Source organism: Meleagris gallopavo, chromosome 16 (assembly GCF_905368555.1).
Source record: "Meleagris gallopavo chromosome 16, MGAL_WU_HG_1.1, whole genome shotgun sequence".
Classification (NCBI taxonomy): domain Eukaryota; kingdom Metazoa; phylum Chordata; class Aves; order Galliformes; family Phasianidae; genus Meleagris; species Meleagris gallopavo.
The window spans coordinates 3,176,544-3,389,531 of record NC_139419.1 but is presented as its reverse complement, the minus strand read 5'-3'; the positions used below and the strand labels follow the sequence as shown (position 1 = coordinate 3,389,531).

General features: G+C 45.7%; 6 protein-coding genes and 1 long non-coding RNA gene across 14 annotated transcripts; 3 read left to right on the top strand and 4 right to left on the bottom strand.

Moving 5' to 3' along the window:
- Positions 1-12,136: 12,136 nt before the first annotated feature.
- On the top strand, positions 12,137-49,504 carry GNA12 (G protein subunit alpha 12). Its single transcript, XM_010719633.3, has 4 exons — positions 12,137-12,883; positions 23,516-23,731; positions 41,406-41,456; positions 42,325-49,504. Exons 1-4 carry the CDS (start codon positions 12,569-12,571, stop codon positions 42,892-42,894), a joined length of 1,152 nt encoding a protein of 383 aa, XP_010717935.3. The 5' UTR covers positions 12,137-12,568; the 3' UTR covers positions 42,895-49,504.
- On the bottom strand, positions 37,783-41,452 carry LOC104913428 (uncharacterized). The gene is made up of 4 exons (XR_004161517.2): positions 41,319-41,452; positions 39,759-39,940; positions 38,927-39,035; positions 37,783-37,913 (listed from the first exon to the last, which is right to left on the bottom strand). It is a non-coding gene; the product is annotated as an uncharacterized LOC104913428 (long non-coding RNA).
- A 2,519-nt stretch (positions 49,505-52,023) lies between the features above and the next one.
- Positions 52,024-65,128, bottom strand: AMZ1 (archaelysin family metallopeptidase 1). Its single transcript, XM_085237225.1, has 7 exons — positions 64,935-65,128; positions 58,918-59,347; positions 58,117-58,284; positions 57,641-57,769; positions 57,194-57,357; positions 56,761-56,937; positions 52,024-52,888 (listed from the first exon to the last, which is right to left on the bottom strand). The coding sequence occupies exons 2-7, from the start codon at positions 59,219-59,221 to the stop codon at positions 52,319-52,321; spliced, it is 1,512 nt and encodes a 503-aa protein (XP_085093351.1). The 5' UTR covers positions 59,222-59,347; positions 64,935-65,128; the 3' UTR covers positions 52,024-52,318.
- Positions 65,129-74,156: 9,028 nt separating this feature from the next.
- Positions 74,157-82,237, bottom strand: BRAT1 (BRCA1 associated ATM activator 1). Its single transcript, XM_085237219.1, has 13 exons — positions 81,858-82,237; positions 81,549-81,703; positions 80,734-80,881; positions 79,755-80,127; positions 79,564-79,677; positions 78,352-78,437; positions 77,966-78,090; positions 77,391-77,577; positions 77,128-77,201; positions 76,477-76,576; positions 76,110-76,208; positions 75,266-75,447; positions 74,157-75,147 (listed from the first exon to the last, which is right to left on the bottom strand). Exons 1-13 carry the CDS (start codon positions 82,006-82,008, stop codon positions 74,419-74,421), a joined length of 2,523 nt encoding a protein of 840 aa, XP_085093345.1. The 5' UTR covers positions 82,009-82,237; the 3' UTR covers positions 74,157-74,418.
- A 61-nt stretch (positions 82,238-82,298) lies between these two features.
- IQCE (IQ motif containing E) lies at positions 82,299-107,467 on the top strand. 5 transcript variants are annotated; one of them, XM_085237220.1, is made up of 22 exons: positions 82,300-82,448; positions 83,645-83,692; positions 84,350-84,392; positions 85,602-85,742; positions 86,045-86,176; positions 87,141-87,211; positions 88,007-88,120; positions 88,519-88,569; positions 89,077-89,147; positions 89,373-89,487; positions 89,854-89,903; positions 92,404-92,561; positions 93,046-93,101; positions 93,394-93,602; positions 94,017-94,121; positions 94,888-94,990; positions 96,968-97,063; positions 97,902-97,925; positions 98,906-99,019; positions 99,743-99,873; positions 100,556-100,668; positions 103,928-107,467. In XM_085237220.1, the coding sequence occupies exons 1-22, from the start codon at positions 82,428-82,430 to the stop codon at positions 104,077-104,079; spliced, it is 2,118 nt and encodes a 705-aa protein (XP_085093346.1). In that variant the 5' UTR covers positions 82,300-82,427; the 3' UTR covers positions 104,080-107,467. The 5 variants fall into 5 exon arrangements, with proteins under 5 accessions (XP_085093347.1, XP_085093346.1, XP_085093348.1 ...); XM_085237222.1 differs by having other exon boundaries at positions 82,301-82,448; positions 89,373-89,445; XM_085237221.1 differs by lacking the exon at positions 97,902-97,925 and having other exon boundaries at positions 82,299-82,448.
- A 4,174-nt stretch (positions 107,468-111,641) lies between these two features.
- TTYH3 (tweety family member 3) lies at positions 111,642-182,763 on the top strand. Of its 4 annotated transcripts, XR_014886716.1 has the most exons (16): positions 111,642-111,910; positions 145,518-145,687; positions 152,576-152,687; positions 153,422-153,642; positions 154,430-154,525; positions 156,389-156,461; positions 156,800-156,875; positions 164,055-164,110; positions 165,283-165,375; positions 165,487-165,579; positions 166,307-166,443; positions 168,397-168,573; positions 169,478-169,553; positions 171,593-171,694; positions 177,005-178,912; positions 179,770-182,763. XR_014886716.1 is itself a non-coding variant. In XM_085237112.1 (15 exons), exons 1-14 carry the CDS (start codon positions 111,788-111,790, stop codon positions 171,671-171,673), a joined length of 1,584 nt encoding a protein of 527 aa, XP_085093238.1. In that variant the 5' UTR covers positions 111,642-111,787; the 3' UTR covers positions 171,674-171,694; positions 177,005-182,763. The 4 variants fall into 4 exon arrangements, 3 of the variants coding, with proteins under 3 accessions (XP_085093238.1, XP_085093240.1, XP_085093239.1); XM_085237112.1 differs by having other exon boundaries at positions 177,005-182,763; XM_085237113.1 differs by lacking the exon at positions 171,593-171,694 and having other exon boundaries at positions 111,644-111,910; positions 177,005-182,763.
- Positions 182,764-186,888: 4,125 nt separating this feature from the next.
- Positions 186,889-197,361, bottom strand: LFNG (LFNG O-fucosylpeptide 3-beta-N-acetylglucosaminyltransferase). The gene is made up of 8 exons (XM_085237115.1): positions 196,864-197,361; positions 191,020-191,068; positions 190,250-190,349; positions 189,906-190,059; positions 189,686-189,771; positions 189,251-189,416; positions 188,733-188,818; positions 186,889-188,621 (listed from the first exon to the last, which is right to left on the bottom strand). Exons 1-8 carry the CDS (start codon positions 197,245-197,247, stop codon positions 188,555-188,557), a joined length of 1,092 nt encoding a protein of 363 aa, XP_085093241.1. The 5' UTR covers positions 197,248-197,361; the 3' UTR covers positions 186,889-188,554.
- Positions 197,362-212,988: the final 15,627 nt, after the last annotated feature.

The window sequence follows — 212,988 nt, the reverse complement described above, 5'->3', positions numbered from 1 at the left end:
TGGCCGTGGGCACGTCCCCAGAGCTCAGAAAGCAAGGCGGGAAATAGAGAACAGCTCATGAGCAAACTGAGAAATGTGTTCCTGGCATAAATGGGCAGAATTCCATTAACTTTCAGTTCTGTGCACCGAGAAGAACTGAGCTGGATATCGACTCTGACCTAGTTGAAGTTCTTTACGGCAGCATCACAGTATTGTTAAAATACTGTCCTAAGAGCCAATTTTTGGTTGTTGCCTTCGTTTTTTTTCGCCCTAGAGAAAGCCAGTGGGGTAAACTTCTATTAAATGAACGTGAAAAATTGATGCCTTGTTCTAAGTGCACATTTATAAATATAACATCAAATCCAATGTCTCTTGGCAGCTTCTCGCCTGAAGAGTCCGCCCTCCAAGCACTCCTGCCTTGCTGTAGGAATGGCTTTCCCTTCTCAGCCTCCAGGAACAGTCAAGCCACCTTCCAAAGACAGCCTTACAGTGGTGAGATTTAGCTCTGTCATTGCAGCATGTCTGCAGCATTTACTTCTCCATATCCTGGTGCTGAGCTGATCTGCTCATTATCAGATTGCTGTTTATTAATCAAAGCAGTAACAATGGGATGGAGAAGCTGGAATGCAGCACAGACAGTGCTTCATTTGTTCCAATTGATTTTCCTATCACATTTTATTACTTCTATTTACCCTATGTGCCTCAGAAAGATTTAACTGCACTAGGGGTGCTGTAGGGGTACATGGTTAAATTTCTCCTCCTTTAAGGTCTTGCTATTTCTATTATGATATTCAGAACTGTAGGCTCTCCCAGCAACTAAGTCATGACCTTCTCTGCTAGAAAACAGCATATGGAGATTTTCTGATAATTGAACTCCATTTGTGTGCGAAGTCCTGCATGTGGAGTCCTAGGGAAGTCCATGAGGATCACACATACAGAGCCTGTCAGAAAGTTAGATTGCTGAGATGACATTTTACAAATTCATCAGCGCTGATCAAAAACAGAGCTGTAGTTGAAGCAGCTATAGAAGGTGTAAGGAAAGAGTACACAGAACAGCCTGTGCTTGGGCCAGGACGGTGTGGTGGTCTCAGGATGAGGTTTTGTCTTCAGAAAATGCAATAGAGGTGATGAGGCATGTATTTTCCTGCCTTTCCTAGCTCTTTTCTAATGTCTTAGATTGCCATTCACAAGTTGGATCTTGTAGACTTCAGCCAGCACATCTACAGCATCAGGAACATCAAATGATGACAGCCAGAAGGTATGCAGTGCTTTATGGAAGGTGGGCTTGGGTCAACCAGAAGACAGAAGGAGGCAGGTGCTGTGAGATAGCATCGATGGTCTCCATTCCACAAACAAGTCTCACTGAGAAACAAAAGTAATTATTTAACTTTGCCTGAAAGACCTATTAAAATGAGTGGTGAAGCTCCTATTTTTAGCACAACCAGGATTTCACTCTAGAGATTTATAAGTGTTGTAACCATGTTGTGAACTTGCCCCATTGAGTGACAACAGGAAACCCATGGTTGGCTGCACCTGTGGGTGTGAGATACAGTTGCGTGGGGAGGTAATGAGAATATGTAACCCAAAAAAAAAAAAAAAGCTTTGTTTTGTACATTATTTTTGTAATTAGCCCAATCCAGGAGTGAGGAGGCAGCTAGCAGGTGGTGGCATGTGTCATTAATGAAGTTCAGAACTGAAACCACAGATTGTCAGCTGAGCTGAAAGTTTCCATGGGCTCCTCACTCTTACTGGAAATGTGACAGTCCCTCACACAGGAATTTCTTGCTTACCACGTGCTCCATCTTGCCAAGATGCTGTTTGGTAATTTAAGTGAAGCACGTGAATACCTGTGCCTGCATGTGCAAACCCATCTGCGTGCACATCTGCACCACATCACAGCGTGCGTCCATATACAACATCACACTCTTTGGAACCTGCCACACGATGTCGGATAGAGCTGCTTTGTGCTGTCTGCTCCACCAGCAGAGCGGCTGCTCCAGTGCTACCAGCAGAAGGTGTGGAGTTTTAGGGCAGAAGATGCTGAGTGCCACAGCCCCGCTGTGAAGTGCACCCATAGGCTTGTTATTTCTCCAGCAGTGTCTGAGCTGTGTGATTTTGAGCTGTCTGATGATTTCCTTATCCTCCTGCAGCCAATGACCTTGAGCTGCACAAATAATTATTTTCCTACTGCTTTTTTTTTTTTTTAACTATATTTATTTTTGAGCAGTAGTAGGGATAATTGAATGATTGTAAAACGTGCCACTAGGCCACTCAGGGTTAAGTGAAAACTCCAATAATGCCATCTGCAGGAACGTTTTTGGTCGCATTTAAGGTCTCTGTCAGATAAAGGGTTAGAAAATATCAGCCTGAGACTTTAGCATTGCAAATGGGTTTCTGCAGGCACAGCATGAGTGATGGGAGGGAGAGGAAGAGGGGGAAAGAACAGACTGACACTGGTGTTGTGCTCAAGCTGGGCTAAATCCGGGCACCTGGGTGAGATTCAGTATTGATCAGAGTAGAAACACAGAGTATTTTGGTTAATCTGGCACTGCTTTACTCGTGCTGTATTCCCATTGTTATTGGAACCCGTGATTTACGGTGCTCAGCCTGTATCAAATTCAGCCGCTGTATTTCTTAAGATTATTTTTTCACCTTTTCTTGCTGAAGTGCATTTCTGGCAGGAGTTTTACAGCGTTTCAAAAGATTCACGTCTCCCCCCAGTGGTAAAGTAATACAGCTTCGGTTTGCAGAATCTATTAGGTACTGTGGCTGTGTGTGAATGTGCATGACAATACACTTAGGTGTGAAATCAATTTAAGAAGAGAATGACCCTTCGTCAGCAGCCACCTTTTTTACAATGCTTTTTTCAGTAGAACTCCCCTGCCCCTTCGAATATCCTCCCCTGTACAGATATCTCATGTTAATGCTCTTCCTTTTAACAAAATAATATTGAAATTCCCACTCGATTTGCATGTTTTCTTATATTAACATTAGTGATTTCTGTCCACTGATTCCACAGTTGTACAATAAAGTACCAGGTTGAGTCCCATCTTCTCTTGATGTGAGGTAATGCCATGCTTTAGACATTCGGTAGAAAAATCCCTATGGATTGAGCTGTTTTCAGTCCAGGAAAGTCATGTTCAAGCCCTGGTCACCTCGTAACCGAAAGCCATATGACACGAGTGCACTGGGGTGAGGAGATATTGATTTACCTTCTGTAAAATAAATGTAAAGCCAAAAGCCAGAGCATTTTTCAGCACCTCTCCTGTCCTTCGTGATTTGTGCGGCCCTCGCTGCATGCCCCACATCTCCCCTACAGAATTGCAGATGCAAATTACGAGTTGCAGGACTTGCGTGGCTGTGTTGTGAGCCTTGAGGACTCCATTCCTCACCCAGTCTGTGTCCCTCCCAGACCTTTTTCATTTTTGACCTTTCTCTTCACATTTCCATATCTGAGATGAACTCTGCATCACTTTCTTAACCTGCCTATGCCTTAGCGTAGTCCCTGTTGAAACTGCTGCATTAAAAAGGATATTAAAATAGTACAGTGATACCTCAGTAAGGGGAACAGCAGGAAACACAACAACTCTTAAACCAGTATTTAGTGTTAATTATGCTTTTACTTCCAAGAGAGAATAAGTACACCATGCTGAGGTTGGAAAACTTGCTCAGAAAGGGTTCCGTGTGATGGGATGTGATTGTTTGATTAGAATATGTCAGCAGTGCCTGCAGTTCCCGTTCTGCTGATTTTGTGCCAAAACAATGGGCTGTGATGGCTTCAGAGTCAGCTCAACAGTTCCCTTTCTTCTGAGCATCATAAATGAATTGCAGAAAACAGATTTGTGCCTTTTCTTTCGGAGCTCTTTCATCACCCGAACTGTGACAGAGAATGGTTTTCTTCAGTGCTCACTGTATCACAACCATTTGCTAAAAAATGAATATATTTTTGAAGATAAAATATCTTGTCTCTTCAGGAGAATGCATCCTCCTTCTGTTTACTTTGGTTTCAGGCTGTGCTTTCCCTGTCACCCACAAATATTCACTGTATGTTTCTTCCTCCTTTTCTTCTAGCCAAGGTTATAAATTAAAATTCAATTTCATTAAAATTGTAAGTAATCACTCTCTGTCTCTCATTAGTAATGATTCCATGCAGGGGGATCCCGGCTGCTCCCACAACTGTAATTCAATTGAACTCACCAGCTCTTGTTCACAAATCGCTTGAGCTGCACTTTCTTCACGAATTTATGGCATCAGCACTGTCCAGAGGTTGAATTACAGCTGCAGGTTTGATCAGGGACTGCATTATTCTGCATCTAATCCCTGCATTCTGACAGCAGCGGGGGGAGCCCTGTTGTTTTACAGGAGCTGTGCATTGTTCTCCTGCTTTATGTCAGGGCCTGAACTGCCTTTGGGATCGGGGAACCGTCAGCCCAAAGCTACAAGCAAACAACAAGATCAAAATGACACGGTGCATAAATAACGAACACAGAGACAGGCAGAAGCCAGCGCTCCTTTCTGTGCTCGCTCCTAAATTACTGGGATGGTGGCTGACCACACACTGTGCTCTTTCATCATCAGATGATATCTGAATGCAGCGATGCTATCTGAGCGTGACGTTGAAATAGCACTCCCAGCTCTTACCCAAAATGAGGAATGTTGATATACACTGAAAGCTGATGTTCACTGGTGGCACAAAATCGCTTAAGCATTAATTAAACGTTCAGCCAGAGGCCGTGTTCATGTGTTTGCTCACGCATAGGCCTTTCCTCTCAGGCAGCAATTGGCGAGTGATGCATTCTTGGCAGAATGGGATGTCAGCAGATCCGGAGCTGCACACAGCAGGGCCTGAGCTGTTCACACAGAGGTCATACATCAGCCACCAGCTGACAGCCAGGACTTTGCCTACTGCAAGGCGATACATATCCCCCACACACCTGTCCCCGTGGCTTTAACTCTAGTGGAAAGCAGCAGCTTCATGTAGGGACATGGTGTTGTCATGTCTGGAGCCTGTGGCTCTCAGGTTGGAATTGATCTTCATTGGCACTGCAGAGGCATGTGCCCCGACACATTTAACCTCTGTCTTGGACAGAAAAAGATAATGGCTTATTGCTTTTGAGAGTTCTTTCTGCTTTACAGAATCCATACTCAGGAGTTCCTACGATACCAGGCTGAAGCTGGCATTTGTCAGTATCTCGTACTCATTTAATTGAGCTCTACTATTAAATCATTAATGGCAATCACTTAGTGTGTGGCAGTATAGAAGTTCACCCTTTTTTTGTTTCTTGTGGTTTCTACTAATTTTCTTTTCTTAGCATCAAAATCTGTCACTCTGACTCTGCACAACTCCGAGAGGCAAATTATGAGAGTAGTGGAGCAATTCCTGCAGGTGTTCTAAAAACCTGCTTTTTTAGAAACTGAAGGTCCTTTCATTTCTTTATGCAACCTTGCCATTTTCCATACTCTCTGTTATCACAGATGTAACACAGCACAGGACATGGGAGCACTCTGCCCACACATGGCAGCTCTGAGCAGAGCCTTTGGGTCCGACACCCAGCATCACCTCTTATGTGCAGCCCTCATGGCCACAGCCTCTCTAGGCAGCACTCTTCAGGCACAGTTTCTCAGGTGTGTTCCAATATGCTTCCAGTATATTTCAGATCCTTCATTTGCTCATTTTTTATCCCTTTTCAAACCGGAATGTATTTTTCCTTTCCTCATTAATTCCCTGCCACCCCACTTGTTGTGATGCCCAATTTGTTTCTCCTTCTCTGCTCTGGGAGGATAGGATACTTAATCTCCTCTAGGTGGACACTGAAACACTGTCTGAATGAAATGTGGATCACTCCACTGGTTGGCTCCTGGCAGCTCCTCTCCGCATTCCTTCCACCCAGGATTTGCATGATTTGTTCTCATCTCTTTAAAATGACAGAATCTCATCCTTCTCCACTTTTGGAGACTAATAATTCTTTAATTAGCTCGTAGTCACATTGGGGCGTGCTGTGAGTGTTTATCTTTTCATATTGTCTGAAAAACATGAATATTCAGAGACTAAAATGGATTGTTTGGATAAAGTCTTTGAAAAGATATTAAGCCAAAGGCTAGGATTTATTGCATTTGCTGTTCTTTTGGGACTTTTTTTTTTCTGTTGTTGACAGGGACCTGCTTTTCATGTTAATGTCCATTTGGTAGCTGGGAGGAATAAAGAAACCTGGGATCCCCCCATTGAGAGAGCAATGAATAAGCATGTCTTAGAAGCAAACAGGAATAACAGCCCGATGAATTAGCACGTGGAAGGCCTCTGTGTTTGATGCCCATCTGCAAAATAAAGAACAAACAGGAGATATATGTGGATGCATGCATCTCTGTTTGCAGTGGCAATCTCTTTCAGATGGCAAACACTTACTACGAGTGCCAACGTTTTTGCACATCTTGAAAATATTTGTGTAAAAATGGAAAGAGAAATGATTGCCCATCTGCACTGCGCAGTGGGAAATGATGATGCGGGCAGAATGCACAACATGTGGGAAGCACAGGAGCCAGGTGAGCGAGCTGAAGAAGCAAGATTTTCCTTCTTCAAGCTGAAGCCTTGAGAGACTCACTGAGTGATATGGTGACAGCACGCTCAGATGTTCATCGTTCTGCTTTTCCTTTGGAAACATCCTGGGCTGAGAAGCAGTTAATTCAGTAAAAGGGCTTGGATGGCTCAACCTTCTAACGGGCTTGGGTGAATGCTGTGGGCTCTGTTCTATTTATTCTTCCTAAAGTGTAGGTGTTAAGAAATATGAGGCTAGTCAGTGGGTGACACAGCATCTGCAAGCATCACCTCAGCAATCCCGGTTAGCAGGCAGCCTTGGAGTGGGATTGTAAAAACCGCATCATTTGTAACCTTTGCAGCAGCAGCATTTTTAAAAACAACTGTAACCAACAGCTTTCTTTAGACATGAAGAGAATAACTAAAGAGAACATCTGTTTTCCCTTTAGATGTGGAACTGCAGTAGCAAGCCATGCATAAATTTTATTAAGGCTTGCTAATTTCCTCCGAGTTTGGGGAGCTACGTGTTACCCATGGAGATATTTGGCTCTGCATCACCAGATGAAACGTAATTTTAAAAACAATGCAGAAAGAAATGTGTATAACTTGGCAGCAAAAACTTGTGCTCTTTTCTCAGGAAGCTCCATTTCGGTTGGCTTTGCATTCATACTTTCTGAGATTTTTTTGCCTTTTCCTACCTCTTAACGTTGCCTTATTTTCCAGCAATTGCACAACAGACATCTAAATGAAACGAGTGCCTGAGCTGGATATAATACTTACTGCTTGGGTCTTCTGTACTCAAAATCAGAGGTCCAAACACCTTCAGAACTTAAGACTTGGGTCTGTGTTGTTTCCTAAGTGCCAGACTTCTGAGTACCCCACTCAGCTGGAACCCCACTCCGCTCCCACGGGCCGTTAGGTGCCCTGTGAGGAAAAACACCTTCAAGCAGAGCCTCACTTTCTGATCTTAACAAAGTCACAAAATCCAGATTACCCACCATCCCTATGTGGATAAGGACAACCTCACACTGAGAATTCGGAGCCTGTGGATGCTTAGTAGGACATGACTGGAATTACATAGATTATGCCTTCTTGCATGAGATAAGTAGAAAAGTCACAGCATGGGTTAAAAATACACTTGTCTTCTCTCAATAATTAATTGTTTAGGGATTAACACGAGGTTTTGTGTTTTGAAAGTAAACTAATCCACTCGTTGGCTGGTGTGTAATGAAGGAGAACAGGCTACTGTCAAGCAGGCTGAAAACAGTGAAAATTAACTACAAGTGCCACGACTCACATATTTTATGTATATGAGTAATGTATTCCCTGTGGGACAGAAGATGAAAATATCACACAGAAAAGAAAAACACAGTGGCTACAAATTTAATAAAACAAGCAATCATACTTAGCCTCACAGCATAGTTTGGCATTTTTACTGCCTGATGGTATCGAGGTTGGGCCAGTGCAACAGAACTCATGCTTGTGAACTCACAAGAAGCACAAACTTCAATTTCTGCAGCCTCTCTGCTTGCAGAACTAGCAAAAGGAGAGGAAAATGCAATTAAAACCCAGAAAACACTGAATTAAAATGATTATAATTTGAAAGCACTCTTTGGTCACCCATTCTTCATCCAGCAATACCATGACAAAGCTGTTTGTGGGAGCCTAGTTCTTTGTCTTGCCCTGTTTTCAATGTCTTGGTGATGATGCTCAGAAGCTCAAAGAGTTTGTGCAAATCTGGGTCAAAAACATGGATGCATGGCCCAAACCAAACCACTGAATATTAAAACAGTGTTAAAAGGGACAAGGTAAACACTGAGATACGAATTCCCTATCAAGTGTATTTTTTTCTTAAGACATTGCAGAAACACAGAATCAAGGGAGTTGGAAGGGACTTCTGGGGATCCCTCAGTCCAACTCCCTGCTAAGGCAGTTTACCTACAGCAGGTTACACAGGAAAGCATTCAGGTATGTTTTGAATATCTTCAGGGAAGCATACTTAATTTTCATGGACTTCCTGGGAGTAAAGAATGCACGCACTTTATCAGAGAACTGGGACTGCTGAAAAAGAGCAAATTACAATAGAGATCATAAAGAGTTGCAGAAAACATCCAGACAAGGTATCAGTACCTGCAGTAAAAAATATAATATATTAGTCCTGAAAGATTTCCATGTACTTAATGAGGTTGCTAGAAAATAGTTGATTTATTTAAAGTATTTTTGTTTCATTCCTCAACAGATCATCACTTAGTTTCTCCCTCTCTATTTTTTTATTCCAGTGTGGGGAATGTGCAGAGAAGTGGTCATTGAAAAAGCCACATAAAACTTCTGAGAACGCAGTGAGAACGTGGCTCTTTTAACATTACAAATCTACCAGCTTAGGTAAGGGCTTGAAGTGCATATAAACTCCCACACTTCCTCAGATACGCAGAGTCACGATCTCAACAGAATCTGCAGAAGCAAAAGGATCATAAATCTTTTTCAGATCTACAGGTGTTGCTATCTGAATGCACAATGAGCAATTCAAGGGCCCCAGCATCTTTTAACAAGTCAGGCTGAGCTGGGAGTACTGCCCTGTGGTAACAACAGTTCAATATTTTGACTCCAGCTGCTCATTCAGCAGAGTGGTCAGAAAGGACAAGGTGGGTGATTTATCAGCTCAGGTGTTTCCATTAGTGCATGCTTTATCTCGCTGTTAGTCTTAAGATTACTGGTTTCTTGCCCAAACCCCAAAGTTTGGTATTGTGCACGGTGCTCTTCTGCAAGCTGGTAGGCATATCCTTACTGTTGTTTTATTTGCTTCTCACTTTTGCTGAGCAAAATATTTCTCCCGGCAGTGATGGTGTCTGATAGTGTTCAGGAAGACAACTGCCATGTCTCAGGTACGGGCAAACATTCTGTTCTGCAATACTTGTAGGGGCTGTTAGGTGCATTCTCAGTTGAAATGGTAGCAATACCTCCTTCACACCGTATCTCCTCCACTGATGTTGATAATACACATTCAGAGGACAGAATGTAGTTTTTAAGGTATAAATCACAGCAGACTGGGTAAAGAGCCAGTCATCATCCAGGGAACTTGGGAGAAATTTGGGGTTGGTCAACTACAAGCTTCAAGACACTGAACAGATAGCTCTGCATGCTTTCAAGGGCTTCATCCATATATCCTGTCTGCATGTAAAAGCAAGTGGCATTTGAAACTGAGAGAAAGGTCCAAGGTCAGGCACCTCAGCCCTCCTCATCCACTGCACTTGGTGCTGACGTTCATCAGGCCATGGCCTCCTCTCAGCTGTCTGCAAAGATCACAAAAAAAAAAAAAAAAAAAAAAAAAAAAAAAGAATGGGATGTACTGACTGGAGTCCAATGCTGAGGCTTTTTCCATAACTGCTTATACATTTGCACGAGCTGTCCAGATGTCACGGCTGTCTGAAATAAGGTTTTTATGTACGAGCAGTCCACTAGCTTCTCCAGTTCCCATAAAACTTTCCAGCTTTGATCTTCTACTGTTTGTTTTCAGGGCCAGGGGCACAGAAGTTCATGCTCCAGCCCTTTCCCAAGAGCTCCCCATTTTTCTGCTCATAATACAGTTGCTTTGCAACCAACGGGGGAAATGGAAATCACGTTGCCCTCATTGCCTCTTTCTAGCCTCCAATTCTCTATTTATTTCCATCTTTCAGTCTGCTTTTTCCTCTCCTAACATCTAGCTGAGTCAAAACAGAAACAGAAGGGGAATAAAAGGAAGAAACAGAGACGGGGGAAAGGAAAATAGAACTGAAATAAGAAAAATGTATACCTGTAAAACTGAGGAAGTAAGAGAAGGAATAGAAAAATGAAACATTATTTTATTCTGTTTTGTACCAATATAAATTGTTTTCAATATAAACCCAAAGATGGGAGATGAACTGGGAATCTTGAAACACAGAACTTGGCATATAATAGAGAAACAGAGAAGCTGAGCACAAACCTCTCTTCCAAGCTCTTACATGGGTGCTTACACCTGCTGCTTAGGCTCATAACAAAACAACTGCAGAAACTCAGCAGGGAGCACCACAGCATTTGTGAGGTTCATCCCAGCCCTCAGCAGAGTGCTGCTGCAGCTCTGCAGTAGTAAACAAAATTATTTTGTCCTGGTAGCAACAACAGTGCTCCAGGGGAAAGAGGGAGGGGTGGGCCTTCTAACAATTAGATGTGAGCTGCTGATGGCAGCTTTCACGGATGAATGCATAGAGCTGAGGATGTATGGTAACTGATTTTTCTGATGAGTTTATTGTGTACTATAATTTCGGTCCCACTTACAGACAAAGCGGGCCTGTTGTGGGAGCTGGGCTTCGGAGTTGTTTGAATTCTCTGTCAAAACCCTTTAGAACCTCAGAAGTCTGAAGAGGACCTCAAGCAGGGCGCAGACAAAGCTGGTGGTACAGAGTAAGGGAGCTAATCAGAAACACCAATCTGAGCGCTTCTTCACAGTCACAGAGGGCCTGATTTGCAGGCAGTTTAGCATCTGCAGATTCCAGCGGGACTCCTGAGTGCTCAGCTGTTCCCAAATCAGGCCTAAAGACTGGGGAGATTTGGGGGTTGATTTGTTCGCATCCTCCCGGCCTGATTGCTTTCCTGTAGGGCAATGCCGACATCCAGCGGGTAGACTCGTGAATTACAGCAGTATTTTTACACGGGATGAGCTGCTGCTGAGTCCCAACGTGGAATCCTGGCAAAGAGCCTTCTGATAGAAGTTCCTGTGCTGTGATGAGTGGCTCACGACTGAGTGCCCTGTGCTGTTCTCCCGACTCCTGCAATAACGTGAAGGAGATTTTAAACCCTCTCTCTTAGTAAGAAGAAAAGGATTTGCTCTTTGTGGAAATGCTTGCAACTCTCACAATCACCCTGACACTCACTTCCCGGAAGGGTTTTCTTTGCTCTGTTTGGATCCAAACCTGTGATTTCCTGATCTTTTGTGGTATAATAATGCTTCTGAACAGTCCTAATGTTCTATGAAGTCCCACTGCTCTGGTATTTTCCCTCAGTGCTGTATGAGGACCTGAAGGCTTGGCAGGGCAGGGCAGCTTCAGCTGGATTGGGAGTTTATGATACAAAATATTTGAAGCAGAGCCAAAAGTATAAAATCAATGAGAGCCACAAAGCCCAGTGGAAACGAGGACACGTGCTAGGCTTCTGTCACTGCCTGATAACAACAGGCCAGCTGATTACAAACACGTATTGTTTTTTTTTCTCCAATACCTAATCAGGCAACAGAGGGGATTTTCATTCACACGTGTACTTCGGTACTTTAATCCCTGCGCGTGATGCAATCTGACGTCACACCTCGACGTCACGCCCCGCGGCTGCGGCCACGCCCCTCGCTGCTCGCACAGCAGCGCAGGCCCCGCCCCCCAGAAATCACAGCGCTGCCGGTGCCCGGCCTCCCGCCTCTGACTGGTTGGCCCTCAGCTCGCTCCGCCTTCCATCGGCCAGCTCCGCCCCTCCCCTCCCTGTTCCTCCTGGCGCTGCCCGCCCTGAGCCCCGTCGCTCACTCAACCCCGCCCTTCATGGCGGCTTGTCCAATGGAAAGCGTGTAGTTTTGAGCGACACTACCGCTATCCAATCAGACGCGGCTCCAGCGGGGGGTGGGGCCGAGCTGGCACCTCCTTCCGCAAGGCGGCGGCGGCGGCGCTCCCTGACTGTAGGGGCCGGGGGCTCCGCCGCGCCCCCGCCCCGTCGCGCCTCAGCGGGATCGGAGGCGGTCGCCGCCGACCGAACCCGGGCCCGGGCGCTCGTGGGCACCCTCCCTCCGCTCCCCGGCCCCGCGGCGCTTCCCTCAGCCCGGAGCCGGGCGGCGGAGCCCCCTCCCCGGGCAGGGCCTGAGGGCCGCGCCCCGCCGCCACCCCTCCCCCCGGCCGGCCGCACCCGCCGCCTCCGAGCCGAGGGGAATGGGCGGTCCCGGCCCTTAGCCCCCGGCCGCTCCTCCTCCTGCCGGGTCCCGGCGTCTCGGCGGCCTCCGCCCGATGCTGGCGGAGCCGCCCGGGGTCTCGGCGGCTTCGTGAGCGCTCCCGTCGCGCGGCCGCCATGTCCGGCGTGGTGCGAACCCTGAGCCGCTGCCTGCTGCCGGCCGAGGCCACGGGCCGAGAGCAGCCGAGGCGGGAGGGCAAGGAGCGGAGCCGCGATGCGGAGCGGGAGGCGAGGCGGAGGAGCCGGGAGATCGACGCGATGCTGGCCCGGGAACGGAGGGCCGTGAGGCGCCTGGTTAAAATCCTGCTGCTGGGAGCCGGGGAGAGCGGCAAGTCCACTTTTCTCAAACAGATGCGGATCATCCACGGCAGAGAGTTCGACCAGAAGGCGCTGTTGGAGTTCCGGGCCACCATCTACGAGAACATCCTCAAGGTGAGAGGCGGGAGGGGCACCGCAGGCTCACCCCGCTGTGACAGCCGGGCTCTGGGCGGCCGGCGGGGTTGGCAGTGCGCGCAGGTGCGTGCGGGGCGGGGGCCTTTGTGTGCCCGCCTGGCACTGCGGGAAAACCTCGATGGAAAAGAAAAAAAGCCAACAAAAAGGGCTCAAGGAAAGTTCCCTGCGAAGGGGATTGAGGAGAGCTTTGTGGAAACGTGGAGAAGGGGAATAGGTGTGGTCTGCGCTCTGGGAACAAACATTATGAGAGCATCCTCTGAGTACGAGCTGGAGGAATTTTATCGTTTGGAGATGTGAGGTTTCTGTGCTGTGTGCCTCGATTAGATGAGGAAGGGGTCCCTGGGTGTGTTGTGGCTGCAAATAGCTGCGGTGTGGTTCATTGTTAGGACTGGGGGTGCAGGTGGTTGGAGTTGGGCAGCGTGAGGTGCCAGCCAGCACGGCTGTCTAACTTTGTTCTGGGATCTTTCTGAGCAAGTTTTGTTTGGTGCTTGGGCAGGTTCTGCTCTGGCACATTCCTTTAGTGGCTGGAGAATACCGAGGCTGCTGGTAAAGCCTACAAGTAGAGCCCTTGTTCTGCAATTAAGGGAAAACAACCTTGGCTAATTTCTGGGAGCAGTCTTTGGTGCCCTGTGCAGGTAGAAGTTCTCATATTTCAGAAAAGTGTGAAAGATGCATAAAGCAGCTCGCTTAGTAATGAGTCTCACTTCATCTTCATAAGCTCTCTAAAAGAACAGCTGCTTTCCTGTCTGTAGCTTTTCTGTAAGACCAACTCCATTCTTAGGTGGACATGGATTTGTGAAGCTCTGTCATATTTCACGGAAAACTTAAGTAAAGGGAGCTGTGTAAATTAAGGATAAAACAGTTACTTTTGAAATTTCAGATATGTTTTGAATAGTAGATACATACGTACCTAACTGCACACACACACACACACACACACACACACACACAATGATTCTTGCTTTTAAGATTCTCACTGTTCCATCAAGAACTTTTGCTTCTGTTGTTGAACAGGAAAACTATCGACTGATTTTCTTTTCCTTTACTTTCTTAGTCGGTTTCTGGAAGCACGTTGTGTGTTACATGAGCGTGCACACGTATTACAGGACGTTTGGTATTTAAGTTCTTTTCTTTCATTGAAGTTAGGTGAGCACAAAGATTGGTACAAGTTATTAGCTCCATACCTAGAAATAAGGAACCTCATCCTACAGGGCATCGTGCTTGTTTTGGTGCTGTCAGGAAGAGACTTGTGAAAACAGAAGAACCTTAAAGAGATTCTTCAAGCTGTTATGAGCAATACTAATTTGAGTAAAATGTTACAGTATTTTATATATACAGAATATAGAGAGCGTTCTACGGTAGTGTTCAGTGTGCTTAGAAGCATTCCCATCTTTTAGTAGAGGAAGCTGCATTACACACTTGAAACACTTGTCTGCTGGATGGCTTTGGGCACATTTACAGAACCGGAGTAGAATCCTGATCCTCAAGGTAGCAGTTTTGGTGTTCTGATTCCAAGACCAGTACTTACAATGTTTGATGGAATGTTGTCAGCTGATTATGCTTTTAAGCCTCCTATTAATCAAAGAAAAGCTTGGAAGTATTTTTAAAGGGAGGTAATGTGCTTTAATGGAACACCTTCTGGGCCTTGCAGATCGTGGTTTAGGAGTGTTAGGTTGGGCTAACCTTGTAGCTACAGCAGCTCCTTAACTCTTCCTTTTTTAGTTTCTATGGATGGCACAGGTAGCTCTTGATAGGAACACAGTTTATGCTTCACCCATAAGCTTTTGGGGAATAGCTTGGGAACAGGGAAGAGCATGCAGAAGGGAGAAGAGCAACCAGCAGAAACAGTTTTCTGATGAGAAGGTCTGAGGCTGGAAAAGGTAGTGAGTGTGCTGTTTCTCTTTTGCTAAACTGAAAGAGACATAATAACACAGTGAAACCAGGCCATAATCTTCAGGAAGAAGCCATATACCAAGATGGGTATGTTGCAGGGCTTTTGAAATAGGCATTTTGACAGAGTTTTGACAAGTTTAGCTTAGAGCAACTGTATAAAACTTAATTATATTGCTTTTTTTTTGTTCCTTCAGTGAAAAAGCTTAAATTGTTCCAAGTGAATTAATTTTGCTGCTTCGACGGTGTAAATTGTCAAGTGAATCTGATTGCTGTTGTTTCTATAATGGTGTTTAGACTAGGAGTTATTTCCCGTTTCAGGAAGTTCAGACTAGAATGCTCCTCCATTAACACAAATGGAGCGGAGATCGCTGCGCATCCAACTTAAAAGGGAAGATGAATTCTTATAATACAACATGTGGACATTGTGAAATGAAAACGATCGTGTAGAATAGCATAAAAATCTATTTGACGTTGTGGAATACAGCTGCAGCAGCCGTACCCCTTTTTGCATTCAGTTCTCAGCATTGTCTAATCATGGTTCTGTTAAGCTTCTGCAGCACTGAGATCTGAGTTAGAAATGCAGTGTAAATCTCTGGGATTAAATGGTCAATTTTCGTTTTCCAACCGTGACTGAACTTCGCTCTGAAGGAGGGAGGATTACTGATCTCTCAGCAGCACTTGGTATTTCTGAAGTGCTTTTTGCAGGGCATTATGCAGCCTGCACAGCTTCTGGAAACCAAAGGAACTGGTTTGGAGAACAGAACCTGAAACCTCCCCGAAAATAATGGTGTGCAGTACGAACTGACGTTAGTGTCGGCTGCTTCTTTGCGCTGAGTTGTTAGCTTCTTGCTTTTTTCTGATATGTCTGATGTCGAGTTCTTTCCTTACCCTGTTCTCCCTGTTTCTCATCCCCCCTCTTCGGGAAACCCTAGTTAGAAACAAAATGCTAAAACTAAGTAAATCTGTGATACAGCATTTACTTTTCCATTTAGTACAGGTGATAGTTCAGGGCCTCGCTAGCTTTTTCTGGCATTTGTGGGCTAGTCTTCAAATACATTAGTTTTGCTTTGGTTTAAGGTAAATAGTCATCGGTTAACTAGGGTTTTGCTTGTTAATCGAGGCTAAGTTTCAAAGTAACTTTTTGAAGCTTTTTGATGATGGAAGTGAAAAGCTGCAGTGTTAATGCTGAGCTAGGAGCACACAGCCTGCACAGCTGAGCACACCCACCGGGCAGGGAAGGTTGGGCAGGGGAAGGTAGTGTGGGGCTGTGCTGCAGCATGAGCTCAGGCAGCTCCTGGTTGAACAGAGCCACTCAGAAAGCTGTTATGTACCTGAGGTTTCAAATGTAAGAAAGAAGTGGTCGGTGGTGCTGTGGGGGTGTTGTGGCAGTGCTTTCTAGCTGTAACTGGGGGAGTGAGCTTTCTGTACCCTTCAAAATAGCTGGGGTAGCCTTACTACTTTATTTACTTCCTTTGATAACAGCTAAAGAAGTCAGGGAGTTGATGAATCATGGCTCTGATGCTCCTTGTCTAAATGTTTTTTTGTTTCAAGTATGAGAATATCATGCTGCTTGAAAAAACCCAGCTTAGCTGCGTAAGAAAATAATTAATCCACAAGCACCCGAGCAGCACTTGCAGCAGCTTGTCTGGGAGATCCCAATCTGAAGGAGCAGGGGGGAAATTGGTTTATAAAAGCCTGAAGCATCATCTGTTGATTATTTTTTTTTTAATTTTTTTCCCTGATTTTGTTAGTTTCTGTGTTGAAATTGGGAAGGACAGCTCAAAGCTTCGTACATCCATGAGAGTTCTCTTGTTGTCCGTGGCCTGGATCACAATGACTAGCTGCCAGATCGAGGAGCCCAGAGCTGCAGAGGGGACTGCTCAGGAAATGATGTGTGACTTCACTTGTGGGCTCTGCCTGGGGAAAACGACCCAAGATTCGGAAGGTGAAAGCTCCCCGAGGACAGACATTGGGCACTTCTGAATTGCAGTGTGTGTGGGCAAACCTGAGAGCGTGCTCCTCCACAGCTCGAGGCTGAGGAGCAGAAAGCTGGCCAAATGAGCAGCCCAAATGAAGCTCGTTTTAAGAGGTGGTTTGGGCTTCTGCAGCTGGTATTAAAACCTGGACTGTTGCTGCTTCATTGTTTCAGGTGTGAGTGGCCTTGCTGTTACCAAGTTACCATATGGAAACCTTTTTTTTTTTTTTTTCTTGCAACTTTTTAGTTTCAGTCAAGCACAGGCTGTGAGCAGAGGAAAAAATACTGTGTTTATACTGCTGATATATTTCTCCTACCAGCCTGCAACTGAGGGGAGCTCTCTCTTTCCTCTATTTGAATTCCTGTAACTCTTTAAACTGGGGGTATTAAGCAGTGACCTGCGTTTCACTTACAAACCCATCTTTCCTTGGGTTTGCATGGAAACGAACTTGCTAGCCCGTTAGGAGGGGATGCTCATGGCACAGCTTGTTGCTTCGAGGTGGGAATCTGGCTGTACTCGAGCAGTTCGTTGCAGGACAGTACCCATCTCATCTCCACTGGGACAGCATCTTGTGAAAGAATGCCAAGGAGAATATGTTGCAGGAACTGTGGCTAATTAGGAGCTTTTCCATTAAATTTAACGTACGAGTGCTAAAGCTCCGTGTTAGAGCTGGTATTTAAATTTGATTATCTTTGCTCTAAGCATTTACTGTTTGGTGGTTATTTTAATAAGAAAAATAATATTCATAAAAGCATTGATGGAAAAATAAAAACCCGAAACTTGGGAGTTGTCTTGGCCTTTTTGTTCCAGGTCCATTTGGTCAGTGAAATACTTAATTTCCACTTTGTGTGTTTGGGATTTCTTTCATCTGAATTCCAACAGCTCTGGTGGTCTCTGCACATTTTAGGGTATCTTTTAATTGGGCTCAGAGAAAGCAATCTGTCTTCATCATGGTGGGCAGTGGAGAGGAGCAATGGTAAGGATAAATATTCATTATTGCTCCAAAATAGAGCTTACAATGCTCTTGTGATGTAGTCATTAGTCTTGCAGAACATGAGTTGTCCCTGGATACTGCAGACAAATACTTTGATGTTTTCCAGACAAAACTTCAGTCACTTGAGTGACTAAATTTGGGAGCTTGTGTTATATTCAGTTGTTTCAGTATACTTCAGTATATTTATGTAATTCTCTTGGAAACAGTATTGGCAAAGAAAATTCTGCTACTATCAATGTTGACAAGGCGACTTTAGAGCAAAGGCAAACTAGCATATGTTACTTTAAGAAGCTCAATAAAAATTATAGACAGAGGAAAATGTAGGATTCATTGCCTGTAGAGTTCTCATGTGAGTTTCCTTTACTTACATGGCTTTCCTTGCTGGGTGCTGCAGCAGTTGTTGTCTTACAGAATCCTGTGAGGATGCTTCTGGAACCCAGATGTGTCTTCAGCCCTGCTGACAGTATGAACTAGAGGCTGTTGTGATAGTCTCAGGAAGAGGAGAAACCTGGTGGGGTCGTTCTGGAATCACTGCCCTTGGAATTTATTTTAAGGTCCTATGCTAGTTGTCACCTCAGGTGACATCTCATTGCTTTGTGCCTGGTTGCAAGCCAGGCATACATCTAGAATACTGTTTCTTGTGCATTTAGCATCATTTGGCTGCATTTGGTCAAAGATAAGGGTTCTTCCCAGAATTGCCAGCCAAGCAGACATTGCTGCTCCTAGTTCAGAGATTCAGTGGCTGATCCAAATGTTCCTTAATGTTCACGGTGTTTATTTGCAGGCTCAAAGTAATGACAAAGCCTTCAGAGGGCAGAGGGTGGAACCACAGCACCAGGAAGAATGTCCCTTCTGGTGGTGCTTGGCTGTTAGATGAACTGCTCTGTAGCATGAAACCCCCTCCTTAGTGGCATTGGGTTCCTTTCTGCTGTTTGAGGATGAACTTCCAAGGACATAGATCAAATTAAAACATCATTAGTGCCTTTATGAGACCATGCTGTGCGAATTTGACAGTCTTGCAATTAGCTTTTTTGGTAATAGATCTCCTTCAGCCCAGTGCTCTAGTTGGCAATAAAAAAAGTGCATGTGACCATATCTCCAAACCCTGACAACTTTATTTTTAAAACATGCATTTGAAAATGTCTTCTTTTAGAACGTAAAGAGCTGTTTTCTAAAAATACACATAGGTTACATTTTATCATCTTTATTTGCCAGTGAGCAGTGCTGCTGAAAAGCCAGCTCCATCTCTGCCATGCAGTTCTGTTCTCTCATGCTGGCACTCACAGAGCTGCTGCAGATTTTTGGAGCAGCCTTCCTGGCTCTGTTCTGCTGCAGCTACACCACCTTCTGCTGCTTCCACATGGATAAGGGCACAGCAGAAATATCAGACCAAGGTGGGAGCTCTCCTCTTAGCTCAGCCCTGTATGAGTTGCTATGAATTATCATCCTCAGATGCTGTCAGTTCTTTGTCAACAGCAAGGAGGAGCACGCACAGTGAGAAAGGTGTTTTGATCTCCTGTTGCCCGCAGTGTTAATGATGGTGCAAAGCCATAGGGAAGGGCAGTGTTACCTATTAGCTCTGATTTGGAGCCTCGCAATCAGGTATTAAGCAGTGACCTGCATTTCACTTACAACAACCATTCCTGTGAGTGGTTTGGTTGCTGGACATCGAGGGCTTTGGTGTGAGGTTGAGCAGTATGTTGATAGTAACAGCTTTCAGCATCTGCTGTAATATTGTGTGCGTTGTGTATGAAATACACAACAGTAGTTCATAAAATGATTGAAAAAAGAAAAATCAGTGTAGAAGACTTCTCTATTTGTATACCAGCTCTATTTTGCAAGTTATCTCCAGACCTTTGGCTATAATAAATAGCCAGCATTGCCTGGCTGTAGGTTTGGGTGCAGATGAATCTGGCCCTCCTTTATGAACATATCTTCCCCAGACCTATTGCTTGCACTGCCTGTTTGGTGCTCAGCCGTGCTGCCTTCACCCAGCTTTGAGTTGGACCATCTGGCAAAAGGTGTGGGATTTCTAGGAGAGAGAAGCCTTCAAGTACGGGAACAGGTGAATAATTTAAGAAATGAGTGTTGTGTTTTAAGTGGTGATAAATACTGATGTAAGATATTCCTAAGTCAAGTTGCTTCTTACGTACTGCAGCTGTTCTCTTCATGTATTGCCAAGTACCACTGGTTTCAAGTGAAATTAGCCTTTCTTATAATCCCACAAAATAACTTAGAGAAGGAGAAAAAATATATTTCAGTCCTACTTGTAAGCATTTGGGGAAATGCTCATAAGGCCTTTGTGCTGCTGATGGGCAGCAAACATTGTGCTCAGTGCCTTTGACGGCTGTGCTCCATCAGGCCAGTGCTTTGGAGCTCTGTCTCTGACACAAACAGTTGGGTACGAGAACGGGGCAGTGTGATGCTGTGGGCTTCTCTACCAGCCTTTGGTTTTGGAAACTTCGTGAGCCAGGAGTTGCATCTGGAATGTAATCAAATCGTCCTCTTGGGGCCTTCCTCTGTGAAATTATCTTGGTTGGTCTGTGAGTCCATTTATACTTCTGGCCAGCATCCTCTTGTAACTGAGTTAGTCTCATTATGGGGTGTATAGGAGAAATCCCTCCTTGTCATTGAACTCAGCTGTGTTGCTGTACACAAGTACTTGTGCAGTGAAGGGATAAAAACAAATAATCTCTTTATTTCTTTTCTGTAAATAGTTTTTACTCTCTATAGATTTCTGGTATGCCATGCCTTAGTTCCATCAAAGCTATAGATTTCTGTTTAGTATCTCATTCTGTGTAAGATACTTCGTGAGATAGATCACATCACAATTCCCCTGCACCTTTTTGGTTCTGACCTATTTCCATTCATGTTACATGCATTGTACAGTGACTTGAATGTGTTTAAAAATTGCTAGGGAAGGAATAGGGCAGAGAACCTTCTTGTTTTTCCTCTCTACCATTCTTGTATGCTGCTGTTTTGCCTCCTTCTAGTGTTTGACAGCATCCTTATCTGTGGAGTAGAGTTCTTTCCACCTGTGCTTGTTCCATGTCTGTTCTGCAGCACGGAACTTTTAGCTCAGCTGAGCTGTTCAGAAGTTCATATCAAAAGCTTTTGCCACTTTTTTTCTGTATTCCAGTTTTGAAAACATTACAGCAATTGACAATATTTAGTATTCTGAATGGAAGAGAGAATTGGGGGTTTCCTTAGTGGTAGAAAATCAGTAAGAATGTCAGAGTGTTGGGAAGGCTTAGTGTGAAATGGGTGCTGTAGTGGAAACAGAATGAGGAAACCTTTCCTGTGACAGCTTGCACCCCAGGCTTTTGAGGTAAGGATTACTTCGTTTTGGAGATTTCTCTGTTTCTCCTCATCTTTCTGACACCTGCCCGTAGCATTTATAGTTTGGGGAAGATGCTGCAATATTAGATTTAGTTTAATCTTACTGGGGAATCTTGTTGAGTGACAAATATATTTAACCACCAAGAGATGGGGGGAAGAAACATTGGCTATGCTGCTTTTGTCAGGCTTCTACTTGTGAGACATTTTAGCTGGTAGTTTTAAAAGCTGGCGTGTTGTAAGCATCCTGACTAGAGAAACGCTGTTCCTGTGGTTATCCATAGGGCCCCACTTCTGCTAACCATGTTCCATTTCTGATCTTCATTCCATGTTTAAAATTGACCTGCTGTGTGTTTCTGCACGTCTGTGTTCTGCTGATGCCCCTGTCTGACTGCCAGCTCACCCCAGGCCAGGCTGCGCACGTGGTTTGGTGGCAGCCCTTCCTCCATCTCTAGCAGGCACAGGAAGGCAGTGCATGCTCCCCACAGGTAACCTTGAGGTAGTTAACACACTCACACAGGAGCTGGGAGATCTGTTCCTTCTCTTGCCCGATGGACATTCAGACCTGCTTTGCCAAGAAGCTGCAGCCAGCAGATAAGTAACTATTCTGGGACCGGAGCAGTCTCTACACCCGTGATTAAAATTCTCTTCTGTGTTTTTTTCCAAACAAATGGTGGAACTTTCCTTAACAACAGTCTCTGGAGATCCTGCACGTCTCCGGTGGGAGCAGTAAAAGGCAAAGCGACAGTATGGGGAAAGGCATCAAGTCTGAACTCCAAATACCACTTCATCTTAGCAGCAACTGAGAGTTCTTGCCATCGTTTGCTTGATTTGCCTGTAGGGAACTGCAGTAGCTGTGAGCTGGTGAGGGTTAAATCCATCAGAAGGCTGAGGATGGAAAAGCTGGGGCTGAGCCGAGGATGGCTGCAGGGAACTGGAGCTGGTGAGAGGTCAGAGCTGAGCCCTGTGTGCTGGCAGAGCCCAGTTAACCATTTGTGTCCATAAATACAACTTCTCCCTACACAGAAATGAGCCTGGTGTTCAGGTATCAAGAAATAGCAGTTCTCCTATCTGTCCTGGTTATGACAAAGTTTCTGGAAGGAAGGAATTGTGAAATGCTCAGCTGGGGCTGAAGGGAACTGGTGCTGACTTCGAGCTGTACACGGGTGGCTGCTGTGCAGCTTGCAGAAAAATCTAATGTCAAGAGATGTAATGTGGGTATCTCCAGTTCATAGAATCTTGGATGTGTTGCTTTTTTCCTTCAGGTTTGCACTTATGTCATTCAAATAAAGCAATTGGAAGGATTTCTGCTAATAAAGCAATGCATTCTGTAACTAGGAATGGGAGTGGGCTTTTAGGCTGTGCAGCAGAGTCACTGGGCATCTGGGACTTACACTAGAAGTTGATAAGTGTATTCAGTTTTCTTGGTACTGTCAAGATCTGTTCTCTACTTAATAAAAAGAAAGTAACAAACGCTGGAGAATGAAGTATTTACATTTTTGGGTGGCTGCGCTTCAGGAGCGCTCCTCGGACGATGACAGCTGAGGTGCTTTGTTTTGAGATCCTGTTTTGTGACAGACTGAGTTGCTCAGCATTTCCCTCCCCAGTCTTCAACTTCCACTGGAGAAGTTACTGCTCCTGCTTTGTGGTGCTGTTAAAGGGTGGGAGACACAAAAGCTTCAAGGGTTGAGAAAACATGCTTGCTGCCTTGGTAGCTTGAAGTACACAGAACAACAATCGGTCTCAGTGATGTGCAGGTTCATGTGCATAGCTTTGGAGACAACTTCAATACTGTTGCTTTATATTACAGTTTATTTTCATAAAATGCTACCCCAAAAGATCAGCACAATAAGTGGTTGTTTAATATAACCCACAGATTTTTGCTTGTGAGTTAAATGCTGCTGAAGATGCTAAGCTACCTTTAAGACTTATCCATTATTAAAATGATTCATACTACTGGGAAATAAATGTTGTCCATCTGAAGCTATTAAGAACAGGTGTGTTAGATTCAAGGCTGAAGTTTCAAAGTTATTTAACCTCAGTCTTTTTGGATTTTTGCCACAGATAAGAAACTAAGTCAGTTCCTGGGCACTCTGTGTATTTGATGTGTACTTCTATTTTTAATCTGTTGGTAATAGTCTTTGTTCTGCTGCTAATATTTTTTTCCATGTTAAGAAATACATTGTGGCTAGTTTGCTTATCTGAGCAAGCTTGCTCTATCTTCTTTCTGGTGGGATGGTACAATAAGCAATGCTCATGATTCCCTCCTGAGTTCAGTCCCATCAGAGTAGTGTTTAAAAGAAAAACAAAACAAAACAAAAAAAAACCCTGAAATTCAGGCACCTCTGAGTCCTTGTTCTTTTCCACTTCAATCTCTTCATCACTGACTTTCATATCCAAATTATTCTTTAGGGCTGCAGGGTTCTGGTTGATGCACGGGACAAACTGGGAATCCCTTGGCAGTACACGGAGAATGAGAAGCACGGAATGTTTTTGATGGCTTTTGAAAACAAAGCTGGAATGCCCATCGAGCCTGCCACGTTCCAGCTGTACGTACCTGCACTGTGCGCCCTGTGGAGGGACTCAGGAATCAAGGAAGCCTTCAGCCGTCGGAGCGAGTATCAGCTGGTGAGTACAGCCCTTCTCCTGGTGGGAGGGGAAGAAACTTCCCTGCTGTATAAATATCTCCACAGTTGAAAGATGGCTTGCTACGTGCAGAGTTTAGCCACCATGTGAGCTGTTTGTAGTTATGCTGTAAATCTGAGCGCTTCAGCAGCAGGAACAAGTGGCGATTGGAGCCAAACTTGAAAAACTACATGGCAGCGAGAGGGAGTGGAAAAGTGCACGACTGGATAAACTGGAAGAGCAAGAGGAACCAAAAAAGGCAGGAATTGGTTGAACTAAAAATATTTTAGCAGCTCAGTAGTTCTGTTCATAGTAGGTCGCTGATGAAGGCACGCTTAATTTGTAACTTTCCAGTCCTGCCAGCTTGCACTGTATTGATACTGGCAAACTGTTCCTGCATGCAGATCTTTTGAAGTGAATACACCACCCATTCTGGCTGCTGCTGTTTGACTGTTTCTTTTCATCCTGACGTCTGCAAGTGAAATTTGGGGAAGCAACTGAGAGATGACAGTGAGCTTGAAAAATGTGCAATCTTCCTTGCTTTCTTGTTATTAGGTTTTCATGCTCTAGCACCAGAATAACTGAACTCCTGGTGTGGAATGTGTTTCTGACAGCTGTTCATAATCCACTCCTTTTTATTCCTGTGTCCAAGATGGAGATGGCTTTTTCATTTATTTCCATTTCCTTTTCAGTGAAACAAAGTAGTGATCCGTGCAACGTGGTGTCTCTGTTATTGGTTCTTAGAGGATGACACTGGATGATTTTTTTTATGATAAATCTTTGTGATTTTAGAGTATCAATAACGGCTTAATCTGCAGATAGAATTCTTTGTTTCCAGTCCACAGACTGGATTCAGCATTTCTTAAAGACAGCTGAAGGTGAGATTGCCTATTCCTGGATATGTTATAAGTGTCATCTTACTAGATATAGAGCCTAAAACATGCATCTGAATAGTCTCCCTTAGACCCTTACACAGAAACTTGATGAGACTATGGAAAAACTAGAAAAATTTGTAGTGATGAGAGTCTCCTTGTTTTTTCATGCTATTACTTCTTGTGGCTTCTCCAGTGTTTAGTAGTGTAGTTCAACTCATGATGCAGACCTTAGATCTTCATCCATCTCCACTATTCAGATACCTGTTTGAGTCTTACTGTGTATCTTTGAAACCTGTTTCTTGAAGTACCTTGAAAATAGCTGAAGAATGAGTAAAATGACAAGGTGAAATGTTGTTTCCTTAGGCTAAAAAACAACTTGCATGTTACTACACTGGGCATAGAAGGGGGGTGTGCCGTGTGAAGGAGGGAGTTTGGTTCATAATTCCTAGCATCTGTAGAAACAGATCAGGCCTTTGCTGTTCTGCTGTGTTCAAATGTGGAATAAAAAGCTGGTTCATGCCATGGGGGACTTGCATTTAACATGAGACAACTACTAAGAGAATCCAGTATAATGAGCAATAATTGCATCAGTTGCCTATTAATTTTTTTCTTTTTTCTCAGCAACTCTGTGATCAAGCATGAGTTTCATTTTTATGGAGAAATTCAGATTGGGATCATGTAGGATATTCATCCTTATTCTGGATAGCAATACAATTACATCAAACAGGGGTGGGGGGAAGTCTAGCTTGTTGAATAAATAGCATTCCAAGATCAGTAGGCCTACCTCTGCATTCTCTGGCTTTGAGAGCGGGATTAAACAGGAAATACCAAAAAATAAAAATAAAAAAGCTCTGCAAAAATGAAGCATAGAGGCATGCAAGTGATCATTTAATGTATCCTCATCTTCAGCATCTATCGTACGTCTCTTTGGATGGCATTCATTTGACCTGCTTAGCGTTACTAGGGTAACTGAAACTGCTGCAGCACCAGAGCTGTGAGCTTATCAAAGCAGAGAGAGCGAGTGTGTACTGTAGAACACTGCTGGTAGCTCAGTCCTGCTTCGTGCATCAGTGGCAGTAACATCCCGAAATTCCCAAGTGCCATTCCTTTACTTTGCAGGCTGCATCTCTGGATTATAAAACACCTTCATTTCTAAATTTTATATATATATATATTTATTTTTTAATAACATAGGTTGTTCTCAAGGATACAAATACTAGTTTTAGATTGATTGCTAAACGAACTTGAGATTTTAATAACTTGAACCTGTTCTTGGCCTTGCTTCTAGACCCAGCAAAGCTCTGACAGCCCAAGTGCGTGGGGGTTAGAACCAGGACAGGTTTTGTTGTTTTGGTTTTATGTTTTTTAGGAAGTTTAAAACTGCTAAACTGTTTGCAGAAGGCAGATAGTTTAGGGAGATGCCTCATTTATAATTGCATATAGTGTATATAAACCTATACCTTAATTTAGTTTAAACCCTCCCTGGAAATAGATTCATGTAAATAAATAAATGCCAGATTTAGCAAACTCCAAGAAAATAATTATTTTCTGAACTGATTTTAGCTAAGGCTGAAGAGAACCTCTGAATCAGCAATACTTTTCTTATTTAAAGTAAGCTATTTAATGGAATATGCTTGGTTTGAACTGTATTTATTATCCTTCTCCTAGTTTCAAAGTCTTCTCAAGTTTAAAGCTTTACATTACTGTGGTTTCAAACGTTGTCCAGAAACGTTCAGGATTGACGACCCTGCTCAGCATTCGTGTTCTCTTCACCACGGCTTCAGAGTCAACTGGACATCACTTCTTTTTACTATTGCATTACTTTGGCTCCAGCAGTTACTCCTCTAGTCAATGCTGTCCTGACTTCTAAGCCAGAGGATTTTACTGGTCTGTTTTTGAAATTTATTTCATCAGCAAGTTGTGTAGCTTTGCTTAAAAATAGAAAACGTTTTGGTTGGTTGTCAGCAGCTGAGGATTACAGCAATACAGGTGTCTTCCGATGGGCTGTAACTGAGCGAGAGGACTGACTCAGCAGCAGGAAACTTGTTGAAAGAAAATGGCTCCGACCATAGCCGTACAATCTGAAAGCTGCTGCTCTGGGACCGCAGAAGCTGCCTCTGGGCATTTGAGTGTTTTCTGCTTCAGCCTAGAAGTGCTGGCTGTAAATCCCTGTCTGGGTCTTTGAGCCTTTTAGAAACGAGTGGGTGGATTCTACAATGACAGGGTGCTTTTCTGCCTTTTTTTTTTTTTCCCCTGTCTTTCTTAAAGCAGACCAACCAATTTCACTTTCCTTTCACAAACCTCAGCCTCTCCCCCCCAAGTCTGTCCCCACCGCCCTAAGTTCCTCTGTTCCTTGTATGCAAGCCAAATTGTCCGGGGACAAAAGGTTCATTGTGTTTGCTACATTGTCACGTCTCTGTCCTCCTTTTTAACTACTAGAATAGGAATTCCTTTGTAATCAGTATGTGATTCTTCTCTTTTCTCCCTCGCCCTCATTATCCTACCGCATTTTCTGTCTGTATGCTGGAAAGGAACACATTTATCGTATGTCTGAAAATGTCCTGTAGCATTTTGATCTTTCGAGGTTGCCTGCGGTGGCTCGGGCAGCTGGGTGTTAATTCTTCCTTCCCAGCAGGTGGAGACAAATTCTGAGTGCTTCCTCATAGTAAGGGACTTGAGATCACAGGTATACTTTAGCTGGAAGGGAGGGAACTTCCTCAGTTTGAGCCTGTGACAAGTATTTTGGAATTCTGAGTTCAGGTGCATGTACTAAAATAAGCTGAAAGGTTTTTTTTGCACCCATAATAATGCAAGTTCCTACAACGTCATAAAATGTGGAGACCAAGGCCAACGTAAGTATCATGTTGTCCAGATGGTGGTGGTTGTTTTATTTTTTTTTTTCCAGTGGGAGAATGAGAAGCCATTCTCTTTGTTTTGTCTAGAACCAAGCATACAAAGGGAAGGGAGGTCTCTGTTAACAAGGTGGGTAAAGATGGGCTAAATAGAGCTCCTCGTGCAAGTAGGTGATACTTAAATCACGATTAGAACCAGTTGCATGTCATGTGCTAGCACTGTCACAGAGCTCGTATTAAAAATGAGCAGATTTGAAAAGCCAATCATCTGGTTTCATTGATATGTTACAAAAACAATGACATTTTACTTTTAGATTGGGATTTTTAAATATGCATATTGTTTTATCTCCATCCTAAATACTCTTAGTCAAAGCAGTATCTTAAATTGAATTTCTCTTGCTCTTTCTCTTCAGAATACCAAGTCTTTCTAGTCTAACTTTGTATTTCAAGAGCTCTTGAACTACTCCAGTGGTACGGATTATCTTCTCGTCTCCTCAGGATTGATGGGGCTATTTACTCTGAACTCCAAAACGTACTAGCAGTTGAGGCAACTGTGCCCATTTATTCAAATGCAACCAGACTGGTTTCTGACCTTTGTGTTCACAGATAGTTTACCTTCTTACAGAAGAGAGTGAGGCAATGCAAGGAGGTTGCAAAAGGAATCCATTTTAATGCAGTTAATGTGCAGGATATACTCATGATCCACCACTGGACTGTCAATTTAATTATTATTATTGATGTTCTCTACAGTCGTGAAACTGTTTAATGTGTATTAATGTGTATTGGCTCCTTCTAAAAGTCAGCATAGGTAGGAAGTAGTGGTTCCTGAGCAAGATGTAAGGGGCTTGCAAATACAGATGAAAACTTACTACTGTGTCTATAGTTATTTTTAGATCCCTGTTCAGGGAATTGCATGGAACACTTCCAGTAATATTTCAAATACTAAGAGACTCTGAAGCCTTAAATGTGGGAAGACTCTGGAAAATGCCTTTCTTTTACCCATTTTTTTGGGTGTTTGGGGATATTATACAGGAGTGATAGTGCTGTATAACCTAGCTTTCACTTAAATTTTCCACTTGTTTGTTCTTAAATTACAGTAAGATTTTGTTATCTTAGTTATGTTAGAATTCTGAAATGGGTTTAATTTGGCATAAGATGTCATAATAACTTCAAGGATCATTAACTTGCCAACTTCATATAGCTTAAATAACATCCCGTTCTGGATTCATAGCAGGGTGAATTATGTAGGTGTTTTCTTTCAGTTAAGTATCTAAGCAAGGCTTTGTGCCTGTAATATAGTAGGTAAGTACCAGAGGTCCAGATTTAGTTCTGATTCTGTCCTCTAATCCCAAGACCTCAAATGTTTCTGGTCATGTTATGTAGTTTGACTCATCGTCGTATAGTAGAAGTAGTTAATTGCTTGTTTAACTATAATACTGCAAAGCATTGTGCCTGGTCTGTAATAGGAAGGATTAGCAGTTGGAGTCCCTGGATTCTAATCCTTGTTTCTAAGACCAAATAGGAAATTTTTTTTTCAGGTCAAAGTCTCAAGTGAGAACTCTCATACATAAGTGGCATTTTGTTAAAGGAAGGGAGAATTAATGAGTTTTAGGCCAAATTTTATTAAAACCGGAGAGGTAGCAAAGCAAAATGTGGCTAGGAGCCTTTGCACAAGGCTGTGTGGATGTTGGCTAATGCTCTACTTGTAGTTTGTCGGTTTGCATATACAGAAGTTAAATACTCAGCTTGCACTGTTCTGAAAACAGATGTTTAAAATAGGTGCTAACAGGCCTGCTGCCACCAGAAGATCTCCTCGAGCAGCACGGTGTTTGGCTGTACCAATGTATTACTGGTGTGTTGTGACAGTCTGGGGGATCCAATTCAGTACTAAGCTGGGGCAAGAGCCAAAGTTGAGGGTGCCTTCATAACATGTTGTCTGTCACCTAAAGCAAGGAATGCTTCACTTGATAATGTCGGTTTTGCTAGAAGTGTCACTGAGCAGAAGGCAAGAAGTTGTTTGAATTAAAGTAGGTTGAATTCAAAGGTCATAAATCATTTTACACTTTGAATCATGTCGAGTTCTAAGAAAGTCCACTTGTGCAGTATCTTCTCAGTGACAGAAGCTGCTTCCTCAAGCAGAACCATCCGCAGTAAGCTGTGTAAGACAGTAAAGCAGTTATTATCTATTCTCAAGTAATTTTTGCTATTGGGGGGAAATGACAAGAACCAGAAAAGTTGTGAATTATGTTTTCAAAACAATACAAATGGGAAAGTGTTAGAAAATAAGTATTGCATTTTGTTACTTACGAGAAGCCTCAAGCAAGGATTGCAGCCTTCTGTATGAATGCTCTTGTGGAAAAAGTCAGGATTCCTGACATTAATTGTTCCTGGCCTTAGATTGTGACCAAATGCAACAGCTGGATGAGATGCAGTCTGCACGGAACAGAGAAGATAAGTTGTAAAGTAACAAGTAGATCACACATAATAAATAGATAACAAAAAATTAAGATGCCTACCATATGGGAACTGAGACACTGAATAAAATTAATAGGGAAAGGCCTATGCTGCTGACTATTCTAGAACCCCGTCTAGTGAATTCTTGGCACTCTACAGTTCTTCCATCTCTTTTTCCTTCCCCTTTTAAAGGTCAAAAACTTAAGGCAAAATCACCTCTGAAGACTGTAAAAACGTACAGTGTGTTCACACACTTCATTAATTCCCCACTGTCTGGATACCAAAAGGTTGAAATTTAGACTTTGTGTGGTCCTACTTTGTACCTTTTAGGTTCTTGGAGGTAGATTAAAAAGCCTGGTAATTGTATGGCACTGTGTAAGCCTGTCTGTAGGAGTTCTTGCTTTTGGCCCTTGGATGCCAGTAAATCTTGACTGTAGTTTTGGTGTGGTTAAGGTGAATGCGAGAAACAGCTTCACAGATACAGCTCTCATGTCGAAAATGCTTTAGTATGATTTGCATCTTGCATGATGGCTTACCATTTTTGTGGTCAAAAAGTTTTGTTTTACTTCTGTTTTTTATGAAGGGTGAACTTCTGTTTTTACCTCTCACTTCTTGAGCCAATTAGAGAACTGCCTGGGTGTCCCCAAAGATGAGCAGAATAAGTGTGGCGGTTGTCCTTGCCTGTCTGTGTGGTAGTGGCTATAATTTGATGTCTTACCTTCAGCCATAAGAGCGAAACACAAAATCAAATTCTTAGACTGGAAAAGTCCTTTTGGTTCCCAACTCTTGAGACTAAATGCCACCCTGCTTCTGGAAAGAAGCTTTAATTTTATTAGGCATAAAATAATTAGAAAAAATACTCGGTATGTCTGTCTTTGCAGAATTGTTGTTCTAAATCCTAATTAGTGTTACTCTAAATCTTGCAGGACTGTATTGAATATAAGGATTTGTTCAGAGCAAGTACAGCTGTAATTAATCTTTGCATTCCCATCAAGAAATGCTGGCACATGCTGTGAGAAACAAGGAAGGAAATTTTCAGTTCAAGCTGTCTGAGCCAGTACCCCACTGCAGCTAAAAAACGTGGGAGTAATCTTATTCCTTTCTAGTGTACGGGAGAATTCTGGGCAGAGACAGATCCAACCCGGTGAGTTGATTTGAGCTGTTGATTTTGCTGTTTAGTTTCCACCTCCCATTTCTAATGGATCTCAGTAACTCAGGAGACTGCAGGGTTTGCACCGAGAAGGACCATAGAGGTAACCAGTAATGAGAACGTACTGCAGAAGTCTGGGCAAGTTAATGCCTTTAAAGGAGAGCTCTCTGCCTGACTAAGGGAGTCTAACAGTTAACCACTGAAACTTGATGGAAACTGGAGAGAACTCATATTGAACAATAAGCATACAGGTTAGAGCTGTGGTAGTTCATGAGGACATAATAACTGTTATTCTACAGTTGTCTACAGCAAAATAGGCATGTTATGCAGGGGCATTTGTGGTAATGATTGTTCATACTAGAGTCTAAAAACAACTACGGAATATTGCTTCAGGTGGAAAGGCTTGATTGTCAGATGGGATTCAGTCAGTCAGTCTCAAAGATCTAGCTGAAATGGAGACTGAGTTTGTGTTTCCATGGCACAGGTTTTCAGTGGTTTTGGTGTGTTAAAGCCACATGCAATTGTTCAAGATCCAGTAAGGATCATATAGCTCTGTAAAAGAAAAACGGGCTCCTGCTGCTTCCTATGTGCTGTATTAGTGCTTTTCTGCACTCACAGCAGGTTTCAGAAGTTTGTTTTGGGAGGGGAGGCTGTAGAAAAGAAAAGAATGATTTTCTGTAAGCCCATTGCCCTGACGTGGCTTGCTGTGCACCAAGAACACTGCCAGTTCCAAGGGCAGCCTTCTGCAACTCTTCTGCATTTTCTCTGTAGTAAGTCTGCTTTGTTTTGGATTGGAATTGGATCCCATCCTTTCCACCTAAACTCAGAACAGAGAGTGACTTCAGTGGCCTTCCAAATTACTCTAAAGTGTTCTCTTAAGAAAAAAATAGCTTAGGTCAAGGCTTGAATTTTTCAAAGGGGCCGCTGAATTTAGTAGGATAATGGTTAACGAATGCATTAAAGCTGAGTTTCCTGGTTTCTTGGTCCTCCACAGCTTACAAAAATGCAAGTAACGAGCACAGATGAACAAATAAGTGGTGCATGAAGAACTAGATCTGTTTTGATGAGCAAATCTCACTGGCGTATTCCCTGGGCTTTTATGCTTTTTTAGAAAAGAGATATCTGAAGTTGTTCTTAATGCTCAGTCATTGTAACAAGTTACATTTAGTAAGCCTGTATTCTTGAGAAGGTAGGACGTGCAAGAAAGCCGAAAAGGAAAATGCAGGTAGGATCATCAGGTAGCAATAACTTTGTTGTATTTGTGCCAGCTATCCAAACCCTGATCATTTTGTAAAAACTTCTTGTAAAGACTAACTTTCTTTAACCTGCTTTTCTTCTCTTATCTTCCCTCTTCCTACTCCCTCCCTCCCAAACCTGCCGTACACTAAAACACTGAGTGTGTAATGCATAGTTTGAGCTTAGTATGGGCTGTAGTTCTGTGACAGTAATCATGGTGAGCGATAGGAAATGGTGGTTTAGGGAGTTCTGCCCTGCACTGTGTTCCTGTTTGTGTTGGCATAACTTTATTGGAAGCTGTGCTGTAAGTGGAGAGGCTGATGTGAGGCACTGATTGTATGCACAGCTGAGGTGGTGACATGCTGTGGTAGTGAGGAAGGAGCAAACAACTGGCATCAAACACAAGTTACCTTCATGTGAGGCTTGCCAGGGAATGATGGCAGTGTCTTTCTCAGACAGTTGTTCCTTTCCTTCGTAAGACTTTCCTCACCTGTACTACAAGGATGCTGTTTAGTTTTCTCAAATGTTTGCTCTCCAACTTGTCAGTGTATCACAAGTGTTTGTGTAACATTCAAAGTCAATTCTCTGTTCTACATGTGCACTGAGCTCAGAGAAGGAGGTAAGCGGAGGGAGGGAGAAACATGGTATTTGACTTGTCATTTTTGAGTCTGAGTGACATGATAGCTGTGCAGCATTGGAGATTTTCGTATGTATGTTTGGTAACTTGATGCATCTGAACAAGGTACTGCTCCAGGAAATCTCTTGAGAGATTACTGCCACAGACTGATCAGCTGTGAGTTGAACACATGGAAGGAGGAGAGATGTCTTCTCAAAGGAGAAGAGTAAATTTAGTTCAGTGCTCTTCTTTTTCTGAACCTGTGCTAGCTGGGAAACCTTCCTGTTACAAAGCCAGAAGGCATGATCTCTTCTCACTCGTTTGCAGCTAAACTTAAAGCAGCTCTGTGGAGTGAACATAATTTGCTATATTATTGACTTAGCATTTGGGGGAGGGGAAAAACTTCTTGGAAACATCATGCAAGATTTTCTGTTAGAGAAAGTGGAAAACATGTTGCTCTGAGAAGTAATTTATTGACACCTTTCAAATGTCTCCTCTGTATACAACACAGATTCCTGCAGTTCAGACTGTGGCAGACTTGTGCTTCACTTGGCCTTACTCCTGAACAAACTGTTGATGTTTGTCCTTAGAAGGTCTGCTGTTTGCCCCACCCCCAAAACCTCTTAATTTCACTCGCTTTCCATGATATGCACTTAATTCTGCTTTGGGAAAACTCAGTAAAATCTCAAACTGGAAAAAAAAAATGGTGGTTTATTGATGGAACTCTTTCTCCCATTTAATTCTCTCCAAATTCTGTGTGTTTAAGACTTTGATCTAGTTTCTAGTCTCTAGTCTAGCTTCGCTCTGGTCAGATTATAGCACTGAATTAATGATGTTAGAGGCGTATTTATTGGGCAGGAGGCAAAAGAGGAACCCATTATGTCCTCTTTTTCAGTTGTCCTTCTTCTGGTGCAGCATATGCGTTCTAGGCTGCGAGGAGCTCAGATGGCTGCACGCATGGCTGGGCAGCTTCGCCACTGCAGCTCAGGAGAATGTGACCAGGGCATTAATCGGGGTTTTTTTCAATAGGCCAGTTTGCTCAGCAGCTTGTAGAAGATTGTTAAACCTGCTTCAGTTTGCACTGTGGCTTGATTAATTTACACATGTAAATCAGGCCTTAAGGATGGAATGCAAGTCACTTATTCCAAGTCACTTATTTCAATTATTGGTAATTTACTTGAGAATTGTTTTAATATGTTTAAAGCACTTGATTCTTATAAAGCAGATGTGTTTCAGGGTTCAGGGTGGAAAAGAATAAAGCTTTCTATTTGATACAAGTCTATGATATTATGAAGGAAAAAAGATCCATAGTGATTTCTAATAAGCCTGAGCTTCATGACAGTTTGGTTAATGGATGTCAAAGGGCGCAGATGTAACTTTCAGGTACTGAACAGCTTTCTGAATCTTGCAAGATTATCATTTTAATCTGTACTGTATCTACATCTTAGTTGTATGCATACAGACAAAATGAGAAAATCTTTATAAAGTTTTTTTTCAAATAAATGTGTGGGATAAATGACTCTTTCCAGTCCTTTTAATTATCTTAAAAACAAACATAGCAAAAAAAAAAAAAGCATTAAAAGATGTCTGAACTGATTTTTATGCAGCAGATGGAGCATTAAGGGCATCTTGGAACAAATGCTTTGGTTTAGAAGTAGAGTAGGAAGTCTCATTCTGTGTGATACTCGAGGTTATTCCTGTTGTAAATGCATTCAAGTTGCTTAGCTTTCCAGCTGGCTGCCTGCCATGGAAAAGTCCAAGCTCAACATTCTCTCATGACTAGTCTTAGCTGTTTTCTTCAGCCCACAAGATCTAAGATACTCTTTTCCCATCCCTTTATCTGATAAGATTTGAAAGGGAAACTCACTGGTAAACTGATTTCGTCTTGATCAGATAGCCAGCACTGCTGACTAGGTTCATCCATAAGGTAATATTTTTCCGTCGGTGTCTTTTCTAGTTCTGCAGATGTCTTCTGTAAACAAAACAAGTTTCAGGTTTGCATACTGCTGCTGAAAACAAAGCTGGGGACTAGGACAGCCTAATGGGATTGTGCATTATTCTTGATGGCTTGTAGAAACACCCAGCTGCTTTAAACTCTTCATTCATTGGAAATGCACTTTTTTTTTTGCCTGGCTGCTGCCCACTGAGAATAAATGGGATCGTTTTCCAGTCATTCACCAGGAACTTGGATCAGTCTATTCAGTTACAGCTCAGAACTTTCTTTTAATGGTGGCAGGCTTGCTGCTTTCAGTCGCCTTCCCTTATGCGTTTGAGCTGCCTGTGCTTGGAATGAGAAGTTGAGCTGGCGTGCATTAGTTCAACTTCATCAAGAACCTCCGGTGCCTGAGATGAAAGGGTTCTTGCAGCAGCTCCACACAATGCATTCTCTTAGTTGGCAGGGAAACAGGAAGGAATCCTTTCATGGATGCTTAGGACTAGATCTGTTGTCCACTGGTGCCAAGAGGAGTATGTGAGCTGGGTGCACTGATGTTGGCTGCAGCCATCAGGCTGCTGTTTTTTAACCAGAACTGTGTTTCTTCCACATGAACTCAGCGTGTATCTCTTTGTATCCGTTCCCTGGATCTTTCTAGTTACTAGTCATTGAGGGCTTGGAAGTGCTAAATCACTGTCATGTGCTAGTCTGGCTGAGGCTTTCTTTAGAATTAAAAATAATTATAATAAAAGCAGTGATTTAATTCTTTTACATCACTCTTTGCAACTTTGTGTGTCGCTGGTACTATTTGCTTTGTTATTTGCACCTCCTTTTCTTCCCGACAGTGTAGGTCTGTGAAGCACTTATAGAGACGGTAAGAAAAGGTAAAATCAGAGCAACAGGGATCTGTGCTAATGTCTCTTGAAGCCTAGATTGGAGGACGAGCCTGCCTTAGTCTGAGAGAAAATTCCTTTCCTCCTAGAGTTACTTACTAGTGTGCATATTTGAGACAAATGGACAGAATTGCTAACATACTATTGAGTAATCTATCTCCTGTACATCCTGTTGATGAAGAAACACCTAGAATTCGGGGGAAAAAATGTAAGATTTTTTTTTTTCCCTGCACAGCTTCCAGAAAGAGGTGATGTATTTATTTAATTGCTGTAAAAAGCTGAACTGTGTGGGAGTTGCCCTTCAGCACAGACCTCTGCTCCTGTTAAGTGTTCCTATAACTTCACTCGGTTGCAGGACCCTCAATTCTTGTTGCTGGTGTGGGAGCTCAGACTAGCCTGGATTTCTGGGAAAAATGAAATAAATACTTGATCCCATATTTTTTCATATGCTGCAAAGCATACGGTTCAGCCAATGTGTCATGTATCAAAGCAGGATCAGTTTATAGAAAGCCATCCTGACTTGGACAGACGAGCAGATTTTTGCATTGCCTGTTTGTACTGAGCTGACAAATAATGAATTTTTAAAATATTTTTAGTCTTCTAACATGTGATGCTCACATTGTATGACCACACAGCAGAAGGAAGAGGTAGTTTTTAGAAGCTTAGAAGCAAACAGTACGTTTTGTAGCTGGTATGTTTGCAGGGTACAGATAGCGGTGACTTGGATAAGCTCTGGAGTTGCTGGATGGGAGCCAGGAGCTCTGGCTGTTGTTAAGGAGGAAGTTACAGAAACCTGGTAGTTACAGTTCTGTATGGCTTAAATAATGAGAAATGGTTAAGTCTCTGTCTTGGAATTGGTGATTGAAAAATTAACATTTGTCTTGTGTCAGTAAGCGTGAGTGCCCAGACAGGATGTAGATAATATCTGCAGAAGAGAATTATACTGTAGAACATGCATTAACATTTCAGCATTTAGGGACAATTTGGGTTACTTCAGCATCCTTCTGAGCGGATTCTGAGCAGGCACAGACACGCTTGTCTCCTGAGAAAACAATGCTTTAGAATTCTTCAGCTGTTGTAGAGAAGGGTTTGCGCTTGAGGCTGTGCTAATTCTGCCCTGTTAATAGTGAGGCTGAGCAGAAGTACAGATCTGCTGAGGTTATTCTTTCATGAGCAAGGTTATTTATTTACAGGTACCCCTCGTGAGAGCTTTAAATCTGGTTCTTCAGGGTTTGCTACTCTTTCTCTTGGACTAAGCCAGGGTGTGGAAAGTGAAGATGTCTGCATGCTCACTTGCAGAGGTTACGTGGGTTATGATGCTGGGTGTTGTGGCCAGCAGGTCTCTCTTAAGAAAGCATTTCCTACATCTCTTTGCTGGTGAGATCTTGTCTTTTCATCTCAACATATGACAAAGTAGCTGATCTAACAGTCTCCAGCGTTTTCAAATGCTGGTCTCCTGGTTGCTTTATTCTACTTCAGTGTTAACAGCCTTGTTCTTCTCTTGGGCCTCTGCTTTGGATATATTGCCCTTAAAAAACATCTGGAGTTGTAATGTTCAAACCTCTCAGATCAACAGGTGATCAAAATTCCACAAAATGTAGAAAAATGAGGTCTCTGTATTTGTCTGAAAGTCACAGGTATTACTTGCAAATTAGCTCTGTATTTTCTGTTAGTGTGTGTCTTTGGCAGACACAGTGGAATAATACTTCATGTAATGACCAGCTTTAGATGAGATTTATGTATTAATTCTTCAAGTCCATCCTAATCATAGCATCATGGAATATCCTGAATTTGGGGGAACCCCACGAGGATCACTGAGCTCAACTGATTCCACATAGGTCAACCCAAGAGTTAAACCATACAGTTGTGCATTCAAGATCTCAGAGGTTAAAGACTGGAGATTTCCAGACTTGCTTCTGTGTTCTCCTGGATTTCCTCTGCTCAGCCTTGTGCTGAACGTTTTGCAACCTCTACATGCAGGGTGCATTGCAAACACCACAGCCCTTATAGTCTGGTTGCTGTTGCTTCCACTGTGCAGAGTCAGATGCAGTTTGTGGTTGTTTCTTACAGTGTCTGTTTCTCTGTGTGTCTCTGTGTTTGTGGGAATCTTGTTCAGATCTGTATTTTATGTTCCTTGAAGTATAAAGTTTCCTTCCTGTGTGGTTTAATTCATCATCTGAAACAAGAGAAAGGCTGACAGGTCTACCTTAAATTGTCCACTCTAAATTTAGCTGCTAGGGACAGAATGGTCAGGAAGGGCTAAATTAATATTATGTCAAAAAGGCCTTGGGACGAGGAAAGGAAAAAAGCCAATTTGGAACAGAGGATCTGCTTTCAACTCTTTCAGAATTGGAAGGAACTGCTTTTCAGAAGGAGAAGTTTGAAAGGAGCATGTATTTTAGGGAACTGCACAATAGGATGTTTCATTATGGTCTGTGATCTAACCAGCTGCCACTTAGGATAACTGGCTGAAGGTTCGTGACACACTGATCAATTCTGGCCTTGCAGAACATTTCTTATTACTGAGCTTCTGTGGGCATTTTAAAGCAGCCTACATCTAATCTGCTGTGCATTTTGTTTCCATGAAATGCAAACTACTTGGGAATGGTGCCCAAGTGTTTTTTACTCGCTTTATGCAATGTTGAGTGGCAAAGGAAGTGACGCCGAATTTGTTCTCATATTCCACTGGGGAGATCTTTTGTGTGTTATGACTCTCGCCTGAAGGCACTGAGATGTCGAATTCAATTTGTTATTTTTATGGTAATTTTGGAGCTAATATTAAGATGACGTTCATACAACACAAAATGTATAGAATTAGATGGAGCAGTTGTGTCATCTTAATTTTGCAACTTCTGCTGCGTGAGAATTTTGCTTACCATACAGAAATCTGGGATATAAAAGAAGAACTTGAGAGCATTATTTCAGGAAGCAGGAGTATATGTTTACATTTTTCTCCCTTTCTCCTCTACTAGTTACTTTTTCAGCAAACTGTATTATTTTTTATGGCTTCACCAAACTGTATACCAGAGATGGGGCAATTAAAATAATAATTGAAAATAAAAACCAATTGTGATATTGCACTGCAGAACTCACAGGCTTGTTTTAGACCTTGTGTTTGTGTATCTTGATTCCCCATTCCCAGATGTGCAGTGACTCATCCTGCTGAACAATGGGAACAGCATCTCTTACCCCTTCACTTGGTCCCACTTGGCAGAGCTGCTACTCAGAGGATATGTGTTGCAGAGGGAGAAGAGATTAGGAGTGGGAGAATGAATCATCCGAGCGTCTGTGGCAACTCCTGTGCAGAGAGCAAGAAGTTAAGGAAGGCTCGTGGTCTGTGCTGTGCTCTTGTGTACTAAAAAGGAGCATCTGAATTACGTGAAATTCATAACTCAGAGGGCGTTGTTATCCTTGTTATCCTTCAAGTCCATTGCTCTGTGCTGCCTGCTTGGTGAACCAGAATGTGCCCCCACACCCCTCTCTTCAGAAGCAAGCAGCATTTCTATGAGTCAGACTAAAATGTACAGCAAGGTTACACAATAAGCCTTTGGAGCAGGAACTGCATCCATGCTGCTGCATTCTCGTGTTATAGCTTTAATCGGGGAGTGATTCTAAGTAGGGACTTCTCAGCATCTGTGCTTGTTTTGCTGTTTTCTCCTCCTTCAGGTTTGTGTGCCTGCTATTCTTAGCTCTGAACCCTCTGGAGCTGAGGGGGGTTTTTGTTGTTTTGACTGGAAACAGATATTTTGACTTAAGTAGTGAGTATCTCTGAATTCTGTGCTAGCAGAGTAGGCATCTTCAGATCTGTCAGTCTGCTCATATGTTGATCACACCTGTTCCATCAATCTGACTTGGGCTATCCAAATATTTTGCAATTACTGCTCAAAAATTTCCAGAATTAATAATTTGGCATAATTACAACACGATGAAGGGCTTTACAGGAAACCAGAGAAGTCTAGTTTCCCTAAATCACTGAAGAAGTGAAGGTTATTTTCTCAATAACAAGATGATTTTTTTTTACCTTATTATAGAAGTGCAGAATGTTAAACTGAAGCAGGAAAAGTGGGGAGGCACAAGCCAGAAGTCAGGTAAAAGCCATAAATCAGGTGAACTTGCTTATGTATCCCAGCAGTGTACATGCATACAGCTGTTTCCTGTTGGCAGCGTGGGAGGCCGTAGGAACAGGACAAGGACTCAGAGCAGCTGCATAGAAAAAAGGAACAAGTTGCATCACAGACAGTCCGTTTGCCATCTTGTTGTCCGTTTAAAAGCATTGTGTAGGACAAAACACAATAGAGAAGGTGGGGTTTTTTGTTTCGTGGGTTTTTTGTTGGTTTTTCCCTTGGTGACCTTTTCCTTTTGGGCTCTCCCCTCTCCTAAATAGGACTAATAACACAGGAAGACCTTTTTTCTTATTCATGCAGTCTGTGATACCTCTTCTGATCTCAAATAGTGCCAAAAAATACAGGAAATTACTTTCACCTTATGAAAATTCATGGTTGTAAGGAAGCTCTTAGAGCAATTGTTCTTCAGAAACTTCCCCCCGCCCCTGAAAATGGTCTTTTTTTTTTCTGCCAGTGATACGCTGTAAGTCTTTTGTGATAAATGGAAGCTAAATATGCATTCTCTCTTTTATGAAAAGAGAACTCCAGTTTTAAACGTTAAGAAATAGTAACTGACAGCTCCCTGTTGTCTGTTCCTGATGCTGAAAGTATGTACTTGTGCAGTACACTCAATCCTCTGATCTCCATTCTGATTCTTCAGAATAAACTGTTGTGTTGGCATCTATTGCAAGCTGTTCTGAGGCAGAATAATTTTATTCCACTGTCTCAGGCCTATGGTATGGAGAGGAATGTTAGGTTTAAGGTTTTATATTGCTGTTGGAATCTGTGAGATAATATTTTGAGAACGTTCTCCTTCTAAATTAGTAACTTGGGAAGGGCAGCTACTGTCAGTTCTGTCAGCGCAAAGAGCACTCAATTTGAGTGTAACATACAGGCAAGCAGTCTGAAAAATACATATGTTTTAAAATATTGCTTACATTATGTTCAATATAACTGCAAAGGGATTTTGTACAAATTCATTATTAAAACCCTTGAGCCTAAAAGGACAACTACGTGTAGAAGAGAAATCCTTTCAGAAGGCTCCTTTTTTTTTTTTTTTTGCAAACAAGTCTGGGTTAATCTATTACAAATAGTGGGTGACTTCAGTCTTTCACTTTTCTAAAGATGTGTCAGCCACTCTAGGATATGCTTTTGTTCACTTTTGCAAATTTTAAGCAAAATACATTAGTTTTTAATGGAGGTGTTCATCTTCACTCCCACTTAGTGTCAGTTAACTGCATTCATTGTACAAGGGATAAAAACCCTAATTCTTTACTCCAAAGCAAAGAATTGCCTTCAATAACGCTTCCTTTTCATTATAAAAATTTACTTGGAACATTTCTTTCAGATTTCTACTCAGCTTTGATTTTTCTACAAGTAACAGAGCACTGTTAAGAAAAATACTACTTTACCTACAGACATTGGTAGCACATTATAGCAGCTCCACTTAAATCTGCAGTTTATGTGAACTAAACTACCTGGTATTTCTATTGCTGCAGCTCCTTAAGCACGAGGTGTAGTCCAAACTTCAATTTGTGATTTCCCATCTCTCTCCTTCTCCCCAGGGTGAATCAGTGAAATATTTCCTGGATAACCTGGATCGGATTGGTCAGCTGGTAAGGCTTCATTTCAGTTTCTGAACAGAAAGCTTGGATGTGCTACAGTTAATGTCTTAATAATAATGATAAAAAGTGGCATTAAAAACTTCAAGGTTATTTAAAATGAACTCTAGTCTTGTGGAACTGAAGCTTAGTATTTGATTAATGTTTTCTGCTAGATAAATATTGTTTATGGCAGCTGCAATTATGCAAATAATCTTTGTCCTCCTGTGTAGTCTCTGGAGCTCATTCTCGGTGCTCTGATGGCTGGTACTACTAAAAAGCAACAAAATTAAACCCTACCAAATAAAACATCTACTACTGTAAAATTCAGAATCAGTAACGAGAACACCTGGCAGGAGGCTGGGAGGAAAAAGAAGGAAGGTGATTTTTCATAAGCAGTAGAAGTTCTAAGCTTGTGAAGAACAAGTTGCTCTGCATAGGGTGTGTTGCTGTAATTGCTGGTCATAGACTGTGAACTGTATTTCCAGGAAAGCTTGCAAGATACCCTTGGAGAGTAATGAACAATGAAAAGTACGATTTAAAAGAGAAAGTCCATTCACTGCCTTACAGAGCAGTGCCCAAATGGTAATAACACTGTGGGTAAGAATTTCATAAAGGTAAAAATAGTCTTCAGCTTGAAAATACGATGCAAAAAGGAGTGCTGGTCCTTTATTTTTATTTTCATAGATCCTTCTGATAGCTGTTTACCAATATTTTTGAGGTAAACACTCGACAGTCCATTATTTTACTTGGATATTCATTTTTCACTTGATAATTAAAAGTAAAAAGGGACTCTTGTTGATTTTTTTTTTCTCATTCAGTACTTTGACATTAACCATCATTTTTGAAGGATTTTTTGACACTCTTTTCATTTCTTTTACAGAATTATTTCCCCAGCAAACAAGATATTTTGTTGGCTAGAAAAGCTACCAAGGGAATAGTAGAGCATGATTTCATCATTAAAAAAATACCTTTCAAGATGGTGGATGTGGGTGGACAGCGATCTCAGCGTCAAAAGTGGTTCCAGTGCTTTGATGGAATAACTTCAATTTTGTTCATGGTCTCCTCCAGTGAATACGATCAGGTTCTCATGGAAGACAGACGCACAAACAGGCTTGTGGAGTCCATGAATATCTTTGAGACAATAGTCAACAACAAGCTTTTCTTTAACGTCTCTATTATCCTGTTCCTCAACAAGATGGATCTTCTTGTAGAAAAGGTAAAGACTGTCAGCATTAAGAAGTATTTCTCGGACTTCAAGGGTGACCCTCACAGGCTAGACGATGTTCAACATTATCTGGTGCAGTGCTTTGACAGAAAGAGGAGAAACCGTAGTAAGCCGCTCTTCCATCACTTCACCACTGCCATAGACACTGAAAACATCCGTTTTGTGTTTCATGCTGTGAAGGACACCATCCTTCAAGAGAATCTGAAGGATATTATGTTGCAGTGAAGGAGAGAAGTCCATGTCCTGTTAAAATTTGCTGGAGGGTTAGATAAAAAGTTTTATCCTTTCTTTATGGCCCTTGCATGTGGTGTAGGACCCATGCTACTTACTTGGCTCAGGAATGCTGTAAACTAGCCAGTCAAAACAGAGGAGCTATAGGCCGAAGGAGTCAAATGTTGATGTTAGCTACTGAATCATTTGGACTAGAAACACTACTGAAACATGGCTGTTGTAGGTTCTGTACCTAGTTTGGAATGCTGAACAACACAACCACCTTCTGCCTTCTTAGAAAACAAACAAACAAAAAATCTCTGACAAACCATATATGAAAGACACTTTGTTTTAAATGGAAATACTTATTTTTCAGAGACAGTAGTCATACAATCTGCCTTTTTTTGTAGTTTGGAGGTGCTGAATTGATCAAACTAACCTAAATGTAATGAGATTAGTAGCTGTATTGGAGAATGTTAATGGAACTTGCATTCTTAACACTAGGAGTGTAACCAGGTCTGGTGTGCAGTTTAGTTTTGCCACAGAACTGGAATCTACTAATTAAGGTGGATGCACAGCTCTTGTCTGAAGGTTTTGCATGAGTCTCCTGAAGCTTAAGTTTAAAACTGTTCAAGGAAACCCATGTTGGAGTAAATTGGATGAAAAGTTAAGGCCTTGCTTGAGAAGGGCTTATTTTGCACTACGTGTAAAAGGTATTATTACATCATGGGGAATCTGATTTCCTTGGTGAAGCAGCCTGTGCTAGAGCACCTGACCCTGTATGAGCACAGCGGGTGCTTGAGTGAGATGTGCTTCATGGAAATCCAGCACTGTCCTCACACCTGCAGTTTGGCAGTAATTGTGAAGGTTCAGGATCACATGACGGGGCTTCATCTATATTTGAAAGTTTGAAAGCTGATTAAACTCTTATGCAAAGGTCTTGGTAGTACAGCTGACGACTGTTTGATTAGTTGCAATCAGCTGAATGTATGGGAGGACCGAACACCCTAGAGATCCCAGTTTTACAGCTGCACTGATATGTTTGGACAGCAAGACCTTGCTGTCAAATTAGCCCTTAATCTGTGTCTTAATGGGATCTTTAGCCAGTAGTAATGCGTGTGTAATTCTGAGTACAGTCAAGGTTGGAGTTGCCCATTTTGGGCAACGGTTTGTGTATATTCAAGAGGCTATGAAAAATGTTGATATGAACTGTTAATTTCTTAGCTCTCAATCTGTGTAACTATCAGGTGCCTTTTCTGTGTACAGACATATCAGATCTTTTCTATTACAGTGGGGTATGTGAACAACCTTACGACCTGCCTTTTTATCAGAGCACTGTAGTGCTATTCTTTAGGTAACTTTCAAACGTAGTTTACTGTGCAATTTTTGTCATAGCTTTTATCTGAGAATAAAACCTGAAGGGCTGTTTGTACCCATACAAAGGCAGCAGATTCCCTGGAGTTCTTTTTCCCCACTGAGACTGCAATGGCATGTCAAAACAAGCAACGTTTTACTTCAGCTGGTGATCCCATGGGAAATGCGGTCTAAAACACATGAAAGGACAACGGAACAGGATTTTAATTTGGATAAAATCTGGAATCTTTCTTCCCCTCTGAAGCCTGCAGATGTTCGTATCAGCGTGTTTGTGTGGTTTCCTACTGTAGCAATCTCTGGGTTTTCTTTGTGCAGCTTCAGAGTGGAAGAGACGTGGCTGTGTCGGAGTTACGTAACGCGGGACTGAGGTAAGAAGCAGTGAAAAGTTGCAGGCAGGAAAATCCAGGCAGCAAACTTAAGCAGGAGTTAGCTTTCTTCTAACAAGTCTTATTTTTGCCAGGACCAAGTCTGTCTTATAGATGTTCATTCAATTTTAGCCTCGAAGGGGAAAAAATGTCATGTGTCAAATATTCAGATGAAAGCAACTCTTAAGCTTATTACGTTTGGTTTTACTACCCTGGCGATGCAAGTAAGTTTACTTATTGTGTAAGGTTCATTTCTCTAAGCTAGTCCATTTGTTAGCTGAAAAGTGAGATTGTTCCAACACTTTCAGGCTTTTCTTGGAGTTCCTGATAGTAGCTTCCACTTCACACAAGGCACTGGAAAAGAGGAGGCAGTTGTGAGCTGACCAACTTCTAGTTTGACTTGATTTTATTTCCTAGTTTGCTGTGACTTCGTTCTTTTACTACATTTTCTAATGGACTAATATTGTGCTTGTTTTCAAATGAGTTAAGCCTTTCAACTCTATTTTTTTTCCCTCAATAATTACCTCAGCTTACAGTCTCGATCTACTGTAGCTTTACCTGGGAGGTGTAGCACGGAATTTCCTGTCCTGTTTTTTCTCTTCATGGTCATCTATGGCTTTAAAACTCTAAGCAGAGCTAATAATGCAACATATATTTTAATTAATATGATCTGCACCTGGAAATGAAGCAGAATGAGTTATCTCATAATGAGCTCTCAATCTTGCTAGTGTTTTGGGTTTTTTGCATGCTGTAGCAGTTTTGCACAATAAGTCCAAGATTTAGGGAAGCAGGTTGTTCCCCTTGTGCCCGTCATTGCCTTTCCTCTGTCTGGTGATAAAATGAGCCTCGACATGATGCTCTAGGCTGCAGAAAAAGAAAAAAAAGAGTTGTTTGGCTCTATAGGCTGTTTTCTGTGTAACTTTGATAGGTTGGTTCACACCAGCAACTCAAGGTCAGGAGGATGCTGATGAGAAGTGAAGCACTTCACAAATCTGCAGAGGATTTGGACTGTGATTGAAAAGGATTATTTTTCAGGTGGCAGGTGAATGTCTTTTTCTGCTAAATTCTGACTCTACTTCTTGCACAACTGAAGTATTTTGTTCGTTTGTTTGTTCTCCCAAACTAAGTTGTAGTATAATAAAGCCAAAAAGCCATGTTATGGTAAATCAGTTGGTTATTAAAGCAGAACTTGGGTGACTTAGGTTGTACAAACATCTCAGGACAGGCTTGATCAGTTGCTTGGTCCTTTTGCAAGAGACAAAAAATTAAGTGATGTCCTGGAGAATGCTGCAGGTAAACACAGCTGGGGAGAACATCTTTTTTGTTCTTAACTTTATGAGGTTATGGTTCATTTGCTAGTCAGGAAATAGGTCACAGGCAGGGTTGTAATCAGATGGGGACTTTGAATAACTCTTTAGAGGGGGGGGGAGGAAAAAAAAAAGGTATTTTGTTGTTCCTCCTCTGATACTGCAAGTCAATGACCGGTGCTGGGGTGATGCAAATGGGTCTTCTCTTCCAAGGACAAAGAGAGGAAGCAATTGCATGTGCATGCAGGAGAGGCTTATGTAATCTTGCAGTTTTAAGTAGAAAAACTAAATGGGAGTCTTTCATCGAACACTTCTTTGTATTTGGTTTTGAGCTAACATAGTGCATCAGTCAGTACAATTCCTTCAATTGTAGTGCTGTCATTTTCTGAACAGTTCTTAGATGGCAATACCAGACAGCATAGTAAATTGAAATGACATATTTGATAGGCAGTTATCACTTCAAAGCAGTTAAATATTTCCTAATCTTGATTCTGAAACTGAAATTACTGGCCACTCAGCTTCATGCTACATCTCAAAGATCCTTTCAGGTTTAAATGAAGAATGTATCTTGCTCTATTCAATACAGCAGCACAGATTATTTGATGTGTTAATAGTTGAAAGTTGGATATATTGCTGAGTCAGACCCAGAGCTAATCACGTTAGCATAAAGGAGTTCCTAAAGGTGTGTGTGTGTGTGTGTGTATATATATATATATATATATATATATATATATATATATATATATATATATATATATATATATATATATATATATATACACATATATATGCTTTCTGAGCTGACTGAAGCCAAAACCTCAGCCAGGCAGAGTGGAGGATTGTGCACTAATTCAGAACAAAACAAAAACACTCCTGTAGTGAAGTGGAGCAGGAAGAGCTCGTCTGTATGTGGCACTGCAGGCTCGAATTTTATGCCACCAGGGTAGCTGAAATAGGTTTAGTTATGGAAAACTGTCCATTCAAAATGCTCCCCACCCTAAGGTGCTCAGTACTGCTGGTAGTGTCATCTGTAAAGAATTACAGAATTAAAGAAATTAAAGGAATAGTCAAGTGACAAACAACTATTCTACACAGAATGTCATTTGAGTAAGTACACCCTTTGCCTTCTTTAGACAGGTTTCTGGATATTAACTTCATGTTTTGCAGTCTTTTCTCTGTATGTACCTTTTCAATTTTCCTGAAGCCAAAACTATGGGAATTTTGTAAGAGACCCCTTCAGTTTTCAAGTAGTGAATCTGAACACCCAACTTAGCTTTGCATGTGCTGTCAAATACTTTTGGGGCCGATAGACAACTTGATCCATGCCAGCTTGAGAAAAAATAAGATATGCAGTATAATTCCCTGTAGCTTGAAATATAGGCCAAACACTGACTTCCCATCATTAGACCTAGGTAGTGGCTCCTACAGGTTCAGTAGTAGCCTCTTTTCTGGATAATTTTTCTAGTATAAAGACACACAATGTAGTCAGGGGTTTTAATATAGCACTGCCAACTCTTTACCTCAGTGCACTCTTCATTAATTCTGTAACACAGGAAGCAGTGAGTAGGGTGCTTCAGCAGCATCCTTAAAACATATCTATGCCTACTTTAGTAAATGATGCACATGGAGCATCAGTTATGGGACAGAAATCTCAGGCTGACATTGGGCCACATTTGGGCTGAGTTAGTCCCAACTCCATGCATTTCTAGGTGAGGACTGTCTAGCCTACTGAGGAAGTAATTGGCAAGGCAATACGAAACCTTGTGCTTTTTACTATTACTTATTTTGTAATTAGCTGGAGTGACCTCTGCTTTGTGCTGTGAAGTGGGCACTTCTTTGTTTTGACACTGATTTATTTACATGGATGGAAATGAGCTATTGGAGCTGAAACTGCTGTCCTCCCAACCAGGTGATGTTCTCTTTGCTCATCTTGGTGGTTGGGCAGTTTATCTTAGTTCTTTAAATTTCTGTCTTTTAACTGCATTTGGAAAGCAGTGTTGAAGTGTCTGTGTTGACATGCTTGTCTTCTTATTGGGTGGGGAGTATGGAGGTACTAGATTGTCAGTGCTAGTGCCTGGCTTGGCAAACCGTATGACAACCCAGCTCTTGGCTTATGTCCAAAGGTCATATCTTGTGTCTGATGTGAAAATGATCATGGTCAGAGAGAAAAAGAGCGGCACTGACTTCCAAGGTAGGCATTCTGGTAAAAAGCCAAAGTATGTTGGAAGGGAGCAGGAGAGGGGAGCTATTTCCTACACAGATCTCAAAAGTTGATGGCGCTTGAAGACTGAGTGTACTGAAAAGAAATGCCATCTGTATTGACCTCAAAAGTTTTGAGTGGCTCCAGAGAGCTATTGGTTGTGAATTAAGGGCAGCAGGCTGGTGAGGCTGGCCCTGCTGTTGCTGAACACCCCTCCATTGTCAATTTCTTCACCTGTTCCTAACTGGGTGCTAAAACTCAATTCCTGATAAGATACGATCTGCAGATCTCTGGGCAGAGTGCATCTCACTCTTTCCTAGCAGCTTCTTCGCCTTTCTTCAAGATACTGGAGCAGGAGAAGAATTTCAGGGGAATGGCTAGATAAGATACTGTTTCCATTACTGGAGTAAAATGTACAATTGATGGAAAGGCAAATTTTTGCATAAGGAGGATCAAAGGAAGAGATTCTTATGAGGGAAGGAACAGATTTGAGTTGTACTGCTTTTCTCTGCTCCTGCCTCTGGTCAGCCTTTTGTGCAGAGCTTGTGTGCAGGTGGGCAGGAACGGCAGCTGGGAGAAGCCAGCAGGGAGGAGGGGGATGTGGAAGAAGGATGACTTTTGGTAGTTCACAAGATTTGAAAAGCGTGCTCAATGGATTGAGGTTTGAAAACGTGTTCAAACTCCCGCTCACACTGAAGCCATTAACAGTCTTTAGGATAATGGGTGTTTTTTCTGGTGTACAGGTTATGTTGTCTGGGATGTGAAATGAGCTTGAATTGATGATAAATGTTGAGCAGTATTTTTGGAGATGCTACTTAACAAAAATGCTAGTATTTATTGCTCTTGTGATGAGTTGTCTTGTTCATGGAACCAATATGTATGAAAGCAAACTGACAAGCACCAAGTTATCTTGTGACACAATCACGTAGCTAGGAAGCCAATTAACATTACCTTTTATTCTGCAATTTACTTGCTCTGTGGTGCCTATGCATTGTAACACATACTATGCAATATCATTCTTTTTCTAAACCAGTTCACTACATTGGGCAAGAAGGGCCTAAGTTTAGCCTTAATTTTGTAACAATTCACAGGAAAGTACTTCAGAAACAGTGACAAACAAAAAGAGGTTTAAAAAATAAACCACACAAAATAAAAGCACAGTTCCAGACTGCTCACGTAAGTGTCTTTCTAGCACCAAAACAGCATCCACAATAGAGACAGCTACTTGCTGTAATAGTTTCAACTTATGAAAACTGTGTACTAGATAAAATTATATTGTGATGTGTAAAAAGTGTATTTTATAGCTTTGGTGACTTAGTTTACTGTTTTGTATATATGAATTTTATAAATCTATTAAAACTTGACTTGTTATACTGTTCTTTATGGGTTTTATCTTTCAAGAGAGTCTGGAGTGACTTTTGCTGTGAAAAGATTTCTGCAAGAAAGCTGCTTTTTTTTTTTAATAACAAATACAGCATGGAGTGCATGAAACAACAGCTGTCATGCAATAAAACCTTCTTCTGTAATCTGTGTACATCTCCCACCTTTCCAGTTCTGGTCTGAATCATTCTTCCTCAACGTGTTTGGGAATTGAAGGCTGGTGAAACATTAACCTATATAAAACTTCCAGTCATTCATCTGTAATGTTTCAGTGCATGTTTTAGGCATTAGAAGTGATGGGAAGTGCAAAGGGAGAGACAGTTTGAATTTGTGCTCATGTATTTTAAGTTCAGCAGGAGCTTGAAATCCCCTGTTAGGGATTCCTCCTCTGCTGTGCAGCGCCTGATAATAGCTACAGGACTGTACTTGCTGCTTTTCCAGTGCCAGGCCCCTCTTGGACTTGCATACTATGTGCTGGAGTGTCTTTGTACCACTGTGCAGAACTGTTGACCTCTTGAAGAGCCTTCAGCATCCGTGTCTCACAGCACTGCCATCATGGCACCGGCTAATTCTGCCAGAATTGAGCTCCAGTTCTTAGGAATGCTGCTCACTTTTTGTTGCTTGCACTCTGAAAGTTTGCACCTGGCAGGTTTTTGTGGCAAATCTCAATTGTTTCTTGTGTGAGCTGTTAATGCTCAATCAATTACATTGGCAGGTGCACAGTGTGAAACGCTTCATGGAGCACTGTTTGCCTTTCTTTAACTAAACATTTGGAATCTTGTGTCCTCATCTACATCAGGGGCTTTGGGAATGGTTGCCTTTTGTTCCCTGAGCACTTTCAGGTGATGGTGTGTTTTCAGGTGATGGTGTGTTAGCAATGGTTGGTATCTGAAAATGAGGGCAGGTGAACTGCAGACTCAGTATGTGCTTGTGAGCACACCTGGGAACCAAACCTTGCTGATTTGGAAAGCCCTGGGCTCTCAGCAGCCCCTGCCTATAACCACACAGCTGATAGCACCTGTGGGCCTTGCTGAGCTCCTTGGGATTGAATGCAGCTCTGAGCTGCTGTGCTCATCTACTCCTTTCTCCTGGACAAGCTGAGCTGGTAAGTGCTGGTTCTGTTGCTACAGCGTCAGAAATATCTTATTAGTGAGCAGCATTTCTTCATCAGCTCTGTGCTTTCACAACAGAGCACATGTCAGACCGCAAGCCAAAGCCTCGCAGAGGGAGGTTCCCATCCCTGGCTGCTGCCTGCAGTTCCTGTTGCTCATGCCACCTTCTTCTGTGTTATCTTTGGACTTGGTTATGAGAGAAGGCCATCTCCCTCCCTCGGGCAGTGTTGTGCTGCATTTATGGCATCTTTGGGAAAAGTTCTAGAGTCCAGCCTAATGATTCCTATGGAATTGAGTGAGAGCAAACAGGGCTGAACAAAAAAGATCTCATGCTTAAAATAGTGAATCTGTTATAGCAATGCATGAGTTAGCACGGGGCAGTGAGTGGAGCTGTCATTCCTGTAGGATTTGCTGGGGGCTTTCTGCTGTTGGGTCGGGAGCCCTGAGCCAGCCCTGCCCACCCCAAGAACACATAGGATGATTCCTGAGGCCGTCCTCACACAGCATGCAGGGCAAGTGCTCTGGAGGGAAATGCCCTCATCTCCCTCAGCTGAACAGGCCCTGCCTGCTTTCTGTCCTCTGCAGTTGCTAATTCAGATACGTTCAGCAGGGAGAAGGCTGAAGCTGTGTCCCTGGGAGCTGCAGGGATGTTATCAGTGAACCACAGACGGTGAGGGCTCAGCCTTGCTGGTGTGTAGGTTGCTGAGTGTGGTGGGAGCCCCACCTATACATACCTGTACCTGCACACAGCGTGCCTTGTGTGGGAGGCAGCTCCCAGGGCCAGCATGGCTCCCATTCCTCATCAGTGAGCACTTACAGAGCAGAGAAGAGCACGAAAGCTGTGGTTTTGCCTTCTCAAAGCAGGGAGAGGAATGCATGTGTAATTCCCCCTGTTACAGTTAGTAATCCATGTGCGTGTGAAATCTTTTACTTTGCCAGTTTTTTTTTTTCTCTCCTGTACCAATCTACAGAGGATGTGAGTGAGTAGTTCGAGCTCATGGCTCCAAGCCTGGCTTTGAAGTGAAGCAGCTCCAGAGATCCCCTTGAGTGTCCACCAGCAGCCACACAAATGCTGTTCTTTATGGTGGATGAGCTGCCAGGGAGCTTTCTGCTCTGCTCACCCCCTTTGTGCCCATCCACCCCCACCTCCCCCTGCTCAGACCCCCCGGTCTGGCCTCAGCTGTGCTCCGGTGCTCAGCCTCCAGCTGACAGAGCAGGGACCGGAATAGAGATGAGTGTTTTGGTGTGGGAGGAATAATAGCTGTGCTTCAGTCAGAAATGCTAAGTAGGAGAGAGCTCTGTGTATGGAAGAGAGCTGCCCCGGTTTAATTTGCATCTGTTTGTTCAGATGGCCCAAGCTTCTGTGTGAACTTGTTTGGTGTTCAGCATAGAGACTTCCCACCTGATTTCAGACCAAATGAAACACAGCATGGAAATGAAGTTGCCTACACTGGAGTTGATGGGAGCTTGTGGTCACACTGTAACTTAAACCAGCACAGAAAAACCCTTAGCAAAGAACTGATCACGTCAAAAAGATGCTTGCAATCAGGAAAAAAAAAAACAAAACAAAACACCTTTTATTCCCGGGAGAGTTCCAGTTTCTCTGTGGCAGCAACAACTTGTGGGGGGAGGTCAGAGGCAGGGCAGCAATGCAGCTAAAGCCTTGGCAGCAAAGCTGACCCATCCAAAGGCAGGCCCTTGCTAGTTGTCCTCCCACCTCCAGCGATGAGGGGATGATTCCCCTTTGGACAGTTTTCTGGAACTCAGTTTCCTCCGCAAAGAGGAAAATTTGTCTCCGAGAACTTTCCGTAGCCCGGTGTTGTCCCTGACAAAGGGCAGATCCTTCTTCATAGCGGGCAGCTGTCCCGTGAACATGTCCCACCTAGCCAGAGCATCCACAGCCTTGTCTACTCGAGCCAGTTCCTCCTCAGAGACGTTCCTCTCCAGGGCAGCGATGCACATCTCCAGCCACAGCTCATAATCTTTAATGACATCTGGGGGCTGGCTGGGCCCGGCCAGCTGGGGCTGACTCTGTACCTCAGCCAGCGAGCACGACCGCTCGTCCTGCTCCAGCTCCGGGCCGATGGAGAGCGCCTGGCTGCACACATCTGGTGTCAGCGGCTCTGACAAGGAGGTCACGGCCTCGGAGTCGTTCTCGCAGCACATCCCGGAGTCCGAGCTGAGCGGAAGGATGTCCTCTGAGGCTGACAGGTCTGCCGGCTCCTGCTTTGGCCACGTGGACAGCACGGTCTGTGTCCAAGCATAGAGCTTCTGCGAAGGGAAGGGAAAAGGTTTCATTTTAGAGAATGAGAAGAAATGGGTGCACCTCACCCAACTTTTTCAGGTAAGCACAAGCATCTCAGGTAGCTCAGTTTGAGGTGCCGTGGCCAGGAGAATGTTCCTTTACACAGCAGGGGCTTTCTCTGATTTTTCATATTTTTTGTTCACCCAGAGGGTGGTGAGGCACTGGAACAGGTTGCCCAAAGAGGCTGTGGATGCCCCATCCCTGCAGGCATTCAAGGCCAGGCTGGATGTGGCTCTGGGCAGCCTGGTCTGCTGGTTGGCGACCTGCACACAGCAAGGGGGTTGGAACTGGATGATCATTGTGGTCATTTTCAACCCAGGCCGTTCTATGATTCTGGTCAGTGTCCATGGGAGTTCTGCTCCCTGTTAGATATGGACTGAATCTGTCCTGTTACTGAAGACAGCAAGAGGAGAATGGAAGACGTTAACTCCCCTGTCTATATGTGATCTCGGCTAGAGCCAAATCAGGGCCTTGCTAGAGGAAGCTGTGTCCTGTAAAAGCTCCTGAGACAGTGCTGAGGAATTCTCTTCCACTGTGCCCTTAAGTCCTGTGGTAATGTGCCCTGTACTCCTAAGAACAGCTCTTCCCCTCTCGAGCTGAAATGCACAAGTTGGAAGGCTGAGCTCCAGGAAAGAATTAATGAAAGGAAAATGTCTGAGACAATTTCCTTTTTAAATATTAAACACTACAGCGGGTTGCTTCTGGCACACTTATGCTGTGGGGAATGAATCACTGCTCCAGTCATCACAGGATAAAAGGTGATTTCCCTGTCTGCCTTGTTGGCATGCATTGGCGTTTCTGGGGTGTTTTTCAGCTTTTGTGGCCTATTTCTCCATCTTTATGCTGCAACTCCCAGCTGATATTGATGCAAAGTACTGCATTTGCTTTGAAAAAGCAGAGGTGACGACTACAGGGCATTAAGTCCAGCTGCAGCCCCAGTGCACTGAGCACTGTGCTGGGTCTGTATAGACACGGAGAGCCTGGTGCTGTGTGGTTGAGGAGCGGGCACAAAATGCCAAGTCCTACAGAGCTGTCTTCTGCCAGAGCACCAGAGCATCTCCCTTCTCCCTGCCCCCTCTCCTTCTCTGTTGCTCTCTCTTCAGGCAAATGACAGAGAAGATAAAGAGCTCAAATTGAGTGGGTGGGAGAAATCGGCCCTGTTTCGTTGCAGTCTGTGCATGGAGCCTCAGGGAAGAATTTCATACAAGAGGAAAATGGACTCTTTCAGCTGGGTTGGTCTGCCCTGCCCCCTCCCTCTGGAGCAAGGAGAAATGTGAAGGGATGCCTCTTCTCCTGCCTCATCCCACCTCCAAGGGCCTTTCCTTCTGGGTGTAAAGCACAAAGGCACCAGAAGCTGCAGTAGGAGGCAGATGAGGAATGGGACAGCAGAACTGTTTGGAAGCTGCAAAAAACTCCGTGGTTTTATGGTGCCCTCTAAAATTCCCAAGACTGGAAGTCTGAGAGAGAGTCATAACTGCTGCTTAGCACCATTCCCAGGACATTCCCACAGTACGTTTGAATTCTCTAAAGGAGGGGATAATTGCCTTGAGTTCACTGCCAAAAGCCAAAAATCTTTCCTGTCACTCATCCTCTGGTGGCTTATGGATTCCAAGACATGAAGGGTTCATAGGGCGGCAGCTTCTTTTTATGTTCTCACATATAAATAGAAAGGGATAATGTTACAGCATCGCTTACCTGCAGGCAGGTAAACCAGCTTTTGTGTCCCAGTGAGCGAGCTTGCAAAGCTCGTTAACATCATGATGAAGATGCAGCTGCCCTGTGCTGCTGATCCAAAGCCTCAGCGCAGCTTGAGCGCTGCCGGTTGTTTTCTGGTTGGTTGGTTTGTTTCGGTGTGGCCACTGCAAACAGTTCAAATTGGTATAGGCACTATGCGCAGAACAGCCTGGGTTGCTGTGAAATGTTGGAGCAGGTGCAAATGGTGGTGGGGGGGGAAAACGCAATGAGAATTGATTGGCTTTCAGTTTTCAAGACAGCCTATATTGGAGTAAGCAGCTGAGCTGACAAAATGGAGTATGTTTCTGAGTGTAACTCAGATAAATAAATGGAAGGGCTCATCCTCCTACATAAGGACTGGTTTCCTGTCGCACGTGCTCTGCTGCCCACAATCTCTCAGTCGCAGCCGTTAGCAGCATTACCTGCTCCTGGGGAGCAGCAGCTTTGTGTCTGGCATTTCCTGCGCTCACGGAGGCCGTCTGGCTCTGCTGACAGGTGGTGATCCTTGCTCATTCTCCACAGGGAGGTGTGACTCCAGGCTCGCACTGGGCCAGCCGCAACTTCCCATATCACACTTTGCAAGAAACTTGGTTTTCAGATTTGATATCGTCTTCAAATGTTCTCTGCTCTATTCACAGTTAACTGTAGAATTAATCTCTGGCACGACTACCTCCTGTCTCAGTGCAGAAGCAAAGCCTCTTACAGCTATCGTCGCAGCCGCCTCAACAGGCTGCGTCTCGCAGAGCTGTCATTGTCAAGGCAGCAGATGTGAGCTTTGGCAAGTGAGGGCTTTCTGTGAGTTTGAGTTTGCTGCTGCCAGGGGATGTTAAGGCAAATACAGTATTTGCTGCAGGTGGAAAGGAAAAGCATTTCTAGAAGAGCTTAATGCAGAGCAGCACTTCTGATCTGGGAGGAGATAGTTGGTGCTGGAAGGTCAGGCATTGAAATAAAGCAGTCCATTGCCCTGGTGCTCTGGGTGATTTGGGGGCACCAAATGGTCACAGGCAGCTCACACCACGAGGAAAGCAGCACAGCATGTGCGTTTTCCTCACGTGCTCTGCTGTGTTTCTGTGTTTTTGTTTCCAAGCTGAATGAAGCAGAGCTGTCCCCGTTCCCATGCTGCTCGTTACAGATATAACCACAGACTTTAAAGCAGGCAGCAGGGGAAAATCCTGTCTGTGAACATGATGTTTGCCAGACAGAAATAATAATGAAGGAGGAGGTAGGATGCAGAGTGAGAACAGTGAGATTACTTATACCCTCCTTGCTGTTCAACTCTTTGAAAGGGTAGATAACAGCAGGACAAGGGGAAATGGTTTTAAGTTGAAGGAGGGAAGATTTAGTTTGGATGTCAGGATGAAGTTCTTTAATATGAGAGTAGTGAGGTGCTGGAATAGGCTGCCCAGAGATGCTGTGGATGCCCTGTCCCTGGAGGTTTTCAAAGTCAGGTTGGATGGGGCCCTGGGCAGCCTGATGTAGTATTAAATGGGGAGATTGGTGGCCCTGCCTGTGGCGGGGGTTGGAGATTCATGATCCTTGAGGTCCCTTCCACCCTGGGCCATTCTGTGATTCTGTTTGGCTACTGAGCCCAGCTTTTTAGCCATGGCAGGCAGAAAAACCCTTTCTGGATCTATGGGAGGTTAGCTCTGCTCCTGACAGTGTCTGTATGCGGTGTTAGCAGTTCTGTAGGTGGGAGAGAAGGATCTATTTATTAGGGAGTAGTCAGTGAGGATCCTTCCTTGTACTGCTAAGCTGAGGAACTGCAGCAAAGTTCCCCGCTAATATTTCCTCTGGGATATCAGCAGCCCCAGAGAAAACCACACTGGCACATGAGAGAGGACATGGACATGGGAACTGCTGCTGCTCTGCCCACAACTTGCTCTGGCTTCACCTCTGCCCACCCTGATTTTGGAAATAGCAATAGTAGAACAGCTGCACTGCCTTTGTCGCTGGCCAGAAGCCCTAGGGCTTGCTTAGAGAGTTGGTCACTGGCCATGTTGAAATCATAGCCCATGTTTGAGGCATGACCCGTTCTCATAGAAGCTGAGCATGTTGATGCTGGGATTTTGGGGGTAGCCCCCTGGCTGGTGGCTCTGTCTCTCACCCTGTAGCGCTCGACAAGCTTGAAGCCCACAACGTGCTGCAGCTTGCGCAGGCAGATGGGGCAGGGCTCCAAGGGCCGCAGCAGGGCTTCATCCAGGCTCAGCGCGCCCTGCATGATGCACTGCAGCCAGCGGCACGTCCCCAGGCCCATCAGGTGGCAGATCTCATGACAGGTCACCTGTTGGGAAAACAAAAATCAGCTGTCTCAGCATTGCTGCGAGTCCTGTTGCCTCTCCATGCAGTCAGCACTGCAGTTTGCTCAGGTGGCACAGGGAGTTGAGGGGTGCCTACATAGAGCACCAAGATGCAAAGTGCTTGGGACTACGGATGTACACGAGCAGAGTCTCTGGGCTGAGAGATAGATTATGCTCAGGCCTGAAGTACTGAACCTCAGATAGCAAGAAATAGGGAGTGCAGGAGACAACTGGTCCTACCTTACAGCACTGGACCATCTCTTGGGCACTGAATGGCAAGGTCCGCTCCCGGCTCTCCTTGCTGACATCACTTAACTGTTCTTTCTTTGTGAGTGGGTTCAAGCTGCTACAGCTGGCCTGGGGGAAATCCCCAGAAAATCTGGCGAAGCTGCAGACACCCACTTCTGTAAAGACAAGAGTACAGAGGCTAGGCATCAGTGCTTGTGGCTTTTCTCCAGTTCAATATGCCTGTACTGGTGCAAAAAGACATGCTTCTGAGGTTTGCAGTGCTTTGGCTGCCCCTGCCTAAAATAGTGTCCCCGGATCACTATCCATGAGTCCCTTAATTTTAAGTTGGAAAAACCCAGCTCCTTCCATCAGGCAGTGAAAAAAAAATTAGGGATGATATTTATGCAGTGCTGCCTTATCCAAACCCTGTGCTGGGACATCATCAGACACCAGTCCCACCTTGTCCTGGCAGGAATTTGCTGAATGTGAAGCTCCAGGTCTCACACGGATACAGGTCCAACAGAGTGAGCCCGAGGACACACAGAGCATCCATGGGCTTGTTGTTCTTCAGGAAGTTCAGGATCCCATCTGGACAAACACAGGAGAGATGCCTGTTAAATTGAAGCATCCTTGGAAGCATGCAAGAGCCACACAGGAGCAGATTTCCAAATGTGAAAGGCTGCAGAACTTCCCTGTGCATCACCCAGCCCGCGGATTTACTTTGGCTCTGGACAGACTGTGGGAGAGCTCAGCCCACATGAGAGCAACAGTGCTGGATCTGAGCAGAACAGCACAGAAAAAATACAAACAGCAGAGGAAAACATGATGGAAGTCTCTTTGCTTTGTCAAGATTTCTCCCTTCTCCCTTTCTGATGAAGGGTGATGTCAGTCATTTCCCCGTGGAGGGCCTTATCACCACACACCCAGACCCTCACCTGCATGCAGCTGCACTCTGTCTGAGTCCTGGCTGTGACGGTAGCAGCAGTGAATTGATGAGATGGGGATGGAAGGAAGGCACTTCACACGGAGCCCCAGGAAGAAGGACTCCACGCAGCTCTGAAGGGAATCCAGCAGTGAGGGCCCTACAGGCCCTTCGGTCAGGTCTAGGGAGAAAGCTGTGGTGTCAGCACCCCAAGGCCAGAGTGAACCAGGAGCTCTGGGGGGGTCCCCGTGGGTCTGGCCACAAGGCAGGCTTGTTTTGAAGCTAATTGCTAACTCTGGGATGGGGCAGTCATCTCCAGATGGTTTTATGGGTGTGGAGAAGAGGAGGGGGCTCTGTCAGAGGGTCACCATGAGAAAGCGGGGCCTCGCTGCAGAGCAGGAAGGCTATCTTTGAGATGAGCAGTACAGAAAGGTTAACTGGGTGGGGCCAGGGGGCTGCTTGTTGTCTGGGAATTGGCATGGATGGAGCTCCCAAAATGCTGCGTTATCCAGCATTGTTTTACATATGCATACATACAGACGTGTGTGTATATATTTATATATGTACGCATACATATTCATATCAAATCTCACCCAAGGGCACCCATGGTATTTTCTGGGGAGCTGTATTGTTGGCAGTCATCATGACTCGTCACTTTGCATTGGGGATACAGCAGAACCTTTGCTGTTACGGACTTAGCTTTCCTTGTACGAAATATTTCTTGCCTCCTTGGCAGAGAGGAAGGATGGCAATCGAGTTGGGTCCCCCCCCTCCCTCCTGTGCCTTGCTGGGTTGCTGAGTATGGATGCCTTACCAATAGGCTGCAGGTAGATGTGTTTTCTGCAGAAGCTCTGCTTTCTCCTCAGCATGGCATGGTAGAAGGTTTCAAAGTCCTCGGGGGCATCAGGGTGGCTGAGGAGCCAATCGAAAGCTGTCCGGATGAGCAGCGTGCAGAAAAGCGTCCTCTGTGGGTTGTAGGCTTCAGAAAGGAACAGCTTTTCTGCCCTGGAGAAAGCCTTGGCATAGAGCTCCTGCAGGGCCGGGTTGGTGGAGATCAGTGCATCCTTCAGAGCCCGGGGCCCAAAGCTGAACTCCTGAGTGTGTTTGCACTGCAGCATTGCGGAGAGGCCCACGGGCCGTTGGGGACCTGGCAGAACTCAGTTCTCTGAGCTGGTTGCCCCAAGCTTCCAGCTGTGGGATCTTAGTGGGAGCCTGCAGGCTGTGCTCAGTACCAGCCAGGTGTCCTGAAATGTGTGTGAGAGAAAAGCAGTTATGGGATGGTCTGCATCTTCATGAGCATCACTGGTTTATGTACCAGTAGGTGGTGCTCGAGAATGCGCAGCCCCAGTACTGCTAGCAGAGGTCTGGGTTAAATCAGATGGTTGGGTTTATCTATTTATTTATTTATGCTCCAGTTTAAGGTCGAGTGTTGAACCTCTGGCTGTACTAGCCCTTATACGGTGCTGAAAGGCAGTGCTCCTGTCCATCGTAGGAAAGAAGAGCAGAAGTGCCAAGTGGAACCCAAGTGTTTAGCAGCTGTGCTTTGGGAAAAGCTGCTTTGTACAGGTAAGTGCTCCACCTGTGTACAGCAGGATGAAAACAAGCAGGTAGATATGCAAACAAACATTCTAGGAAGAAGTATTATTTTCTGTGAGGCGAGATAATACTAGTTTAAAAGAAACCTGTGTGGATAAGTGTGTGTATCAGCTGCTGGTCATCACTTTGTAACAGCACTATGCAATGAGAGGGGAAAAAAGAAGAGAGGTACAGTATTTTTAGGAGGAACTGGTTAATCTGTAATTTAAGTAGCTCAGCAGTCACCAGGTGCCCCTGGGGACAGAGATATAGCCATGAATTCAATACTCAAATAAGAGTACCAACATGAGCCAGATGTTTTCCTCGGTTACACTGAGATGTCTGTGGTAGATTCACCATAAGATAAAGGTGGCAGCCCTTTCAAATTGAGTTTCTTTATATCTAACCCTTGGGGAGATAGTTGTCTGTTTAAGCAGTCCTTAGAAAAGACTTGTTTTGTGTGATCTTCTGCGGAGCTGAGGGTATATCCCAGAGGAGAGGGAGCAGGTAAAAAGCTTGCTTTTATTTTTGCAAGCTTTGTATTTTGCTGGCATTAAAGCCTGACAGCAGGAGCACAGTGGGATCTGAAGTAGTAAAAGGGCCTTAATCCCATGGAATTCTGGAGATAAAATCTCTGATGCTTTCTCAGCTACCTCTTCTTATTGCCCCAAAAGTATCCATGTTGCTTTTGCAACAAGACTACATGTGAGGTTATTTTGCACTTTGTCACTCAAATAAATCTCTTTGCTTCTGACTTCTAAATTTAAGAGGTTGAAGGGAGATTCTGATTCTAATGAAGTCATCAGGAATTGAATCTTGGCCCTGCTGTAGTCTGAAGCAACGCTCATCCTGCACAAACTCGAAATGCAAGCATCCTTTTTCCCATCATACTCAGAACTTACACTGGGAAAGCACAGGCAATGCTACCACCACTGTGCTGTGTGAGCCCTGTCTGCTGCTCACGAGGAAGCCAAGCTCTGTACTCAGCCTGGGTTGGGGGTGATCTTGCCAAAGGTTTCTGAGAAGCAGGAGCCGCTTTCATCAGCGCTGCCTGTGAGTACGTGGGGATGTGGGAGGAGCTGCTTAGAGAATGAATGGATTTTTCCAAATGGGAAGCAGCAAAGAGTGGATGTATGCAGTAATGAACACAATGGGTGCAGTCTCTTAGCCTGTGTTCCCCCGGGCTCTCTCATGAAATGCAACGTGCACCCAAAGCTATGGGACGTACATTGTTTCCCAAGGCTTCCTAAAAGAGGACATTCACACTGCACCAGACATCCCCAGCAATAAGCATGGGCATTTTGTGAGCTCTCACAATGCACGAGGATGTCCGTGATTACACTTTGGTGCCTGGGGAGCTCAAGGGCAGGAACTCACTTGCAGTCTGGAGCACTGTGTGCCTCCTTCTCTTGGATACCGGTTTTGCTTCCAAGAGAACAGCAGCAACCCATTGCGTTCACCAAATCTAACACCATTACTTCTATTTAACAAGCATTTGTGGAATACCTCACTGCAGGAAATCAGTGCTTCAGAAAAATGTTATGGACATCTTTAGCAGATTCTTTTGCAATGCTGACTGTAGAAGATGGTATCTGTGCTTGATTTAATAGATGCATGCACTTTTTTCATTAACTGGAGTGGTGTGGAAGAGCTTTGTAATTTTTAGTTCTTGCTTTGGGGCTGCCTGCTATGGTGCTCCAGTGTGGTCCTTCCAGAGTGAATGGCACTTCAGCTGCAATGGGCCTTCATTTTCCAGCAGTTTTAAGACACCAAGGCAGTGATGCAGAACTGGAAGCACCAATGCCTCTGTATGCATTTCAGGTATGTAGGAAGGATGTGTTATGTCTTTAGAGCAAACAGCAATTCACTTGATGTCTTGGCCAATGACAAGCCATAGGATCTGATCAGCAAGTCCTGAGGAGAAAGTAACTCCTTATTTAAAAGGCTCTGACTTCTGGTTGCACTTGAGGAAATCCTTTAAGCAAAGTTATAATAATTTGCTGCAAGTGAGGGTCTCCACTCACGGCATTCTCTTTTCATTTTTTTTTTTTTCCTGATAGTTAAAAAAAAAAAAAGTCTTATTTCCAACCTTAACTTTGTTTTTCTCACTTGCAGCCATTTGTTAATGTTCACTTTTTTCCAAAATTGTGGGCATTTGCACAAGAAATTCCCTAAAAATCCAGCCTGAGCAGTCACAGCCTATAGACCCCCATTGTCACACTAACATGTAAATGCTTTCATGTGCAATTCAGGTTAATCGTAAATTATTCCCTTTGCAAACCAGGCACCTATAAATTATTCTCTGTAATTGGAAATTACCTATGAATTATTCTTTTTGAAATTCACATCTATGTCATTCATTCTCTTATTATATTGACATTACTTGCTTGGACAGATATGCTTGGGGCTGACAGCAACAACATAACTCTGGAAAGTCAAGGCAGTGCCATACAGCATGAGCTCATTCATGATGGGATGGCCAACAGAGATGGTCTGGTGTGCAGAGAACCAGCATTATGTGGCCCAAAAAAGGGGCATATATGGATACAGGTTGGCCACTGTAAAGCTGTTCATTTTCTAAGCTGCTTGTAAGGTGCTTCTCTCTGATTCAGGCGTTCTCCCCTCTTGGCTATTGTGCAGTATTTAGAGACAGACTCCTTTAACTGGGCAGCTTGGGTGTCAGAGAGGCATTAGCAGAGACTGTTAAAACTGATTAATTGCTTGAGTTAGGTGCTGTACTGTAAGCAGGCAGTGATAGAGCAGAAGATTCATAGCCGGTCAGCAGCAATGAAGAGCCCAGAGCAAACAGAACAAGCATTAGCTAATTATCAGCACACCCTAGTTGCTCTAATAGCTCTTTTCCTGAGATTTGCAGTTGATATCTGCTGCTGCCACTTGCAGAGCATTCTCACCTTCCTGGTATAACACAGATGACCTGAGAGCAGTTTTATCAATGTTTGCTGACAGCACAGAATGGATGCTCAATGGGCAAGTCCAGCACAATGGGACAGAGAGGACGTGGACGTGTGCGAGGATTTAAGCCCAGTGCAAATTATGTCCTCACTGTTCCTCTCCTCCCTCAATGACCTGGCTGCAGTCTTCACACAGCCTGAGGCTTTGCCTACCCACTGAGCTCAGCTGCCAAGGTCAGAATAGATCTCTTTTTGCCAGGTTCAGACCTGGAAAGGGACAACTGGAGGCTGTGGGGGGATTTGGGGATCATTAGCAGCTCTCTGAATCTGCTCTGCTCACAGAGGAAATACACCCCGGGTCTGATTCTGCCCCATACTTGTGCCCATGGGGAGCTGGAGCCCTTTTCAATCAATGGCAACAAAACGCTGAGTCAGATCTCAGTGTGTTCCCATCCACACAGTCAGATAAAAAACCTCCTGCTGCCATATCCCAATAATATTTATGCGTAACGTCTCCAGAATACGCCTGTGACTCTGAAACAGATGACTTGTGTGGTCTCTCTGAAAATGAGTCACTCCCAGGAAACCTCCTGAGATTCACTTGGGAGGACAGTCTACCTGCAGTCTGTAACCATGGGGGCTTATTGCTGCGGGGCTCTGTCCTGGAGGGGTGTCCTCACCTCAGTCTGCCTTGTGACTTCTGCTGGTCAGGGCAGATGGACAACCCATAGGCAGAAAGGTTTGTGGTATTAAAGACTGGAATTGTAAAGGTCATTAACCACCTAAGATGGAGACAGATGCTTGCAGATTATTTCCAAGCACTTACACATCCGCTTCCCTCTTGATTTTATGTTAAAGCCTGCTCTCTTTCATACATTCTGCTTCGTATGAATATGTATTAAGGACATGCATTACCCATAGTTTGTCTTCTATCCTAAGGATTTCATTCTGTGCTCATAAATAATGCTGCTTTTTCGTGTGTGTTTTCTATTTAAGGATCTCTAAGAGCCACACAAATACTACAGAAATATCTGCGCTGCCCTACAGAAGAGGAGATGAAGGTATGCACCCTCTGTCCTCTTCCCACTCACACCCACTATCTCACTGGTTTTGGTGCTCGTGGATTTTTCATTCTCTGGTTAAACTCTCAGTGGTGTTTCTCCCATGCACCTGTGAGATGAAGGGATGGCTGCATTCTTCTTCCCTTGCTCTTACATACAACAAACTTGCATGCATTGCTGGATATTTTCTGCGCGTTTAGTAACCAAGAACCCAAGGGCAGCCCAGAATTAGAGCACGCTGCCTATCGGTGCTCTACAACAAACGTAGTGCTGCCAAGATATCCAGGCTGTAATCATTCACAGCTCTGGGCACTTCACTCTTCATCGTACTTGTCTAGACAGACTAAATGGGTTCTGCAAGACAGCCCCAGTGTCAGCCAGGATAGAAGCTGCAGGGTTTCCATACAGAGGAATGCCCAAGCAGGTATGGCTACGGTTAGATATTCCCTCAAGTGCAGGCATTATAAAAGTAGTTCATCATGTGGTATAAATGCACTGTAATGCTGTGTCTCTTCCCCAGGAAACCAGGTGCTCAGTAAAGCGGCAGCACGAGGCAGGGGATGCTCCTTTTGCAGTATCTCTGTCAGGGAGCCACACAGCAGCGCGGCTGCAGAGGGCAGCCCCACACCCACGACCTCACCGTGGCCGCCTGTACCCGAGCCCTCGGCAGCTGGAGCTGTTTCAGCGAACGGGCACGTTTTGGAAGTGCTGCAGGAGCAGCTCCTGCTCTGGGGGACCCCCAGGCCCACCCGACCCTGCAGATTTGGATCCGGGGCATCTTGCTCCGGGATCGCAGGGCTTGGTATGAGCGGAAGGAAGCGATTCCTCAGCGCCCTGAGCCGATGCCCCACGGCCCGCAGAGCCCAGCTGAGCCCCCGCACCCAAACCCCTGGGAGGATGCTCCAAGGGCAGCTCCCGGAGCAGAACCCCGGGCACGCCGAAACGATGACCTAAGGATGTCTTGGAGGTGCTGGGGGATGCCCTCGCCGAAGCCCCACCATCCCTCTGTGGGAGGAATACCCCAAGAGCAGCCCCCTGCACTCCGGCATAGGGGCTGCCCCAAGCAGGACGTTGGTCACGTAGAATGATGCCCCCAAGCCTGCTGCCCCCAAAAGGCAGGGACAGCCCACGGGGGGGGGGCGAGGAGGGGTAAATCCTACGGAAGGGTCCCGACCCCCCGCCCTCCGGAACCGGCAGCCCCGATTCCCTCCCGGTTAGGATGACCGCTCGAATCCTCGCGGCTCCGCGCCCACCCCGAGCCCCCCGGGACCCCCAGCACTCACCGCCCGCCGGGCCGGGGCTGCGGAGGCCGGGGAGGATCGGCAGGGCCGGGGCAGCCGGCTCGGGGCTGGCGAGGCGGAGCGGAGCCGGGCAGCGGCGGCAGGAGGAGCAGCGGCGGCGGCGGCAGCAGGAGGAGGAGGAAGAAAAAAAGGGGGAGAAAAAGCGGCACGAGTGGGGCTTGGCCCCTCCGCCGGGAGCCCACGGGATTCGCCGAGCCGCCGCCGGGAGCCGCCCCGAACCCCGCGGGGAAAGCGCCGGGGGCAGCGCCGGAGAGGGGCCGGGGGGACCGGCGGGCAGCGCGGGGACTGCACCCTGCCTCGGGCTGCAGGATAGCCCCGCAAAATGGTTTTGGAGGAAAAAGGGTAAACGGGACTCTGGGAAGGGGTTGTCGGCACCGGCGGGTCCCCGCTGGAGCCGGGAGAGGAGCGATGGGAGCGCGCTCCTGCCGGGAGCCCGGGGCTGGGCGACGTGCCGGTGCCGCAAGGGCTGAGAGCTCTTTAATCTGCTCTGTTAATAAGAAAGGAAGGTTGGAGTGGGTGTCTGGAGAGCAGAGCTCTAGTTATGTGGTTGTACCGGAGACTGATGAGATCTGCTCCATGGGAGTGGTGGCTGTGTTTGCCTTGATGCTCCTCTTAGCGCGTCTCTCTCGCATGACGTGGATGTGTTTCTGTGTCCCAGGGTGTCCTTTAATTTGGGAATATTATCTGTTCTCAGAAAGGTTAATTACGCTGGAGGAGTGGATCTCCAGCCCCATTTCCTCATGAAGTCTAGCTTTTGTGTTTTGATCCTTTCGGTGCTTTGATCCTGAGTTTCTTCATCACTAGACAGAAGGACAAAGGAAGATCCCAGTTGGAACCTGGACTTTGTCCCTAAGTGACACAAACAGAAGTTAGGAATACATTTCTCAGGCTGTGGAGCCGCAGTGCTCCTTGCAGCCCACACTGCAGGCACAGCTCTGCAGGGTACAGCAGGAATGCTCCACCAGAGCCTCAGTGGCCATACAGGTGGGTAGATGCAGTGCTGCGGGGTTAGTGAGCACCAGGATAAGAAAATCACTGCATGCAGCAGCCTGCCACCCTGGGCTCTGCATTGCTCTTAAGGCACTGAGAGCATTGTGGTGAGAAATTGCCTTAATTAGCTGCTATCGTAATCAGAAGGAGGGGAGCAGCAGCAGTCTCACCTGGCAGCCTCTGTGGGAACCCTTCTGCAGTGCAGCGTGGGGGCAGGGCAGGGCTGGGCCCGACGGCCTTGCAGCATCATCCCTTCCGTTCATCCGCTCACCAAAGCACGGGAGATGCCCTCTGTTCAGTTCTAATTGGTTGCTGCTTGTAATTAGTGTTTATTTGTATTAATTATCTGAAATGATGTATCTGTGTGTTGTTTGTAGTACACCATCAGTGTTCAGAGCAACACAAACCCCAGACAGGCAGCTCCTGCCCCAGAGAAGCCAAGAGCTAAACGAGGCAGCAATGCTGGCAGCGTGCTCCAGGAATGGAGATTTAGGTTTGTTTCCTACAAAACCTATTGCATGTAACCTTGGTATTTAATGCTTTCTTTAGCTGCCCACCTACAGATCAGTCAGCACAGCTGAACAGGACTGGTGCTGCTGTGGTGTCCTCACAAACAGAAGGGAATCTGCCCCAAAACAGTACCAGGAGTGGCTCTTCAGAGAGTGCCTTTTGGTCATTTGAAGAAAGCTGCATACATGGACATCTCCATGAAGGAAAATGTCAGTATTGAGTGCTTTGTGAGCCATGGACAGGAGACCAAATTACAGCCAGAGGCTACAGCCAGACAAGCTGAAATGAGGAAATAACACACTGGGTTTTTTTCTTTAGAATGAAGCTGATGAGCTCCTGGAATAAATTGCTGAGGACAGTGAACGCCTCCACATATGTTGGAGTTTTCCAAACAAGATAAGATGCCCTTTCTGTGAGATGGGCTCCAGACAGGCACACAGTGCTGGGCTTTGTGCAACCAAGGAAGGTTCTGCTTCTGCTGAATGCTGCAGGTGTGACACTTTCTCCTGGGATTGGTGCTTGGGCTGTTGAGAAGTTGGTATTATTTCTCTGTCTTTGCAATCTGCAGCAGTTTCGAAGAAGGCAGGGTGCATTTAGCAGCAGTCTGGTCTGCTACCACAAAGCAGAAATGCGTATGAGCAAACTTTCTTAAAGTTTGAGTGTGAAAAGCAGCCTTGACAAAGCACTGTGGGTTCATCTCCTGTTCCTGCTCTGTGGCCGCAAAGCCCTGATGTAGATTTGGGCAGCCCTGCAGAGGGCTGCATTAACAGCAGCCACTTTGTGCTTGGTCCTAACGCAGGTGCAGTCCTGCCAGGAGCACCAGGAGGAGGACGGGGGAATGCACCAGAACAAGAGCCTGGCCTTAAGATGCTGCTTTGCAAAAAGGAGCGATGTAAAGGTTTCTGACAGGGACAGACTTTGGGTGCTGTGCATTGATGGTGAGGGAAAAGGAGAAGCAGGACTGAGCAGATTGTGGCAGAGGCTGAGGGTTACCACACTGGGAGTGCTGCTGGGGACAGGTTTGCCTTCTTTGTAGGCTAGAGATTTGTTTCTGATAGCAGGACGGTCTGAAGCAGGAGATGAGGAATCAATAAAGCAGGTGTTCTTCTTATACAGGCTAGGGACTGTGTCAGACAGGCTGTGGCAGCTTTGTGCTTCCCCTCTGAAACTGCTGTTCTGGCTCTGCCTGCATCAGAGGGCACGAGAAGGGGAACCATTCCTCGTCTCTTCCATTCGCTCTCCGTAATGTCCTTAAAAGCTGTGATGTGTCTCTCTGGTGCCTGGACAGGTTCCTCCTGTGCCCAGCTGCTGCTCTGGGCACAGCCCATCCATCGCCCTGCCCTCAGCAGTTGGGATGGACCTCATGGAGGCAAACAGTGATGTTGTCGGGATTTTTTTGCCTTTTCCACAAAGCGGTGAGGAGCAGCTGCAGCGAAGGATGTTGGAGGAAAAGGGGAGCAGCAGGCAGCAGGTCCTTTCTGGAAGGTGAGAGAGCTGAGGCATCAGTGTCCCCAAGGCCCTGGGACCATGCCTGCAAGCAGAACTGTCCCTCTGCACTGTGTCCTGGCACAGCCCAGCTCCATCAGTGGGCTGGTGCTCCTGCAGTGACACAGACTGGAAGAGACAAACAGCCCCAGCCCTGCTCTGATCAGTGAGTGCAATCTGCTGATACAACTGCTGCTGGAGGGAGAGGGGAGGGAAGGGAAAGGAGAACGGCGATTAAGTGAAGCGGGAGCTGTTTATTTGCAGATCTGTTACTAGGTCATGGTACCACCTATATCCTGGGTTTATTAAGGCTTTTAAATGGAGCCTGAGGTTTGAGACCCTGGGGAAGGGGCTGTCCCTCCTGCAGCTGGCTGATTGCTGCTTCAGTTCCGCTGTACTGCTAATAGAAGGAAAACTTCTCTTATCCCAAGCTCTGCTCGTTTGCAGAGCTGCTTTCCCTTTTCAGCACTGATCTCGTGTTTGGAATCTCCCTGTGGGCAGTTGGTGTGTGTGCTCCACAAAGGAAGAGAGATTTCAGATTCCTGTATCTTTGCAGAGGGTTTAGGTACTTTTAAATTCATTTTTATTTTTGCTGCTGGCAATGTTAGGGATCAGTGCTTTGTGGCTCCTGTCCGAGGTTCAGGAGCCCCATGGAAGGAGGCTGTGCTGGAGCAATCCATCCCAGGCTTTAAGCCCAGCCCGGACCTGCTCTGTGTCTTCCCTGGGTTCAGTATTGAGGCCAGCAGAAATAGCATCTCACCTCCCAGTGCCAGAGGAGGTGCTAAGTAGGACAAAGTTAAATTTGGGATTATTAGGAAGAGAAGAAGTGCAGATACTTCAATACACTTTTGTCTGATGGTAACATCAGAACACAGATGTGAAGAGAGCTGCCCTTTGCGGAGGGCAAAGCGAGGAGGATGCAGTGATGCAGTGAATTACTGGGCAGAAGTGGGTGTTTGGGAGCACTTTGGGTTTTCCTCGTGCAGATGGGGCTGACTCCCAGTCCGCGGCATTTCGGCCCATGGAGCACCCAGCTGGTGTCAGCAGTGGTGCAGGGCTGGGGGGGCACCTTGGTGCAGAGGAATTTGGGAAAGCACAGGTGAAGGTGTTCTCCTTGGTGGCAGCTTCATTTTAAGCTCTATCGGAGTTTTTCCTAAGAGAGAGGCAAAGACATTGAGTTTCAATGGGCAATAATTAAATGGAGACAGTGCACTCTGGAGAAAAATGTACTCTGTATAAAAACAAGGGAATCTTTGAACAAGAAGCAAAGCCGAGCACCAAGCTGTGCAATTAAAAAGCTGCAGTGAGATGAGATACGAGATGGAGAGGAGAGAGATTCGGAGACACTGAGATATTTGGGCAAATCAGCGTGCCCCACTTTTCTCCTTGGCTGAATGAACGCACTGGTGGGCACTGCCAGCACCAAACTGAGCGCAGTGGAGGCACTGGGAGCAGCAGGGCTGGGAGCTGGGCTGTGTCCTGCAGGATGAGCCCCCATGTCCTGGCTCATGGCGGGGTCAGTGCTCATGGTGCTGGCATTGCTCTGGAGCCGGTCCGCTTCTACCCAGGGATGCCACGAAGGTGGCTAAAGGCCAAGTGCTGTCGCTGGAAGCCAGCTGCAAATTAGTGCACGGCGTGTGATTAATGTGCTTTTTAAATGCATTCATGTCCTGTCACACTGGCTGTGGCTCTTGTGTCACACTCGGTGCTCTCAGAACGTTTATTAGCCTTATAGATCCCCTGATTATTGCTTTCTCTTTTATAATTAAGCCATGAAACTCAGCATGGTGCAGCTTATACGTCGTTAATTCAAGCCTGGCATACTCTGCTTGTGCCCTAGGATAAGGCTAAATGCTGGCAGCTGGGCTGCTCACTGCACAGTTGCTATTCTGAAATTCTTTAATATGATTACAGAAATAACAGTCTGTGCATATGGGTGACTCGGGGCTCAGTGTTGCTGCACACAGCAGTGAGACACTGTGTGAGCTCCTTGGAGCTCCCCACGTCAGCGCTGTCAGCTCTGCTTTGCTGTTTGCTGCTCTCCTTTCTCAGGACATGAGTGAGTTCTGTTTCTCTTTCTTATGTCCTGGCCTTGGCTTAAACCTCATGTAAGTGGAATAGAGGATTTTCTGTGGAGCTGAGTATTTACAGCCACTTTCTGTCAGCTGCAGCAGCTCTCTGAGTGTTTCTGTCCTGCCCATGGTGCAGCAGGTCAGCACTTTGCGTGGCCACGTGGTGAGCTGAGCTAGGAACAACAATATCATAAACCACATCTATCTCTTTGCAATTTTTATTTTCCACCTCCTGGGAATCAGATGTAAGATGGACTGTGCTGGGGTAGCTGGAGCTCAGCACTACAGGACAGGAGATCGCTGCAGTGACCCAGCATTGTGCCTCCAGTCATTGCTGGTCCCAGGGGAGCAGGCTGAGCACAGAGCTCATGAAGGCTTTGCTGGGCTGCTGCTGCTGCTCCGCTGGCAGTCCCTTTGGAGTGAGACCAGCCCTCCCTGCAGAGATGTCTGAGTGGGCAGTGATGGGCTTCAGCTGCTCTGCCCACCCTGGTTCTGGGCTCTGTGTGTGCAGGCAGTCCTACCCAGCTTCGGGTGTGGGGACAGCAGGTGGCTGCTATGGAAGAGCACGAGTGTCCCTCATCTGTTTGAGTTCCTCTGTGCGCAGCTGGGTGGCCACTGTGATCAGCATTGCATCTGGAGCTGATGGAGGCACACAGTGACAGGTATGGCTGCTCCCTCCTGCCTCTCCCCCGGAGAAAAGCCCACATTTTACAAAATGCACGTCTGCTGGCTGTGTCTCCCCAAATCTGCATTGAACTCCCTATACTTGCTGTCACACTGTCACACTCCATAGTATGTGCTATTTATACTCACGCTGCTCATGTAATCAATTATTACTAATCAAGCCATTTATGCAGAGATCCGAATGCTGATACATCTGTTCTTAAAGCTTCTGCTCCAAGCAGCAGTGCCAAAGCCCACGAGCGGGATGCAGCGCCGTAGTGCAGCAACTCCGTGCGCTCAGACGTTTCCATGGAGATGGATCTTTGATCTCATCGCAGTACATGAAGGGTGGTGAAGATGCTCCCAAACTAGGGAGGAAGGCAATGCTGATTCCCCCAGGTAAGAAGTTCCCAGTGCAGGAACTGGAGAGGCTGGAGGGCTCTGTTCTTCTTTCCACGATGCCATATCTGTAGCACCAGTGGGGTGGAAGCTGTGTTGCAGCACACACTGGGGATGTGCTTCTCGCTTGGCCAGACTGCACCTCTGAGCTGATTTAGTGCTGCTGAGGATCAGACCTTTGTCTGTGCTGCAGTGTTATGTTTGTGCTGGATGATTCATAGTGCTTTGGTGCCAGGACAGGGCACGTTGTCCTGGCTGTTGAGAAGAAATGTGAGCAATAAGGAGAAGAGCTATGAGAATGTACAGTTAGCTGGCTGCATTTCTGGATGGAATAGAGAGCAAATTCACATTTTACATTGGAGGAATGTGCAAAAGGGAAGCGTTCCGTATGATAACATGGGAGCAGTGACCAGAGGCAACAGCCAAGCTGGCTTTATCTGTCTGGATGAGCTCTGATTGTGCTGGCGTGAGCTCTGTGCTGTGAGAGCTGGCAGCAGGGTCAGGGCAGCTCCTCCCAGCACTGGAAATCGAGAGTTGTGTGGATGGAGCTGGAAGGGAATCCATTAGGAAAGGGCATCCTTCAATTCAGCAGTGGCTTGCAGTGAAGGTGGGCCACGTGCTGATGAGTTCCCTATGCTGCATTGGTGGGCAGAGGTGGTCCCTCATGTCTGTACTGTGTTGGCATTGAGGCAGCTGAGCGGTGTTTGTGATCCTCTCCTCCCTTGGCAGCTGGGTGGTGACACTTCCTGGTCACTTCCTGCTGTTCACAGCGTGCTGATGGATCAGTCCTTTTGTCTCTGCTACCAGCACAGCCTCGGACTGCTTCTACACTGTGTGATAGCATGCAGGGTGAGCAAGAGTTTGTAGAGAGCCTGCTTGCAGTGCTGATGTTTTTCTCTTTTGAAAGCGTACCTTGCTTGGGGGCACCGAGCTGCCAGAGATGCCCATTAGTCTCTCCTCTCTGGGGATGAGCAGTTCTCCACCCAGGCAAAGCAGTGCTCATGGTCTCCTTGCTCCCAGCCCTGTCAGGAGCAGGTGAACCTTCATGCCCTGCAGGACTGTAGGCTCCTCAGCTTGGCCACCATTTCAGTCAATTTAAGTTTAAATGCTTTCTTTAGGACGTACATTGTTTGAAGCTCTGAAAAAGTTACCATATTTTTCCAATACAACAGCTCTGCTCACTGTTAATCATAGCCATGGGTTTGCTTGGGAAGCCGATGGGCGGATTTTTGCTGGGTTTTGTTGCTGTTGATTTTTCCAATAACCATCAGTGCCAACACTGTCATTATTTCCTGTTGATCAGAATGGGCTGTTCAGCCAAGAATGTCGTGGTGTTGTCCTGTGCACCAGTTCACTGGGGAGGAAGTGGTGGGAAGAGCAAGCAGCAGTGAACGTTTGGTGCTGCTGGTTTGGGTGCATCAGCCAAGGTTATTGGATGGTACTGAAAAGAGCGTTTTTTCCCTTAATTCTATGGACAAAGTGGGATTGCTGTGCAGCTCCCTGTGCCCATCCCATGGCTGTTCAATATGGATGCTGTCACTTAGCAACTGCTGTCAGATCTTTCTTTAACTGCTGCTTTATTGTTGGCACATAACAGGAGTTGTAATTGTGTGACCAGTCCCACAAAGGGTGTTTGTGGCTCACAGGTGTGAAGATGAGCATCCCCACCACAGCCCTCTTTAAGATCCCAGTGTTACTTTCCACCTGACCTGGGAAGTGACCCCCAGATGGGACCACCAGGACCACTGTCACTGGGCAGAGACACTTAATGAATGAAACATCACCAGCGTTGTACCATCCCGTCCTGCATAGGCACTCAGCTTGTTTGAAGGATGGGTTATGTGCACAGTCTGTGCTGCACATGGAGAAGCAGCTCTGCCACAGGCTGAGGTCTGGCTGTGTTACGTTTAGCAGTGCTTTATTTCTCAGCAGAGGACAAAAGCCACAGTGCTGGAGGGAAATGACACAGCACAGGGGTGTGGCTGCTGATATATTTTATCACTGTTAATTGCTGAGAACTGTGGTGAAGCTGGCTGATGAGTTTCCTCTGTTACGTGTGGTGGTTTTAAAAGCCTTGATGAGCTTGTGTTGAAAGGTAGAGCAAATTTTATGAGATGGACAAAAGAAATTTCTAAGATGTGCACTCACAGACCACATATCTAAGGCTTAAGCAGCAGCCCCAGACACTTATGGCTCATTTTTTACTTCACTCGTACAATTAGCATAACTAAGCAAAGACAGTTCTTTGAATTTTAACTGTCCGATGTATTAAAACAGAAAACTAACAACTATTCTTTTGACAGCTTTTATAAAGCTGTTACTGGCATAGGGCTGAGCCAAACATTCTTTGCTACGTCAATGTGAGTCTGAGCAGTGAGAGGATAAATCCTTTTTTCAGTGCTTTGTTGAAATGCGTTGAAAATGATTCTTGGAATTTCATACCTGTGTATAGATCAAGCAACAGAACTCACACTGCCCCTGTTCAGATAAAGAGCTGAAAAGAGCTTTGTAATCTTCTTTGTTCACAGTACTTGCTCTCAGAGATGTGGGTTTTTCTCATCTGTGATGTCCTGCGTCGTTATCACTTGTGTAGCTGCTGCCTGCTACATTAAGCCACATTAAAGTAACTGACAGAGCTGAGCACTGGTGCCTTTGACATGACACGAGCCCCGTGCTTGGCCACAGCCTTTGCTGAAATCGTCTGTAGCAGCTGTGTGGGGAAATCTGCCTCCTGCAGGGACTGTGCAGTTACTGTGCTGATGATGCAAAAGCTGCAGTTCCCACAAAAACTCAGCCCAGAAAGGCAGTGTGCAGCTTCCTCCTCTGCCCAGCAGCCCACCTCTCTTTACATCCCGAGTCCTTGCATGGCAGGAAAAGAGAGTTTATGGCAGGACCACTGTTTTCATGATGCAAAGTGCGAAGTAGCAACTTGGATACTGACAGCTCAGCCCACTGTGTTGCAGGTAATGAATTTGTTTCTAGGAGCATACAAGAGCTTGCTTTCAGTCACCTTTTTTTTTTTTTTTTTAAATGTTTCCTTATGTAGGGAGGAGCTGCTGCTTTCTTAACATACTTACACGTTAAAAACAGAAGAAATGCATTTCTTTATTTACTTAGAAAAATAAAACAGGCAGATCATTTTATCAGAGAATATACTTAAAAATAAGAGAAGCTATCAGTATTAAAAACAAAGATTTTTCTAACACTTTTAACAGCTGACAAAACTATTCCTTTTTTACTGTTCAGAGTAACACTTCCTACTATCTTCTCTTACAAGACTTTGGTAGCAAAAATTCTCTTCACAAGAAACCTGTGTAAGTACTGTTCCCTCAAAGCAAAAGATGTCTTTAGTAGCAGTCAGCTTCATTCTCCTCTACGGTCCCCGCAGTAGCAAGGATGTCTTCTAAGAGGGACTGGGGGCTTTTCTCCACATAGCCACTACCTTTATTTAGGTCACTGTGTAGTTCCACTAAGTCTATTGTTCTCAAAGCTAACATCATGCTCTCTGGATCTTGAAAGTCCACTCCATTACCATCATCTGTGGGGAAGTTCTGGACCAGAGAACCCTGCTTTAGTGTCCTTTGTAACCAATGAATGCCATGTCCTGCAGGTAAGTCTTCAGTTCCTTGTGAATCTGTGGTGCTACTCTGACAGAACTGAGATTGTAAGGTAAGCAGTATTTCACAGGCTTTCTGACCCACTGGCTTGTCACAGTCACACAAAGACTGAAACAAGAAGCTGAACAGGTTTGCTCGGCAAAACATCTGCAGTGGCTCGTACTGATGAATGGAACTAGGGACTGCAGATGAGACAGGAGCATAAAAGCATTCAGGAAGGCCAAACTGGCAAAACATATAGGTACAGAAAATTTGAACCAGTTCCAAACAACCAAGTTTGACTTCCCAGTCTAAGTCATGTGCTGCGGTCTTGACCACTGTAGAGACGAACTGCTCTGTCTCTTCCGGTTGACCTGTGCAGCTCTCTTTTAGCCACATGGTGAAGATGCTCATCACAGCTCTCCTAGGAAAAACCTCTGGGTCTGTGGACAAGATTTCTTGAAGCTTTGCTGCAGTTTTCTAAATGTAAAAAGAAAAGAGGAGAGGAACATTAAAAACAAACGAAAAAGCACAACAAAAAACAGTAAAACAAGGTGTAGTTCTGCTTGTGTCTGCAGTGGATTACACAAAGTCATACCTCTTTATTATACTGACTCCCTGCAACACGTGACTCTGGAATGAAGACGTAAGTAATGAAGGCCAGGTGTCCCATAGCAGTCACAGCGCTCGCTCGCACATAGCTCTCTGGATCCTCAAGAAGGTTTTCTGTAAGCTTTGGTATCTCTGAAGACAGGAGAGACTGCCTGAACTCACTGCGGTCTGTAAACGAGACAGCAATGCAAAGAAGTGAGGCTTTATTCTCTCAGAGCATGAACTTGTTTCCAATGCAAACAGTGATTTGTGTCATACGAAGATGATCGCTGACTGCAGGGCAGCTGACAGTGAATGGAGCTGCTGCTCACAGGAGCACGGACACTTTCTGTCAGGCTCCTCGCTTTGCAGCAGCTTGGTGAATCCCAGCCATGCCGTGTTTGACACTAGAGTTTGGAAAAATGCATTTACAGTTGTTTCTATTGGTGAGAAAAACTTTGCTCCACGTAAATCAGAGTGTGGTTTCAGCCCCATCACGCAACTTTTGTTTGGGAGGAAGAAGGGAGGAAGAAAAAAAAGGTCATCCCTTACTGCTGTCAAGCCATGTGACATAGTTTAATTTGCTAAAGTTCATTAAGGAGGACACAGCAATTCAAATTCAACAGAATAGTAGTGTACATTTATTAATCTTTTTGACAGATTTTGGCTGTGATCTGAAAGTAAAAATCTCTACTTACCTTTTCCTTCCTTCCTTCCTTCCTTTCTTCCTTCCTTCCTTCCTTCCTTCCCCCTGCAGTTACAGGTCAGAGGATGCTCCACAGGCCTGACTGACTTTCATGACATCACAAGAAACGGTCCTCCGACCTGAACCATTAAATCTCTGCACATACCTGCCAGGTTTCTAATCAAGCTGGTGAGGAACTCCAGAGAAGAGTCTCGTACTTCCCAACAAGGACTGCACAAACGCTTCTGCAGCACCAGAAATACATCTGTGAAAGCCAAGCGAGAGGTAGGAATCAACATGAAAGCTAACAAACCAAACCACTGTACAACCTCTGCACTGTTTTCTGATGTGACCCCTCTTGTTGATGCTGTGAGCTTCTCTCTCAGTTCTACAAAGCACTGTATGAGTAGGTACAACTAAATTCACCACAACTACAAACAAATCCTAAGTGCTTTAAGTGGAAAAAGAAGGTGAGAGCACATTTCAGATGTGCCACTAGTTTCTGTTTGTCTGAACTTTGATAGCTTTGTTACCTTGCAAAATCTTCTCAGCTTGTTGCTTATTTTTGAAGAAGGAGATTCCTGACGAGCTCATCAACCACTTGGACATAGCTTTAAATGATTTCTTCAGAACCTGAAGAAATATAAAGCAGATGTACTTTACTGCAGCAGAAGGCATTGTTGTCTTTATGCTAGATACAATTTTTTTTTGGACTCAAAATTACAGTGAAATTGTCAGAAGAAATTAGTGCATGCACTTTCACTCTATAAAATAAGCCACAAATGAGTAGTGCTTATGCCACATTTCTAGCAAACTGTTCTCAACTTTAAAACACTGTGAGTGTCTCCAGCTTTTCATTTGCAGCTGTCACCTGAGTCATTTGGACAAAATAAAGCAAGAAAACAAAAATATTACTGCAATATTACTTAATGGCAATGTCAAGTTGATTATATTGGTTCTATGGTTAGACATGGTGGCTCCTATATTTTCAAGAATATCTGATCTACTGATCAACTACCTGCTCATTATCATTTTAGCTATTTCCTGCAAGTCCTTCAGAACGAGCCTTCTAGATACTCTTATACTAACTGTGCTAAGAAACAACTGTTGTCAGACTGCTTGTCAGAAGTATATTCCACTGGGTGAGCCAGTAGATTTGGAGCCTTCTTTAGTTCTATACTCACAGTAGGAGGAGTGTTTGGACTCTCCAGGTATGCCAGAAGGATGTCAAATAAACTTCTCATAGCTGTGTCAGTGCCTGAAACGTTTGAAAACAAAGCAAAAGAAAAACTCAAGAGCCAATATTAAGAAAAAGGGAATAATTCAACTCTTCAAATATGGAATGAAACAGGATTATAAAACTGTTTTATAGAAGAAAGCAAGCACAGTCCTCAAATACAGAATAGTAATTTCCAAAATTAAAATTTAAGTGCAAAGTTTAACTCACATTTGCAGTCAGAAAGTGCTGCAAGGACATCAAGAGCTGACTTCTGTACTCGGAAGCAATTTACCAAGATTTGGCTAATCTTGCTTCCCAGAGGAGAAGCTGGAATCAGGAGGTCGTTACAGAACAGTAATATTGTCATGACAGAACACAGCAAAGATGCATAGGGTAAATTCACGGGCAAAAAAGCCTAATGGGAGGGAAAAAAACACAACAAGCTTCCATCAAATGTTTCAAACATGCATATAGAGCAAGAGATTCTGGCAGAGACACAGCAGAAGTTGCAACTTCTACTGTCCTTACGGTAACATAATACTAATAACTGCAAACAAGTAACCTTCCTCTCTCCCAGTGGGAGATAATTGCATAAATGGGAGGAGATGCTTTTCACTATTTGGGAAAGCAACTCAATTTATGTTTTTCACTGGATCAGTACTTGCAATGGATATAATGTATGGCAACTAAGCCTCTGAAGGTAGATGTAAAACCAAGTATGGTCCCTCTTTACAAGACTTAATATTCTTTTGTTATCCTATTGGGAATGTATCCTGCTGGATTTTCTAACTAGCAGAACTCACTCTTTCCACAGAGAGCAGCTCCTCCAGATGAGCAAGTATGTGGCACAGAAAATTAGCACAAGATGACTTGGAGGATAGAAGGCTTTCAACAGCAGAAGGATCACTAACTGACTCATCCAGCAAACCTAGGGAATCAAAGAAGGGAGAAACTCAGGTTGTTGGTGATTACAAAGGACAGTGATCCCCAAACTTGATTTTTGAACTACTATTTTGAGCTGATGCAGTATGAAGATCCCTTCAAATGCAACTGTCAGCAGGATGCTGCACTTTACCACAAACACTGCTACTGTCCTTCACTTTTTCTATCTTTCTCCAGTTTTGTCTGAACCAGGCACTTAAAACACTGGCAAACAGAATAGCCTCTAACTTTTCTACTGCAATAGTACCTGAATATTCCATGGAGGCTGCTCTCAAAATACACTCCAGTGGTAGAAGGAGAACAGTCAGTGCTTTAATCGTCACAGCCTGTGGGCTTCAAGGAAGAAACAGCAATTACCAAAACAAGAAAACTTCAACTCTACCCCAAACATCTATCCCCAAATGCTGAGCAGACCAGTGATTTTCACATAGGCTTGTAAAAAAGCCAGCAACAGGACAGAAATGAAATTACTGTCACAAGTCAAGCGTTCTTCTGATTCTCCCTGGCTAACTGAAAGAGAGAAATGGTTCTGGAACTGACAAACACCTCATCCAGCAGTGAAGAGTGAAAGTTTGTCTAAGAAGAGAGTTTAGACAGGCATTTATTGCATTAAAAAAAAAAAATCCCAGTAAGAACACACGTGTTAATTAGTCTGAAAGTAAATATCTGTATGTGCTATAGTCATTTAACATATGATGATTTCTCCATGCTTTTTCACTATCTAAAGGGAGAAGATGCCAGAGGATTTCTCTGAGGTGCACAACAGATGAGGCAACACCTTTAACTGCAACAAAGCAGAGTCCAACTGGATACATGGAAAATACTTTTCATAGTGAGACTGGTAAATAACAGGAACTGGTTGCCCAGAGAAGCTGTGGAATCCCCATCCTTTGGGATATTTGAAACTGGATTGGTGAAGGCCCTGAGCAACCCAATCCATCTCTTAATGCAGCCCTGCAATGTATAAAAAGTCAGATTAGATCATCTATACTGCTTCCTTCTAAATTAAGTTTTCCTACTGTTGACAGAGATGCAGGATGTATGCAAGATGCATACTTCTGTTGAACAGCAGTTAAAGTTGTTACACTTGTCACTGTTTATGTGAAAAGTAACCAAATACTTCTGAATTTGACAGTCAAAATATCCATCTTAAACAACCTTGGCCTTAAAAAGTTAAAGGAGCTTTGTATTTCTGTCTGAAATTGCTGTCTTTAGGTAAAATACAAAAGCATATGTGTGAACATGACACTGGCTCTTTTCATTTCTGTTTTTGAAATAATTATTCTAATAGCAGTGTCTGAAGTTTGTTAGCTATTTGCATGGTTCTCACCAATCAGTCCACTGTATTAAGCAATATAGTGGAAAATGCAGTGTGGTGAATAAAACAAGTCTCAGAAACACAGCAGAGATGTTGGGAGCATTTGCAGAGTGAAAAACATTTCATAGCAGCAACTCTTACCATAGGTAGAGCCTCAGAATTCCCACTGCCAAAGCACTTGATTGTACTGGGGTTAAGCGTTCCAGAGCAGATGTCACTAATGCCCAAAAACTGTCTTCGTAAAACACGGGAGACCTGAGAGGAAAGAACAGTAAGTCAGATGTCCTACTAACACAAATGGTATTTCTCATCACTGGTTCCAAGATCTTCACCTTGCCATGTTTAGAAGAAGATCCACCAGTATGTGCTGTGCTTGAACAGAATCTTCTGTCAAGAAGGATTCTACGTGCTTTGCTAAGCCTAACCAAAGCACTTTAGTCCAAGGAGCTTGACAACTGCTAAACAGACTAGTTAACAGCTTTAACGACTGCTTGACGTGAGAGGCAGAGTTGGATTGAAGAGAATCTTCTATATGCTTTATAATCATGTGGGCAAATGGTGGCCAGTCGCAGCTCTTTGCACTGAGAGGTACAATCAGTTTAGACCCTACAGAGAGGGTGAGCAAGTGCACCAGAAGCCGATGGACAGCTGAAGCCACAAACAGGCTGGGATCCCCTTGCAGAACAAAGATCACATCTATGCCTCCTGTGTGAAAACAGAACAAAAGTCAATGAAGGAGAAAATCAAGTCTTCCTATTGTGGAGTCTTGCTGCAGTCCAGCTGTATATTATTTTAATTCAAGTAACACAGAGGCTTTAATGTGGTTTGTTTTTCTAACGTTTTATTTTGTAGTCTCTGCTGCCTTTTAAAAGTTAGACAGTCCTTAGGTACAAGCAGACAAAAAGAAGAAAGTAAATTTTTTCAGATCTTCACATGTCTTAGTAACCCAGGAACAGAAGATGACTTCACTGTAATGGTTGTAATATTAGGAGTGTTGAGAGTATATTTATGGAAGGAGTTTGTACCATCCGCATACAGATCCAGTAAGGAAAAAAGGGAATTGCAGCAGCAGTACTCATTTCCATCACATGCTGCATAGACTAATACCAATCCAGCATTCCTGGCCTCTTTATATAGAGGATCTAAAGTTGGTGTTAACAGCAAGAGAACTTAAAAACCCATGCAAGGAAAATGGGACTGCAAAACGTAAGTGTCAAGAAATAAATGAGTCCCTGGTTAATTTTTCATCAGTAAAATCGTAGCAAAATGGATGGGAGGACTTGAGGCATCACCAGCCTTGGAAGCACTCACCGCCACTGCAGATGAAGTGGAGGGCAGACTGGTGCTGCACCATGCTGTGCACGCCCTCCACCCAGCCACTTCGCACAGATGCATCTTCCCACGCTGCTCTGTTCAGAGGCCCATCCTCACCAAAGAGCCTGGCCAGCAGCTCCAGCCGCTGAGGGCAGAGAACACAGAATAAACAGCAAGCAGAGGGGCTTCAGAGGAGCAGAGAAGCTCACGTCAACAATATAAATACTGCAGTGAAACCTTCTAAATAAACACTAAAATAGAGAATTGTCAGATTCTCGTACTTAAACTCAACATCTCTCTTTTTTATGGACTAAGCAGTGTAAGGGTTCTATTTGTTTCTTAAGATGCAGCAGAAAAGTTACATATATATTAGATCTGCTAAGCTGCTTTATGTTGCATGCATCTCTTTCCCAAACCAGAGTTTTGTACTATAAACGCAGTCTGCTATATAGAACAGAACTTTAAGAAGCTCCCTTATTTTTGCAGGAAATCAATCTACTATGGGCAGAAAACTACATCTGTAATTGCAGTTTAAATCTAAAGGACCTGCCCAGGGATATATGATATTCTGCAGCTATTGATGAGACACTGATATCCTATATAATGTTTTGAACTGAAATTGAGAAGTATTACATATAAGGACTTACAGCACAGCTTGCTGCAAGACAAGCAATGAGATGACAGCAGCTTGATGTGAGAACTGAAAAGGCTTATTGCAGGTTTTCATAACCATATCATTAAGAAGCCTTACAAACAGAATCTGTACGTTTCCAGGAGTCCTCAGCACAGGAGAAAGCAGACGAATAACTCACCTGCAAGTGCACGAAGCTGTCCTCCACAGCCGCGACGATCCCGGCTAACCGCAGCGTGAAGGACAGGACTTTCGGCTCCGGCTCCGGCAGCGCCAGCACGGCGGTGAAGAACTTCGTCAGACAGGGGTTGTTTCGCAGCAGCTTCGCGGTGGGCTCTGATGAACGGGAATTATCCAAGGACAGAAAGCGGCGTCACGGCGCGCAGGGCTGCGGCTCGCGGAGCTCAGCGGTATCGGCGATTCTCGGCTGAAGCACAGCACCCTCGCCGCCCCCCCCCACCCCCCCTCAGGCACCGTAACCCGCACTCACCGGCTTCCCTCAGCTCCCGGAACCAATCGAGCAGTTTCTCCAAGCAGGTGTCATCCGGGCCGGACTGCCGCGGATCGGCCAGCGCCGCACAGACGCGGGGCAGCAGCAGGGCGCACTCACGGCTCATGGCGCGGCGGCCCCGGGGTGACATGGCGGCGGGGCGGCGTTGGGCTCCCCGTAACCAAGGGAGAATTCGTTACCGCCGCTGGCCGTAAAGCGAGTGTCGCAAAAGCCGGGCAGGCTCAGCGCGAGCCGCTAACGTCGGATAGGTGGTTTTTAACGCAAATTAAGCCTTTCAGGCTCAGCGCGGCGCGGCGCGGCGCGGCCCGGCCCGGCCCTCCGCCATTCCTGCCTTTCATGGCCGCTGGGTGGCACTCGCGCCCCGCAGCACGGCCTAACGGCCGCCCCGCTAAGCCCCGGGCGGGTGCGAGGGCGCAGCCTCACTCCTAGAGCTCACTGCGCAGGCGCACGCTCGCCCCGGAGCCTCGTTGTCGCGTCGCCTCGTTGCCATGGCTACCGCAACCCGGAAGTGCCCCGAGCCGGGCGCCGCGGCCTGAGGTCGGCCCTGCTATGGCCGCGGAGGGGGAGCTGGTAAGGAACGGGCAGCGAGGGGAGGAGAGCAGCCTGGGCGCGGGGCCCTCAGAATCGTCAGGCCGATGAGGTGTCGGTTGCGGTTGTTAGAGAAGGAGCGAGGCCTCGGTCCGTAGCGTGGGGGATGTAGCGCTCCTTTCTGTCCCTCCCCGGCAGTTCGATGGAGGCTTTGAGGCCCTTCGCTGAGAGCTGTTCTCTTGTTATTTTGGACTGTGAACGTTTGCAGGGACTGGAGTGCTTTTCTTGTGGCACCTTCCTGCCCGGGTGAACGCTGTGCGAGGGCCGAGTGCCTTCCTCAGCATGGTTCCCCGTGCGACAGGCGCAGGTGTGCAGGGAGATGGCACGGAGTGACAAAAAGGTCTTAAAAATAACAGAAATAACATCTCGCTGTGCTGTGGGGAACCTTGCCTCGGGAAATTAAAAGCTAACCGGCATAGTGTGTGAGAGGCACGCGTGCCTGCTCTCAGCCAGCACAAAAAGCTGCTTTATATGTGCTGCTGTTGTCAGCCTCATCTCTTTTCCGTCAGCTGGGAGTCTAAAAGATATTTCGTCCCCTCCTTGCCTTTCACAGCGAGATAGATCAGCATCTTTCCAAAGAATGGGGCTGCAGCTGGAAGCACCACGGAGTTGGCAGCAAGTGAAAACGTTCTTCTGTGAGGGCAGAGTATGTTTGTGTGATCTGCAAGGGAAGTGGAAATTTTCCTTCTGCTGTGGATGTGCTCACGTTCGAGAAGCAGAAGGTTCTGTCAGCTTAGCGTGAGGAAAAATCAAACACTTTTTGACTCGGTAGTTTGTCCTTTTTTCTCAGCCCCGTTGCTTCTTCGGTCTATTAAACGTTCCCATAGCATAGCAAGGATGGGAACAAATAAGGGAGGAAAGGGACAAAAGGATGAGCTGCTGCTTGACCAGGTGTGACTGGGGAGAGGCTCGTGCAGAGCCTGCACCTTGGAAATGGGACACCTGAAGGCTGTGTGATGGTGCACTCCAAAGTGCCTAATCTCTGTGGTTCTTGTTTGAAGTGACATGCACTGTTAGCACACAGAACGCAGATCATGCTGTGTTTGTGAAAGTGATGACTTGTTTCCCATGGAATTTGTTGTATTCGAGCTCTGTTATTAGTAACAAATTATTCTGGATATGTATTAAAAGCAATTACTTGGAGAGTAGCAAATGTCGAGTTTGTGTTTATTTCCCAGGGAGATGACAGCTTGTCTGTGATAACCTGTGAATCAGATGCAGAAATGGTGAGTTGTATTAATGGCATGCTGCAGATAAATGCCTTAAAAATGCCTGTCAGAATGTTCTTGCACACACTACACCCATGTGATGGCTCCTGATCAATAAGACATCCTTCAGAGAGGAGAGCTTACAATCTTACTGCAGTGTAGTTTGATATGAAAATCTCTTCTAATTCCAGATGTAGTTCAGCCTTCTAAATTCTCTGGGATTTGCAAATGGTATTTGCTTCATTTTGCTTTTTATCAAGCTGAGGGCCTAAGTAGTTATTTTACTGTGTTTTAATGGAATTGAACAAGCCTTTCCTTTAGAGAAGTGGTCCTACTCTATTCTTGTACAGCCTCTGCTCTGTGATCATCTTGGGCTTGCTGTTGTATGTAATGCAGACCAGGAAGGTCTTAGTATTCTGAGCATGAATAGTCTACTTTACAGCACAAAGCTTCAGTAGGTACCGTCCTAATTTTTGTGACTGTTACTGTGGCCAGATCTGCATGTATTTAATGCTTCTGGTTTTGTTTTATGCACAAAAGGTTTTGAGTTATTAGAACAAGTGCTCTTCACATAAAATGGAGATTGAAGCCAGTTTTGCAGTTATATGCTGGAGTGTTCAAAGAGAATGGTATTTTAAGTACACAATTTTCTTTTTTTTTTTTTTTTTCTTCCAGAAATTAAAGAAGAAAATTTTTCACAAGCCTCCAAAGTCACCAAGTAAGAGCTCAAAAATCTACTTCCATTGTACATAACAAGATAGATTTCTTTGTGGCACAGGAGGTAGATTTATTTGAAACAACATCTTTGTTCTCACTGGAATTGTTCATTGTGTGTGCAGAGCACCTCTGCTTGAGATTTGTATTCTGTAAGCAGTGAAGTTAGACTTTTATAAGCTAAATATTGAAGTTTATAGTTTAGTTACAGTTCTTGATTTTTCAGCAAAGAGAAAATTTTTTTTTCCATTTTAATAAGTGCTGATATTTGCTCTGTAGAAAGTCCCTGGAATTACCAGAGATAACCAGAGATACCTGCACATCCTACCATCTAACTGATATTTATGTTAGTAGATTAAGCACTTCCATTTCATTTTTTTTTCTCTGTCACCTTGGAAGTGCAATGTAGAATGTTCTCCATTAGTACTGGATCTGCAGGTGTGTTTGTAGCTTATTTTCTGGGGTTTGTGTTTCCTACCATGGTTTTCCATTTACCTTCCTTTTTATATTTATAGTGAATGCTTGAAAGAAAACATAATCGCAGGTGATTGTTGTTACTTTGTGTTGTTTATAATAAAAGAAATCACATAGCACTTCAAATTTTTGCTCTAGGGTGAGAAGGAGGCAAACCCTTCTGATAGGAGCATATCTACCTTCTTCATTTACCTGGAATCTCTAAATGAAGGAATTAAAACAGTTCCTTAATTTCAACCATGATTTTTAGTTTAATTGCTTCTTCCTTTACATCTCTTCTTAATTTGAAGACTAACTTGCTAGCCAATATAGCACACATCTAAACTCAGCTTCAAAACATTAGTAATTATCAGTATTTATACGTAACTACAGTACCTGAAGTAGTGATAGGAGAGGCTCTCCAGCAGTTGTGTCAGACCCAATTCTCTTTTTTGATTACTGCTAGAAAGTTGCCAGTGGTTTAATAGCTACAGAGCGACTTCTGTCGGTTTATCCATGAATGTTCCTCTCACTGAGGGACACTTCTGTATGTCAGATGTATGAACATAGGTACACAAGCGTCTTAAGAATGAGTCTCCAAGCTGTGCAGTAAGTATTTCTGCTTATGTTGAGTGATGCTATTGTTATTATGTTACCCTGCTTCTTTTCAGGTTTGTGGCTGGGAACCTGAAACACAAAACAGATTTTTTGTGATCTTGAGCTTTTTAAGGCAACTTCGAGATATTTTCTTTTGTTTTAGAGTCTCCGTACAGCTCTAGCACACAACTGTATCCTAAGAAAGCTGCAGTTTGGAGATCTCTGCAGGGAACAGGCAACGCACATTTTGAGAGTGCAGCTATGAAAAACCCAAAGCAGATGTGGCTGGGATCACTGAAACAAGGTATAGGTGTAGAAGTTTTATCTGCAACGTGGTTACAGTTCACTCCTGGGGACAGCTTAACACGTGAACTCTTAGACAAGAAATGTGTGTTTGGTTAGAGGGTACATGGGAAGTCATTTCCATAGTATTTATTCGGATGGTTGGAACTGAGTTTGAGTCATCTGATCTTGAGCATTGGAATTTATAGTAGGAATAATTAACAGCATCTGGAACTTTCAGTGTTGTATTTGTTCACAGTAAATCCACAGACGTAATTCACAGTTATCCCTGATTTCTGCATTTTGTTCCATTTTTGTTGGCAGGAATGAGCCATTCCCTGAAATCAGATGTTGACATGGGACATATGCAAGCTGGCATTTCTAGTAGCACTCCAGAGTATTTGAAGGAAGCTCTAGGAATGAAGAAGCCCAAACATTCCCGTTCTTCTACTAATGGTAAACTCTGTAACTGTATGGTAGATAAAAATTAGTGGTCTGGTTTTCTTACACTGTTTTTTAAGATCATAGCTTTAGTAAAACAAGACTCATTTCAATTTAACCTATGTTGCAATAGTGTGTCAAAATATAATCATTGAAATATTGAGATTTACAAATTGGTTGAGGCAGCTCCCAGATTTTTTGAGCAATGAATCACTATTAGCTTTCAAGAATTCCTGCAAATTGCCACGCATTTTCAGCTGAAAACATTGCAAATATAATATGGTTCAGTGGGCCAGCTGTAGACAATTTATTGAACTTTGTAAAGCACAATTTAAGAACCATTGATAGAAACCATCTGCTTGCCTGAAATTCTGTGTAATTGACTCCTTTTACTTCTCCTCTAGAAAGTGTTCTATCATGTGGTTGTGAAATTAAAATCAATTGGGTGTTATAAGAAAGGCAAAATTTGAAACTTTTGTCCTGTTCTTTTTCTTAAATGAGAACTGTGAAGTTAAAAAGTCCCAGTATGAAATTCCACTTCAAATGCCACCTATGCTGTTACTGCTAACACGTAGCTCGTGGTGACTCTAAAAGGCAATGAGTTTTCACCCATTAAGTATCAATAAAAAAACCATAATTTGGACATCTTTAGGTGTGTTCTGTAAATAATTGTTGGGAAAAGACTTCAGTCTTCTGTGAAGTGTGGTTTTCTTCAGATGTATGTTTTCATTTAGCACAATAGAGAAAAGAAATTTCAGGAGAAAGTTGCCATAAGATGTAGCAGAAGGTTCGTATGGTAACACCTCAATTTTGTTTCCATATATAAAATAAATTTCTTTGCTGATTTAGTTTTTGTTTTTTTTTTTTAATGCCTAGTTTCCCATTTGATGATGTTCTAAATTTTTCCCTTTAAGGTTTTCATTTAGAAGAAAATATTTCTTTCAGTTCTGCTTATTTTATGTACCTTTTTTTTTGGTAGGCTACATTCCTGGAACTCCTGACTACAAGGAAAAAGAAGATATGTATGATGAAATCATAGAACTGAAAAAGGTACTGTCCCTCTGATGCTTACAGAGTAAAAGCCATAGGGTCTCTATCTGTCTGTACATGTCCGGATAGAATTATGGGGTACAACTTAGATGTATCCACCCAACACTTCTGTATTTGGAATGCATGGTCTAAACTATCTATTTAAGGCAATTTCATTGTTCTTATGGTGTGATAGATACTTCTGAGTACTGGATGTAGAAGCCTTGAAGCATATCCAGTCCTGAACCTCAGCCACGGCCCTAGCTGGACACAGAAAAGGTTCATTGCATTGGTTTCTTTGCCTTTCAACCCAACCTCTCTTTTTTTGTTTTGTTTTGTTTTGTTTTGTTTTCCATGCTCAGCTGTTACTCGTCATGTTTTAAAAATGTGATGAGACCAGATGTCCCTGTTCATTGCAGGGGAGTTGGACTAGAATATCTTTAAAGGTCTCTTCCAACTCAAACGATTCTGTGATGGTTTGTCAGGTGAGTTTTGTGCAGTGTATGAAAGATAAGGACAAGTTGAACACTATGGATACGATTTAAAAAAAAAAAAAAAAAGTCTTGGCTGTTGTAGATCATTTGTGTAAGGTGGCCTTTCTGTTAAAAGTTTTATTTATCTTCATAAATAACTTTATCTTTGTCCTGTCATCTCCCTTACCTGTCAGCCCTGGTCTACTATGATGGTCTTTGTTTTGTTATTTATTGTGTGCTTTGTCCTGGCCATCATAATTGGAAATGTTCTGATGCCAGTAACAATTCATGTGAAAACTCAGTGTTTCTGAAATGAACTTTGGATTTTTCTCTCCTTTTTTAGACAATACAAGCTCAGAAAATTGAAGGAAATCGTATGAAAACTAAGCTTCGTCGACTAGAAGAAGAGAATAACAGAAAGGATAAACAGATTGAACAACTGTTGGATCCTTCCAGGGTGACTGTTTCTTTAGGGCAGGGGGTAAAAATTGACAGAACAGTGCTGATCAGAGTGATCCTTATTTTCTTATCTCACTTTGATTAGCAGTGAGTCTCTTCTGGAGCCATTTGGAACTGGCTCTTATCTAACACTGGGCAGCTCCCAGAAACTTCTCATAGTGTTCTGAACGCTTCTTCACCTCTGTAGCCCCATTGCACATCAACCAAATACAACTGTTTGTGCCTGTTGCTTTATGCCTTGGTAGTGGTGTGCTAATACAAAATAGTGAGCATAGGGACTTTAGAATTTAAACTGTTGGACTGTGAAAATTAGTACATTAGAAAGTTTTGTGGAAATTGCTAACAGAAGAAGAAGTAGCAAAGTTTGTCACTTGCTTTGTTTGTCTTCTGTTGCAGGGCTCTGAGCTGGCACGATCTTTGTCAGCAAAGAAGTCTGATAACGGATGGGTAATAGTTACTTTGCTACCTTTTGCTTTCATTTATACTTTCTTCCTCTTGTGGAGTTGAACCTCTACTGATTTAAAAAAAATAAAAAAAATAAAAAAAAAGATGATAAACATTTAGGGAATCGTGTAACAATTATTTTTGTAGTCAGGTAGATAACTGACAACAAGGATCTGGAATTAACCGTATTGCAGATAGCTTCCTTTGTCACTTCCTTGAATCTGTTAGCATCAGTGTTTCCCCTTTTACTTGCTGCTTTTAATTTAACAAGGTAATGGGTGTGGTTGTTTCTTTTTTTTCTTGTATTTTGTTCAAGATTGTGTGTGAAAATTATTAAGCTGGCTATGTTACCATAGATATAAATTAGGGTCACAGGATGGCAAACGATTTACTAAAGTATGTAGGAGAAAGTATGTCTGATTAAGGGCAATTTACAGAGAGGGCAGGATTATGGAGAAATTGAATTTATGTGTAGATATGGAATATTCCAGCTCTCTGTTCTTTCTGTAGGTGGTTAATGGATTAAAACAGAAGATTTTCAAGCTAGAACAACAGTGCAAGGAGAAAGACAACACTATCAAGTATGACTTTGGAGGGGTAGGGACTTGTATTGGATAAGATAATAAAGGGGATTGGAAATCCATGTTATTTTTTCACCCATATTCTTCTGTGTTTTTTTAACACAGATTAATAAACTTCGAGAATGTCTTAGAAATTATAAACCACCCACCCAGAAACTGTAAATCAACAAGCATTGCAGTGTCTTTGCCAGTATTGCTGGATTAACTTCTGTACTCTGTTTTCAGCAAATTCCAGTCAGACATGAACACCACTGATTTGGAAGAAATGAAGATAGCTATGGAAACCTACTGTGAGGAGGTACATCTGACAAAGCTCTCAGCATGCATGCTGGAAAGGAAGTTAAGTTGTTGAGCTGAAATAGAAATTGAAGATTTTAGATTTCCTACAGCTTAGGTACACGTGTAGAGTAAAATTTTCATTGATATTCTTATAGCTCCAACTATATGTACCAAAAAAATTTTCTTCACTAAGTTGAGTGTGCTAGCCAAGAATGGGGAATAATGAAACTAATATACATCCATAAGTGTATTGTACATGTGAAAGCCAACACAATGATAGCCTGATTTTTCAGTGGTGGCATCATTGGATTTATGACTACCCAAAGGGTCTTCCTCTGATTTTCTTGTAATGAACAAATGTGTTGTATTAACTATGTCAGCTTACCTCAGCTAGCTTGTTAATGGAATCTATATTTCACACTTACAGGTTCATCGTCTGCAAATCCTCCTGGCAAAATCTGAGACTATGAAGAAAAAGTATGTTAACTCTTTTTGAGGCAAATATTTGTGTATGTGTATCTGATATATCACTTGTATACTTTTGATGGAAAACAACTAAATTTGTCATTTTTCTTTAGTCACTTTTTTTCTTTCTCGTAGGTAGATCATTTAGTGGATGTGAAAAAAAATGCTAGAGATATTTAAAAAGCCCATAAAAGCTCTGAAAGTCTCTGCAAGTTTATTTCAGTTAAATACAATCCATTTTCCCTCATGATCACATTTGTTCTTTTGCTACTGACTCTTGAAACAAACTCCAAAGATGCTTAGTGTTTTACAGTTGAGTCAGTTCTGCACCTTTCTCTAGGGAGTGTGATGCAGAGAAGTTATTTGGGAGTAAACTTGATTTTCCCATGGCACAGAGATACAGATTCAAAGCTCAGGGTTGCTTTTGAGGGATATCTGTGAGTGGCACTAGTAAGATTATGTTAAAGAAGGTTGTACTAATGCTTGTCACTAGTGCACAGAGGTATATGGATGGTAATAAAGGGAAACATGCTGTGAGAAATGATCTCTAGAGGAAATAAAAGACAAAGCACAAAGCCAAAATACAAAGCTAGACCCAAGTAAGAGCATGTGTGCAAGTAAGTGTTGGTCAAGCTGAGAAGAGGGTAATAGTTTAGTGGGATAGGAAAACATGCTAGCACACCACATCAAAACTTTCTTGCCCTCCTAGCGTTGTTTGAAGGTCAGACAGCAATCTTAATTTTTTGGGTGTCATCAGTCTTTGGACTGATGGAAACATGAGAGCTCTTTATGGGCTATGTGCACTAGTTGTGTTTCCCTAATTCCTACTGACTCCTGTGGATTAAAAACTGGAATTTGATTTGTCACTACTTTTAAAAAGTGTTCATCTCTTGGCTCAGACACACAGTGACGAGCTTCTCAAGGCTGTAACCATCACACTTAATTTAGTCAAAGGTGAAAATGAGTCATCAGGGCTCTTCCTTGTCCTCATTTATTTGTATCTTTGAAAAACAGTGGTCAGGGCTGTCTCTCTTGATTATTTGACTGTCAGTCTCTACTTGAGAGGCCGAGCTCTGAAGTAATAGGTGAAGTTGAAGGTCAAGACTGGCACACGGAAGGAGTGTTTCTTTCATGAGGGTTGCCTACATTATTTCTGGCTGAAATGAATAACATTTAACTCCTCTTTTTTCACTGTTAACTATGAGTATTTCTGTGTGAAGCTGTGGCTTCCAATTGTAACCACGAAATTAGACAAGCTTTCAAATCCTCAGAATGGTCAGCAAATGTTCCACTTTAGTTTTGATGAGCCTAAAACAATGACATTCAGTAATCGTTGTGATTTCTGTCACCTCAGAGTTTTGTTGATTTGGTGTTTCTGGTTTTTTTTTCCTTCCTGTCTGAGACAGCTTTATAAATAGTCTTCCATGATATCTGGACAGCTTTGTTTGTTTTTCCTGATTTCAATTTCCAAAATGTAAATTAGGTTCAATTTTTCACTCTGATAGCATAATTGTGGACCATCTTCTCCTTTACCTACAATTATTTCAGTGAATAAGTGATTTAAGATTCCTTTACAGTGGAATTTGTCCAAAACTAGGTCCATCCTTTGATTTCAGAAGTAAGCTTGCAGTAACTTTCTCATTTAAGTATTAAATGCTTCATTTGAGTATTAAGTGCTTCATCTCACTAGAAATCTGTTTTGCTGACAAGCTTTACAACTTTGTACATCTGGAGGCTGTGATTTCTTCCTCCTTTTATTAGAAAAATTAGAAAGGCAGAATCACTGTAACACTTGAAGTATTTTTAATGCAGGACAGGCTTTCCTTATTCTAGTGCTTCTCATTTCCACCACATCAATGATAGTAGCATCCACCAAATCTGTTTCAAATATCTCATTGATTGAAATGTATCTTAAAGAAAGAAATTTCTCACAGGATTGGTGTCTTTCACATTAGAGCAGCATTCACGGTTATCTCAAAATACATTTATGTGTAGGATCTTTCTGTTTATAGCCTGTTCTTCCAATCTCAATCTGCTTATTGAGTGAAAGAGAGCAATTTGGAGCACACAGGTTATCTTTCTATGTTGAACAGTTTTTCAGAGTAGTCTCTGCATTGGTTGAAGTGGTTTTTCATCTGTGGTCCATAGGTTATTGGTAAGGCATTGTATGATTTGTTAAGAGGGGAGGTAGAAAGCTAAGTAAAACTCAGACAAGAACTCCTGCTTATGCACTGAGGAAACAAGAGTATAGGTAATCAATGAACTTTCAAAGTTTAACTTCTTATACGCTGATGTAAATTAAAATAATTGTGAAAGGTTGAGCAAGATGATCTTTATTCTGTTAGGAAAAAAATTCGAATTCTCTAATCAAAAATGCTGGGAAATGTTATCAGGGAGGAAGTGGAGACAATTAAGTTAGCCAGCTAGATAGTGAGGCTGTTTTATTTCTTCTGATGCTGCCTTTTTGTTCTCTGCTTTCAAGTTAACTTCCTGTTTTTGATCCTCTTTCAAGTGCAGAGGGCAGAGATACCCAAAAACGACTGAAGGCACTGAATGCTGCTGTCCTGAGGTTGTCCCGGAATATCAAGGAATTGCAGAATGAGAATCGGTGTCTGAAAGAAGATCTAGATCGCATATTGAGCTGTTCTCCTGCATCCAGTAAAACAAAAAGTAGGCACTGAAATGTGGGGCTTAGGTACATTTGGATTTAGGTACATTTGAAAGATGTTTGAGAGGGAGGGCAGGACCCCAGAGTGGCAGAATTAAGGGAGTTAAAACAAAAATGGAGATTTGGATTGGGCGAAGGTTATAACAAGGTGTTTGTTAGAGGAGTCTGTCTCTAAATAGCAGGGATGCTGCTCCAGGATGACCTGGGTTTTCTTTATTATTATCCCTGAGAATTCAGGACTGCAAAACACTTAAAGATTAAAATTTGCTGGCAGATTTTTTTCAGTTGCTGAAAATGGATAAATACCAATGGGTTATATTGATTTCTGAGCTAACTGAAGTCACATCCATCAATGTCATTTTCATCTTTTGATTGCTGCCTCTTTAAAGCTGAAGCTCAGTGATCTTAAAGTGATCCTTTTGTATGGGCAGAAAAATATTAATTCATTAATGCAGTTTCCTGCTAAAGTTTTGTTATTGCATTTAGATTATAGTGAATGGAGCAGGCAGAGCCTTATGAAGCGGATTTTGGAACTAGAAAAGGTGAGTGTTAATATTCATGTGGCCATCTTAACTGTCTCTAAACAGAAAATGTAGAAACACTGGCTTGTGCTTGTGGCAGTGTGTATTCTGTCTCACACATGTGAACTGATATCTATTCCATGTCCCTTCCTTCCCTTTTCTTCTTTTCTTGTCTCAGAATTATTACATGTAGGTGCATATTTTAGAAACAGTTTTCACTTCATCTTTTCTCTTGGCCTAAGTGAAAAATTTTTATGCTGAATTTAATTTTCTTCTCTTTGTGTTTTCTTCTATGTAAATTTATTTTGCTCAGAAAGTAGGTGACATGGAGAGCACCAGAGTATTGTCAGCAGATAGTGAGTCAACACAGTTACTTGGTGTGTCATCTTCGTCTTCTACAGACCCAAATCATCCAGCCTCTCAACAGGTAGATCATGTTGAGGAGTGCCATCGTCTCCGAGGGCTAGTAAAGAAACTGAAGAGTGATAGGAGTGCTCTTCAAAGTCTTCTACTTAGTAAAGAGTAAGTGCAGTAGTTGTTTTTGGTTTTGTTTTCTTTTTTTTTTTTTTTTTTTGTTCTGGTCTGCCACTTTCTCCACTTAAACCTTCCTTCTGCTAGGCTATTCGCTGTCTTTTTTCTCTCCTGTTAGCAATTGATTTGCAATTTAAATTGCTTAGACTAGTTTCATATGTCACTGCGTAAGGCCAGGGAGGTTATTCTGATCATGAGCAGAGATTTGCACACAGCTGTGTATTGCTAATAAAACGCTTTGCCTCTCTTTACAAATTTTGCTTTATTTAAAAGGGTAAATTAAATGTTTAGTTCCTTTCCAAATTTAAGAAAACCCATTTTGTTTAGAAGTTTAAATTAAAAAAAATTACCTTATTGGAATATGAATGATGAAAGTATTGCTTAGATTTCCTTACTCCTCTATAGCTTAGACATCAAGCAGTTGCTTCAGGCCAAGGCTGAAGCAGAGCTGGAGCTGCAGAAGTACCAGAATAACAAGGAAGAAAGCACTAAGGACGAGCTGACTTTAAGGTATCATGTCTTGTTTTAGTAGATCTTTAAAGAAATAACACCAAGAAAAAAACTCAGGCAAAACCCGTTAAAGAGAATTCTCTTTTGAAGTGAAACACAGTTCATAGATCATATGGACTGCAGGAAGCTGGGAATTAATTTATGTAAACCTCTGATGGATAGATGGGGTAAGTTATCGGGGGAAGAAATCTACAGAGATTTTAGAGAAAGTGAAAGTCTGAGATATACAATAGGAAAAAGAATTAGATTGTAAGAAAAGTGAATGAGGCGAATGGAAAAAGAAAACTGCCATGTTGTACTTGAGAACTTTTTTCAATTTACAAGAAAAAACTGTAGTATCTTTACTTTATCTAGAAGTTTCTGCCTTTAGACCATTGCTAATACGTTGGTAATAATCCTGTGCAAATGTAGGGGAGAAAAATAGTGACCTCCTTATTGCTTTGTAAGATGGCACTTTGTTACAGTTTCATATTTGTCAGTCATCATTTCAAATCTACCTGTATTATTAATAGCATCAATTGTACCATTCTAACCTTGGGCCATTTTCTTTAGAATTTTAACCTAAGGCTTTGCTATCGCAACTTGAGAATTGATTGTCCATGTTCTGTTACTGGGAGAGTATGTCTAATGTTAACCTGAGCCCCGTTTTCCACTTTGACATTTAAAATAGCCAAAGTAACCCAATTTTATGAAATAGGTTCAGTCTACTCAAAGCAGGAACAACAGAAAATGTCTAACTATTAATATATTTGCCTTTCAACCATAGCGAGGAAATCCAGAGCCTTACACAGAAAGAAGGGAAATCACAATCAAAATTGGAGGAAGAGGAGAGACAAATGACAGAAGATGCATTAGAGAAGCTTAATAAGGTACAGATAAATGTTTTGTGGGTATTTTTCCTTGCATCTGATATCCTGTGAATTGATCAGATAGTCTAAATAGCTAAATGTTTCTTCTCTTTTCTGACACACTGAGCACACACGGAAGGAAAGGAGGGGGGAAGCAAGAGCAAAAACAGTCCTTTCCAATGATTTTATGCTGACCAGGTGATCATTTAGGGCACTTGTGCTACCTGGTCAGAAAATACTATTTAGCTTTTCTGTTTGGATGGAAGCTGGGCCTTTTTTTTTTTCCCCTGGGAAAGTTTACGAGATGAAGAGCACCAATGGTTATGAAAACAAAGTGTTTTGGGGTTTTTCTTTTTCTTTTTTTTTTAAGTTCCACTGCTGTTGGGACATGATATTTAAGTAAAAATGGAAGAAAATGCCAACATAATGCAGTAAGCACTTAACCTCCTTGAACTGAAGTGTTTCTGGAGTTAAAGTATTCATAGCATCTCCATTTTGAGTGTTTAGATATCTAATAACTGTGTTTGTGCAGCCATTTGTCCTGGACAGTCTTAAATGGACCTATGTACTCAATTTGTTTTATTCATGAACTAGGAGTGAACTTGGTATCTCAGTAATCTCCCACCCCTGTGCTAAATGTTGTGGCTGATCTGTAGAGATGAATGGGCACTGGCAGAAATGCTTTCAGATATAGGGAGGTCATGTTAATCTCATTCCACTAAAAACCATCTCACAATTATAACTGGAAATTTTGATCACTGGAACTTTAAAATTAAAGTACAGGGTGTACAAAAATATAAATAAAAATGTCCATGAGCTTAAGAGGATGCTATTTTTGATATATAGTGCAGTTCTGTAGGAATTTAAGTTAGATTTTTTGTTAGAGGGTGGTGGATGCTAAATGATGTTTTGAATACCAAATAACTTGAGTTTCTATTTAGAAACAGCCAATGAACAGTCCCTTCCTTCCTCTGCAGACTGTGTGTATTCTTGGCCGGTAACCATCTATTTATTGAAATGTTCCCATTATTTGTAATTATCACTAAGTTCCCACCAATTTTTCATTCTAATGGTAGGTTGTCACTTTTAATATAACATGATCCGTTTGCTAAACGTAAGCCTTTAACTCAGCATTTCAAAGGTTATAAATAAATCCTTTTCAAAGAACAAAGCAGCTTTTTTCAGGGTCTATAAAATCTCTTATTCTTTCACTTGGAATTTTCTAACAACAAATTAGATTAGTGTTTTAAAATTGCTGTTGTAACTTTAGTTTGGCAAGCGAGGTAAGACGATTGGTGTAGGTTTGATATTTAGGGATCAAAAGGATCAGATGGCCAGAGGCTCAATGTACAGCCACATCTCAGGAGAAATATCTGGAAGAAAATCTTGTTTTGCTCTGTTTCTTTGTCTTTTTTCTCTAATTAACTAATTTCTTCAAGACAGAAAAGTAGAGTTGTACTGATTTACACAAGCTCTCAGTCTTGCATGTGTCATGTGATGGCCAGCACATCAGTAAGGTTAAATACAATTTTGGGGTCCCACCTGCCAGCAAGAGACATGAGAGAGCTTCCAGGTTGATTAATATTTGTGTTCCTTGGAGAAGAATTGCAAAATTAGGTACCCTGACCTTTGTTCTCAGTCTGTCAATAATACAAAAATTATTTCTTATCAGCAAAGCATTGATTTTCACTGTGGGAGTTCCTGCTGCTTTAGCGATGCATAGAAATAGAGAAGTACATGTAGATGAAATTCCCATTCCCATATTCTGCTAGCAGCTGAAACAAGGACAGGAATGTGTTTTACAGTAACAGTCATCTGGATTACAGGTTTGAACATGAGCAGTATTCAGAACTAAGATTTTCCTCCTTACCTTCTTTCCACCCTATGGGCAGGCAGAACATTTAAGGACTTTGGTGTCGATTTTTCTGAGTCAGTTGTAACCTATATCCCCTCACAGAATTCTAATTTGCATCATAAGTTAGAGATTCTCCTTCACAGTGTTCACCAGACTGCGAAGTTAAAGATGAGGAAGATTGCAAGAAGGAACAAGCAGCCAAATGTATCCAGAGATGGTGGAGGTTGTACCGAAATAAGGTGAGAGTCTCCAGTTGGGAAGCAGTGAGGTCTGAATCTTAGTCTGGTCTCAGAGTCTGGATAACCTTCCACAGGGCTCCAGGACCTGCAGCAGTGATTCCTTACCATCACCTTCTTGCACCACCCTTTTCAAGTCCTTCCTAATGCTTCTTTTGCCTTTGCTTCCTAGAAGTTTGTTTCTGTTCTGTTCTGAGAAGTGCAGTTTCTACGTGGGGGAATCTGGGTGAGCAGATAAACTAAAGGAGCAGAAGCAGTGCTCCCTTAGTAACATTGCCTCCTTGGATATTCTTCTTATGGCTCCTGCCTTCTGCACCTAGCATTAGCACTGGAGTAGAGCCCAAGCCAACCAACCCAGTGTGCAGCTGATGTGTCCTGCCCCTCTAATATGCCACATTAGAGAAGTCTCTTCTAAGAACTAATGCTGTAGCACCAAGACAAGCTTTCATGAGAATTGTTTGGGGTTTTTTTTTCCTCTTCAATACTGTTGTTAAGCACAGACTTCTCAGTGCTTTGGACCTGTGCTTAGGAAAGCTGCCTAACTTTCCATTTGAGGCTACAGATGAGTGACATAGTAGCTAAAGCCTAGAGTAAGCAGTACTGAGGCCTGAAATCATTGCATTATTTCTTATTATTTCAACTGTTTCTTTTTTCTTTTCCTTTTTTTTTTTTTTTTTTCCCCAGCAAGCTTTCAAACAAGAGCAAAGTTTGTTAGGCAGTGAAAATAATGAAATGATAAAATATAAGGTGGGATTAAATTCTTTTAAAAGATTACATTATTATTTATTATGTTAAACTTTGAAATGTAATGATCTATGACTTAACGCATTTTCCATTTCAGAAGGAAGAAATTGCTCTGGATGAGGTGAGTATGTTTATGATACCCAACAAAACAGTGAATCACATGTAACCTGTATAAAAGCATAACCCAATATTTTATTTAAATTATCTTTAAAGAGGTTTTATTGTGATGAGCTGTTGTTCAAAGGCCATCTTTGTAATTCAGGCTGGCTCATGATCCACCTTGCAACATCCTGATTTTGTTTGATATATCTTTTCAAAGTGTTCACCATTCAATCTCAAATTTTCTGTATGTTTTTCATTTTCACTGTGATGAATCTTCAGAAGAATTTCAAGTAGGATTTTGAAGCCTTTCCTAAAGAGAAATGTTGCTGAGTGTTCTTCAGAAATTGAGTTTGTTTGACAATTTTGTCACTTAATAAATGCTTTGCATACAGGATTTGATTAAACTTTTTTCAAATCACACAGCATAGCATCTTACACTTGTTTCTTACAGAAAATGAAATCCTACTTTCAGAAGTTAGAACAAATTCTAATTATGTGACAGAAGCATGTATTATATCTAGATTAGAATCTAGTAAAATATTTGAGCAGAGAGGAAAGACTGCTGCATTCAGCACAATCACTGCAATGGTTCGCCAGGCTTTGCTTGATTTCTGATCATACCAGAGCATCAGAGAGCCTGCTGGCTAGCCAGAATCTAATAAGAGAGTGGGATAATATTTCTCTATGTGTGAAATATAGGTTAGCACTGACAGCTGGAATGTAATTGCATTTGATAGGATCAGTGATGAACAACTTTTAGTCTGAGTTTAAACCATGGGTTGTTTTATTCCTCACATGTTGGGTATTCTCTGGATTGTATCAGAGTGTCTGTGAAGTAGGTGTGTGAGATCCCTTCGACATATAAAAATGTCAGGACATCACTGTCCACTGCAAAGGGAAAAGCTATTTTGTGTATGTGCCTCTGTGCTTGGGACTCGTTTTAATTTATAGCTGCCATCTTTCAAGGGAGTTACCATTTCTTTTTCTTCTCAATACTAGGCAGTTGTTGTGCTTCAGGCAGCTTTCAGAGGACATCTGGCTCGACAGAAGCTGCTACTGAGTAGTGGGCTGCATGGTGCCCAACCTTACAACAGGCAAAGCCCTGGAAGAAAGGTAACTTCAGGGGCAAATGGTTATCCATTTATATCATTAATTTCACTTTACTTTGTACTGTACTTCCACATTTAATTCTCTGTGTCACCCAGTAGAGTGATCTTAATGCACTGGTTGGCAGCACCACTGTACTTTCAGAAAGATATCAAGTTCATTCCCTGGCATTCCTTTCTGACTTCTTTAGTTCACAATTTTTCTTAGAAATAAAGCTGTAATTCCTCTGCATTATAGTCTGTAACTGTTCCTTACCAGTTAAGCATTTTTTTCTTTAAGTCGTTTGCCAGCTTATGTGAGCATCCTTTGCACCTTTAGCATGCTAAAATTAATTCTCCATTCGTGCTGTCCATGTGGTTGCACTTGTCAGTTTTAAGCAAATAGGTCAGTTGTAGCAGAACTGAATAGTTCATGAAGGTTGCCTTACCTCTTTTGGCTTCTGGATGGTTTCATGTCTGAGGTATAAATGAACTTCAGAACTCTATAAGCCTTACCTTGCAAATATCTAACAATTCATTAATTGAATATGAATACTTCAAAACTTGTAGGGTGATCAGGTTTGCATTCCTACTGATTTAGTCTTATAGAACCTTTAAGACTGCAGACCAAAAGATAGAAGTGTTTGCTCCACTGCTGTTTTCACAATCAGGAATAAAATTGACAAAGCTTCTGTCACGTTTCTGTGCAATTTGTAAAAGGTCAGTTCTCTTTGATCTGATTACTCTGCAGAACTCATGTGTGCCTCAAGTGTCAAACTCCTTGAGCTCATTTTCTCTCTGCAAGGAAAAAGAGAAGATTGTGACATTCATCCAGTCCGTTTTCAGGGCTCACTTAACACGTACAGCACTGCTTGAGGAAAGGTAAGTGATGAATAGATTTTTCTGCAGTGTAGTAGCAAAATTGTTTTTACTACAGAGGGGGGGGTAATTTTTTTGTGTAGGATTTTAGCGTGGGTGCCTTGGCACAGGAGAAAGAGAGCATTGTTCAAACACACAAGATAGCTTTCTCATGGGTATGCAACAGAAGAGTTTCTTGTTGCAGTCTTCCTACATCCTGCTGCATGTTCTCTTCCTTAGGGATGAGGGAAAGTAGAAGAAAATAATTACTCTTTGGAAAAAAAAAATACAGTTGCTATCAAACTCATTGCTGCTACACTAGCTTAAAATTGAGTGAAGCTCTGACACGTGATAGTTAAATGTTATGTGGAAGAAGAACAGGAAGGAGCTAGAATATGATCTTGCATGAAGTCTACTCAGCTCAGGAAGAACTCAGTGATTTGCTTACTACATAGGTTTATGGTGGCTCTGGCTTGAAAAAATACTTCCTTTTTCTCCAGGGTTTACTGCACCAGAAGCCATTAGTGCTGACTGCTGTGGTTACAGTGAGAGTTACTTAATTGTCACCTCATGTGAGTGACTGTGCTCGCTTCCATAAGTGATAAACTTTGATGCTAGTAATACAAGAAACTGTCCTGTATGCGTTCTGACAACAGATTGGTGTTCCTGTTCTGTACCTCGTGCTATGCATTGTGTATTTTTGCAGGCTCTCTGTGTCTAGCACAAGTGAGAAAACAGATTCTGCTATCTGCAGTACAGAGAACAAACCAGTCCCAGCAGCACTCCAGAGAACTTCAACCAGCATGTCATCTCTTCCTGGTAATCTTATTTCCCTCTGTGCTCAAAAGCATGTGGAATTTGAGCAAATGTGTGCTTAATTTTACAGAGAACTCCTGCAAATGCATACACATGTTCATATGCATACTTGCACTTTGTGTGCATGTATTCTTTTATACAAGCAAGTGCAGTCCCTCCAATAAAGACTATAAGTTCTGACAATACCACTTCCACTTTCTCCATGGTACTTCACCTGCTTGCTGCCACTTCACATTGGAAGGTCTCTGTGGGGAGAATGGTAATTATTTAATATTTACCAACGTAGCTGTTGTATGGTATTCTCCACCATGTTTTGGACCTGTAGACAAGTCAGCCGTGTCTATTATGTCATGTTTCCTCAGCAGTCTTCATTTCCTGCAGTAAGGAGAAAAAAAATGAAGTTGTGGATAACCTTTCCAGCTGGTACCACAGTGGTGCAAACTGGGAAAATGTCTTTTCTTTTCTCATGGCTGATCTACAATTTGGTTTCCTTCTTGAATTCTACTTGCTGCTTCTGAGGACATAAAACTAAAGCCAGAAGTGCTTCTAAGAGAATGTTAGAAGTACTGAGCAAGGAAGGCAAAACAATGATGCAGAAAGAAAAGCTGTAGACACACAGCTTCAAAGGACAACAAACAGAAAAAGCTAGCTCTATCCTGAACAGGAGATTTTATGGACCCCAGTTGGAGAAAAAAAGAGCAGCTTTGAAGGTGACCTGAGAAACACTGACTTATTTTTGTTGGTGAAAAGCTGACACTCCCTGCAGACTTTCTGAGAATCAGAGCATGGTTTAAGCAGCTCAGGCTGTTTCTGTAAGATATGAGATGGAGCATAAGCCAGATTTGCTAGGGCTGTGAATACAAAGATTACCCTGCAGTGGAGGAGAAACTATATAAGAAAAACTTTACTGTATACCATATTCAAAAGCACATTCTACTACTTTTGAAGGGGTCAGTAATACTTGGTTCTGAAGATATTTTAGTTTTGAGTGATTTTAGTTATGTCTAGAGACAGCATCCAGAAAAGAAATCCCACAGCCTCCCATTTTGCCTGGGCTGTACTGCTTTAGTAACTTCAAGTTTACTGAAAGACTGATATCTGTCCTTCCTAGCTTATGACTGATGTGAAAATGTGCTAGTGAAATTGGCTTTTGGAGTAATGCACTTCACTGGTCATTCTGTATTTTGGAAAGCAGAGAAGACAAGGAGCTTGTTTAACAGCTGAGTGATTTAAAGCAATCAAATTCCTTTGGCTTTAAATCATGCAGCTGTTGAACAAGCTCTTGCTTCATTCGTTCCAAGGTCAAACTCGTGTTTTGTGACCTTTCAATCTTTCAAAGATCTTAAACTTTCTATGAAAATACACATTGCAATAAGTCATTTAATTTCACAAGCCTTTTGGCATTATTTTGAGAGGAATGGAGAAGATGAAAGTGTGTTTTAAAGAGGCTTATATATGGGCTAGAATAAATTACATTGTTTTCATCAGTTTAGGTATGTCTGTTTTCTTTAGAGGAATAAAATCTACCACAAGTGTTGCAGCATTCAGCGCTGCTTTGCTTTGCTTTGCTTACAAACGTGGATATTACTTGAAGGTTTGTAGCCATTTCTTTGCTTCCCGTGAAGTGGAACAGATGATAACAATTCGGTCTAAAATTTAGGCTTTGTTTCTTTCTGTCAGGGGAGTGATAGAAAGGAAGAGAACGTTCTGAATATGCACAGCAATCTTGAGTAAGCATTGATCTTCACATATTACTCGCTGCTCTGGGTGCAACTGTTAAATTATCTGAAGCATTTTCAAAATCATAATGAATTTACATATAGTTGTTTCACTAGTGTGCTTAGCCATTCACAAGACAAAAATATTGTTGTCATTTTGAAGTGTATTCAACTGAAGATGAGGGCAATAAAATCTCAGTCTTCAAGAACAGGATATAATCTTGAATGATTTGGTCAATATTAAGCCCTTTCATATATGATGTTTGTTGGTGGCATTGCATCTTCTAGTTACTGTGCTTGCTTCCAAAAGTTCTCCTTCCTTATCCCTATCACAAGCACTCATAAATCTTTCTGAAAAATTCTCTTATTCTTTGCTGACTGATACAGAGAGGAATTTCACTTAACTAGAAAGTCATGCGTTTTTTTGCTTCTGTAGGTTGAGGTCAACGTGATGGCCTCCTGCATTCCTTGTTTTCATTCACAGACTCTCTGCCTGTCACCCTTTTTCTATTTTGGGCTTGTTGCAGTCCCCTTTTCTTTATTCCACATTCCAATTGCTGTGTATGCCTCTTCCATACCAGCAGTTTTCTTCGTCAGGACCCTCTCATTTCACCATAACAGCCATGGAACATCAGTTCTTCTCCCTAAGGAAGGTTCCCTGTGTGCCCTCTGCTTTCTAGTCCAGTGTCAAACTCTCAGTGCATCGCCTCTTACTTGCATGTTTCCTTTTTCTACCACAGGTCATCTTGATTTGTTTCTTTTCCTCTAGGAGAGAGTCTTTTTTTCAGAGAACCGACACTTGAAGCCGAAAAATAAGTGGAGCTGAGGGCAGGGTATTGAGCTAGAAGATCTTAATAGCTGTCATCATTAAGTTAATAAATTTCTTGCACAGGGGTTAGAATCTGCTGGTTCTGCTTGTCAGATGTAAAGGGCCTCATGTATCAGTTTTCTTTCCAATTTTTACTGGAACCAGGGTTCTATTTGTTTATGCCCTGAACATTTCTTTAAATTGCAATTGCTGAGATGCATAGAACCAGTAAAACTTTGTGTCATTAAGTAAAGTATAACAGCATGTGAATATATGTAGTGGTTTGTAGATAGATGAATGAAAGACATTGTCACTATCATATTTCTCACCCATTTCCCTTCTCTCTATTTATATCTGACTGAAGTTCTCATTATGACCTTTCTGCTTAGCTTAAGCTTGCTTGGATCATTTTTTCCTTTTCTGACCATCTAATAAATATTTATTTTTATGACCTGGTTTCAGTATCACGTTGCTTTACTTTGTGGTGTGTAACCGCTTGCAAAGATTTAAAGACAACAAGACAAATCACGTGTGGTCAGTGTGTCAACTTAGTGCTTGGCATGCACGTTCCTTCATTAAAACAGAACAGGAATAGTTACATGCAGGAAAAGATAGATGAGAGATATTCATAACTGCAGGTAATTCTGGATACTCGATGGCTCAGAGAATATTACCCTTCCCACAAGGGCTTGTTTTTGTCACTGCTCTTTATTGCTGCCCTTGTTTCCTTTTGCAGTTGTTTCGGCCGGGTCTTGTGAGAAGCAGCTGCAGCCCACTCTGTCTCTGTCTGTGGATGAAGCTCACTCGGACGATTCAGATGATATTGTAATTGTCTCTCCATCGTTGAGGATGAAGAAAACCTCCACCCACTTCTTTAATGGGCTCTGATCTTGAATTGTTTGGTTTGCAGACAAAGGTATTTCCACCGAGGTAAAGCGTATCAAAGATGAACAAAGGGGGAATGTGAGCCTGCAGTTGTCTGCTTTTTTCCAGCTGTGGATAAATACTTGTTTGATAAGTCATCTCTGCAGATATATGGCTACAAGCTGCTGACTGTCTGTTATCCTTAGCCTTGTGGTACAAAGAGAGAGTTTGGGTTTTAACAGTACTGCACCAAAACAGTTGAATTTGTGAGACAGAAGTTGAAATTGACAAATTTAAACGAAAGCAGCAAGGGCTTGAGATATTTCATAGAATCATAGATTTGTTTGAGTTGGAAGGGAGCTTTAAAGGCCATCTAGTCCAACTGCCCTGCAAAGACCAGGGACATCTACAGTTCTACCAGGTGCTCAGAGCATTTTGTGTCAAAGAAAGTCTTTCAAGTTGACCAAGATACCTTTTTAAATTGGGAAGTGAAAAATGACTTAGCCTCAGTTTTCAGCCTGTGTATGCAAAGGGGAACAGCTTGTATTTGCTATGAGGTCCTCTCTGTTTAAAAATTCTACTGTCGCATTTTAATTTGTATTTTTATATACTACACATTTACAGTCTATGCAGATGTGTAAAGTCTTTTTAGCAAATCACTTCTGTCATAGTACTGCTCTAGGTCTACTGCATCTGCACACAGTTTTCTTATTTATTGCTTTTTCCCAGTGTGTTTGCTATGGTATATATTGTACTACTTTGTATGTGATCACGTAAATGCCTCTATTTGTATTTGTCAGAGAAGGGGTGTAATAGTAGGGATGTCCTTGTGACTAGTTTTTGCTTGTGATATGCTTACATATCACAAATGCAAGTGGATTGTGCACACGTTAGAGATGACACTGCAAACATTTGACGTAGAAGATATGATACTGTATGTCCTGTTTCAGCTTATATCTCTGGATTGCCTGAAACTCCCACCTAGCTGGATTGCTCATACACTGAGCACTAAGGGGTTTTAAGTTTAATGTTTTTTTGCTGTAGATCTCTCCTCTCAGCACTACCTTTGTGTGTGTGTGTGCACGTTAGCAGTATACACTGCAAATGCACCCTCAGTCCATTCACAGGCAGGGAGAAGGGTCACAGCCATCTCCTGTCATTAGCTATGAGGCTTAGTCTGGAAAGCATGGCACTGTGCACTCTGTTCTGAGGGATTTGCATGGGGATGGGTAAAATATCTTGTAGCCTGAACAGAAGCAGGATAAGCAGTTGACTTACAGATGTCAAGACACCCAGAAATAATAACACCAATAGACATTATCTTTACCAGACTTCATGAAGGGAACAATGACATAATGGGCCGTGGAGAACATGGTCAGAGGAGTCTTTCTAGATCTTTTACACAAACTGTACCTCTTCTTGACTGGAAGGAGGACGTTATGTTCCAGGCTATCATTGCAACATCCTCCAAAGGCATTAAAATGCATTCTGTTTTGTTTTGTAAAAGGTGAATCAGGTAAATTATGTGATATTTACTGAAAGGAGAATTTATTTTACGAACACACAGTAAAGTCTTTGTGGAGACCCTAGTGGTTTCTTTGTCATCAAGGAGTAATAAAATCTCCTGTAAACAGAAAGCACACTCTTAAATAGAAGATTTTTATCACCTTTTCCCTCTTCTTTTTTAAATTAAAAATCAGTCGCTGCTGTTTTGCAGAATACTAATAACTCAGAGCTGTCTCAGTTCTCTGATTTCAATGAAGCACTATCTGTGCTTATCATAGTTCATGCCAGTACTTGCAGCCAAAGAGGAAACTGGATGGCTGCAGCACAATGCAGCTGATTTCATTTAATCCCAGCAGTAGAAATGCCGCCTTTGCTTTTTCCAAAGGCAGTTTTGAGAGCTCTCCATACCCAAAGCAGACTGAAGAATGTCATTTATACTCAAGTTGGGTAAATTTTTCCTGCTGGTACTTCGGTCATATGACTGCTATCTGCAGAAAGGATGAAAAAAGGCATATAAAATAAAAGAATAAAAGGGATAAAATCCTCTTGGGAGAAGCCTATGCCTATTTCTCTCTACTGCTGAAAGTTGTGTTATTTAAAAAAAAAAAAAAAGAAAAAAAAGTCATTTTGTCATTTTGCTAAACAGAAGCAGATCTGTATTGAGTTTCTTATGTATAATGTTTCAAGTCTGTAACTGTGCCTGTCATGGATACCTCCAGAGAGAGAGTAACTAGAGCTGAGGACTGACACATTAAGGAGAAAATACGTAGTGTGTGTCAGGACCGAGTCTGCTATAAAGTACCCACCTAACTGTTACCCTCCAGGGAAATGCTTGGACAGCAAATTTAATGAAGTTGACATTCAATTTATTGTGCCATAATAAAGAACCAATATGAAAGTCTCAGGAAATAGACACAGAGTAGAAAGACTTCTGTCTTAACTGAGCGTATGACCAGCAGCAGTGCTGTTGATAGCTGAACTCCAGGATGAAGGGGAGACGGTCACTTTGTGTGACCCAAAGTCACCAAAGGAAGTGTGAAAAGGAGCAAATGTCTTCTGGGGTGAATGAGCTTCATAAATTGAAGTCTGCAGTCTGATAGCCATAACAAATGTGATGCTTCCTTTGAGCACGCTTCAAACTCATAATTCTGAAAGATAACAACACGGTCACAGCATATGAATGTTTGGTGTATGCTAGAAAGAGAAACCTCCACAGTGTGAGTAGCCTGTAGATCTGGGAAGAGGCATGGAGCAGTAAAGGAAGAAAATGTGTTTTTCAAAGGAAATGGGGCATTTTTCCTTTTCTCTGCTCAACAGGGAGCTAAGGACAGTGAACATCTATGTGGCTCAAACCTCTCAAGATAGGGCCAGTACAGACATTACATGTCTGAAAAACATTATCTGCAGAGAGCACCGGGAACCTTGCAGGGGCATCAAGGTCCTGAATTCAACTTAAACTCCACTGTAACCTCCCTAATAGCACACTTTCCATTCTGACGCCATGCCAGTTCTGCATGGGATAATGTTGCCTACTTAAAACCCTTTACAGTTTGCTGTACTCTTTGCAGGTAGTGAACATGTGTGAATATAGAGATCTTTCACATGATTTGATCTCTTTCTGTCCTTAAGTGCCTATGCCTGTAAATATTTTACTGAGGCATTAAAACCTGAAAGATGTAATATTTCCTACATAGCTATGCAAATAATTCCTAGACAGGCAGCTTTTTATACAGATGAAATGGAAAGTTTATTCATCTTGGCATATCAGAAAGCCATCGTTTGTATGATTGTTTTAATAATTGGAACTGTGCAAGTTACCTTGAGATCTTTTGAAAAGCTAAAACAGTTGCAGTGTATTTTCTCCTGACTGTTGAACTTTCTAATAAAGCCCAAGTTTGTAAATTAATTGTTCATGCTTCCCTGCTTCAGCTGTATTTGCATTACCTCTGTGACCTCTTCAGCTTGCTCCTGTTGTTTTCACTTCGCACCTAGGCTGACTTTTTACTTTGTGCTGTTTTACTGAGCCTGGTCTCCTTCATTCTGCAAGACAAGCAACGAGGCCAGTAAAAAATTAGCTCTTAAACATGTGGGGTGTGAGTTTCTTCGTTAGTATAAATTCCAGATCCTGCTGCCAGTAGGGTGAATGGAAGCCTGGCACTATTGACAACAGTGGTGGGCTTTTGCTTTCAGTCTTGTTTCTGGTGTTCTGTTCAAAAAGAGAAATCCTGTCAAGTGGTTCTGCTGTGCCATCCCTCAAATACGTGGCTTTGAGCCGAGTACAGCAAGTCTCGTGTGTGCGGTTCATCTGCTGTGCTGCTCGCTTGTTAGTTGCAACAGTCACAGGGTGAAATCTGGATAAATAATTTGCCAGAAAGAAAAAAAGACAAAACCAGATGTGCGTAAAGCACATTTGTTCTTACTTACTTGGCCTTTAGCATTCATTCTGCCCTCATTGTGCTTGAAGGAGTAGCCTTGAACAGCAAACGTTGCTGTATTCCTGTTAATGATGCTCTGCTGTATTCTGCTGATTAAGCCGTACCCTGCTCCTCTTGCCCTTTCCACTCTGGCTTTCCTATTGACTTAAAATCTGAGGTCACGTCTTCGTGCATCTTTTCTGATCCCCAGGAAATGTTCCTGTTGTTCCCCTTACAAACAGAACTTCCCTCTCCAGGTGACGCTCAGGCTGTAGCAGCTCCTCCACCATTGGGAAGATTTTTGCCAGCCTGCCTCAAAACCACTGCACACTGGATACCACAAAAGCCCCATGAGGGCTTCCGTTCTTGGCAGTACAAACAGATTTGTCATGAAATCCTGATGCTCAAAGTGATGGGGAAGGAACCAGGAGGGCTGTGGTGCTCTGTGACACACTGCCTTACCTCCTTGCTGTCAGCCATGCAGTATCACGCCTGCACTTCACCCCTCTGCCCCTCTCCCTCTGTCAGCTCAGCAGTGATGCTCTGCTTTGGTGGTGTAGCAGAGCTTGAAAGTCTTTCCTGCAATATGAATCTAGAAATGAAATATTGTAAAATCTGTCGTCTGGTAATAGCACAGCTATAAAAGAAGCTATGCTTAAATGGCCTCTAGTTATATACACAGAAAATTAAAGCAGCCTTACATAAACTTGGGAGTTGATCATGAATGCCTGCAATACAGGTTATAACATCCTGTCCAAACATCAGCTTAGGATGAAGCAGTCATCCTTACTGGTGTCTTACACAAGGAATGGCAGAGCCTATTTGTCCAACCTGGAATTTTTTCCTTAGCAGACACTCCAGAATTCATGCAAGGAATTGGCAGTTCTCTTCCTCCTCTCGGCGGATATTCAATAGCCGAGCACAGCTTTTCTGTGCTAGCAAACCTTTATTATCATACAAAATGTACCAGAATGTTATGTAGAAGTATCTTAAATAATTAAACAGAAACGACGACTGACAAAACAAACGAACAAAGTGCAATTTGAGCTGTGTTATTCTTTCCTTTTTATATTCACTTATTTGCTAATTTGCTGAACTTACTGAACTGCACCGGGTCTCGCTGTGATTAGAGGGAATTTGCCAAGTTCCTTTGTAATTGTTTCTTTGCAATTAACTAAATAATAGAATGTTCTGCGTGCAGCTCTCTGGGGAAAGGAAAGGAGCGGGCAGGTGCTTTTGCAATAGGATTTCCATATCTCCCACCCATTTCCCTGGATCTCACACTGGTAGAAGATGAGGGAAGGAGAGCACTGCCTCAGGGCTGGGAATGACAGAATTAACCTTTTCGTGCCATTTCTTTCATTTGTCTAATGTTTTATGTAGGCCCCACTTGTGGCTATTTGTTAGCACCCACAAAGGCCTACCCATCCACCTGCTGGCTCTGGCACTTTTAAATCCATTATTGTTGGCTAAAGGCTTTCCTAACACGTGCCAGGGCTGCCAGTCAGGAGGTTCCTAGCTTCGTGGTATATTAAAATTGGCATTACCTCATCACGGAGTGAATAAAAAGAGCCATGGGTGTGGGATGGTTGTTGCTAAAGGCACTCCGGTTGCACAGGGAGGAGCATCTGAAGTCAGGAGCTTTTGAGGAGTGAAAAAGAGATATTTTCTATGAATATTTTCTCAGACTGTGGCCTCAGGGGCAGCTGGGGGCCATATTGCTGGTTTTGTCCATCCTTCTATCTTCATTGCCTTTAATTTTGAACACATCTGTGTATTTTATCCAGAGATTCGTTAGCAGAGCCGCTGCCAAAGCAAGTTAGCAAACACCGATGTGGCTCTTTGGGTCACTTTGCAGCAGGGTTACCATTTAGCAAGCTGACATTTGCAGTTTGCTTTGGTTGATTGTAGAACTGTTTTCTGTGCAAGGGTGACTTGCTGTTAGCTCTTGTTTCTGGTCTGTCACAGCTGTGCCTCATTTATCCATTTTGCTTTGGCAAAACAAGAGAGTACCTATTTGTGCTGGGAGGGAAAAGGCTGCTGGAATCATGGGAGCCTTGCTACGTGGTGTGTTGTCATGTAATCAAGGATTGCCTGAATGGCATCAAATGAGAGATAGGAGACATCTAAGAAAGGCAAGCAGCGCTTCCTGACGTGGTACAGCAGGCTGCTGTGCCCCACCATGCAGAGCATGGCCAGAGTTGGATTCTTCCTTTGTCTTTTACTCCCAGTTTGCCAAATTTATTTTTAGATTTTCCCACATCATTATCAATAATTGTGGGATAGAAATTAAAACTGTTGATGCTCCTGTTTCTCCCCAGTCCTCATTCTGCTCTAATGTAATCCAGCTGCCTCTGCAATGAATGGCAGTGAGGGACATGCAGGGGGTGCTGCGAGGTGGCTCCCATCCCTGCTTACCCCCACCCCATGCAGGGCCTCATCCTGCCGCTGCTGCTGACACCCCTGTTAATGGCATCCAGCTTTCTCTGCAATTCGTCCCGAAACATTTCGTTCAGTTTGATTTACATCAGCAGTGTCAAATGGGATCTCCGTGTTGAATGGCTATTGCATCTGCTTTTATTCCACGTCCATCACATGGCTCACAAAGGCACTTGGATGCATGGCCTGATGGGGAGTTTCCATCCAGAGCCCCCTGGCAGCAGCAACATCTGCAGCACAGATTCCACCCCAAAGCACTTTAACACTGAACTGCTTAAACTGTGGCATCGGTGGCTGACCCAGAGATCTCATGGTGGTCTCAGCTCCTTGTCTTAGGGTCGTTTGAACTGGGGGTGAGATATTGCAGACCATAAAATAATTCCCTCATCTTGGCAGACACTGTGAAAAAGGAAAAAAAAAAAAAAAAAAGAACAGAAAATGTGCTGTTGTTCTGCTGTCCTGCTGCAGAAGGCCGGAGGAGTGGAGGTGCTCCATCTTGTACCCCTGTGTATCTCATACTTGTGCACACAGCGCTGTGAGCTCAGATGTGGGACCTGGTGCTCTTTGTGAGCGGTAAGATTTCACTTATTAACAACACCCATTTGAAAATCCTGCCCCGGTCAAGAACTCTTACAGTGGTGGTAATGCCGCACTGTGGGGCTCGGAGCTGTCAGCTCGGTGACCCACAGGTCCACATCTTGCGAGTTACTGAAGCAGTGCCACTTTTGTGTTGGGGGCTGCGAGGCCAAACCTGTGTCTGAATTGTGCACCGCGGTGAGCTCGGTGTGATGGGGCGTGCTAGGAAACCGCATGAGGAGCCTCTAGACACCTCGGGGCTGAAAATTCCCGTCCGTTTTTGGAAAAAGGGAGAACACGCTCGTGTTTGGACGCTCAGGACGCCAACGTCGAAGCACGCTGCACAAACGCCCGGTGCGGAGGCACGCCGAGCCCTCAGCTCAGCACCTCCCCGCTCGGCGGAGCGCGGCGCTGCCCGAAGGTCCGAATCCGCGCGTCCCTCTGCCGCGGGACCGCAGTGCGCGGGGTCAGCGGGGGGAGCTCCGCGTCGGAGCGCCTCTCCTCAGCCGGGCCCGGCAGGTGGGCCCGCCCCGCACCCGCAGCCCCGCACGGGGGGGCCGCTCCCCTCCGCCGGAGGCTGGGCGGAGCGCGGCGGCGCCAATGGGAGCGGGCGGGCGGCGCCAGGCGCGGGGGCGGCGGAGCCTCTCGGCGAACAAAGAGGGAGCGAGCGGCGCGGCGGGAGGGGAAGAGGGAGGCGGGGGAGCCGGCCATGCGGGGCCGCAGGTGAGGCGAGGAGCCGGCAGCCCGGAGCGCTCCGAGGCCGGCGGCTCGGGGTGAATGAGGCAGGCGAGGCGGGCATGGCGGGCGTCAGCTACTCGCCGCCCTGGTGGGTGAGCCTGCTGCACCGCCTGCCGCATCTCAGCCTGCGCTGGGAGCTCACCGCCGCCGACTTCCGCCCGGACGACGCCGAGTACCAGCAGGTGAGCGCGGCGGTCCGAGCGCGGTGCCGAGGAGGGGCCGCGTCCCCTCCGTCCCGTCTCGTTCCCTGTCCTCCCCGCCCGGGTGCGTTCCGTGCCCCGGGGCCGCCGGGTCGGACTCGCCCGAGGGTTCGGTGCCGCTCGGTTGGCCGCGTGGTTGCGATGATCGCGGAGCCGCGCGCTCTGTTGTCATCTCCGAGCCGCCTCTCGGAGCCGCGGCCGCCGGGATCGGTCGGCTGCACCATTTTGCTTTTGGAGCGGACTCGTGCCGTCCTGGAGCCGCAGCCGCTGCTGCGGGAAAAAGGCTCCGGCCGTGAAGGTGCGGGCGGTGCTGCGGCAAGCGCGGCGATCGGTGCGAGGCGGGAGCGCGGCTTTGGGGGGTGATGCCGGTGCGGAACGAGGGGGCGATGTGTGGATGCTGAGAAACGTCTTTAAACCAACGACCGGAGCGGAACGCTGACCCGGCTGGAGCATTTGGGACTTCGTTGCGTGAACTTGCTGTGGTTCCCGTGACCGAGGGGCTCAATATGGCCACGTAGGGCCGTGGGCCGCAGGCAGCCCGCTGTGCCCCGTGCCCCCTCTAGGCCGGGGGGCTGCGTGTGCTGTGTGAGCTCAGAGCTCACAGCCAGCTGTGCTGTGTGACCTTTGGGTGCCCTGCAGGTGTGTGGATTTCACCTAGATGGCCCAAAACGCTCCTTGCAGCGCTTTGCGGTTGTGTTCGTTGCTCAGATAATTTTACTGTAATCACATTCAGACTTCTGCTCTCTCCTCCTCCTCCTCTGTGTAGTGCAGTGCTGCCCTTCCTGCCATGCTGTTCAGGACTCCTCACATAGCAGCCAATGGCCTTTTCAGTCTGAACATCAGCTCGAAAGAAAATGTCTTATCAAATCCCAGCCCAAGCATCTGGATTACTGCGGGGTCTGTCTCTGGGAGCACGATGTGAATAGCAGCTTCGCTGATTTCAGGGCTGGGGAGGATGGCCGACTGCTCCAGCAATGCAGGCACTGTTATCAGTGCTTATATAACCGCGCTGCTGCGAGTTGGCACTGGAGTTTGTAGCCACATAGATTAATTCTAAGGCAGTGAAACAGGACAGCTTAATCCGGGAATGGGAACTGTAATGCTGAGTGCTCTCTCATGCTTCAAATTGTTCTGAATTCTGGCTTTTTCCATTTGCTTTATTATGAATTTGCATCCCTTGCTCTGCTTGCAGCCAGTGCTGGCATAGTTTCCCTTCTCTTTAGGAACCTGTCATGTTATGGAGGCGGAATCATACAAAATCCTGAAAATAAGGCAGTCCACTTCTTGATTTAAATCCTGTCTATAGCTCTCTTCTTCTCTGAAGGACTCATGAGTTGGCCCAGTTTGTGCTTGTATTTGTTTTCTACTCTGTTTGTGGTTGATGCCCTCGTTCTGAGGGCATGTGAGCTGTCAGTGCCCACAGTGTGTGAGGTCACTGGGGGATGCTCGCTGGGAGCGTATGGGGATGGGAAAGGACAGAGCGTCCCCGGCTGCAGTAAGGAAGGATTACCTTTGCTAAACTGAAAATACCTTCAAGTTTCCATGACTTCAAGCCATAGAGTAGTTGGACCGCTGTCAATAAATTAGGCATACAGCAGGTCACCTTATCCATTCTCATTCTGATTCCATGCGAGGAAGGAAGCAGTGTGTCCTTTCTGGTTCTCAGGAGGAGATTTCCCAGTCATGAGAGAGGGAAAACATTGCTTCTTTTATAAAGTACTGTTTCCTTTTGGATCTTCTTAGCGAAAGCCCACCCTCTCTGTGCTCGTGTTGTGATGTAGCCTTTGAATTTTGATATCTGTCACCATTTGAACAAAATATGAGATCCAGTGACTTGGATGTGGGTGCTGTCCTGTCACCTGTTGGAGTGCCACGTGCTGTGGGTGAGGAGGGTACAGATGTACCAGGGTGTAACCTCTACCTGTCAGGGATTACTGTAATGCCTGAGCCTCTATTCCACTGAAGCAGCAGACACGCTGTTGTCCCCTGAAACCTCTCTGAAGTGCATGTAGTTCTTAGATAAGCATACACTGTCTGTGTTTGAAATCCAGGTCTCCTGATACTCCGGGTGGTGAGCACATCTGCGAGGACCCAGACTTAACAGCAGTTCTGCTGCTCTGTCCCACACAGCCCTGTTCTACAAAGCAGTACACTGCTGTGCACTGGCCCATCTGGAGGCAGCCCCCCCAACCAGGGGGCTTCTTTTGTCTGAGAGCTTGAGGGGTGCTTATGGTGATGCTGCCCAAGGGCTGGGGTTGCTGCAGCTGGGGGCTTTGACCGTGTACCTCCTTTACCTTGAGTTGCTCTTTGAAATGCCATCCCCTGGTATTATTTACTTCTTATCTTCTCCCACTGCATATCATGTTGTGCTAGGTTAGAACACTGCGTGCAGCAGCAGAACAAATCCTCCCACCAGGACTGAATTGTTTCAGTATATGCATGGCCTTCAGGCGATTGGCTTCCCTCTCAACAGTCTGAGGGCATCTTCCCCACTCAGGGGAAGGGAGGTGAGCTTCAGCCCAGGGTGAGCTGTGATCCCTCACATCTGGGGTTGATGTGCTGGTGATCCCATCCCTACCTTCATGTGCTGCTCCATAGAGCCATCCCTACACAGCAGCTCATCTCTCTAGTTCCTGCCCTCCCGTGAGTCACTGGGATTGAAGATATCTTGATATGAACAGTTTTGTTCTGGCTGTATTCTCATCTGAGTCATACTGCAGTGCTCTGCAAAGCCTTTTCATTGTGTAGTGAGTCACAAACTCTGGAGTGAAGGGAATGTAAAAATGGAGCACAGCCTGTGTTCCCTCTGACAATTCTGGTTTCTGTGCCTTTTGCTGCTGAACAGATAATGGCCATTGCAGCAGTACTGTCCACTTTCTGATTAACTCGACTGGAAAATGAAGATGTTCCTTAGACTGCTGGTGTCACTAACTTAATCTGTTGCTTGTGCTTTATTGTACAGCATTGAATTCACTTTATTTCTGAGAGTTGGTTAAGGTACTGCGGAGGTCACGTGCTGGAAGGTGCACAGTGGATGTAGGGATAGTTGTTTGAGGTGGGGCCTTTGGTACCAGCAGGAAAGGAACCTGGAATGCTTCTCTGTAGCTCTTATGTCTCGCTGTGAGCTGAGAAGTGCTCTATAAACAGTGAAGACAGACTAGATATGGCTTAGTGGCTTGTGGTAGCAATGGAAGGACAGTTGGACTAGACTTGGACTAGTTGGACTAGGAAGGGCCGTTCCAACCTTGTGATTCTATGATTCTAAGAGGAAAAGAGGCTGCAAGAAGCTGAGCTGTGGAGTACCTGTACTTCTGCTCTTCTTAACTGCTGCAAAATGGTGAAGTTGACCTGAATCTGTGTAAATGTGGGCTCTGTGTGAAGCAGGCTAGAGGAGAGCAAAACCCTCCAGCGTATCTTTGAAGTTCTTTCCTTGCATCCCAGCAGTGCCGCTTCTGTTGCGCACAGACAGTAGGTGCAGGGGCAGCTGAATGTGCATGGGGAAAAAGCCTGGATGACGGATTCCCACCAGTTCAGAAGCACAGCCATGCTGAAGGTATCAAAGATAAGAACAGGGCTGTGCTCCAGTCCGTGGTTTTGAGATGGTCTATCTGATACTGTCACCCAGGAGGTTCTTTGTATGCACTGCTCGGTGCTGTGATGCAGTAGTATGTTTTTATCCCCTGATATATATGTGCTGGGGGACCCAGCAGCGTGAAGGGCTATGTAAACCCAAGGGTGCTGCCTTTTGTTGGCTTGCAAACTCATCCATGTGTGTTTCAACGTGTAGGCAAGAGTTCAGCACGGAATTAATTCTGTCAGGTACTCGCTGGCTCTGTGAGGCTGTTTCCCTGCACATAACAGCTAATGTCGTTCTTTGGAAGTATTTCTTGGCTGGGGAACCACGGTGAAGCCTGAACTGCCAAAAAACTTGGATTAGAGAGATTGTTTTAGAACTTCCTCTACTGTACTGGCATCTTATTTCAATGCTGAAACCAAGAGTCTTTCTGTAAATTGGGAACATGTGTCTTAGTCAAACTGGATGACGTGTTCTTGTCTAGTTGGCTCCCAGTCAACGGGTAATGGGCCTTTCTGAAGGGGGTCAGGCTGAAGGCTGCATTTGGGAACAGCTGGACCTCTTCCAAAGCCTGATCAGCATCCCGCTGCAGCATTCGTTTCTTCACACTTTCAGAAAGGTTAGGTGACCCTGGTTAGCAGAATCCAATGTTTTCTAATTATGCTGAAGTTGCTTTCAGATTTTGAAGAACTAATGGTAAATCCCTGCTTCCCTTTTCTCATCAGCGTTGGTTGCATGAGTAACCGTGTGCTCACACATCAGCCCCACTCCAGTCTGTTTGATCTGAGGGAACTGCAGCACAATGGCTGGCCGAGAAATGTGGAATTGAGACAGTTTTTGATGGTTGATTTACTGAAGTAAGGCACAGAAGGGTTTCTGTATACCATACATCCAGTTGCACAGCAGCATATGGTATACAGACAGGGAACGAAGTCAACCTCTGCCAGCTTTCTGTCTGCAGCCGTACTTTTTTGCTGACCCATGCTGTGCTGCTACGTTTTCAGATGGTCTCCTGAGGGCTCACAGTTTCTGGAAACCCTGACTGTGGATTGCTGCACTGTGGTCAGAGAGCAACATTTCTAAACGTATGGTTTTAGCAAACCTAAGTATGCACAGAGGTAAAGGATGGCTCGGGGAAATGTGGAATGCATTGTGAAGGAAAGAGATCAGGGTGTGCAGAAGTGGAAACTCTTTGCTGTGTACGTGTAGAATCCTGAAAGTATTAATCCTATGCAGAGAAGATGTTGCCAGCCCTGCTGAACTTTCCAGTGCAAGGAAATCCTTATGCTGTGCCTGGCTTGGGCAGCATCATGCTGCTCTCAGCTGCACCAGTGGAACCAGTGCTAAACCAATGCTCTGCTCACACAGTGAGCAGCTGCTGGCACCTTGCTGGCACCTTGGCACAACTGAAACCAGTTGTTCTGTTGAAAATCTTGTTGTTTTTTTTTCTTTCTATGAGACCTGTGTCTCCTGATCAGGTCTGAAGCACAAACAATGTCAATCTTAGGTGCTGCATCCACCTCCTCTGAGAGCTGGAGGTGTGTTACACTTGTGTGCACACAGGTGTCTGTTGGCTTGCAGCAAGTACTGCTCAAGAACTTACAATTTTGCCTTTGCTTTCAAAACAGAGTAAGCAGAAACAGGAAATGCAGATGAGGTTGTCTGAAATAGTTTGCCACCGAAATGATGCAGCTGCTTAGGAAGCTTCTTTTTGGTGTCTAGATACAAAGCCCGACCACTGGTGTTCTGCAGAAAGGACCATGGAAATCAAATAGTTCACTTGATCTTTTTTTTTTTTTTCTTCTCCTTGATTCTTAATGCCTTTTCTTTTTTTTTTTTTTTTGAGGGGAGCAGAATCCATGCTCTTCCAGTTAACAAAAAGCCTTTGTTTGAATGTTCATCCAGTAAAACAAGCAATGATTCAAGCAGATGTTGGTGTGGAATTTATTGCTGCTTATTTTTCATTATTAGGGAAAGTGAGAAGTTCTCACCCAGAACATATCTCATTAGGCATGGCTGGAGATTAAGGGTGGAAGTCAGGTGCTTTCCTCTGTCTTAATCCCAAGGCTTTGAATGTGGATTAAGGGAGCTGCGCACAACTCTTCTTTATCTCTCTCACTTGTATTTTGGATTAAATTTATTTTTGAACCTGTAAACAAAAATCTGTCAATTGAGAATGAGTCAGACGAAGATTTGGTGCCTTTGTCACACTGTGTTTCTTGATGCAGCATCTTTGGTCAGCTGAAGGATGGGCATCTCCAGACCTCTGGCATCTCTTTCCTTTTTTTTTTTTTTTTTTTCTTCCCCTTTTTCACTTATATTTTCCTGCTCTCTCTTCCAGGACAAGGCTAATTTTACACCTCTTTCCTGCTAGTTCCCACTCACCTGCACACTTAGTGGTGCAAAGCTCTTATAACTAAGCTCCTGATGACTGTCAGCTCTCCTCTGGTCTCTGTTTTGTCTTTTAGCAGTAAGCTTTCTACCAGCTACACTGAGATTTCCCATTCCCCTTGAGTGGGTAGGAGAACTTGGCTTGGTTTCAGCTGAGCGAGGTTCCCATCGCTGGGGGAAGGGCCGTGGTGTCTGGGAATTTCTTTGAGATTCGGACAGGGCTTGAGTAACCTTGAAACATACCAGGATCGGCTTCTGAACTGAACTTTTTAAACCAGCTTGTGCTCTTGAGACATGGATAAGGCTTAAAATACTTGGAGACGTACTGATGTGCTGGAGGGTTGTCTCAAATAATTAAACACCCCATAACTGCTGCCTTCTGAGCAAGGCTGTCTGCTGCTCGGTGTGCCATCCTGCTGCCTGTTCACTGGAGATGATGATTAGCAAGGCAGGTGAACGAATCTCGGAGGAAGATTGAGGTCATGCAAGACTTGCTGTCCTGGAGATGCACTCAGATGACAGCCTAAAAAAAGTGGCTGAGAAAACTTGTTGCATGACTGCAGTGAGAGACCAGGAATTGGTTACATGTATTCCCAACTGAGAGAGAGCCTTAGCTGCACTGTGAGGGGGTCAGCAGGTACCCAGCAAATAGTCACTGTGCGGGCAGGGTGCTGCTGATGCTTTCTCCTCTTTCCTTGTCTTATCCTATATAAATACATATGTTTATAATATAAAAGCCAAACTCAGCACACTTTCATACTGTAAAGTCTTTAATCTCAAGCTTTTTTTCTTTAGGTTTCTGGTGGTGATCAACTTGTAGTTTTTTCAACATCATGGGATCTTTGGTTAGCCACAAATGTGCGTGCTCCTGTAAAGCAGTCATTTGTGTGTGCTTGGGGCTGCAGGGCTGTTATTCTCTTGCCAAAAGAGCAGAGGAGGGGGGGGAAAGGTTAGCATGTGTAGGTAGGGAGGTTGATGTAACTCAGTCCTGATACTTATATTGCTTCCCTTCTCTGTGCACTTGGAAATGATGGTAACATTTAGAACAACTTTTGCTTTTCCATGGCCCTGGGCTTGTTAGTTCTGGCAGATGTAGCTGTGCCAGGCTTCTTGGAGTTATCATTTGAGCAAGGAAGCATATTTTACTCCAGTGGTGAGAGCAACCCTGCAACCAAGCAGGGGAAGGAGCTGCCCCTCATCCTGGAGCTGCAGCTCAGATTGGCGTTTCCTTGCTTAGAATGCTATGGGCTGGCTCTGCCTGGTCAGTCCCATAACAGTGCCACACGTGCATATGCACCAAAGTCCTTTGCAGTGTAAAATTAGGGATGAAAGATAGTGCTGATCAGTCCTGACAATGCCGGGCTTATTCCTGGATGGGGAGACTCTGGCATGTGGAGAATGGATGTTTCACAAATGTGCACCACATTCAGATGTGTTGTTATGCCAGTGCTGGTGTCTGTGCATGGGCACCCTTTTCAGTCTATAAAACGCCGCTGTTCATGCGGTGAATTTAAACAAGCCTGCTATTCAACACTGAAATTCAAAATAACTCCAAAACCCAAATGGAGGCACTTGAGTTGCATAATGGTGTCTGTTACAAGAGGGCTCTGGCAGATGATGTAATGCCCCTCAGATAATGGCGGGCTGTGGGAGAGGAAGGGGGTCTGGGTATGGGTAATGGTAGCAGAGCTATCTGTCGGGTGTTAATTAGCCAGCTTGAGTAATCCCAAGGTCAATTGGGTTATAGTTGTGCATGTGGAAGAAAAAAAAAATACTTGTTGCTCAGTGCTGCCTGTTGTTTCTGGCAGTTATAATTTTTTAGTGTCCATAGGCAGATTGATGGGCAGAGCAGGACCTCGCTGTGCATTAGGCTTGCTGTTTGGGGTGGGTTCTCCTGCAGCCTCACAGTGCTCCCAAGCTCCCAGTGAGGCTGGCTGTGGCTGCTGAGAGCACTGGGACCACAGTGTGCCTTCCCTTCTCATTGCTGCAATTGTTGCTCTTTGCATCTGGGCTCAGCCTGCAGCTCTGTTGTTTGAGCACTCATAACAGATGACTTTTACTGTTCCCGAGGCCTCTGGCAGTTTTGTGGTGTGTTGCTTTCCTTCCTCTAAGCTTATGTTGAACTATCCCTTCCTTGTGTCCTTCATTCTAGGAGCAGCCCTTCCTCCTGTTGCTGTGTGCTGACAGTGCCCCTGCACCCCTCTCTGGCTGCTGTAGGGGGATGGGGTGAGGCTGCTTCCCTGCCCTGCTCCTCAAACCCTTTCTCCCCTGTTTTACAGTATTCACTCCAGGAAATGCTGAGAAAGTTGAGAGTAATGGAATTCATGAAATTCAAGCTGTGCTTCAATGGAAACGTGTTTTCAATTTCTGCCTCCTTGGGAGCCCAGCACTGTACTGCAATTGTTAGAGCTGGGGGTTGGGGCTGGGATGAATGGAAGTGGAAGCAGCGCTCGGTGCATCCTGCACTGGGCCTGCCTGCTCTCTTGCACTGCAGGACTGCTGTGTGATTTGTGATGGCTGCATTCAGCTGTCCAGAAGGCCCAGGCCTCTTCCTGTGGAGTTCACTCTGGCTGTAAGGCCTGAGTGGCAGCAAGGTGCTGTGTTGGGATGTGACAGAGGGACCGGGAGCAGAGAAAGCCCCTTGGAGTGTCCTGCTGCTGACTTAGGGTACAAATTAGAATGGTGACTGGAAAGCTTTTGGTAAAACTCATTAATTCATTCCTTCTTAAATTAGATGCCCAGCTACGGGCTTGTAATTCTCAGAGCCTAGGAGCAATTGTAGTTGTGACAAACTGTGCTGCATCAATCGCAGAACTCTGCCTTTTGGTAAACGGACCCCTGTGAGCTCTTGGTTCCCTTTTGGAAGGGTAGAACAATGAAGGAAGCAGCTGAGATGCTCTGTGTGTGACCTGCTGCATCAAACCTTGTGGTGGTAATGAAGAGGAAAGGGTGGAGCTGCCCTGCTGATGTGCTGCTTTTTGGGGAAGGTGTCATCAGATAACTTTCAAGTGAAGATGGAAGGAGAGGAAATGTAATAACTTACACAAATGTCTTCTAATCAAACTAGTTTCTTCTGGAGTTCTACTCTTACAGTAAGAATCCAATGAGCTGCTTGCTGGCTTTGCACACACAGCTTGTTTTGCTGTTTGGAATTGGGAAGCAGCTGAGTTCTAAAACAAAAAGTACCAGGTGCTTTTTCTTGAGTCTTCTGGGGCATGAAAATGATAGTAAACTTGCATCGTGTTGAAATCTCTTCCTGTTTTTGAAAGGAGGAAGAAAACTTTGTTGTATGTGGCCCCAACAACACATGACTTGAGCCTGAGGAGAGAAGTCTGTACTTCTGGTAATTTTGGAGGAGAACTGGATGGAAGGTTAAAAATCCATCAGAGAGAGTTGTTGTTTCTACCCCCATTGCAACTCTACTTGTAGTTCAGATTGCTGAGTGCAGTGGTAGATCCTGAGAATAGGATCTCTGTGTAGCTTCGGACTGACAGGCTGTCAAGTGTGAGCAATGCTGGAAGGCAGAGACCCAGAACAAGGCTGTGGTGGAGATAGTTGGCTGTCACTGTGCTTAGACAGACACAGTTAAAAAGACAGGATGTTTTCTTTTCTTAGAATTTGAACTTGAGTAAGGTTAAAGTCAATGCCTTGGACTACAGTGGACAGGAGTAATTACACAAGGCTATATCAGATGTCCTCCATTCATAATGACAAGTGTAAATGTACATGTTCCCTTAAAAGGAAAACTTCTAATTGCATTAAGAGGCAGAAAAAAAGAATCATCTGTGTTGGTCTTTTTTTTTTTTTCTTCCTGTCTGATGTAGTGGAAAGCAGCACTAGCACATCCAGCGAGGACAGAATGATTTACTTGACACTTCTCCTGTAGCTAAACAGAAGCCTTTACTTTGGATGAGAGTGCTGTTCTCAAAACACCACATAATGTTTCCTGTGTGCCTCGTGCTGTTTCAAAATGTGACCTGTGTTTTGTGTCCTCCCATCCCTCCCTGCAGCCTGAGTTCATGCAGGTGTATGGGCTGAGCAGTGGAGCTGGTTGGGGCAGGGCGCCATCCCTGAGCTGAGGTCCAATTCTGTGTGTGTGTGTGCAGGGAAGTTCTTGCAGATTGAACTACAGATGTGGAATCAGCCTGAGTAGGCAAGCTGATGGCAGCAACTAGTTTACAACATTGATATAGCCTTTTGTTCCAGTAAGTATAACAAGGCGAAAGTCCTGGTTGACCTCAAGACCAGGGCCAGGCTTGGTGTGTTGATGGGCTTGCTTTTCCAAAGCATTGTAAACACTTTAAATTAAAGGGTGAACTAAAGGTGATGACTACAAAATCCATCCAGTCCCATTGAGGAAATACTCACTGTGGACACACAGTGCTTGAGGATGTGTTCCCAGCGCTGTGTGAGCAGGCAGCTCTGGGAGAGGCAGCGTGTTGGTAATGCTGGGAGCATGCTGCTGAGGTGTAAGTAACGAGGCCGGACAGTTTACTGCAGCTCTGCTGTTTTTATTAGTGCAGCTTTAGCCTCGGGCAGAGCGGAGGTTATGGGGAAAGGAGGAAGGGATGTGCTGTGAACTTACATCCTCTCCCAGCAGATGATGAGAAGCAAGGTATGAGGATCTCCTTACCCTAATCCCCACTGGAGCACTAATTCTTCTTGTTCCTGTACATCTTTCTTAACTCTGAAGTTCTTACTGAGGCAAGTGCTGCTGGGTCACATGCATGCCTCACTCCAGTGCCCTTTCCTCTTCTTTGGTGTTTGTGTGGGTTCTGTTGGTGTCTGTTAAAATTCAGTTGCCTGCTGTTCATTTTTTCCTCAATAAAATATTGATTTCTGAGAGTGCTGTTTGTCTTACTACAGTTCCTAAGTACATTAAATAGCTATTTGCTAGCTATTGTGCCTTCTGCCTGTGACTGACCTACCTCTTCATGTCTTCCCAGTGCTGAGGAGCACTGCAGCTCAAGGCTGCCTGGTGTCTGAATAGCTCTGCTGATGGCAATGGAGCACAGCCAGGGATGGTGTCCTCTGGGATCAGAACAGCAGCACATCGAGCGACTGAGATGTAGTTCTGCAGATATAACCCATGGGCAGGACTTTCAGCACTTAATAATTACATTAGGTTGATTTGTGCTGTCTTTGTTAAGAATAACCTTGTTTACTTGGTGCAGTTTATTAAGGGTTCTAAGAAGGAACCACTGACATCCTAGCCCAGTTTGTTCTTTCCTTCCTGCCCACAAATGCGTACAACACATTTCTGATACCAAAACTAGCTGTGCAGGATTTCTACTTTGGAGATGTTCTCAGCCTCTGCCTCACTGCTGCCTTCTGGAAACCCATCAGTCTGTTCTGAGCAAGCAGGTCCTGAGTGCTCTGTGCAGCTGCATGCAGACTGGTCAGCAGAGAGCCTGCCTCCCATGTGCTGTGAGCATAAAGCCAATTCTTCAAGGGCTGACACTATTACATACAGCTTCTGCAAATGACAGTGTAACCTTCAGCTTAGTAAGTAGAAAAGTGCCTTGTTTGATTTCTGGTGCTAGGACTGGACTCTGCAGGCTGCCTGGGCTGCTCTCCTTGCTGTCTAACATGTAACTTCCAGCCAGCCCCTCTCCTTGTGCCCCTGCTAATAGCAGAGCTCTGCATTCCAGGCACGTTCTCATCCCGCCCTGCTCGCTCGGGCTGGGTTAGTCATGCATGTCACTGTGTGTCAGATCTGCCTCTCTCTGCTCTCTGAATCCTTGCTTTATAAAAGACAGTAATCAACAAAAGGGTGGTTAAAGATGCAGAGCTTGGTTATAGGCTCTTGTCACCTCTTTCACTGTGATCATTGACTAAAGAGAGCGTTTTGAGCACAGAAGAAATTCCAGGGTCCTGGGAAAGTGGCTGAGGCCCCCCTGCTCAACTGTGGAGCACTCACTAATTTTAGTGAGTGCCAGTGATGTGACTGTGAACCACCTGTTTTCTAGGAGAAAACTAAATGAAAGCTTAATGCTGTGCCATTCCTCACAGTCAAATTGTGCCTCTGGGAGTTACTGTTAGAGCTCCCTGTCACTGCATGGGGATTGTGTCATGTCTGTAAGAGTATGCAGCAAACTGCATGGGTTCCTTTGCTTGCACATCTTTCACCTGCAGGTATAATCTTGTGGCCACTTAATCACTTCCATAGCAACCAGCCTGTCATAAACAGGATTATGGTGCCAGTAAGGGTGCAGGGCATGGAGAACCAAGGCAGGGAGTCTTCCCTCATGCAAATACCCTCACTGATGTGGGATAAGGAGGACGATGCAGAGAGGTGTGCACTGGGGACGCTCTGTTTATGTGCTGCTGGGGAGCCTCCACATCAGGAGGTGGGAGGAGGACACGTGTGGTGGGAGATGAGTCCTTGAACTGCCTCAGGAAGGTGAGCCCGTGTGGTTGGCCAACCTACGTAAGCACCATGCAGAGCCCGAGATGTAAGTGCTGCTGTGCCTCAGCCAGTGTGATTAAAATCTCAGAGACCAGGGGCATGTTGTGACCATCTAATTTTGTACCTGCCTTCTTCATACTCCCCTCATGAGAGCATCCTAGGTTCCCCGCTCTGGGTGGGGTAAGATTATTCTATTACAAAGTACTGATTGCATTAATTCTATTAGTATTATCATAGAATGACCTGAGTTGAAAAGGACCACAATGATCATCCAGTTTCGACCCCCCTGCTATGTGCAGGGTCGCCAACCAGCTGATCAGGTTGCCCAGGCCCCCATCCAGCCTGGCCTTGAATGCCTCCAGGGATGGAGCATCCATAATCTATCTGGGCAACCTGTGCTCAGAGTTAAATTAAAATGCTGTCTGAGAACATGCTCCATCTTAATTTCTGTCTTTAGTTTTGTTTGAGTTGGCAGTTTCACTGTTGAAGATGATGGAAGGAAGGAGAAAAATCAGAAGTTTCTTTACCTTCTTTTAGCATTGAAGGCTGATGGTGTCCTGTGAGATTCTTCTGCAGGCCATAAGGAGAAGTTTTGTAGGAAGTTCAGGTTGGATATTAGGAAAATGTTCTCAGAGCGGTGATGAACTGGCTCAGGCTGCCCAGGGGGATGTGGGGTCGCTGTGCCTGGAGGTGTTCCAGAACCATGGGTGTGTGGCACTGAGGGATGTGGTCTGTGGGGATGGGTTGATGGCTGGACTAGGTGACCTTAGTGGGTCTTTTCCAACCTTTATCGTTATAAACAGAAGTAGAACTCATTTGCTTACACACAGTTGTTGCTGGAGGTATCATGGTGGGGTTTATGCTGCTTGGAGTTAAGTGAGAACAGTTACTGAGTGCTTTGTAAGGGTGTCTGAGCAAATGCCCTGCTCTGCTTTGTTTGTAGTTCATGCACTGCTTACTTTCATTCAGTGAAAGCTCCATGAAGCTCCCAGAGTTGTTGCAGATATTTGCTTTGTCGCTTCAGGGAATCTTATCTCAGGGCTGCTCAAATCTCCTTTCTAGAGGATTGCTCTCACTTCTTGCAATGTTTGGGTGATGTAACAAATGGTTTGATTGCTTCAGTGAGGCAAAAGTACTGCTTGGCTCTTTCCCAGCAGCTTTAACACCTGCTAAAAGGTTGAAGGATTCCAGGCAACTGCTGCCAACCCATCAAGGCTTTGAGAAGTCTCTTGTCAGAGATCCAGCATTTTGTATATGTTGGGAGTTGGATATCATTCCCCATTAATCTAACGCAGTTGGTCTGAGCAGTTCTAACTCTGCTGCTCACACTATTTCTGTGTTGCTGGTGTGTTCAGGGAGCTGATGGGAGTTTGTGGCATGCGATTGTAATCACTGGTGTTGAAGTGAAAGAAGTGAAGTAGGCTTAGGAGGGCATGGCAGTCATCTTTGTACCTTCAGAGAATCTCCATTGGCTGTAGTTTTACTGTGGGTGGGGTGGTCAATGAGGTCATCCTCTGTCATACGTGTTGCTTGGGAGTTCCTGAACAGCCCTGCTTGCAAAGTGGTGAATCCTACTTTGTGATAAGCTTCCAAAGTGGCAAATTGCTGATTGCACAGGTGAGGACCCTTGGTGCTTCAGAAAAGCTGTTTTCAAATGCAGAGTAAATTGTGAAGAGAAATGTAGGTATGAACACGGCAGGTTTCTATGAATCCAAGGAAAGCCATTAATCTGGCAGAAGACAACTGGCTGAAAGTCCATGCAGCCGCAGAGTGAACTGGAAGACACCTGAGTTAAAAATAAACGAAGAAGGAAGTGGTTGGCAAACGGAGTGAGGAACCAAACCCCAATTCCTATGCAGATCTGATGAAAGCGCATTTCAGGAAATGCAGCAGCCAGAAAAGCTGATGGTGTATTTCTATGTTCAGCACTGGGGAACCTGTAAGGTCAGAATGCTGACTGGATAGCAGCTGTTTGGCTGGAGTGCTCCTGGCTTGCTGTAGCTCTCCATGCAGAGAGAGAACCTATCTCAAGCACTGGTTATTAATCTAAAGGTAGCACTGAGAAGATGCGGCAGTAAGGCTCACAGCATACCTAGCTAGAGATGAAACAAAAACAGCTCAGGACTATTCTGAGAGAGGGGAGAAGCTTCAGTCAGTTGGGGTTATGCAAGCAAATGTACTTCCTTTTCTCTTCATAGTTTTGTGCACAGCGAGCAGTGTTGCAGCTGCTGTCTGAGGGGAAGCTTCAGTGTGTTTAAATTTTCAAGGTCAAAAGCACAGAGCTGCTGAGTGCTGTTGGTGGGGGATGAAGCACTTCTGAAATGTGGGATGGATGAGGCAAGGTCTGGAGAGATGGGGTAGCTCTGTATCACAAGTGTCCAGAGTAGCTTTCATTTCCCAGTGTAACGCAGTATGAATAATTGCAGAGGATAAGCTGACCACAAGTGGGAAGCAAATTTTCAGTACCTTTACCAACGTACAGAGTTCCCTTTGAGCTTCTGGGGATCCCTTTTTCTGTAGATGTACTCTGGCATTTGGTGCGCCCCTGCATCAGCAAACTGTGCATTGGGTAGCCCTGGAGCACTGCTGGCAGGTGAAGGCACACCATGACGATGCCGTGGCAGCAGGGGCTGATTCCTGCTATCGTGGTACTAACACCCATTCTCCAGGCCCAACCTAGAAGCAGCAGCTCCAGGTAACAGCTGCACAGCTCAGACAGCACAGAGGGGCAAGATGTGGTGGCAGAAAGTAAAGAGGCACTGATCTACGGAGCTCCAAGCAGCTAAAGCTGCAGCAGAGCGTACAGTGCTTCAATTCCTGCCTTGAACGCTGATCCAAGCAGCGCTCTGCTGTAAGGTGGGTGCTTTGCTGTAATGCCTTCCCAGCTGTTGCTGCTATGAAAACAAATGTCAAAGGACTCCATTTCTGACAATGGCCCTCTCTCAAGGCACTGCAGTGCTGAGAGCTGCTGGCTTAGCATAGCAGGGGCGGCTCAAAGCAGCTGATAAGCGCTGAGCATTTCCTGCTGAAATTATGACCGAGTGACTTAGAATTCTGCTGCCTTGCACATTTTTCAATCCCTGACGTTATAGCCAAACCCTGGTTGCCTCAATTGTCACCACATCCTCTTTTGCATCTGTAAACCGCAGGAGGATTTCTTGGTGTCCAAATCTGCAGCGCGTGCGGGTTGGGGTCAGTAATAGGAGAGGTCACTTCGTTCTGGGAACTGTAAAGCATTACAAAGTGCTTCCTTTCCTGTGCTGTGTTTTGGAAAAGTATTCTTTATAACCCAGGGAAGCAGGGCGCTGTCAGATTCTGTTGGTGTGGTGTGTTTTTTTTTCCCCTCATTGTTCAGGTGCTTAGCTGTGCTCCAAGAGAAGGTTTATTGTTGCCTTTTTCTTTACCAGTTGAACAAGTGCTTTGAAGTTTTGCTTTTAAAATAAATAAATAAATAAACAAGCTGCCTTGAGCTCCTGCAAGTCAATTCAAGCGAACTGACTTCAGCTTTATCTAGCTTTACACACAAGAGATAGCGTGGCTATGCGCAGTTTCAACTTTGCTTCGTGGTTTTGTGCAGCACTCTGCACAAAGCTCAGCACTGAAAAGCTGGATGTTGTTAATAGCATCATCAAAGAGAGAGTGATTGTTTGAACTGCTGGGGGAGCAAGACCTGTGTGCATTGGAGAAGCTGTTTCCTGCATCAGTTGTGAATAAATCCTTGCTGAAGACTTGCTCGTGTGTTCCTTGTTGCACAGCGTTCTTGTACAAGAGTGAAATAAACTTCTGATAGTACTATATTCCAACAAACCAGGAGTTATTTAAAATTGGATTTGGGCTTTAAGCATGCATGTTTATGTGTTTAGTCCTTTTCAGGCAAGACCTCAGTGGAAAAATAGTGCAAGACTGTGGCTTTCAGTACCATATTATTTTGTGTAAATGGGACTTGAACATGAGGACCTGTGTGGGGAATCCTAAAACTGATGCAACTCTCCCATCCTCAACCAACCGTGCAGCTTCAGCCCTTTAATTGTGCTTGTCTGAGGTGGAAGTTTGTGGCTTCTGAGGTCATTGTTACTCAGTCCCCAGCCAAGGGAAGGCAGGAGGGCATGTCTGGGTTGGTGGCATAACGCTCTGCCCCCAGGGCTGCCCGGTGATCACACAGAGATGCTGATCTGGCTGTGGGCAGCTTACAACACCATGCAGAGGCAGGTCTGAAGTTACAGGATAACTCGCCCTGCTGCTGACCTGAGCTGTTCTACAGGCTTGAGGTCAGGGTATCTGAGCTGTTGCAACCTGAACAGCACCGAGCCCTGACCCAGATATAAAACACAACTTTCTTCTTATTATCTCTCTGTTGTAACCCTGGTGTGGCTCACTGTGCCTGCATACAGGGCCACATTGGATGTTGGGTTGAAATGAAGGGCTATATCAGTTCTGCAGGTGAACTCCCTGGTGTTTGAGTATTCTGTTGTGCAATATGTAACTTTAGTCTGCCGCTGGGAAAACACTTCTACCAATCAGTTGAACTTGAGGCAGGAACAAAGTGCCCACGTGTCATCATGCTTTGGCACTTAGTATGGTTAGGGGGTGTGTGGAAAAGCACAAGGCTTTGCGTTGAGTCTCCCTTCTCGGGGTGTTGAATCAATGAGCAGAATTCAGGAGCCAGGTAGAAGGTTCCTGGCTGCTTCTCTCTTCTTGTGGTCCGATAGCTTTTTCTAAACCTTAGTGGTTTCATGGAGGAAAAACACACTTCTGGGTTTGGCTTATAGATTAGCTGCTTCCTGCTCTTTATGACTTCTTTCTGGTATGGAATCAGAAACAATGCAGGGCTTGGAAAGTTGATAGAACAAACCATTGCACAACCAGTAACAAGAGGTTTGTGATAATGCTTAATTTCATGGCTGTGGAATTGTAGCTGAGCAGGGGATGTTGCTGTTAAGTGAACCAATGCACCCTTCTCCTTGCTTTTTCTTTCCTTGCTTCTTTCTCCCCTTAAAGACCTTATTTTCCATTACTTTAATGCTCTTGAGCTGTTCTGGCTGCCACTTGAACACTTGATTTATATATTTTTATTTCCCCCTGCTTCTACAGCAATGGATTATGTGAGATTTGATGCTCTCATTGTGTGCACACCTCCATACCAACAGCTACAGAGACGATGTGAGATCACACAGAGCCACGTGGTGCTAACACTGAAGGTCTGAGGTGGTGGTGTAATGTCGTTCTGCAGCTGGATGAGCAAGAATACCAATGATGGCCATTTCTAGCTCCCTGGGGTTCAGCTGTGTGTCTGAAACACAGCAACAGCCCCCACCTTCCCTACACATTTCCCTGCTGTGAGTCTATCTGTGTTTTGAAGCCCTTTGCTAAGGTGCACCTCTTCTAAAGAGTAATGAGGTTGAAAGCAAGATACAGGGCTGTGTGACCAGCTACAGCCCATCCATTTATCAGTGAAATTGTTTTCCAGTGCTGCATGCAGAGAGAAACTGTCAAGGCTGATAAATGCGCTCGAGCTTCTTCACTTCTTCATTCTCCCTAGAGCTCAGTTTCCAGGAAGAAATATTGATACCTAAAGTATTGGAGATACTCATCAGGGACCAACCTGGAGTGGAGATGGGGCAGGAATATTTTGTATGGGAGCTGGCTGGGTATGCAGTCAAAACAATAAACAGTTTATTTTGTTTTATGAAGATTTTACTTAACAAGAAAAGGGAAGGAACCGAACTTTGTATATTGAAGTGTCTGGGAGGGGACATCCTTTCAGATGTTTGGTGTGTTGGAGATAACGGCACCCTTCCTTTCATCAGTAGCCCTTTTTCTAAGTGCTTTTTGAACGCAATGCAGAGCCAGTATGTCAGGGGCTCTGGGCATCTTATTTCTGTGCTCTAGCTGAAATAGCTCTTCCTGCTGGAGCTGACATCGGAAATGAGCTGAGCTGCACATGCTGAACAAGAGGAAGATGGGCAGTGGCCTGCTAGCAGGAAGCTTGTTAGTTCTGTTTATCTGTTTGGCAGCTTGGGAATAGCTGGTTTTGAAATGCTGTGAGTTTGGCATGTGGGAGCATTTACTGTTCTGTTATCTATGGAAGCCCATTGGGAAGAAGTGGTATTTTATGACTCAAAGCTTTATATGGAAACAAAAATTCCCCCTCTACCCACTTTCATAGAGAGATGTGCCTTCACCTGTGTGTATCCCAGCCAATGCCTGGGATATACAGATGGACATGCTTCAGCCCCAGTCACATTGCCTTGTGGTAGTTAAAAATTATGCTGCTATTCCTGGGCTCCATAGATGAAATTTCAATTTAACTTTAGAACCTCGTGCCCTTTGAATAGTCTGTTCTTATAGTATCAGCATACGTGTCAGTATTCGAGAGTTGCGTTATCTTAAAGATCATAAGGTACATTCATGCTTTTAAATGCTTTAGCCCAAAATGAAATATAAATTGACTTTTTCCCCTGTTTAACCATTGTGAGAGTATTTTTTTCTCTAAAGGAGGAAATTTCTTCTTAAGTACACATTGAAGTAATAAACATGTCTTCAAAATGAATGATGAGCTCTTCCTAAACACAAACAGTACTGACAATCTGTGGGTGCTTTTTACTTACTTTGGAATGGGAGTAACTTCAGATTAGCAGTAGTTCTTGGGGGTGGTTGTGTTTTCCAGGAGGAAATTTGAACTTGAGGAATCACTTGAATGGAATTCCTTGGGTAGCAGCTTTGTCCTGCACCAAGGAGAGCTGTTGTGCTGGGAGAGAAATCGCTAGGGATGTGACAACAAGGAGGGAAGGCTAAACCTAACTTGTCTAGTTGTCTGGAGATCGAATGCTCCATTGGAGTGATAGCCTGGGGAGCTGAAAGGGTCTTTGGTGCCTACAGCAGTGAATGACATGAAATACAGCTGCTTGAGTCCTGGGACATCAGAGCTTGTTTTGAGCTGACCTCCCATTAAAGGACTTGAAAAGACAGCTTCTCCAAGCCAGCTTGTCCAATTTGATTAGATTGTATCTGGAGCGTGATTGAATTTGTGGACAAGATTATGAAAAGCACCATGACTGTCAGTGAGGTGAGTGGGCTTTTGAGGGAGAGCTCTCTTTGTATCTCGGAGGTAGTGCCTGTGAGGTCAGTTATGGCTATGAGTTGCCTTGGCTTTAGCTGCAGGTTCAGCGTTCTTGCTGTCATGCCATCAGTCTTACAAATACATGGGCTGTTTGGGACTTGTTTCCTGAATGTGATATTTGCATTACTGTAGGACAGGCTTCAGTCTGTCCTGAAACAGGAGGTTTTTTTCTATTGTGGCTGTTACCAAAGTGGTCTTAGATCCTGGGATTATGGGAAAAGCTTTGATCACCAAGCACAGAAACAAAAATAGGTATGCTTGTTAGGTTGGAGTTGTTTGCTGTGCTTTGTTTCTTCAGCAGGTCAGATTTGATAAATAACAATTCTGGATAGCCTACTTAAATAACAGTCTCGATATTTGTGAAGTGGATATCAGCCAGACTTCCATCTGAGGATGTGAAGATTTTACAGCCTCTTGTAAGAGGAGAGGAAAACCTCAATACCTCTTTTCTTAGGATCATAGAATGGCCTGGGCTGAAAAGGACCACGATGATCATCTAGTTTCAACCCCCCTGCTGTGTGCATCCTCACCCAGGATGGACAATTGCTAAGGTTTAGAGGCAGCTATGCTGCCTACTGCTGTGGGGCTGCATCAGTGTGTGTGGGGGGTGAGGCAGCACTGTCACAACTGCCCATGCTGTGTCCTGAGCATCTTCTCTTGCCCATCATCCAGCAGTGATGGTGGAGAAAGGCAGAATAATCTCCAACACATTGCCATACGGCTGCAGCTGTAAATGTGGACAGCAATACTTTGTGGGGAGATCCCACTCACGGAAGCTGTGCTTCGTACCTCTTTTCTGTGGCAGTAAAAGCAAGCTAATGCAGAAATAACAGCAATTTCCAAGCCTGAGAATGGTGCACCTGTAAATGACTGTAAACCTTTTTTTCCTAAAGCTTTAAATAACCAAGAAATCTAATATTTAGCTGTCTGCTTATCAAATGTCTCCACACCTCATTTGGTTGTCCTGAACTCAAAGGAGCTAACGAAGATGCGACAGACTTTCAAATGAAATTGTACTCTTGGTCCCTAAAATTTTTTTAAATGCTTCTGAACTTTTCTCTGGAAAGGAAGTGTGTGGGGAAGGTGCTGTATTTCTTTTTCTTTGGTTAATGTTTTTTATTTTGTAAATGTCAGCGTGGTCTCAGACTGTGGTACCAGAGCCTTTTCTGTGGAGAAGCCAAGATTGGTTTGCTTTCCTGTTGTGACTCTTTCCTCCTTTGCTTTCTTAAGTTAATGGAGTGCAACACCTACAAGCACAGCACTGATGCTCGTGCTGTTTTTGAGAAGTATTAACACCTTCTGGGTGCCAGCACCGCTCCGACCTGCCAGACACCAGCACAACTGCACATCTCACCCCATGCCTGTGCCTGCAGTTGTCTTCATACTGAGCCATGGAATGAAGCAGAACCTAGGATTTCCTTATTGTGGTGTGATTACCCTGCACAGACCCTGCCCTTCTCTTCTCGAGGTGCCGCTGCTTTGCTGTCTCTCCCTGATTGACCTCTGCTGGGGGCAGTGATCGATGCGCGCAGAGCTGCAGCGCTGAGGCAGTCGGTGCCTGTGCCTGTCACGCTCTGCTGTGGGCTGGCAGCATCCCAGCCCCAAGCTCTGTGCAGCTCTGGGAGGCAGTAGCCAATGCTGAGCGTGAGCATCGGCGCGCTCAGCTCACCGGATAACTCCTGAGGTGCCTTTCTTCCAGTCTGAAGCATGCAACTCCTCCGCTGCTTCTTGTCTCCTTCCCTCTACCTCTCCTTTCCATCCCCCTCTGCTGCCTCGTGTTGTTGTTTTGAGCGTTCATGCTGTTGAGTCTCCTGTTTGGTCTCGGATGGAGCTGACTGCATTTATCACACCCACGGAGCGACCGCCTCTGCTCAGCGGTGCGTGGGGGGAGAGCTGTCACCTTCTGGTGCTTCGTGACCGTGTCAGGTGGGGTAGGTCACGCAGCTGGAGGCAAACAAGCTGAAAATAGCCCTAAAATGGGGTCATCAGCCATTTTGTTTGCAGATGCTCTCCGCCGCCGAGGCGTTCTGTATAACTGCGAGATGATTTCCAGGAGAGGTGCTGACTGAGGAAGCCCACTGTGGTGGCTGGAGGTCTTAGGACATTCCACCTGGAGAGAAGGTAGTGGCACAGGGCTGGATCCATAGCAGCATTCTCATACTTGAAGGAGAGCTAGGAGAAGACAGGGTCAAACTGTTCTCCAGGGTGCATGGCGAGAAGATGGTGAAGCATTCAGAGGGTGGTGACCTCCTTGGAACAGGTTGCCCAAGGAGGCTGTGGGTGCCCCATCCCTGGAAACATTCAAGGCCAGGCTGGATGTGGCTCTGGACAGCCTGGTCTGGTGGTTGGTGACCCTGCACTTAGCAAGGGGTTGAAACTAGATGATCATTGTGGTCCTTTTCAACCCAGGCCATTCTATGATTCGATGATGGGGCAGCGGCCAGGAGATACATTGGGAAATGGCACCTGGCTGTGGTTGCTTACAGTTTTTCCATGGTGTTGTAGCAGGGACTGAGGGAAGGGTTGGAAAGCCAAGCCTTCGAGACATTTGAAACTTGCCTGGACAAGGCTCAGATCAGTTTCATCCATCTATGAAATCAGCCCTACTTTTAGCAGCAGGTTGGACTACAGTGACCTCCAGAGGTCTCTTCCAGCCTATTGTTCTCTGCTGCTTTATGGGACCCATGAAATCGAGGTTTCTCTGTGCAATTTTGTAGCAGTGATGTTTTGACCTAGTGGAGTGAACACTGTAAAACTGGAGCCTTAAATATGTGCATTTAACATTTATGGGAATTAATCTTTTAGGACTCAGTGGCGCCTGTATTTAAGTTACAGGGAAAGCGGACCAGACAGCTCTGAATGCTGCTTTCCCTTTTTCCCTGGGGTGCCAAGTTAAGGTTGAATGGTGCTTCATCTCCCAGTTATCCCCCATTCCCCATTAGTGTGATCTCTGTTTATAAGGTATACCTTCCATTCAGGTACTCTCCATATAACTCTTTCAAAAAAGCACTGACTCGTGTCAAGAGCAGCATATAAAGTCATTTTTATTTTCACTAATAAAGTCCAGTGGTATGCGAGTAGATTCCAAACTGTAATGAGAAGCTAACCAGCAGTTTCCTCCACCCTCTGGGATCCCAGGAGGTTACTGGAGCAGAGCACTGCCCCAGTTTCTTGTTTGTGTGGTGTCTGGATTTGCTTCTTTGGTTTGGTGTTTTCAGCATGGCTCCTGGTAAGCTGGTCTGAGGTTGGTAGGCTGCTGTGTGCAGGGCCAGCATCTGACAAATGACTTTAGGAGGGGAAAGCAACCTAAGTAGCTTAATAGGATTTAGTTCTGTCTACACTGTCCTGCCAGAGCATGTTATAAACCACTTTAGTGGGATTCCTTCTTTAAATATAACCATGACATCAGCGTGGGCAGAACCTCCATAAGAGCTCTGGGAACTCTCCTGTAAAATCAATCTCAAAATGCAGTTGAGAAGAATGAATGAATGCCTGTGCTGCAGGACTTGAGGTCTGGGAGTAATGCTATCTGTGAGCAGGATGGGAGGATCTCTGAAGGAAAGTGTATTAGCTTACCTTCAAAGCACTTTGATTTCTAGTGTCAGTGATGCATCTCTTGCGGAAAGCAGCTAACAAGAAATCCTGTAGGACAAAGTGGTACAAATATTTCTACTAACTGCTGTAACTACTAGTGCAGCAACATATTTGACCATCCTTACATTTTCCCAGGACTTGGTAGTGAAGGAAGGAAATTAAGTGAGGCACGCCGGTCCCTAAGTATGTGATAGAAGCCTGGCTTTGCTGAGTTGAGAGGGAACCATTTCCCCTCTCCTCCCAGATGCCACTGGAAAATGGAGAAACAGCAAAGAGGTGCTGAGATCTGAAGCTGCCAAGCGAGATGCCCTCTGTAATTCATTTGGCGGCACCGGATTTCACTTGTAACTGCACAGCTTTTCGATCTGTATGCATGCTTTCTCTTGCCCTGTTCTCAGGAATGGTGTTTGGGATATGAATTGAAGAAGCACTGGTCTGCTATTCGTGGTCCACTGTTCGTAGCACAACAGTGCTGGTATTAAGTGGGGAGATTGGTGGCCCTGCCTGTGGAAGGGGGTTGGAGATTCATGATCCTTGATGTCCCTTCCAACCCGGGCCATTCTGTGATTCTGTAATGGGGCAGTGGTGCGGCAGAGCTGGACATGCAGACCACTTGCCAGAATGCTGCTCTCAAGGCAGCAGCATCGTTCTGCACCCGGTTGCTGAGTGGACCAGCTGCAGCTCCACGCCGCTTCCCAGCACAAAGCTGTGAAGAAAGCATCGCTGCTCAAATAGCTTTTCTCTTCAGCACAGCTACCAGAGGCCCTCATCCCTTCTCAGTGCTGGCGAGGAGCCTGCATGGGGCCTTTCTTTGCACTGTGCTTCCCGTGCACGGGCTGCAGAGAAGTGGTTAATGGGGCTGCTGGCCGTGTCAGTGGTGCAGGAGCAAAGGCTCCAGCTGTGACTGCGGTGGGTCTTGGCTGGCGTGGAGGTTTTTTTGATGTGCTTCCTCTCTTAGTCTCTCTATGGTATTTTTTGTTCCTGGGTTTGAAGGTTCCCAATAGTGAATATTGGTTGTCTTTGTCCTGGAGGGTTTGTTGAGAGTTGTTGTTTTTTTTTCCTCCTTTAATAAAAGGGGGAAAACAAACAAACAAAAAAAGCAACCCCAGAAACAAAACCAAGGAAGGCGCAGTGTGAGAATGCTTCCTGCACATGAATTGAATTTCTCTTGGGGGAGTAAAATACACTGCTTATGCTGAGGGAAGAGATTTCCTCTTATTTTTTTCCTTTTAACCCCAGTGCTGTAGTCTTTGAAGAGGAAGTTTTGGAGTGAGTTTAGGGTGAGAAGTGCAGCCATTATCACTGCCAGTCTGCATGTTGGTGTTGTTTGTTCAGGCAGGTCAGCTCAGGTCTGCAGCACATAAATGGGTCGGAGATCTGCATCCCTACCAGCTCATAGAGGAAATCTCCAGCCCCATGGGAGACTGCCATGTCCAGTCCTTCATGGCTCCTCCTCATGGCCAGTGTGGTGCCTTAAAGCTGGCTTCATGTAGGAATTATGTCATAAGGGCAGTTAGCAATAGCACGATGCTTTGGGACTTTATTGAAAGGTTTAAGACAGTGGAAATGTTGATATGGTTGAGTTTACTGTGTGCAGCAGTGAATGTATGGCAAGAAAAAACAACAACAAAAAACACTAAAATATAAATGGGATTAAAATGCCATATGCCTGTAGAGGTGCTGCCATGCACAATTTTCTGGGGAAGATGTCATTCTGCAAATGATTGAGGAACACTACCCTACTGGCACAGCAGCGATCATGTTATCTATGTTTGTCTTAAATATTTTCGTCTCTCTTGGGTTTCTACATAGTTCTTGTGTTCCTGCGGTACAGTTGGAATGCTTCTACAATCCCTCTGATTGCAAGGAGTACAAATTCATTGCTTCCAATTAAAAAGTGCTTAGTGTTCTTTGCAGATCAGTCCTGAGCCTTGCCACAAAACCGCTGTTCTACCCTGGGCAGTCTCCTTAAAAATGAGCTCATCTGGTTAGATGCTGGAATGTGCTATTTACACACATTATTTGAGAACAGAGGTAATGCAGCTGCTTTTCTTTTACCCTTACGGCACCACTTCTCCCCATAGTGAGTGAGCTTCCTTACCTGTTTGTGTCCCATTTATGAAATCCTGGTTCCAGCTCCAGCGAAATTATTTGAAGGTAGAAGACTGCAAGTGATGTCCCTGAAGGGGTGGGATGCCCTGCAGAGTCCAACAGTGGAAAAGTGTGGAAGGCAACCTGCCTGACTTTTATAACTGCTTCAGTCCAAGAGCAGTTGTTTAAAAAAAATAAAATAAAAATCTGTTAAAATGAACTTCTTTCACATGGAAATTTTGGAGGCAAATTTGGAAAGTCAGTGTTTTTATTTTAACTTTTGGGGTAGTTAGGAAGTGGCCACACTTGATCTGTTTTTCCCTGCTTGGATATGTTTGCAAATCATGAGATGCATGGAGAAGATGCCAGCACTGTATGAAAGGAAGAATGCTTGTGCTGTATGTCTGTGCATGCTCTGTATGCAGCTGGATGTATATGCTATTTGTTCAAGTTTTTCCAAAAACTTCTTAACTAGTGTGTGTGATGTGATATCGAACCACTGAAGGCATCCCAGCAAATGAAAAATAATGTGGAATGATGATGGAAGCAACCATGTACAGCTGTCACACCTTTGGAAACTGCTGTCCCTGATGATGGGATGAACTTATCCCACTGATGGGCTGGTGTTCTGTTGGGTGAAGTTTCCACAGCTGAGATAAGTTTATTTTCTGTTCTGCTTAGGTGTGGTTCTCATTTCCACTGTCCTTCCCCAGTGCTTTGAATTCTCACTTCCAAACAGAAAAGGTGTTTGTAAGCCTTTTTCAGAGCTGGTTGGTGTCTGACTGCTGTATGGTAGGTGCTGGGCTGCTCCTGCTTGGGAAATCCTAGCTGAGGGCTGGGTGTTTGAGCCCTGGTGGCTGATGCTCTCTGATTTGCTTTGCTGTTTTAAGGAAGGATTAAGCAGGCCAAGTAGTACTGCTGTGATCCTAAATATGGCTTTTAACTTAAACCAGCGCTATGTCAGTCCCTATTCAATCCTGGAAAGAACAGGCTTTGGGTCCTGAAGAGGAAAAGGATAGTAGAAAGCGGTGCATGCAACTGTCTTTACCAAAATGTAGGCAGAGCTCTTATAATTCAGAGGAGCTGTATGAATACTTGGGTTTCAAACTGTATCTCGTACGAAACAGCAGCAGTTAAAGAGAGCAATAGAACGCAAATGCCTTACAGATGGGGGGTATGAAAGAAAACCTTGAGACTGGTGTTGCCTATGTATGGTCAGCATAGACATGTAGCAAACGTGGTGTCAAACACTTTGCTTGATGGTGAGCAAGGGTAGGCACGTATGAGATTTTTCCCCTCTAAATGAAATGCATTGTCTGAGAGCCCACGTTGTAGAAGGGGGAAGGGAAAAAGGAGGGGAATTGGATTAAGTCACTGGGCTTCAGGCCTAAGCATTTCCTGCCTTTTTTTAAAATATACCAGTCCTGCTAAGGTCACGTGCTGAGCTGTGCAAGCAAACCCCAGCCCGTGGCTGTGTGCAACAGGGCAGCTTGGCAGTGCTGCATCTCGCCTTTGGGGAGTTCCAAGCAAGAGAGAGTGGAGCCCAGCTCCCGCAGCAGGGCTGGGGATGGGGAATTGTCTTGGCATGAGAACTTATACAGCACTTGGGCTTGAGCCAGGTAATGCAGGCAGTACTTGCTTATCCCTGAGTTGAGAAGCATTAAATTCATACTGCCTTTATAGCACGGAGTTTCTTTCCATTATCCACTTTACTGGAAAATTACCTTGTGAGGAGATTGGATTTTAAGACTTTAATGGATGATGCAGCTTTCTAAGCGAGGAAATGAAGTTGCTTTTAAAAGACTGAGTATAGGGACCGCTGTTGGGCAGGATGGTGTGAGCTCATCCCACGTGGGAAAGGAACAGAGGTGGAATTGTGTAGATCTGGCATGGGTGAGCTGGACAAGTGTGTGCATCAGCTGCGCAGGAGGGACCCTTCGAACTCTTCCAGTGCTCCCTTTGAAGCCCTTCACCTTCCTGGTATTTATTTGATCTTTGTCTTTAAACAAAGCTAATAGGCTTAACTTCTTCCAGCTGGGAATGATAGGGAAAAAGTAAACTTCTAAAGCTGAAGTTCCCAAAGGGGCTCCTTACACATTTTGCTGGTCTGGGATTTGGGGCAAAGACTTGCATTGAACACCAATGCATCCATGGCTGTTTTTTAGAGCCCTGCAAGGGAATCTGCAGAATCCCCAGGAAGGAAATCCGCCTTTTCAGCGAGAATGCTCATTTGACAAGCTGCCAGTTCTGAGCTAAGCCTCATTTAATAAAGATTTAGTCTGTGGGGACCTGTCAGTGGAAACTGAATTTGGTGAGAGTGTCTCATTCTTTTCATCACTGTAGTGCAGAGAGGCTTTCAGCCAGCATTATGAAGAAACTAGGGATAAGAACATCCAGTTTGGAGGACCCCCTTACCTCTGGGAATGGTTCCTTGCTGTGTAAGATGGAGATTGCTGAGTTGGTAACATCGAAGGGAATAAAAGGATTGCTATTTGACTTCAACCCACTAGAATGCCAGCGTTCACTGTTGATTAGCATGGATTAGATCTGCATTCGTGGGCAGGAAAAAAATCCAACCCCATTGTTAAGCAAATCCTTTCTATTTAGTGCTCTCCATCTCTCTTTGGTTTGTGAGGTGAGATGCTGTGCTGAATTCTAGCACCTGGCACCATGTAACCCATGGGAGCTGAGGTGTCTAGATGTACCTGCACTATAAACTGTTAAACCACAGCTCTCAACCAAACTCTGGTACAGACTGCAATGCGTGCTGGAAATTGCAAAAAACAGTGTATCTGAAGGGCCTTTTTGGCTTCAGCATTGCTGGCTTCTGTGAGTTGGACCAAATATAAAGGCAACATGGAAAGTCTTTAATTATGAAGTAAGAGGTCAGAATGTTAGTATGGAGGAAATGGTGATAAATTTTTAATCAACCTAGCCTTGTTCTCAGTCGTAGCCTGTACAAGAGCACTTGAGAATTTAATCTGAATTAACTGGAGGAATAAATTCAAAGCAGATTAGTTAAACCACTTTAAATGCACTAAAGTGAATTAAACTGCATTGAATTAAGGCCATTCTAGTTAAACTACAGTAAATCCCTGTGTGAACGCTCATTTGTAATTAACGTGGCTTTAGTTCACAGCTCTAATTCCAATTAACTCCAGAATGCCCTTACCTGTGCAGGTTGTTTCTCAGGACAGAGGAAACCAGCCCATGTATTTACCCAACCTGCTTGAATAGATTTGAGCTATCTAGTCATGTTAGATGTTTCAACTGCGGATCTGTTTTAGCCTGGTGTATTGTCCTCAGGTGATTTAAAAAATAAAAATAAAGAAGCATGACATAATCCTTGGCATTTTCCTTTTTTTCCCAGGAAGGAAAGCCAGTAGCCAAAAAAGCCAAAGGCGAAGTGTTGGCCTATATTGCTACTCCAGTGTGGACTTGCTGTTAATATATCTATCCGTAATGTACTGCACTTCTGTACAGCGTGCTTTCCCTGGGAGATGTCTGTATAAGGAGATAAGACAGTAGAACCTGTCCTCTGTTTCCATGGTGCTCTTCCTCTCTGCCAAGGGATCCCTAATGAAGGAGAATACATCCCAGTACCGTGGGAAAGGCTCTTCCACAGCATGTTTCCTGCCCAGCCTGGCTCTCCACTGTGTTGAATACAGTAATTGGCCTGGGAAGGCCAGTTCCCCAGGGGAGGAGATAGGGATGGTTTAGTGCTGAGATCAGTAGTGGCTTCCATGTCCATCATCCCCCCCCCCTTCCCAATTAGATTTGCCGATACATGGTTGGCTGTGTTTCCCCTTCTCTAGAGGCTGTGGGATGAATGACATCCCAAGACAGTGAAGCACCTCAACGGACGCCACATACAACGCTTTCCATCAGAAGGGATATGAAATGAAAGTCAAGTCTCTGGACTCTCAGCAGCACATTCAGAACAAGCTGATGAGGGGTCAAAATGCGTTGCTCCCGTTGCCAGCATTACACAGAGTTTGGTTCAGTAGGACATAATTACTTATCTGTGAGTACATAAGCTCTTCAGATGACCTAAGGTCTGCAAAAAAGGTGTAGGAAGGAGAGTGGGCATGATGCTATCCCACAGAAGTTTCTTTTCTTGCTAAGAAGACTTCCGTCATTCATGGAATAAATAGAGATGAGTGCTGCTTTGGCAGCAGCCCAGTTCACTTCATTTGTTCTTCTGGGTGAACGTTTTTCTCTTCCCACACTCCTTTAACCTCTTCTGTCTGTTTTATTATCACAATCTTAAGTCACTGCATGGAAATCCAGAAAGAACGTTAGTTACAGATTGAGTGGAAAGCTTTCTTTTGGCAAATGCTAACTTTAAGGTAGAACTATAAAACGCTTTTCAATCTGGCAATGATTAATACAGCCCTGTTGTTGAGATGCTCAAAAGCTATAGCTGTTGGATTTTCTATTTTGTCCTGTGGGTTGGAATTGCAAAGTTTAAGAGGAAATAATTTTTAAACTATTGATGCAAGATTAAAAGCAAAATGCCATGATTTTTGGGAACCACCTGAGGGCTTTCAGCTTTGGTCTCAAGTTTCTTCTTGAGGTTTTAGTGGACTTTATGACTAGTAATAAAATAGCAATGCTATCCAGAAATAACTATCGCCTCTTCCATGTGAATAGTTGTTCACTATGCCATGCTGCTGCTAATATAGTTCAGGTCAAGAAAGTGAGGTAATTGGAAGCTGGATAGGTTGAAATGAATAAAACTTCAGTTAATACATACTGATTCGAAATAATCCATGTGCTTATTCAGGATTAACTTTCTAACCCTGTGGTGGTGCCAGGATTTATTGTGCCAAGTAACCTTTGTGGCAGGGAGAGGTGGAGGTGGGAGGACTCCCTCAGCCATCACTCCTCTGTAGTCAGGTGATGAACCAGCAGCTCTTCTGGCAATGTTAGATCTTGACACTTCTGTGAGTGCAGTCCAACACTTACCTCCTCTTTTATAGTGCTTCATCTTCATTTTGAGCTTCCCTCTATTAGGAAATGTACTCAGATGTACCTTGTATAGCCCTTTTCTGTTGTGCAGATTGATTCTCCCTTTCTTGACTGCATTTGCGATGGCAGTTTCTCATGTGAGGATATTTCCTGCTGGGGAGGATTGTAATGGAGTATCCGTCACTTAAGTGCAATTTCAGGAGCAGAAATTAGCCTTCCAGGACCAGGGAGATGAGAGAGACATTCATGTATGTAATGATGTGGATCACAGTTGGGAACTTGTGGTTGGAGAGAGCTGTAAACAGCTGTTTTGTGTGGACATTTATTATCCAAGAGACAGGGCTGCATGTTGGTTGAATGTGTCTGCAGTAACAGAAGCTGTGGTCCTGGAGGCTGTGAATTGTGCTGCACTTAAGGCCAATCAGCATATATGTCCTCGGGTGCAGTATCAGCACCTGAAGGTACCCTAGTGCAATGCGCTAGCTCCTGGCTCAATGGAGCTAACCAGCACAGGGGTGTTTTTGTGGGGGGAGCTTCTTGCCGTGCCCTGTATTTCCTACTGTGATGGTGCCTCTCTCTGCAAGGGAGCCTAGATGTTTTCTGCCCCTTCTGGCTCCTTATTCCTATTGAGAGGGTGAATGCCGTGAACCCTGGCAGCCAGTCGGAGCTGAGGAAGGCTGTTAACACTGCAGGAGGCTGCTGAGCACGTTCCTGCACAAGACCAAGAGCGTTCAGGTTTCACAGTGCCTTTCCAAGCTAGCAGTGCTGCTCTTGGTTACTTCCCTGTGTACCACTGCTAGCTTTTATTTTGAAAGAGCTTCTGAACACCGTAACTTTGTCTCCTGCCAGCCTGGCTGATACCAGTTGGATTTACACTCATTTTCAGGGACTGCTCTGTCTCCGCTTCTGCCATTAGTGTCAGCACAGTGGTAAAATGTTGCTCCTCCAAGTTGTCTTCGTTTTCCTGTAAGGGCAGTTCATGCATCATTTGTGATAAAGGTTCTGATAGTTCAGCAAATGTTCAAAGACAAATTGATGCTCTTTTGTGGCAAAAGGCCCAGTGCATAACTTTACATTTACTTGGGATAATGTGGCCTTGGATAACCGAGTCCCGGATTTAGTGTTGCAGGATAAAATGTCTGAGGGCTTATCCAATCTCAACCTCCCTTTTTAAATACTGTTATTTAATCCTGAGAAGCAGGCACAGGCATATCTGCGGTTGCAACCAGGCTTTGACTGCCAGCCAGTCTCTGGGTCCTAAACTGACTCATCAGTCAGAAAGATTAATAACTGCTCTGCTGGATGATTTCACTTGTTGTCATGGCACATGTCCATTAATGGAAAACAAATATTCTCTGGAAAATGAAACACAGATCTTGGTGCACTGGCCAGCCAAGTCCTTTTGGCTAAATGCTTACATTCAGCATATGCTAAAGTGTCCCTTCAAAGTGAGGACTTCAGGTTGCTTGGTGCATAGCAGTCTTTTTAGTTTGTTTTTTTTTTTTTTTTCCCCCCCATTTGAAGGGATCTGTTCCTCCACTTCTGGAGCTGCAGTGACTTTTTTGCTGATAAAGAGTCTGTGGCAAAAACTTTTTGGTGTGCTCTGCTTTCCAGCAGCAGTGCCTGCTGGTGCGTGCAGGAGGGCTGAGGGTGTGAGCGAAGAAATGCAGGCATGCAGTGCAGGAAAGCTTGGCCTTACAGCAGTCTGAAGTGTTTAAAAAACAACCAACGTCCCCAAGGAGCTTTGGTACTCGGAATGTGTTGGTTAATTTAGTATTGAGTGCTTGTGCATGGCAGGCCTTCAGAAGTGGGAGAACTTTGGGTCTCTGAAGGCAGCTTCCCTCTCGAAGGCCTCTCTCTGCTCAGGAACTCGAACAGCACACACCATCTGGCGTAATCATGGGAAAGGGGGATTGTGCTTTTTCCCTTCCACCCCCACTTCTCTCTCTCTCAAAAAAAAAAAACAAAAAAACCCAAGGTTCAGTTCCTATAGGAGGACAGAGTTTCAGGTGTTTAGTTTGGGAAAGCTGCACCTGTAGGTGTTCTGCATCCTTGGCTGCTGAGCTTTGGGTTGGTTCCTTCGGGCTGCAAAAGCAAGCAGCACGGTACAACATGGAATATCTGTGATGCAGCAGACAGCCCTAATGAGTATGAATCTCATTATGAATGGTTGATGGGCACTACAGCCTGTAAACACTGATGTTGGCTTGGCTGGGAAGTATGATCCAGTGCTGTGTGGCTTGTGTAGCTTGCCAGGATAATAATTCAGCTGGGAGTGCCTACAGAGCAAGCTGGGGGGGAAGGAAGGGAAAGAAAAACTTTTGAAGAGGAACTTGTTACCAGTCTGATTTAGAAGTGCTCGTAAACATTGTTGAGAATCTTACTGCAACTGTGGCATTCCTAAGGAGGAAAAGAGATGCTAATTAAAAACGCCTAAACCTTTGTGTTCCATTTGCTGATACAGATCTGTGCCTGCCTTTCTAATATTAGGGCAGCGATGGAAACTTAGGGCCTTTAACGATACAGTTTGTTGGTGTTTGTCACCGCTACCCAAGGGTTTGCCCTCAAACTCTTCTACATGAAATAACATCCTTAATTTCATTCATTGACACGAAACAGGGTGACTGGATTTGGTGTTAGAAGTGAGATTTCACTTTTTATTCAACAAAGCAGTTTTGCATTTTGGCATTTGGGCCAGGATTTTCTGAATACAAAACAATTGGAATGGAGTTAACCACTTAAGGCTTTCCTTTCCTCCCAGGGAACATCTGAATAGAAATAGGTGTGACAGTACCTCAGCTTGTGACTACTTTGAGCTGCTGTGTCTGTAGCACCTGCATTAGTTTTGCTGTATATTTGTAAGTGGATGTGTGGTAGATGGAGGGTTTAACATTTATTCTAGGCCTATCTAGAATAGAAGAGTTGCATGGGCATTCTTTTTTTCTTTTTAATTCAATCTCACTCATGTATAATAAATTCCACCCCCTTTCAGACCTACTCATGCACTTGGATTTCTAATGAAGAACACTGCATATTTATTCATGAGGATTAAAGGACTGTACAGATAGAGGCAGCTGGCTGAACTGTTTATTTATTTTTTTTTTCCTCTCTCTAAATCTGCTGACCTCTGATCTGGAGCAAAGAGGAAACCCTCCCTGATTAACTTTGTCTGTTTGCAGACTGGGTTGGACAAAATGGCTCAGCTCCTTGTGGTTCAAAGGCAGGATGTGGTGTCACTGAGTAGAGGCAGGAGGAGGAAGTGAGGCTGCATGTCTCCTGTTTATGGCTTCTGAAAACAAAGCAAAAACCCCTACCCAACAACTGGTTTCCAGAGTTGGCCTTTAGCACTGCGTTATTGCTGAGGCCTCTGGGCTCTGCTTGCAGCCTGCACTGTGGGCACAAGGCGGCTGTGGGTAATGATGGGTTTTGTTTCCCGCAGGCTCTGCTGCTGCTGGGTGGCATCGCGCTCTCCTGCCTGGCTCTGGACCTGCTCTTCCTCTTGTTCTACTCCTTCTGGCTCTGCTGCCGCCACCGAAAGAGCGAAGAACACTTGAATGCCGACTGCTGCTGCACAGCATGGTGTGTCATCATCGCGACCCTGGTGTGCAGGTAAGGCTGGGAGGGATGCTCCTCTTCCATGGTGCAGGACATCCTGCATGCTGTTTTCATATGTGGTGTGCTTGCCTGGAGTTAGTAATTGTTGGCGATCATTTCTCTTTCCACTCTGTATTTGTGTGTTTTAAAGTATTTTCTTCCACTCTACCACTTGCTGAAGTGCCTAATGATTTCAGCAGCGTGAAAAGGAATAGCTAATGGCCTGCTCTTTGATACTGTGCAAGTGGTAAATCAAAGGCACTATCTCCTTGGGGGCTTAATGCTTAAGTAGAGTGGGTCCAGATTTCAAGGAAGTGTCAGGTCTAGGTGGGGATTTCCTGGTGCCCACAAAGAATGACTATGGGGAAAATGGATTATGAAAAAAGAGGCATAGATCGTTCTTTTGGGTCTGGGGGTATTAGTTTTTGACTGGACGCAGACATGCAGGTGGAGCCTGTGTAAGGCATTGCTGCATTTCATCTATAGCAACGTGCAGTGGTTGTTGGCGACGCTGCCAGTGTCAGCAGTGCTTCATGTTATGACTGAACAATGGAAACTTTCGGAAGTGAGGTGAAAAGAAAGGTTGCTGAAAACAAGAGAGTTAAGAAGCTAGCGGAGAGCACGCGCAGAAGACGTTAAAATGAGAGTTTGTTTTACATTCTGGTTTTTGGTCAACAAAGATGTAGTTCCCATTTCCTAGAAAGACAATGATGGGACATGTGAAATCAGGAACATGCGTGCAGATTTCAGGAAAGAACTTTGGATTTAATTTGTTTGGACTTGAGTAGGATGAGTTCTCTGCGATCCATGGACATATGCACTGAGTGCTGAGGTTTGGAGTGTTGTGGTTTTTTTTTGTTTTTTTTTTTTTGCTGATTCCAAGCATCAGCTGCTCTTACCCAAGGTTTCAGGTGGTCTGAGTTTCCCCTTTGCAGGTTTGAGAGCTGTCCCCTATTCATAAATGAGATAACAATGACAAAATTGCTTTTTGTCGTCTCACGGCTCACTATAATTGCTAACAGATCACATTCTAGATCCACTACCTTTATGGAAGCAAGCATGGAAAAGCTCTTCGAGGGCTATTAATGGACTTCTCTATTTACTCTTTCAAGGTATATTTGAGAGACTAGAAAACCCCTGTAGTACTGGAACAAACAGAGCGTAGATATCAGTATGTTGTGAGTTTAGCAAGCTGAGGATGGATTTGCCTATAAAGTCCAGGGCTCAGTGATTTGGAAATCTCGTGCATTAGCAAATAATGCTGCCTTTGCACGGAGCTCTTTCTCCTGTGCTCTGCTGTAAGTAAGTGCCTGGAGTAGAAAGACAAACTGGAGAACAAGTCATAAAGAAGAAATCTCAACTTCAGTCACCTTTATTTTTAGTGATCTCGAGAGCTTCAACTGCATCCATTCCAATCCACTGAAAGCTCTGTGACTCTAACCCTTTCTTACAGAAGCTCTAAGTGATGCTACTTGTAGTTGTGTTGCTGTTACAGGCACTTGTTAGTTATTGTTATGCAGCATTCGTGTGGAGGACAGCTGCTGCAGTGTGGTAGTTCTGTTTGTTTTTAACTGTAGGCAAGGTTGAAAAGGAGGAATTTTGCATATCTCCCAAAGTGTGTGTGAGACAATTTAGAGTTGGAAGGTCGGCATTTAAATTCTGGTGAGACTGATGCAATTCCCAGTCATGACCGCAAGCTGAGAAACATTTTAGGCTCACTCTAAATCTAACCAATTGGTTTATATCCTTGGTGTACCATTTGTTTTAGCAAGTATTAAATCTATGAGTATCCTAAAAATTAAGATTCTACTGGAATCTGCAGTGATATTGCATGAATACTTGTTTTGGTCCATTTTGTTTTATGAAAGTTCCCCACTGACGTTGGTTTGTTTTGTGATAGCAGGGTGATACCATCCGTGGGAGCTGAAAGTGCTGCTGCTCTCCTGTGGGACTGAGCTCTGTGTTCTGCCCCTCTCCCAGCAGCTGGACATGACAGTGCTCTTGAACTGATGACTTTGGGCTGTCTGCACTCAGTGTCTGTCTGGGAATGCAAAAACAGCTCCCAGCAAGCATGGAATCTATTCTGTGCTAGTGGGAAGTCCCAGTTAAATACCAAGACTTAAATATCAGTCAACTGGATATATCCTATCCTGGCTGTGCATGACACACAGCAGAACGGCCTGACCAGCAGATGCTGTGACGTTCCAGTGAGTGTAATAAGGCTCCCCTGAACACCTGTCCGTGGCAGCAGGCTGATCTGGGAGGCAGCTTGTATGGCTGTTTGCAAGTGAACAAAGGTAGCTTGGATGCTCAAACAGCCAGAGGATCCAGACAGGCTGGTCTGGTCTGTTCAAGTTCCTTGAAGTGGACTGTTGGCTTCCTAGCTGAAAACTAGTTAACTCTACTTGAGCCCAGCCATGCCTAATACATGCTTATCTAAGTTGTGGGTGATCCCTGAGGGCTGTTTGTGAATCCTTCTGAGCACTGTATCACTGTGCATCACCATTTTCTAATGACTCTGTATTTCCTGCTGAGCAAAGGGAGGAATGCTGAGCCAGCAGGAAGGCAGAACTGGTTAACTGGAGTTCTCCAGCAAACTGTCTCCCTAGTGAGTCTTCCCAATTGCTTGAACCACAAAGCTGCAGGAAGGACTTGCCTTGATTATTCCTTGAGAACTGAGTTCATTTCTAGTCCTTGGTAATTTCCATCAGCTTCTGTGTATGGGGAGTTGTCATCTCATATAAATCATCTTATCCTCAAGTACCTGTAGGTCACAGTAATGCTCCCAGAAGGAAGCTCTGCTCTGAAGGCAGGTAGGAAGGTTCCTGGAGAGAATACCTAAAAGAAATGGGTACAAATAGGTGGTGAAATCTTGCTTTCTCAAGTGCCAGTAATAGCACTTTCCCTTGGTGCTAAAGTGCAAGGTGGTAATTAGACAGACAAATTAACATTCCTCCTGAGAACATGAAGTCTAAAAAGGGCTCTCCTTATGAAGTTCCTGTAATTAAAGCTGACTTGGTGTAGTTAGATTATTCATTTCTAAAGATGTGATGTGAATGGCTAGTGCTCATCTTTTCAGACTGGTGATTGAACATCCACAGGGGTTTTCACTGTGTGTAGCGTGTGTTACGGCTGGAAGATCTCTACAGCAGCAGGCATGAATATGTTCTCCATGTCGGATTAATGCTCTGCTGTTCATATATACCTTGTGTAATCCATAAAACATTTTTTTTTGTGGGTGACATTGCAAATTAATTTGGAATTGCAGTTGATTTCTTTTTCTTGTCTCTTTATCATGGCATGTCCTAAGCTCACACAACTCTTGCATGCAAATAATAGGAAGGCTGTGTCCTCGGGGAAATTCTGCTGTGAGCTTTTCAGGAAAAGAGAGGGAAATGTGTATTTTTCTCTGCAGACTTGAATTTCTTGGGCCTTGCTGTAAAGCAATACTGAAGTGTACGTGTGCAACATGCAGTAATTGAAATCATACTGTTGTCTCTGTATGAATTTGTAAAAGTCACAGCCTGCTGCTGTTCTGTCTCTCATCACTTAACCCTTTAAAGAACTGTTACGGTACATAGGCAATGGGAATGAGAGTGTTAATCTCAGAAATGCACATTTTAGGAAACCTGTACACATTAATATGAGAAAAACTTAGTGAAATGAGCAAGCCAAGCAGCAGGAGCTATTTATTAAATGACCCGTAAAAGCTTGGGGGATGGATTTTCAGATTCTTATTTAGAAGATACTATTGAGAAGGAAGGCAGAGAGAGGAAGGGGTGGTGGAAGGAGCAGGGGACTGACACAAGTCTGGGAGGAAGGACTGGGGGTGGGATGGTGAAGAATAGGGAGGTGATGTGTAAGTGTGTGTTGGGGAGATGAGCGCACAGAAACAAGAATAGCAGAAGCAGAGCTGACTTTCTTATACAAGTGTTGAAAATGTGTTGGAGTCGTATCTTCTGGAGGGTGCTAGGGTGGAAAAAAAAGCTTTGTCATTCAGGATTGCTGGTCCTGTATCCATGCTGCATGACAGAAATGCAGGCATTGGGCGATGATTTTGTCATGTGAATGGTATCTGCTATAGCTGAGGCTGCAGAACCTTCCAGGGTTTGTGTATGGAAACATGTGATCTGTCTTGGCCTCAAGGGCTTATGCTGTTGGGTCACAATAAGTATATCTGGTTTTACTTTAAAAGACTGAGCTCCGATGAAAGAGAGATGAAAGAGAGCCCCTGTTTCTTCTTAATCAAATAAAAATATAGTTAAAAACGAGTGCAAATCCTTAAATCTGCTTTAAACAATAGCAGCTTTTACGTGTGTGTGTGTGTGTGTGTGTGTGTAGGCAGGGATCTGAAACAACTGTTGGATGTAGGTGAGGCCAAATGCTTACAGAAAGCTAAATATCAGCAGTTCCCCCATTGCCTGGCTTTTCCTAGCACAGTGTGAGGACAGAGCTGGCTTTTGCTGGGAAGTAATGTGGTAATTAATCCTGCATGTAGACTCTAGTGAATGTATGGCATGCGTGTCCAGGGGAATTTGTTATTTGAATTAAATGCCTTTTATCCACAATTCCTGTTGCTGCAGTGTTGTCTTATAGGAGTCATGCCCGTGACTAGTTGGCTGTAGGCAGCTGAAGATGGTAATGCAGGGCTGGGCAGAAAGCCTGTGAGGATGGCTGCTGGGCAGCGCTGCCTCCGCTTTGGCAGAGTCTCAAGTCAGTTCCTGTGATGGGTAGCACTGCACGCCTAGCACACCTGAGTGCACTGGCTGAGGTACCGACCTGTATCGTGGTGTTATGGACAAAATGACTGCAGCGTGCTGCTTCTGAGCCTCTTCCACCAAAGTGTGCTGGAATACCGAGAGCCGAGCAGCGGGGTTCAGCCTGTGCTGAAAGAATAGCATTCTAGTAACTGGAACGGGATGAATAAAATCGCTTACAATTTAAAGGGTCTGAATCTGCATATTCAGTGTCAGGAATGTCCCGGGTTTTGTTTGGTTGTAAAAGCAGCTGCTAAAGTTTTCTGCTGCTCTGGACAGCAGAATAGTTTGTCTGAATTTGTTGGCTCTGATACAAGACTAGGAAATGCAAGCTAGAAGTTTGTAATCGCAGTGATGAGATGCTGAGTTCCCTTATCCTAAACATAATTTAGATTCTGAGATATGTCTATTTTTCAGCGGTGGGGGAGTGTTGGTTTCTTTTTTTTTGTTGTTTTTGTTTTCTTAATCCCCATCACCTGCAATATGAAGCTGCCACCAGGGAGCAAGGCAGAAGACTTTTCTCTTTCATTATTGGCATCATTGGCGTTATGAAAATATTTGAAGAAAGGTGTTTATGAAGAAAGAGTCCATTCTTGTATTAACACCAAATATTAAGAGGGGGACAAGGATGGGCAGGAAGGCTGGGTGCTGTGCTCCTGCAGGAGAGGAGTGACAGCTGAAGCAGTGGTTTGGACTGCAGGCTGTTGTATGTGCCAGAGCAAAGCTAGGCAAGTGACTGTTAGCTAGGCAAAGCCCACCCTGGCCTGTGTGGGTTCATTTCCCATCTGGGTGGTGGTGGTGCTGGTGACCCTTCCTGTTAAAACAAAGGCACTACGCTTACCCTGAAAGCTGTTGTCTCACTTGCTTCCTTCCTCTTTTATGTCTCCTTCAAACCACCTCTGTAAGTGCTGTGCTATAACACAAGGTTATTGTGAAGAAACTGTTTAATCCAGGAAATCTTTAGTTTATACAAAAAACAACAACAACAACAACAAAAACATAACACAAAACCTGTCCTCCATCCTCAGCACCACCACTGTCTTCCTTTCTTGTAGCCCAATCTTAGTGTCTTGAGAACATCCTAGAAAAGTCTGAATACTCTGAAGCCAAATGTGAGATGAGAACAGGAAATTGGTGTCTTGATTGACTTTCCCCTGAGTTTAGTTATATGATCCCTTCACAAGTTCTTTTTTCCTCTGTTATTAAGGGAAAAAAAAGGTCTTGGGGAATGGTGAGTTCCTGCAGTGATGCCTTAATAAAAAGGTATTGCTGACTTGCCTGGTTGTAACTCATCCACAGGATCTTCTTCCTATAAGTGAGGTTTAAGCTAATATGGTTTACTTCATAATTAGGGTGGACTAATGTGTGTGGACAGGTACAGCAAATCAGCTGATAGGTGGTAATTTGCTAAACAGCTGGAGTTGAATTGTCCACGAGCTTGAAATTCACTTGCTTAAAAATAAATAAGCTTTTTGGCCCAGTAAGTTATTAAGCTTAGCTTCCCAATTATCTAAATCAATACAACACAAATGCTTCTCATGGGAAGATAAATTAAGAAATAAGTCTGAACATCTACTATCAGACTGCGGAAAAGACATGGAAAATGGATCTAGAAGATCCACCATTGTGGACAAGCAGTCACTGCAAGCTCTATATATTCTTTTCTTAAAAATATAATGAAACAATCTGTATTTCATGTCCAGAGAAGGCTTGGGTTTGGTGGCATAGCGATGGTAGCACCCATTTCTCTTGCAGGAGCCATTGAGAGCAGCTTGACTGGCTGGATTTCTACTTGCCCATGTCTAGGGCTGAGCTCTGTAATGGTTCTTTAACAGATTTCCATTGTTGACCATAAATGAAATATACATACTGAGAAGGGATGGTTTGTCACGTGTGCTGTATAGGCAGTTATTGGCTGCATGGGAAGTGCACACAGATATTTACAGGGGATTTTTTGTGTGGTCGCTGGGGAGCGGGACTACCTGCATCTCTGCTCTTTGTGGAGGCATGCAGCATCCCCTTCTCTCAAAGTCTCCGATGTGACTATGAAAGAACTGATGTGACTTACCTAGTAGAGGTAAGCAGTGTGTTATATTGCTGCCCTTTGGCTTGAACTGTACCCCGTCTTGCATTTTTTCCTCTGCAGTGCTGGAATTGCTGTTGGCTTCTATGGGAATGGAGAGACAAGTGATGGCATCCACAGGCTGACGTACTCCCTACGCCATGCAAACCGCACTGTGGCAGGTGTCCAAGACCGGGTGAGCACGAAAGCAAACGGGTAGTGTGGGAATGGGCAGCCTCAGCACTTCTCTTGAATCTGGCTGTGCGTGTATCTCTGCCTTTTTTTGCTAGCTTCTGAGCTTAGAGATGTGCTAAAATTTCCATTAATGGAGCGATGCTTTCTTCAGCTCTTCTAAAAATATCAAAGCAAACACAGCTCGTTAAATGAAGTCTTCTCTTTGCGATTGTGCCTGTTTTAAAAACAGCTTCTGATCAGCTCTATTCCATGGACGTGGAGACAGGCCAAGGCAGACAAGTCTGTTAGCAAAAAGGATCACTTTAGCACAATTGGTTGTTCCCGTGTTACATCAAACTTCATTAGCTCTTTCTGCAACCCTGATGGCGACTAACCTCTTAATCTCATGGCACAGTAACCTTCAACAGATGTCCTTCTGCTAGACTTGATTGCAGTCATTTTTAACCTATTTTAGGAGTAAGGTGAATGTCTCGTTTGGGGAAAAAAATTGCATTCCCAGCTTTACTGGCTGTGTTCTGGGTTTTGCAGTTCTGCTGTTTATCTTGATGTGGAAAATAGCATTTAAACTACATTAAAACAAAGGTATAGAACTGTTTGCTTATGGGTGAGGTTTGAAGGGTGAGCAGTCTGAGCCTCTTCAGACAGAATAACTGGAATCTGTCCACAATTTGCTAATAAGGATGAATTCTCTTTTACTTCCTTGACTTCTCATCCTTTTCCTTTGCCATATTATAGGTACTAGATACCACAGTGGCCCTGAACCAAACAGCAGAGCCAAACTTGCTTATCCTGGAGGAGATGTTTGCAAAGCAGACAGACCACTTGCATGTTATCCAGAAACTGCAAAGTCTCTTGGATGATCTGGTCAGGCAAGCAACTGAGATCCCCTTCTGGAAGAATGAAGAGCTGTCTCTGGAGGAGCTGGCAATTCAGATTGACCTCTATGACTGGTACAGGTGTGCAGCACCCTGTTAGTATAGTGATTGTGGTATTTGTTTTGCAACAATGATGTGTTGTGTCTGTTCTGTGGGGCTGAGCCAAAGGTTGTATGTTACTGTAGGTGCTCTTGGCTCACTCAGCCGACTTCATTATACAGCAAAACTGCATTCAGTTTAAATCAAAATGCATGACAGCAACTTTTTTCTTAAGAGTGTTGATTACTAGCTGAAAGGAAACATATTTTCAATGTAAAAGATTGGTTGCTTGTGCCCTAATACTAGGGAGAGAAGTTGTATGGCACATTAACTTGAATAAAGTAGGAATGTAAACTTGTTCCACGTGTTAACATCACACGCTATCATTTCTTTTTATTGAAGTTATTGAATAAAAGATAACACCAACTGTATTTCACAAAAGGAAACCTTTGTCCACACATTTGAATCAACTGAAGCGTTTCTAACAAACATGTAGTAAGTTCAGGAAGCTGCAGTGCTCCTTCTTTACCTGATGGTGTCCAGCAGCATCAGTACAAAGCAGTGGCTTTTGTACTAGAATAAGGTTAGTGGTCTCACTTCTCAATAACTGTGTATGCTAATCATGTTGTTTAAATGCATTTGCCTCCCTGGACTCTTGGCACAGCTAATAGCCAGTGACTTCTGAAAATTAATAATTAGCAGCGGCTGTTCAAAGAAAACAAGGGCTGAGTTTTTCTTTTTGTTTTTCCCCACGAGAAATTCAGACTACTTGAACTGTCCCTTTCATACATCAGTTTTTCTTTGCTGACTGAGTTTTCATTTGCTGCAGGTGGCTCGGATACCTGGGCCTGCTCCTGTTCCATGTTCTGATATGTTTGTTGGTGCTCTTTGGGCTCATCAGAAACTCCAGAGCCATTCTTATGGGGTAAGTCCTGACCCAGGTACAGCATGTAAGGAATGCAAGTGCCTGCTAGTTTAAACCTCTAGTCTGTTGTCAATTGATTTCAAGGACTTCTGAGGCCGAACAGTTTAAATCTGCCTCTTAATGCAGAGTGCCTTTGTAGAGCATTGCTCTGTGGTTTGGAATAGGGCTACATGTGAGAGATGTTCACTGGAAGGAGCTGCACAGCTCTATGATACTGTTCTGCCTGCTTTCACATCAAAAGCAACCAATTCATCTGGACAGTGTGCCTTCTGCTGGGCAGCACCGGTAGCCTCTGTTTGCTTGGGAGTCAGCTGGGAGATAGTAATGTGAGCATCCTCCGTTAGATTTACAGGCTGTGGAAGTCTTTAATTCTCTGTAGTGGTGAAGGCGTTTGCTAATGGATGATAAGCACTGTGTGGGTTTACCCAACCTAGTAGCATGCCTTTTGTGTCACAATCTGATCCTCTTTACCTTTGGTTGTCACACCTGAAGAGACTTTACAGAGAACACGCAATGGTTTGTACAGTTATAAGAAGTCTTGTTGCTATGTTACTGCAATATTAATGTGTATCTGTCTCTACAAAGCACTGCAAATGCTGCCACGCTCAAGCCCCATTACAAGAAAAAAGTGATTCTCTCCCCGTCTTGCAGCTTGGTTTAGTTTGGCACATTTGGCAAATATACCAGTGTCATAAACACAATGACAGTTTGACAGCTGACATAGCCAAGAGTTTGTCCTGGTGCGTGATGGTACCATTAATAATTGAAATGCATATTCAGATTTATTATTTGCCAGATGACTTCATACCTGGCAGGTTATGCAGACAAAGGTCCAAGTGTATGCACAGATGGTAAACCCAGAGTTTAAATTAGAAACTCATTCCCTCTTGCCAGAAGTTCGTATTAAGGCATTTCCCCAAGGGAGCACATGGCATAGAGAAGCAAGTGTGTCAGAGCCAAGCAAGATGGTGAAATGCCAGTTTTAGATCTTTTAGCCAAGCAGTCAGCTACTGACCCAGTCATCTTCATTTAAAGGAAAATAAAAACTGTGTCACATTGAACAGGTAACTGTGCTTAGCTGAAGGCAGCAAGCAGTGCTGTCCTTATGTAGTAGGCCACTTTATTCTGGAGTGCTGCACAGGATCTGCTGAGGCTCTGTGGTTGTTGCAAGGTGAATCCCCATTCTGTGCCTGGCTCTCCCCCTGGGCTGTGTGGGGTACTTGGGTGGTGTTCAGGTGCTCACAGCTTGACACCAAAGTCAGGTGTTCCAACACAGGCCAAGTATTCCCTCCATTATCTATAAACAATACAGTGCTTACACAGCCTTGTTCTAGAAACAGAAGGAATTCGCTCAGTTCTCAGTCACTGCATTTTCATGGGTTGTTTGTTAGTTTGCTTTGATGCGTTGTGTGCTTTTGGTGTTCCCTTTTCTCTTTTTATATAGATACATGGGACTGTTGTTCTCTGAATATCTTTCACGTGTAGGAAGTCATGTCCACAGTGAGAACAGCCCAAGCGACGGGAATGTAGTCATTTATCTGCCAATCTGCCATCCCCTGGACTGCCTCTGTGCCTTTGACTTCCTTGCTTGGAGCTGACCAAAGACTTTTCTTCTAGCTTAGTCTTCCTCCTGCTGAGGCCCCAGGGCCAAGAAGCATGGGAGCCAAAAACTGGACATTAACTTCTCTGGTTGCTGCTGTCTGCAGCACATAAAATAGGATGGTTTATCTGAAGATGCAGCTACTGTTAATTTCTTGAGTTTGGTTATTACTTTGGATTGCAGATAATGCATCTTGTGAAAGAATCTGGTTAGCTTGAAATGAGAGTTTCTACATCTGCCATCTGTCTGTCTGTCTCCTCCAGGGTGTGCTTGCTTGGGGTGTTTGCCCTGATTGTCAGCTGGGGGTCCTTGGGTCTGGAGCTGGCTGTTGCTGTGGTAAGTGACTCTGGTTCGATTCCCATTCACCTTTTGCTGCAGGTTTATCAGCCACAAGATTAAGCAGCTATTAGTATATGTTACGCACTGTTTTATTGTGTGTCTTGTTCTAGGTAGCTGTCCTAGTAACTTGATCTATGAGAATTACAGAGCCCTTCAGTGGTGGGGTGTCTTGTACTCCAGCACTGCTGAGGCTGTATTAGTGGGAATGACAGGGAGACTTCAGCATCTGAAACCTCCCTGCAGTGGAAGATTCCCTGATGTTAACCTGGCTCAACTGCTAGTTTATATTGGTGTTCTTTGATGTTCCTTTTCCCTTTTGTCCTGCCTCTATCTAGGGCTCCAGTGACTTCTGTATTAACCCGGATGCTTACATCTCCAAAGTGGTTGAAGAGAACGCAGTGCTTAGTGCTGGTAAGTCTTGGGATTGGCTTTGGCACAGCTACTGTGGCTCAGCTGTCACGTAGGAATGTGGCAATGGCTGAGAACCTGTGGCTGTACCCAGCTCCCAACAGCTTGCTGTGGGAAAAACAGATGTGTGTGGAGCTTTGGAAAACCCGCCTTCTTTCAAAAAATGCTTTTATACACCAGTCAGAAGTGCATGCATACATCCTTTTATCATCATTATTAATAATAATATTAATAGTAATTTTTCTGTCAGAAGAGCTTTTGGATTCTTTCTTTCTGGCCCTCGGGCAAAAATAACTGATAAGATGGATCAGCAGAAGTCCCTGGATTATTTAAATTGAATGCCCTGGGTTTTTTTTCTTCTCTTCTAAGCTATGGAACTGTGGCAATATCAGTTCGTAGTTTGAGTTCTCATTTCTTTTAGGTTTCCTTTTGTCTGTATCCCAGCATCTAATATATTTGTTTTCTATGTTTGTTATTAACAAATACATGTATCAATTTTTCTCTTAATGGTGTTTATAAATAGGAGTCTTTTGAAAGCTAATTTAAAGAGTAAATGAACAGAAACAGAAGGAAAGAAATATGAATTTCCCTTTCCATTGTAAATGCAGCATTTGGATTGCTTTGTTTACCCTGTTCCACTTAAAGCCAAATGCCTGCATCACAGCAGCATTCAACCGAAGCACTGATGGATGGATTCTGTATTTGTCACTCCTAATTTAGGCTGAAGTGGCTGGTGAGATGAGGGGTGCTTCCAATCTGGGCCTTGGGGGCAAAAGTGATATTCAGAATTGTGGCTTAACACAAACGTGGTTGAGTGCTCACCAGCAGAGATAGATACTAAAAAGGAGAAGTACTTTTCAGGACTGAGTTTGCTTCTTGGCTAACAAAGTTACCTTTTCTCCTACCCTGTTTTCTCCCTGATAAACCCTGTATGTATTTCTGATGATAAAACACAAATAAGCTGTGACTCTGATTTGTGTCACATGTAAGCCACATTCTTTACTGGTTCTCATTTGCTGGAACCTGAACATCTTTGCCTTCCGTACTCAAAGTGTTACTGCCACGCAGTTGGCCAAGTGCTGTGTAACTGATAGGGAATCAGGTATGTAGCTATGGCTTAGGATGCAGGGACTCGAAGCCATAAGAAATATTGATGTCTGGAGGCAAAATGTATTATGAAAGAATACATACATACATACAGGTTGGTAGTATCACTCGGCAGATGATTCTTAGAGTGCTTTATTTATTGATTCATTGGAAGGGAGAGGGAAGAGCCTGGCAGCTCACTACAGAAGGGTCTTTGTAACAAAGAAATTAAGAGAAGAGAGTGAAACGTTTAATGCGTTGTGCTAAGTGAAAATCCTTCCTTTGTTACAGGAGTGGCTTCAGGTAGCAGCAAGTCTCCTTTTTGGTCTAGAAGGGAAACAGGCCATGGAGGCCAAAGGGAAATACCAGACACTGGTGGCAGTCATGCTGTATTAACTCGATAATCCAAATCAGTGTGTAGTAACAACTTGATTGACCCTAAGAACCTGAAAGAACACCCCTCCTTGCTCCTTTTCCATTTCTTTTGCCTTTATTGGCTTGGCTCTGGCAGTTTTTCGCTCATCAGTATCATTCCCATGGGGTGGCTGTGGGTCTGGCATTCCCATCCCTCCTCCTGCTTCTCCCAGCAGGGTCAGTCATCTCCCAGAGTGAAATAAGGATCTGTTCCTGCAGCACCATCAGCTATAGCAGATGCTAAGGCTCCATAAATAACAGCAAATGGGGCTGAGCAAGATGCTGAGGAGGAGAAAGAGCAGGTGCTGTCATTGGCCTGAGCTGGAAGGGTGGCTTCTTCGAGAGCTGCCAGCACATCAGCTCACTGCTGCTAGGAACCATTCAGCATTCACAAGCACCTTTCCTTATTTTTTCGGAAGGAAGCGGGTCTTTCTTCTGAGCCTGCCATAGCACTGGGCAGCTGGTGAGGAGGTGATCACATATTCTGCCTTCCCATGTGAATTTTCACTGTTCTTATGATCAGGAAGCTATGGAAATAACTCTTGGTACCCCATGTCGTGGAACATCCTGTGCACCTGAGCAGGAAGAAAGGCCACAATGCAAGGACTGTTGTGTGGAACTGTTTAGAGACACTCTGACTTCAACAGTGGCTCTTCTAATAGCATTAAAAGATGCCAGCACTTACTTTAAGCTTCTAATACACTTGGCTGTAGACTGTGGCAACTGCTTTGTGATCAGTTGAGCTCTGTCTACAGGAGGGACAAGCTCGAGGATGCAGGATCAGCAGCTGAGAGCCAGAAGCAGCCCTGTCCTCCTAGGGGAAGCTGCCCTGCTGGGAGGATCCCAGTTCCAGTGCTCAGACTTGTCACACACTCTCATTTGGTGCAGTATGGATGGATGAGGCAGAAACGTTTGGGCTGTTCAACAGTTTCACCAGAGTGCAACCTATTGTGAATTTTTCAGTTCAGAAAACAGATTGCTTGAAAAAAAAAAGCGTGAGTTGAAGGAGAGACTCAAATAGTTCATGGAAGAAGAATCTGTTGAGAGTTACTGTATAGGCAGAAACCACATTTAGCTTGGGAATCACATAGCTGAAATGGTGCTGGTATAAGATACTGGGTTGGGTGCTGTCATCTGCTTTTAAGGACACTTAAGAACCAGCAAGTAACTTTAAATATGAACCAGCCACTAGCTTTATGGTGCTGGGTCAATGTTTCCATTTAATAAATTTGTTAGTTGTTGATTTTAGACATGTTGTCTTATAATATTCCCAGTCTTATACTGTGGCATTCAAACTAGAGATGAAAACGATCCAGGTTTCTGTATTTACAATGCTTTTTTGCTGTTGGTTGTATTTTTTTTCCCATAAAAATAGCAGCATTGGATACTGGGCAACTAGTATGTTAACATTTGTTTGTATATTAATTACTATTTGCAAATCTAGATAGAATTAATGGAGCTGAGCATAATCTGATTAAGTGCATCATTATTGTTGTCATGTTTTTTAGCTGGTGAGGAGATGTCCTTCTTTTGTAGAGAAAATGTGCTGCATTAAAAAAAAAAAAAGCCTTAACACAGGTTTCCTAAGGAGAGGTTTAAATCACTTTGCAGAAGAGGATGGATGATGTATGTGCCTAACATGCCCAGTGTTCATTAATTGAGATAAGGCATATGGAGTTGAACAGTGGCTGTATAATCAGCTCCTGCTGCTAGCAAAAAGACTTGGTGCAGCCAAGATGTTTATTTTCAAAGCAGGAGGCCATCTTCTAGCCTCGTCGTTTTTTCATTGATATTATGTTATTATTAGATGACTTATTGAATAAAATTAAATAAGAAGGCAGTCTGTCTAAACAACAGGAAGAGCTTTCTCCAGATTCTCTTACTGGAAATCTGCACTGTGAAGAGATGCTTCCGCTGAAAGAGCTGCAAACCTCCAGGGATGGATAATGGAGTTCTTTCAGCTCCAGCCCAGTTTATCAAACTGGATGCTGCAACTTGGCTGCTCAGATAAAAACAGCAAGCACTCTCAACCACCGTAGACTCCTAATTGGCCTTTTGCTCTTTACGCTCATCTTAGAAGCCCAGAGCTGAACAAACCAGGGAACTGACACCACCACCACCTTTTCCCATCTAAGGCTGGGAGAGAGCCCCATGTGGGGGATGTGGTGGCTGTGCTGTTACTGCTTGGGCTGTGTGGGCACAGCAGAAAAGAGCTTGTCCAAAGAAACACTCTCGAGATTCATTCTGAGCTGATATTGGTGGTTAAAAGCTGTGTTTTCCTACGTCGTTTCGTTGGGTTCCTGAAGAGCAGAAAGCTTTGTGTGGAGGGCACTTGGGATGGCTATGAGCTCTTTCATGAAAACTCATGATGACATCAGTCTGCTCTCACAGTACCAGCAGATATATCTAAGAGAATCATAACTGTTATGCAGATACATCCCTTTGCCTTAGGGAGAAGACAAACCTAGCAGGCAAGAAAATCGAGTCAGAAGAATCTCCTTCCTCTTAGACATCTCAGGCAATATAGTTCAGCTGTCTCTGCTGGTTGAACATACAGAGGCACTCTCACTGGGTGTATATATAAAATTCAGGCTGCACAGAGAACGCTCAAATAGAGCTGAAGAATGGTGGGAAAAACTGTTCAAGGTTTAGGCTTTGTTTTGTAAGCTAAGATGTATTTTTTCTCCTGGTTGCTCTTTACCCTACAGACCTCCTTGCTGCCTTTTGGCAGGTGCAAAATGCCATTTTCACATTTCTGCTGAGCTTTGAAATGAAGAGTAAGTCTCCATGGTTGCAGAAGCAACGAGTAGATTCCAGCAGATGAAGCATCTTTAGTAGGCAGTTCTACTTTCCTTTCGAGGAAAAACAGATTCGGTGGAGATGAAGCATTTTAGATAGTTCCCTTCCTTGCCTTTTGCTCCCACAATGCCTGTGCACTGTGAGAGTGGGTCAGGAGGACTTCTAGCAGCAGGCTATGCGCTTGCATCAAGGCAGTTTCAGTGCCTGTTGTAGATTTAAAGCAGTTTTAAAGCTGTTCATCTATCAGCACGCTGTGTTCAGTGCAGGGGAAAGCTGCTCCTGCTGGCTGTGCCGTTTTGGAAAGCACATTTCTGTACAGAATGCCACACTAGTCTGCTGCAGTACCGGCGTTACTGCAGTGTAGCAGTGTTGATTTTTGTCTTCCAGAGTAAAGGATGCACTTATTTCACTGTTCTGCTTTACTTCGCTCGTAGCCAGCAGGCCTTGAGCCTGGGCTCGCAAATTGCAAACTGTGATTATACTGGGAAACTGTCATCAGTGATCTGCACTCTCAGGGCAATCCAGAAGGCCCTAAAGAAACCTTTCTGGAGCCATGTATAACAGTAGGTCATGCAACTTAATGCACTTGTACAGATGATGTGGAACTGATACCACTGTGGGAGCCTATGTGCAATTTCTGGTAGTCTGTTGGTGTAAAATAAAGAAGTGCCAACATCAGAGCTGTGTGCGACACTGCGGGGTGCTGTTGCTGTGCTTTTCTCAAAGCACAGGGGCACTTTAATCATTTCTCCACCACCACTGGGGGGGTGACTGAGCATCAGAGGAGCAATCCTTTCCTTGGTGCAATGCTTTAACGCAGCACTTTGTGTGGTCCTTGCAAAGCAAAGCCCACATAGCAGTTCTCACTGCCCTCCAATCTGCTCATCTTCTGCTAATTGCTTTTTAGAGGAGGCCAAAATCATCCCAAAGAAAGAGCTGGTGGGGGGGGGGGGGGAGGTGGAGCAGCTGGCAGAGCTGCCCCAAAGTCTGCTAATGAATTATAAATAACAGCTGTCAGGTTGCTTCACAGCACATGGGAGCTGGCAGCCTGCGCTGCACCACTCGGTTCCCAGCGCCTCGGTTTGCCAAAAGGTGCATTCAATATTTATGGGGAGTGCTGCAGAGCCAGGATGCTCTCAGGTCTATTCCCTTTGCAGCTCTGCTCGCTCGTGGTGGTGCGTTTTGCTGATTTCTGAGCTGGGAGTGCTTGGAGTACTTTTCCAACCTGGAATACCTGTTACTGAGAGCCACGGTTAGAAGATTAAAGGGAATGGGAGAGAAGGTGTTGGGAGAGGAGAAAAGATGGTATGTGTGTTTTCAAGCTGCTGTTGTCTTCGCTGAGCAAACTTCACCATTGGTTTTGCTAAGCTGATGTGCTCTCATTCATCTGAAGAGGAACTGTAAATGTTTGAGCGTTAATCTCAAGGTACTGGGCTGGTAACTCTGTTACAATGCTCATTCCCTCTACAGCACACAATTGAGAATCATAGAATGGTGGGGAGAAGCCTGAGGTTCATAATCTGTGTGTGCTGACTCTGTCCAGGCAGTTGGTGGTGTATTATGGAGGGCACTTGAGGGCACCAGGCTGGTGAATGAGGAGAAATGAAGCTGTGTCTTCAAGCCTGGAAATAGGTGATGCCTTAGGAAGTGCATTTTAACTCTGCTCGTCTGTACTCATGTGTAGAAGTACATATTCAGTACTCTGAACATTGCTCTGCAACGTCTGATAGAACAACTCAGTGTTAAGGATTGCACCTTCTTGCTGGTATCCCAGTAACAGCTTTCTTTCCTAGCCCAGTCTGCACTACTGATTTAATACAGAATATACCTTTCCAGCACAGAAAGCTGCAAAAGAAATTATGTGCATCTAAGTAGTCTGACACCTCCTAATTAAAATCTAATTGCATGCCAGTGACATCCACCAGAAAACAGACTGCTGTTTACTCGTTCATCCCCAGTGCATGTCAGAAAGATGAGAACTCTTTTTATATCCATTTCTTTCCTAGCACCTTCCAAGATGTTTCTTGCTTTCGAAAGCAAGATATTGAAGTGACACGTTACTGCAGGTTGTTTTCTTCAATTAGGAGGGCTTTCGTACGTCCTCTGCAGAACTCTAAAACCAGTGTCCCCTTTGAGCCCCCAGTCTGGAAGACTTTTTTAGCACATGAACTTGTGTATTTAGGAAGCATTATGTTTCAGCATAGCGTGGTAGCATGGAGATGTGTGTTTGCACCTCCCAAGGGTGTGCTTTCACAGGTACTTTAGTTAGCAGCCTGTATTTATATCGCCTTTGGCACCTCTCCTGTGCCAGTGTTTCTGTGGCTGGTTAGTGATCTCGTTGGTGAATGAAACTGGCTGGAAGTTACGCCTTTACTGTATATCCCAGGCAGCAGTGCCTACCTCTGGTTGTTTTCAGTGACCATAGAATGGTATTCTGATGCTCAAAAGCTGCAGAAATTAAACATTCAGTTGGACCTCACTTAGACTGAGATCTGGTTATGCTGTGAGTAAAACTGACTTCTGAACAAAACTCATATTGATGGTTCCCCTGATATATATATATATATATATATATATATATATACACACAATATAAGCCCCATACTTCTTTATTGTTGAAGGGGAGAGGAAAAAAAAAAAACAAAACAACAAATAGTCTTTGTTGTGGGGAGCAGAAAACAATTCTTTCTTTATCCCCAAAGACAGCTTGCATCCCTTTTTCTAGTTTCCTCCATGCACTAGAGAGAGGGAAGTGGTTTCATTTACATTTCACTTTCATTTCGTGTATTGCTTTCAGGACTTAACACCTCCATTCTGGTAGCCATAAAATAGTGCAATAATGGAACAACATCACTAATGTGACTTTCTCTTTTGTCTTTGTAGATACTCTCCGCTACTACATCACCTGTAGCACTGGATACCCCAACCCTTTCCAGCAGGTGAGTGTGAGCACTGTGCCCACCTTCCTTCTCCACTTTTCAGCATCCTGCTAAGCAGGGAATGGGTTAAATGCTTTTGGTGCCAGCAAGCAGCAAGTTGCAAGGTATTAGCTGTAGGAAATACTCCACCTGTTGGTAAAGCTTTGGTACCTACTTTCCAGCTGTGCAAGTGATATAGTGAGCAGTTGTTTTCCACCATCACTATTGCTTGTATGGTCTAGGATGCCCTTCAGAGGGAGCTGTATGTGATGTGGTGAGGACCGTGGCTTTTGTTCATGGTATCTCTGTTTATGTAGTGTTCTTCCAAGGCAGCAATGTGGAGGCAGAGCACCGCAATTCATGCCAGAGTGGGAACCTGCAGACTTCCTGCTTTGAATCTCCTCTTGCGGTTTCTTTTTGGTTTAAGTGGCAACACTCCACTCCCAAAACGAAGTGGGGTGGGGGAGCAATTCTCACATATGCCTCTTAAATCCCTTGGATGTTCAAGAGTTTGCATCCTGAAGTATAAACGTGAGTCATTATTCTTTCGTGTGGGGGCTGAGGAACAGCACCTGGGCCCATCCCAAACTTTGTCTTCTGTATCAGAGGCCAGAATGAACCCACACCACCCACTGTGCAGCAGACACCAGCTGCTTCAGTTTATAATTAGGATCTTTTTTTTTTAAATCTCATCTTCCTCTGTGTATTCAAGGATGGGGGAAGAACACTTCAGGCTGTGCACCATTGCTATCACTTGCATTTCTGGTTGCTTAGTATGCTCTCTGACATGCTCTAGCATGTGAAATTCCCATGGATGTTTAATGGGGTGTGAAAACTGTACCCCAGTGAAAACAATTTTTAATATTTGATTCCTTCTCAGCCATCTGACTGAGTAGAAAAATCCATCTGTATGCTGTGGGGAGAAATAAGCACTTTGTCTTGCCTTTTCTCCTGCCCCTCTGCCCTGGCATTGGCCACAGCTCTGCACGCGTGCTTTATTTGTACTTCTTCCAGTTTAATAAAGTAGAACTTAATGCTACTGGAACTGCGTACGTTATCAGTTGAGCTTTCCTGAAGTTGAACCATTCATATAAGTGACGCTTCAGTGTTTGCTAGCCAGATTTAAGTCTTAACTCCCAGGAGTTGTGCTGGTCCGTGAGTTGTTGAAACACTTACTGTTTTGTGTTGAGCAGAAGCTGTCAGGGAGTCACAAGGCTCTGGTGGAAATGCAAGATGATGTTGTGGAACTCATGAGGTCAGCAAGCAGAGAGCATCCCACCTCCAAGGTAACTCCTCAGTTTTGCTCTCCCTGTACTTTCCTTACCTGTGTACATAGCCCACTATCAGGTTCTGCAAAGCTGCTTCCACATAATAATCACTGGGCTTATTGCTTACAGGAGTATCTTGCACGGATCCAGGAGGTTCTAAATTCAACAGAGATAAACTTGCAGCAACTGACAGCTTTAGTAGACTGTCGGAGTCTGCATTTGGTGAGTAGTCAGTAACTGGGCTTGCGTTAAGAAAGCACTAAGTGGGTGTAGAGCCTGTAGTGTACTGATTATTCTGGAGTTCCAAATCTCTGGTGTGCCAAAACAGTTTGTAACAACTTTACTGATTGACTCCTGCAGAAAGGAGAATGGGATTTTGGATCAAGTTAGCTTTGTATTTTTGTGTCTGAAGATCAGTGTAGAAAACCAGGTAACGTCTCATTACATCTACAAGCTGCAACTGTAAGGTTAAGGGACCCTAAGCTTGTTTCCTTAGTTCATAGCTTATTGCTTTTCCCATGAAATGCCTTATAACTGCAGCAAAGCATGATCAAACTATTGCCCTAGCTGCATCTCTGGAAGTATAGACATAGGTAATCTATGCTTGTGCTCTTGGGCAATAGGACAGAGGGAAGGAGCTGAGAGGCTTATTGAAAAATGTGGTGACTTAAGTTGGGTGGATAAGTTTTATCTTGGATTTTTCCTTTTTTTTTTTTTCTTTAATCTCTTACTGCCATGTCTAAATTTGCTTTGGGTTTTGTGAGTAGAGGTAAAAGGGAAGTTATGAAAAAACACTTGAGGTCTCCAAAATGAAAATTAAAATATGCTCTGGAGATGCAGCTATGAACTAGATTGTTTCAGAGAACATGGTCTGGGGGGAAGGCTTTTGAATTAGAACTCGGTTTTAACTCTCTAGTGACCAGGAAACTCTGCTCATTTCTCTCTCCAGGACTACGTCCAGGCTTTGACGGGCTTTTGCTATGATGGAGTGGAAGGCCTCATCTACCTGGTTCTCTTCTCCTTTGTCACAGCCCTCATGTTCAGTTCCATTGTGTGCAGTGTCCCACACACTTGGCAGCAAAAGAGGTATAGAGAGGATTTAGAACCTGTAGTGTTGTAGAGCTCTTTCCTAATGAAGACTAGCTATTGGATTTGTGCCCACGAGCATCTGGAGCACTTTCCCATGTGATCCCACAAGCGTGAGGCCTTCTTAAGCACAGGTCCAAAGGAAAAAAACTGCTGGCTTATGCTGTGGTTGTGATTAATATTTACATCTCAACTTCACTGTGCTGGAATACTGTGTGTAAAGAGTATTCAGTACGCTGTAGGACTAGAGTCAAGTCAGAGATGAATGATTATAGCTATAGAGAAAGGCAAATGCTTGAACTATGTGCTTCTCAGTACAATACCTCTTCTCTTGCATTGCTCTGGCGTTTGTTGTAGTATGGGGAAGAGAGCTAGGATGAGCAGCAGCTCGCACTTGCCTTTCTTGGCGTTGCTAAAACTAGGGCAACTGACTTGCATAGCTAATAGGTGTTGAAAGCATAGCATGGGCAGATAAGATGCTTGCACACTGGTGGTGATCATGTAAGAGCAGAGTTGCTGGAACTACTAGTAATGATGGTAAGGGCTGATCATGAGCCTTGAGTGAATCTTCTCGGGGCCTCAGCAACTGGCTGCTGTACCATATGCAGCTATTAAAATAGCTTTGGGTTTTCTGTTCTTGTAGAAGACTATTATAGACTGTGCAGCAAATTCTCCACTGTGGTCCTGAAACATGATTTTTGTGGTCTGAGCCTAAGCTCAAGGTTCAAAGTAAAATGGAACATCCAGAACAATAGTAGGAAGCCAGAGCCCGCCAGGCCTGCAGTGCCCACAGAGAAAGCCTTGGGAAATGTGTCAGAATACTGCTGCAGAAAATGGCTGGTTTCCCTGGCTCTTCCACATACAGCTGTGGAGGCGTTTTCAAGAAGAGAATGGCAGTCTGTTTGAGGGAGAGAGATTTACACAGCCCATACCATCAGCCCCAGCAGGCTCTGGCTGCTGCTGTGAACTGAAAGATTCCCTCTTGCGTTATCTGGAGCACTGCTTCTTCCTCTGGCTCCCTCAGGGAGGTGGAGGATGTCATACTTTATTGCCTGTAAGAAGCTGTACGGGCTGCAATTCCCTGATTAAATCTTCAGTGCCACCTGGTGGTGCAGAAACTGCAAGTGGTGGTGGGGATGCTCTAGTGATGCCCATCATGTCTCTCCCCAGCAGCAATATGTTTCATGTTGAGTGTTTTTTCTAGTCTTGTCCAGTATCACTGAAACGTACTTCAGATCTTGATACTTCATCCCATAATTAGGGAAATAAAATAGTAGTGTGTGTTATTTCGAAGATACAGAAGAAAGATGGGAAGGGGAAAAGGAAATCAGCTTGCAAGCAGTTCTGCTCTGTATTAAAATTGATTTAAATTCCTGGCCTTTCTGGGGGAAGAAAGGCTCTAGAAACAAATGTTGCAACTTAATACATGTGGAGACTTGTGAAGTGTTGTTAGAAGCTGAAGGAGACACTGTGCAACCATAATGGAACTTCAGACTCTTACCCTTAAAAGCCCTCTGGACATTGCTGCAAGGAATGGAAGGACAGACTGCAGTTTGAAGGATGTTTTGCAGAATGCCTGGCAGTACATCCTTACTACCTCTTTTACATATATTTTTTTCCAAAGTACTGTGTATTTTTGGGGATGCATGTCCATTCTTTGGTTATGCGACTGAGCAGCTGAAGAACCATATTGTCTGCTAAGCCCTGGGAGAAGACCATAGGGAGACTGCAGGGGATCATGCAATCTAAAAGTCCAGATGGCATCTGTGGGAGGTCTGAGTCACAGTGGTGTAGGCTGTGTTTGACACTGCCACCCTGAGGCATCCCAACTGGGTATAAATGTGGAGGTGTGGAGGATGGTTGGGAGGTTCCTAGGATTGCCATGGTTTCCTGCAAACCCCACGTGTGGGGTAATTGTAGGGTTCTAGGAGGAACTTCTTTTCCTTCTTGCAGAAGCTCAGATGATGATGGGGATGAAGAATCAGCTGCTCAGGGGAGCAGACAGACACACGATAATCTTTACAGAGTGCACATGCCCAGCCTCTATAGCTGTGGGAGTAGTTATGGCAGTGAGACCAGCATTCCAGCAGCAGCACACACAGTCAGCAATGCTCCCGTCACGGAGTACATGTGAGTATCCAGACAAAAAGGCTGAATTGCATCTCATCCAAGTTGCTGCGCTCAGATTTTGTAGTTGCAGGGCTGGTACTTTCAACAAAGCAGTGGAAGCGATGAAGGATTCTGTCTGAAATGTCAAAAGGCATGTTTTCTGATTAGCATCTCCTGGAATAGCCTAAAAGTACTGCAGTAGAAAGGGTTGTATTAGGCAGCATACTCAAAAATAATACCTCTGCTTTGTACTGTGGGATTTAGACATCTGTCCACAGAAAAGAGAAGCAGTGTTGTCCAGGCTCCTTATTGCACAATGGTTCTGATCCCTTTGAGGCTCGGCTCTTCAGACAGAGCAGTTTTGCCAGAAGATTTTAAGCCTCCTTAGAGACCAAGAGCCATAGCAAAACCTGCAGGCTCTTTCCTTCCCTGTGTTTGAAGCCAGCTCTGGTATTTGTTGCAGTCTGGAGCTGCCTGGTCCATATGGGACCTTCAGAGCTTTCTCCAGAAGTGCCAAACCCTGATGGCTCTCTGACTCCCTTTTGGGGCCCATCTCTTGGGCTGGCACATCGTTTTGTTCTTCCCCTTAGATTTTGTCCTTACTTTATCTCCAATTCTGCAGCTTGGCAGTTCTGACTGTAGAGAGGCAGATTTTTCGCACAAACCTATTTTTAATTCATTCCCTGCAATTCAGTGTGGGCTGTTCTGAGTAAGAGCGTAAAGATAGGGATATTTTCCTTAGCCTGAGCACAAATTTTGTGACTGAAGAAGGGGATCCACCTGGCCTGTAAGAAAAGCTTTGAGGGAGACTGATTTGCTGCAGTAATTCCAGGGGTGCTGTGCTCTGTCCCATGTCACTGTCAGAGACCTTCCCTGGAGAAGTGTGGCACGTACCCCCATTACCATGTGTGTCTTCCTTTCCTAGGAGCCAGAATGCAAATTTCCAGAACCCCCGTTGTGAGAATACCCCGCTCATTGGCCGGGAGTCCCCACCTCCCTCAGTAAGTCTCTCTTTACTGCTCCTCTCTGCTTCAGTGACTTTGGGGAATACACACTTACCACTTCTGTATACTCTCAAGGGAGCTGATTGCGCAGTCCAACACAGGATCTGGCCCATAAATCAAAGCAGTATAGACAAGGCACGTCTCACCTGCCACGGAGAGCAAAACTTAGCTGTGCTACTTTTGACATTGCACATAAAAACAATAAAACTAAATCTATTAACATTAGTAATCTTATGGGCCCAGTCCTGCCACCACTGAAATGCATGAGTGTCTTGGTGGGTGACTTCAGCAGGATGATTCACTTGCATGCATTATTCTTGCTATCTCTGGCACTGCACTGATTTCTTAAGTTTAAAAAGAAGATTGTTAAAGCAGTAAGCTCAGAGTTATTGCTGAACCTCTCTCCTTAATTTGCCCTAAAAAGACAGTGGGGTGAAACTTGTATTTTTTGTTGTTGTTGAGATTTTTTTTTTAATCTTTTGTTTTTACAACTCTTTTACTTTCTTTAGAAGCTATTTTTGTATTTAATTTCCTATGGAGGGGGAAGAAAAAAAAAAAAACAAACACGTTCATGGAAGGTTTTGATGTCCTGTGAACATTACTTACACCAGAACTTGGAGAACATGCCATCACAGTGCTCGCTAACTTGGTGGTGTGATTGCAGAGGTTGAGTAGTAGCATGATTAGTAATCAGCCAGTCTTCAAGTGTAGGTAAAGAAAATGCACGTAGTGGCACATGATTTAAACTCACGGGGAGGGGAGGAAGGAGTAGGAACTATGGTGGGAAGGGGGATTATCACATTCATGTTTTCACTTCAAAATGACCAGTTCATCTCACCACAGATGAAGTAGAATAGTGGAAAGGTGATCCTTGACTTGGTAGTTGGCCAGATCTCTTGCAACCTTCTTAGAAATACAAACAGGTTTGTTTTTTTTTTTCCTGTTGCCTGGTGTTCTGAACAGAAGTTCTGGTAGTGTTATCTGCTCTCAGCAATGAGAAATCCTCAGAAGAGCTGACGTGTTGCACGCAGTGTGGTGTGGCAAGAGCTTGCTTTACCACTGGTGTTTCCTGCCACTATCCCTCTGGAACTGCCAAGACATATGTTCCTTCTGTGTCTGTAGGCCAAGATCCTGCCTCCCCTTCCCCTACTGCTCTTCTGCTTCAGAAAAAAAGCACATTCCTTTCCGCAGGGGATTTAGTTATGCAAGATGTTTCCTGGTTCTTCGGTAGCTGTTTGTGTTAATACCCTGAAAGGGGAACTGAGTCCTGGTGCCTTAGGCTGGTTTCTGGGAGGAGATAAAGATGAGATTTTATTTTTATTTTTGCAGGGGAACTTGACTTGACAGCAGTCTGTGTGGTCTATAGGGAAGTGCATGAGCAGGGGAAGGAGGAGAGTGCGTTGCTCCTCCTGTAGACAACTGAGCTTCTGCCTCGGTGAAGCAAGGAATGGGCTGTAGGATAAGTGTGGTTTCTGGAAGGGCATGCTGATAGGTGGAGAGAGAGAAAATCCTTTTTGCAGTCCTGCAGTAGATGCAGTCAGCAGAGGAGGGGCACTTTTCTGTTTCTGTACTCACAGCTCTCCATAGTAGGTGGCTGGGATCGTATGGAGGCAGAAGAACTTGCACGACCTGTTTATGGGAAATTATCTGTGGAAGGAGAGAGATAGGAGGATGCTAATGCTCGTGTCTCTGCCTCTTAGTGGGAGGGAGAAGGGGAGCTCACCATGTCAATAGGGTATATCCAGCGAGCTGATGCATTCCGTTTAGCTTTCTTTCTGAGAACAGATGGTGAGAACTGAGATGTGATGATCCTGCCGCATTGTTTGTCCGTTACTTTTCCTGGCTTTTTGTTTGTTTGTTTTTTTCCCTCTTCTCATTCCTTCTGTTTTCTCCTTCTTGCCACAGGGCTATTCCTTTAGGGTTGTAGAGCCCACCTTGTCACTGACACACACCACAGCGTTTCACTTGCTTGCACTGTATTTTTCATGCACGTTGAGGCTGCACTCTCTTTTTCTCTCTTTCTTGCGTCATCACAGTTGTATTTGGCTGCCATGGACAGTAGCAGCCATATGAGCTGGCAGCTTAAGCCCTCGGACAGTGCACGGACATACTGGTAACAGCGCCCGCAAATGGAACAGGTACTGGAAACAAAAAGGTCCTTCTTGCTCAACCCCTTCTCCACTCCCAACCACTCCTCATCCCTGCACTGTTTATCCCAGGCCAGTGCCTTTTATTTCTTCACATTCCTTTCCTCTGCACCTCCCACCCCATTCCCTCCTGCCAAGGGTTAAAATGACTTAGTTTTGCTCTGGTGCAGACTCAAGCAGCAGATTTAACCTTGGAAAGGCTTCTGGTGCTCGATGTGATGGCTGGCTACAGGGACCCGTGCCTCACAACGGCTCACTCATGGCTGCTTTACCTCAGAGTGCACACTGGAGAACAGCTTCAACACTTAGTCCTGAGCACTGCTTAAATGTGGAATTAGTGGTGCACTTTAAATGCAGAATAGAAGTTCTCCCATCCCAAGAAGCTGCTTTAAAGCAAGAACCAATCTAGTAGCTTTTCAGTCAGGACCAGTTCTCTTATTTCAACTTTTTAGCTTCCCTTGATCCCCGCTGCTGTTCTTTTTGTATTGACTGCTCATAGCAGCATGTGCCCCAAACCACAGATGTTTATCTGCCATGTGCCTTAAGCTCCTCAGTAGGATTTTTAATTTGTTGAAAGGCTCTGGTTGGTAGTGGTGGCCTGTCCTAAAGAGTTATTTCAGTGCCTGTTAGACCTGTGTGCAGCTTCTCCTTGCATTTAAAGTCAGAAAGGAGTCAGTTTAAAGGCAACTTCCCTAAGGGTCCAGGCGTAAGCACTAAGATTTATTTCACTCTGTTTCAAAACCTTTTACTGTTTTGTTTGTTCTGTGTATGTCCAACTCATTTCATCCATCTCCCATGGGCTCTGTGAACAGAGCCCCCTTAGCATCATTTCACTGTCTGAATTTTCAATGTGCTGTTGTTGCTGACAGTCTCCAAGATAGCCAATGTGTCTTCCCTCACAGTAGTCCATCAGAAAGCCACTTGCATACAGGAAGAGTAGGTGGTCTGCATTAGGCCTTGGAGTTTTTTGCTTGGTTGAATACAGGGTGTAATGAAAGCTCCCAGGCAGCTCACCTGGTGTAAAGGACAGCGTGTTCCCCCAAGGGAGCTACAGCCATGCAGTGACTGGAAGGTGCTGGTTCCAGTTGGAATAAGGGGGCTATTGCTATTGCTTTTGGCCTGTGCAGTCAATGACCCCTATCTTAATTCTGTTCCCAGGAAGACGTGTCCGTAAAGCTGCTATTCCTCCATTTCTGCTGTTCTTGCTGGGACTTCTCTCAGCCTTGCATTGGATTCCTTTCTGTCGTGTTGCTGCTTGGTCTGTGCTCTTGCTGCCTCTTGCCATTTGTCTGCCTGTCTTGTGACGTGCTGGGAAGTGTGCTGTCTGACCTGGATGTCTCAGTGCCCTCTGCCACGGTGCATGAACACAAACCTGTCTTGAAGCATGGTGCTGGAGCCCATGGAAGGGTCACAACTTCCTTCAGTCTTAAGCCTTGTAAAGACTGCTCCTGGGCTCATGGTGGTCTTTCTGCTTCCTGCTGGCGGTATTGTAGCAAAGTCAGAAAACTACTTATGAGTCTATCCCATGAAATAAAATACTGCCTGGTGGGGGGAAAATTCTAGGGTCTTTATACTGGGCTTGAATTATCCTCTGGGCTGGAACATGACCTCAGTCTTTACTGTCTTCTGTTTCCCTAAGGTCACACCCAGAGTTAATGTGGCTGTCTGTAGGGCTAAGAAAAAGCCATTGCATTCTTTCCAAGACTTTAAAAACAAACAAAACAAACAGAAACTCTGTTATTTGGGCTTAGTCAATTTAAATCTCTTTGAATTCAGAACCCACTGGCTGGAATTGGCTATTTCCCTCCATTTGTACCTCCCATTCATAATGATACCAAACCCTGTGTGTCTACTGTGCTGTAGCTATTTGAGAGGTGGATCAACCTTTAAGAACTTGACTCCAGAAACCTCGGTCTATATTGGCTTACTAAAATAGCTCTGGCAGGAAATCAAAGTCAGGGTAGCCAAAGAGGTGTATTTATTTTAACTACAAATAGTCAATGATTTTTACTTGGAGTCGTGGTTTCACACGGTAAGTGATCTTCCAGAGCAGCTCTGTTAGCAATGAAGTGCTCACAATCTGCACAGTTCACAGGACTTGGTAGAATTTATGGTCTCTAAAAATTAACCAATTATTCTCATTATTAGTATTTATTTTTTTTTGCAACAAATGATTCCTTTGTTTGCAAGCTGCTTCTGTTAATCACCTCACTCTTACGTGTTCACTAACCATACTTATGAAAGTTTATGCCCTCAACAAGGCTAAATGTGAATGATTCTTCTTTCAAGTGATGCAAAATAAACTCTTGTGCAATCAGCTGTGTTTGTCCTAGCTGACTGGTAAGTGCCTAGGAGGTGTGCTGTGTTGGCTAACACAAGCCACCTGGAGGAACAGCAGCAAGAAGTCTGTTAGGCCCTCTGCTTGGGGTAGCCAACAGTGTGGAGAAGGCATTGACTTCCTTGCTGTATTTAAAAGGGTACAAGAGGGCATGTAGGACCTGGGTGCTGAGAGTACTGGAAGAATCGATGCATTGTGCATGTTCTTTGCCTTCTATGCAAGCCTTTAAAGGAAACTAACTGCAACTGTGTGCATGATGGCTTTGTCAGGCAGTGTATGCAGGTCACCTGAGAGCAGAGACCAAGACTTCCTTAGCTCCAAACTGTGCTCAGGCTTAGAAGCCTTTAGATTCTTTTTTAAAAGAAGCTAAAGTCTAAGTTATTTTAATGGTGAATAGTATAGTTTGGTTTCATATCCACGTGACTGGCGAGTTTCTGCTGATACGTCTTCATTTGTTGGCCTGTCCAGATGTTGGGATCTGTGTATTCCACAGCATCTTTCCATTGCTTCACAGCAAAGGATGCACTAAAGTGCTTAGATGAGAGACTGCTGCTGACAGCATGTGGAGCAAAGCATTCGTGCAGTGAGTCTAATGTAGTTACTGAATATTTGGTGCATGCTTGTGGAGCTGTGCTGTGCTGGTTATAAGAGGTGTGCAGAAGTTCTAGCTCTGTTTCCAATTTTCAACCCAACTTTTCATGCCTGTTAGAAATATCCTTAACAGAAGGAGTAACCAGTTCAAACTGTAATGGGAAAAGGGTGTAAGGTACAAAAATCCTGAGTTAAGGAGAGAACATCAGCCCTAACTCTGACTATTGAGTCTTGATTTGTTCCTTGTGGTGGATTGCAGGTAGGTTTGAATGTAAAAATGCATTCTGCTTGACTGTTTTGGGTTTTTTTTTTTGAGGGGGGGAGAAGGAGCAAATTCTTTTCAACTTCTCTTTCCACAAAGGGTACATTATTGAAATATGGTTCATCAAGCAGTCCATCTTGATTGTTAATGTTCTAAAGAAAATTGATGCTGCAAGTTGTGCACTGAATCTGTGGGATTTCCATGATCCTAGAAGATTTTTTTCAAAATACATCTTGCAAAACCTTAACAACTGCGAATTTTCTTTTCATGCTCATCTCCTACCATGCTTTGCACATGGGATACAAATGGAAAATGAGCAATCAAATGCATTTTGCCTTCTAAGATGCTCTTCTTAGCATGATGCTTGGCTGGAGATTTCAACATTGTACTATCTGAATGTGTCCTGCTTATCTTATGAGAAAATTCTTTGACTTCTAAGCCTCTTTGAGCCTGCTGGGTTAGTCTCATGTTTTAATAATGCCCTAAACTTCATTTCTGAAACAGTAATTGTATTTCATAACCTGTATGGAATATAGACTTAAACTGGCTCAGCTTGGCATATTCTACCTTTTCTTTCTCACTGGCAAAAAAAAAACCAAAAAAAACTTAAAAAGAGAAAGAACATGTATACCCTTTGTCTTCTAAATATAGATGCTGTTTCTGGGCCAGAGTTTTATATTAAGATCCACGTTCTGCAGAAAGTTTTCCCGTTATGGAAGATAGTAAGAGATAAGTGTGCAAATAAGCCCCAGGTATCTTCATCTTCTGCCAATGGGGTCAGCCCTGCTGAAGGAGCAGCATCTCTCTTCTATTGTACAGAGGTTCAGCCTGGTTTGGTCTTTGAAGGAAAACTGAAAATGCTGTTAATTCTCTGAAACCTCCTTTGAATAGCCAGGCTTTTGAAAGCCTAAGGATGCCTCATAATGTTCTTTCCCAGTGGGCAAGATAAATCATAGCTCCTGGTGTGGAACTGCCTTCCAGTTGTCTTTTTGCCAGCTTAACTGGCTATTTTATGTGGTACAGTTTTAAAGGTGATAATAAGTCAGTATGCTGAAGAGCACTCTTGGGAAGTAAGATGTGGATGTTACAGAATTATTCAAGCTCCTGCTGGTATTAAGAAGAGGAAAAAGCACCTGTCCTCATTGCTTGGTTTGGAGTATCGTGGTAGCTGAATCCCAGAAGCACTAACATGGCCATGATCAAAGCACTGAACGCATTGGAACAAAGAGGAAAGAGTCTCTCGTTCTTACTGCAGTGTATTTGCATGCTTTTCAGCTCAGTATCCAAAGCTGGATGGCACGTTATCTCAGTAGCCTCTGGGAGCTGCTTGGGATTACCTTGCTTTGAATAAAAAATTATAAAGCAACCCCCAAACCAAAGGCACCTCACACCTCTGTGAGCTGCTTTTCTCACCCCCAGGCTGGAGTCTTGTCTACCACTGCATGGTACACAGGCTGGATCCCATGCCATGGTGGATAATTAACCACCTGATAACTATTAAATAGCTAATATCTTGTTGGATGGCAGCTTGTTTCCAGTCTGGTTGGGTCTGTCCTTTCTCAGGCATAAATTGTTCTCAGGGATTCATTCTTCCACACTTTCCTTTCAAAGTGTCCATTTGTGATGCGTGCAATCTTCTGATGACCTCATTGCAGAGAAATGCAATGAACTTTACACCTATTTTCTTTTCAACCTCCTTTTCTGGCATGGTTGAAAGAATCAACATGACTAAAAGAGGATGAAGGCATGAGGTGGGTTTTTACATCTGTATCATTTCCATTTCCCTTTCTTCTTCCAAGTGAAATATGGCACATTTTGATTCAACGACTATAGGACTTCGTTCTCTATAGAGAGCTCGGATAAATCATTAGCCCATATGCACTGACCTGGCCAGCATCCTTGCAGCAGGCTATACCAGTGTGTTGCTCTACACAGTGACTTGTGAAACTTTCCTTGTCAGACCAAGCCAGCAGCTCCTTGATACGCACCGAGTGCTGCCAATGTTGTGCTGGGAAGTGATTGCAATCTGTTGTTCCATCCTAATATTATTTATTCTGACTTCTCTGTTGTTTTTGTTTGTTTGTTGTTTTCTTGTCTTGTGTTCCTCCAGTACACCTCCAGCATGAGAGCCAAATACCTCGCCACCAACCAACCTCGTCCAGATGCTGGCAATGTGCATTAAGATGCGAAAGCAAAAGAAAATCAAAAAGAAAAACAGCAACACAATAAAAACCACACAAAAAACAACAGCAACAAAAACCCACATGTGCAGTCAGACAAAACAATGTGCCAACTGCTGTGCCCCTGTGCTGTCCTCGTAGAACAATCCTGCTGTTCTGCCCAAAATCCAGTGCAGCTCCTTCTGTTTCTCCAGCTCAGAACACCTCCAACCTTGTACCTGCCCAATGGAGTGGAAGCCCTTTTTGAATTCAAGCCTTCACTTTGTTGTACCTGATGTACAAGAGAGAGCAAGCAAGTGCAGGCAAAGCAGCTGAAAGATTACCTGCCTGCCCTGGGCTCCACCTGCCTGGGGCCAGCTTTGTTGGAATAACCTGATAGAAAGCATTGGTGAATATCTTCTGCCCGCGTTTTTTCTCTTTCAGTTCCCCAGAGGAATGTGGTGAAAGATGGTGGTAGATCTTCTGCTGTGGGATCAGCAGAGCTGCTCAGTCTGTCAAATGCTGAAGAGGCAGAGGCTCGCTGTCTGTACAACATCCAACCAGGGGAAGCTGAGTTGATGCGCAATGCGGCATCATGGTGGGAGTCCCCTGGTCCAGTGCCCTGTGTGGGGGAAGGGAAACCCCTGCCTCTTGCTGTCACTGCATATCCACTGTACTTTGGAAGCCTGTGGTTCTGTTCTAGGAAAAAAAAACCCACTCCACTACCCTGATAACTTCTTTTTTTAAACCACTAAGAGAATGCCTTTTTCTTTCCCACTGTAGCTAGCATGTGAATTCTTGAGAAGGAGCAGAGGATCCCCGCACCAATTAAATTCCCTGTCCATTGCTCTGAACCTGACCTCTCTGCTCCATCAGGGAAGCCCAGGTACTTGCAGAGGGCATTCTGCAGCAGGTGCTGCCTTTACCAGGCTGACACAGATCAAACAGGAGCCAGCCACCGCCCACTTGGTGCCAAACTTTTCCAGGAAAAGACTGCGTGGTGGGGATTTTTGCACTAAAGAGTTTCAACTCTCTGATGCTAAGTCTTATGGGACAGTCAGCTTGTGAAAACAAGAGGGGCTACAAGCACCGATGGATTTATAGTAAATGCAAGCTCTCCCTGCAGGAGTGACCTGTGAACTCTGCTGGACTTTCTTCTTGTTTTCTTTTTCTATCACCATTTACAGCACAGGGTTGTTGAACTGGCACTGAAGGAGGCTTTTTGGAGCCTCAATCCTAACAAACTCACAAGATTATCAGCGTATCTTCTGTGCTTCAGAATCAGAAGCCCAGATGCCATCTGGATAACGTCGTGACTATCAGAACATGTTTTTATTCTCTTTGTTTTTGTTTTTCAAGGCACATTGCTAACCACTATATTAAGGCACACACAGGCATTTTTCTAGCTACGAGGCAGAACAAAGCTTGCAAAGGGGCAGCTGGGTGCCTGCAAAGGGCAACATCCTCCACTGGTGCTGTACTTCCCACTGAAGAGCAGTGCTCCAACAGGCACTGGCAGCTTCCTACTGGAAGAGGAGTCTGCCTTATGATGGGCTGGTAGTACTGTAGAGTAATGACCTTCCAGTGGGGAAACTATGATGTTCCTTTGTGACTTCTTCAGTTTGTTTTACCTCTGAGCAGGGGCACCTTAGTGCAGCTGCTGAGTGTGGCATTAAGTAACTGGCGGAAGAAATGGAGTGGGAAATATCCCTCAAACTGGAGCTGAGCCATTGGCAGAGGCAGTTAATCTTCACCTCCGTGACGTTCAGACTCAGGATCTGTTGGTCCCACGTTTGCTGTACGAGGCGCAAAATCTACCGATCTGCCTTTCCTCAAGTCAGTTGCCTTCTTGCAGTGAGGTAAGAATTGCTCCTCGCAGGTAGCTGAGATGATGGCGTTTGCTGTGAAAGGGTACCAGCTGTGTGGAAAGCAAGCTTTGTGCTCCTCACGGGAAGATAAACGACTAACAGACTGAGAAAAATACAGGCCAGCTTTTACCATTCAAAGGGATGAGAAGGAAAGGGAAGAAGAGGCATCACAGGATAAGATTTGGGAAAAAACTTCACCGTAAATCTCTGGAAGCAGGATTTTCTTGCTCAGGATTGAGTAGGCCTTTCAGACACATTTGATGGGCTTCACACTGAAACATACCTCAGTGTTATCAAATAACAAGGGCAGGGAGTGTGCTGCAGGGTGTACAGAGGGACACTGTGGCTCACGAGCACCAGATTTTCCACCCTGTCCTAAAGGAAAACCCAGGAATAGAGCATGTGGCATAGTAGCTTGCAGGGTCCAAAGTGTGGAATTACTATCCAGGAGCAGCAGAACCTTCTTTGAATGCTTTGAAGAAAGAAGCGAGATGCATATAATCCTGATTAAGACCAAATTGTTCTGTCCCTTCGAGGATGTGCCCAGATTGCTACTTAGGTTACCATTTTAAGGGGGGGTGCCCTAAATCTGTGGCCTGATCCTACTCCCTGAAGGCAAGTGTTCTGGAAGCTGGAGGGTGTGGGGAACCCTGTGGAGACAGGTGCTTCTGTATATTGCCTCTGCTGTGTACAGAATGAATCTGGAACGTGTGTGACTGCACTTTGGAAGGGGCTGCATCTGAGTTGTCACAGCAGCACTGCCTGCTGCTGCAGGGGTAATGGGGAAGCCTGTGCCTCTTGTTTGCAGCATCTAATGCAGCAGCCACCTTGACTTGCTTCTTTCCAAGGTTCAGCACAGCCACCCTTACCACCCAGAACAACTTCTGACGACACTTGGGCTTGCAGCAAGGCACAGATGTGGAGGTATGTGCTCTCTGACTTCAAAATATAACTGGAAAGAGTGTTTTGGAGATGACATTTTGCTCTCTGGAGGCCAGCATAACCTGACTGCAGTGTGAGTTGTGTACTTTTTTGTCCAGCCAGCACTTCCTTTACTTGACATGGATATTGCACTTTTGTAAAGCATCCTGGAACTCTGCTGCCCCGCTGCATGCTGTGCAGAGCGCTGGATAGGAAACACAGACAAATGGTTTGGTTTTCTTTTAGTATTGTTACTACTTTTTCTCTTTTTTTTTCTTCTTTTTTTTTCTTCTTTTTTTTTTTTTTTTTTTTTTTTTTTTACTGGAACCTTGAGCAACAGCATGGCATTTCTGCAGACTGGTCTGAGTAGATCTGCTGAAGAACAGATGGCCTTTGCCTATTCCTATGGCTGTGACACAATCAGTCTCATCCATATGGTCACATTTTGTCTGAGGAGGGGACTCTCAGAAGCCAAGATCTCCCAGACTCTGTGCCTCCCTCTTGAGTGAACAGCAGGTGCTATCTGGCAAAGACTCATCTGTTCTAGATGGCATTCATGGTTGAGGGAGTCCAAACTCTTCGAGCTGTAGGAGTGAAAGCTGTAGAGACTTCTCTCTCTTCCACTGTGTGTCTTTGTTCTTAATGTGACAAAATGCCAAGGCCATGTCGCTTGGTGTGTCCCAGCTGACTTTATCAGAACATTTATCATGTTACTGGTCGCTGACAAAGGGGTCCAGAATTCAGGGGAGCTGAGATTGGCCTCTGGACACCTCACTGGCTGTGGAAGGAGGGAGGCTCGTCCAGCTGGAGGCGACTGCATTGCTGAAGGCACTTCATGTTACTTTTTCAGAAGCACAAATGTGGTCATTGGCTTGTCTGGTTGGCTTGGTTTATTTCCACTGCATCATCATGTGTGAATGACTTTTTCTTTTGAAACTGAGAACTCTTCCAAGCACATGAACATCTCCACAATGTGAAATGTAAATAGCATGTTGGACTCTCGTGTCCAGTGTTCAAGACTGCATTGTAATTGTAAAGGAAATCGAATCAAGACTTGGCTGTGAATTTCTTGTGCTGTCTTGGGAATATAACTGTAGTGTTTGTATCCTGTATGTATTATTAAACTGAGTTCATTTTATGTGCTGATAAAAGGGTTCAAGCTAAGGTTTTTAGCGTGCATCCATGTATCCAAATGTGAAGGATGGAGTGCTCCCTTCCCCTCCTGTCCTTTTTAAGTTTTCTCCATTTGATAGCTGTTAATTTTCCGTGTACAGTCATCTCAGCCACGATGCAAGGATGTTCATGTGAGTGCTTTGAGGAGGACGCAGTGCATGAGGATTTCAGTGATTCCTAAGTCAGGATTTCCATAGTTGTTCCCTAAAAATATGCTGTGTTCACATGAAAAGTTTGGCTTTTCTGAGAGTAAATGTTTTCTCAGGGGCTGCTTGGCCATCACTCATGAGGGCTCTGGGTGCTGCCAGGTGTTAGCAGACAGGAGTGAGTGGATATCTAGATGAGCAAGGTACAGATCCCCGTATGGATAAATCCATGTTTAACTTCTGGTCCTATCATTTCCTTTCAGCAGCAACAGAAATCACATGCTGAGCCCTCTGAAGGGAAGGGAAGTGGTGCGGCTTGTTGGTTGTAGTCACCCTGCCTGACGTAGGCTTGGGTCAGGTGGGTTTCTCCTTAGGTGGGGACAGGTCTTTGCAGCATTTCCTACACGGGGAGCAAGGAGAAGCCAACGTCTTTCCCCCAAAACCGGTCAGTGTAACTCACTGAACATCTTGGGCTGGGAGGGGAAAAGCCCTCTGGCAGATTCTGAGGAGTAGGTCTTACACCTTGAGAGATGGGGCCTGGCAGGGCTGAGTCTGTCCTGTAACCAGATTGATTCTGTTATCACCAACTGCTCTCCTTTTCCAGAAGTGATGGAGGTGTGAGCTGCAAGTGGCTTCTCCGCTCCTTCCAGGAGGTCCAGCAGAAGCATCAGCTGTGTTGGTGGCAGTGCCTGGATGGCTAATGAGTGCTCTGTGCGTTGGGGGGAGCAGTGTGGTCCCCAGCTGAGCCCCCTGGGGAGCGTTGCCCAAGAGAGGGGCTGTCACGGAGCCTGGAGCTCCCCGGTGCTCACCCAGCCCTAAAGCAGAACATAAAAGGCCGTGCAACCAGAACATTCAAAACACTCCTTTCCAGAAGAGGAGAACTGTAGCATGAAGCTCTTAGGTGCTCTGCGTATTTGATACCACCTCGCTCCTCGCTATGCAATTCCAAACTCCTTCCTTCCTCTTCCTCCTCCAATCTCACACAGAGGCTTCTCCAGCAGCCTCTGCCCCGGGGGGGCCTGGGCTCCTCAAACAGCTTCATTCCATTTCTTGTCCTCCACGTTGGGTCCGGGTGCTCCGCTGCTGCATCGCGTGCCTCAGGTCCCTTAGTAGTGGGGCAGCCCCACGAGTCATAGTTGCATCATTCAGAGGGCAGTTCTTTTCTTGGACACTGTGCACAGAAACCTAAAGATGAACATGTTCCTGGCCTTTTTGTAACTTTTCTGTTTTACTTCTTAACCATAATGGTTGTATATCATACCACTTTATATACATATATAATATATAAATATATATATAATTATTTTTTTTTTTTTAACTTTGGACCTGCTAGTTTCTTTCGAGTGTTCCTGCACTTACCCAAAATGTTTTTAAATTGTGAGGGTTAAAGAGGATTGAGCCCATTTTTGTATCTTTACTTTTAATTCTGTAGTTCTCTTGATTGTAATGTAGCTATTTTTTACTGTAACTTTTTGGTTTGCAAATACTAAAAAAAAAAAAAAAAAAAACAAACAAACAAACAAAAAAATTCCTTAAATGTAATTTCTGTGGTTTCTATTCAGCTTGGGTTTCATGTTTTAAAAAATAAATGATATAAAACCACTCTTCCTTCTTATTGATTCACACTGCTCCCAAACCTGCCTGAATTGTTGGTACCTCTCAAGCACTGCAGCGTCGTCTCCGTGGGCTGAGGGCAGGCAGCAGAACTGTGAGATCGCTGGTAGAGGGGGAAGAGAAGTGCCATGTAGGATGGGTACCAACCTCACCAGGAGCCGATGCTCCCAGATGTCACTGCTGGGCTGGGCTGGCATCCTTCAGTGAGGCTTTGACTCTGTCAGTGCAGTATTTATTGATGTGCTGTGTGTGTTGTGAGGCCATTGGTGCAGTGCAGAAACACCAGTGGCTTTTTGCTGCCCCTTTCACCTTGATGCCCCTTTTTCCCAAGCTAAGGGAGCTGGGCTTGTTCAGCCTGGAGAAAAGAAGGCTGCGGAGTGACCTCATTGCAGCCTTTCAGTACCTAAAAGGAGCCTACAAACAGGAGGGGAGTCAACTCTTTGAAAGGGTAGATAACAGCAAGACAAGGGGAAATGGTTTTAAGTTGAGGGAGGGAAGATTGAGTTTGGATGTCAGGGGGAAATTCTTTACAGCGAGAGCGGTGAGGTGCTGGAACAGCTGCCCAGAGAGGCTGTGGATGCCCCATCCATCCCTGGAGGTGTTCAAGGCCAGGTTGGATGGGGCCCTGGGCAGCCTGGGCTGGTATTAAATGGGGAGGTTGGTGGCCCTGCATGTGGTCGGGGGGTTGGAGGTTTATGATCCTTGATGTCCCTTCCAACCCTGGCCATTCTGTGATTCTGTGATGTGAATCCACCAGAAACCAGTTTTCCTCCCTTCATTAATAATTGACAGATTTGCCTCTCCTTTTTTGCCCCCTAAAAGAAGCACCTGTGTCTTCCATCCATGTGCTGATTAAACCCGGCTGGGAGCAGCCACATGGCTGATGGCAGGAGAGAAAATGAAGCCCCCCCGGCGTTCAGCAGGTGAATATTCTACCAGGTGCCGACCCTCCAAGGGATGGGAGCAGCCCGTGCCCTTTCCCAGTGCTGGCAGCTGGCCGTGCCCGGCAGGCTTTGCTCACTTGCGTGGGTCGAGGCAGGGCTGGTGCCTGCATGACAGAGGGGAGCGTGAGGAACGTGTTTGGATAAACCTCACCCTCTGCTCAGCCTTCAGTAGTGGTCCGTTAGATCTCCATCCTCGCAGATAAGGCACAGAGGGATGCCCTGGGGAGATGCTTTCAGATGTCTTTGCGCGTTCTTCTTGCCAGGGCTCCGGTTTCCCTGCTCCCCGAACGGGGAGAATCGGATCTGTCTGACCGCGTGGGGATGCTGAAGTCCTGCACTCGGCAATCGGAAGGCTTTGAGGCGGAGGCAGCCACAGGAGGAGCGAGCAGGCAGCGATGCGGGCTGCAGAGCTGTGCCCCCCCAGCCGGTTCCATGGGGCACAGCAGCCCGCAGGATGCGCTCCCCGCAGGGCCCACGGTGAGATCCCCGCTCAGCGCTCAGGACGTGCCGTTAATCCGTCCCAGCTGTGCAGGAACCTAAGAGGTGTTACAGATGTAGTGATGAGCAGGCTCTGCTCCCACCCCCCTTCCTTTTCCCACCAGCTGAACAGCACGGCATGGGATGCTCTTACCCCATAAATCATCACTCAGATGGGATGGGATGGGATGGGATGGGATGCTCCAGCTGGAAGCAGGCGCTGCCCCAAAAACTCCCCATGACCCCCCCCCCAAGATGACTTGTGTCTGCCACCCTGATAGGTGCTCACAGCCCTGAGTACAGTTTAGGGTGAGTCAGTGCCTCTATTGGCCACAGTGCACCCATACTCAGCTTGTCCTTCATGTGTTGGCTGTGGAAAAGCACAAGACGGTCACTGGGACATAACTGGAGCATCACCTGCACTGTGACTGTGATCCACTGCACCTAATGGGGGCGAGCACAAACCCAGCGCTGACCCCTCAATAGAGGCATCCCAGCAGGACTGTATAGCAGGGTTACACAGTGGGACCATACAGCAGGGCTACACAGTAGAGCCATATAGTGGATCTTTACAATGGGACAACAGCTTTGTCCAGCAGTGCCGTGGGAAGTGCTCCCAGCTGTGTTTAAGATGCTCAATTCATCTCCCGTGCGCCTCCTCCTCCGCTCTTGGCTCACGTTGTGGCTGCAGGAGCACAGCGCTGGGCTGAGGCAAACCAGAAGCAGCCGGGGGCTGGGAGCTGGGGCCAGGGGAGGGAGGGGAATTGGTTTTGACAGGGACACGGCTGCTCTTAGGAGGCAGGAAGAGAAAAACATGCTTTGGAGGGCTTGGGAGTGTTATTTTTTTAAATCATCTGCAAGGGATGTGGTGTGGGAAACAGCAAGAATGTTCAGGGGGAGGTGGGAGATGCAGGGGGCTGCTTTGAGGAAAGCTGTCCTATCAACAGGCTCTGATTTCACAGTGCTGGGATGGGCAACGTCCAGCCCAGGTAGGTAAACAAGTGGGTGGGTGACGGATGGATAGATGGATGAATGGATAGGAATTGATGTGCGTTGCTTGAGTCCTGTGATTCATCTGCTTTTATCTTCATTTCCCACAAGCATTCCCGGTTTGCTGGCTGGAAGTGGAACTTGGAGAGGATTCACACAAGTTTCCCCGTCTCCTGCCACCCCTCCCGTCCCGATTCACAAATATTTCTCGCCGGGGCTGCTGCCAGGAGCAGTTCTTGTCCTATTGCAGCACTAACACAAGTCCCCCCGCGCCGCCAGCAGCTGGGAAAGCAGCAATTCACACAAAGCCCAGCACATGAAGTGACCCAAATGCAAATTAAAAAAAAAAAAAAAAAAAAAAAAAGGGTGTGTGTTCCAAGGGGGGGATGAGAGAGAGCAGCAAAAATGACTAGCGCAGAGTTTTCCTCCCTGCAGGGCCAGAAGAGCCTCCAGCCCAGTGCTGGAGCATCCCTGGGGCACGGCAGTGGCACAGCAGCGGTCCCTCCGCAGCAGCCGTGTCCCCACCAGCCCGGTTTGTCCCCTCGCTCCTTCTGAAAGGCACTGAGTTGTTGGCAGTCGAGGATAAACAGGACGTCCCACACCGTCCCACAGCAGCACAGATGAAAGCGGGTTGACCCACGCACCCGCCAAGTATGTGAGAGCAGCAGGGCTGGGCTTCGTTGCCGTTTTATTTATTAATGCATTTATTTATTTACTTTCCAGCCTACGAGTAAAGAGGGAGAGGCCACTGTGTTCTGCCCGCGCTGCTCCCCAGGGCACGCTGGGTGCTTTCAATTTCTTTCTTTCTTTTTTTTTTTTAATAAATATGATTTCTGTTTCTATATTTTGGTGTTTCCCCGCTTCCAGGCACTGTGCAGCCCACCCCCCAACTCCTAGCAGCTCCAAGCCGGTGGTGGGCCTCACCCATTGCAAGAAGAGGGAGGGCAGGAGCACATAGCTGGGGTTTTGCTAGAGATGGGTGCTTATGGGGGATGCTGGGCTGCCCCGGGTGCCCCACTGGGACAGCCAAGGGAAGGCACAGTGCAGAAAGGGGCTGTCCGAGGGGTTCCTGTAGCCTCTTTGCCCGTATCACCCCAATAAGGGGCCACCTGGGGGCTCTTCCTTCATCCTAGGGCTGTGGGGGTGTGTCGGGGTGAGGTGTTTTAGCACACGCTGATTTCCTGCCAGGGTGTATTTTTAGCACTGATAACTGAGAAGTTTGAGCGAAACTGGAAAGTGTGGCTCGAGACAAAAAAAAAAAAAAAAAAAGCTCTGATAGAGACGCTGGGTGAAGAGGAAGGCGGGGGACAGAGGAAGGAGAAGATGACTCGCAGATGAAAGCCGCTCGGGTTGAGCACAAACAGCGCTGGGTGAGGAAGTGGGGGGGAAGGAGGGGGGCAGAGTGATGCTGCCCCTTCTGAAGGCTCTTTCCTATGGCTGGTGCTGTATGGAAGGGGCTCTCCCCGCAGCCCCCCGCAGCCTTCCCACGCGGCCGTCCGCCCGCAGCTCTTCACACCTCCCTGCCAACAGCCGGCTCACACCTTCCCTCCCAACCCCGAGCCTGGGAAAAGCCCTTCCCGAGGTGTTAAACCCCAATAGAGCCTTTTGGAGAACGGGAAAGAGGAGATGACCCCCACTCGGTGGGTCTGTACCCGTGAGAACAGAGAGAACACCCGCACAGCACAACACACAGAGACACAGAGCCGGGAGCAGGACGGGGGTCAGCCCAAAGCTGCTTTATTGGTGACGGCGGCAGCGAATGGGTTCACGTCCCTGAGAACGCGCTGCCCACGCCGGTTCCCCAGCCCACAGCTATCGCCTTTAGACACATCCTACTTACAAAAAGCACAGAGTGACGTTCCAGATACTGGAACATATAAATTAAGGTAAGTGATAGTTACAAGGCATCGCAATTCTTTTCTTTGTTTGTTTTTTTTTTTTCTCTTTTCCTCTTTCTTAAACAGATTAGCAGAAGGTCGTTTGTCTTTTTCTTCTTTTCCGATCCACAGAAAACGTATAAAAAGCATCTTAAAATCTACATAATTCTCCATGTTGTGTTTTCTTGTTTTTCTTTTTTTTTTTTTTTTTTTTTTTTCCTTTTTATAAAAAGGCACAGTAAAAAAAATACTGGCACAATAACATATGTACAACGCACCCATTATGGGCCATTTTCACTCAGCTTTGGGTTGGAAATGCTCAGCTCCGGCTCTACCCCCCGATCCTCCCCCCAAGGGGACACAGAGGGACACAAAGAGGCATATGGGGGACATGGAGTCCCCACCCCTCCTTGCAATGGGTTACATCCATCCTTGGCTCACGGCAAACACTGATCCCAGGCAACGTTTCCCAAACTGGTTTTCCTCTGGCTGTACCTGGGAATGTGGGAATCCACTCTTGGGTTGCCCAGCAGAGCCATGGGACAACATATGACAGTGCTTGGGGGAAAAGGGGGGGCACTTGTGTTTTTAGGGTGCCCATCACACTCCCATTGCACCAAAGAGCAATGCCAGGCTGGGAAACAAACATACACACAAGTATCCCAGGTGCTCCAGACTCCAGCAGCACCCACCTGGAGGAAGATGCTCCGGCCCCATAGACTGGGGGGGGACACCCACAGGGCTCCCCCCAATGCTTTGTGCCAGGGTGTGGGGTGCCCCTGCTCAACCCAGGAGGAGACAGCAGGGAGGCACAGCAGCGCTGTGCGCACACAGCTCCGGAAAAGCCCTCCTCCCTTTTCTCCCCGTATTTATAGAAAGTCTTTAAATTGGTCTCTATAAATAGTGCATAGATTTACGCTGCTGAAAACATTTCAGCAGGATGTAGGGGGCTCCGGGGAATGGTGTGAATGCTGGCACTGGGCTTCACATTTGCTGTGGCCGTGGAGGAATGAGATTGTGTAAAACTGTGACCCTGACCAAGAAGCCGGAGCCTCGATGCTGAGACTTGGGGACTAGGAAAGAGGAAGGGGGTAGAGCCGGGAGGAGGTGGAGGGCGGGGAGGCAAACACACCAAAAACAAACCAACATCTGGGAGGAGATCAAGAAAAGCTAGGCGGGGGGGATGCAGAGCTGCGCTCCCCACGCATGGCGCGGGGCTGCCGGTGGGCAGGGGCTCACCCCGTGCCCCGGGGTTAAGTGCTCAGGACCCGTCCCCGCTCGCCATCCCCAGGCAGGGCAGGGTGGGCAGGGGACAAAGGGCCGCACAGCAGCCTTCAGTCCACACACACACATACACACACACACACACTGTGCAATACCACAGCAACGAGGTCCATCTGGAGGACCGACACACCTGCACGCACGCAGGTCCCGCACACCCGTCGGATACCGGGGAGATTCGGGACGAGGTTGGGAGGGGACACGTGTCTCCTAGTACACCACGTTGGAGGGGCACCACGGCGTGTCGGGGTACAGCAGGCAGTGCACAGAGCGAAACCTGAGGAGGAGAAGGGGGATGCTGAGCACGTGGCGGCGACGGCCAAACGGTGGCACAGCCCAAGGGAGCTCCTGCTGGGGGGGAGCAGGATGGGACCCCCCCCCATCTCACCTGGATGGGTCCTCCTCCACAGAGAAGGCTCCCTTCATGTGGATGGAGTTGCGCTTGTTTTCGAACATGCCGTAGCTTAGTGTCACCTGGGGGAAAAACACAGGGGGTCAAGCAGCTGGTGGTGCAGCCATGGGGATCAATTGAGGGCTGCAAAATTCACCCCGGTCCTGCCGCTGGGGTGGCTGAGGGGACTCTCCCTCACCACTGACTGTTTGGAAGCACATCTATCATACCATAGCTGGGATACTCACTTTGCTCAACAAGAATAGTGTGACCTCTCCAAAGGGAAGCCATCCAACAAACCTCGGATGAAATCCTCGCTGTAGGGCACTTGGTTGGGGGACGTGTTCTGAGTAACCCAGACCAGAGCTCAGCCCAGACCACCCCTGCTCAGATGGGACCTTGCTCCAGGTTCCCAAAATCCTATTGCATGCCCAATTCCCAGCGGGTAAAACCATACAAAGGTGCTGACCATCCCAACTTCTCCATCCCTCCCAGGGCCATCAGGGCAGGGTTACCTGCTTGTGGATCTCTGTCTTGGGCACCTGGTGGAGGTTCTCCAAGTGAGAGTGGAAGAGGTTGCTGCGGATGAGCTTCACGCCCAGCACGGACTCGATGATGTAGCCAATGGTGCAGTCATCGGGCAGGCGGATCTTCTCTGCGGTGCTCATGAAGTGGCCCCCACTGTGGGGAGACAAAAGGAGCTGCAGAGGAGCAAAGCCCAGGGGAATGTGGGCATCCCATGGAGTCCAGGCTCTGACTAAAAAGCAATTAGGTTTGGGGGAACGGAGGTGCTTCCCAGCTTGTTTCCAAGCCCCTGCAGAAAACCCCATCAAGGCAAAGAGAGCAAAATGGTAGGACATGTTCAAACATCCCTAAAGGTGTTGTCGCTCTTCTGTGCCCCGTTGGAACCATGCTGAGTCCCCATGGAAGAGCAATGCCAACACTCTTACCTGGCCCAAGGGCTCATCTTCAGCGCCAGCCCTCGGCTGATACAAAACCCTGCTCCTCCCGTGGCAAACCAGAAATGCACAGGGTGCTGCGAGAGAGGGGAGCAAAGGCAATGAGACCACCTCTTGCTGAAGCAAAGCCCAGCCCAAATTAAACCCAACCTCCCTCCAATGCCATGGTGTGATGATGCCTCGTGATCCCCCCATCACGTGCCCCCCTCACCATCTTGTTCTCGCTGATCCTCTCTGTGGCCTGGATGGGTCTGTCCAGGCTGGGCTTCCCGATGTAGATGTCCTGTGTGTGGGGATAGCTGGAGAGCAGCTTCACCAGCGTCCTCACGTTCACGTAGTTGTCATCATCCACATGGCAGAACCACCTGTGGCATCAGCACAACCGTGTCCCATCAGGCTGGGGCAGCTCCCTGCCCTGCATGGGCTGCCCTGACCCCATGATGAATTGTGGCCCCAAATAATGCAAACCCTATGATGAATTACAACCCCCCAAAATGCAACCCAATGATGAATTACAGCCCTGACCCCCTCCAGGCAGACCCAGGCACTCCTTACTTTCTCCCAGACTCGATGAACTTGTCATACTCCACAGCCATCTTGCAGGACAGGGCCTGACGGCTGTGCGCAGCCGAGCAGTTGGTGTTGATGACATTTCCTGAGGGAAGAGACGGGGGGGTTAAAGCCCAGTGCTGGGGTATCCTGCTCCCTCAAATGTGGATGCTTCACTGTGCACACCCCAGGTGCAATGGGAGGGATCCCAAGGGCATCCGTGAAGCCCAGTGGTCTCTGTGCCACGTTGTTTTGGATAAAGGACAAATTTGGGGGAAAAATGTGATAAAAGGCATAGGGTGAGCAAGGGACTCAGATGAAATGGGGTTGAGCCATGCACCAGGGCTATGTACAACCCTCCTGCATCACCGTGGGTGATGTGCCCCAGCCACCCTGGGTGCAAGGGCAGAGGATGGATGGAGGGGCAGGAGGGGATGCTCGTGGCCTGGCTTCTCCACCCAGGATGTGACAGCCAAAACCTCACTCTGTTCCCACTGCTTTTTCCCACAGCGGCCACCTGTTATTTGCTTGCCCAGCTCAAAGGGAATTGCTTCCCGGCCTGAAAAGGAGTCATTTGCATGGGGAGAATAGGCTGAGCTGACCCCAACCCCAGGGAGCGGCTGCCAGCTCCACGTCCCCATAAAACCCCGTGTCTACACTGCAGCATTTCGACTTCTTTCTTTTTTTTTGGCGTTCCCCTGGTCGGGGGTGTTGGGCAGGACTCCAGCACAGCCCCAGGCACCGCGCACTCAGCCCATGCACACAAAGAGACTCACGTGCTTGCTTCTTCAGCTCCTCATCCTCCCCATCCGTGAAGATGAAGGTCTGAAAGGAAAAGACAAGGCACCTTTGAGGACCAAACAGCTGAGACAGCAAGGCTCTGGCCATGTCCCAACATCCCCATGATAAGTTCTCCCTCCAGGCTAAAACCCAGGGCAGCCCCCATGATGCTCTCAGTCTTGGATGGAGAAGACTGCAAAGCACAGCACCTTCTCAGCACATCCCACAAGGAAGCAGCAGCAGGGAGCATCCCACCAGCACCCATGTGGGATTTGGGGATAGCACAGGGCGGGTGCAGCCAACAGCTCCATCCAAGCAGGGACTTCAGATCTCGTCTGGAGCAACCAACATGCACAGATGGCAATGCCAAAGCAGCTGGCCAGGTGTGTTTGCCCTCATCCCCACCTGCGTCAATAGCCCCAGCCACCTCCACAATCATAGAATGGTTTGGTTTAGAAGGGACCCTTAAGATCATCTAGTCCCCCGCTATAGGCAGGGACACCTCCCTCTCGATCAGGTTGCTCACAGCCCCATCCAGCCCTTCAACTGCCTCCAGGTAGGAGGCACCCACAACCTCCCTGGGAAATACCTGCAGGGTGCTGGCACCCATAGGTGCCCACTGACAGCCCCATGGAGGTCACTGTCTCCTGTTACCCACTGCCTGCCCGGCTGCACTCCTCTATTTACACAGCTAATTCCTGGCATATGTCACCCAGGAAAGGAGGGGCTGGGGGCTGCTGTCTGCCCTGCATTTGGAGAAGGGCGAGAAGCAGAGAATAGGGGAGCAGGAAAGGCATCGCGATCAATCAGCACACGGCAAACAAAGCTGGAGGAGAGGAACCACAACCAGCTGCCAAGCGCTATTACAAACCAGACGTGCACAAAAGGGCAGAAGAAGAAAGACAAAAGGGCTGGGGGGGAAGGCAGGAGGTGGTGGGAGGGGGACACGGGATGATGAATTCCAAGTGAGCTGGAAACTCAGTGCCACCCCGCAGGCAGCCGGCCCCAGCGGCGTGTGGGGGTTTTGTGGGTTATGTGGGGAGGGAGCGGGGTCTGCACAATAGCGGGGTGCGGGGCTGACTTTACTCAGCAGAGCAGAGTTAAGCAGGCAGCGGTGGTCATTAGCATACAGCTGCGCTGGTTAACCCGGCAGAGGGGAGAGCTGGGAGCTGCTGAAGGGGGGCACGGGGCTGCAGTGACCCTCAGGGCTTGAAAATGGAAGAGTTAAAGTTGGAAGGTAAATTCTCACAAATGCACAGCCACGCACCTGCTGGGCATCCCTGGGTTTGGGGAGATATACGCCAGCCCCGAATCCATCAGCATGGCCTCAAGCAAAGGGTTTCAATGTGGGATGGGGACATGAACCCACCAGCAAGGGGCTACGGAACAGGAAGGGCTCCAAGTAATGCACACACCCCAAGGTGCTGGGGCTGGAACATTCCCTCAGCACCCACAGCCTCTGAGACAGAACACATTTGCTGCATTAGATCAGAAGCACCATCTGTGCTACTGCACAGCTCCAAAAATAACCTGCAGAGCACTCCTCTATAAATAGGCTGTGGGGACCATTGCTTATTGCTCACCTTCACCAAGTCCTACCCAAACGAAGCATCCTCCTCCCAGCCCCTCCCCCGCACATCCCTGCAGGGTTCCCCATGTTGGTGGCACCTTGGGGACATGGTTGGGCACGCAGCCCTGTTGCAAAGAAAGTTCTTCACCTCCTGCTGCCAGGACCCAGCCAAGAATTTCAATTAAAGCCAAGCTAGTGACAGCCTTTCTCACTTTTTTCATTGATTTGTCTGCATTTGTTATAGACAAGTTGTGACCCTCCTGCACAGCTCCTGGACCAGGAGCTGTCAGTAGGGCCAGAAAAGAAGAGGGACCAGAGCACCCGTCCCCACGTGATAGGGAAGAAGCCCCATTCTGACAGCAGTGGGAGCTGGCCCTACAGCCCAAGGATGGGGAAGAAGTTACAGGTGGGACACGATCACCGAGTTCAAGGGCTATGCTGGCCCCTGCTTGGCTGAAACTGAGTGAAACGCGGCCAGAGTTGCACAGCTCAGCATCCCAGAACAGGATTAGTGCTATCATAATGAATACTCTCAGCATCCCCACCCCACAGCACAGCCCACAGAGCCACAACTCAACGAGAGCCACAACACTGATCCACACTAAGATGGGACACTGCAGCCCTAAGTCAACACCACCTCTTGGCCCACGTGATCCCCATTCCCCACTATGGTGCTGAACAGGTCCAAGACCTCTCACATCCCCACACAGTTAATTTTTCAGGGGAGCAGAGGGGAGGAAGGGCCCGCTGGCGGCACGCTGCCTGCCCAGAGCCCCTGCCCCGGGACTTACAGGAAACCTCATTGTTCTCAAAAGTGCAACTTCAAGAAACACAGGATGCCAAAGCCCCACCAAACAATAGCTGCCCCCGCTGCGCCCAGCCCTGCACAGAGGTACCCCAAGGGTCCCTGCAGCCGGGGGATGCGTCAGCCCCAATCTGTGAGCACAGGGCTGGAGTCCCCCAGCCGCCGCCACCTCTCCCCTGGGGACAGTGTTTCTTTAGGTTTTGCCACTCTCCCCTCCATTTCTCCTTTCGCAGTGACTCATTTCCCCTCTGCTGGGTGAGCTCGTGGGTTTGCTCTGAGCTGTGCAGAGCATCCTACGGGCCAGGCAGAGCTGAGGGCAGGCAGCCTTCCTCTTCGTGCCACATTGCACAGTGCTCCAGAAGGGCTGGCAAAGGTGACACATCACACCCACCCTACCTTCCTCCCCTGCAAAAAGGGGAACCTCAGCCCCGTGACCGCATAGCGCACCAATCCTGCACCCTCCCCACATCTCACTTCCCTGTGCTAGGAGCAATCCAGCCCCCTCCAGGAGGGCTCTTTCACCTCTTTTTCTCCCCCAAAGGAGAAGAGAACCAGCTGCTCACTTTGGTGGGTTGACAGCAGCACAGTGGTGCCGTGCCTATCACCAACTCTGTGTCCAGATGGGCTCTGAGCTGGCACAGCCCTGCAGAGCACCATCCTGGCAAGAGGCTGAGGGCCCTTCCTCCCCCTGGCTCTTCACAGTAAGGAGGAAGAATCCTCCACTGTAATTTTAAATGCTATAATTTTTTAATAACCTCCGTGCAAACAATGAGCTCATTGTGCAGCCAGGGTCCCCCGCCCTCCCGCCTGGCGCTACACGCACGCCACACTCTTATTGACAAGGACGGCAGCATCGTTATGGGCGGGCAATTAACGGCCCAGACAGTGCCTGTGGCCCTGCTCGAACCTCTCCCTAAAGAAAAACCCACAGGGGCTGCAAAGGGAGGGATGCACACGCATGAACTGAGCTTAGCTGTGCTCAGCACAACCCAGGACTGGGGGCACTGAGCAGGACCAGGTTTGGCACTGACACCACCCCACCCCAACAGGCACCTAAGTGGGACACGTGCACTTCTCCCCCAGGATGGGAACTCTGGCCAAGGTGCTAGAGAAATCTGGGCTCCACCACCAGAGGAGCGTGCTGTCTGGAAGGCAAATGCATTCCTCTGCGCCGGGAGCAGGAATTTTTCAAAGCCCGCAATTATCGCGCTTTGCTGGGGGAAGCGAGCGGCTCCCACGCAGGTGGGATGGGATTGCAATGGGATGCCAGCCCTGCCTTGGCTCCCCGTGGGCAACATGGCGTGTGCCGAGCACCCGCTGCCCTGTGTGCCCCAGGACTGGGATGTTTCTTAAGCAATTCTGCTATGGCAGGAAACAGTGGGTTTGGATGGTTTTTTGGATGGCTTTTTGGATGTTTTTTTGATGGTTTGGGCTCGCTGGCTCCAGGATTTCTGCATGAAGGCCACTTTCCTCCCTCTTCTCTTTCAAGTGTAGTTTCCCCAGGCTGCACTCCAACATCCTAAGGATACAGTACTGAGACAACTGGGAATGTCCCCCAGAGCAAGGACGGGAAAACCCCATAACTCTTCCCCAGGGCTGCCTGTCCTCAGCCTTGGCTGCATTGCACAGAGCAGACTGAGCAGGGAATGGGGTTCTGCGCTCTGTGCAGAGAGAGGCAGGAAGGAGAAGGGGTGCCCGCTGCCCTGAGAGCACTGTGGTGCAATGGGCCAGAGCACAGGAAACGGGGCCTATTGTAGGCAGAACAAAGGGCGGCCAGGAGGAACACAATAGCTATTCCCCCTATCTGCCAGGGGCAGGCTGTAGGTACCTGCCAGATTTAATCCCTTCTTGCAAAGGAGGAGGTTTGGAGGGGGAGAGACGCTGCACCAGGGAAGGAACTTCTCCTCAGCACACTCAAAGTGAGACGGGCTTGACTCAGAGCCAGAGAGACGTTGGAGCCCACCACAAACCACAGGGCACAAACACCCATCCCCAACCAGGAGGTGATGCAGGTGGGATGGGGAGGAGCCGCACTGCACCGACACCAAAACATGTCCCCAAATCTGGAGGAGCCCAGTGTGGACCCAAGCCTGAGGAGCCCCAAAGATTCCCAAAGGCAGAGGTTGGGACAGTGCAGGAAGCACATAGCCAACAACAGCAACACGGGATGCCCCTGCAGGAGCTGGCGGTGCCGGCGGCTCTCACAGTCCCTCGTCCTCAAGTGCCACACAAGGGCCATCACTCAGCGCGCGGCTGTCGGGCGGGCACCTCACGGGCTGCAGCCCCCCTGGCTTCGTGGCCCTCATCTCTAGGCAACCTGACCTGAACACGGCCGGCTCCGGCTCCCCCGTTCCCATGGAAAGTGCCACACAAGAGGCTGCGAAGCCTTTTCTCTGCGCCGGGAGAAAAGGGGCTTTGTTAGCGTGCCCAGGGGGACAGCGTGAGAGCCGAGGCGCGGGGCTCTGGGAATCCAAACGGACAAACGGAGCAAAACAAAGAAAAAAAGAAAAAAAAAAACCCCAAGAAGAAAGCCGGAGCTCACTGGAAGGGGGGGCGGGGGGCGAGAAGAGCAGCCATTCCCAGGATCAACTGTAGGTGCTCAAAGAGCATTCGCTCCCCCCCATGCCCCTCACCGCTCTCCACCCCCTTCGCAGTGACAGCGGAGCATAATAGAGGTTTCCATTAAATAACTGCACCAGGGAGGGAGGCAGAGCCGCTGCCAAACCCTGAGCAGAAAGAGGGAAAAGATCCCCGGGGATAAAACGCGGTAAAACACATTAAAGGGAAAATAATCTATGGTGCTCGGGGCGGCCGGCAGGGCCCGACGCAGCTGAGGAAGGAGGCAGGGACCCGTCGGTCCCAACCGCCGCCACTTCGGGCTTCCGACAAACAGCGAGAAGCTGAGCTCCGGGGCAGGAGGAAACACGTGAAGACAGTCGGATGAGGAGGTTAGGACCGGGCTTCACTGGCTCGGGAAGCTGCCTACGGCTAGGAAAAGTGTCTTAAGAGCAGATGGCCAGGCACATTTCCTAAGGAAATGCTGCTTTTTTTTTTTTTTTCCTTCTTTCTTGTAAGTTTGGTTTCAATACTTGAAGGACAGCGAGAGTGTCAGCCCGTGCAGACGGCAGGGTGCCGGGGAGGCAGGACTGGAGCCCCCAGTGCTGCCCAGCTCCTGGCACGGCCCTAGGAAGGGGGGAGAAGAGGGGGGGCGGGGGAGGGCCCTGCACCATGCCTCAGTTTCCCCAGGGGAAAGCTGCGGGAGCTCAGAGCTTTTTGGGTCTGACCGCTCAGTGAGGGGCGGCCAAGCTCCTTCCGTCGCTCCCTCTTCCCAAAGCCAGCCCGCATCTCTCCCCCTCCCGAAAGCCACCAACCCGATCTCGAAACCCCCCGGTAACCCCGAGGGGAGTGCAAAGAGGAGACTGGCAGCGGCGCGGACTCGCCGGCACCTGCCGGGCGCGACCTTACCATGTCGCGGTTGCGGGAGATCCAGGTGTCGAGCAGCAGCTCCAGCCGCGCTTTGTGGAACTTTTTGGTGGTTTTGACGGCGATGAAGACGTCGCGGGGGGAGATGTCCTCGGCTGGCGGCCGCGGAGGGCTCGGCGGGGCGGCGGGCAGCTCGCGGCGTGCCCGGCTCAGCCGCCCAAAGTAATCGGCGAAGCTGCGGAGGCCCGGAGCCCCCTGCCCCGCCGGCCGGGCCGCCCCCAGGCTCTGCAGCGCCCGCTGAGCCCCGCCGGCCTCTCCCCGAGCCAGCCCCGGCCTGCCCGGCGGCTCCACCATGAGCACCAGCAGGCAGGTGAACATGGAGCCCACGAGGGACAGGAGCAGCTTCCTCCCGCAGCTCTTCAGCATCCTCCTCCTCCTCCTCGCTGCCACCTCCACCGCCCGGCCCCGCTCCGCGCCGCCACCGGCCGCGTTCCGTCCGCACCTCCGCCGTCCCCCGCCGCGCCGCCGCCGCCGCCTTTAAACTGCCCCCGCCCCGCCCGGGGAGGGACCGGCGCCGGCACCGCCCCCACGTGTGGCCGCGGGGCGTGGGCAGAGCCCCATCCCCATCTCTCCATCCCCATACCCATCTCTCCATCCCCATCCGCATCCGCATCCTCATCCCCATCCTCATTCCCATCTCCATCCACATTCAGAGAGCCCCAGCCCCTCTCACTGCCTGCCCCGCTCCAGCTGCTCCCTGCCCATGGGTCATGTCCTGCGTGGATCCCCCCCATGTCCCTTTCTGGTAGGTGGGTACTGCCCACTTCCCTTGCCATCCCTCTGAGGTGTGGGATGGGAGCACAGTGATCCCCACTTGCAGATGAGCAGAATTTCCCTAAGCCTCACACACAGCTGTGTCCATCAGAGCACTGCTCAGACTGACCAGCATCCAGGCTGGCTTAAAAAAAAAAATAAAAAAGAAAAAAACAAGTGGCACTTCTCTTGTTTCCCCCAAATGCCAAGTTCAGAAGGAAGCCCGATACCCCCTGCTCGAGCAGATCTGGCTGACCCTATGCCGTGTGCTATGGAACCCATGTGACAGGCAGTCCCACGATGCAGGCTGAAAATGAACCCTTTTAAGGTGCCCCCACGGCTGCCAGCCATGGCAACGATGCTGTGCTGATGAGATGCTGTGTTTCCAGAGAGAAGTGGGGGCTGAAGGGAAATGGTGGGCTGAGAGCTGCTCCAGACTCTTGTGCCACCAACCTGCTCTATTACTGACACCAACAGCAGGGCCTCTTTTCCCCCTTATCCCAGGCTTGGGGTTTTCTCTCCCACTGTGTGTGCTGAAGGGAGGCAGATTGGGGTTTGGGCCTGGGCTGCTCTGCAATGCCATAATCAGGGGCTGCCGCATTTTTGGGCAGGGCCCTTGTCCAACTTGCATTTTTCCTGCCGTCACGTGCTCCATTCATCTCTGGCACTGCATAAACAATGCTATAATACCAGGCAGGACGAAGCAGGGAGGCTGCTTCCTCAGGCAAGCCCCAGCATTGGCCTTCCCCTGCTTTTGGGATATGTATCACCCTGCTCAGCTCTCTAACACTGTACCCATGGCCAAAAGTGCTGCAGAAGACTGTAAGCATAGCTTTGGAGTTGTATGGCACTGCCTGTGGCTGAAGAGGGACACGTACTGCCGAAGAAGTGTCCCATAATAAAGGTAAGCAAAAAAAAAAAAAAAAAAAAAAGAAGCAGTTGGACCCTACAAACACAGGAACCAAATCCCACACTTGCCACTTCCCACTACTGCTGAAGCCCAGCCTTTGAGCCTGTTTTCTTTTCCTCGTCTCCTTTTGTCTCCAACCCGATGGCACAGCAACTGCAGCTTGAGAGGCAGCTGAAAAGCCCGAGCAGCAAAACCCTGAGCAAAGAAAGAGCGCCTTTCTCCAAGAGCCAAAAGGGGAGGACACGCACTTGTCCCCCGACAGCTGCTCACAGCCCTGGGGTGGCTGGGGACACGCACTGCGGGCAGATGTTGGGGTCCCGGTCGGTGCCATGGGGTGGGTGACAATGTGGGCTCTGTGCACCCAGAACGCTGTGCCAGGGGCTGAAAGCCACCGTGTCACTGGCATAGGGGTCCCCTGGGGCCAGTCCTTATCTAATTCCTGGGCTGGCATGCTGCAGTGCTGGAGGAAGGCTTTCTTTTGTTGGCACTGCCCCGCTGGAGCGCAGCTCCCCGGGGATCAGCTCTGTCCCTACAGGTTTCCTATCCCAGAACCTGGCCTCCTTGATCAGCCCTCACCCAGCATGGGCATGTCTGCAGAAGTGGGACGATGGGATGAGCGGTACCCAAAGGGACAGGGTGATGGGGTGAAGAGATGAGAGGTCTCCATGGGAACCTCGTTGTGCAGTTCCAAGCTGAGCAGCCAGACAGGAGGCAGAGGCACCACACCAGCTCTGTCCCACTGCAAATAAACCCCACCAAAACCCCACATTGATTTTCCCTGGCTGCATTCACCCCGTACCAACCCAGAGCAGGGGCTGGTGTGGGCCATCTCTCTTTCAGCCACACCATGGGATTAGGTTTCTTTAAATTGGTTTAAACCCTCTGCATCACCTCCCCTGCCGCAGCCTGACCCCGGTGCTCGATAGGTGGTCCCTAAGAGGCTCACAGCTTCTTGGGGATGTTAAAAGGGGTAAATAAATCCCCCATAATAAAGTGCTCAGGTCATCAGGGAGAAGCACAGCACTGGAACTGTGGATTGCTTTGAGATTGTATCGAAAAAAAGGAGTTATAAGTTTTGTTGGACACAGACTTCACCACGATCATGGTGTTGTGGGAATTTAACAGAGTTTGGCCCCATGCATTGGGATGTGTAATGGAGGAGGAGGAGGAGGAGGGCGGCTTGGAGCCACGTTGCTGCTGCCCACCCCATTCCCCACCTTTTTTTTTTTTTTCTTTTTCTTTCTGGGATTTTCTGACAGCACAAAAGAGACTTTGCATCAATTACTGGTAGGAAGCCGGCAGCGTCCTACAGCAGAGTTCTGTGCTGCCAGCCTGGGTTTGGTTAACTTCCCATTGTGTGCACCAGGGAATGGGCAGTGCTATTCAGACCCAAGGCAGGAGTCATTTTTTGTTCACATATTGGGGTTTCCTAACTCCTCTGTGAACATAAAATCTCCCCACCCCACTGTAGGGCAGTGCCATAGGTGAATGCTGAGCTGTCCCCATCTCTAACATTGGCGGTCCCCAGCCTGTGGGTGCTGAGCTGTCTCTGTCTCCATCCCTGGCTGTCCCCAACCTCCTCCGGCTCCAACGACCCAATCTGAACCCCACGACCCTTCCACAGCCCCAGACCCAAAGGCTTCTCCCTCACCCCTCGGGTCCCCTCGGGTTTTGGGGACAGGGCGATGTGCTCAGGGAGCGCTGAGATCCCATGGGGCCGGGGGTCTATAGAAATGCAAAGCGTTATTATTTCCCTGGGCTGAAGCAGAGGCCTGAGAAAGGTTGAGTGAGAGAGGCAGCGAGCGGGGAACAGCGGGGGATTTAGATCCTGAAAGGGAGAGGGGGAAAAAGCGGGCGAAGAGCCCTATTGTGTGACGGGCAGGGGGGGTCACGAGTGAGTTAAACTGGTTAATGTATTGGAGCAGCTTCCTCCGAGCTGCTGGGGAAAAGCAGAGCCCTGCAACAAAAGGCTGGGGGAGCATTCTTGTGGGGAAAGTGGGCTCTCTTTAAAAGGATTTGATTTCTTTTCTGTCAGTTGAATGGAATTTGGTGGTGACTCCTTCAGGTCTAAGAATTTCGGGCTTTGGTGGTGGCGGGAGGGGACAGTCCCCCCCTCATCTCCATCCCACATTCTTCTCCCACCAGAGCCATTTCCAACCCCACTGCCCCCAGATCAAGGCCCCGTTGCTGGGAAGGGTTTGAGGACTCATGGACACACTGGAAGAAAGGCGGGGGCACAGGAGGGTGGACAGCATAGCTCCTCGTGCTCACCGTTCAGCTGGGCAGAGGGGAGATGAAATGGGGGGATACTCACTGGGCCGATGCCCCTCCTGGGGCTCCATGGCCAGGGTGTGTGGTGTGCTTTCCTTGGGGGAATTGATTTGTTGTGTTACAAATAAAGGTGAAAATAGGCATGGAAGGGGGAGTGCCCTGAGGATGAACAGACAGACAGACAGACGGAGCTCCCAGCTCACACCAGTGCTGGTACCTCGGTACCCCCAAGTGGATGCATGGTCCTGGTATTCCTGTCCCTAGGACAGCAGGTCCAGAGCTGTCCTTCTCCTCCACCTCCACACCTACCCCAATAAATCTCCAGATCTCCTCCTCCCAGGCTCCCTCATGATGGACAGGATGCCATCCTCCCCTTCCCTCTCACAGCCACCTGCACCTCCAGGTCCCCCAAACCTGATGGTGCAGAAGGATCCGGGATCCTTTTGGCTCCTTGCCCCAAGCATCCCCACCTCTGCTGCTCCCCAGGGAAACCAGGGCTGCCTCAGAGCTCCTGCATTCACACACATCAGATATGTGTCACCCTGCTCCTGCACTCTCACCAAAGCTATTTCTAACCCCTGGGGTATGTGGTTTCTCTTCAGGCTCCCACAGCTCCTTGGCTTCTGCATCACCCCGTTGCCGAGCACTTGCAAAATTCACCCACCACTTTCCCTGCCTTCCCTTGGTGGTCTCTGAGAGCCCCTTCCCCAAGTCCCACATCCCCAGGAAATCTCTTGCTCCTTTCCCACCTCCCCCCCAGCAAAGGGGATTAAAAACCACAGTTCATTTTTCATGTGATGTTAGCATAAATTGGAATTTCGCTGCTCTGGTTTCCGGGAGCCAAAGCTGAGAGGGTGGTATGAGAGCGGTGCGGGGCAGCGAGGAGGAGGGGGGGGAGGTGGGAAGTGAACAGGGAAAAGGAGTTGGGGGGGGGGGAAACTTGCGGGGGTGTGGACAGGATTAAAACATCCCATTAGAATTTCTGTTTTTGGAAAGCTCACAAAAATGTTGACATGCAGCATGACTAACATAGTGCAAATGTCAGCCCGGCGCTGCGAACGGGGGCCCTCGCTCTCCTCCCAACACCGTGGCCCCCTTTTAAGGCAAAAACATACAATGAACGGCACAATGGCCAAATTCCAGTGAGCAGCGCTAATTGTTCCTCGCTCACGTCGGGCTAATTGCTGCTCTGAAACCATTCGTGCCTGGCCTGGATCCCATGTGCTTTTACCCTTTAATTGGGAGCCGGGGCTGGGAATTGGGATGAGAAAAAGGCAAGCAGGGGCTGGGTGCCCCGGCGTGGGGATGGAGACGTGCTGCCTCCCCCATAGAGCAGCCCGGCCCTGTGCCAGCCCTGTGCAGGGCTTGAGATGTGCAGGGGGGCACTGGGATACTCTGGGTCCTGGTGAGCCTCGTGATGGAGAAGCATTGGCAGCAGCGAATGCTTGCAAAGAACACCTTCATCCAGCTGCTGGGGGTCTGTCCCAGTGGGGTGCACACAATGGGGTGATGCACAAACAAGGGGGTGTGTGCAGCTCATCACCCAGTGCTGTAATTAGAAGGTCTGTCCCTTTGCAGACAGTGAGTTCAAAGCTTGATCAGGGGAACAATAGAAAGGCAGGAAATGCCTTACAGTGGCTGCCTATTGTCTTCCACCTTCTAGGGGAACTGGAAGTTTAACTATAGTCTTCCTCTTTCAGGTATTCCTCTAGGATTTAGCCCTCAGAGGATGCGCCTGGACCACAGCATCGTCCTGGTGCTGGGCTCCATTGTTCTGAAGAATGTGCACGTGGTTTTCCCCTTGAATAGCTCCTCCGAGACCCATGAGGGCCCCACATGGCCAAAGGGTTTGCTTGTGTGGACACCAAAGTGCATAGCCCAGTGGCTCAGGGGGCTCAGCACAATCATTTCAGATCGGTGTGACAAGCCTGGGGATGAGGGATGTGCTTGGGCTCTGCATCCCTCCCAGCACACGGCTCTCAGCTTTCAGGTCTCTAGAACACGGGCAGCATTTTGACCAGCTGTGAATGAAGGGCAGAGATCAGCCATGAACAGAGGAAAAAAACATCCAGGACAGAGAACCCCAAACTTCCAGGGTTCCCCAGCAAATCAGCATAGCAAAGGCAATCTTTGTGTTTCCATGAAAGCTTTTAAGTGCACACACAGCCTGAGGACAAGGATGTTGTCAGACACTGGAATTTACAGCAGCAATTTATTCAGAAAAAAGGCTCCAGGTGAAAAGGACTGAGACTTGAAGAGAGGAAGAATTCTTCATAGACGCAAGTAGAATACTTATAAGTCAGTATTTGTTCTTGCCGTCTTTCAGCCCAGCTGCTCCAGGACTGCCTTGTTCAGAAGAACTCAGAACCACTTAAACTTCATTAAAAATGTATTTTTAAGCCTCTGGGGAGTTAGCCTGTTATGACAAATCCTTCCTTCCCTTGAAATCCACCCATGCCATGGAATGGCCTCGTGGTGGCCAACCAAGAGCAGATGATCCTTTTGGGAAGAGAATATTTTCAGCCCCAAATGTAGAGAAGCCAGAACAAATCCACGTAGCAATAAGAGGAGAGTTCAGAACATTTCTTTCCATGTTCTCGTTCCCATGTTCTTGGTCTTGGATACTATCGATCCCGGGATACCCAAGCCCCACTAGTGCTTCTGCCTCCGTGTGCTGGAACCTCCCACCAAGGTGCCCAGTGTGCGGTGGCCATTTGGGGGTCTGAGTGTTCCCCTTGGAATTACTCTCCCATATGTACAAGCTCAGTGCAAAGAATCCAAGCAGGTGATGGGGAAAGATGTTCCCACCACCCGGAGCCTTCAGACGTGGATTTCTTTGCACAGAGAGGAATCCAAATCAAAATACTGAAGGAGGCATCGTGGGGCTCGTGGGCAGACTGTGCCACCAGCTGTCTGGAGCCAAGGTGCAGGGGGAGTCCCATGGGCTGGGAAACCACGGCAGAGATCCATGCTGTCATTCTGTCACCTGGGGAGGGATGATGTCAGTGGCTGTTCCAAAAGTCTGGTAGCAAAACGCAAGGAAACTCTTTATTGCCACTCCCTGCAGCTTGAAAAGGTTCTTATCAGGAAGGGTGGAGGCAACGTGGTTTGTACTCTTGGAAGGGACAAGGCGTCCTCGGCAGAGTGATCGCTGCTCTCACTGCAGCCTCTGTCCTGCGCCCCATGAGTGTCCCCTGTTCCCTGACCTCAAATGAGCACACCTAAAAATGACAAGGGCATTTCTTTTGGATTTATCTCAGGTGTTGTCCAAACAGGGAATGAGCAGCCATCCCCAGCTGGGAACCACTTGTGTGTGAGTTGTCCCCTCTGCTGGAAAAAGAAGTTTAGCCAAAAAGGAGCTCTCCTGGTTTGTACAGTCACAATAATGTGGTTTTTATTCTGGAACAAGCACAGAGCCTTGTGCCGAGCAGGGAGCAGCCTGAGGGCTGGGCACCTACAAGCTGTCATTTCCTCCAAGCTCAAACCAGGGCAAATGCAAAAGCCAGACTCCAGCCTCTATCACAGGCAGGTGTTCCTCAGGACCATACTGCTGGTGCATCCCCAGGGACACAAATCAGCAATGCATGGGGATAAAGGGGTCCCGAGATGCTCACTACCACACTCTCCCCTTGTGCTGCGTGCCTGTCCCCTCTCTTTTAGGTTTAAACTCCTGACATCTCAATCCCCAGCCTGATGGAGTGCGTGGCTGTCAGCTCTGCCCACCCTAATCCGCTCATGGGGCTCCTAGGAGGGCTCTCAGGAACCATGGAGGAGGTTTCTCCTTTTTCACATCTAGGAAATTCAAGAGCCGGTTTCACATTTGTTTTTCTTTCAAACTTGAGGCTTTGCAGATATTAAAATATAATCCAGGAAGAATTTGTTTTGTAAGGGAACAGTGTGGGATCACCAAGGGGAGAGGGGTCATGGGGGAGTGCTGGGAGGTGGGGGAGCAAAGGGATTTTCATTTCCCCTCTGAGTCCCCTTGGGATCAAAGCCTTTACCTCCCTGTCAGTGGCAGTGGGGACTACAGGACACACTTGGAGCTTGTTGGCTGTGGAGAAGACAAAAGCAATGCTCTTGGCAGGTGGTAAGAACTGGAGAAGAGGTGGGGACCATGGAGAAACGAGGAGAAAGGAGAGAGAACACTTCTTCTGGTACCAAGTTGTTGCTCTGGGTTAAAAAACAAAACAAATCAAAACAGAAGAAAAAGAAAACCAACAAGAAAAACAAACAAACAAAAAACCCTTAATTTGTGTTATAGGTAAACAGAGGAACTGGAGAGGCAGGACAGGAAGGCAGAGCCCCGTCAGAGCCCTGTGCTGCTCAAGGAGATAAACAAGAACTCAAGAAATGAGAAGATTCTTAAGGTGATGGCTCAACGCGTGAGGAAATACGGGGCAAAAGGCAGCTATCAAGGAGAGGAAGCTGGAGAAGGGCAGGCTGCTCCGAGCAGTGAGGTCAGCACTGCAAAAATAGCACGGGGAAGCTTCCTGCAGGCAGCCAGCCGCGAGCACACATGGCCCTGTGCTCCTCCTGCACACAGGTGGGCCCAGCTCCCAGCTTGAAACTGGGCTGAAATCTCCCAGCAGCACCGAGTTCCACCCAGAAAGGGCTCCTCTGCTCCTGTCACACCTGTAGCTGTGCTTTATTTCTCAGGGAGCACTGCCAGCACAATGCTGCTCCGTTGGTGATGTCCTGTTGGGTTGCCCTAAGTGAAGATCTCACCCTAAAGGCATGAGGAATGTGAAGCTGCATCCACAGAAAACAGCTATTTTTCTTGAATGAGTATCAAAACTGGCCCTGACCATTTGTCAGTGCAACAGACAGGCAGACAGACAGACAGACAGACACCCTCCTGGCTCGGTGGGATCCCCAGCTTGGTTGTGCAGAGAACTCATCACTCCAGCAGTGCAAGGCACAGTGCTGGGACAGCAGCCAGCTGAACAGGGCCCAATACTGGCAAAGCTTTCTGTTTGGGTTCCCGTTGTGCCAGGGGTCTCAAGGCTTGTTTGGAGTTCATCTCCATGCGGCGGGTTGGATGGAGTCTGCTTTTCTGGTCACAAGCAGTTAGATATTCATACCAATCCTGCTCTGTGACAAACAGCATCCATAAATCTCTGGGCAAAGCCAAGAGAGCCTTGTCTTGCATTACTCCATGCTGCCCCTTTGGAGCTTTGAACCCTCAGTGCCTCCACAAGCATGGAAGACTTAATCAATGTCCTATCAAAAGGAGCAGAATAAATCTCGTTATCTTATGGGACAAGGTCACACTCCCTGTGTGGCCATTTGGCAACAGATGGGGCTGCTCTTGGGTTGTCCTCTCTTTGCAGGAAGTCTTCCATCAACTTTTGCAACACATGAGACTCTATTCATCTCCAAAATGCAGTTTCAGCAGTTGGCCCTGCCTTGGCTTGCTCAGTGGGTCACTTCTCAAACTTCCCATTACGGTTCACCAAGGGTATAACATAGCATTGTGCCCAGCCTTGTCTCCAGGACCTCATCACTGCATAGGACCCAAATGGGATCTCTGAATCTTCTCTGCTGTGTATACCAGATGAAATGAGAACAGATGTCTTTTCCTAGCATCTGTGTTAGTTCAGAACTAGACACTCCAAACCTAGCCCTTACTTCTCCAGTTTCTCTGAAATAAGACTTTTCCTATTGGTCTTCTGTGCTCAGCTGGATTGGTTTTTCAAGCTCACCTGCCCTCTGTTCTTGCTGCTTTGACTCCTTCTATGATCCCAGTGATTCATTACAGGATTGCACAAAAGCCTGGCAAAATCTCTGGGAAAACGTCCTCTGACATCAGTGAGTCTTGGGTCAGAAATCCAATTTTGCTGTCCCATTGCCCCAGACTGTCCAAGCCACAGACCTGTCAGCCCCTCCATCGGTCTATGGGCAAGGACAGCTGCGTAGGCAGAAATGCATTTTTTGGGCTGATTTTGTCTTCCACCCTCAGACAAGGAGGAGGATGCACAGCTGATAGCCACTGCACTCATGGCAGTGTTTGCATTTTCAACAGCCTTTGATAGAGCTGGGCTCCTGCCTGCACTGCCTGAGCTCTGGGGAGCTCGAGGACGTGGGAGGACCGTGTCCCCATCCGGGACAGGAGAGGGCTGCTGGCATTTTCAGCTGGACACACATTTCCTTCAAGGGACAAAGGGGCACATTAAGAGAGGAAGAAACCCTGTGCAGCCTGCAGGAAGGAGGGGGCTGAAGAGGACTTGATTTCACTATCAGTGGGGAGAGAAGATAGAGATGGAAATCCAGAATGCATCCAGCTCATGTCCCATGGGGCAGAGGATACTGGGGCTGTGTGTGAAGGAGCTGCTCACCAGGCCTCCCAGCACAGAGAGATGGGGTCTATTCTGCCTGCCACCCTATAGCCATGACCCAGTTTCACTGTGACATTTCTCAACTGTAGACTTTTTCCTTTTTGTCCCCCTGCTCGCTGTTCCCCTCCCTCCCCCTCGGCACGGGCATTTGATATTTACTCTCAGGCTGGGAGGGACAGAGGAGGCTTTTCCTTGCCTTGCCCCTGCATTGTTTCCTGCTGGTATTTGGGAACAAGTGTGACATTCAGGGGAGCCGCAGCGGACAAAGCCTGCCTGGAGGTAATGGTAGCACAGGCGGCTGGATCAGGTATCAGCGGACGCAGGGCATCCGAGAGCTTTTGACTGTGTCTTTTTTAGGAAGAGCTTTCTCAGCCTGGTATCTCTGAGATTAGGTTTTGTCCCCAGAGGAGCCCGTTGTGTCTCCTTTGTGAGTGCAGTTGTGGGAACCCGCAGCACGATTCGGGCTGGGAGTTTTAGGACAATGCTGAAAGGCACCGGTGCTCCTGGCCAACCCGACGTGTCCGGAGGGACCGCTCCCCAGCAAGGAGCTGCCGACATCTGTTAGCCGGCTATCTCTTCTCTACTCAGATGTCTGTAGAAGAGCAGGTATGCATGGAAGCTCTGTGCCCTTGGCAAGCAGCCCCAAACCTGAGCATGGAGATGGAGAGGGTGAGACGCACACATTCCACCGAGAAATGGATGGTGATTGCTGATCACCGCAGAAAAATATGGATGGAAGAGGAGGAGGGTGCATCCTCTCGTTCCTGGTTCTGCACTGGGGAAATAGAAACAACTCAAAAAACACAGTGATCAGTGGAAAAAGGCATGGGGAGGCACAGGGCTGCCAGCATCACAGAGCCTGGTGTGACCCTGCTCATCGGGGTGAGAGGCTGTCAGGAACACCAACAAGCCTGAGGAGCCTGCTGTGCCTCTTCCTCCCAAAGAAACCAGCACCCCTCCCCAGTCCCGTTAAAATATCAGATATACTACATCTCCTGACTGCATTCAATCCCTATAAAGTCAGTGCTGGCTTTGCACTGCCTCACCAGCAGCACACAGCCCATGACCGATCCCTTATCTCCAGCCTTCTCGTGCTCATAGATCGATTCCTCCCTCCTCTCTGCTGAATCTCTGTTCTGGGTTCAGACAGACTTTTCATCACATTTGATATCCTGGCCAGATGAAACACTGAAGTGCTTGAGAGAAAATAGGGCTGTTTACTGGCTTAACCTAAATGCGGGATGCAGTTGGATCAAGACATTTCTCCTCCTGCCCAGGGTTTCCCCCGCATGGCTCAGTGTCCTGGCTCCACTCCTCAGCATCATCTGTGGTTTCTCTGCACTGCAGCACACTGTCACTGAGAATTTGCAGTTTCCCATTTGTGACACACTGGTTTTGTTTAAGGTGACAGATGATCTCCTCACTCTGTGATAAAGCGATTCACTCATCCCAGGCTGCATCTGCTGCTTAGTTGCAGCCCGCCCTTGGAGAGACTTTTGTTTCTGCTCAGCATCTGCACTGCAGCTGTTTGCCATTGACTTTCCCCTGTTGTCTTTAGCAGCTAGATACCCTCCTCCTACTGCACTTCAACTCACTGCATTTCCCTCTATTATTCTCAGTTCTCCAAACCAGGCCAATCCTTTCTACAGCTTTGAGGAAGAGCAGCACTCTGCTGGGCTGTCCCCATTGGGTTGGTGTGATCCAGCAGGATGGGTTTGGTGAGAAATGGTGAAAGTGAGTTTGCTGGAGACAACAGGGACAGTGGGGGACACCATAAGGGTGTGTGCCATCCAGGATGGTTGACTGGGAAGGTGACCTGATCTGGGTGGGGAGAGATGCTCTAGGATGAGCAGAATGGTCTGTGCTGCAGATGGGGAGCAGGAGGCCAGTCTCTCCCTGAGGCCACCAGCCTGCAGCCGCCGTGACATGTGCGAGTGTGCAGCCCAGGCTGAGGTGTCTGGGAGAAGTTCCAAGCTGATGCAAGCCAAGCCGGCTGCCGAACACACGCATCCTCCATGCAAGGAAAAGATGTCTTAGCGAGGACACAAAGCGCGCAATGGGCAGGTCCCTGGATGGAGCCACTTCCCTCAAGAACATCTGGAAAACTGCTCCCCTGCTCCAGTAAACAGACGTCCAGAGGAAGATCTGAACTAGCATTGTCCTCCCTTTGGGACGTGATGGAGCCAAGGTAGGAAAATCCAGCGGGATGGGAGGATGTAGGCTCTCCAAGAATAACTTACATCTGTCCTGGATGCTCAGAGACCCAGAGGGCTGAGGAACGTGTTGGCAAAGTTGCAGATGTCATCAGTTCTCTTTATTCTTGGCAAAGGGATGGAGGAAGTCACGGTTTCTCAGGAGGCTCATCTGAAGGCAGGCTCAGCCATTTCTCCCACCTCTGTGGGCACCAACAGGTCTTTGGGACAGGTTCAGGACTCCAGCAATGGGATATCTTTAAAACTCATTCCATTCTGCATTGGCGAGGATGGGTCACTGCTTCAAGAAGCAAGAAGAGAAAAGGCATTGGGGTATGAAGTCCTCTAAGGAAGGACAAAAGAGAGTCAAGAGAAGGACCTCACATTCTCAGCCCTGGGGTAAAAATTTGGAAAAGGTGAGGGCTGTTCCAGGGCTCCAGCTCCAGAACAGCGTGCAGTGCTGAGAAAGGGCTGCAGTGCACAGAAAGCAAAGGGAGGTTTTGCTTCAATCTCCGGTAGCAAGAATTATGTCACAGCTGCAGAGGAGATGGCCCACAGCTATTTTTCTGGAGATTGCAGGCCCAGATAGGGGTGAATCAGGCAGATTAACTCTGTCTTCAGAGAGGGATAAGCAAGGAGCCTATTCTCCAGCATGGATGGAGGTGGAGCCTGGCCTGCACAAACTGAAGGAGACATTGGGATGAGAGCACCTTGGCTGTCCCCCCGGCCACTCTGTTATCAGGGACAGGTCCAAAACACAAGGCAGCTGATTGCAGTGTGCTCCAGACACCAAGATAGTTGTCACACCTGCTACGTCATAGAGAAAACAAAGTGGAGTGTGATGCTGAGGTCCTGCTCCAGGATGGTGCTCCAGCCTTGCCCACCAACCGCTGGCATGAGAACCTCCCATGCAGCTCTTGGGAAATCCGGGAGCCAGCTAAGCACAGCTCTGCTTACAGCACTGAACCATCACACTGTAAATCTTTTTTTGTGGCACCCTTGGCTAGTATGTTCTCCAACCAATGCATTGCTCTGTGTGGTGAGCACAGCATTTTGGGGTGTATTTCCCTTCTGTGGAAAAAGGCAATTCCAAAGCAGCCTTCAAGGCACACTTGGACCTTGTGAGCCCAGCACTGGGGCTGTGGGTTAAGGGGTCAGCATTGAGCTTAGGAGGCTTAAAAAAAAACCCTACAAGAGCATATTTAGGCTAAACTCTCCCTGGGATCTCTTCCCAGCCCCTCTCCCCTCCTCCGTGGGGCTCAGAACAGCCTTCTGCGAAATCTCCAAGTGACAAAAGGCTCTTTGGACTCAGCATCAGCCACAGCCCATTGCCCAGGCCTGGGACAGAGGACAGGACCATCTGCTCCAGGGCAAATGAGCCCCATGGCCAGATGCTCCACTTCTGTAAAAGCCTTGGAGCCGGTTCATGGGAACAGCTTCACTTTCCCCCCTCTCCCTCCTCCCGCTCCCATTAACCTCTTTACTGCCACTGATGTGTTCACAACAACATCCAAGGCAGGAGGAGAGGGAGGTGTGCTGGGAGCCGGCCTGACATGTTGTTGTGAAGTTTGCCATCCTCCCTTCCCCGTGCTGTGGCCATGGGTTGAAGCCCCAGGCTGGCAGGAGGCTGCGGGCTGCACGGGAGCAGAGTGGGGGCACAGCAGGGTGCGGGGAGGAGGTGTCAAAATTGGCACTGGCACTGGGAAGTGGCCCCACAGGGGGTATGCACCAGCCCGTTCCCACGAGCCGGTCCCAGGGGTCTTTCCCAGGGTTTCCCTTGCATGAGCACCAGCAGCATGGCCCATCGGCTGCAAAATGTCCCAACAGTGGGGAGTAACCTTCCAAAGACACCTCCCGTCCTTCTCCCATGCATAGCAGCCTTAGTGTCTGGGTGTCTGCACCTCTCAGCCATGGGACACGGCTTCTTCTCTTCCCACTCCCCTTTCATCCCCTTTCAGGGCATCCACCAGCCCTGTGGTCCCAGTTCCTCAGGGAGCAGAGCCATGGTGTTTGATCCAGGTGCTTTGGCTCTTCTGGGGAATACAAAAGGGGTTTCTGGGGCCCTGGTCCCCACCAAAATCTATCTCTGCACTGCTCACTCTCAGCTGTCTGCTCCAATCCATACAGCATGCAACAGTCCACATCCAACAACATGGAATGGAACAGAAACTCAGAACTTCCCATCATGCTGTCAGCTGGGAAGAAGCCATGTAACCTCAGTACTCCCTATTACTTCCAGTGTCAGAGAGGGGATAGCAGTGCCATTTGGCAGGGTGCTCCCACGTAACACCCAGTTCTGCCTGTTTGGAGCACAAGGATGCACCACCTGCATGCCACAGACACCACAGAACAGCAAGAGCTCATTCAGGATGCATCCAAGCATTTTTCTGCCCCTCTAAACTAATTTCTTTAAACTAATGCCCCAGGCCACCAAGGGTTAACCCCACCAGCTCCATAGGCTGTCCTGCAGGGGAGGGGGGGACATGGATCACAGGTGGGACGCGAGCTCCCAAGGCACAGTGGCCTGCTGGAAGAGACCTTGACTATTGAACCCTGAAAAATCTCCCCATCTCTGGCAGATCCTTTCTCGCCCTGGTTCCCACAGGGCTCCGCAGCCACGCCGCACCCCCGGAGGGTCACACGCTGCGGCTGCATCTCACCCGGCGCAGTGGGAATCCGATTAGCCACCGGCCCCAGCGCTGGGATTGGGCAAAAACGCGGGCGAGAGAAGGGCCCCGCGCCTTGGGAAGAGCTTTCCCACACTCCGTCCCCCAGCGCTGGCGACGGTGGAGGAAATGGTCCATATCTAAATGTGTCCTGATAGCCGCGCTAATCTAGGGCTGGGTGCGCGGCGTGGGGCGGGAGGGCTGGCAGGGCACACGGCCGCGTTCCTCCGGCACAAAGGGATGCTTTCACCCGCTCGGGCTGCTGGAAAAGCAGAGGGATCAGGGGACAGCACCCGGTGCGTGGGGCCCCGGCGTGGGGATGCACGGTGCAGGCATTCGCGGCTCTGAAATCAGGCACTGAAAGGGACAGAAAGTGGTTTCTCAGCAGCCAAAGAGCTTTTTGGGGTGGTTGCTGAGCAAACTCCAACTCCAGTCCTCTGGGATGCTCCATGGAATGGGAGCTGCTCACTCTGCACCAAAAAAATAGGGGGAAAAACATTGGCCAGATGTCAAAAAGAGTCAGCTCAGCTCAATCTGGAACACTCCTTCCACCAACACCATGATGTTCTGTTGCTTTTTTGGGATCTTTCTCACCTTTTAACTCTTGGTTCTGCAGCAGTGCAGTTGAAAAACAAAAAAAAAAAAACAAAAAAAAAAAACCACACACACAAAGCACAACCTATTTTGAAATGAAGAAGCCATCAATCTTTTCTTTTGAAAATGTTGAAACAAGATGTTTCGACATCTTTCAAATGATTTCCTTTGCTCATTTTGGCTGAAGCCTTGCATTTGCATTTGACCTGAATTTGCACATTGTTGGTTCCCCACAAAAGGGCACATTTTTTGGTGAACTCAGCCTCATTCGTCAGCTCTGCAGCCAAGCTTCTGCAGGCAGTTTTCACAATGAGGGAATGAGGAGCTGGTCTGGGTAAAGGTGAAGATCCTCTTAAAGTTTGCCTCTGTGCCACATAGAATCATAA

Bases quoted from the DNA above. Each gene is read 5' to 3' on its own strand.
- GNA12 (XM_010719633.3), top strand. From the start codon at position 12,569: ATGTCCGGCGTGGTGCGAACCCTGAGCCGCTGCCTGCTGCCGGCCGAG. The intron at 12,884-23,515 runs GTGAGAGGCGGG...ATTATTCTTTAG, and splicing joins TCTACGAGAACATCCTCAAG to GGCTGCAGGGTTCTGGTTGA. The intron at 41,457-42,324 runs GTAAGGCTTCAT...TTTCTTTTACAG, and splicing joins TGGATCGGATTGGTCAGCTG to AATTATTTCCCCAGCAAACA.
- AMZ1 (XM_085237225.1), bottom strand. From the start codon at position 59,221: ATGCTGCAGTGCAAACACACTCAGGAGTTCAGCTTTGGGCCCCGGGCT. The intron at 57,770-58,116 runs GTGAGGGTCTGG...GTGTTTGTCCAG, and splicing joins CAGAGTGCAGCTGCATGCAG to ATGGGATCCTGAACTTCCTG. The intron at 52,889-56,760 runs GTGAGAGACAGA...TTCCCTTCGCAG, and splicing joins AGCTTGTCGAGCGCTACAGG to AAGCTCTATGCTTGGACACA.
- BRAT1 (XM_085237219.1), bottom strand. From the start codon at position 82,008: ATGTCACCCCGGGGCCGCCGCGCCATGAGCCGTGAGTGCGCCCTGCTG. The intron at 77,578-77,965 runs GTGAGTTCTGCT...CCCTCCCATTAG, and splicing joins AGCTGCTCTCTGTGGAAAGA to GCTTTTTTGCCCGTGAATTT. The intron at 75,148-75,265 runs GTATGACTTTGT...TTTTACATTTAG, and splicing joins GGAGTCAGTATAATAAAGAG to AAAACTGCAGCAAAGCTTCA.
- IQCE (XM_085237220.1), top strand. From the start codon at position 82,428: ATGGCCGCGGAGGGGGAGCTG. The intron at 89,148-89,372 runs GTATGACTTTGG...CTCTGTTTTCAG, and splicing joins GAGAAAGACAACACTATCAA to CAAATTCCAGTCAGACATGA. The intron at 93,102-93,393 runs GTGAGTGTTAAT...TATTTTGCTCAG, and splicing joins GGATTTTGGAACTAGAAAAG to AAAGTAGGTGACATGGAGAG.
- TTYH3 (XM_085237112.1), top strand. From the start codon at position 111,788: ATGGCGGGCGTCAGCTACTCGCCGCCCTGGTGGGTGAGCCTGCTGCAC. The intron at 111,911-145,517 runs GTGAGCGCGGCG...TGTTTCCCGCAG, and splicing joins ACGACGCCGAGTACCAGCAG to GCTCTGCTGCTGCTGGGTGG. The intron at 168,574-169,477 runs GTGAGTATCCAG...TTCCTTTCCTAG, and splicing joins GCTCCCGTCACGGAGTACAT to GAGCCAGAATGCAAATTTCC.
- LFNG (XM_085237115.1), bottom strand. From the start codon at position 197,247: ATGCTGAAGAGCTGCGGGAGGAAGCTGCTCCTGTCCCTCGTGGGCTCC. The intron at 190,350-191,019 runs GTGAGTCTCTTT...CTCTTCCCTCAG, and splicing joins GGAGCTGAAGAAGCAAGCAC to GAAATGTCATCAACACCAAC. The intron at 189,417-189,685 runs GTAAGAGTGTTG...GTCTCCCCACAG, and splicing joins AAGATGAGCCCTTGGGCCAG to TGGGGGCCACTTCATGAGCA.